Below are 216365 nucleotides of genomic sequence, written 5' to 3' on the forward strand. Positions count from 1 at the left end.
CCAGGTGACACAGCTAGTACATAGTAGAAGGGCACCCTCTCCTCCCTCCAGGATCCTCTGGCCCTGATCGTGCATTGTCTCTTCTTCCCCAGGGAACTCATAGCCTCAGCCCTGGGGGAGGAGGTGCTTTTGGAGCTTTCCTGAGCTGGTGCTTTTCTGTTGACTGGAAGCACACCTGGACTTGGTACTGGGGAGGCCCAGCCCAGTGACAGAACAGGTACACTCACAATGCTGGCCCCTGGCCTGTGTGGGCAGCTGACAGGACACAGAATCAGTCCTGCTCCTGCTCTGGGGCTCTAGGTTTTTGGAAGGCAGGACCCCGTTTTCTCAGCCTCCTCAGAGCTCCTCATACAGTGCCCTGGAGAATTTAAGCCCTCTGTTCCCTCAGTGCTTTGTAGAGGTCTGGACATGCGGTCAGGAAATGTAGGCTCTGCTCTGCCCTGCCCCTGTATCTAACTTGCGTGATGTGATGCAGCAGGCACTTAGGCCTCCTCTGAAGTGGGATGATAGCCTCGGGGGCACCATTTTGCTTTTTAAGTGCCTGTCCCTCCTGGGCTCTGGCCTAGCAAGGCCTGGGGAACGCACGTAATAGGAGAGGTTCGGGGTGGGGGCGGGGTGTGCTCGGCACTCAGGGACTGAAGGGCCAAATGGCCGGGCCGATGGGGAGTGTCATTTCTCGCAGCGGGCAGCAGGGAGCGCGCGCAGACCGTGTGATGGGGGCACCGCCTCCGCTGGCCGTCCCCTGCAACCGCACCTGCGGGGTCTCAGCAGCCCCGGCAAGGGCGCGCGAGGAGGCTGTGCGAGGAGGGAGAGGCCCCTCACCCGCGAGGCTAGGAGTTAGGGTCAGCTTGTTGTACACACCTCTCAGAAGCTCCGGGAAATGAAGCCCGATTCGGGAGGTGGCGCGCGGCGCCATGCTCAGAGGGCAGTAGAGGGGGAAGGAAGAACGTTAGTTAGGTCGGGTGCCTAAGATCACTGCTCTCTGGCTGGTGGAGTCAACGCTTCCTAACTTCGGGGTAGAAACAAGCATGCCCCCCTCCTCCCAGGGGGAAGAGGATAGTCAATTGCAGGAGATTCCCAAATGTTAAAACGAAAAAGGCTACAATTTTCGTCTGGTTCCCTTCCAGACCCTGGGGCGGGGAGGTGGGGGGTGGGGTGGGGGACGGAGGGGAGTTACTAGGAAATCCACCCTCCTCCTACGCAGTCACACCTAGGAGGTGGCTGTGTGTCGGTGGGACCCATCTTCCTGCTCCTAGACCACAACCCTTGCCAGCCTCAAATGTGCTTCCAGCCGAGACCCTTCTGTCCTGACAAGATGGGTCCATAGACTTATTTTTCTTTTCTGATTCCAAACATAATATATACATTTTGCATAAAAATTAAACAATACCAAAATTACCATTAAGAAAATGAAAGCCCCTCCGTAATCCCCTAACAAAATTACCACCTTTTTTCAGGTTTACTTCTATTCCATACATATACTAACATTTATTATAATGATTTTTACAAAAATCATTGAATCAAAGTATTTTAAACTGTTTTTAATCTTGCTTTATTTGTCACTTAATATATATTGGACACGTCACTGTGTCAGTGCATATACCTCCACCAAATTTTTAACAAATGGTTGCACAGCATGCAAATAATTGAGCCAGCCCACCACTGATGGGCTTTAAGATGGTTTTCCCTTTCCCCTCATGACAAGCATCCTTATAGGCGGTGTGCTCCCTGCAAGTACTTTTTAGGAGCGATTCTTTTTTTTTTTTGACTGTGTTGGGTCTTCGTTGCTGCGTGAGGGCTTTCTCTAGTTGCAGTGGGCGGGGGCTGCTCTTCTTTGCTCAGGCTTTTCATTGCGGTGGCTTCTTTTGCTGCGGAGCACGGGTTCTAGGCGTGTGGCCTTCAGTAGTTGCGGCATGAGGGCTCAGTAGTTGTGGCACATGGGCTTAGTTGCCCCGCGGCATGTGGGATCTTCCTGGACCAGGGATCAAACCCGTGTCCCCTGCATTGGCAGGCGGATTCTTAACCACTGCGCCACCAGGGAAGTCCCTAGGAGAGATTCTTAAATGTGCAATTCCTGGGATGAGAGAGAGGCTCATTTGAAATGGCTGATGTTGCTGCATTGCCCTCCACAGGCTGTACTGTCTATCTGGTCAGTATATCCACCCATGGTGAGGGCAGGTTCCTTGTGGGTTTAGCCACAACCTCTCTTGAGGTGAGGGCTTAACCTCCCAAATCTTGGAGCTTGCCTGAACTGGTCATTTCTGGAGGTTTCAGCAGCTCACTAAGGACCTCATGAGAGGGTGAAAAGGAAGCTTGTTTGTTCAGTTCAGGGGTGTCAATAGCAAGAGAAAGGACTTCATAACCTTTCTGAGAACAGGGGTGATTACAAAGTGGCCTTACCTCCCAAGGGATCATGGTGGGGTGCAGGGTGGAGCAGAGGAGCCAGTCAGAGGAGTGAGGAACTGGGTGGGGTTCCCTGGAAGAGAAACTCTGTCACTCCTAAGGGACAAGGGCCCTCCTGGGCACAAGTGCCTCAGGGACCAGCCCACTAACCTTGTAAGCTCCAGCTGTCTGGAGGCAGGGGGAGGGGGTGTGTGTGGGCAGATCCTGTCCCTGGCCAAAACCACTCAGTTCCAAGAGAACATATAGCCTGACTTTGAAGAAGAGAGAAGGCCAAGACCCACCACAGAGGGATCTTTTTTTTGCGGTACGCGGGCCTCTCACTGTTGTGGCCTCTCCCGTTGCGGAGCACAGGCTCCGGACGCGCAGGCTCAGCGGCCATGGCTCACGGGCCCAGCCGCTCCGCGGCATGTGGGATCTTCTCGGACCGGGGCACGAACCCGTATCCCCTGCATCGGCAGGCAGACTCTCAACCACTGCGCCACCAGGGAAGCCCAACAGAGGGATCTTATGATGGAATCAGATGCTAAATTGGTTGAAAGAGCCTCTGAGCTGGAGCAGCCCTGGAGGGCTTCCTGGAGGAAGAGGTTGGACACTAGATGTGCCTTGGTAGGTGGTGAGGATTTGGACCCTCCCAGAAACCTGAGCAAAGGCATGTTTGTAGGAATGGTCAGTCTGCTCAGGGAACAAGAAGCAGCACTGATTGAGGGTGAGTTGTGGAAGGGCAGGAGGAGCTCTAGCTGGGGATGTGGCAGAAGCCAGTGTAGGGGTGAACCCTACAGCTCCCAGGAGAGGAATTTGTTCTGGGGTCCTTCTGACCTCTGAGTCCCTGGAAACTCTGGCTTAAGAGTCTGGACATGTCCTCCAGGGCTCCTGGAGGCCTATCAAAGGCTCACTTCCCAGGGCAGAGAACTCAGACCTAGGGCGGCGGTTAGCGCCGGGCAGCGCGGTCTCCTGAACACCAGGAGGCGCCATCCACTGCCGCGCGGGTCCGGGGCTGCTCCGCTCAGGGACCGCTGGATTTTCCGCAGTGCTTCTAAGCTCCCTGGTGTTCACTCGGGCGAGGGGCCCACCACTCCCACACCTTCACCTTTGCCTCCTTTTCCTTCCCCATCCCCAACCGGGGGCTCTTTCCCCTCGCCTCACCAAGCAGAAGGGGAAGTAGGGGCTTGAGGACGAGGGTTTGAGCCAGGCCTGGGGGGCGAGTCATGGAGGGTCGAAGGGACTGAAGGAGACAGCGCCTGGGTTTCCTCCATTCGCCCTCCCTCTTCCCTTCCGCCGCCCTTTCCTCGTCCTCCCGACTCCACCCAAGTCCTGCTCTCTCTCCCGTGCCCTCCTTCTTTTCCTCATTCTCCCACCATGATCTTTGGTACCAAGCCAATTTTTACGGGAGTTGGTCCTCCACGTGTAAGCTCATTAAGGAAAAGATGCAAAATTCATAAATATTTGAAGGAAGAAAAAAAATCCATTGCTTCCCCCGCCAGGTGCCAGTCGGCCCTGCTAGCTCAGCGCCCCGCCCCCGCCCGCTCGCAAGCCCAGGCGGAGAGTCCCCTGAGGCGGGCGCGGAGGCCCTGGGCGGGGTAGGGGCCGCGGCCTTCCCAACCCGCGTCCTCGCGTCGCCGAGTCACGGCCCTGCCAGCGTCGCCGCGGGCGGAATAGAGGACGGAGGATTGAGGCGGCCGCCGCGTGTTTGTCCAGTGCCCGCCCCCGCCGCCGCCGGCCCTAATCTCCGATACACTTGCGAGTTGGCTTCCTGCCCCGGGGCCCCCACTCCCCGAGCAAACAGGGCGGGCGCGGCGCTGCATCCGAAATGTGGCATTTGAGCAGCGCAGCGGACGAAATCCGGAGCGCGGCCGCTCGGCTGTAATTGCCCTTCCCCGCCCTAATCCTCCGGCCCGGCCCCGCCCGCCGGCTGCGGCCCATTGATTGTTAGCGCAGGAGCCGGGGTCTCGGCCCAGCTCCGGGAGGGGCGCCCCACCCCCTACCCGGGGCCTAGGAGGCAGTCCGGACCCACCTACCCGTCCCCCATGTCCTATCCCTGGCGCCTCTCTCTAGCCGAGGTCAGTCCGGACTTGGAGGCGGAGAATGTCCTTGGAAAGGGCATCGAGGTTGCCAGGGGTAAATGGGGGTGGGGCGAAGAGGGGAATACCCGCAAACTTGCCCCGGCCTGCCAGGCTGAGGGAGGTGAGATCCTAGATCGCGCCGGCCTTTGTTAGGTGAGGCAGGGGGTGCAGAGGACCCACAGGGGCCTCGCTGGGCTTGACCCCCTGAGAGCCCACTATGGAGCTGGGGGTTGAGAGGTCCCTGTGTGCCCCAAACCACCCCGTAGACCCCAGTGCTTCTGCAGTGGCGGGGACCCACTTCCTGGGGTCTGCCAGAGTGGCCTGAATCTCACTGCAACCGCATTCAGTCATTCTTCACTGAATATGGGGTGCAGAGTGCCAAGTGCTCCAAGCTGGGAAATAGACATGGTCTCTTCTACAAGTTAATGAGAGACGTCAGTTGCCAGGGGAAGAGAGAAATAGCGTGATATGGGAGCCTTTGGGGGCAAACCCACTGAGGCCAAGTGATGGCATTACAGGGAAAAGACTCTGTTCCTCGCTGGGGTGAGTTTTCTTTCTTCCCAGCCTCCCATCCAGGCCCCACAGTGCACCCCTTCCCCTCCCAGCACAGCCACCGCAGGCCCGGGAAATTGAACCTTGGCCTTCTGAGCGACCTCCCTGGGCCTAGGCCCACAGTTCAAAGTTGGCTTCTCTGTGCGGTCGGTGGCAAGCCTCGGCGCTGTGGTGGTGGTAGTGGGGGGGTTTGGTGGGCAGGGAGCAGGGGCCTTCTCTGACACCCTGAGGCCTAGGGAAGGAAAGCTAGGGCTGGGGCCAGAGGCTGGGCCAGGGTAAGCGGAGGTCTACGGAAATGGAGCACAAAAACAGAGTTATAGGAGAGAAATCAGGCTGCGAGGACTTGATAGCTAGAGGCTCATGCCTAGATGCCTCCCCTTAATGCCCTTGAATGGGGCTGGGATGAGGGTGAGGCAAGTGAGGCACCACTGAGGGCACAAATTTAAGGAGGCACTCCCTTTCAAGGTCGTACACTTCTGAGTGGGAGTGTCTCCTTGCTTCACCCTAGTCCCAGACCTGCCCTCATTGCCCTAAGTGAGCACTCCCCCGTACAAAGGTGGCCCCAGTCATTGCCCATTACCTGCTGATTTGCCTCATAGCCTGACACCACCTTGATATCATCCTTACTATTCACTTGGTTCATACTGACAGCCTCTCAGCTGGAACAGAAGCAGCAGGAGGCAGGGACCTCATTCCTCAAAGCACTAGGTGGGCAGTAGGTGCTGAATAAATAAATAGTTGATGGATGAATAAATGACTGTATCTCCTACCCTCCTTGCCCCCAAGTCTGAATTCTTCCCTCTGGACATGGCCGGCTGCAGTGGCCACCCCGGGGTTTCTTGTTTTACCTCGAGCCCCATTTGATCCTCAGGCCCTCTGCCTGAGAGTGAATTTGCACAATTGGTGTGTGTTTGTTCTTCCATCCTCTGATACTAAGCCCTGCTTCTCTCTCCAGCCTGACCCTGACTCTCTGAGGACAGGGACCAAGCCTGGCCTGGAATTCCTTATCTGCCCTGCAGCACCCAGGCTGGGGTGGCCCTCAACATATGCTGTATGATGAACACCCAGGGCCCTAACACCCATCTGAAGACTTTGTACAAGTCCTCCTAATGCCTTATTTCTTGTGGTGGAGAGGGTGATCCAGGTCACATGTTTCTGCAGTGACAGAACTGAGCTAAAGCCAGAGTCCTGCATCCCAGAAGCAGTGGAATTTCCTCCTCCTGTTTTGTAATTTCATCAGGCAAATTATGAAGGTACAATGCTCTCCGCCTCATGCATTTAGGTGCGGCCTGGTGGGGGCTTCTCAGCTTTCTCATATCATACCAGGTGCATGGCCACCAACTGTAATAAATGTGACAGAGCACGTGTGAGCAGGTGGGCTTGTATATAGTATCTGTTGGGTGTGTGTGTGTGTGTGTGGTGTCTGCTGCGTATGAATGTGTGTGTGCCTGGGAAAGTGTGAGGGTGTATATGGATTCCGTCAGCAGAGGGTGTATACAGCTTCTGTTGGATATGAGCATAGGTTGGTGGGGAGGGTGTTGGCTGGGTGTGTGTGTCTGTTGAGTGTGGGTGTGTGTGTAGTATCTCTTGGGTTGTGTCTATGTGTTTGTAGTGTTTGCGAAGGATGAGGGTAAGTGGTGTCTGTGGGGTGTGTCTGCGGAGTGTGTGCTGTGCTGGCTGGGATGTATGTATGTGATGTCTGCTCTGTGTGCATGATGGCTAGAGTGCCTATAGGCTGTTACATGATGCTGCCTTCCAGAAGCCTCTGTGCAAAATGCCTGATGATATCCCCTGACCAATGACCCTGTGCCTGGACAGAGGCTGCTGCCTCTAGGCCTAGGCTGGCTAAGGAGCCATGCACGGAGTGTCTGGGGAGTCCAGTGTCTCAGGAGGTCAGGAAGCTGAGAGACAGCAGTAACTACTGTGAGCAGGGGCATGGAGACCCAGGCAGGGACAGGAGCTGGCTGCAATAAGTGGGCAGAGGTCAGTCTCGAATCCCGTTGAGTATAGGTGGCAAGGCCCCACACACCACACAGATCCAGGATGGGGGAGGGGAGTGGACACATCAATCCGGGTCTCGATCCAGTCAACACATTCAGGCTTAGGACAATTCAGAAGAGCCCGGGGAGAAGGCTGAGCTCAGATGGTTAGGGAAGGTGGGACAGAGAAGTGAGTCAGCTCTGAGCGCTAAGGAAGCAGGGGCTGGATCTCAGCCCCACTGCTGACCTGACCAGTGCCCTTGTACAATGTACAGTCTGCCCAAGTGCACACAGTGACCCTGGACCTTGGCCTGGGAACCTGCAACTTTTGCTTACTCTGGGGTAGAGAAGAAGAGGACGGCTTTCTTAGGCTTTGAAGGTGGTGGAAGGCCTGGCTGGCTGAGGAGGGGATGGCTTTGGGGCAGGATAGCTGGAGGCCTGTTGGCTGGGCACACTGACTCCTGGGTCCTGGGCTGACCTTCACAGGGAAGGCAAGGCAGAAGGCACCAGCAATCCAGAACCTCTCCGCTCCACAGAGGGCCAGAATGGCCACTCATTGCCCACGGAAGAGCTAAGACAGGGAATGGATGACAAAAAAGTAGAAGGAGGGCTGACCAAAAAGGGCATTCAGAAAGGAGTTTGATAGAGGAGAGGAGAGAAGCCTCCCAAACAGTAATAAGAGTCACCAAGATGACCCACTCACTGGATTTGCAACCCCAACTGCTAACTTCTGTCCTCAGTTTTGTCATCTGGTTTTGGGGGTTGAACTAAAACAATTTTAAGGTTCATTTCCCTGTGACTCTAACCACAGAGAACTGGCCTGGCCTCGGCCTGACCCAGTGACGGCTCACACTAGCTCCTGCCCTCAGTCACGGGGAAGCTGGGAGAGTGTGTGCGGCTCAGTGGAGTGGAAACCCAGCCCAGGGCCCAGATCTCGCTGTCTGGAACACCGTGCTCACAAGTGAACAAAGACTTGAAAGGACAGTTACAAACTTTTAGCTCCAAGGAGGGCTGTGTCTTTCTAACTCAATTCTAGAATTAAATTTGGAGCTCACATCTTTAAGACTTCCAGGGCTGAGATTCTGGGAAAGTCCAGCCAAACTCCAGAGCTAATGTGAGTAACCTGCGACCATGTCTTTGGTCACTGAGGTCTTTAGGACAGAGAAGGGCAAGAGGCAGAGAACACCAGACCTTTGGAGGCCGGGAGAACTTGGTGGGAGAACGTGGTGGAGGAGGGAGCCGGCTGCCTCAGCGCTGAAGAGGGAGGGGGGAGTGGTGAGTGAGACTTTCCATCCCTTCAGTGAAACAAAAAAAATCATTTCTCCTATTTCCTTGGCTGAGATTAATGATAAACTGTCTATCCCCTAAAAGAAAATGATAAAGACTCTAATTTTACTTGGAGGCTCAGAAATGCCATTTCTACGCAAAACAGGGAGCCCATAATCAGACTTGAGCGGGGCAGAGCTTTGATAGAAAATGTTTTCCTCTGTCCCTCTATTTCTTCCCCTCCTTTCCCTGTGAACCAAGATGCCCGACAGCTAAGAACAATGCTCAATAAAGTGAAATAATATTTTAGTCAAAATAGGCCGAGACTGCTCCCAGCCAACTGTAAATTAGCATTTTGAGGGCAAATATGCAGACAATTTGAGATAATGAAGCCTGATTATTCAATCCAATGAATGTTAACTAGGGAGCAGAGGCTCCTCCGCCTTATCTCACTCTCTTCGATTTACTTTTTAATCGTTTCACATTGGAACTCTTTATTTGTTTCTGTTTTATGTGCCCCCTCCCTCCCTCTGTCTCTGTCTCTGTCTCTGTCTCTGTCTCTCTCTCTCTCTCTCTCTCACACTCTCACACACACACACACACACACACACACACACACACACACACTCAGTCTCCCTCCCTTCTCTCCCCACTCCACTCCTGCCCAGGCTGCAGGAGAGGACCATCGGAGATGGTCAGTCTGTCCATCCAGTCCACCTGGCCTTCACGTTGGCTCAGCAAGCCCCATGGAGCACCCACCACGTGCATGGCTCTTTGTGGAGTTGGCAGGGTGCGGGGGACCAGTGTGCACTAAACAGTTGATACAGCCGCTACTTCTTAGAGCAAGGCTGGGCACAGGATATGGGAGAGTCACACGCACTTATAGAGGGATATACGGGGGGCTTGTGAGGTGCAGGAACCCAAAACAACAGGAGGAATTCCTTTTAAGGCCTTCAGTCACCCTCCCCCACCCCAATCCCAAGGAATCATGGAAACCTTTCTTAGATTATTCTTCATTCCAGGCAGGACGAACTTCATAATCTGTGGGCCCAGTGCAAAGCAAAAATGCAGAGACCCTTGTTAAAAACTTATTGAGAATTTCAAGGTGGTGATGGCCGAGCACTCACTAAACCAAGCACGGGGACCTTCTTCTGAGCACGGGGCCTGGGCAACTGCACAGGTCATACATGTAGCTGGCCCTGGCTCCAGGAGCTCCTGGTGGAGGTAATCCAAGAAGGCTTTCTGGGGGAGGAATGAGGCCATTCTTAAGCAAGGAGTGCTGTTCCTGAGACCCTGGGGAGGGTCCCGGCTGACCAGGGCTAGCCCTGGGTGGGTGGAGGGGACAAGGCAGGAACCCCCAGCTTCTGAACAGCTGTCAGCATGGCTGTATTTCCCCTTGGCAGTGCCTGTTCTCCAGCCCAGAAATGATGCTTACTTGGTGGTGGAACTAACAGCTCCCACCTGGGCAAGGCTGCCCCCATGCTCTGTTGCTCACCTGAGCCTCGGCTTCCTCCTTCGACCTTGACCCCGCTCTTTCCCTCACCAGTGCCTTCCTCCAGTTCCTGCCCCTTTCCCCATGGGCTCCTGCCACGCAGTGCCAGGCCCTGCAGCTCCCCTTCCCTCTGTGCTCAGCGAGTGTCCCTCATGGTGTGTGCAGCAGGCAGTCTCCTCCCGAGGAGCCCATGGTCCGCCCCTTCTCCACCCTTCCCCTAAGCATGCCCACTCCCTGCCAGACCTCCTGCTCGCTGCTGCCCGCGTTCAGCACGCTCAGACACCTCAGCGCCTCTGCTCATGTGGCTTCCTCACCCGGAGGGTCTTCCTTCAGCCCCCTCCCACCTCCCATCTACTCTGTTTTCGTCCCCTTCTTCATACCCAGCCAAAGAGCTTTGGTGTCAACCAGCCCTGGTTCTATGCCCTATTTTGCCCTTTACCTGTGTGTACCTGCCCCACTTGGGCAGGCTGTTTAACCTCTCTGAGCCTCAGTTTCCCTGTGAGTAAATGGGGATGTACTAAGCCCTGTCTTATGAGGTAGGTGGGAGGATGGAATGAGCTGTGCAGGGGGCTGGGCCTTGTGAATGTGTGAATATGTTAGCTTACCACTCTGGGAGGCCATAAGGTGAGCTGCCCTCTCAGAACATCTGTACCACTTGGAGTCCCCATCACACTATGTGGTTTGCAGTCTTGCACTGTTTCCTCCATCTGAGTTTTCCACAAGTGGGGTGGTGGACACTGAGAATGGGCTCCCCCAACCTCCCATGTCTCCTCCCTCCTTTTGGCTGGAGAGGCTGGAAAACTAAAACCTGCGTTTCCCAGTCTCCTTTGCAGCTAGGGCTCTAGAAATGAATAGGATTCCACCAATCAATTACATTCGTGACATCTGGAAGGTGGATGTGAGGCCGAGGCTGTTTTCTGTCTCTGGTTGTTTCTGGGTTTTTGTTTGTTTTCTACAGCAGCTTCTCTAGCTTCTGGATGTCAAGAGGCAAAGACAGTGGTGACAACATCAGTAGTGACTTGATTCTGGTTTCTTGATCTCTGTATTTTAGCTACAGTGGGTTTGAGCCCATTCAAAAGATGAGACCAATAGAGTTTGTAGTGCCACTGGGGTCAGTTTAGAATTCTTCTGGAAATCATGCCTGGGTGTTCAGTCTCAAATTTACTATTCTGGCCCTTCCAACAATTTGGAAAACACCTAATTCTCCGTACTAAATCTCTCCTTGGTTAAAATGTCCAAAGGGTTTTTCTACACAGAACCTTGACAGGCACAGGCGCAAACCAGGACTTCTCTTTATCCTGCATACTCACAGCGCAGGAGCTACAAGGTCTCCGCCTCTCAGAGAAAGTCTCACCCTTCACACCTGCAGACCCAGCACCACATGGGCTTCACGTGCTGGTCATTGCTCGTTTGTACTTCCATTCACCTCCTGCCCTTCCCCTGCTCTGCCCCATGTGCAGGGAGCTGACCCTGCAAATTATGTTTCCGAAGCTGCTCTGTCCATTGGTTTCCTGCTGGGTTCAACCAACGTGAGGCACTGGTGGGAGACTGGAGGGTGGGAGGAGGGAAAAGCCCAGAGTATTTCTCATCCTCTCTCTGCTTCCAGTGGCATCTATTCTGTGTAGCCAGCTTCTGCCAGGCACCACCCTCCCCCAAATGACTCCAGCTCCCAGCTGTTGGCCCCTCGGAGCTGTAGCTCTCACCTGGAAGCCCCAGCCTCTGGCTCTGGTCAATACCACCTCCTCCCCTGATGGTCCAGCTCCGGGGTCCTAGTAGCTTCCTGCAACAGTTAATCTTTCAATTGCCTCGCCTTCCCCAGTTTTCATCACTTCCAACACTCCTGTAACTGGGTTCTTGAATTAAATCCCCTCTGGAGTGAGCAATCTGGTGTGAGTGGCTTTTCCTGACTGTAACATTATTCCCCATACATGCCAGTAGTGGGGCTGAGGGCCCCGAGCCACATCTTCCCTCCTCAGGGACACAGCCTGTCTCTGGGGCCTGCTTGGCCAGCTTGTCCTGGTCCAGGCTGCAGATGCATCTGGGCAGGGTCCTGCAGGCTCCCCTTCCCTAGCTGGAGTGGGGGCTGGAGGAGGAGCCAGGGTGAATGGCAGCTTTCGCCAACACCTCACTCTTCTCTTCTTGACATGTTTACTCACAGGCTGTCTGGAAAGTGAGAATCCTCTCTAATGGATGTTTCCCCCAATTAAATAATTAACTCAGAGTGTTGCTGGGCACCCTCAGCAAAGCATCTTCCAGTCCTGGAGGCTCCCCCATGCCAGGCCGTGGCTGCTGCCAGCCAGCGTCTGGCCATAGCAGAGACCGGGGAGGCTGGTGGGTGGAGCCAGAGGTTGGAGAGGGGAGGGAGCCCCAGATGTTTCAGGGCCAGGGTAAGGGAGAGGAGTGCACTGGAGAGAGAAGGGAAGAGGAGTGTCTGGAAAAGGGAGGCCAAGGCTCATAGGAGGGGACGGCAGACAATAGGGTAAGGAACCTACAGGCAAGAGGCTAAGTTTGCTGTGGTTCATTCATACCGTGGAATATCACTCAACCCTTAAAAGACATGAGCTAAATTTATAGGTACAGACAGCAAAAGATCTCTATGATATCATAAGTGAAAAAAATGCAGAGTTTAAGTACACACAGTTTAATTTAAGTAAAACAATGTGCACATGGGCACATATATACCTGCCCGTCTATGAAAGAGGGGCAGTGAAGTGCAGCACGCTGTTCTGGGGTGACCTCTGTGCCTGGGAGTGGAGTGAGAAGAAGGCAAGGTTCTTGTTTTACTCGGCACTCCTGAAATGCTTGACTCTTACAACCAGAATGTATTCTTACATAACTTCTGTAATTAAAACAAAAAGAATATAGTGAAGAATACTGTTAGGAAGAAAACCACATAGCTATATTTAAAAAAAAATGGCACAGAGGAGGATGTAGGTGTTAGATAAATTGAAGAAAATAGATACTTAATCCCAGGAAGTCTAGACTCTCGAATCAGTAGATTTGAGATTGAAAAAAATCATTTTGGCCTCATGTCATAGTGAGAAATAGGTTTTTAGCAGATCCCAGTACACACATGTATATATATCTGAAATTCCACAAAATGATATTTGCATTTAGTACATGTCATACACCATAGTATTTTCTATTCTTTTAAAAATTTCCCTTTAAAACTACTGGTTGTGATCCTCTAAATAGATTTCAAGCATTAATGGGTTCCAAACTGCAGTTTGGAAAACACTGTCTAAACTGATGGGGCTCCTGGGCTCTCTTAAGAGAGTCTTGGCTGTCAAGAGTCCCGCCAGGTCTGGAGAGGAAGCAAGGAGATTTTTCTGTTTCAAGTCCCCGAGGGAACTGGGAGAGATGTTCTTTGCTGGAGTGACCACAGGGTGGCAGCGCTGGCTGCATTCACTACCAACCCAAGCGTCAGCCCAGAGGTTTATCTTTAAAACAGAATTGAACCATCGCCTATGCTCACCCCTACCTCCCAAGGGGCCCCTGAATCGAAAGGCATTACAGGCAGGCCCCCATATAGAAAGCAAAGCAAAAACTCAAAACACTCCACGGTAAGCAGCCCAGACTCCCCCTCCCCCCGTTGGTGTAGCGAAGTCTTAAGAATGGAACCAAATCCCACCCAAGTTCAGAAGTGGCCTTGGGCAAGTTCCCTAACCTCTCTGTATCTCAGTTTCTTCATCTGTAAAATGGGCATAGGTAATAATACCTCCTTCCCTCAAAGAGTTTCAAAGATCAAATGAGTTAATACATATAGAGCCCTAAGAACAGTGCCTGCAGTCAGTAATTGTAAGCTATTATCACACTTCTTTCACTCCGATTGCTCCCACTCTGGAGATGTGACTGGCGGGCGGGCAGCCCTTTAGTGGTCAAGTAACTGCAGACATGAATGAAATCCAGGAGAGTCTATTTCCAGCCTTTCCCTCCGGCTGGGCAATGGGCTGGAGCAGTTGGTGGGGGTGAGGGGTGGTGGAGCGTGGCAGGCACCGATGAGGTTGATAAGCCACGAGTCCCGCTCCCTTGTGACCCAGCCTGGGGGGCCTGGCCGCCGACCCCTGACTCCTCCCATCCCCCCCACCCCAGGCAGGCCTATCTTGGCCAGCACTGCCCACCCCCTCCCCTAGCCAGTGGGGCGGGAGACAGACACGCCCTGCAGACCTGGAACGAGTGTGCCAACCTAAGGTCGTTTGGGAAGGTGGGAGCAGCCCGCCACTTCCCTCCTGCGGACTCTGCTCCTTCTCTCTACCACGTGCAGCACTCTTGTACAAGCTCACCTCTCCCCAGGGCTTTCGTCCTCAGGTCAGCCTCCTTCCTCTCTTCTCTGATCCTGCTAAAAAGCATGCTTAATGCACCTGGCTCCCCAAAGCCCTTTCCCTGACCTGGGTTAAGCCAGGCCCATCTCAGCCATCACTGGCCACGAGGCCAGCACCTTCAATTTTTTCATCTTTAGAAACCTGAAAAAAGCATTCAAAAGGGCTGTGTTTGTTTGTTTTAGCTGTCTTAATGGAGACAAACAACACAAGGGTGGAACAAAGAAGCACCAGAGAACTAGCCCCAGCATTTAAATTTGAATAAATTGAAATTTTTCTCTTTCTGGCATATAGTTTTATGGGTTTTGACAAACGCAGAGAGTCCTGTGACCGCCACCAAAATCAAGATATGGAACAGTCTATCACCTCCCCAAATTTCGTCCTCCCTCTTACTTTACTCAGCTTCTCCTCCACCCACCCGCTTGCAGCAACTCATTTGTTCTCCTTCCCCATAGTTTAGCTTTTCCAAAAATGTCATATAAATGGAATGCTAGAGTATGTAGCCTTTTAAGCCTGACTGCTTCACTCAGCATAGCCCATTTGAGATTCAGTCATGTTATTGCATGTATGAATAGTTTGTGCCTTTTTATTGCTGAGTAGTATTCCATTCTATAAGTGTGTCACAGTTTGCTTACCCATTACAGGTGACAGACATGTGAGTAGTTTCTAGTTTGGGGCCATAATAAATAAAGCTGCTATATGTACGTTGGTGTACGGGTTTTTGTAAGAACATAAGTTTTCATTTCTCTTGAGTAAATACCTAGGAGTAGGGTTGCTAAGTCACAGGCAGGTTATTTCAAAGTAAAGAGAATAAATCTCCTTCCCAGTCCTCTAGCTCCCCAGGAAGCCTCCATTACATTTTTCTTTGTATTTGGCCAAAGATGTGTGTGCGTGTGTGTGAGAGAGAGAGACACACACACAGAGAAAACATATAATCTTTTTTTAAAGAATAGAAGTGATCAGATAATACACATATTTTGCTTTTGTTGCCTTTTCACCTAGTGGATCTTGAAGATTATACCCTCCTAATTCATATAGCTCTGTCTCATTCTTTTCTATGAGTACTGGATGTACCATACTTTACTTAACTACTCCGTATTGATGATTTCTGATTTTTTTTAAAAATTACAATGTTGTAACAAACATCCTGTACAGGTTTTCCTTGCTGTCTGAAAGTAAAGTGTTCTTATGAAACCTTTTATAAGCTGAAATGGTGTAAAGTGAAGAAGCGTATACCTTAGGACACATCTTGCTAACAGATGCACAAAATAAATGGAGATAAAGCAAGATGCTCACGGACACAGTTCAGAGCTATGGCTGCTGATGCTGAGATGCTGAGAGTAGTTCCCTGGGGAGGAGCTTGGTGGTGCCCCTCTTGCTGCTGAGGGTGCGAGCTGCCTCCAGGACAGATCACTGCAAAACAAACGCGGAAGGCTATTTTCGCTTTTCACCGTAAAAGGGAAACTCCTCTTCAAATTTCTTTTGGTTAGCAAAAACAGTTGCCAATGCCCGTCTTTTTTAAAATTGTAAGATCGAAGCGGCATGGGGTGAGCTTTTGAAAAGTGCGGGACACCCGTATATGCTTCTTGCGCTGTGGTTTGAGCACGACTACAGGGTAACTCAAAGGTGGAGTTCTTTTTTTTTTTGCGGTACGCGGGCCTCTCACTGTTGTGGCTTCTCTCGTTGCGGAGCACAGGCTCCGGACGCGCAGGCTTAGGACGCGCAGGCTCAGCCGCTCCACGGTATGTGGGATCCTCCCGGACCGGGGCACGAACCCTTGTCCCCTGCATCGGCAGGCGGACTCTCAACCACTGCACCACCAGGGAAGCCCAAAGGTGGAGTTCTTAAAAGAATAGTGTACATCCCAACTGCCAGTTGCCGCCTGCCTCCACTCCTGCCTGGCCCATAGCAGTTTGGCCAGTGCCCCCAGCACACCAGTGAAATGGCTGTCACCAAGGCTACCACTGGCCCTTCACACTCATCCTCCTCGATTTCTCAGAGGCCGTCAGTGTTGCTGACACCACCCTTCTGTTTGAAACATTCCTTTCGGGGTTTCTGGTCTCTCTTGGGTTCCTTACTTGTCTGATGATCTCTTCCACATTTCCACTTCCTCCCCACAGCCCTTGCAGACATTCAGCATGATACACTCGGCTCTCTCCTGCGCCCCTTGCATCCCACCCCCATCTTCAGCTGCACTTGCTATCAGGCAGCTCCTGCTTTAAAGTCCACAGTTCCGAGCTCTGTTCCCAGCTCTAGTCAACTTCCTGCCCACATTGTGAGCCCAACATCCCAAACCTGACTCAGCATCTTGCTGCCCTCCACAGCTGTTCCTCACTTGCCAGCCCTGGCTTTGTTTATGCAGCTGCCATGCTTCTAGGAAACTGGAGGGCTTTGTGTCCCCTCACTCTCTCCTCCTACTAATTAGTCACCCAAAGTTGCCCCTCGCATGATTCTTCCCCTTCTAATTCCATGACCAATCACTCTGAGGCTGGGCTTCCCTTCACAGTAAGGGCTGACTCTTGCTGAGCATTTGCTGTGTCCCAGACATGGTGCAAGAATTACCAAGTGGGGCTTCCCCGGTGGCGCAGTGGTTGAGAGTCCGCCTGCCGATGCAGGGGACACGGGTTCGTGCCCCGGTCCGGGAAGATCCCACATGCCGTGGAGGGGCCCATGAGCCATGGCCGCTGAGCCTGCGCGTCCGGAGCCTGTGCTCGGCAACGGGAGAGGCCACAACAGTGAGAGGCCCGCGTACCACACACACACACAAAAGAATTACCAAGTGAATGTAAACCTCACACAGCCTTCAAGAAAGATTCTATTAGCTTTTAAAGCTCAGATCCAGTAGCACATCTAGGAAATGGTGAACCCAGGATTTGGTCCCGAGCAGTCCAGAGCCTGTGCATGCGACTACATCATCGCACCACCTTACTCATTGAGATTGTCTTATAACAGATTGTCTGGCCTCCAGACCTTACCATATCCAACTGATAGTAGGCTCACAGATTGATATCCCTAAAGCCTTGCTCTAACTAGGCCATAACTTGGATCAAAACCCTTCACTGCCTCCAAATAAAACCTTGATGCCAGGCTTGCCATACAAGGTCCTCCATGCCCTGGGCGCAGCCTGCCCATCCAGCCTCCCACATGCGCCTGAACCTCCAGTTGTCTGGGTGTGTCCTCCTCAGTCCCACGTTTCCATCTCGGCTCACGCGTTCCTTTGCTGGGAGTGCCATTGCCCCTCATTTCAGCCAGGTCAAATCCATGCCATCCTTTTTGGCTCAGCTAAATGTTACCTCCTCCACAAAGCCTCCCACATCACAAAGTAAATAGTGGCCATAAAAAGAGAATACCTTCAACTCAGACTTCTCTCCTCCTTACCAGCCTCTGTACTCCCACTCTAACCAGTGCTACCTGCTCAGAGGTCTCTTTTAATGACTATGCTGGACTGAAACCAGTTTGATGGAAAAAATTAAAAAGGATATTCCAGAGTCATTTAAAATTCATTTGTTTATTTTTGGATAACAAATAGATTTATATTGTTAAAAATTCTGCAGATAGAAAGGGTATGAAGTAAAATTCTCCCTCTCATCTCCCTGCCACCCAGTTCTTACACTCACAGGAAACAAATATTATTAGTATCTTGTGCATTTTTTTTCAGAGATAGTTGGTTGTGGTAGTTTAAAAATGTCTAAAAATTCTTTGATACTCCTCCTTTGAGTGTGGGATGGACTAATTGACTCACTTGTGGTAGTGGGTAGACTTCCAACACTAGGGTGTAAAAGGTATTGTGGCCTTCTCCTTGTTTTGCTCTAGTGGATCTAGCTGCCATGTCATAAGGACATTCAAGCAAGCCCTCTGGAGTGGCCTGCATGACAAGGAACTGAGGCCTCCTGCCAACAGCCATGTGAGGGAGGTGTGTTGGAAGCAGAACTTCCAGCCTCAGACAAGCCTTCAGATGACTGCAGCCCTGGCCCATGACTTGACTGCAACTTGACTCATGAGATACCCTGAGCCAAAACAACCCAGCTAAGTACCCAAATTTCTGGCCTACAGAGATTATGAGATAATACAGTTGATGGTTATTATTCATGGCAGTTATGTTCTATAAAGTCACCAAGAACACTGAATTTTCATATACTAAACCATTGCTCCTAGGGGAAATATAGTTAGGTTCCTGCAAACTTCTGGTCACATTTTCATCAACTGATCAATACATAACCTGTTTTATTTGTGTTTCTGTTTAAGGATACCTTAATTTAACATATATTGTTGATTCATTATCACTGAATTTATGGCCAACAGCACTGCAGCTCATGTCTGAACAAAGCTTCTCTCACACATGTGCTTTTTCTCTGTAAAGCACATCACAGTCTTCTTATGCCTAAGGGGGCCATTTCAAACAGTGAAATCACCAAAAAAAAAAAATACAAAAAACATGGCACTAAATAGACCAAGAAAAGGACACTTGTTTACAGTATGAAAGCTGAATCAGAGCACCTTATTCAACCTCAGCTGGGAATATGCCCACAGGGCAACTCAAATTTTTGCTGCTCTGTATACACACACACACACACACACACACACACACATGACCATGAAAGCACTTTGAGTATTGATTTGGGGATTATAAATTAATTTTCATGAGTATGTGAGTTCACAAATACAGAATACACAAATAAGGAGGACTAACTATAAACATCTTTTGTTTTAGTCCACTAAGAATAGGGATAACATACTCTGCAGCAGGAGATCAATAATATGCATACCCTAATATGTGCACTATGATCCCAGTTTTTGCCGAATAATGATAAACGCGTAGAAGAGGATCTGGAATTAAAAATGCCAGTATAAGTATCACTCACTTTGGGTGAGTGATTATGGGTGTTCTTTAAGTGCCTTCGCTTCATGGAATTTTCTGATTTTTCCTGAAAGAAGTATGTATTTCTTAGTTATAAGAACACATAACAGAGGCTTCCCTGGTGGTCCAGTGGTTAAGACTCTGCGCTCCCCATGGAGGGGGCCCAGGTTCGATCCCTGGTCAGGGAACTAGATCCTGCATGCCACAACTAAAGATCCCGCATGCCGCAATGAAGATCCCACGTGCTGCAACTAAGACCCGGCACAGCCAAATAAATAAATAAATATTAAAAAAAAGAAAACAGGGCTTCCCTGGTGGCGCAGTGGTTGAGAGTCCGCCTGCCGATGCAGGGCACGCGGGTTCGTGCCCCGGCCCGGAAAGATCCCACATGCCGCGGAGCGGCTGGGCCCGTGGGCCATGGCCGCTGAGCCTGCGCGTCCGGAGCCTGTGCTCCGCGACGGGAGAGGCCACAACAGTGAGAGGCCCGCGTACCGCAAAAAAAAAAAAAAGAAAACATAAGAAAAGAAAACATTTAAAATTATATTGTTAGATGTTGTGTTTGTTCCAATTAGTTACCAAGTTTTAAACGAATATTTTGCTATAAATCCCATATTATTAGACATTTATTTGACCTAAACAATCCCTTTTTGGATATTTAAGTGATCCCATCCCATCGCAAACCAGATTACTTTTGGCCAGATTGTTTGGGGCCATATGTTATGTTACCTATTCTATCACCAATTCTTGTCCTTTATCTTCAACTTTCTCTCCCTGATTTCCCAGACCCCACTCAGGTTTCTCTCATTAAGACAAACAGCACTCTTCTTTCCCCAAGAATTCCTACATTCGCTGCTTCCCCTTCCTCACTACCAAATTCTCCGTCCACTGCAGTGCACCTGCTGCCTGTATCCACTCAGCAAAACCATTCCCTCCTCCATAGTCTCCTTATGGCTAAGTTCTAGCCACTTCTCTGTACCTTTATTACCCTAGGACTTCCCACTGTTGCCCCCTTTCTCTTTCTTGAACTACTCTGCCTGGGTTTCCATGTCCACACACCTTCTCCCTACCTGTCTGCCCACTCCTCTTTCTCAGGCTCTTCAGAGTAAATGATCTTGGGGCGTCTCTCTCCTTGGTCCTTTTCTCTCCTCACTCTACACCCCCCTCTCCGGGGAGCCCACTCACCATGGCTGCAGTTACACCTGTATGTTGAGGGCTCCCATCAGGTCCTGTGAGCTCCCTGCTGTCACGTCACACCTGAGCTCCAGCCTGTCTGTCAGCTGTCTGCTGGGCAGCTGACGTGGAGGTCTCACATGCACCACGCACTCAGTTTGTCCCATTATCTTCCTCCTCTAGCTTTCTAGTCTGTCCTTTCCACTTCCCGGTTCCAGATTCTCACACTAGGTACTTGGGAGTTCCCTCCGTCCCCTGCCCCCCTTCTTCAGACTCCACACAGTGTCCAGCACTCAGGCACATTCAATTAATGCTCATTTAATGATTTTAATCAACCACCAAGTCCAGCTGATTCCACTGTCTGAATGACACTAAGACCTGTTGGCCTCCCTCCACCATCTTCTACTGCCTGTTATTTGTTTGTTCCTTCATTAGACTGTGGGACCCATCTCGGAGGTGGCAGAGCTGTGAACCCAGGACACTTTAATAAGATGCTACAGGAGAATGAAATCCAGCCTGCTCTCAGGGCACCAAACTGTGGGACCTGGCACAGGGCTTCCGCTTATGCCTCCCTGGCCGCCACCCTCCATCCAAGGGGAAGGGGAGCCTTTAAATCTGCATGTCCTCAGAGTTGCATCAAAAGGGGCAGCTCTTTCTCAACACTCAAAGGCGAGATCCATCCACGCCCAGAGTCTGGTCCAGCAGGCTGCATATCCAACTAAGCCCAAGGAAAGCAGGGGACTCCTGCTTCGGGGAGGTCCCACTCTGCGGTTAGCCAGGAGAGGTGGGAGGAGGGGAGGGGAAGGGGCAGAGGGGCGGTGTGCCTCGTGGAGCAGTGGGTGCAGTGAGGATGGCCTGTAGCTGGAAGAGGGGGGAATGAGCGACTTCCTCACTGCTCGCAGACCTCCCTGGGGGCGGCCTTGCTGGTTGGGGCAAAGCAACCAAATTCAGTGAAGAGATCCAAGTCCCAGAGGACTCAGGGAGCTCAGCGGCTCGAAGGAGTTGTAGTTCTTCAAACTACCAGCAGAGGGCGCGCTCAGTTCACCTCTGCTCCTTGCGGGAGGAGTGTGCCAGGCAAGATGTAATGGGAAGGTTCTGATAAGCTATTGAAGGTGGGAAGCAAGTGCGAGAGAGAGGTGAGCTGACTTCCACGTTTCTCGCATGTATAACATCCGAAAGTCAGGAATACAGGAGAGGAGCAGTGTGGTGGTAGTCAGGGAAAGTGAGTGGGGTTCTCATACCTATGGAGTATGAGGTCCTGAGGGACACCCTGTGGGAGATGTGTACTAGGCAATTGATATACAATTCTGGAGCGGGGAGAGATTTGGGGTAAACATGCAGATTTGGGGTCATCATTGTGTATGCAATGGTGCAAGATCTGAAGTGGCTGAGATTGCCCAGAGAGCATGAGAAAGAGACAGCCCAAAGGCAGAGGCCTGGGGAGCCTCAGTATTTAAGGGGCTGGGAAGAGAGGGAGTGGATATATCAGAGAGGTTGGAGAATAACCAAGGGATAATGTGGTAGATGCAAAGGATGAGACATTTTAAAAGTAGATGAGTGTCCCAACTGCTAGTCCTCTAAAGAAGAAGCTGCCAGCCTGGTCCCAGGATCTTTTATGATGTATGGCCCAGAGAGTGAGAAAAGAGAGACAAAACCAAGAGGCTGGAGGGAAGGTGGGACCCTTAGCTTGAGAAGCTAAGTACCTAATAAAAAGAGTACGTTTAAAAAATTAGAGAAAGAAAATCCATGCAGGGTGGCGGGGCGGTGTCACTGCATTGGTGCTTAAGAAGAGCTTTGGGTTTGGGAATGTTAAGGTCTCCAGAGTAGCTCCAGGGTAAAAGAAAATTGGAGGAAGGAAAGAAAAAGGGGCTCTTGGAAAGTATGTTCTTCTAGTAGAATACAAATAGAAATTTCTTCTTGATTTCTATTCGGAGGCCAGATAACACATCTTTGAGTGAAACACATCTTTGAATCACATAGGATCTCAGCTTTATTAGAATTCATTAGACTTTAGCAAGCTAGAAATAGAAAAAAATATTCCTTTACACAACAAAGGGAAACTACCAGAAATCAATAGCATACTTAATGGTGAATTGTTAAAAGCATTCCCATAAAACGTAAGACCAAGACAAAAATGTCCATTATCATTGCTATTACTCAACATTGTACTGAAGGTCCTACTTTGACAAGAAGATACAAAGAAAGTCTACTTTTTGGAGAGGAAGAATCAAAATATTATTATTTGCAGATGTTGCTATTATGTACCTAGAAAAGAGAGTTAACTGAAAGACTATTATAATGAACAAGAGAATTAAGTGGCCAATACAATATCAACGTACAGAAATCAACAGTTCTCCTACAGACCAACAATAAGTGATTAAAAAAAATGAGTCAAAAGATACCATTTCCGGCTTCCCTGGTGGCGCAGTGGTTGAGAGTCCGCCTGCCGATGCAGGGGACACGGGTTCGTGACCCGGTCCGGGAAGATCCCACAAGCCGCGTAGCGGCTGGTCCCGTGAGCCATGGCCACTGAGCTTGTGCGTCCGGAGCCTGTGCTCCGCAACGGGAGAGGCCACAACAGTGAGAGGCCCGTGTACCGCAAAAAAAAAAAAAAAAAAAAAAAAAAAAAAACAGATAACCATTTCCAATAGGAACTAAAAACTGAAACACTGTATCATGTGACTTCCCTGGTGGTCCAGTGGACTCCACGCTTCCGATGCAAGGGGCAAGGGTTCGATCCCTGGTCGGGGAACTAAGATCCTTCATGCTGTGCAGTGTGGCCAAAAAACCCCCCCCAAAACTATAAAACACTGTGCATATACACCTTGAAATGGTTAAAATTGGTAATGTTATGTTATTTATATTTACACAATAAAAAATAAAAAACACTATACCTAGGATTTAAATTAATTAAAAAAAGAGCAACACCTATATGAAGAAAATTCTAAAGCATTAGTTAAAAGAAGAAAAGCTAAACAAATGGAGAGGTACACCACATTCCTAGATACTACTGTTGTTTAGTATTTTAATTATGTTTTTAAGCCACACAAATTAGACATTATTAGAATTATTTTATACAGGCAACATTTGTTTAGCTACATGTTTACCAGTTTCTTTGCTCACCATTCCTTCTTAAATCTCTGATGTTCCTTCTTCCTGAAAAAACATTCTTTAGTACAGGTTTATTCCTGCAAAGCTCAGTTTTTGTTTATCTGTATATGTCCCTAATTCACCTCATTCTTCAAAGATAGTTTTGCTGAATATATAATTCTAGCATGACAGCTATTTTCTCTTAGTCCTTTGTATATATTATTCTGCTATCTTCTGTTTCCCACTCGTTGTTGAGCAATCTTTGTCAGCTTAATTGTTGTTTCTTTGTAGGTGATAAGACTTTTATTCCTGATTGCCTTAAGAAAACATTTTTTTTTTTATCCATACCACGAAGTTTGTGGGATCTTAATTCCCTGACCAGGGATTGAACCCAGGCCCCAGCAGTGAAAGCGCCAAGTCCTAACCACTGGACGAGTAGGGAATTCCCAAAAAAAACTTTGTATTATGGAAAATTTCAAATATACCCCAAAGCAGAGAGAAGAATTTAATGAACTTCCACATTCCCAATACCCGGCTTCCGGAAGCATGTTTTGTTTTTGCTGGAGCACTTAAAGCAAATTCCAGATTATATATGGGTTGGCCAAAAAATTCGTTCGGATTTTTCCATAAGGTGCTATGGAAACATCTTATATGGATATATGGGTCAGACTGTGTCTTTTAAAAAATTATTTATTGGGCTTCCCTGGTGGCGCAGTGGTTGAGAGTCCGCCTGCCAATGCAGGAGACACGGGTTCGTGTCCCGGTTTGGGAAGATCCCACATGCCGCGGAGCGGCTGGGCCCGTGAGCCATGGCCGCTGAGCCTGCGCGTCCGGAGCCTGTGCTCCACAGCGGGAGAGGCCACAACAGTGAGAGGCCTGCGTACCGCAAAAAAAAAAAAAAAAAAAAAATTATTTATTTATTTGGCTGTGTCAGGTCTTAGTTGCTGCATGTGAGATCTTTGTTGCAGCATGCAGGATCTTCAGTTGAGGCATGCAAACTGTTAGTTGTGGCATGTGGGATCTAGTTCCCTGACCAGGGATCGAACCCTGGGCCCCCTGCATTGGGAGCATGGAGTCTTAGCCACTGGACCACCAGGGAAGTCCCCAGATTGTGTCTTTGATAGATAAGGACTTTTTGCTTTATTTTAATGTTAATCTCTTAATGTCATCTAATTCCTCATGCATGTTCAAATTCCTCCGTTCCAAAAAGGTCTTTTACAGTTGGTTTGTTTGACTCAGCATTCAAAGTCCGCTGTGCATTTGGTTTATATGGCTTTCAAGTCTGTTTTCATCTATCATAGTCCCACTCCACCTCCTTTTTTATGTCATTTATTTGTTGATAAAAACAGGGTATTTGTCCTATAGAATTTCCCACAAACAGGATTTGCTGATTACCTCTTCACGGTGTCATCTCGCTTGTTCCTCTAGCCCTGTATTTCCCATAAATTGGTAGTTATATCTAGAACCTTAATTAGATTTGGGTTAAATTATTTTGGAAAACCTGCATAGGTGGCACTATGTAGCTCCTGGTGCATCATGGCAGGAGGCACACTGTGTGTGATTGTTTCACTCTTTTTTAAGAATTGGCTTTTTATTATTTTTTATTTTACTTATTTATTTTTGGCTATGTTGGGTCTTTGCTGCTGCGTGAGGGCTTGCTCTAGTTGCGGCGAGTGGGGACTACTCTTCATTGCGGTGCGTGTGCTTCTCATTACAGTGGCTTCTTCTTTTTTGTGTGCGGTATGCGGGCCTCTCAGTGTTGTGGCCTCTCCCGTTGCAGAGCACAGGCTCCGGACGCGCAGGCTCAGCGGCCATGGCTCACGGGCCCAGCCGCTACGCGGCATGTGGGATCTTCCCGGACCGGGGCATGAACCCGTGTCCCCTGCATCGGCAGGCGGACTCTCAACCACTGCGCCACCAGGGAAGCCCACAGTGGCTTCTCTTGTTGCTGAGCACGGGCTCTAGGAGCGCGGGCTTCAGTAGTTGTGGCACGAGGGTTCAGTAGTTGTGGCTCATGGGTTCTAGAGTGCAGGCTCTGCAGTTGTGGCACATGGGCTTAGTTGCTCCGTGGCGTGTGGGATCTTCCCGGACCAGGGCTCGAACCCGTGTCCCCTGCATTAGCAGGCAGACTCTCAACCACTGCGCCACCAGGGAAGGCCCTGATTGTTTCACTTTGATGTTAAATTCATCCGTTACTGAATTAGGGAGTGCAAAATGGCAATTTCCTTCTAATCTGTCATTCCTTCTCCATTTATTAGCTGGAATTAATCTAACAGAAACTTTTCTTCATTAACTACTTGATTGAAATGCAGTTGATGTACCCTCAAGGTGACTGATGAGGGGTGTGTATATGTGGGATTATGAAATTATGGAAGTTTCTGTATTCCATGTGCTTCAATATACAGTCATTATTATTTATTATTTTTGATGCTGAAATTATTCGATCTTTAGCCAATGTCCCTTCAAACTGCCTCCCATGATCTTTTAAACATTCCTCAGGTAGTTGTTGACAACTTCTTTACTTTATGGTTCAGTAGATCTCCTAGGTTCAACTTGAACGTTTCCTGCCCTAGAGCTGGAATCATTCTTTTCTCCAGGGAGCCCTAGTTCCTTTTTGTGAGAGATGGTATTTAGAGAGCAAAGTTTGGTCACTAAAGGTGCTTATTGCTACTGGATTCTCATTTCTTCAGAAGACAGAGCTGGAAAATACATGTTATTTTTTTAAAAAAGTAAGCCCTGAGTTCATATTGATATTTCCAATTCAATTTTAAGATTATAAGATTTTTAACTAAACTTAAACAAATTTTAATCTCTGGCTGCTTTTACAACTCTTTCTTTGTCTTTAGTATTCTCCACTTTCCTTCCAAGCATCTAGGGGTGGATTTCTTTTTATTTATCATGCTTGATATTATGCTGTGCATCCATCCTGTATCTGTGTATTCATATACTTCATCAGTTCTGGAATACTCTTCCTCTATCTCTTCATATATTGCTTCTCCTATAGTCTCTCTATAATGCCCTTCTGGGATTTCAGTTAGACAACTGAATATATACTCTATATTATTTTTACATAATATTCTTTTTCATATTCTTTTCCATTATGGTTTATCACAGGATATTGAATATAGTTCTCTGTGTGGTATTATTTATTGATGGAAAAACTGAAGGAAGATTAAATTCCACCACTGGGGAATGTTTAACTAAATTATTATATGTACATAAAATGAATATTATGAAGTCATTTACATGGTATTGATAAAGTTTTAAAAATAGTGTACAAAATTATCTTAAATAATTTTTTTTTAAAGGGCTTCAAATGCTTGGCTTATTTATTTATTTATTTTTGGCTGTGTTGGGTCTTCATTTCTGTGCGAGGGCTTTCTCTAGTTGTGGCAAGCGGGGGCCACTCTTCATCATGGTGCGCGGACCTCTCACTATCGCAGCCTCTCTTGTTGCGGCCCACAGGCTCCAGATGCGCAGGCTCAGTAATTGTGGCTCATGGGCCCAGTTGCTCTGTGGCATGTGGGGTCTTCCCAGACCAGGGCTCGAACGCGTGTCCCCTGCATTAGCAGACAGATTCTCAACCACTGCGCCACCAGGGAAGCCCTATGTTAAATAATTTTAAGCAAAAAAATCAATATATCAGTTATATACACACTTATCTCAATTATATATAAATTATGCACAGAAATAAAAGTGTGATCCACTTTTGGAAAAATAGACAAGAAAGATAAGAAAAATAGACAAGATTGTGGTCCTTGCAACACAATAGAGCAGTGAAAAATAAATGCAATATAGCTACACAAATCAACACGAACAAATCTCATGACCATGAAAAAGCAAACTACAGAAAAATACACGCAGTATGATTTTATAGAAAAGTCAAGACTAAATGAAACAACATATTGCTTAGAAGTGGGTACCAGTTTGGACCATGTGGAATTGCTTAACTATAAGGAAAAGTGAAGTGAAAATTCAAAACACCTTAATGTCGTTGGGAATGAAAGGTCTGGGATCTGGGAAGGGCAGCAGGGATTTCAAAAGTTCTGGTTTATTAACTGGGTGGTGGATCCACTGATGTTTGCTTTGTTTTTATTCCTTGTACTTTAAACATATGTAATAAATATTCTTTTATAATTATTCAGTATTTAATAAGACCATATATTGAAAAGAATAAAAGGAAATATACCATAGTGATATTCATGACTGCATCTGGGCATTTTGATTATGTGTGATTTTTTTCCCCCTCTTCTATATTTTTATATGTCATTAAAATTTTATACAGCAAGAATGTATTACTTTTATGGTCAGAAAAAATCTCCTAGTTAAGTTGGAAAGTTGGCAGGAAAAAGAAGAATGTTTTTAGAAATGAGCCTCATGGACTTCCCTGCCAGTCCAGTGGTTAAGATTCCGTGCTTCCAATGCAGGGGACAGGGGTTCAATCCCTGGTCAGGGAACTAAGATATCACATGCCATGAGGCACAACCAAAAATAAATAAATAAATAAAAATTTAAAAGTTAAAAAAAAAAAAGAAATGAGTCTTCTATTGGAAAGTTAAAAAAAAAACCCGAAAATTTAGGTGTGATGTTTTACTGTCCCTCATGCATAAGAAGAAAACAACATGTATTTTTTTTTTTTGCATGATGGCAATAATATGTACCTCACAAGATTATTGCAATGTTCTCAAAGTGATGACACTTAGAGAATGTTACACAGTATTCTACAAGTATTAATTACTGTGAAAAATGAATTAGAAAGACTAAGCATAAAATTGTTCATATAGAATTTTTTATTTTTTTTTGCGGTACGCGGGCCTCTTACTGCTGTGGCCTCTCCCATTGTGGAGCACAGGCTCCGGACGCGCAGGCTCAGTGGCCATGGCTCACGGGCCCAGCTGCTCTGCGGCATGTGGGATCTTCCCGGACCAGGGCATGAACCCATGTCCCCTGCATCGGCAGGCAGATTCTCAACCACTGCGCCACCAGGGAAGCCCTGTTCATATAGAATTTATAAAGCATTCTCTAACAGTAAAACTTGGGAGATTTTACAAATGTTAACAAGATAAGTATAATATCTTTCTCTAGAGATTTAAAAGTAATTTATTATGGACAATTTCAAACATGCCTGAAAAATGGGGGAGAACAGTTTAATGAATTGCTATATATCTATTACCCAGATTCAACAATTATCAAAATTTTGTCAAACTTGCTTCATCTTTTCCCCTTGTGTGTGTGTTGATGAAGTATTTGGAAACAAAATTTAGACTTAATGCATCTCTAAAATATGTGAACTTTTTCTTTCATAGACATAATGCCATTATCACATTTAACAAAATTAACAATAATTCCTTGGTATTCTCTAATATCAGGTCATATTCAAATTTCCCCAATTTTCTCAGAAATGTTTTTTCATAGTTGGTCTGTTTGCATTAGGATCCACATACTACATTTAGTAATTGTGTCTTATAAATTTTTCTTAGTCTAGGGCCATCTCTCCTTTTTTTCTTTGTTGTTTGTTTTTCTCGTGACAGTGACATGTTGAAAAAATTGGATCAGTTGTCCTGTGGAATGTCCCAATTTTTGTTTTTATCTCTGACCTTCCTCGTGGTGTGGTATCGTTTAATTTTTTTTTTTTTTCTGTCCTGTGTTGCTGTAAACTGGAAATCAGCTCTGAAGCCTTGATCAGCTTTGGGTTCTTGTTTTGTTGAGACCACTTTGTACAGTGGGCTGTGTACTATATATTGCATCACATCAACATGCTCATATTGTCCATTTGTTCCATGTTCACTGTTTTCTCACTTTAACAATTCCATTTTTCTTTTCTAGAAGCACTAATTTTTTCTATTCTATTTTGTCCTTTTTAAAAAATTGTATCTATGTATTTATTTTTTTGGCTGCACTGGGTCCTCGTTGCTGCGAGCAGACTTTCTCTAGTTGCAGCAAGCGGGGGCTACTCTTCGTTGCGGTGTGCGGGCTTCTCATTGCGTTGGCTTCTCTTTTTGCGGAGCATGGGCTCTAGGCAGAGCGGGCTCAGTCGTTGTGGGCTCGGTAGTTGTGGCACGTGGGGCCCAGAGCTCGCGGGCTCCAGTAGTTGTGACGCATGGGCTCAGTAGCTGCAGCTCATGGGGTCTAGAGCTTGGCCTCAGTAGTTGTGTTGCACGGGCTTAGCTGCCCCTTGGCATGTGGGATCTTCCCAGACCAGGGATCAAACCCGTGTACCCTGCATTGGCAGACGGATTTTTAACCACTGGACCACCAGGGAAGTCCTATTTTGTCCTTTTAAATAGTCTCTTTTCTCTTGCTCATTTGTGATTCCATCTCTTATTTCCTTAAACACTTCATACATAGGAGTTTCCATTATGTAGCTGATAATTCCACTCTAATTGAGAATCTACATCTGTTGTTTGTTGTTTCTGCTGACTGCCACTCTTCGTGGTTTGCGTGGTACTCTTTGACTGTTTAGGTGAATAGGGATGCTTTCCTCCAGAAAGGGGCTGGTTTTGCTTCCAGGAGAAACTGTGGGCACCAGGGCATGGAAACACCTTGGTTCCCTTATAGAGTCCTGGCCTTGATGTTGAGCCCCAGGCTCAGGTGCCCACCTGCTTCAGTCCTGCAGATTGATCGAGGGCTGCTGTTGGCATTTGGCTCAGGCAGCCCTGACTTGAATTCCTATCATTTACCTTTCTGGTTTCAGCTTAAGGTTTTTGTTTCTTTGTATTTTGTTTGGTTTTGTTTTTCTTTTCTTTTTTGAGATTTTTCTTGTTTTTAGTGAGCTCAGAAAAATTTCACATTTTATGTAACCTCTAGTTGTTTTGTAGTGGGAGGGCCCTTCATAAGTATCTAGTAAGCCACACTCTTGCAAGGAAGTGGGAGCTGACAGCACAGTTTGTAGAATTAAAATGTGGAAACAACCTGAATTGCATCAGTAGGGTGACAATTTAATGAATTATGGAACATTGCTACAATGGAACACTATGGAATAGTTTAAATCAAGAAGAGATGGGGACTTGGCAGTCCAGTGGTTAAGACTTCAGCTTCCAATGCAAGGGGTATGGATTCGATCCCTGGTCGGGGAGCTAAGATCCCACATGCCTCATGGCCAAAACACCAAAGCATAAAGCAGAAGCAATATTGTAACAAATTCAATAAAGACTTTAAAAATGGTCCACATCAAAAAAAATCTTAAAAAAAATAGAAGAGACGGATCTACCAGCAATTCCACTCCTGGGAATATGTCTGAAGAAAACAAAATTTGAAAAGATATATGCACCCCAGTGTTCATAGCAGCATTATTTACAATAGCCAAGACATGGAAACAACCTAGGTGTCTATCAACTGATGAATGGGTAATGAGATGTGAGATAATATATATATGGAATATTACTCAGCCATAAAAAAAGAATTAAATTTTGCCATTTGCAACAAAATGGATGGACATAAGTCAGAAAGAGAAAGACAAATATTCTTATGTTATCATTTATATATGGAATCTAAAAAATAAAACAGACGAGTGAATATAACAAAACAGAAACAGACTCACAGGTATAGAGAACAAACTAGTGGTTACCAGTGGGGAGAGGGGAGGGGAGAGGGGCAAGATAGGGGTATGGGATTAAGAGGTACAAATTACTATGTACAAAATAAGCTACAAAGATATGTCATATAGCACAGGGAATATAGCCAATATTTTACAATAACTTTAAACGGAGTATAATCTATAAAAATTTTGAGTCACTATGTTGTACACCTGAAACTTACATAATATTGTAAATCAACTATACCTCAATAAAAAAAGAGATGGATTTATGCATAATGACTGGAAAATCTCTTATGCATGTTGTTAATGAAAAAGCAATGTGGCATTATCCAATTTATATACTAGAAAAAGTCCAAGTCAATCTATATGGAGGTAAATAACTTAAAAAAGCCCTTGCAGAAGCCACAGCAGTCTGTTAATAAAAATTACCTCTGGGGTAAGAAGAGGCAGGGGTGGAGGCTAAGGCTGAATTTTACCCTTTATATCAGTATGGTTTTGATTTCTTTTTTCTTTTGGAATAATAGAATGTACTTACATAGTATTTGTGTAAATTCCCTTTTAAAAAGGAAGTTTTCTGCTGTGTCAATTGCCTCAGAGAGGCCAAGGAAGGACTGCAAAGTATCTACTGAATTTGGCAACTTGGAGGCTACTGGTAACTTCAGGACGAGCTGTGGGTGAGGTGGACTCCAGACGGCAGGGGTGGCGGGTGGGTGGGGCGGGGAGGCAGGAAGCGCATCTGTGAAAGAGTGAGACAGGCAAGGAAGCCACCGTATAGGAGCAGAGTAAGTAAAGGTTCTAATAGGTTCTAATAGGATGGAGCCTGAGAGGAAAGACAGCAGGCCGAACAGGAGTGAGGGGCAAGGTGTGGTCCTAAACAGGCAAACAAGGAACCAGAAACTGGAAGTCTGAAGGATTAGAAACAGGCTGGGAAGGGTAGATGGCTCAGGATGATTTGTTGTGGAAGCTGTGAATATTATTCAAGGATGTTACTGGCTCGTTTCTCTGAGTGTATGTGCTTATGTGTGATGGTCAGGGACTGATGGTGTTGGTGCCTGATCAAAGGACCCTTTCAGAGCAGGATTGGGTTTTTGGTTTTTTTTTTTTTGGCTGTGCTGCGTGGCATGCAGACTCTTGGTTCTCAGACCAGTGATGGAACCCATGCCCCCTGCAGTGGAAGCACAGAGTCCTAACCATTGGACTTCCAGGGAATTCCTTCCTAGCAGGATTGTTGAAGTTGGGTGGTAGACCTTGTTTGGGGCAGGTGCAGTGGAAGTTTGAGGGGTCAGGTTGAGAGTGATGCTCCTTGGAGCATCCAATAGGAGGGAATGAGGAAGGAAAGCACCTAATACTATACCTGGCACAGAGTAGATACTCAGTGAATACTGGTTGTCAAGGGATAGAAGCCTCAATAAGATTGAAGAGCAAGCATTGAGAGACTAAGGGTACAAGAGTTGGAGGGGTAGCAGGTTGGTGTCAGAAAGTGGGATATTGAGAGGCTAGGGTTTCAACAGTGGTTTGGTGTTGGCCATGACAATATTTTAGCTATGGCTTGATGGAATGGGGTGGAAGATAAGGTCTTTTGAAGAAATCACAGGATAGTGAGGGTTTTTGAATGCTGGGAGATCTTAAAATTTGGAGTGCCCTCCTTTGCCTACCAGGGTCTCAGATGTCCAGGCTGTGGTCTCCGATCTCCCTACTCACTGGTCTTTGATTGTACATTCTCTGCCTGTGCCTTCACTCAGCCTCTTCAGTTAACTTCCTGGCTGAGTGGGAACCTGCCTGAGCCCCTGGGTACCCCAAGCAATGACAACAGCCCAGTTGTGCTCTTCCATATGCCTCAGGATCTGCTGTCACCTGACTCATGGATCTTCAGCCTGTGCAGGAGCTTGTCCTCAAGTCCTGAGCATGCTGTGAGGATGTGAACACATCTATTTGCCCACTCAGAGAGAAAAGGAACATCACAGTTAGAAAGATTATGTATTTTACAATTGTTCAGACGCTATTGATTTCCAAAACTTTTTTATAAGCACCATTTTTTCTACCCCTCACATTATCCCAGGAAGTTAAACTAATATAGGAAATGTGAGCAGAGGGAGTCTGGTGGTGGGGACAGGGCATGGCACATGACCATGGAGACATAACAGGCCAGGTTCTGAGCCTTAGATTTGCTGAACCAGACACTTGAATTTTGTGAGGTCCCCAAAGTGAGCATTCTCACCAGGACTGATTCACACTGGCCAAATTGATAAGGGATTAATGTACAAACCAGATTTAGAATTTTACTTACAGTAAGGAGTATATTTTTCAAAATATACTCCTGTATCTATACAAAATGCCTCCTCTATTTATATTCCTTCCCCAGAGGATTGCATCCAGACTCATGGCTTGAAAAACCACCTATGCCCTGATGACTCAAATATGTATCTCTAGCCCCAGTCTCTCCCCTTACTTGTCTATCCAACTGTCTAGTTTACCTCTCCTTCGAATTGACTAATAGACATCTCATGGCTGCCCCAGTTCCTGCCAAGATGGGAATTCACTTGAGCAGCTGGCTCCCTCCCTGAGCTGAACACAGGAGGAATTATAGAGAGAAATATGAAATCCTGGAAATAGCAACAAAGAAGAAACCACTGGGGAGCTAAACAGCTACTTAGAATTGGACTGTGTGTTTGTGGTTGTGTGTGTGTGTGTGTGGGTGGAGGGTAGTTACAGTCCAAGGCAAGGGTAGCTGTAACCATAAGGATAAAAGAAAAGTGATTGACTTTTTAAAATTCATTTTTTGCTTTTTTTCCATTATAGTTTATTACAAGATATTGAATCTAGTTCCCTGTGCTATACAGTAAATCCTTGTTTTTAATTTTATTTATGGTAATGTGCGGTTTAATCCCATACTCCCAATTTATCCCTCTCCCCCTTCCCCTTTGGTAACCATAAGTTTGTTTTCTTTCTTTTTAATCTTTTCCTTATTAATTTTTATTGGCGTATAGTTGCTTTACAATGTTGTGTTAGTTTCTGCTGTACAGCAAAGTGAATCAGCTATACGTATACATATATCTCCTCTTTTTTGGATTTCCTTCCCATCTGGGTCACCACAGAGCACTGGGTAGAGCTCCCTGTGCTACACAGTAGGATCTCATTAGTTATCTATTTTACACACAGTGCTGTATCTATGTCAATCCCAATCTCCCAATTCATCCCACCCCCCATAAGTTTGTTTTCTATGTTTGTGAGTCTGTTTCTGTTTTGTAAATAAGTCCATTTGTACTATTTTTTAGATTCCACATATAAGTGATATGATATTTGTCTTTGTCTGACTTACTTCATTTAATATGATAATCTCTAGGTCCATCCATGTTGCTGCAAATGGCATTATTTCACTCTTTTCCATTGTGTGTGTGTGTATATCTATATCTATATCTATATCTATCTATCTATCTATCTATCTATCACATCTTCTTTACCCATTCATCTGTTGATGGACACTAAGTTTGCTTCCATGTCTCGGCCATTGTAAATAGTGCCGTTATGAACATTGGGGCGCATGTATCTTTTCAAATTAGAGCTTTTGTCTTTTCTGGATATATGCCTAGGAGTGGGATTGCTGGATCATATGGTAACTCTATTCTTAGTTTTTAAAGGAACCTCCATACTGTTTTTCACAGTGGCTGCACCAATTTACATTTCCACCAACAGTGTAGGAGGGCTCCCTTTTCTCCACACCCCCTCCAGCATTTATTATTTGTAGACTTTTTGATGATGCCATTCTGACTGGTGTGAGGTAATACCTCATTGTAGTTTTATGTGCATTTCTCTAATAATTAGTGATGTTGAGCATATGAGTTTTGGCCATCTGTATTTCTTCTTTGGAGAAATGTCTGTTTAGGTCTTCTGCCCATTTTTTGATTGGGTTGTTTGGTTTTTTGTTACTGAGTTGTATGAGCTATTTGTATATTTTGGAAATAAAGCCCTTGTTGGTCACATCATTTGCAAATATTTTCTCCTGGTCCGTAGGTTGTCTTTTCATTTTGTTTATGGTTTCCTTTGCTGTGAAAAAGCTTATAAGTTTGATTAGGTCCCATTTGTTTATTTTTGCCTTTATTTCTATTGCCCTGGGAGACTGACCTAAGAAAACATTGCTATGATTTATGTCAGAGAATGTTTTGCCTATGTTCTCTTCTAGGAGTTTTATGGTGTCATGTCTTATATTTAAGTTTTTAAGCCATTCTGAGTTTATTTTTGTATATGGTGTGAGGGAGTGTCCTAACTTCATTGATTTACATGTGGCTGTCCAGCTTTTCCAACACCACTTGCTGAAGAGACTGTCTTTTCTCCATTGTATATTCTTGCCTCCTTTGTCGAAGATTAGTTGACCATGGGTGTGGAAAAGTGATTGACTTTTTGCTCTTGCCTCTCCCACACCTTTGCATTGGACGGTCATTGCTTGTCCTTCGCTGCAGAACTGCAGATGCAGTGGCTCAGACCGCTGGTCAGGGTGTCTCTGGGGATGAATTCAGGGCAGCATAAAGCCCTGCCAGTGTCAAGAGTTGATAAACTGGGGGAACAACTGTTTTTGAGTAATCCCTCACTCCTCCACCCTTTGTCCTCCAAACCCCCAGGCTGGCCTTTCCAATCAGTAGAGGCAGCTTCCTTTCAACACAGGGTGGAAAGTGAAAGCAAGAACCCAAGGAGTTTTGGGGCCAAATGCCAACAAGCAGGAGTGATGACCTGTGACTGCGTGATGCCTGGGGTACTCCACTCGAGATCTGAGTCCCTGTCCTCTCCTTGAACTTAACAGGCTAGCAGACACTGAGTGGCCTTCTGTCCTTCCCCCAAAGTCAGTGTAGGACAGAGCAGCCAATACCCCCAGGGAATATGGGCTAACAAGCCAAAATGTTGAGATACTCAAAGAGTAAAATTAAACCAAAAGAAAAATAAAATCACAACATGTAAGATCAGAAACAGCAGGACAGAAGCAGAAATATTCATTAGTACAGATGGGCCAAGAATTTCAAATCAGTTCTATAAATACACAGAAGAGATATTAGCAGTGTAAAACAAAACCAAGAAGAAATTTGAAAGAATCAAAGGAAAAAGATAATAATTGAAATAAAGAAAACAATAATTGAGATATATAACAGATAAAAATAGATTAATTAGTCAGAATATCATATTGAGATGTGAGTCCAAGAAGGACTCATTAAAGAATGAGGAGATAAAAAATAAAAGTTAAGAAATAAGGAGGAAAGAAGTAGAACGCCCACATCCACATAACAAGAATTCAGAAGGAGAAAATGAAACTGAAAAGAAGAATATATTTGAAGAACAATAGATCTACATTCTTCAGATTTAAAAAGGATGAATGACCTCAGATTGAAAGGGCCATAGAGTGGAAAATAAAAGAGAGAAGGGAAAGCCCACATGAGATAATGGATGTCAAAATTTAAAAATGCCAAAGAGAAAATTCTAACAGTGTTAAATTGATATTAGACCTCTCAGTCACAGCATTGGGCACAGAAGACAATGGAGTAATATTTGTTAAGTACTAAAAGAAAATAACTTTGAACCTATAATTTTACATCCAGCCAGCTTGTCTTTCAAATGTGAAAAGACTTAAAAAAGAAGTCTCAGGAAAGGGAACCCTCCTGCACTGTTGGTGGGAATGTAAATTGGTGTAGCCACTATGGAAAACAGTATGGAGGGTACTTAAAAAACCAAAAATAAAGCTACCATATGATCCAGGAATCCCACTCCTGTGCATATATCTAGGAAAAAAGAAAACTCTAATTTGAAAAGACACATGCTCCCTAATGTTCATAGCAGCACTGTTTACAACAGCCAAGACATGGAAACAAACCCAGTACCCATCAACAGACAATTGGCTTAAAAAGATGTGGTATACAACATACAATGGCATATTACTAAGCCATAAGAAAGAATGAAGTATTGCCATTTGCAGCAACATGGATGGACATAGAGAATATTATACTTAGTGAAGTAAGTCAGACAGAGAAAGATAAATATATTATACCACTTATATGTGGAATCTAAAAAAATAATACAAATGAATCTATATATAAAACAGAAACAGACCCACAGACATAGAAAACAAACTTATGGTTACCAAAGGGGAGAAGGAGGGTAGGACAAATTAGGAGTACGGAATTAACAGATACAAACTACTATACATAAAATAGGTAAGCAACAAGGATTTACTGTATAGCACAGGGAATTATATTCAATAACTTGTAATAACCTATAATGGAATATAACCTGAAAAAACCCCCTGAATCACTATGCAGTATGCCTGAAACTAACACAATATTATAAATCAACTATACTTCAAAAAGAAATTCTCAGGCAACAAGGCTTCAAAATGCTTGCTGTACTAAGAGCCACATTAAAAAATGTCTCTAGGGGGGACTTCCCTGGTGGCGCAGTGGCTGAGAATCCGCCTGACAATGCAGGAGACACGGGTTCGATCCCTGGTCTGGGAAGACCCACATGCTGCAGAGCAACTAAGACCCATGTGCTACAACTGCTGAGCCTGCACTCTGGAGCCTGCAAACCACAACTACTGAAGCCTGTGTGCCTGGAGCCCGTGCTCCGCAACAGGAGAAGCCACTGCAATAAGCCCACGCACCACAACAAAGAGTAGCCCCCACTCACCACAACTAGAGAAAGCCCACACACAACAACGAAGACCCAATGCAGCCAAAACTAACTAAATAAATAAGCATCTGCCTGCCAGTACAGGGCACACGGGTTTGATCCCTGGGCCAGGAAGATCCCACATGCGTGGGGCAACTAAGCCTGTGTGTCACAACTACTGAGCCCACATGCCGCAACTACTGAAGCCCATGGGCTCTGGGGCCCTCGTGCAGCAACTACTGAGCCCGCACGCTGCAAATACTGAAGCCCGCACACCTAGAGCCTGCGCTTTGCAACAAGATAAGCCACTGCAATGAGAAGCCTGCACATTGCAGCGAAGAGTAACCCCTGCTAGCCGCAACTACAGAAAAGCCCGCACACAGCAACAAAGACTCAGCACAGCCAAAAAAATAAAAGCTCAGTTCCAGAATATTTCACTGGTGAATTCTATTAGATAATTAAAGATGATATAATATTATCTTTCACAAATTCTTTCATAAAGCCGAGGAGAAAGGAACACTCCCCAACTCATTCTATGAAAACAGACCAATATCCCTTATGAACATACTTGCAAAAATCCTTAACACAACATTATCAAGTAAAATCCAGCAACATATAAATAGTTAGTGCAAGGTTGGTTTAACATCTGAAAATCAATAAGGTAAATCACCATATTAATAAAATAAATGATAAAAACCATAATGTCATTTTAGTAGATGTGGAAAAAACATTTGACAAAATCCACCATCCATTAATGATAAAAGCTCTTAAGCTAGGAATAAAAGGGGACTTTCTCAACGTGATAAAATGTATCTAACTAAAATCTACAGTCAATATATATATACTTAATTTATTTTAATTTTTTGGCTGTGCTGGGTCTTCGCTGCTGCGCACGGGTTTTCTCTAGTTGTGGCGAGTGGGGGCTGCTCTTCATCATGGTGCGCGGGCTTCTCATTGTGGTGGCTCTTCATGTTGTGGAGCACGGGCTCTAGGCGCGTGGGCTTCAGTACTTGTAGTACACAGGCTCAGTAGTTGTGGCTTGTGCGCTCTAGAGCACAGGCTCAGTAGTTGTGGCGATGGGCTTAGCTGCTCCACAGCATGTGGGATCTTCCCGGACCAGGGCTCGAACCCATATCCCCCGCATTGGCAGGCGGATTCTTAACCACTGAGCCACCAAGGAAGTCCCTACAGTCAATATTAAATGTCGTGGTAAAAGACTGAATGTTTCCCTATAAATTCAGGAACAAGGCAAGGATATCTGCTGTTGCCATTTTTTTTTCTTTCTTTTTTTTTTTGAGGCTGCACCGGGTGGCATGTGGGATCTTAGTTCCCCAACCAGAGATTGAACCCATGCCCCCTGCAGTGGAAGCACAGAGTCCCAACCACTGGACCTCTAGGGAATTCCCTGTTGCCACTTTTAATCAACATTGTGCTGGAGGTTTTAGTTAGTGTGATAAGGCCAAAAAGTAAAAAATAAAAATGAAGCAATTCACATTGGAAAAGAAGTAAAACTGTCTTTATTCAAAAATGACATGATCCTGCCTATAGAAAATGCTAAGAAATTCACAAAAAAACTATTATTGTTAAGATGATTATACTGCCCCAATTCATCTACAGATTCAAGGCAATCCCTATCAAAATCCCAGCTGTGTTTTTTGCAGAAATTGACAAGCTAATTCTAAAATTAATATGGAAATGCAAAAGATCTAGAATAGCCAAAACAATCTTGAAAGAAAAAAGTTTGGAGGACTCACAATTTCTGATTTCAAAACTTACTACAGAATTACAGTAATCAACACAACATGGTACTGGCATTAAGATGGACATATAGACCAATGAAATAGAATTGAGAGTCCAGAAATGAGCCCTCACACATAAGGTCAATTTAGTTTTGGCAAAGTTTCCAAGGCAATTCAATGGGAAAAAGATATTCTATACAAGTGTTGGCAAGGATGTGGAGAAACTGGATTCCACATACATTCGTGACGGGAGTGTAAAGTGGTACAGCCACTTTGGAAAACAGTTTGGCAGTTCCTTAAAAAATTAAAAATAAGCTTACAAATGAAAACATATGTCCACACAAAGCGTTGTACATGAATATTCGTAGCAGCAATACTCACAAGAGCCAAAACTAGGAAATAATCCAAATGTCCATTAACAGCTTAATGGATAAACATAATGTGATTTATTCACGCAATGGAACACTACTCAGTGATAAAAAGGAGTAACTACTGATTACTGACACACACTATGACAGAGATGAACCTCAAAAACATTATACTAAGTGAAAGCTAGACACAAATGACTGTATATGATATGATCCCATTAACACGAAGTATACAGAAAAGGTAAATCTATACAGATAGAAGTAGATTAGTGGATGCCTGGGCCGGATTTAGGGGTGGGGACTGACTGCAAAAAATATGGATTGTTGTAATAGTTGCATAACTCTGTAAATCTACTAAACATAATTGAATTATGTATGTACTTATATAATTACAATGGGTGAATTTTAGAGCCTATACATTGAACCTCAGTAAAGCTGTTAAAAAAAAGTATCATAGGTTTAGGGCCCAGAGTATTGGGATAATTTAGGGACATTTTATTATTGTACCTGGGGGAAAATCTGAGATAGGTTCAAATCTGAGGGCTATATTCAACTATATACCTGTGATAAGCTGAATAATGGCCCCAAAGATATTCAGATACTAATCCCTGATACTTGTGAATATAATTTTATACATATAGCAAAAGGGACTCTGAAGATGTGACTAAGTTAAGGATCTTGAAATGGGAAGATTATTCTGGATTATCCATGTATGTGGGCCCTACATGTAATCACAAGTACCCTTATAAGAAGGAAGCAGGGGTTGATTTGACTACAGAAGTAAGAGATGTGAAGATGGAAACGAGGCTGGAGGAAGGGGTCAGGAGCTAAGGAATGCAGGCATTGCCAAAAGCTCTGAAATGCAAGGAAGTAGATTCTCCCCTAGAGCCTCCAGAAGGAACACAGTCCTGCTGATGCCTTGATTTTAGACCAGTAAAACTGATTGCAGATATCTGGACCCTAGAACAGCAAGGGAACACATCTGTGCTGTTTTAAGTCACAAAGTTTGTGGTAATTTATTGTAATGGCCTCAGGCAACTAATAAAATATCCAACCTCAAATGTATTTGATTTATATTTTATAAATTTTGAAATTGCTGCAAACACTAAAAACTTTAAAATTTCATATTATAATCTGAATTTTTTTTTAATTGGAAAATTAGGCAGCACAATTCCCCATCAATATGGCAGAACTTACTCAAAACTTACCCGTTTCCTGCATCCCATCCCCACCCAAGAACACCATCAGTGTACCTCCCAATGTCTGGATTCATCTGTCTGAATTATAGCTTGTGCACAGCCTCACAAAACAGCCCCACAAATGTGCTTTGGCACTGCCAGTGGGGGCCCCTCAGGGTCTCCATATTGAAGAGGAGATTCGCCCTGGAGTACTTCTGGCTGCCTTCCTGGCTCTCCTCCAAATTTCCTGTGGGTAACTGTTTTGACTAGTACATACCCACACCCTTGCCCAAAACTCTGGAGACTGCCTGGTCTGAATCATATTTGTTGAAAATAAACATTTTCCTAATCCACAAATAGTTTTGCATTGCCCTTAGTAGAAAATCCCAAATCCTTAAAGTGGCCCACAGGCTTCTGCCTTTCCCTCCTGCCATCCCACTCCATACTCAGGCCACACCAGCCTTTTCTTAATGTCATAAATGTTCCCAGCAATTCCATACCTTGGGCCTTTGCACAAGCCCTTTCCTTTTTATGCAAACTGTTCTGGGATTCCTTTCTGCTTCTCACCTTTCTTGGGTCTCACCTAAGGCAATTTCCTCAGGGAAACCTTCCCTGACCAACCAAAATGAAGTCTAGCTATATTCCCTATACTATAGACTCCTACATATAAGCCCCCATAATACAACCTCCCATATCCTATGCCATCCCTTCCCAGTGCTTACTGAAGTTTTCAGTTTTGTATTTTTGTGGTTAAGTATTTAATAACTGTTCCCTCGCGAGAGTTCCTCCCTCTGTGAAGACAGCTTCTTGAGAGGCTGTGTCTGTCCCTCATTTGTTGAATCAATACACGAATGAAACGGAACCATTTACAAAGACACTTTTCCCCTCCATCCTCGGCAATATAAAATATGCAGAGAGTCTTACTGTTTTAAACTTTTTTATTTTAAAATAGGATGTTGGATATATCTTTATAATTTGCCTAACTAAAAGGCCTAGGGCTTAAGTGTTTTTCTAAAAATAAATGAGAAGTTAGTCACCAAAGCTGAAGTCTAGCAGTATAAAGAAACTCTGGCACTTGGAGACCACAGCTCATCCTGGATGGGACTGAAGGTCTGAGTAACCCTCAGACTCTCAGCACAGGGCCAGTGAGACTACGGCTCCCCTTTCCTCAGCAGCCTGCAGCGCTCATGGCCTTTTCTCTGATATGCTGTGACTTCATCTCTATTAATGGATATTTAGGCTCCATCCCAAGTGGTTTGCTGTTTTAAAGCAGAAATGAACATCCTTTTACAATGTTCTTTGTACATTTATGTGAGGATTTCCACAGTGTAAATTCCTTGAAATGGACTTGCCAGATTATAGGGATAACTTGTTTTAAATTATTGATAGATATTGCTGAATTGGTCTCTGAAAAAGCTTTGCCAGTTTATACTCACCCCAAGGGTATCCTTTTGCCCCCCACACTGGGTATCACTTTGTATTCATTTACAATTTTAAGCTACCAGTGAGATTAAACTTTTTTGCATATGTTAAACTGCCCTTTGTATTTCCCTTGTGAACTGTTTATTCAAATTCTTTGAGCAGTTGAGATGCAACCCCAAATATAAAAGTAAACTCCTATATTTTATTCTATTACTTGAGTGGGGTTTTTAATGTGTAGATCTTTAATCTATCTGACATTTTTTTTATGAGCTGGAATTCTACCTTTGTATTTAATATTTATGACTTTTTTTTACAAGTGGGAAGTAAAGTTGTCCTTTTCTTACATATTTGAGATATCATCTTTATCATAGATTAAATCCTATGCACATGTAAGGCTATTTCCAGACTTTCTATTCTGTTCCTTGTGTGGCCTTGCATTCATGGCCATATCCACCTCCTCTGCAATGGCATATGTGACAAACCCGAAGCCTCTGGAGCGCTTGGTGCTTGGATCCCTCATCACCACACAATCTGTGAGCGCTTCCCATTGCTCAGAATGGCTCCTCGAATGTCATCGGTTGTTTCAAAGCTCAAACCTCCGATGAAGAGCTTCCGCAGCTGTTCGGGCTCTTTGGGAGACCCTGACTTAGACATGACGGCAGTGGAGGGGGGAGACATCAACGATGCTCACTTGGCGGCATCCATGGGCAAAAAGCCGTCAAGTTATTTTAAAACCCACTGACTTTCAATTCTTTTACTTTCAAACTCCTTGACCATTTTTATTTTAGGCATATCTTTTATTGATAGCATATATTTTCATTAAGTTTTTAAAAACTGTATCTGAAAGTATTTTCTTTCAGTTGGCAAGTCTCTCCCATTCAATTATTGTTATGCAGATAGATTTAGTTGTGTCATCTTTTATAGATTCAGATTGCTTTTTAATACCCCCTCGTTTTCCCTCATTTGCTTTCTGATCTGTGTTTTCTTTGTTGTTTCTCCCCAACCCCAACAATTTGAAAAATGTATAATTTTTAGAAATTAATCTTTATCTTTTTACTTATAAATAAATATCCTTAAGCCTGTGTAACTCCAAAGTCACTCCCCTTAGAAACCTAGATACCAACAGAACAAGACAAAAATTAGAGATACTGATGATCTAAACAATACAATTAATAAATTTGATCTATTAGGTATAATAGAACCCTACACCCAACAGAGAACTCACACTCTTTTTGAGCACCAGAAGAACATTTAAACTGGCCATGAAAGAAGCTGTAATAAATTTCATAGAATCAATATCATACAGACCATGTCATCTGCCCCTAATGCACTAAAATTAGAATAACAAAAGTCGTGCTTAAAAACATATGCCTCTTGCATTTTGCTGGTTCTGCTGTCCCCTCTGATCTCTTCTGCCTGCCCCTCCCTCGTGGATTGCTAGGTGGCTGTGGGAAACTTGAAATTCTTCTCACTCTACACAGCAATTCAGGTTCTCTAGCCTCTCCTTGAAAACTCAAACCAATGTAGCATTGCCCCTGTGGACAGCAATGAGAGCCTGTGGTAAGGAGATTCTGCACAGCTAGGGAGGCCAGGCAAGGCTGGACTGCATGAGAGATGCTGAAAAGATATCAACAGAGGAGTAGGAGTTACCTTGGCAAAGAGGAGGAAAGAGTGTGCCAGGGAGAGGAAATAGCAGGTGCAAAGCCCCTGTGGCAGGAAGGAGCAAGGTAAAATACAAGAGATGGAAAGGAGGCCGGCTTGACTAGGCTACTATGAGTCAGGGAGAGGCTGTACAGGTAGGTTGGCACAAGGTCATTTGGGCCTCACTGGCCAGGCTGAGGCTGGCTGCCCTTATTCTAAGAGCAATGAGAAACCATTATGATTGTTTTTGTTTTTAACTTGTTATTGTTAAATATAACACAAATTCAGAAAATCATATAAAGCAAGTGTATCATTTAATGAATTACTGTCAAGTAATTACTGTCACAGGTGGGAGGAAACTAAGGAGACATGATGACCAAATGCAATGTGGGATCCTGGATTGGATCTTGGAAAAGAAAAAATGATGTTAATGGAAAAATTGGTGAAATCTGAATAAAGTCTGTAGTCTAGTTAATGATATTGTACCAAATGTTGGTTTCTTAGTTTGGATGAATGTACCTGTAAAATGTTAACATTAATGGAAGCTGGGTTAAGGATAAATGGGAACTCTCTGTACTATTTTTGGAGCTTTTCTGTAAACCTAAAATTATCCTCAAAGTTAAAAAAAAATTAAGTTGACAAATACCAAAAACATCCTCAAATCCAGAAAATAATGTAATTTTAAAAAGCTAACCACCTCACATACTTTTGTAATACTTTTCTCCTGCTGTTTTTTGGTTTCCTTTGACCATGTCTTCACATAACAATGATTTTGTAATATTTTCTAAAGATAGAATAAAAGTCTTTTCTCCTTCAGACTGTGCTACAAAGCTACAGTAATCAAAAGAGTATGGTACTGGCACGAAAGCAGAGATGTAGATCAATGGAACAAAATAGAGAGCCCAGAAATAAATTCATGCACTTACAGTCAGTTAATCTACAACAAAGGAGGCAAGAATATACAATGGAGAAAAGAGAGTCTCTTCTATAAATTGTGCTGGGAAAACGGGACACCTACATGTAAAAGAATGAAATTAGAACATTTTCTCACACCATATATAAAAATAAACTCAAAAGGGATTGAAGATCTAAATGTAAGGTCAGAAACCATAAAACTCCTAGAAGAAAACATGGACAGAACACTCTTTGACATAAATTGTAGCAATATTTTCTTTTTGGCTCTGTCTCCTAAGATAAAAGAAATAAAAGCAAAAAATAAATGGGACCTAATTAAACTTAAAATCTTTTGCACAGCAAAGGAAACCATCCACAAAACAAAAAGACAACTTACTGAATGGGAGAAAATATTTACAAATGATATGACTGATAAGGGGTTAATATCCAAAATACACAGGCAGATCATACAACTCAACATCAAAAACAAACAAACAAACAACCCAATTAAAAAATAAGCAGAAGACCTGAACAGACATTTTTCCAACGAAGAAATACAGATGGCCAATAGCCACATGAAAAAATGCACAACATTGTTAATCATCAGGAAAATGCAAATCAAAACCACAATGAGATATCACCTCACACCTCTCAGAACGGCTATCATCAAAAAGACCACAAGTAACAAATGTTGGTAAGGATGTGGAGCAAAGAGAACCCTCGTGCACTAAATGTACAAGTGAAAAGGTAAGTTGGTGCAGCCACTGTGGAAAATGGTACGGAAGTTCCTCAAAAAACTAAAAACAGAACTACCATATGATTCAGCAATTCCACTCTTTGGTATATATGTGAAGAAAATGAAAACATTAATTTGAAAAGACATATGAACTCCCAGTGTTCATACAGCATGTTTACAATGGCCAAGATATGGAAGCAACCTAAGTGTCCAACAATATACATACAGTGGGTGCTTGCTTCGGCAGCACATATACTAAAATTGGAACGATACAGAGATCAGCATGGCCCCTGCACAAGGATGACATGCAAATTCGTGAAGCGTTCCATATTTTTTAGACATTTCTCCAAAGAAGATATACAGATTGCCAACAAACACATGAAAGAATGCTCAACATCATTAATCATTAGAGAAATGCAAATCAAAACTACAATGAGATATCATCTCACACCAGTCAGAATGGCCATCATCAAAAAATCTACAAACAGGGCTTCCCTGGTGGCGCAGTGGTTGAGAGTCCGCCTGCCGATGCAGGGGACACGGGTTTGTGCCCCGGTCCGGGAAGATCCCACATGCCGCGGAGCGGCTGGGCCCGTGAGCCATGGCCGCTGAGCCTGCGCGTCCAGAGCCTGTGCTCCGCAACGGGAGAGGCCACAACAGTGAGAGGCCCGCATACCGTGCAAAAAAAAAAAAAAAAAATCTACAAACAATAAATGCTGGAGAGGGTGTGGAGAAAAGGGAACCCTCTTGCACTGTTGGTGGGAATGTAAATTGATACAGCCACTATGGAGAACAGTATGGAGGTTCCTTAAAAAACTAAAAATAGAACTACCATACGACCCAGCAATCCCACTACTGGGCATATACCCTGAGAAAACCATAATTAAAAAAGAGTCATGTACCACAATGCTCATTGTAGCTCTACTTACAATAGCCAGGACATGGAAGCAACCTAAGTGTCCATCAACAGATGAATGGATAAAGAAGATGTGGCACATGTATACAATGGAATATTACTCAGCCATAAAAAGGAACGAAACTGAGTTATTTGTAGTGAGGTGGATGGACCTAGAGACCGTCATACAGAGTGAAGTAAGTCAGAAAGAGAAAAACAAATACCGTATGCTAATACATATATATGGAATCTAAAAAAAAAAAAAAAGGTCAGAAGAACCTAGGGGCAAGACGGGAATAATGATGCAGACCTACTAGAGAATGGACTTGAGGATACGGGGAAGGGAAAGGGTAAGCTGGGACAAAGTGAGAGAGTGACATGGACATATATACACTACCAAACGTAAAATAGATAGCTAGTGGGAAGCAGCCGCATAGCACAGGGAGATCAGCTCGGTGCTTTGTGACCACCTAGAGAGGTGGGATAGGGAGGGTGGGAGGGAGGGAGATGCAAAAGGGAAGAGATATGGGGACATATGTATATGTATAACTGATTCACTTTGTTATAAAGCAGAAACTGACACACCATTGTAAAGCAATTATACTCCAATAAAGATGTTAAATATATATATATATATATATATATATATATATATATACACAATGGAATACTACTCAGTTCTAAAAAAGAATGAAATTTTGCCATTTGCAACAACATGGATAGACTTGGAGGATCTTATGCTTAGTGAAATAAGTCAGGCAGAGAGAGACAAATACTGTATGTTATCACTTATATGTGGAATCTAAAACATACAGCAAACGAGTGAATATAACAAAAAAGAAACAGACTCACAGATATAGAGATCAAACTAGTGGTTATGAGAGGAGAGGGAAGGGGTAGGTGCAAGATAGGAGTAGGGGATTAAGAGGTACAAACTACTATGTATAAAATAAATAAGCTAAGAGGATAGATTGTACAGCACAAGGAATATAGCCAATATTTTATAATAACTATAAAAGGAGTATAAACTTTAAAAATTGTGAATCACTATGTTGTACACCTGAAACTTATATAATCTTATAAATCAACTATATCTCAATAAAAATAAATAAACGAATTAATTTTTAAAAGATCTTTTCTTCAAAATAACAGGTAAAACTAAAACCTAGTGTTTAAGGATATCACTTGGGGGATGTGTTAGGGACGTACACGGCTCAGGTCCCCTCAAGGAAGGACATGTCTCATAAAATTTCCTCCCATCTCTGATGGTTATCATGACCTCGACACTTTTGAAGGGTCCTACTCAGGTATTCTGAAGGATGCCCCTCAATTTGGATTTGTCTGTTGTCTTTCTCTTGTTTAGAAAGCAGCTATGAGTTTTTAGAAAGGCACAGAGGTGAAATGCCCTTATAGCGTTGGGAACATGCTAATCAATATGATTTATCACCAGGGATGTTGATCTAGATCACTTGATTAAGGTGGTGTTTGCCAGGTTTTGTCACTGTAAAATTTCCATTTTTCATACTCTATTCTTTGAAGGTGAGTCTCTGAGTCCAGTCACACACAAGGAGAGGGGAATTAAGTTCCACTTCTTGGAGGGGGCAGTATCTATTAGAATTCTTCTGTAAGGAAGAATTTTCTCTTCTCCTCATTTACTTATTTATTCATTCAATCATTTATTGATATAACTTTAGACTCATGGATATTTATTTTATTTTATGGGTTATAATCCAATACTATTGTGATATATTGTATTACTCAAATTGTTCCAGCTCTGGCCACTGTGAGTTCTTTCATGTTGGCGTCTGTGCTCTTTTGACACTACCCTTCTACTTCCCCTGCTTTTCTTCCTGAGGATTTCCTTGTTTTCTGGCTTTACAAAATCATACAAGCTCATCTTGTATTTTCCCTGCCCTAGTCCTAGAATCAGCCATTTCTCCAAAGAAATCTCCAGGGAAAGTCTGAGGATTGAAAAGAGAAAAGGGCTGAGAAATACACCAATGTTAAGAAATGGGGGAGGAAGAGAAGCCCCTGAAGGAGACCTAGAAGTAGTGAGTGGAGGAAGAGGCAGGAGTAAACGCGTAGAAGAGCCCAGGGACCTCCCTGGTGGTCCAGTGGTTAAGACTCCCTCCGTGCTCCCAATGCAGGGGGCCTGGGTTCGATCTCTGGTCAGGGAACTAGATCCCACATGCTGCAACTAAGAGCCCGCATGCCACAACTAAAAGATCCCGCATGCTGCAACTAAAGATCCCGCATGCTGCAACTAAGACCCGGCACAGCCAAATAAATAAAAATAAATTAAAAAAAAAAAAAAAAAAAAGAGCAGGCCCAGAGGCAGAGAGTGGGGTTGAGGGAGTTTGGAGAAGGGAGTGATTAATGCCAAAGAGAGGTCAAGTAAGATAAAGCCTGAAGGAGGGGACTGGAATTTTGCAATCACAGATGGGGTAGGAGCTTGAGAGCCTGGCTGCCGTGGTTTGGGGTGTGAATGAGGAAGAAGGGGATAAAGACGAGGAGGGTAAATCATCTTCAGGAAACCTGAAGGAAAGGAGGACATGGTACAGACTGATAGAGAGGGGGAGTTGTTGTTTTCTCTGTTTTTATTGGGAGAGATGAACATATTTATATGATGAGATGAAGGAACCAGTGGAGAAGAAACAAAGAAATGAAGGAGGAGATGAAAGCTTAGGCTGCCCCAAGGCACAGAGAGGAAAATGGAGCACACAGGAAAACCTCTTTCTCTGAGATAGGAAAAATGCAGGTGGTCATAGGTTTGTAGGTTTGAGGTAGGAATCTGGGAATGAATATTCATGCACACTTTTTTTTTTTTCCGTACGCGGGCCTCTCACTGTTGTGGCCTCTCCCGTTGCCGAGCACAGGCTCCGGACGCGCAGGCTCAGCGTCCATGGCTCACGGGCGCAGCCGCCCCGCGGCGTGTGGGATCTTCCCGGACCGGGGCACGAACTCGTGTCCCCTGCATCGGCAGGCGGACTCTCAACCACTGTGCCACCAGGGAAGCCCTTTGCACACTTTTTATGTAAGACACATTTTTCATTTCTCTTGGGCATATTTCTAGGAGTGAAATTGCTGGGTCATATGGTAGCTCCTATGTTTAACAATTTGAGTAACTGCCTAAATGTTTTCCAAAGCAGCTGTACCATTTTATATTCCCACCAGCAATGTATGAGGGTTCCAGGGTCTCCACATCCTGACGACACTTGTTATTATCTGTCTAGAGGGAGTGAAGTGGTACTTCATTGTGGTTTTGATTTGTATCTCCTTAATGAATAATGTTTTTGATACCTTTTCATGTATGTATTGGCTATTTGTATATCTTCTTTAGGGAAGTATCTATTCAAATCATTTGCCCATTTTTTAATTGGGTTGTCTTTATTGTTGAATTATGAGTTCTTTAAATATTCTGGATACTAGCCTCTTATCACATATATGATTTAAAAATATTTTCTCTCATCCCATAGGTTGTCTTTTTACTTTCTTGATGGTGTCTTTTGAAGGACAGGAGTTTTTAATTTTCATGAAGTCTAGTTTATCTATTTTTTCTTTGGTTGTTTGTGCTTTTGGTGGTGTATCTAAGAAGTCTTTGCCTAACCCAAGGTCATGAATATTTACTTCTACATTTTCTTCAAAAAGCTTTATATTTTAGTGTTTATATTTAGGCCTATGATCTATTTTGAGTTAACTTTTGTGTATGGTGTAGCAAAGGGGTTCAACTTAATTCTTTTGCATGCAAATATCCAGCTGTCCTAACACCATTTGTTGAAAAGACCATTCTTTCCCTATGGAATGGTTTTGGCACCTTTATTGAAAATCAGTCAGCCGTGAATACAAGGGTTTATTTCTGGAATCGCAATTGTATTCCACTGATCTATGTCTATCCTTATGCCAGTTACCTCATTGTCTTGATTTGTAGTAAGTTTTGAAATCGGGAAGTGTGAATCCTCCAACTTTGCTTTTCCTTTCCAAGACTTGTTTGGCTATTCTGGGTCCCTTGCATTTCCATATGATTTCCTGGATCAGCTTGTCAATTTCTGCAAAAACAGCAGCTGGGATATTGATGGGGAATGTGTTGAATCTGCAGGCCAATTTGGGGTGTATTGGCATCGTAACAGTATTAAGTCTTCCAATTCATGACCGTGAGATATCTTTCCATTTAATTAAGTCTTTGTTAATTTCTTTCAATGATGTTTTGTAGTTTTCTTTTGTTATACTTCTTTTGTTATATTCTATTCATTTCTAAGTACTTTATTCTTTTTTATACTTTTATAAATGGAATTGTTTTAATTTTTCATTGCTAGTGTTTAGAAATACAATTGATTTTAATACATTGATCTTGTATCCTGTACCTTTCCTGTACCCATTTATTAGTTCTAATAATTTCTTAGTGGATTCCTTAGGATTTTCTATTTACAAGGTCATGTAATCTGCAAAGAGATAGTTTTACTCTTCCTTTCCAATCTGGATAGTTTTATTTTGTTTTCTTGCCTAAGTGCACTAGCTAGAACCTCCAGCACAATGTTAAATAGAAGTCGAGAGTATGGCTGTTGTTTGTAAAGATGTCAATTTTTCTCAAAACAGTTTCTCTCACAATTCCAAAAAGCATTAGAGCTCATGTGGATGAATACACAGGTGAGAGTAGCTATAAAAATCTCTGAAGAAAAAGAAATAAGCAAAGATTTTCTCTTCTGCTGTATAAAGCATTTAAAAGGCAACAATAATTAAAACAGAATAGCACTGACAAAAAGATATAAATCTCAGTGGACTAGAGTACAAAGTTCAGACTCTCTCTATAGTATGTATATAAAAACTTACATGAGAAAATCAGTGGCAAAGGGATAGGGTTTTTCAATAAGTATTGGGAAACTTGGATAGCTGCTGGGGAGAGAAGGTTAGATTTTCACCTCAAATCATTCACCAAAATAGTTTCTAGAAGAATTTAAAGAGAATGAAAGAACAAAGAAAAAGCCAAACAATTTAAAAACTAGAAAAACTATGAATGGATATTTATTGGACCTATGAGTGTGGAAGAACCTAAGCTTGAAACAATGGAAGAAATTCAACGACTTGACTACTTAACTTATGTCAAAACATATTTGCAATAAATATAAAAGACAAAGTGTTATTATTAACATAGAAAGGGTTAATATAAGTGAATAAGTTAAGGTTTCAAAGAAAATGGACATAGAAAATAGACAATTCAGAAAATAGACAACTCACTAAAAGAGGAAATATAAATGACTAATAACTGAAAAAATGTTCAATCTCATTAGCAATCGAAGAAATGCAAATCAAACAATAAGGAGGTACAACCTTTTGCTTTGAGCAAAGATTTCTAAGATGATATTACTCATCACTGCTTACAGTATGTTGAGATAGCTCTCATGCTAACATTATGAAGTGATTTCCCATTATTAGGCCCATTTTATAACCTGGAAACTGAGACTCTGGGGTTCAGTAATTTGCCCAATCTCATACCGCTAGTAAGTCATGGCACGAGGATTTGAACCCGGGCTGTGTGACTCTATTACAGTGAAGGGCCTAGAAAACAGATGTGGGAGGGAGGGCGAAGGACAGGAGGAAACGTAGCTTGAAGAGTCAGGCAAATATATTTGAAGTGCCTGTCTGGAAGGGTTATGATATTGCAGAGGGAAGCAATGAGTGGAAATTACACAAAGGACCACTCTTTCAAAGCAAGAACTGTCCCTAACGGACTAGAGAGGCCCAGGGAGGCGGTGAACACATCCAGCCCTGGGGAGGAAGAGGAAGTAGGAGGGTCCTCTCTGTAACCCTCACATCAAACTGCAGTGGGTGGGGATGGGTGGTCTCCTCTTCCAGAGGAGAAAACACCTCTAGGTAACCAAGACCTCAGTGTCTTCAGAGTTTCTGCTCTTTTCTCAACTGCATACAGCTAGCAGAGCCCACCCTTTCTCCTAGGGCCAAGTGACCTGCAGGGGAGCCCTTCCTGGCCTCACTGCCCTCTTGCAGCTGCAATCTCAGGCCAGCAGGAAGCCTGACCTTGCCAAACTATGAGGGCCAGGGCAGGAGGAAGGAGAGCGGGAGTAGCCCATCTGAGTTCTCTTTTGCCTGTTCCTGGAGCCTTGCTACTCCATGGGGGAGGCAGAGGGAGGCGGGAGGGAAGAGGCAGTCTGGTCATGTTGAAGAGCTAAGAAACAGATGAAACAGAACCATTCAAGGACAGTGACAAATATGTTAGCTGTGGTTTGGTAAAGATATCTTCATTTGCAAAGCCCCTGGGGAATCCATTCTCAGGGGCTTCATCCTGACTCTATAATCTTGGGTAAGTCTGTTAACCTTCTTTGTACCTCAATTTCTTCATCTGTAAAATGGGTATGACAACATTTCCCGCTTTATTGACTTCAGATGATGTAGTGCTTAGGTGACCAACAAGCTAGTGTGAGGGCAGAGTACCAGAGGCAGTAGAGTCACTCAGACCTGAGTTCAAGTCCACTATCTGCAATTTTCCAGTTAGAAACTTGGGGAAAATCACCCAAACTTTAGCTGCTTTAGCTTCCTCATCCGTGAAGCTGAGAGTAGCAACAGCACCTGCCTTAAATGGTTGTCTTCAGGGGTAAATGAGATAGTACACATAAAGTAGATGCTAGGACCAGGATTCCACAGCCCACAGGTTTAACCATTACAGTACAGTTGCCTCAACCATAATGCATATAAAACAACAACATATAGTGTAAAGACTGGAAAGCAATACAACAAATTGTTAACAGTGTTTATTTCTGAACAGTGATATTCTAATCTATTTTTATTTCCTTCTTTATATTTTTCTATATTTTCCAAATAACTTATAATCAGAAAAAAAACTATATATGATGTTCAGATGCTTTGAGATCATTTGTGATGGTTTCCACTGTGTTAAAATCTTTGACAATATTTTCTCATGTCATCTTCTCAGCAACTGTTTTAAGTAGGAATCATCATCCCCATTTTCTAGATCAGGAAAGAAGGCTGAGAGGTTAGAGAGCTGACTTAATCTTCAGGTCTTATTGCTGCTAAGTGGCAGAGAGCCAAGATCCATAGGCAGATCTGGCTGTCTCCAAAGCTAGGTGCTGTCTACAGGGATGCTGGGCTATGGGGCTCAGTGTGGAGAACTCCTCCACCCCATTTTGATCACAGTTAAGGTGGAAGGTTGTTAGGATTGAGCCTTGGTGCATATGCTCCCATGAGTCTCGGGTGCCCGGTGTACAACCATATTCCTGGTAGGGGACATGGCCCGGAAAGTGGGATTTTGGCATCCTCCTTTCACAGCATAAAAAAGTCAAGAGGTACTGTGGAGAGTCTCCCCAAGAAGAAATAAAGGTTTCCACTGTCAAGGTATCCAATAGAGGAACTAAAAAAAAAAAAAAAAGCATAACTACATAGGATTGAGGGAGGGAAGTGGGTGTGAGCTAAATCATTATCTATCATAGGAGGAAGACAATAGATAATGGCCAGTCCTGAAAACTCTAGATATAGTTATGTAAGCATTTTATGTAGAAATATGGAGGTAACTACCAGGCTTGAAAACACAAATGGCTTTAAGTGGTTATCCCTGGAAAGAGGGGTGGAAAGGGAATTTTTTGCTCTTCATCATAAGCGTTTCTGTCCCATTTGATTTTTTTTACTTTATTTTGTTTTTAGCTGTGTGTTACATGTCTTTTTAAAAATACTATTTTTAATACAGGCTCTGAAAGTTAAAAAGAAAAGTACAGACTTTGGGGTCATCTGTGTGGATTCACATCCCACCTCTGCCAGTTACGGATCTTGGGCAGGTTAACCTCCCTAAGCTGCAACTTTACCTTCCTGAAAATAAGGATAAAAACCATACTTACCCCACAGGGTTGTTTTGGGGATAAAATGAGGTAACGCATGTAAAGCACACGGACCAGCATTGGCCGAAATTCAGCATCTGTAATTATTAACCATTGTTATCATTATTAATAATAAACCAAGCGTGCAAGTAATACCCAGGGCTTTGCACATAGTAGGCACTTAATGGGTGTAAGTAATTGTTTAAAACCTCCACCAGAGCCTATAATTTCCCCCAACTCTTGACGCATAAGCCCCAGCGGTCCGAGGGAACACTTAAATACTGATGTGGTTACTCATTTGTTCATCACTCTGTTCTCCGCCGCAGTGTCCGCAGAGGGCGAGCCCTGCTCCCTGGACTCCCGCGCCAGGTTCTGGCTGCACACGTGATTCCTCCCGCGCGCGGAGGAGGGAGACAGCGGCAGCTCACCCGCTTTCAGGTCGCTGATGCGGGGCCATCACGTGGCGTAGCGTGAATCACTTCTGGTTTCTCGCAGGCATCTTCCCGGGCAGGGGCGGGCTGGAGGAGGGGGAGTGCCGCTCGAGACTGGGGAGCGGCCCTGGTCCGCATCGCTCCCACTTGCCGGCGCCAAGGGGATGGCCATGCCGGGAGGGACGGGGCGGGGCAGTTTTACGGCGACAGCTTTCCGGAGCAGGGACGTCTTGAAGGACGACTTGGGATTGGCCGGGAGACGCGGAGCGGGCATTTCATACCCGGCCGAGGGTGCCGCGCTGCCTGCAGGCGAGGCGGGGTTTCCTGGGGACCAACGCGGGAGCCCCCCCTCCCCCCGCGGAGGCCTTGCGCCCCGCCCACGGTCCTCGCGGCGCTCAGCGACCCTCCAGCTCCAGGCTGGTCTGCAGCAGACGGGGCGAGGGCGTGCGGGCCACCATCCCCAAGCTCTGCCGCACCTCGGCGCGGGTACCGGTTAGGTCGCGAGTCGCGGGACGCCGGCCGCTAGGCGGGGCGGGAGGCGGGGCGCTGACGTCGCGGCGCGGCCGGCAGCCGGGAGGCGGGGAGGCAGCGGCCGGCTCGGCCCAGCCCAGCCCGCAGCTGCGGCGGGCGAGCCTGTGGGCGGCGGCGACGCTCCGAGCCGGATCCTGACCGCCCTCCGCCGCTGCCCAGTTTCTCACTTGGTCCGGGTGTCCACGCCTGGTTCGGCCAGCCCTCACCCGTCGCCGCTTCCCCCGCCATGGCCCTGGTACGGGGCGCCGAGACGGCGGCTGGGCCCTCCCGCTGGCTACCCACGCACGTCCAGGTGACTGTGCTGCGGGCCCGCGGGCTGCGGGGCAAGAGCTCGGGCGCGGGCAGCACCAGCGACGCGTATACGGTGATCCAGGTGGGCCGTGAGAAGTACAGCACGTCGGTGGTAGAGAAGACGCTGGGATGCCCCGAGTGGCGCGAAGAGTGCTCCTTCGAGCTGCCGCCCGGCGCCCTGGACGGCCTGCTACGGGCGCAGGAGACCGACGCGGGCCCGGCGCCCTGGGCGGCGGGCTCCGCCGCCGCCTGCCAGCTAGTGCTTACCACCATGCACCGCTCGCTCATCGGCGTCGACAAGTTCCTGGGCCAGGCCGTGGTGGCGCTGGACGAGGTCTTCGGCGCAGGCCGCGCCCAGCACACACAGTGAGTGAGGGGCGCGCGGGAGCGGAAACGGTTAAGGGCCTCTTGGGGCGTGGCTGGGGAGACGCAGGACCCCGAACCTCGGCCTGGGCGGTGCGACCTTTTGCCTAGCGCTCAAGGGCATAAACCGACAAGTTGGTTCTTCGCATAACGGGATCTTCTTCCGATCCCCAGATGTGCGCTGGGCTGTGCTTGGCCGCTGGTGTGTCCTTGGAAGGCCGGGGGGAGGTGAGAATGGTGGCCTACTGTTAGGAGTAGATTGTCAAGTAAAGTTAGGAGTGGGATCCAGAGTCTCTTGGACTGTGGGAACCTCAAGAAGGAAAATCTTGTGGCCATTCCCAGGGCCTCCGGGCGTGTTTCACTTTCCTCGAAGGGGAGGGGAACTGCCTTCGGGCGCCTGTTCCACACCAGGCCCGCAGGGGAATGGGGAGGCCCTGCCTCGCCCTGTGGGGGAAAGAAGGTGCAGTGTTGTCCTCAAGGAGGGCAGAGGATGAACGGAGACGCCCCACCAAATCTAGAGGCTGCAGAGGGCATCTGCTTCTTGCCTGGTACTGGGATGCCCTCTGTTGCTTAGAGACGCCCCCGATTCTTCCCTTCTGTGTCTCTGGTCTGAGAACAGGAGACCCTTTCAGTAAAGGAAGGAAACGCTTTAATCAGGCTTCAAGCATCTTGACTGAGGTGGAGGCAGCACGTGCTTAATGGACAGCAGGAGACAATCTCCCAGTCAGTTAAACCTAGAAGGGCCAGAGGGTTTACCAGTGGGTTTTAAAAAATCATTTATTTTGGCAGCGTTTAACTTTCCCTGTGTTAAGATCAAGGCTTCAGGCTTGGAGCCTCATTTCCTGTTTTGGGCTTGGGCAGGATCCGGAAGCCTGTCCGCAGGGCTGACAACCTGCCCTGGGTCACTCAAGTGTTTAACTGGGGTGACGCCACCCCTAGGCCCATGGGCCCTGGATGGGGAGGGTAAGGGGTTGGTGACAGTTGCTGGAAAGGTTTACCCAAGTGGAATGGCATCCAACTGAGTAAATCTAGGAAGGCTTGCTGGAGAAGGATGAGCCTGGTACAAACCCAAATGAAAGCAGGATTTGGATAGAAAAGGATCTGACCTTGAACATTTCAAAAATGTGGGTAGAGAAGGCCTGCATGGCTCTTTGCAGCCTGGGGTGGGAAACGGGTTAGCATAGGGCAGGTTTGGGCAGGGCTGTGACTTAGCTCCATCTCCCCCTCCCCTGGCCTTCTCTCCTTCCCTCATGACTTGCTGTTTGGTTGCTGGGTGTGGATCATGTGGTATAGTTTGGCCCTTGTTTTGTTTTTTTCTCCCCTTTTCTGTCCTTTCCCTCTTGCCTGGCTCAGGGAGCCCAAAGGGGTGGGGGTGAGGCAGAAAGCTCTCCTCTGGCTCTCGTAGCCCTTTCTTCTTCTGAAGAGGCTCCTGTCCCCAAATTCATTCCACCCCTTCCTTTCCCAGTCCTTCAGTCTCCACCTCTCAGCTAATCTGACCCCACTGGTAGATAACACATCTCGGGCTGGGGGTGGGGGGCACTAGAGGGGAGACTAAGGGGCAGACAGAAAAAGTCTCAGCTTGTGGGGAGTGGCTTCTGTGAGGTCAGTGACTTGCACGGGGTGGGGGAGGGGCTTTGATTTTTTTTTTCAGTTCCTGCTCTTGCTTTCTTCTTGGCCTCTGGCTCTTCCTTAACTGAGCTGTCTATGTCTGTCGGCCCATGTGCGCCTGTTTGCAGCCAAGGACAGTCCCCTTGATCTGAATGGGAGCCTTATTTACTTTATAGAAGTCATCTTTTCCACCAGGATCTTTCCACACCCACCTGGCTGCCTTTCCTCTGATGCATTGACCTGGGTTATTTATAGAACCTGGAGGGGGCAGGAGGAGGGGGACTTGTAGTGGGCAGCAGAAAAGTCTGTGAAATCAGCCTGATCTTTTAGTTTACTGGACCAAACAGCGTGCCCACTGACAGAGGGTGAGGGCTGCTGACGCCACTCCGGTTTGCACCTTCCACCTCTGGCTCTCATGGCCACCCTCGGTGGCCTTTCCTGGAGCATCTTGGCGTGAGCTGCTAAGATTGTGAGTCTGCACATTTTCCATTGGGGAGAGGACTGGGGTGTGCCCTCCTCAGCTTTGGATAATGGTGGCAGAGAACTCCAGGAGAGCACATGATAGCCCTGTGTTGCCCAGACAGAACTCCATTGGGGAAAGGCAGTCTCACGGTTAAGACCAGGGGCCTGTGGAGTTGCAGATTCCCTTCCAAACCTGCCACCTTGTGGCCGGTCAAGTAAACTCTTGGTGCCTCAGTTTTCTCATCTGTAAAATGGGGCTAATTTATACCTTGACAGGATTGATGTAATGGATGAAATGCGTATGTAATTAGAGCATCTAGTGCAGTTCCTGGATATGCCTGGTGGTCAGTGAACAGCAGTGATGGTGGAGTGAGGTTTTAGTAGCCTGGTAGCTGTGATCTGGGAGATGTCCCCTGTCTCAGAGGAGCCTCTCATGTGATAGGAGGAGGTAATACAGAACTTAGCGTAGTCCTGGAAAGCCCCAGGACTGTGGTGGCAGGGTACTCACAGAAGTATGAGAGCTCCTCATGAAATGAGCTGGCCCTTCACAGCCCTCCACTGCTCTCTTTGCTGCCAGAGGCTTGAGAACTGGGGCTAGTCTTGTGAGGCCTCTGCAGTTCTGAAGCCACACTCAGATCAGCTTGCCAGCTCCGCAGCTGTCCTCCATGGCAGGGCAGCATAGTGTTTAAGAACGTGGAGACTGAGGTTTCACTCCCAGTTCTATCACTTACTAGCAGGCAAGTTACTTAACCCGTTTCCTCGTTTCTGAAAAGGTAACCCATGATAACAATCATAGAGTTGTACAAATTAAATAAGACAGGATCTCTAAAAAACTTTAGTATCATTTTAGACACATAGCAGGCTTTCAAGATATTAGTGTTGGGTTACTCTCAGGGCCCTCGTTAATGTGAGGGTGGTGATGATGGGGGCTGGGGTTCTAGGTGCCTCAACAGCCCCCAAAGCTCCTTTGTTAGTGGGGTGCTCTTTGAGGTGAGGGATTTCACTGGAGGCTTCCAACTGATTGAAGAGAAAATTGTCAAAACAACATGTAATGTAATACACAAGGAAACTAGTTATAACCGTCTCCCTCAGTAAAGCCCTAGTGGATCATCATGGGTCTCAGAATCCCAAGAGCTGCTTCTTTATTGATTTGGCCATGCTGTGCTGCTTGCAGGATCTTAGTTCGCCAACCAGGGATCAAACCCGGGCCCCTGCAGTGAAAGCACCGAGTCCTAACCACTGAACCACCTGGGAATTCCCTCTTTAGCTTCTTTAGATGCGTCCTTTCTGATTTTTACTTCACCACCATCCATAGTACTCCCCAGTGCGTGCTCGTGTGGAGTGAAGTGGTCCCTTCTGTAAGTAGCCCCCTTCCTGGGCCTGTTGGATGGATGGCTAGAGTCTGGCCCCTTGGGAAGGCCAAGTCTGTGGGCTCGGTTTGGGTTAAAACGTGACCATGGGCAGGCTGCAAATGTGGCCCCCTAAGAGGCTCTGTCAGCCCTGGTCAGACCTGTCTCATTGATTTTATAAGGGCCTATGGGAGGCCTGTGGCTGAGGATGACTTAGGTTGGAGACCAGAGCTTTCTGCCTGGCTGATGGTGGTGGCCTGAGACCTCCTCGAGGAGGGCGGGCTTGGGGGCAATGGGAGAGGCAGCTGAGGCAAATGCAGCCTGCTGGCCTAAGGTACATCTAAGGTGGGCATGGTCTTTGAGGGCCTCCATCTGTCCCTTAGCCTCCAGATGGCCTGTGTATTGCTGTTGTAGGTAGATGGTGCGTGACCCACAGCCTTATCATGTTTGCAGCCGTGACTGCTCCCCAGGAAGCAGCTGAGGCCGCGAGGGTCCTTGGCTTTGGCTCCTGCTCCAACCCCCGACCTGGCTGCTGGGCAAGTCTGCTTTGGCCGCGGGAAGGGTGTGGCTGTACTTAAAAGCAGCAGTTAGGGCAGAGGCTGCATCTCCCTGAGTTATGGGGCAGTTTTTATCTGGGGTTGCTTGAGCAGCAGTGTCTGGGGAGTGGGGAGTGACTCTGCCGTCAGACTGAGCGGCTTCCCCTTCCCTCTGCATCTGGCCCCATTCTCCCCTCCCTGCAGGCAGCCAGGGACAGGCGCAACTCAGCAGAGCTCCATCCTAGCGACCTTGAGGGCTGTCCCTTTCTTCTGATGGGGGCTGTCTAAACTCTTTTTATTGCTGCCAACCTGGTGCTGTGACGCGCTCTCCAGCGATGCTAAACGGCTGGTCTGGCCTCGTCCAGATGTTTCCCCTGCCTTTCCCACCCTGTGCTGGGACAGATAATTAACACAATGACAGGAGCTCTGTATGCTCTCTGGGAATCAGTACCCTATTTTTTCCTGTGCAGGGCCGACCTCTGCAAAATAGTGTGGTCATGAAGAAGCTTTGCCCTTCCCCACAGCCAAGTAATAAAAATAAGTCCGCGATGTGGGTCCTTTACGCACCTGGCAGTCCTGTTAAGGAAGATTCTGATGGCTTTGCCCTTACTGAGTTGGCCTGTGGGGGTGGTCCTGGGCCCAGGTCTCTCCGCAGTGAGCAGAATAAGCAAGTTCAGCTCCCAGGAAGCAGCGCTACAGAGTTGCCGGGAGGGGCTTTGTCACGGGCCACCTTGACCTTCAGCTGACCCTGGGGGTGGCGAGGAGACGCACAGCCCTTAATCATGGAATTCTGATGTCAGAACTGGAAGAGTGCTTAGAAGTGTGGAAATTGAGGCTGGGGAGGGAGAGTGACAGGCTCTCAGCTACTCTGCAGTTAGGGAGGGTGGGGCTCTGTGTGGTTTCTCTTAGGCCCTGACAGCCTGAAGAGCTGTCAGATTTGGGATAAGGAAGAGACGGCATTTGGGAAGCTGAGTGCATCCCAAGGTTTCTGTGGAAGTGCCTGAGAGGTTTTAGGGAGAGAGGGACATTTCAGCTGGGAGGGGGAGGGAGCCTTGGGGCTTCCTTGAGACCCGGAAGGATGTCTAATCCACAGGCCTTTCTGCCTGGGCAGAGGACGAGGGAGGCCACTGGTTGGGTGGGAAGTTCAAAGGAGGGGAGGACATGGACACAGCAGCCCGCATGCCCAGAGGGTGCAGTCTTATTAGGAGGACAGACCCCCACATTTGGAGGAAGGGCCATAGCCAGCTGCCGTATTTTGGGGCCTAGCCAGGGAGCACTGGAGATGTTCAGAGCAGACGGAAGCCCTGCGCTCAGCTCTGGTCAGGGAAGGCCTCCCTGAGGAGGAGATGTACACCGGACCTGTCAGGCTGGCCATCAGAGATCCTGGTCTGCCACCCCACCTTCTCTGAGTTCCCATATGGACGGCGTGTAGCACTCCATTTTGGAGGATTGTCATAGCCTTCTTTGTCTAGCATATCATTTATTAAGCCGTTTTTAGGTGCTGGCACTGTCCTAAGGATTTGACTTACATCAGCTTATAGCAACCCCTTGAGGTGTAGGTACTGTTACTGTGTTTAACGAGTGAAGAAACTGAGGCACATAGAGGTGAAGTGACTTTTTGTTTTAAAGATTGTTTTCTTTTGATGTGGACCATTTTTAAAGTCTTTATTGAATTTGTTACAGTATTGCTTCTGTGTTATGTTTTGGTTTCTTGGCCGCAGGGCATGTGGGATCTTAGCTCCTCGACCAGGGATCGAACCCGCACCCCCTTCGTTGGAAGGCAGAGTCTTATCCACTGGACCACCAGGGAAGCCCTAAAGTGGCTTTTCTAAAGGCACACAGTACATGGCAGTCAGGATTTGTACCGAGACAGCCGGGCTCCTGATTCTGTGCTCTTCGCCACCATGCTGTAACACCCATCTTGGTCCTCTCCCATGTCTCCCAGGGTTCAGCTTTGCATGGAAGTTGGTGCTCAGCAGCTGCCCTCCTTAGGGTTCCTCTCTCCTCCCCAAAGCCCATCTCTTTGGTTAGGCTTGGGGGCTCTGGAAGCATGACCTGCTTCTCCTGTGTGAGGCCTTGGCTGGTAGGGGTAAGTGCATTTAGTCTGCAGCTCCGTGTCTGGTTATATCTTTCTCAGGGGATGGGGGTGTTGCCTGGTGCATTGGGAAAGAGGGTATCACTGCCACTAGACTGTCTCACAGGAGCCGGGGGAGGCCTGGAAAGCTCTGCCTTGGCCCCGGGCACCGCCCCCCCCACCCCCCGGGAGGTTTGCTCCCATCGGCTTGTGCAGTAGAGCTGGGCTTGGGATCATCAACAGATATAAGACTTCCTGACCTTTCCCAAGAAATCACATGCTTGTTTTACTGTGACAGAACGCTCTGAGCCATCCATTCCTCCTCCTACAGTCATGCAGTCGTTTGCTTTTTTTTTTTCCCCCTTTCTTTTGTTCAACATCTAGGAAGCAATTACTGGGCAACCACTGTGCCTAGGTCAGGGCTTTGGAGGAAACATGAGAAAGAAAATATAAAGCCCTTTCCCTAGAAGGGCAAAAATATGTTTGAGACAAGACTTAACACAGGAAGGATAATTAACCAACAAAGCAGCATATACAAAATATGAGAGAAGGAAAGGGTCAGAAGAAGGACCAACTCACCAGGGTTGGAGTGATCAGGGTGGGCTGCCTATAGGAGGCTGGACCTTGAATGACAGGTGGGGCGTGGTGGTGGCTGGGTGAGTTTCTGGGAGGGAGACCCAGAAGGGAGGGAAGGAAGGGAAGGTGGGTGTGGTGGGGCTGAGCCAAGAGAGGGAGTGGAGGGGAGCCAAGCTTAGTTTCCTATGTGCCTCTCAGCAAAACAACCTGGCTTTCTTTACTACTTATTTCTTTTTGAGTAGTTTACCTGGTTCAAAATTCTAAAGATACATAGGGTTCACAGTGAAAAATCTCCCTTGTCCCGACCTTGAGTCACCCAGCTCCTCTCTTCAGAAGCAGTCAACATTACCAGTTCTTATATGCTTTTAAAAGCCAATGCATTATAGATTTCTTCTCCCTCTCCCATTGTGTTTGCACAAGTGCAGCCTTCTTCACACACTCAGGTCTGTACCTATGATAAGTCTGGCTTCCCCACACAGGGGTATTATTGCTTGTCTCTACCTGTTTCAAGTCTGAACTGAGACCCTGGCAGGAAGACAGCCACTACTTAGTTTTGTCCTCCGTGACTCAAGACCCTGTTTGGGGTGAATATGGGGTTAGGAGCAAACTGGGGAGGGGAGTTTGGTTAAGTAGAATTTCTTCCTTATTCCCTTGTCTCCCCTGGGAGAGGTCATCCTGCTGATTTTCTCCTTTCTCTTGGGCGGGGTCATCACTCTTTGGTCCTGGGCCACCTCGCTCCCAAGGGGCTGATGACAGCCTATAAAAGGCCCTGACAGACAATAAACCCAAATCTTTACGTGTGGGTTGGCCTACTTTTCAGAGTGCTTTCCCAGCACCTCACTTCCTTCTTCCCTGAGGGCAGGGAGGGTGACCCCCATTTTTACTGAGGTCAAGACTGGGGTCTCAGGAGTGGAATGACTGATCCAAGGTCACATGATTCATTAGTGGCAGCCAGATTTCTAACCTCCCGAGCCCAGTGCTTTTTCCCTACATCATGCTTTCAACTATACATACTTCTATTGCTGTGTGGTTAGACTTGGCTCCAAGCAGGCGTGGGTCCCTGGCCTCTGTCCGAGGCAAGCTGACAAAGAGATAAACCTTTGGAGCCTACAGCAGCAGGAGGGATGAGGACTGGCTGAGATGTTTGTGCCCAGGAGGGAGGGAGGCTGGTCCTGGCTGGGCTCTGAGGTTGAGCTGAGCAAGCCATGCCCATGGAGCCAGGGGTAGCTAATGAAATGATGGTTCTGGGCTCCAAGGACTGTCGGTGCCGGCACAGAGCCAGAGTAGGTGATAAGAGGCCTGATAAGAGGCACTGTCCTCTCCTGCAGTTGTGCCTGGCTTGCAGTTTTACCGTCGATACCAAATCAAAGGCAGGATGAGGTTGTGAGTGTTGGGAGCCATCAAGGATTGGCCCGCGGCCCACGCGTCTCCTCTCTGATCGTGTGTGAGGAGGACTGCCTGAGTGGGGGATTTGGAGAGGAGGGAAGGCATCTAGATGGAGGAGCCTCTGGGGAAAAGGCTTTTCCAGCCGTCTCTTCAAACTCCATGTAATACAGTTTTAGTTGACATTTCTCCCTGCCCCTAACTGGCTTATTTTATCACCCTTCTTTGACAGAGGTGAAGTGGGTGGTTGAAAGCCACTTTGTAAGTCAGATCCAGGACTAGAACCTGGGTCTCCTGTCTTCCAACCCTTGCGTTTTTCCACTATTCCTTTAAAATAATTTTTTTTCCACTTATTTTTGGTACTGAAGCTAAGCTCTGCCAATGCCATCTCATTTATCCAGCAGGTGTTAGAAGGTATTCCATATATCAGGCCCTTTCCCTGGGTTGGGGGGCATAAAAGGTGAGTAACATTTTGTGCAGTCAGTAAGCAGTGAGAGCACAGGTGGAGTGGCTCTGCCTGAGTGCCACTGCAGGGGACGAAGGGGGCACTTGGAGAAGGGCACTCCGGCCCCTCCTACCTTCCCCATTGCTCCTGTCCTAGTTTAGGCAGGTTTTTTTTTTTTTTTTTTTAAATCTCCTCTAGACTGTTAGCATAGCTGCTACAGCATTTTTGTAAGCCAGAATGCCAATTTATTAATTTATGATGAGAAATAACTGCTGAGGCACAAGGAGTTGCCTGGGTCAGCCTGGCCGTGGGACCTGTCCTGGGTTGGCTGGCTCTGTGCTGGTTTCTGCTGCCTTGCCCCTCTGCTGCCCCTTTCCCTGCTGTCCTTTGCTCTTCCTACAGCACAGCAGCCATAGGTTTTATCCTTGTTTCCTACCCTGTAGTGCTCTTCCAGGCCCAGAATAAGGCTATAGCTCTTTAGCATGATGTTTGGGGCAGTCTTCTCTGCTCCAAAGCACCTTTTTACCCATCTTCACCTCTCCAGCCCTGGGCATCTGTGTATTCTTTTCCTCCCACCTGGAATGTCTCTTCACCTGCCTCCTTGCCTCCTGACCCATTGTTCAAGGCCCAGTATAAATGTTACATCTGTCAATGAAAATCATCAATAAGCAACCTATAATAAGGATAGAAAAGAGTTTTCTTTGAGCCAAACTGAGGACTAGCCTGGATGCCCACTTCCCAGATTACTCTGAGAAACTGCTCCAGAGAAGCATGGTTTCCAGCACAGTTTTATATCTTCTCAGAACAAAGAACATTAAATAAGTCAGGGATACTGTACATTTCAAGAAATCACACACACATGCACAGAGATCAGCATCATGTACACAGCAAGTCAGCATGACCTTGCACCTGGGAAAGGAGTCTTATCAAAGGAGTACCAGCATTGGTGTCCCAGGAAGATAAGCATTTAATCTTTACTTTTAAAGAATGGACATTCTTTACTTTTGGTCACTGTGTCCTTTTCTCTAATAATTAAAGCAGATGTACAATGTAGGTTTGATAGGCCACAAACAGGCTATTTTAGTTAGCATAAGATTCAAGTTAACGCACAGATAAGCCAGAATGACCTCCCTATATCTCAATATGTGAAAATTTCTTTTATCATGTCCTTCACTACTCCTCCCAAAATTGTCTTCTCTTTAACCTTCCTGTGCATTTTATTTGTGCATTTTTGTGGTGTTAATCACCTTCTTCCTTTATTTATGTAGCTATCTTATTTCCCACCAAGATGTAAGCTTCTCGAGGACACTCCCTTTCTTATTCTGGCAAATACTTGGGAAACGTTTTGAGCCTGGCTGAGGCCTTCTCTGGTTGGTTGGGATTTCAGTGGCGAGTTCCCTGTGCCTCTGAGACTTTGTGAGTGTCAGGATGAGCTGTCAGGATCTCACACGCCACGCCCTGTGCTGAGGCTACTGAGATGAGTAGATAGTTAGCACAAGGCTCAGGGATTCAACCAGGAGCAGGGCTCAGTCATAGGACAGGGAGAAAAAAGCCTGTGTCCTGGCCCAAGGCTACCCGCTGACCTCCACAGGGATCTAATAGAAAGACCCTGTTAGTCTCAAGTGGGACCAGAAGGGGAGTATAGATGAGTCAATAGGTGTTTCTAACCATCTCCAACAGATGCGGGTGCTTATTATTATTATTTTTTAAATAAATTTATTTATTTTATTTTTGGCTGCGTTGGGTGTTCGTTGCTGTGCGCGGGCTTTCTCTAGTTGCGGCGAGCTGGGGCTACTCTTTGTTGCGGTACGCGGACTTCTCATCGCAGTGGCTTCTCTTGTTGTGGAGCACGGGCTCTAGGCACGCAGGCTTCAGTAGTTGTGGCACATGGGCTCAGTAGTTGTGGCTCACGGGCTCTAGAGCGCAGGCTCAGTAGTTGTGGAGCACGGGCTTAGTTGCTCCGTGGCATGTGGGATCTTCCCGGACCAGGGCTCAAACCCGTGTCCCCTGCATTGGCAGGCGGATTCTTAACCACTGTGCCACCAGGGAAGCCCCACGGGTGCTTTTTAAAAAACATAATCATGATGCTTGTATCACACACACAAAATCAACAGTTCCTTAATAACCATCCAATCAATATCCAGTCCATATTTAAATTCCCTTAATATCAGAACTGTCTCTTCATAGGTGGTTTGTTGAATCAGGATCCAAACAGGGCTCCCTTCCGTACTGTGCCTGGCTGTTAAGTCTCCCAGGGTAACAGTTCCCTCTTGTTTCATACCCTTACCTGATGGAGGAGCTGAATCACTTGTCCTTGAGAACATCCCACATTGTAGCTGATGGGTTTCTGCCAAAGCAGAAATTGCGGGGCCTTGGGAGCCTGGGGAAACGGGGACAGGGTGAACAGTCTCTGAAGGCTTCAGGCCTTTTGAGAGCAAATGATTTCATCAATACAGTGTTGCTTGAAGTGGCTGATGGCTGGCTGGCCTGGATTTTAGGAAATTGGGTTAGATTGTTATGTCCATCAGAATGTTATGGACAGATATCTTGGTGTCTTCTCCTAGAGTTTTCCCCAGCATCTACTTTCTGAGTTGCAGTCTCTTCCCCTCTGGAACCCTGCAGCCCCTGTTTGTACTGACTCCCTAGAGAAGCTGGATGGGGAGAGTGAGGCCAGGAGAGGAGAAATGGATCAGTATGTCTTTCCTTCACGTTGGTTCTTCACTTTTCATTCTAGAAGATTCTCCAGCTAGTACACTGGGCAGCACAACTGTCTTCCTAGGGCCTCTTGGCTTCCTTTGTCTTGGGGTGGGGTTCAATTCCTACAACTGTCAGATTTGCAAGCCCCTCATCCCCAGCATGGTGGGAGCTGTTCCCTAGCCTGAGGTAAGACCTGTCTCTGAAGAGGCCAGGGCAGCCACTGCCAGAAGAGAGAAGCTGCAGACCTGGTGGGCTGTAGCCAGAGCAGGTAAGGCTCAGGTGAGCACCAGCCCAGTTACGTTGGAGATTGTGGTATTGGGGACATGAGGAAAACAAGCTACAGGAGCAGCCTGCTCCCTGACTAGCAGGTGCACCCAGCTGTTTTTGTTTCTCCGGAGTCACCTTCATTGGCATGCAGGGTGTTTGAGGGTCAGACCGAGCACTGTGGCGTGACGCCCGGGAGCCGCAGGGCCTTTGGCCAGTTCCTCGCCCCTTACCGGCCCCTGCAAGGCCCTCTCATACCCAGTGGGACATGAGGTGCAGTATCTGTCATCTGATTTGGATCTCAGCCTGGGAGCCGTGCGTTGGGGCCAGAAGGGGAAGACATGCACTCAGGTGAGTGTTTTGCAGTGAGCCTTACAGAGGCAGCGCATCCCAAGCAGTGAGAGTGGCACCGCCCAGCTCCTTCTCTGGGAACTACATTCAGCACCTCACATCAAGCCCTCGCCTTAGCTTTGAACTGTATCTGTAAGCATCTGTGCTTTATCTTTATTTATTTTGTGCATCCGTTAGCAAGATGTGTCCTAAGGTAACTGCTTCTTCACTTTATGCCGTTTCAGCTTATGAAAGGTTTCATAGGAATGCTCCACTTTTGGATAGCAGGGGAAACCTGTAACTTTAAAGTTCAAAGTAGTGATGAGTATAAACAATATTTTGCGACATCTGCAGCAACTGTAATGTGGCATGAAAATACCGGTTTCTCTTGGTGACATATTCATAGGTACTGCTGCTATACCACTACTGTTGCAAAAATTCATAATTGAAAGAAATACTAAATTTCAGTTAGAGATTAGGGGAAATAAAGATGTAATTTTTCTCCCGTCTAACACAGACCCCCTGTTTTAGAGAAATCCTTTGGTTGGGCAGGGACATGGGGTTTCTGGGCCCGGTGTGTGGTGTATTGCACTTGCAGAGGGAGGCATTCTAGTGCAGTGGTCAAGGCCGGAGGCCCTGGAGACAGGGAGCCTGGGTTCAAATCCTGGTTCCCTGTGTACTAAAAAGAAGCATCTGACTTAACCCTATGCACTTCTCTCTGCCCTAGTGTTTGCATCTGCTAAAATATATAAGAACTAACACTTGTGTGGCGCTTCCTGTGTGCCAGGCCCTGTTCTGAGTGCTTCACCTGTAATCTATGCAATTGTCAGAGTGGTCTTGTGAGGGGATTGGACACCCATTACCCCCATTTTATAGGCAGGTGTGGAAATGCATAGAGACTGGGTGACCCACTCCAGGTCGCACAGCTGGCGTGTGGTGGGCTGGGGCTTACGCCAGGCAGCCCTGGCTCCAGAGTCCATGCTGGAGCCACTCTGAGGTCTGCTTCCCACCCTGCCTCCTGGGGCTGTTAAGAGGATGACTGGGATCTGATTTGGTGTGTTGAGTGCTTAGTATAGCGCCTGCACAGAGTAGGTGCTAAAAGAGAGGTATGGTTGTTAATGGTGATGAGATTAGGGCCATAGTGATGGGCTAGAGTGGGGTCAACACCCGACCTCCATTCAGGAAGTGGGCACTTCCCGAATCTGGTTGGTGTATTCTATCAGGGAAGTTACTGAGATTCTTTGCTCAGGAATGGGGGATGAGGGCTTCAGGGTTAAAGAAGGTGCCCTTTTGGAACTGTCTGTCCCCATGAAGCCTGGCACGTGGCTCCTTCCTCAGGAGGCTCTTTTTGGGGACAGGGGGCACCCTCTTTGCTCTGGGAGCTTCTGGTCTCATGGTTAAGACCTGTGGGTTTGTGATGATAGAAACATTACACAGTTGTTCAGTTGTGAACAGGGACAAACAAGTTCCTAAGTTAATTCATAGATTAATTTGTTAGTTCATTGAAAATATATTTGAGTGACCACTCTTTTAAGTCTGGTGACACACAGATGAGCAGAATAAAGTTCCTGCCTGTAGAGCAGCGGAAGACAGCCATTAAACAGCCGTGTATACATACATCATTTTACTGTGTGGGATACACACACACACACACACACACACACACACACACACCCTGTGTCAGGTAGTATTAATTATGTTAAAGAAATAAACTGGGTAAGGGGCAGCTGTAGTTGGGGTACTCAGGGAAGACTAAGGAGATTCAGATGAACTGAGACCTGATGTGAGTGAGTAAGTGAGTGAACTGTGGCCTGAAGATCTGGGCCTGTGTCTCAGGCAGAGGGAAAAGCAAGAGCAGTGGCCTGGAGATGGGAACACTGAAGGCCAGTGTGGGATGAGAAATGCAGAGAATCAGAAGACCCGGCACCCAAAGGATGAGCCCTTTCCGCCATGCTGAGGAGTGGCGTGTGATGTGCTCCAGTTTCACCTGCCTGCTGGGTGAAGCATGGATGGCAGGGAGGCAGGTGAGCAGGGAACTGTAATGTTCAGCAGGGAGATGTTGGTGGACTGTACTGTAGGGTGACAGTGGTGAGAGGGGTTGAATTCTGGGTATAATTGGTTGGTAGAGCTAAGTTTAGATGTGGGGTGTGAGGGGGAAAAAGAGACAAGGATGGTTCCTGGGTTAGGAGTGTGAAATAAATGATGTGTGGAGGCTTAGGAAGGGGCACCATTATTTGGGTCTTAAGCTGAACTTTGCACTGATAATGTTACCGAACCGAACTCAGGTCTGCTTGCCTGACGTGTAGCAAAGCCAATCTACTGACACTGAGTTGTGGTGAAGGAAAGTACAGTGTTTATTTTCAGGGCACCAAGCAAGGAGAATAGCCAGCTCATGCTCAAAAGACCTGAACTCCCTGATGGCTTTCAGGCAAGGATTTTTAAAGACTGTGCTAGGGGAGAGGGTCATAGGATGCCTGATTAGCTCATGGACCTTCTTCTGGTTAGTTGGTGGTGAGGTAACAGGATGATGTTTTGGGAATCTCAGTCATCAACCTTCTGGTTCCAACCAGTCTGGGGTCTACATGCTTGTGGTCAGCAAGTCGTCACCATCCTCTACCAGATTGGGGAGGGGTCTTAGTTTCTGCAGAACATCTCACAGATAGGCATCAGATTGTCATCTACATCCCTTCTGGAGGAACTCCTGAAGTCTTGCAGCTCTGTCGTTCTAATCATTAACTACTTGAGTCTGCTCTTTGGAACTCAGCGAAGGCCTAGGAGACTAAAGCCTTTTTTTCTTCTACAAACAAGAAACAGGGGACACAGAGGGGCTTTTGTGTCCCAGAAGGCCCCGCAGAGTCCTGCTTGGTTTCAGTTTCTCTTTTTCTTTGATACTCCTCAATCCTGAGGGGAGCAGGGGCAGGACAAGGAAGGGAATAAAGTTTTGAATAGAGAGATTAATCATAAACTCAGCAGGTTAACTCAGTTTTAAGGGGACCCATTTCAATAAGAACTGGAGACAGGTCAGGTGTGTGCCTGGGCCTGTGGCTCTCAAGGGCCCAGCACCCCCAGAGTGACAGGAGCCACCCTGGCACTTACATGTGTGTGTTTGACATCTGCCTTAGGTCTGCTTCTCAGAGTGTTGAGATTTTTCAGTTATACTATGTGGCAGCTGTTAGCTAGCCCGGCTCTGTTTACTGAGAAATGGGTGGAGTGCTGGGTATGGTGGGCCTGGGAGCCCCACTAGCAGGAATAACTAGGGCCATAATCTTGGTTAACAGGTGAGGCAACTACCTCCTCCCTTTATCCCCCCTTTGTCTTCTGCCCCTGCAGAGGGTGGGGGTGGGGCTGGTCCCGCAGGGTAGCAGGCTGAGGGCTCCTAAGTCCACACTGGGCCTGCTGAACTTTGTCAGGCAGAGGGAGCCTGGGGGAGGTACGGCGGCTGAGCAAGGGCCCTTTTAGAGCTTTTCTGTGGTTCTGCATCTGCTGGGGGAGGCTTGACTGCTCTCAGACATGGTTTTAGTGGCCTGGGGACAGGACAAAACCCCGAGGTTCCCTTAGTGACCTTTCAGGGCTCCATCCTCCTGGGATTGTGCCAACCCTTTGAAGGGGGTTCCGGCCTTCATACGCCACCTCCTTGCCTCTTTGGGCCTCTGTGGTGTACCTTTTCCAGCCTCTGTCCTCTCAGGGTGTCTGGAGGCCCAACGTTTGCATTCAGCTTGATGACAAATGCTGTCCGTCGAAGGTTAAGAACGTGGGCTGGGAGTCAGGCAATCTTCATGTTCTAGTTCCGACTGTATCACTTACTAGCTGTTTGACCTTGGGCAAGTCACAAACCTTCTCTGTAACTTAGTTTCCTCATCCACATAGTGGGGATAATGGATCTCGTCTCCTGGACTGTGTGGATAGTAAAAGAGGTACAGAGTTTGGCACACAGTGAGCATGCAGTAAGTCTAGCTCTGCTGATTCTATAGCACCAGTCATTTGTCCTGCCTCTCAGGTGTGGTCCACAGGCCAGCAGCCCTGGCATCCCCTGGAAGCTGGGTAGAAATGGAGCCTCTCAGGCCCATCTGCACACTGCATCAGAATCTGCATTTTTACCAGACTCAGCGATCCTTTTGTACTTTGCAGTTTGAGAAGCGCTGTTGTATGTCACTCCTGAAGAGCAGCGTCTGTAGCGGCACATACCTCTTACATGCAAGGAATTTTCCCTTACTGCTCCTTTCCTGATGGAGCATGTCTTGGCTGCAGTCATACCTGGGACAAGTCCCAGATAATGATCATCTTTGTCAAAACCTGTTTCCTGAGCACACGCTTCCTGGGCTTTGGGGAGTTCAGGTGCTCAGACAGTGCAGGGGTTGAGGTGGGTGCCATGTAGGTGGAACAGTTCAGTACCTGCAGTGAAGGATGTGCAGGTTGTTGTTTTACATTCTGTACGGGCTGAAGAATCTAGGCTTTGAGAGCTGAGTGCGTGTCAGGGAAATTGTACTGGGGCAGAATCACTGTCCTTCTTCCTGTCCTGGTGAGTGCTGTTTCAAAAGCAGCTTTGTGGAATAGAGGCCTTGTTCATTTTAGCACTCTTTATTCATAGAAAGTACTTATTGATGCCTGATCCTCCCCCATGTATGTGTTCCTTTGATAATTTGTCCCGGGTTGGGGGGAGGGGGAGAGAGATGAGGGTTTCTAGGGTCAGTTCTCTCGGAAGAAGTGGGTTCAGTGGACTTTGGAAGGCAAGCCTTGGCTGGGCAGGGGAGAGACGCAGGTTTCTTCTGTGTAACAATTGAGTGTCCTTGATGATATACCCAGGTGGAGGGAAAGTTGGCCTCTGATCCATGAAGTGATGTAGAGCAGGCAGGGGACCGTCCTACTGTGGTTCTCACACTGGGTCTGATGAATTCAGTCACCTGAGGAGGTACTCCCTTCCACCTTGAAATGTAGATTTCTAGGCCTGGCCTTTCTAATTCAGTAGGTTTTAGGTTGTATCTTAGTATGAATAGATAAAAAAGAAATCCCGCACTGATAGCCACCATCTAGATATGTGCTGGGGCCGTGGTCAAATCCTAATTGGTTTTGGCCAGGTCTCAGCCACGGATGGGAGTGACAGGCCTTGGTCCACAAGCTGTTGGTTATGTGGCCTTGCCGTCACCATCTCAGCCTGTCACACTTCTGGGAGAAGCCCTGCTCCAAGTAGCTGGCAGGGTCCAATGAGTCCTGCCCCTGACTGATAGGGAGACAGATGGCAACAGTGACTGAGGGTCCAGAGGCAGGTCCCAGCCATTCTCAGCCTCACTCTGCTCTGGATGGGGGAATCTCAGAAAATGGTGAGGAAAGTCTTCTTTTCCCTCCTGGCCTCCCTGAAAAGCAAGTCCAGAGAAGAACCCCAAAATCCCTGGGGAAGAGCAGGGGAAGCAGAAGTGACCTTATGGGGAGGGGGTTGGGAAGGGCGGGGGACAAGGATCCTTTGGGCCGAGGACCTGAGCCTCAGCTGGGCTAGTAATGTAATGCATCCTCTTTCATCGAGGGGTCGGAGGGAGAGGCGAGGAGCCTATTCTGTCTCAGCCAACTGAGAGGATAAGATAGGAACGGGAATTTTCTTTTGTCTCTTTTTCCTATTACGACAGTAATATATGGCTCTTATAAAAAATTCAAACAGGACAAAAATAGGCAATGCAGGAAGTGATAGTTCCCTGCAACCTCACCCCGCAGAGATAACCAGTGTTACTGCTGTGGTGTGTGGAGTGTGACCAGCTGGGGCTCAGGACCCGTGACCCTTATGTCCAATTGAAGGATGTCTGTGCTTGCGGATTCCCGTCGCTCAGGGCTTGGTGGGTCTGCAGCTGGAGTCCATATACTTCTCTTTGCCCCACCTCCCAGAATCTTTCTGTGCTAAATGAGGCCTGGTCCAGGTTTGGCCAAGGTGACTTGGCCTTGAAAGAGTTAAGGGGTCAGGCCCAAAGTGGATGTTGGGTTGGGAAAGTAGGGGTGTGAGGATGTTGATGCTAGCTGGTTTGTCTTTCTATTAAATGTCTCCTCGTGCCCCCAGACACATCCTCACACGCATCCCGTCAGTCTGTCTCTCAGCTCTCTTCTCCGCTCCCTGCCCCTCCTCCCCCATCTTTCCTCCCTGTACCTGCTCATCACGAGAGCGGCACGTAAACACCCACACACCCTCTGAGCATAGCCCTCCGCCGTCCCTGCTTGTGCCACCGTCTGTCCTGACCCAGCCTTAGTGGGAGTGGTCTCTCAGGTTTGGGAGGGAAAACCAACAGCCCAGGCTCCCTTCACTTAGGCCATCCAGTGGTCCCCAAGCAGAGGCTGGATGCATAGCCCGCAATGGACACCTAAGAGGTTAGTCATGGTGGACTCTTCCAAAGGGATGCAATTGGAAGTGTCTCTGGGAAGACCTTTTCTTTTCTTTTTTTTTTTTTTAAAGTCACAGCATTTAAACCTACCACCACCACCAAGCCCTTGCAGTGACTTATTTCTGGACATTTGGATGTGCAGGGACTTTCATACAAAAGATCTCCCACTTAATGTCCGTGAGAAGCTCAAGGAGCTGGTGTTGTGGGGTGAGCGGATCTTAGGTGGGAGATGACCACCACAGCATGGACTGAGGCGTGTGGGGTGTGGTACAGTGTGTAGTGTTTGTGTGTGGTGTGGTGTGTGTATCCTCTGAGGGACTTGGAGCCCTTCGGTGACCAATTTGACCGCCTCCACCAGGCTTTATTCCACGTTCATGCCTGGTTGGCTGAGTCCAGAATTCTATGCTGGAAGCTTTTCCTTCAGAATTTTGAAGGCATGACTCCAGATGGTGCCCAGTGTTACTGATGAGGACCTGATGCTATTCTAATTCCTGAACGTACGAACCTGTCTCCCCTCTTTGGAAACCTTCAGGGTCTCCTGAATGTACAAACCTGGTGCTCTGAAACCTTGCAGTGATACCTGCTGGCTGGGTCTTTCCTCGTTCACTGTGCTGCCTGCTTGTGGGCCCTTCTGTGCTGGTGCTCATGTCCTTCAGGAGAACTTTCTTGTATTGTTTCTTTCATGATCTCTTGCTCATTGTGTTCTCTGTGTGCTCACTGTGTCTTCTTTTTTTAATTAATAGAGTTTAGTTTTAGTTTTAGGTTTACAGAAAAACAAGTGGAAAGTACAGAGAGCTCCCGTATATATTCCCTCACACCCCCTCCTGCTCTAGTTTCCTCTATTATTAACCTCTTACATTAGTGTGGTACATTTGTTATGAATGATGAGCCAATAGCAATACATTATTATTAATTAGAGTCTCCTTCCTGGCTGCTTGTTCTTGGATAAGTTACTTCACCGCAGAGCTTTGACCTCCTGATCTGTAAAATCCCAGGTTTGTTGTGAGGTGTAAATGGAAGGGAGATGAGCACCCCCGCATTCCTTTGTCACACACGGTAGATGCTTACAGACGAGTGAGTGCTCTTTCCCTTCCCTGGGTCTCTTGCTTAAGGCCCGTTTATGCCTTCTTGTCTGTTCCTCCAGCTTGCAGAGGTGTTCCTGGCAGGGCTTGGGGTGAGTAAATGAGCGGGTGAGGTATGTGTGTGTGTGTGTGTGTGTGTACATGCACTAGTGTTCCTGGCCCTGGGCCTCTGGGTGAGCTGTTCTTTCCTGGACTCACTGGTGGCTCAGAGCAGAGCTTAGGCTGGGACTAGCCAAAGGAGATGATGTAAATGGGAAAATGTGGGTAGGTGTGTCTGTACCTGGGGCCTGGAGTTGAAAGGGTTCCTCTCAGACCCGGCCTTGCTGCTCTGGGCCTCAGAGTTTCAGATGTAGGGGGCTGGGACAGGGGAGGTCTCTGAGCTCCAGGGAAGGTGCCGGGGCAGGAGGGTCACTTGGCTGCCCTGCCTGGTAGTGCCGAAGAGCTTCCCCTACGTGGGATGTGGTTTCGTTCATCACGGAAAAGTTGTGCGTAGTTTCTTAGCTGTTCCTGTGGCCTGGAAGGCGGCAGGGCTTATGTGTCAGAGCGGGAGGCTGTCATGGCTCCCGAAGCAGAGAGTTTACCTGAGAGGTACCTGTGACCAGAGCCCCGGCACCCCCTTCTCACAGGTGGTACAAGCTGCACTCGAAGGCAGGCAAGAAGGAGAAGGAGCGTGGAGAGATCCAGGTCAGCATCCAGTTCACGCGCAACAACCTCAGCGCCAGCATGTTTGACCTGTCCGTGAAGGACAAGCCTCGGTCTCCCTTCAGTAGGATCAAGGACAAGATGAAGGGCAAGAAGAAGTTTGATCTGGAATCCGCCTCTGCCATCCTCCCAAGCAGCGCCCTGGAGGACCCCGAGCTGGGCAGCCTGAGCAAGATGGGCAAAGCCAAAGGCTTCTTCCTCCGCAACAAGCTGCGGAAGTCTTCCCTGACCCAGTCCAACACCTCGCTAGGTTCGGACAGCACCCTGTCCTCAGCCAGTGGGAGCCTGGCCTACCAGGGCCCCGGGGCCGAGCTCCTCACCCGCTCGCCCAGCCGCAGCAGCTGGCTGTCCTCCGAAGGGGGTGAGTGGGGCGGGGGGGGGGGGGGGGAGAGGAGGGGAGGGGAGGGGAGGAGAGGGGAGGGGGGGCAGTGTGGGCTCTCCCCTCAGGCGTAGGGAAGGCCGGGCCGGGCAGCGGGCTTCTAACTCGGCGTGTGCTTCCTTTCCAGGCAGGGACTCTGCACAGTCCCCCAAGTCGCTCACCCATAAAAGGACCTACAGCGATGAGGCCAGCCAGGTGCGAGCCGCTCCTCCCCGGGCCCTTCTTGACCTTCAGGGCCACCTTGACGGGGCCTCCCGCTCCTCTCTCTGCGTCAACGGGAGCCACATTTACACTGAGGAGCCCCAGGGGCCCCTGCGGCACCGCAGCTCCATCTCTGGCCCCCTGCACGCTGTCTCCTCCCGGCCCTCTGAGGAGGGGCCGCGCTCTGCGGATGACTCCTGGGGCAGAGGCAGCCGCCGCACCGGCAGCTCAGAGGCGGTGCCTGGACAGGAGGAGCTGAGCCCGCAGGTGCTGGCCGTCGGGGCCCGCTGCTCTGGAGAGGAGGAGGGGGCCTGGCCCTCAGAGGGGAGGCCGGTGCAGGTCGCCACACCTATGGTGGCCTCCTCTGAGGCTGTGGCCGAGAAGGAGGGAGCCCGGAAGGAGGAGCGGAAGCCCCGGATGGGCCTTTTCCACCATCACCACCAGGGGCTGAGTCGGAGCGAGATGGGGCGCCGAGGCTCTCTGGGGGAGAAGGGGGTTCCCACTCTGGGGGCCTCCCCACACCACTCATCCAGTGGGGAGGAAAAGGCCAAAAGTAGCTGGTTTGGCTTGAGAGAAGCCAAGGAACCAACTCAGAAACCCAGGTACGTCCTTGGCAAGACCAGCTTTGATCCCTGGGATGGATGCTGGGGTATTTGCACCGAACCCCGGGGCAGGGAGGATGGGGCAGGATGGAACCCTTGGGCAGGCTGCTGGGGCTCTGGCTTTGCATGGTTGAGCGGGGAACCCTGTCTCCCTAAGCCGCGGCTTGTTGTCTGCACGTGGACGCAGGTGAGTTGAAGGGCACAGCGCTCTGGGGGTCCTGTGGGCCTCACTTCCTGAGTTGGCACACCCATCCCCTGCGGGAGGGGGAGGAATAGGACAAAAGCAGGAAAGGCCGTTTGTATGAATTCTTTGCTTCCCAACCTCTACCTCTTGCCCCCCGGCCTCAAGGTCACCAAGCTTTGGCAGGTAGAGAGGTGGGGACCAAGGACTCACCTCAGACTTCCCCCACCCTTTCCGAAGCTAGATGGCTTCCCACCAGCCATCCCAGCTGTCTCTGTGCTCTCTTCTCTCTGAGAGATGGGAGTTGAGTAATTGATGTGTCCACCCCCTCCCCTGTACACTCACCCCCGGTTGCTCCCCGGCCTTGGCCGGAGGCTGTGGGCAGCTCCCCTGAAATCTGTGACCTACCCTGTGTCCTTAGAGACTCCTGGGGCTCTGGCCCTCTCTGGTGTCTCTTGGTCTTGGGGTATGGCAAGTGCTGATGGCGGCTGCTCTGTTTTGAATATGCTGAGTCCCACCTGGGAGAGGAATGCAGGAGTCCTTCAGCCTAGGCCTGGGACAGAGTCCCTAGCCCTCACCCTGGCCCTCTGATCTCCTCCTAAGTTGGAGCCAGCGGAGGCTGCTTCACTATCCAGCAGGGCCCAGGGAGGGGCTCCGGGCTTTGCCCAGGAGCAGGTGTCCCCCCCTGCCAAGGGCCCAGGGCCATCCCTGGACAGGAGCATCTGTGACAACCCCAGCCCATGTGGCAAGGGCGGCCGTTACTGTTCTCTCAGCAAGCCTGCCTGTCCCCATCAGTGGGTATGTGGGCCGGAGGCGGGGTGGGAAGAGTGGGCGCAGTGGTAAAGGGCCAGGAGATAGGGCAGAGGGAGGGGCCCTAAACCTCTTCCCCAGCAGAGGGGAGAAGACTCCTGAAGTCCTGGTTCTTTTCTTTCCCTATGAAATTCTGAGTTTGCTCAGAGGACCAGGGAGAGAAGTGCAGGGCCTTTCAGGTTTGAGCCCTGGCCGCCTGGCAGCTCTCCGTGCAGCCTCATCGATGGGTGTGTGGGGTGGATCAGTCTCTGGGTGATGTCTCCCCTGCTTAGGAGCAGCTTCGGTTCCCTACTGCCCAGCCCTCCTCACCGGAGCCCAGGGGAACTGCTGGCTACCTGCAGCCTAGAGGAAGAAGGGGATGCCCAGGCTGAGCTGGTGGCCCTGTGACAACTCAGAGATTGTAGGTGGTGTGGTGGAGGGAGGGGCACAGACCGTGGGCTCAGTGCTGTTGTCCATGGGCCTCTTCCAGGGTGGGATGGATGTGGGGGACATTTCTCTGTGAGGTGGTTTCTAGGCGAGTGCCAGGCTTTGGGCTCAGAGCTCTGCAGGCCATGACTGAGTGATGTTGTGGTTGCCATTGCTGGTGCTTGCAGCCTCTGTTTTCCTTCTGTTTCTCCATGTCTCCTGATGGCCTTTCAGAGGCAAGAGAAATTGGGTGATGGACGAACATAAGGGAGCTGAGGGGTTTGCCCTTCTCGTGCTTGAATTCCGAGCTCGTCCTCTGCAGGTTGGAGGGCAGATGGGGCCTCCTGCCCTCCCTGGGACCCATTTGCTTACAGTGGCTGAAGGGGCAGGCTCTGTGGCCTTGCCTCCAGGCAGGGTGGGAGGGACTATTCTTGGGGTGCAGTGACCTGGCCTGCAGAGGTGTGAGACCTGGACATTGAGCCCTGTCAGCATCACGCTGGCCCTGTGTGCCTCGGAGGGAAGGGCTGGCCTGGAAGAAACCACCCTTGGTGCTTGCCCAGAGGTCTTGGGGCCTTTGAGGAGAGAATAAGAGGTGAGCTGACTTGCGGCAGGAAGCCATAAGTTGGACACCTAGAACTGGAGTGACCGAATGTAGCTGCGAGACATCCAAGGGAGATCCCGTCCACAGGTCCAGAGGTTTGGGTGCCTCTGCCCTGGGGCTACCATTGCAGATTGCTGGGTGTTCCTCACTAGGCAGGGCAGCGGCGCCCTCTAGTGTTCCCACATTGCACTGAGGCCCCGTGCAGAGGCCAGAAGCAGTATGTGCTGTGCGCAGTATCCAGAGAAAAAACTGTTGCTGTTGGAGAAGGCAGCAGCTGGGAGAGGCCAGGAAGATGGTCCTCCTGTTCCTCCTGACCTGTCCCTCATCTGCCAGGTCCCATGACTGTTGCACTAGCCCCCACCAGCATGTGGGCGGGGGGCTGGGGAATGGCTGGTTGAGGTTTGGGCCACAGATCTCATCCCTGCTCACCAGCCCTGCTGTGAGCCATTCACCCTGAGCTGCAGCACAGGTCACTTTAGTGTGTGTTTAGGACCGTCAAGACCGTGTGTGTTGAAACCACCAGTGCCAAAACGAATTGTCTTTGTGTCCGTCCCTTTCTGACCCTTTTAGGGTACGTATTAAGCTTTCTGAGAGCAGGTCATCTCAAGCTCCTGTGTTCCCTCCCCTCACACTAACCACAGAACTTTGTGCACAGTAGGAGATCAAGTGTTAGATACAGACATTTTTTTAAATTGGGGGTAAGCATGGCCCAACACAGAGGCAAGTGTATCGTGGTGGCCTTCAGCAGTCTCTGCATCTGCCCCAGCCCCTCACCAGGTGGTGAGCAGTGAGGTCCTGATGAGCCTGGAGTGTGCGCTGGCTGCCGAGAGAGCTCGGGGTCTCAGCGGCGTTCGCAGTGGTGTAAACGTGTAACTGTGTTGTATGCCAGTGACTTAGAGTTAGTGTGGCCATAAATCCTGTTTGTGCCTGTTTTCCTGGCATAGTTAGTAGTGCCCCTTTACTCTATTAAAAACATTCTGGTTTGGAAGATAAATTATATGGTCTGCCTACTTAGAGCATGCAAGGCCCCACTGTGTCACCTCACTGTGCCCAGATGAAGGGAGAGGATGTGTCCAGTCATGTTTCCTGGACATCGGGGCACATCTCAGGCAGACACCAGGAGATGGAGCCTTAGGAGGGCTGGCTGAAGGCATTTTGGCTGGGGTGGGTATGCCTGAAAGGCTGGCTTTAGCCTTCTCAGGGAGTGCCTGTGGGAGAGTCTTTGCAGATCCACATGCCACCTCTGGGACCAATGCATGGAAATAACAAGGACACATAGCTCATCTCAGTCTAAGGAAGAGCTGTTCACCAGTGAAACCTGGCCCCTCGCTACAGAGGTGTCCTGGTGTAGTGAGTTACCTAGCAATGGCTGTGTTTAAGAAGAAGGGGGGCTGTTGGAGGGAACAGGTGATTGCTGTATTAAGTGGCAGGTTCATCCAATTGCTCTAAGGTTCTTAAGCCACAGTAAGGCCCTGAAGTTTTATTCTGTCAGGTCAAAGGGGCAGAGACATTTGGACTTCTGATTTCTTTCCCCAACTTTTGGTCCTAAAAGAGAAGATAAGTCAGCATATGTTGTAGCCCCTGCTGCTTGGTGGGGGGACAGCAATGTGCTGGGCTAGCATGGTGGGTTCTGTCCTCTGAGCATACCCTGCAAAGATAACCACACATGGGAATGTGTCTCTGATCTGTGCCAGGTGGAATGGTAGGCAGGGGAATTTTTTTTTTTCTTTTGGCTGTGCCGCACAGCTTGTGGGACGGTAGTCCCCTGACCAGGGATTGAACCTGGGCCCTCAGCAGTGAGAGTGTGGAGCCCTAACCACTGTACTGCCAGGGAATTTCCGGGAGGGGACTTTTTAAAGTAAGAACTTTCAGAGTGTGCGCCTGGTGTTGAGCAAGGGTGAGGGAGGCATGGGGACAGGGGGACGTGTTACTGGGTAGGAGGGATGGACAAGAGGCTCTCAGAGGTTGTGCTGGCTCTGGGGAGGCTGCCAGGCCTGGCCCCTGGGGCACACCTTCCTCCAGGGAAAGCCCTTTGCTGGTTCCATACCAACGGGTTTGTGTGCACCTGTGGGTAGCCAGTGCGGGGAGGGTTGCCAGCCGAGCCTGGGGCTCCCAGCCCTTTCCCTGCCCTCTCCTGCCCTGCGGTTCTGACAGTCAGCCAGATTGCTGCAAGACTGTAAGAGTGAGTGGGGCCAGGCTGGGGCTGAGGGGTGTAGAGCTAAGCTTGGTGCTATTTAATGCTGATGGGGCTGCTTCCACCAGACCCCTCTGTCCACTTGTCATACAGGGCACTGGGGAGAGATAGCTCAGAGTCCCCCAGCCCTGTTCCTGGGGGCTGAGTCCTGCCGGCAGGGTTGGGCTATGTCGGGAGTGGGTGCTCCGATGGTGGGGGTGGGCTGAGGGCAGGGTCTTGACCCACATGGTGGTGGTACGTTGCTCTCCTTGGTCCCCAAGGTAGATATATCTCGATGAAGGGAGAAAAGGGGCCTTTGGAGGTGTTGGGACTCTGGGCTCAGGATCCTCCCTCTTTCGGTGTCTTTACCGTGCCTTGACCGCAGAGGCAGAGCTGTTCTGGGAAGCCCTGGTGGGGTGGGAGAGGATGGGACTTTCTATGCCCGCCCTGGCCGGGAGTTATTGTCGGGCAGAAACAGGATTAGGAGAGTCTCTGGAAGCTAGATTCTTAAGAGAAACCCAGGGGTGGGGACCTGGCTGTGTCTTGCCTGTGAGGCTGGGCTCATAGACTCCAGCCTGTCTGGGTAGCCCACCTGTGCTGCTGGTTGAACTGGACTCCTTCCCATTGCCTGCCCCCGGTGTCTGCGGATGAGCTGGCCCTGCCTCTGCCCAGCTCTGTGTGGGACCTGCTCCGTCTGGCCCCTGGGTTCCCGGAAAAATCCTGGCTCCAGACTTCTGGGCCTCTTTCCATAGGTGCCCCTCCTACCCCAACCATCGTTCCTCGTGGGCTGATTGGTGAGGCCTGGCTTCTGGGACCTCAGGGCTCGCCCCGAGCATTTCCCCGTGGGAAGAAGCAGCTTGAGTGGAGAAGGTGGATGTGTAGGAGTTCTTCAGGATGTTTCCACCTGGGCTGGCAGGGGTCAAGGAATGGGGGTCTTGGGGCTTAGAGGGGGGCTGAAGGTGGGGGTCAAATAGCAGGCAAATCCAGGCCACTGACAGGCCCCTGAAGTCTGGGCTCAGCTGCAAGGAGCCTCAAACCATTGTCAGACTGCTGAAAGCAGGGGTGTTGGGTCCCCCTTTCCCCCTGCACTGTCTTTCTGGACTTCTGTCTGTGTCCGGGGGTTGTCCCGGGGAAGCCAAGAGCTCTTAATTTTAGAGTCTATTCCTTCCCATTCCCCTCACGTCAGCTGCATGCTGTAGATAAGGTACAAGTGCAGGACATGCCCCCTCCAAGAAGACCCTGGAGGGGACACCTGAAGGCCAGCACGTATCTTGGGGAGTGTGAGTGTATTATCAAGGAGTGGATTTCCCAGGGGGGCCAGGGATCTGTGTGGGGGACCCTGGGAGGCCCCTGGTGACATCCAGAGTTGCTGCTGCTGCCTCTGCTGCCACATCCCAGCCTCTGTCTCCCCAGCAGCGTTGCTTCCAAGGCTGGCCCGTGGGTGCCCTTGGTGAGGGAGGCTGCCTGCCATGTGCCAGGCCAGGTGGATGCCTGACAGCAGACATCCTCAGCAGTGTCTTGTCCTCCTTGGCCGGTTATGGTACCCTTCCCAGAAGCGAAAAGGCCACGTCCTCTCCAGCTGACACCTTGTCCTGCCTGTTAACAGCCCCATCATTACCTCTCATTTGTGCAAGGGTTCAGGAGAACCCAGGCTGTTTCAGGAGTCAGAATGTCGGGCACCGGCTGGGTTCTGTTAGTGCTGGCTTCATCCAGCCAAATACCTGGGCCTTGCTTTTCTCTGGTCTCTTTATCCTGTCCAAGCCAGCTGGTATTTTCTTTCCTCTGTCTCAGTCCATAAAGGGATGTCAGGTGCTTTCTGGTTGGTTCTTCAGGTGTCAGTCTGGCCTCGAGTAGTCGTCAGCATGGGGTAGTAGTTGGGATCACTCCTGTTAAGTGGGATTCTTGCTCCTCGGGGTTGGTGTGAGGACCGGATGAGCTCTGCCTAGAATCTTCATCCTTGGGTGATGCCTCGTCATGTACACATCGGGGTCTTCCCTCCGTCCCCTGGCCCACGTGCCCGAGCCCAGCTCGGGGAGCACGGTGGCACCTCTTCCCCAGGCAGGTGGCGGGCAGGGGTGTGGTGTTCAGCAGGGGCGTTTCCAGTCTTGGCATTAACCAGGAGGCTCACGGTTTTGTCTCCCTCCACAGCCTGGACGTGTCTCCTCAGGTAGAATCTGACCCAGCTGCTCTTCCTCACCACGTCCCCTGCTCCCCCTGTGCTCCGGCCCCCCCACTCCTGCTCCCACCTCTGCTCCTATGCTAAGCACTAACCTTTTTGCAGCCACCTCCCCCGCTGTTGCCGCTGCTGCCGCTGCCACCGCCATCCCTGAAGCCACCCATGGGGATTCTTGGGTCTTACCAACCCGTTCCTCTCCTCCCTGCAGAGCAACCCTTTCTTCGAGGAGCTCGTAGCCGACATAGCACTAAACTCTCCTTCACCTGCTCCCTCTCTCCCCAGTGCCTCGAGGGCCAGCCCCACTCCCCTGGCCTCCCCTGGGAAAGCCCCGCCTGAGTGGGACGACACCTTCAACATCTTTGCTGCCAGCAGGCTGCGTCCAGAGGCCAGGAGTGAGATCCTGGCCCCAGCAGGAGTGGGGCTGGAGGTGACTGGGCAGCAAGACCCAGGCCCTGGGGCCGTGACAGTGAAAGCAGCTGAGCCCCAGGGGGACCCTGGGGGAGGAGAAGGAGGTGGGAGCAGCGTGTGGCTGGAGCCCAGAGTTCCTCTGGACTTGGGACTGGACCTTCGGAGCAGGAGTGTGGTTGACCCGGGGCCCCTCGGGGCGGAAGGGGCCTGCCTGCCCTCCGCGTCAGCCCAGCTGTACCCGAGAGCCTCAGACTCTGAAGCAGACAGGGAGTTGCCCGCCCCAGGAGGGGAAGCAGGGCAGAGTCTGGCAGATAGTGCGACGTCTCTGTTTAGCTCCCCAGAAGTGATCAGTCTGTGGGAGAGGCTGCCTGGCCCAGACAGTGCCCCTGAGGGCCAGGACGAGGAGGCGTCCCGAGATGGCAGCCAGCTTTTCCATGAGCTCGACACAGTTGACGATTCCTGGCCGTGGGATGTGGTCACCGTTTCTCCTGCAGCTGAGGCTTCCTCACCAGTCCTGCGGGGAGAGTCCGATGAGCCGCCCACTCCCCAGATGCAGCCAGAGTCGCCAGAACCTGTGAGCCCCAAGAGGAGTGAGGGGCTTCCCCCACTGGAGCCGGAGTCAGAGCCCGAACCTGAGTGGGTGTCGAACGAGGGGCTGCAGCCCAACACAGCACCGCCCAAGCCACCGCGTCTCCTCATACCCTCAGATTCCCAGGAGAAGGAGGCAGCGGTGGAGGAAGAGAAGGAGAAAGCGGCAGGGGGGCTGGGTAGCAGGGGGTCAGAGATGGGAGGAGAAGATGTCTTCCCAAGTGCGTTGATCGCTGGTCCCCAGGCGGCCGAGGAGGAGGAGGAGGGCGGCGAGAAGCCGGAGTCAGAGTCTGACAGCCACTCTGGAGCCATGCTGGGTGGGCCAGGCCTGGAAGATCTAGCAGAGGATGCCAGCCCTCCTGTGTCTGGGCCCTGCCTACCTCGGCCCACCAGCTGTCCTCAGGGTCCTGCCCCTACACCCTCAAAGACCTTGGCTCTTCAGAGTCAGCAGATCTGGGTGGCTCCAGAGAGAGGAGAAGGCCCTGAGGCTCCTGAGGCCCAGAGCCAGGAACCAGTAGGAGAGGCACATGGGTTCCTGTCAGGCAGCTCTCAGCTTGCTGACTTGTGGGTCTCGGAAGAGGATGCCTTGAACCCCTTCTTGCCTCACGGGAGCCAAGATCCCCCCAGCCTCCTGTCCACATCCCTTCCAGGGTCCAGGGACCCTTCCGTCCACTGTGGTCCCGAAGAGCTGCCCACCCCCGCAGAACCTGCCTGTCGGCGGCCCCCTCTCCCACCCTGGGCCAGCCGCCACCACGGGGGGCCCAGCCCTCCGTGCTCGCCCCTGCCTGGAGCCTGGCCCCTGACCTCTTCCTCCCCGCCCCCCAGGGAGCCAGCCTCCCCCACTGGGAGCTCCCCCCCTCCACTTGGGGAGGACCACGCTGCAGTCACCCCAGCCTCCCCGCTTGCGCTTCTGCCCTTGGAGACACGACCAGCTGAGGAGCCACATCCCAGTGCCAGGTGAGCAGGCGCCCAGAAACCAGTCTCTAGGAGGAAGGGGGGCGCAGAGCAGCTTCAGCTCCTCCAGGGGCCGGTGAGGGGTTCCTTCACCCCAAGGCAGGACGGCGGAAGCTTTGGAGACGTGCGCCTTCCGTGGTACTGTCTCTGAAGCTGCTTCCTCTTGGGACCTTGGACCAGCAGGTGTCCCCATAAGCCGGGGGTTTGGGGGATGATGATGATGAGGTTTAGGGGGTGAGGAATGAGGTGGGGAGAAGTGATATGGGCCAGCAGGGAAAGGGGGATGTGAGCTCGGGTTCTCAGCACAGGAGGGGCTAGGGCAGTGCAGCTTGTCAAATGGCGGCCCTTGGGGGAGCAGACTGTGGAAGGCAGAGAGCCAGAGGGGAGGGACTGGTCCTGAGGTCAGAGAGGAGAGCCAAGATACCTTTAGAGGACAAAAGAAAAGCTAAGATGCTCCCCACATACATGACCCTCAGAAAAATGTTTTTTTCCTGACCCCAGCAGGTGCCTCATCGGTTTGCATTTGTGCCTTTCAGGGGGTGGTCCTGACGTGCTTAGGACTGTGCTGAGTGGACAGAGGATGCCTGTGTGACTGTGGTCACTGTGGCATTGGTCTCTTTTGGAAGAATTATGAGGCCGTGACCTCACCGGGTGGCTGGTGAGGGGTGACCAGAGCTGAGGCCCGGAGAGACAGGTCACTGTGGGGAATGGCGTACGACTTAGACGGGGCAGCAAAGCCCAGAGGGAGTCTAGCACTTCAGGAGACCTGAGTGAAGAAGTGGGGCGTGGGGAGGAGCAGAGGGGCACAGGCTCCAGCACTGGCCGGCCTCTGGGAGGCCCCCAGCCCACGAACTCATACCTTTGGTCATCCGGATTCACTGAGTGTCGACTGTGTGACAGGCACTGAACAGAGATGAAAGACACGGTTCCCACCGTATTCCCAAGGAGTTCCCAATCCAGAGGGGAAGATAAAAGTGAACCGGGGAAGGGAAACCCCAGGGGGCCAGTGCTGATAGGCGAAAAGTGGGTGGGAAGGAGCCTGGGCTGCTTCCGACTGCTGTTCCAGTGGGAGGTGGTGATGCTGATCCCAGAGGTGAGAGAGAGGAGGTGGTTAGGGCTTCCTTGCTCTGATGACAGCATCCTCAGCTGGCCCTGCCACACTCCAGCACCACTTCTAATTATATTCACCACTTTCTGGAAGTTTTATTCTCCTCAGAGTTGGCGTCACATCTGTACTTGGCATGTTCCTTCCATCATGACGTTGATGGGCCAAGTAGAGCTGTCCCCATTTATCAGATGAGGAAATGGAGTCTATGAGAGCTGCAGGGTCCAGGGTCCCTCAGATGTAGTGGGGGGGCAGTCAGACTGAGAGCCCAAGACTCCTGGCCCCCCATTCAGGGGGTTTTTATGCCGCACTGGTATTCCTGCCCTCCCTCAGCACAGCCCAAAGGTGGCATGAGAGCTGCCTTTACATCCTCACCCTTAACATAAACTCCTAGATGGGCAGGAGGGGCTGGGATGTGTTCTTTTCCCTACCGTCTGCTCCCGCCTGGCTCTCTGCCTCTCCTCCCGGGTTGTGACCCTGAACCCACAGCCCTGTCCTGAGTATCAGAGCTGGCTTCTCTGGGTCTGGGTGGGCCTCCCTTCAGTGGTGTTCGGGGGCCTTGGGATAAGCTGTTTTGCTTCCTTCTCCTGAATGGTCCACTTCCTCTGTGAAGTAAGTATAAATTTAGGAGGTCCTCTAGAGGCAGGTTAAGTTGAATTGGAAGCTGATGCTTACAGTTTGGGTACCCGTGACAGGTACAAGGTGCTGGGGGATCCCAGAGGAGAGTCACCTTAGCGTGGGGGAATCAGGAAGGTTTCCTGGAGGAAGTGCACTTGCACAGCTTTGAAACATGAGTAGGCGTTAGCAGGCCAGCAGGCAGAGGGGCAGTGTTCCAGACAGCAGCAGCTTTGACAAGAACCTAAAGATGAGAGCGAGCACATCTTCCTCTGGCTGGAGTGAATGAGGGAGTAGGGGGTCAGGAAGAAAGGGCAGGGGCCCGGTTGTGTTAGAGATTGTGTTTTCTTACCTTGATAGGGAGCCACTGGGGAGGTGAGACCCTTGTCCCACACAGAACGGAGGAGTGGTTGGAGGTGGGCAAGATTGCCCCGGAGGAGCTGATTTAGCAGTTGGGTGTGGCTGGAAAAAGGTTTACTCAACGCTGGCTTGGAGAGGGGGGGATAGTGTGAGAGAAGGTGAGAAGGCAGCAGGGCTTGACGTTTGTCAAGGCTGAGGTGGGAGTGGGGGGGCGTTCCGAGGGGTTCCTAGGTTTCTGACTAGAGCCGTACGAGGCTAATGGTGCCTGGCGCTCACCATGAGGGAGCGTAGGAAAGGGCAGGCAGGCCGGGGGGGAGTGTGGGTTCCTCTGGAGCCAGCCTGCAACTGTCTGCCTAGGTCTAGAGCTCAGGGGTGAGGTCTGGGCTGAAGATGGAGATCAGAGGTGGAGGGGAGAGGACCCAGGGGCAGACCCTCAGTTGAGCCTGGGAAGGATGTCAGGTGTCAGGAAACCAGACGGAGGTCTTGGGGAAAACCAGGGAGGAGAGCAGTCCAAAGGAAAGAGTGAGTGAGCAGTCCAAGGGTCAGTTCTGCAGAGAGGTCAGTGAGGTGAGAACTGAGGGGTTGGTGGCCTCAGCAGGAACACTTGTGACGGGCCAGTGGGGGCCACTGTCCTAAAGGGTTGAGGAGTCAACGAAAGGTGGGAACTTGTAGAGACAGAATGTGGTCCACATGCTCTGGAGAGGCTGGGTGAGAAGGAAGAAGAGGTGGGGATGACTGAGGGTGAGGGCTAGGCGAAGACAAGGCCAAGGGAGGGTTTCTCAGGCCTCTGTAAATGCTGATGGCAAGCAGCTGGTAGAGGTGGGCGAGTGACCAAGCACCCCAGTCTGCTCAGGTCTTCCTTGGCTTTAGCAGCACTGGAAGTCCCACATCCTAGGCATCCCCGGTCCTGGGAAAATTAGGAAACTGGGAGGATTGATCATCCCCCTAGAGAAACGTTACAGTAGAGAAGAGGAGGGAGGGGGGCTGGCTGGAGGGGGTGGCTCTGGCAAAGACTGGGATTAGGTACAGAGAAGTCTGCAGGACGGCCTCTGCTGTCCCTGTGAAGGGGGTGCAGCGGGGAGGGGCAGGTGGTGGAGTGAGGAGAGCAGTGAGGGCAGGGGCGTTGGGGGGCAGTCACCACCAGGTGGTGAGACCTGCTGGCCCCACAGAGAAGGTGGCCCCTCTTTTCCTTGTGCCACCCATCCCTCCCCATAACGCATCTCCTTTCTGTCTTTGCAGTCCCCACCCTGTGAAGCCCCTCAGTGCTGCCCCAGTGGAGGGCAGCCCTGACAGGAAGCAGTCCCGCTCTAGTCTGAGTACAGCCCTGAGCAGCGGGCTGGAGAAGCTCAAGACCGTCACATCTGGCAGCATTCAGCCTGTGGCTCCAGCCCCCCAGGTTGGCCAGACTGTGGACGCCAAGAGGCTGAAGGTGAGGCCCAGCAGGGTGCCTGAGGCGTCAGAGCAGACGTTTGGTGCTGTGAAGAGACGTCAGGTGTCTCGAGGTCAGGGGCCGGGTGCTGGGCAGGGTGGAGCAAGGAGCAGGCCTGGCCCCCCTCACCAGAGCCTTGAAGCCAGTTAGGCTGTCCCTGGCATTGGGACAGAGGCAGCTCCTAGGGCCTGTGTGGGGAAACTGGGGTGCAGGTGGGCCTGAGGCTGTCCTGCTCACTCTTACTCCCTCTGGCATCAGGACTCTGGTGTGCTGGACCAGTCGGCCAAATACTACCACCTGACCCACGACGAGCTCATCGGTCTGCTCCTGCAGCGGGAGCGGGAGCTGAGCCAGCGCGACGAGCACGTGCAGGAGCTAGAGAGCTACATCGACCGGCTGCTGGTGCGGATCATGGAGACCTCGCCCACACTGCTGCAGATTCCCCCTGCTCCCCCCAAGTAGCCCTCTTCACCCCCATCCCCAGAGGCTTGGCGCAGACCCACTACCCAGTAGGGCTCGCACCCTCCCTCCCTCTCTCCCGCTGAACTCTCACCTGGGTCTGGGTGGAGCCTGTCCTCTGTTGTCACCCCTTGTTCCCGCTCTCTCCTGCCTCAACTGGGGCTGCTGGCAGGGGAGCCCTTTGGACTCCCATTGGCGCCATCAAGTTCTGTGTACAACTTGTGTCTTTGGGAGCCCTGAGTCTTTCCCATCTGCCTATTTTCATACCCCTTAGCTTTGGGGGCTCCAGGGAATTGGAGCAAAGAATTTCGCCCTCAAGAGGGAGCAGGGGTGAGCTGCAATGCGATGTGGTGGTATCTGGGACATACTTTATTACCCGCATTTCTTCCACGGCTAAACCCTTGTCTTCTCCACCTCCCTCCAGCCTCTGGAGGTCTCCTGGTAGTACTGGGGCTGTGGCAGGGACCAAGCGCCCAGTTCTCTGTGAGTTATGGGCAACCAGGGCACCTACTCTTCAGCCTCACGTCCAATTTCCCTGGGAGCAGGGAGCCTGTATGGTCTAGTCTGCCGTGTCCCAAGTCTGACTGCTTTCAGCTGTTTGCCGAGCGAGTGCTGCGTAGATGGCGGGAGATGATGGGGGCCGCTCCCCACCCTCGTCTGCTGACTTTTGCACTGAGTGTCATGTGTGAATGCATGGAGAGCTGGGACAGGAGTGGGGAGAGCCCCTTCTCACCCACCTCCAGGCTTTGGGCTGCTTATGTTTGGGGATCAAGCCTCCAGCTCTGTTCTCATTGCCTGTCCAGATGCCAAAACTGTGCTGCTGCAGGGTTTGAACTTTTGGAAACCAATTAAAATGTGCCTTTTGTGGGTAGGGTCAAAAGCCTCCGGATGTAGACCTCTCCCCCTAGTTGGCGTCCCCCTCCCCTCCTGTTGAGCACATGGGGTTGGATCTTTTGGGGCCCTGGGAATGGGACAGGAGGGTGGGGGCAGCCCTGCTGCATGCTCTGCCCCTCCCCTAGAGTTAATTTCAGCTAAGGTTCTGGCCAGGCTGCTGCTGCTCCCTCAGCATCCCTGCCATCCTCTCCTCCTCCCTCAGCACAAATTGAGGAGGGTCCTAGGATAAAAACTACATTCTGGGAGTGGGAGGTCCCCCTCTGCCTACACTTAGGAAAAGCCTTCCTTGCCCTCCCATTCACCCACTAGCTGCTGACCAGACCGAAAGGGTCTGCTCCATGTCCTTGCCTGGCTTGGCTGCAGTGCACTTTGAAACAAAGTGTCTGTCCTTTGGCCCGGCCCCTGGTTTGCTTGCAGAAAACATGACAGACTTGCCCATGGTATCTGCAGGGAATCTTTGGTGGCTGGGGGTACTCTGCCTTAGCATTGTGCGGTGAGGAGGTGCTGAAGGGGGATGCTTTTGGCCCACCGAGAAGGTGAGAGCTCCTCTGTGACTACCTCTTCTTCATGAGACGGCCTGTGGGGTCACTCGGACAGCCGTGGAAAGGGATGTGCTCTCCGGGTCATGTCTTCCTTCTGCCAGGATGAAGCCGAGGAGTCCCACACATGGGGGAAAGCCCCTGTCATGTTATCTACCTTAAGAATCACTCGTCAGAGCTGAGGAGTGTTCACAGGTGCTCAAGACTTTGATCATGTTTTGGGAGGGTCATTGGGGGTTGGATGGGTGTCTCTTCAGGAGGAAGGGGATCACTCCTCCACTAGGTGTTCCTCTGGGCTCTATTCAGTCTCAGTCCTGATCCTGGTCTTCCACTCGCCCTTGATTATGGGCCTCCAAAATGCCCAGGGCAGGGATGTCTTCAGAAGAGTTTTGAGCTGAAGCCCGGGGTTCTTGTGGCTGTTTTTGCTCCTAGCCATAACTTGGAGGAGAGCTGCAGGTGGGGTGGGCAGGGAGCAGGCACAGTTCTGCTTTGCTGTTTGTCTTCCTAGTTGTAACGCCTGTTTATAAAGAGCTTGTTCTTTATGTTTTGAGCACTTTATGAAGAATAAAAAATTAACATACTGCAGGTGGCTCTGTTGTGTTACTGTTTTGATAAGTGTATGAAGGAGGCTTCCGTGGGGGAGAAAGCAGCCTTAAATCAAGATGATGCGGTTCTCGGATGATAACCGCCCCTGCCCTAACCTCAGGGGCAGCAGCACAGTGTTGCTGAGTGGGCCGGGCTCTGTCTTTTCTCATTCCCGGGAAACCCACATTTACCGAGTGATGTGGGGCATACAGAGGGATTTTAAAAGACGTGATTCCTACTCTCAAGCCACTTAGTCTAGTAGGGAAAGATAAGATACAAATCCAAGATACAAATGGTTTCTTCACGGCCAGCTAGACTTTCTCCAGCTAGGAAAAGTCCATTTCTCGTGGTTCGACATGGAAGAGGAACTGACTGCTACAGATCATGCAGTGTCCAGAAGGCATGAGCCAACCCAGCACTTCACCATAAGCCTAAGGAGATTCACAGTGCGGGCGTGGGGGGAGGGGTGGGGTGGTGGTTAGGTTCCCAAGGTCAAAAACCAAACATTTCTATTGTCCTCTTGGGCAAAACAGGCAGCTGTCCCTCAGTCATTCCCGTGGCCCTTCCCCCCAGTCTGGCTCACTGACCAGATATTTCAGCTAGGAATCTGCTACTCTAATCTGCATGGGTGTTTATTATCCCTGCTAGTGCCTTGCTCTACAATCTGCAGTACTTCCCCTCTTACCTAAAGTCCTTGTAGCTGGTGCTTGTTAAGCACTTCTGAAACCCCCTCCCCCTCCCCCCATCCCAGTTCTCTTCCAGCCCAGGAACTGGGCCCCGGGAGAGATCTCCGGTTGGCCAGAGGAAGTGAAGGCTGCCAAGGCTCTTAAGTCCTTGCTGTTTAACTCATACAGCAACAAATACTTGAGTTTCTGCTGTGAGCCCTCTCAGCTAGCACTAAGGACTTAGCAATGAATCCAAAAGTCACAACTCCTGCTCTGTGGACCTCACAGTAGGAAAGGCAGATAGTCAAAACCACAAATAATTATAAATTGCAAGGGCTTGCGAAAGGAAAGTGCTGGCTGCTATAGGAATATGTAGTGGATTTTGCGGAAGCAGGGCGAGGATTGGCAAATGCAATATTTAGGCTGAGACCAGAAAGAGTCAGCATCAGGCTAAGATTAAAAAGTTAAGGTCTTTTGGGCCAATGGCGCGGCAAGCGCCCAGCATGCGCCAGGAACTGAGTTGGAGAGCAAGGGACGAGGGGCAGGGTGGCGACGGAAGGACCTGCATGAAGATTCTGCAGTGCAATTCTTTGTACAAAGTTTTCCAGGATTACCCTATTGTCTGGAGTCCTTGCCCGTCTGGTCCAAGGGTCGGACCCACTTCAGTAGGGCTCTTCTGGGCTGCATGCAGCTCCAGGAGCGACGCCCACCGCAGCAACTCAAACTTCTAGGGGCAGGTAACCAGCGAGGGGTCGCTCGATGGCCCCCTATCGAGACCTTAAGAGTCGTACACGCACACTCCTCCCGGACTGCCGACGCCTGCAAAATTAGCGGCGGGAACCGAGACCCGGTCTGAGTCGGTGCAACTCTCCGCAGTCTAGGGTTGTCAAGCTCCGTGACAAGAAAAACTACATTCCCCACAACCCCTCGCGCCTCCGGCTTGCTGCGGTTGCTTACGGCCAATCGGGAGAGGCAGCTGTGGCGGGGGCCGAGGAGGGACATTTTAAAAGGGCCGGAGATTGCGGGCGTCAGTGGCCATGGCGGATACAGCGACTACAGCATCGGCGGCGGCGGCGGCGGCGGCGGCTAGTGCCGCTAACGCCTCGACCGATGCACCGCCTTTCCAGCTGGGCAAACCCCGCTTCCAGCAGGTGAGGACCGGGCTGTGGCTTGAGGGTCGGTGGGTAGCATAGGGAGGGCGAGCAAACTCCTCTCCAAAATCCTCTTTAGCCCTAGGGTCTCCGACCCGCGGCCACCAGGGAGCCTGCAGCTACTGCCTGGGGGAACCTCGGCCACAGCCGCCTTTTTCCCATTGGTCAGCGGTGTGGGCGAGGGCTCCCACCTTGGCTCCCTATTGGCCATCGGCGCCGTCACTCCCCATCCGCCCGTGCTCTCCAGTCCTTCCCGCCCGAGGCTCTCTGTGATTGGCCACTGCCCGCCGCGGCCCGGGATCCGAGCTCCCGGGTCCGAGCCGCTTCTGCAGGGTCTCTTGGGCAGGGCAGCCGTCCGCTTCAGGCGGAAAGTTCGAGTCCGGCCCTGGGTGAGAAGTTGGTGTGGCCCAGATGCCTTCTAACTTATTCCCCAGGTGGTGACCGACAGACATTCTTTCCGAGCTGCCCGCGGAGCCTCTGGGCAGCATCCGTGCCCCGCAGCCCCGCTCCCAGCCCTCCCCCCCAAGCAGGGTCCGCGGTGGGGATGGGTGAGGGCCGCGAGCCGAGGGGTACCCGCCGCCCGGCGACCCCTCTCCCCTCCGGCGGGGGATTCACTGACGTAGCGAGTCGGCCGGCTGGTGCCCTGCCGGAGATGGAGCGAGGACGTTCGGGGAGAGCCGGGGTGCGGAGGAAACGCTGTGTCATCCCAGGGGACCGCCGGCCGCTCGGAGGGTCCGCGTCCCCGGGAGCCTGCCCCAACCCCCTACCCCGCTGCGACCTCCACGGAGCGCTCTTCTCTGTCCGACCCGATATGACTCTTCGGGGCACTGTGACAGTCGTCCTTTTCCTTCGGAACCCCAGACAGGGCGTCTCTAACTCGCCCTCGGCCCAGGAGACGGGGATAGGGTCCGCAGCCGGGACGTGCGGCCCGGGCTGGAGGCTGGGAAGGGCCGTTCCCACGCCGCATTCCCGGGTCCCCGCTGCCTCCAGCGATGAGGAAATGGACTTGGTTAGGAAAAGGGGCAAAGAGATTCGGCTGAAGTGAACCAGGCTTGCCGGGGGTGGGGGGCAGTGGAGGCGGACGGAAAGAAGTTTGCAGGAAGAAAGGAAATTGTACAAAGGTCGGTGCAGTGGTTGATTGGTTGGTTGTTTTCATGATGGTGGGAGAGGGACTCGTTCCAGCAAAGTGGTGCACTGAGCTTTGCTGATATTAAGGAGTTGCGCTTATGAGCCTTTTGAGAAAATGTCCCCACTGTTTTTAAACAGGACTTTAATTCCTTTAAAAAATAAACCATCTCAGCATGTAGGTATCTGAGGCGAGACTGGTGTCATCCTGTCAGTGCAGGGTGCCACCTGGAACTGCCTGTCAGGGGTTCCTCTGCCTGGACTTGAGTGACACTTCATTAGCTGACCCCCTTCTCCGCCCTCCACACACATTCTGTTGTACTAGTCCTTCAAGACTCAGGCCGGCCTCCTCCCCTAAACACTTCCTCCCTTCTTCCCCTTACCCCCTGGTGGGCCCAGGTCTCAGACTCCCTCCTGCCTGCCTCTTTGGCCACCCCAAGTGGGATCCTCAAAGGTCAGCCTTTACAACAGTCTGCCCTGTGGTTCTCTGTGTGATTACTTGGTCTCCTCGACACTTGTGAACACCTTTTGAGAGGAGGGGCTGATCTTGCCCTTCCCTTGTCTCCATCCTACCCTGAGGTGGGGCTTGGCACATAGTAATGTGCTGAATAAAGATCTGTGGGTTCATTTTTTCCCAGTACCTGTCCTGGGACATTCACTCACACAACAGATATTTGAGAACCTCCTAGTGGCTTTAATGACTGAGCCCTTTGCTGTGATCACTGCTGGAGCCATAAATGCACCTTTGAGGCTACTGTTCAGGCAGCCATTGCTGGTACCTCTTTTTGGCACCACTCCTGAGGGCAGCTAGTGTTTGTTGTATTTGCTTTTGAAGCACCTCTCCCCAAGCATAGTGACCTGCATAAAGCACAGTGAGTGTGATATTCATTCATGTTAAGGAACTTCCCTTTCCTCCAGATCTGCTCCTCCACACGATTCCCTGGTTGTGCAAGCAGCCCAACCTGCCACCCAGATGACTCTCAAGACTGGGAGTCACCTGTATACTTGCCTTCCTCTCCTTCACCCTCTAAATGCAACCAGAGGCCCAGGATTCTCATCTCAGATAGCTCTCAAATCCACTTATCTCCACTGCTGGAATCCTAGACTGAGCCCCCATCATCTATCTCCTGAGCCACTGCAGAAGCCTCCTGACAGGGCTCCCTACTTGCTCTCTGGCCCCCTTCCAATCCCTTCCTCTTCCGCATGGCAGAGTCCCAACAATGCAGGTCTGATCAGGTGACGCCCCACCCTCTCGCCCAACACATATGTTCTTAAACACCTTCCAGTGGCTTCCCCTGCTTCTGAGATAAAGACCTCTGTTTGGAAGGCCCCAAAGGCCTGCATAGCCCACCCCTGCCGGCCTCTTCTTGCTCCAGTGGAAACTCCACGCATCCCCTTGAATGCTGCTTCCCACCACACTGGCTACTTTCAGCCCCTTGAACTCTGAGTGGTTCATAATCCAGGGCTCAGTCCCAGAGCCCAATCCAGGGACACCACTCTCAACCCCCAACCAGTATCACTGCTTTCTGCAAGACTAGGCAGGATCTTTCCTTACTCCCTGGAGTCCCCCCAGAACCCTTCTTCCTTTCATTCCTCAAGGATCTCCCTGTGAAGGGGGCAGGGGGAGGAGGGCCACTGAGCAGTGTCAGAGGGTGGAGAAAGACAGCTTGCCTCGATGGGCTTTGGTCTGTTACCGTCTTTCTCCCCATAAGATGATAATGCTAGCCAAGCATCGTTCTAACCTTTTTGTGCATTGACCTATTTAATTTTCATAACGACCGTGTGAGACAGGTACAGTTATCCCATGTATTATAGGTGAGAAGACCGGCACACAAACAGATTCAGTTACTTCCTAGGCAGTCTGGCTCCAGAGTCTACGTTTGTCTGTTTATTGTCAACTTTTTTATTATGCAGGCTTTCAAACACGCAAAAGTGGAGGCAATTGACAATGAACTCCTGTGCACCCGTCACTCAGTTTCAACAGTTGCCAGTGTGAGGCCCACCTCATTTCACCTATATGCCCCCACCCCAACCAATGAATTATTTTAAAGCAAAGCCCATTATTTCATTGTACGTGCTGTAGATATCTCTCAAAAGTAAAGACTTTTTTGGTTAGCTTTTCTAAATAAACTTTAAAATTTTTGAAATAATTTTGTGTGTACAGAAGTCAAGTAGCAGAATTCCTGTATAACCTTCACCCAAATTTCCCCTAATGTCATCATCTCAGATTACCACGGTACATTTGTTAGAACTAAGAAACCAACATTGGAACATTACTATTAACTACACTCCAGACTTTGTTGGATTTCACTATCTTTTACACTAACGTTATCTTTCTGTTCCAGGATCCCACATTCCATTTGGTCGTCATGTTTCCTCAGTCTCCCCTCGGATCTATGACCGTTTCTCAGACTTACCTTGTGTTTGGTGACCCTGACAGTTCTGAGAAGTACTGGTCAGATATTTTATAGAAGGTCCCTCAATTTGGGTTTGTCTAGTGTCTTTCTCATGGTTAGATGGTTATGGGTTTTAGGGGGAGAATGTCACAGAGGTGAAGTGCCTTCTTTTTCACATGGTATCAGAGGGTTTTTTGATTAGTTTTAACATAACCATCATACCACTAACACACCTAAAATAATTATTTCTTAATATCATCAAACCAGTCATTATTTGTCTTAGTCTGTTTGGGGTGCTGTAACAAAATACCATAGATTGGGTAGCATATAAACAACAGAAATTTGTTTCTCACAGTTCTCGAAGCTGGAAGTCCAAGATCAAGGCACTGGCAGATTCACTGTCTGATGAGAGTCAGCTTTCTTGTTCGTAGATAACATCTTCTAGCTGTAACCTCCCATGGCAGAAGGGAGGAGGGATCTTTCTGGGGTCTCTTTTATAAGGGCACTAATCCTAATCATTAGGGTAACCTCATCACTTCCCAAAGACCCCAATTCCTAAAACAGTCACCTTGGAGGTTAGGATTTCAACATATGACTTTGGGGGTGGGGTGGGGACAAGCGTTCAGTCCATTGCACTATTCACATTTCCCTGATTGTCACATCATTTTAAAAATAATTGATTTGTTTCATTCAGGATCCCACAAGGCCCACACATCATATTTGACTGATAGGTTCCTTTCATCTCTTCTGATCTATTGGTTCTTCCCTCTTTCTTTCTTTCTATTTGTTGAAGAAACTGCGTTGTTTGTCCTGTACAATTTCCCTATTCTGAATGTGACTGAAGGTATCTCTGTGGTATAAGTTAAGATGTTCCTCTGCCCCCTGTTGTTCCTGTAAACTTCAAGTCCATACTTTTGTTTTTTTTGTTTTTTTTTTTTTTGCGGTACGTGGGCCTCTCACCGTTGTGGCCTCTCCCGTTACGGAGCACAGGCTCCGGACGTGCAGGCTCAGCGGCCACCGCTCACGGGCCCAGCCGCTCCGCGGCATGTGGGATCCTCCTGGACCAGGGCACGAACCCACGTCCCCTGCATCGGCAGGCGGACTCTCCCACTGCGCCACCAGGGAAGCCCTCAAGTCCATACTTTTAACCACTGCCCCATATTGCCAGGTGAAGGGAAGATGGCAGGAGTGCCTGGGGGAGCTCTGTGAACTGACTGCTCCCTTTCCTCCTCCTTTTCTGCTCATTTCCTTTCCTGAACCCACTCTTTTCTTCCTACAGGCCTGACACCGTTTTTGGCAATTTGGGGCCCCAGGACAGGAAACAAACACACATGATTCTTCCCATTTGTGATTCAGTCTATCCAGAAATAAGTTTGCTTTATTTTTTTATTTAAACTTCCTTGTTTCTTCTGAAATCTCATTATCTGCTATGACGACTGGGGATATGGGTGTGCTGTGTGTGTCCTGGGTCCAAAATCCACCAAGGCCTACGGTAGCAGAGCCGGTGGGTTGCATAGGGCTCTCTCTGGGGTCCAGGGAGCTTGTGGGCAGGAAAATGCACTCTTCACTTCAAGATGGAGAGGTTTGTGTGGGCTGAGAGTCAGGAGGCAATGGGGAAGCTTCTCATATAGTTTGCCTGAAATAAGTTCTAAAGTGAAAATGCCTTGCAGGTAGTTATACATTTACGTTCTATAGGCTAGAGAGCGACTGTTTCCCAGGGTTGGTCCTGGGGCTTGTTTGTGCTGTGGACACGGTCAACACCTTCCAGCCCAGTGGCTCTCAACCCCTGCTGCACAGGAATCACCTGGGCAGGTTTCTAAACAGACACCGATGCCTGGAGCCCACCCCAGGCCAATAGCATTCGAATCCTTGGGTGTACAGCCTGGATTTTAGAAAACCCAGGTGATTCAGTGTGTAGCCTGGTTGAGGACTACTGAGCTGGTCCAGCCTTTCTGCCTTTGGGCTGCAGGTTCAGTGATTTAGAGGTCTGGGTGCAGGCGGGCTGTCAGTTTCTTCTCAGGCCTTTGCCCACAGCTGCTTCTTCCGAGGCAGCTCTCTGGCTGTGCTTTCCTGGGCCAGGCCCCAGAGTTAGGAAGGCAGCAGGCCTTGAGCCCCTGCTGAGAATTAGCTGACTCACCTTTCTTGTGAAGGGAAACGGAAGGAATTACTTGGCTGACTCATTTTTCCAGTGAAGCAAAAGGGAAGGAAAGACATCCACTGATTATCTGATGGGGTAAAAGTGGGGTCTGAATTTTGGAGGGCAAAAAAAGTCATACATATTAAACTATTGAGAAAGTAATAAAAACTAATTAGGCTGAGAAGGTAGAAACCTTCCCTGCTGTGTCCTGCATCAGGCAGGGAGGACAGACACATAAAGGGAGCTATAAAGAAGAGTGCTTCTGACTAGGGCCTGCTCAGCCCTGAGGTATCCCAGCCACCTCCTTCTTTGGGGAGCCACTCTTTCATACTCACTGAGAAATCACATTCTCCAAGGTCATAGATTGCCAGAAACTTTGCTGTTTAAAATGTATCAGTAGTGTCGACTTAGAAAAAAACAGACACAACGTTGATTCTTTTGTTCTAGTTCTGTGAAAAATGCCACTGGTAGTTTGATAGGGATTGCATTGAATCTGTAGATTGCTTTGGGTAGTAGAGTCATTTTCACAGTGTTGATTCTTCCAATCCAAGAACTTGGTATATCTCTCCATATATTTGTATCATATTTAATTTCTTTCATCAGTGTCTTATAATTTTCTGCATACAGGTCTTTTGTCTCCTTAGGTAGGTTTATTCCTAGATATTTTATTCTTTTTGTTGCAATGGTAAATGGGAGTGTTTTCTTAATTTCACTTTCAGATTTTTCATCATTAGTGTATAGGAATGCCCGAGATTTCTGTGCATTAATTTTGTATCCTGCTACTTTACCAAATTCATTGATTAGCTCTAGTAGTTTTCTGGTGGCATCTTTAGGATTCTCTATGTAGAGTATCATGTCATCTGCAAACAGTGACAGCTTTACTTCTTCTTTTCCGACTTGGATTCCTTTTATTTCCTTTTCTTCTCTGATTGCTGTGGCTAAAACTTCCAAAACTATGAGACACAGACCTACTAGAGAATGGACTTGAGGATATGGGGAGGGGGAAGGGTAAGCTGTGACAAAGTGAGAGAGTGGCATAGACATATATACACTACCAAACGTAAAATAAATAGCTAGTGGGAAGCAGCAGCATAGCACAGGGAGATCAGCTCGGTGCTTTGTGACCACCTAGAGGGGTGGGATAGGGAAGGTGGGAGGGAGGGAGACGCAAGAGGGAAAAGATATGGGAACATATGTTTATGTATAACTGATTCACTTTGTTATAAAGCAGAAACTAACACACCATTGTAAAGCAATTATACTCCAATAAAGATGTAAAAGACAAAAACAAAAACAAACAAAAAACCCCCACAAAAACACAGAACGTAAGAACTGTGAGTTGATTTATTTAGTGTCTTACTGAGGACTATAGTCTGGAAGACACCCTCTCACAGAGCTCTGAGAAACTGCTCTGAAGAGGTAAAGGGGGAGGTCAACATGTATATGATCTTGGCAAAGGGTACTTGTAATCAAGCACACATCTCAGGAGAAGGTTGCTGCCACGCATGAGGAACAGATATTTTAGTTAATGGTTTTAGTGCTTTTCTAAGTATGGGAAGATGCAAGAATCCATGTTCATAAAAGATTTGTCCTGAAAATGTTTAACTCTGAAGGCCTGTTCTGCCAATTTTCCCAGAGCACAGAGAGCCTCCTTCCTGATCTCCGCCCTGAACTCTGCCCTGAACTCCTTTCAGGGTGTCTTGAAGGTTAGAGACTGCAGTGGCTAATGGTTCAATCCTTGTAGAACCAGGTAACAGTGGGAATGACACATCCCCCTTTTGACTGGTGGGCCTGTGGCAGTTTGACTCAGAGAATCAACGCAAGTGCAGAGCTTCAAATAAGGAGCTTTAACTTTATAGTTTTCAAAAAAAAAAACAACCCTATGTCTACTTCTCAGTCCAGACCTATGTGGACCCCCTTCCCCACAGCCCTGCTTTGCTTCCAGCCTGTTAATGTACTGCTTCATTTAAATTTTACTCTACCTTTCCCCAGAATTCTGCACTAACTCAGTTTTTTCCCTTTGTTTGACAAAATGCCTTATAGTTCCTCTACTTTGTGGCCTCCCTCCCTTACTGCAGTGAGTCAGTAAGCCTGACTTTTTCCCAGGGTAGTGGGGGAGGTTAGTCTGATTGGGTTAGGACGTGTATGCCTAGCATTTCCAACTCAGAACCCCTTTCTTGAATCTTAGGCCTATATGTTTAAGTGTTTGTTGAGAGGTTACATCTGGAAGGCCCTTTAAGTATCACAAGTTTACGTGGCCAATCCAGAACTGTTATCTTCCTCTCCACTAAATCAGTATGCTTCTTGCTTTCCTTATCCTGGTTAATAAGCATTAGTGTCTGACTAGAGATCTAGGCATTACCATGACTGTGTTATTCCTCATTCCCCTAGTCAGTTAACCTTGCTCTACTCCCAGGACCTAGCACAGTCTTAGGCACACAGTAGGTCTTCAATAGCTATTTGGTGAATGACTGAAAAAACCACAGGAGCCTGGTGCAGTTTCTGACCCGAGCCTGGTGCAGTTTCTGACCCGAGCCTGCATGCCTTTGAGCTCTTGCTGATACCCTTCTCTGCTAGGTAAACGCATCCATCCACTCATCCCAGCTCCTCTGGGAAGCTTCCTGACTCACTAGGGAGGAATAAACTGTGTCTCCTGTGCCCATAATGATGCCTCATTTAGGCAGGGATCACAGTGTTGGTTTTTTTTTGTTTGTTTGTTTTTTTAGAAGATGTTGGGGGTAGGAGTTTATTAATTAATTTATTTATTTTTGCTGTGTTGCCTCTTCGTTTCTGTGCGAGGGCTTTCTCTAGTTGTGGCAAGCGGGGGCCATTCTTCATCGCGGTGCGCGGGCCTCACTGTTGCGGCCTCTCTTGTTGCGGAGCACAGGCTCCAGACGCGCAGGCTCAGTAGTTGTGGCTCATGGGCCTAGTTGCTCTGCGGCATGTGGGATCCTCCCAAACCAGGGCTCGAACCCGTGTCCCCTGCATTGGCAGGCAGATTCTCAACCACTGCGCCACCAGGGAAGCCCTAGGGATCACAGTGTTTTATAGTTATCTGTTTACTTGTTTGTCTCTCTTGATGGTCTCGGCTCCTTGCGGGCTTGTTCGTCGTGGTGTTCCCTCAGCTAGTCCAGTATGGGTTTGTAGGTATCAATGGAGCCGAATGTCTTACTTAGGACTCTCTCCCAGTGGCAGTGGTGGAGAGTAATACGAGAGGGCTAGCAGGGCCGGGACAGGATGAAGGCAGTGACAGACCACAGGGCAAGTCAGAGGCTGGATGTTTGCACTGGATCATCTTCAAGAAGCTGCTTCCCTCAGGCCGTTCTTCTTCAGGCCCTCACCTCTGCCCCTGCTGATCCTCTTCCCTCCTTGGGCTGCTAACTGCCGGGCATTGGCTGTTCACCCGCCCACTCATTCATTCCTGTGGCCAGTGTGTTTGTGGAGCCTCTTCTAGGTGTGTAACACAAGACCAGGAGCCAAGGAAGATAATACAGAAGAATATCCAATAGCCCACATCCTTCAGGAGCTTATAATTGAGTAATAGACCAGTTTGTATTTTAATTTAAATATATATTTAAAAAATAGAATATTACTTATTTATATTATACATAATACTGATTTTTTTTTCATTTTAAAAGTAATATAAAAGATATGGAAATAAAAATCCATAAATAAAAATCTGTTAACATTTTAATATATTTTCATCTAGCTTTTTAAATAACATGATTTTGAAATCCTAATTTTGAAACAGTTTGTCTTACAGAAGAGTTGCAAGAAGAATACAGAGAAATTCCATATACCCTTTGCTTAGATCCACTAGTTTTTAACATTTTGTCACATTTCCTTTATTATTCTTTGTCTATAGATGATCATAAAGTCCAGAAACATAGCAAATATACATGTTACCAAGAACATCTTCAATCTGTAAACAGAATAATAATGCCTACATTTCCAGATTTTATTACCACCCTGTATATTTACACGTTATTTATTTATTTTAATATTTATTTATTTATTTATTTTGGCTGCACTGAGTCTTAGTTGCAGCACGTGGGATCTTTAGTTGCGGCATGTGGACTTCTTAATTGTGACATGCATGTGGGAACTAGTTCCCCGACCAGGGATTGAACTTGGGCCCCCTGCATTGGGAGCGCGGAGTCTTATCCACTGGACCACCAGGGAAGTTCCTATACATGTTATTTTTTCTCAACCATTTGAGAGTAGATTATATTCATTTATCCCTTAATACTTCAGTGTATCCTTAAGAACAAGGACATTCTCTTACATCTCTTAGTTTGTTTGGGCTGTTATAATAAAAGTACCATAGACTGGGTGTCTTATAAACAACAGAAATTAATTTCTCCCAGTTCTGAAGTCTGGGAAGTCCACGACTAAGGCACTGGCAGATTCAGTATCTGGTGAGGGCCTGATTCCTGGTCATAGACAGCTCACTGTGCTCTTACATGGTGGAAGGGGCAAGGGATTTCTCTGGAGTCAATATAACAGCATTAATGCCATTCATGAGGGCTCCCAAAGCCCTCATCTCCAAATACCATCACCTAGAGACTTAGGATTTAACATATGAGTTTTTTTTTTTTTAAGGGAACTTTATTTTTATTTATTTATTTATTTATTTTTGGCTGCATTGGGTCTTCGTTGCTGCGCAGGCTTTTGTCTAGTTGCAGCTAGCGGGCGCTACTCTTCATTGCGGTGCGTGAGCTTTTCATTGCTGTGGCTTCTCTTGTTGAGGAACACGGGCTCTAGGCATGTGGGCTTCAGTAGTTGTGGCACAAGAGCTCAGTAGTTGTGGCTTACGGGCTCTAGAGTGCAGGCTCAGTAGTTGTGGTGCACAGGCTTAGTTGCTCCAAGGCATGTGGGATCTTCCCGGACCAGGGCTCGAACCCATGTCCCCTGCCTTGGCAGGTGGATTTTTAACCACTGTGCCACCAGGGAAGCCCTAACATATGAATTTTGAGGGGACACTAATATTCAGTCTATAGCAATAACCACAGTACAGTTATTCAGGAAATTTAATTTGAGTACACTACTTTTATTAATCTATAATCCTATTCCAATTTTGTCAGTTTTCTCAGCAATGTCCTTGAGCGCATTTCCCCCTCTAGTCCAGGATTCAGTCGAAAATCATGCGTTGCATTCAGTTGTCTTGTCTCTTTAGTTTCCTTTAATGTGGGGGCAGTTCTTCAGTCTTTCTTTGTCTTTACGACATTGACATATTTGGTGAACAAGGCCAGTTATTTTATGGAATGCTCCTCAGTTTGGGTTTGTCTGATGTTTTCACATGATTAGACTCAGTCCCTTCAGAATACTATGTGAGCACTAGTGGGAACTTCTCAGAGGCACACGACGTCCATTTGCCTCTTGCTGGTCCTTTGAACATGCCCCATCATTTTGGGATGTGGCACTTCATTACTTTCTAGCACAACAATATGTGCCAGTCTCATCGTGTACCTTCCCTGCCCCAGCCCTGGAATCAGCCACTTCTCTAAGGAACCCTGGTTTATTCTAGTGGATGTCATCCCATCTCTTTGCTATCCATTTAATATCTATCTAGCTCTATTTATCTCCTGTCTATTAGGTTGGAATCATGCATTTTACATGCATTTCACAAATCATAAGCATTTTTGCATGTCATAAACATTGTCTGAAAACATGATTTTAAATGGCTGTGTAGTGTTCGATCATGTAAATGGATCGTCATTTTAACAATCTGCCTCTATAAATAATGCAGCAGTGAGTGTCCTCAGCATATACCCCTGACCACACCTCTGAACGTCTCTGATTGAGCATCATGTATAAATTGGGAAATGGTTTAGGCCATTTGAGTTATAAGAGGTTAGAGAAGCAACTGTTTTAGTTAGGAATGCTGTGGAAGCTTGATGCGTCTGTGAAAGGCTGGGGGTGGAAAGGCTGCTCCATGCAGGGGGTGCCATGGTGAGCAGAGAGATGGAGGTGGCATGGGGCCTGGTGTGTGCAGGGGACCTTTTGGTGACGCGGGTCCTTCTGTGGTCTTTATTGGGAAGCGGAAGGAGCAGAAATCGGCTGCAGGGTCTGGTGCCCTAGTGAGAAGGGAAAAGAGTGTGGAGGCTTCTTCCTCCACTGAGCGGAGGATGAGCTTGGAGAGCTGTGGGGCTCCAGGGAGGATTTGGGACACAGCCTGAGTGTAGTGAGGCATGAACCCCCGGCGTTTGCAGCTTTCCCCTTTGTCCCCTAGCTCTGTGCCCTCTCTCCTCCCCTTGAGCTTGGCTTTGCCAAGCTGGCCCTGTCCTGAGGGCAGAAGGCCCAGCAGCAGCGTTGCTTGGTTTCTTTTCATTGTGCTCTAATGCCTGTGGCCTGTTTAGCACAAAGCCCTCCTTTTCCAAGGGCCCTGCTCTGGGGCAAGGATAGGGGAGCTGGCCCCTTGTCCTGGGCCTCACAGCAGCAATGGGGCTATGGGGGAAGGAAGGCCTGAGGGCTGCGAGCTGGGCACCACCGTGTTTGAGTTCCACCTGGGGGCAGTGCCTGTGCTGGACTTTGGGGAGGGACCCTACCTCACTCGAGGGTCCTAAGTAAAGCAGAGAGGCTGTGCTGGGCAGGAGAGACTGGGAGAGGGCTGGGCACCAGACCTCCCCTCCAGTCTGCGTGCTCAGTGGTGCCCGGGAGCTGCTGAAAGGCTTGGCGTAGATCTCAGGGCATTGGGAGCAGAATGGGAGGCACGTGGAAGAGACATTGGGACGGTCACTGAGTGTCTTAATGGTCTTTCTGAGTTGACTTTAGAAAGCCCTCAGACCTGGGAAAGCTGCCCTCAGGTCACTGAGAAGTAAGGCCTCATTGGTGTTCCTCACCCGCTTGGGGAGTCCTGGGGACTGTGGGACACTGGCAGTAAGGATGAGCTGTGGGTAGTGTTCCCCATTGTCTGGAGGACGGAGTACAGAAACTCATCCAGTCTCCTCTCCCACCCCTTCTCCAGACATCCTTCTACGGTCGCTTCAGGCACTTCTTGGACATCATCGACCCTCGCACACTCTTTGTCACTGAGGTGAGTCATGGCTGTCACTCTCGATGGAGACCCGTTGGCCTTTATACCTTGTGACTTTGGAAGGTCCATAGGTCATCTGTGTGTTTGCCTTATACACATTATCTCATTTCATCTGAATCTCACCACATCCCTTCAAGGTAGATATATGTCATTATTATTATTTCAAACTTCCATAAAATTATTACCAAGTACATGGATTGTATTACAAGAGTTCATGCAGTTCAGATGCATTTAAGTAGAACAAAAAAGGATCCTTCATACCCTCTCCCTACACAGTTCCCTCCTCGGATAGGTAAGGCTGAGTATAAGGTATAGTTTACCTTTTTTTTTTTTTTTAAAATTTACGAATATTTCATTGCTGTAAAGTTAAAGCCATAAAAATAATCAAATGGCCTACTATCATACCGTTAGAAGAAAAAAAAAAAGGTGTTCATGAGAGTTCCATATTAGAATACAAGTTTTCCTTAGGCACCTGTTTATGTATGCTATTCTGCTCTTTACAATAAATAATTAAATTTAAAAGACTTAATTCCTCACTTTTAAGACCTTATTAGTTTACAAATTACATATTGACCTATGCTAAATTTTATACCGACCCATGCTAATGAATTCAGTACAGAAAACAAAAAACACTGCACTCAAGCAAACTACATATATATATATATATATATATATATATAACTTATATGAGAATTGCTACTCCAGCTTTCTTTTGGTTTCCATTTGCATGAAATACCTTTTTCCATCCCCTTACTTTCAGTCTGTATGTGTCTCTAGGTCTGAAGTGGGTCTCTTGTAGACAGCAAATATATGGGTCTTGTTTTTGTATCCATTCAGCCAATCTGTGTCTTTTGGTGGGAGCATTTAGTCCATTTACATTTAAGGTAATTATCGATATGTGTGTTCCCATTCCCATTTTCTTAATTGTTTGGGGTTTGTTATTGTAGGTCTTTTCCTTCTTTTGTGTTTCTTGCCTAGAGAAGTTCCTTTAGCAGTTGTTGTAGAGCTGGTTTGGTGGTGCTGAACTCTCTCAGCTTTTGCTTGTCTGTAAAGGTTTTAATTTCTCCATCAAATCTGAATGAGATCCTTGCTGGGTAGAGTAATCTTGGTTGCAGGTTTTTCTCCTTCAACACTTTCAATATGTCCTGCCACTCCCTTCTGGCTTGCAGAGTTTCTGCTGAAAGATCAGCTGTTAACCTTATGGGGATTCCCTTGTGTGTTATTTGTTGTTTTTCCCTTGCTGCTTTTAATATGTTTTCTTTGTATTTAATTTTTGACAGTTTGATTAATATGTGTCTTGGCGTATTTCTCCTTGGATTTATCCTGTATGGGACTCTCTGTGCTTCCTGGACTTGATTAACTATTTCCTTTCCCATATTAGGGAAGTTTTCAACTATAATCTCTTCAAATATTTTCTCAGTCCCTTTCTTTTTCTCTTCTTCTTCTGGAACCCCTATAATTCGAATGTTGGTGCGTTTAATGTTGTCCCAGAGGTCTCTGAGACTGTCCTCAGTTCTTTTCATTCTTTTTTCTTTATTCTGCTCTGCAGTAGTTATTTCCACTATTTTATCTTCCAGGTCACTTATCCGTTCTTCTGCCTCAGTTATTCTGCTATTGATCCCATCTAGAGTACTTTTAATTTCATTTATTGTGTTGTTCATCGTTGCCTGTTTCATCTTTAGTTCTTCTAGGTCCTTGTTAACTGATTCTTGCATTTTGTCCATTCTATTGTCCATTCTATCTCCAAGATTTCGGATCAACCTTACTATCATTATTCTGAATTCTTTTTCAGGTAGACTGCCTATTTCCTCTTCATTTGTTAGGTCTGGTGGGTTTTTATCTTGCTCCTTCATCTGCTGTGTGTTTTTCTGTCTTTTCATTTTGCTTATCTTACTGTGTTTGTGGTCTCCTTTTTTGCAGGCTGAAGGTTCGTAGTTCCTGTTGTTTTTTGTGTCTGTCCCCAGTGGCTAAGGTTGGTTCAGTGGGTTGTGTCGGCTTCCTGGTGGAGGGTACTAGTGCCTGTGTTCTGGTGGATGAGGCTGGATCTTGTCTTTCTGGTGGGCAGGTCCACGTCTGGTGGTGTGTTTTGGGGTGTCTGTAGACTTATTATGATTTTGGGCAGCCTCTCTGCTAATGGGTGGGGTTGTGTTCCTGTCTTGCTAGTTGTTTGGCATAGGGTGTCCAGCACTGTAGCTTGCTGGTCGTTGAGTGAAGCTGGGTGCTGGCGTTGAGATGGAGATCTCTCGGAGATTTTTGCTGTTTGATATTATGTGCAGCTGGGAGGCCTCTTGTGGACCAGTGTCCTGAAGTTGGCTCTCCCACCTCAGAGGCACAGCACTGACTCCTGGCTGCAGCACCAAGAGCCTTTCATCCACAGGGCTCCTTAATTTGGGATGATTCGTTGACTATTCAGGTATTCCACAGATTCAGGGTATATCAAGTTGATTGTGGAGCTTTAATCCGCTGCTTCTGAGGCTGCTGGGAGAGATTTCCCTTTCTCTTCTAGTTTACCTTTTATGTGTGAACCATCCTATGAGTTTTGACGAACATATTGCGTCGTGTCCACACCATGATGAAGATGTAGAACGTTTCTGTCACCCTAGCACATTCCTCATGCCTGTTTATAATCCATCTCCCACACCCCATGCTGAGCCCCTGGCAACCATTCATCTGTTTTCTGTCCCTGCTGTTTTGCTGTTTCTAGAATGTCATATGAGTGAAGTCCTACAGTATGTAGTCTTGTGTGTCTGGCTTCTTTCCCTTAGCATGTTGCTTTTGGGATTCATCTATGTTGTTGCATGTATCAGTACTTCATCCCTCCTGACCACTGAGCAGCATTCCATTGAGAGGATGTTCCAGAATTTGTTTATCCATCCACTTGCTGATGAACACCTGGGCTGTTCCCATTTTCTGATTATTATCAATAAAATTGCTCTGAGCATTCTTTGTGTGGACGTATGCTTTCATTTCTCTTGTGTGAATAACTAGGACTCGGATTGCTGGCTCATACGGTAAGTGTGGTAAGTAAATGTTTAACTTCGTAGGAAACTCCCAAACTGTCATTTAAAGATTGCTGTACATTTTACATTCTCATCTACAATGTTCTAGTTGCTCCACCAGTCCTTGATATTATCAAATTTAAATGTATTGTCAGATTTATTTGAGCCATCCCAAGAAGTGTGTCTTTATATCCTTTGTATTGTATTTACAGATGTGTACAGGAATGATACACATGTAAAGCAGCAGATATTTATTAAGCATTTTCTGTGAGCAAGGCAGTGTCATAAGCACTTTACATGTAGAAGCTCGTCAGATTAACTCAAAGCAACCCTATGAGGTAGATTCTATTCTAAGTTCCATTTTACAGATGAGGAAACAGACAGACAGAAGTTAAGTCTCATGCACATGGTGCTGGCCAGTGATGGAGCCAGGGTATGAACGCAGGTATGCTTGTCTCCAGAGCCCTTTGCATTCCTGTTCAGGTAACTCAAGTTTAGGGAACCCTCCCAAGATTACTCAGCTCCCACTCTGGGTCCCCACATACCCTGAGGCAAGTCATTGAGCCTCTGAGTTATAGCCCCCTGAGTAGACAGCACTTCTCTGCTCATCTTCTCTGTGCTGGGCATTGGCTTGCTTCAACTCTTGGAGGGAAAAGAAGCACACGGCCTGCTAGATACCTGGACTGAGAACCATTCCCATTGTTCCTGGGAGAGCAGCCCAGTAATAGGCAATGTGGGAATTACCCTGATACGTGATTTCCTCCTGTATCTCAGGAAGGATGAAGGACTCAAGTATTTAACTGGCTGACCTTACCTCTGGATGTACTGCCTCTTAAGGGCAAGGCTGTTGTACTTCTGGGCCCTGTCTAGATTCTCCTAAGGAGTAATCAAAGTGATTCCATAAAAATTTGGAAGAGCACCCAACTAGAGAAACTACTTACCTAGCCTAGGTTATGTGTCTTTCTTGAAAGCTCCCAAACGGTGCACAGCTAGATAGAGTTGCAACACAAATCCCGACATAAATGCCAGCTGCTTGACGGAGGAGGCAGTAAAGGCCAGTGCTTATTAAGGGTGGACTTCGAGGCACGTTGAGAGATGGTGGAGGGAGCCTTGGGAGGTCCGGAGGTTCTTCAGGGCTCCCCTGATTAACAGAAGCAGGCAGGGACTTTGGGGGTGGATGGGCAGCTGCAGAGCAGCACGCCGCCTGCGCTGTTCACAGGCACCTCTCCAGTCCACCCTCCTCTCATTCCCAGACCATTTCATTTTACTGCTCGCTTCCTGTACCACATTTTTGTCTTCAACTCTTGCATTTTGAAAGGTCCCAGCATTCTTGTATATCACTAAACCATCTTTTCCCTATTTCCCCATCGGTAAATTTAAAAATCTCATACATTTTTTTTTACTATTAATTGAAATGTCAAGGAAACTTAACTATTTACTGACTAGGAAATAACCAGTGCAACAGAAATTTTAGAATAGTTTTCAAATTTCACATGTTTCTTCCCTTTATCAAAGATTCTGATAGGCTTCCTGGAAAGAACTAGACCTCTCCCTCCTGCATCCCAGCTGGGAACTGTTTCCAATACTACTTGCTGGCCTTTTGGAAATTTTCTGCCCACAGAAGATCTTCTAGGCCCTAAAAAATCTGGAAGGGCCATGAGTGGGCCCTTCATGCCCTCCCTGGTTCTAGTCAAGGCAGGTTGCTTAGCAAAGCCATTTGCATGGAAACAATGAGAAATTAGAGACACCAAGAGGAAAGAATCTCTTACCTGAGCCCCTCCCCCCAAAACTATGGTGCTACCAGGAGGGCCAGTTCCCCCTTCTGCTGGACTCAGTCCACAGACCATGGCTTATGCCTTCAAAGCACTTTCTCTCCCAGGGCCCTTGGCTGGTGTCCTGGGAGGGAGCGTGGGGTGGTGGCTGCCCAGGGGGAGGAGATCTGGACAGGCCTGTTCATCTGTGAGGATGAGAGGAGAGTGGAGAACATGAGGAGGTGGCTCTGGAAGCCAGAGTGTCCCGAGGTGGAAAGATCCTGGGCAGCTTGAGCCTTCTGGTGACCCGGTTCTGAGGGGCATTAGCTGAGTCAATGGATAGACTCATCTTGAGAGAGTTTTGCAGCTACTTGTTTGCAATTTATAACAGACCAAGCTTTAAAAAGACTCTAACCCTTGTATGTGTAATGAGGTGGAGCAAATTTTATTCACCATAATTTCTCTTAGAAAGAAGGCTGTCATTGTTCTAAGAATGTCTTGAGCAAGGCTTCAGAAAGGGAGGAGGTTGCCTGCTTGACAGAGGAGGAAGAATTGTGCTTTTTGATCCTCCCAAAGAGAGGAGAGAGAAGGAACAAGAGGGAAAAACAGTGGGAAGGAGAGCGAGTAACCACGATGAACTGGAAGGCTAGTGTCTGGGGGCCCTTTTGAGATAGGTCATACATGCTTGTGAAAGTTGCTGTCACCTCCGCCATCATTCCTGGGATATTGTCATAAAATCTGCCTGGTTCCTGAAGTCCAGCAAGAGTGAATTCTTTGGAGGGATCTTGAGGGGCTGTGAGTCTACTGCCAGGGTGCCGTGTGTGCAGGATTGGGCCTGAGGAAGGAAACCACCGGGACCTGGCAGAAGCCCTAGCTTTGTCCTTCCACATAGGTCATGGAATTAGATTTAGATCCCTAAGGGCAAGGCTATACCAGCTGACCTCTAAGTTACTTTAAATTATGAACTGAAGATGAAAGGGGTTTGCTATTCTGAATTCAATAATTATTTAAGGGGATGAATGGTTGGCAGATGATCATTCTGAAGGACATAGAAAACCAACTGAAACAGTGTTAATAACACCAACTCATTATTAGTACTGGTGTAGTAATCTGAAACTATTTTGGGTGTATTGTAGGACAGAATAAATCGTTATACTGATGTTGGGAACCAGGGTTCTCACCATGGGAGTAGGGAGATACAAATATGGAGTAGGGGAAAAGACAAAAACTATGTGATGTTGTATTTGAATTGGAGGTATCAATATGAACTTATGATTTACACACACACACACACTTACATTTATATTTCTCAATTTCCTGGCTCTGTTCACTGAAAGGTCCATGATACCCCAGTAACAATGAACACACTTAGCACTCAGATCTTGGTTTCTAAATACCATTACTTACAAAAAGGACCCAGGGCTTCTTGGAGAGATGGCCAAATCCACACCCAAGGCAAAGAGACTTGCTGCAGAACGTAAGAAATTGTTCATAGACTGATGGAGACACAGGAACAGGAAGTGGCTGCATCCCACTAGCCACATTTGGGACAATTCGAACATTAAGAAAAAGAAAAACAATGGATTATAATACATTGAATAATAAGAAGAAGAATCCATGAGTCCATAGTAAAACTAAAACTGTGAAAGAGGGAAGCTCATATTCACAGAAGAATGTCAGCTAATAAATGTAGAAGGAAATAAACATTGTGGAATCCTCAACAAAATAACTGATTTTGACAAGGATCATTAATGGATGCTATTTTCATAGAGTAAAAGTTGTTGGGAAACAGGATATTCTTATGCTTTCAGGTAAGTATCACTTCCAAATATTATTTAGCAATTACTAAGGGGAAAAGGTACCTTTACAGTGGAGAGCTTGGAGGACGCCCCTTTAACCAGGTTACGAGGCAGCATCACTAACCATGAAAACAGCTGGTATTGTGGGCCTCTTGATGTGATGTGGGTAGTAATCTCTAAATATTAAAGTCTAAAGAAGAAAATAAAAACTGCTCAGTATCTCACCTGCAAGAAATAATCACAATTAACATTCTGGTATATGTATATGTACAAAATTAGGATGGTTTGTATAATGTGTATATAGATATAGATATATATGTATCTATATCTCACTCTATCTCTGTACAGACAGTCCCCAACTTAAGATGGACTTTATGATGGTATGAAAGCGATACACATTCAGTAGAAATCATACTTCGAATTGTGAATTTTGATCATATCCTGGGCTAGTGGGTACAATACTCTCTCATGTTGTTGGGCCATGGAAGCCACAGGTCCCAGTCAGCCACGTGATCACGAGGCGAAACCTCCGATACACTTAGAACCATTCTGTACCCACACAACCATTCTGTTTTTCACTTTTATTACAGCATTCAATGAATTACATGAGATGTTCAACATTTCATTATACAGTAGCCTCTGTGTTAGATGATTTTTCCCAACTGTAGGCTAATGTAAGTGTTCTGAGCATGTGTAAGGTAGGCCAGGCTAAGCTATGATGTTCGGTGGGCTAGATGTATTAAATGCTTTTTCAACTTCAGATATGATATTTCCAGGAATTCCCTGGTGATCCAGTGGTTAGGACTCCGTGCCTCCACTGCAGGGGGCACAGGTTCGAGATGATATTTTCACTTATAGTGGATTTCTCGGGATGAACCCCATCATGAGTCAAGGAAGATTTGCGTGTGTATTATGTATATATATGTATACATACATAAATATATATATATTTAAAATTGTATGTGACATATGTGTACATGATATATATTGGTTTTTTCCATGTAGCATATCATGAGCATTTTTCCGTGTCATCAAATGTTTCAAAATGTGTTTAATAACTGTATAGTAATCCATCATGTGGCTATTCTCTAACTTAATCATTTTCTCAATTGACCATTTGGGTAGTTTCAAGTCTTTTGCCATTATAAATAATATTGCAATAAATATCCTTTGTATGTAAATCTCCCCATATTTCTCTTTACTTCCTTTGGATAAATTCCTGAAAGTAGAATTTCTGAATGAAAGGCATTTTAAGGCTTTTGATATATATTACCAAATTGCCCTGTAAATTGTACCAACCTGTACCAAGATTATATCAGTTTATGCTCTCAGTAGCAGTAAGTAAGGATGTCCACTTAAATGCATTCTAGACAGCATCAGATAGTCTAATTTTAAAATTTTTAATGGAATTTTTAATTTAAAAATTTCCAAATGTCAGTACCCTTATACACTTCAGGTTTTTGCCCATCTGTATCCGTTTTTGGCATACTTATTACATTGAACACAGACTTTTTATTTGCTTTTATCATCAATTTCCAGGCCTTTATAATTTTGGGAAATCATGTCTTATAGTATAAATAACCATCCCTGTTAGACTTTTAGGTCTAACAGGTAGGTTGTTTCCTACCATTTTTGCTTTCCTGCAAAAAATAGTCTCCGGCAAATCATTTTTCATTTCTGCTAAATTTATTTTTTAGAAAAAAATTCCCAAGAGTAGGGTATCCAGGCTGGAGACCATGATTGTTTTTATAGTTCTTGGGGTAGCTGGACAGATTTATTTTCTAAAGGTCTGTACCACCTGTTACGCTGCCAGAATTATATGGGTTTACCTCACATCGGTGTCCTGAAGGTGATCAGAGGTCTGCCACAGGGAAACAGAGCTCTCCCCATGTGTCCCTGGTTTCCCCTTCCCTTGGGCCTCCCAGAGGGTAGCTCATGGTTGGCGTGAGCCAAGAACCAATCTCAGCACAGATAACCCCGTGGGTCCCCGGACCTCTGGGAGGGAAGATGAGAGAAGGGCTTGAGACTCTGCCTGCACAGAAATTATTGGCTTTGGCCCCCAAATCCCACTGCTTGGGAGCCACAAAGAAATGGTTTAAGCTGTGGTTGCAGACAAGGTAAGCATGCGCGGCCCTGCCCTTGTCAGGTGCAAGACTGGCCCAGGTGAGAGCAATCAAATACTCAGCGATCAGGGCAGGACGACGGGAGGTAATCTGCAGGCCCCGCCCCCCGCCCCCGCTGTCAAATTCATTCTCCCCTGACCATTGACACTCCCCTTCCTTCCTTCCTCCCTCCCTCCCCACCCTTTTTTTTTTAAAGTTCTGCAAGCTTTGAGACTCCCAAACTTTTGACTGCCTGAAATGCCCATGTTTCAATTGCACCACTTTCGCTAAACATGCTCTGCAATTTCTCTGTGTGCAATTTCTCCTTCCCTTTCTTATCTGGGGTGCCTGGCCCCAGTAGGCATCAGCTTTTCAGGATGCAGGCGTTGCTGTGGTTTCTCTGGGAGACCACCCCTCTCAGTTACCGACTGTCATGAGGACAGGAGGCTCTTCTGTGTTCATATCTCATAGAAATGGCCCAGAGCTGGGATTGAGGGGACTTGGTGTTCCTAGGTGCCACCCATACCCACTCTGTGACCCTGGGTGCCAAAATGCCCTTCCCGCTCGGGCCCCAAATGTCTCAGAGAAAGGAATGCCTACGTGGTTCTGTAATATTCACACACAGGGGTATTCTCATTCACATCCTGTGTGAACTCGGCATGCATGGCCTCTTGGAATCCCAGGATTCTGTAAAACCAGCGTCATCATTGAGGGACTCTGGCCTGCTGCTTTGGAACCTGGATCCCTAACCCTGACCATACCCTTCACTTCTCCCCGCCAGCAGTCTCAGTCATTCATTTTTGTTAAATGCTCATTATGTGTGGCCCTGTGTTGGTGATGGGCTGGGGTAGGTGTGTCCTGCAGTTCTGCAAAGATACCTAAAACCAGTCCCTTGCTCCCTGCACCTTGCAGTCTCTGACAGATAACATGGGCACATGCTGGTAAGTGGTCGGGGACCTCAGAGAGGTACAAACCAAATGCTCTCTGGCTGTTCAGAGGACGGAGAGAACATTTCTGGAAGATTCCTGGAGAAGATGGCCCTGAGCCTTGAAGGATGGTTGGGGATGGGGATGGGTGGTGGTGGGAACAGTGTGGGCAAGATCAGGAGGTGGGAACCTGCAGGTACCACCTGGGGAGTGGGTGGGTCCTTTATCAGAAGTGGGGGTGAAATGTTTCTGGGTGTTCCTCACATCCTGACCAGGTGCTGTCACTCCCATCCTATATTTTAACATATTAAATATTATAATAAATATTTAAATCATTTTGACATCCTCCCTAGACAAGCATGGATTATACTCAGTCTGCATTTAGCTTGGGCATGGGCTACAGGGTACCCCCTTCCCTCAAAAAAAGATTAGCTTTGCTTCTGATGACTTTCCTCATCTTTCTTTTTTGTGCCTTTCCTTCCTGTGTCCCACCATCCCCATTCCTGTCCGGTAGGGTCTCCTGCCTCTCTGCCACCACCCTAACACTCCATGCCTGCCCTTTTGCTTCCTTCTTCCCCTCAGGGCCTTGGGGTGGGATTTCTGTTCGAATTCTCTGCCCTGAAACAGACCTCCCAGGTGCCTGTTTCCTGAGGGAGTTTCCGGAGACCATGCCCCATCAAATACACGTGCTGTGACACCTTCTGGCAGTCTGGTGATGGAGTCTGGGAAGCAACATTGGGCCGTCCCTCCCCCAGCCCAGGGCTCCAGAGAAGGGCCTGCAGCCTTGTCTCCAAGCCAGCTGGGCCCCTCACCGTCTTTGCATTGAGGGCCTAGCTGCCTGTTTGTTCCTGGTTGAAAAGACCTCCTACAAAGTTCACCCTGCCATTGACCCCCAGCTTTCCCCATCCCTCTCGAACATCACAATGCACTGGGGTGGGAGGAGGGTTTAAAGCAAACCTATCCCTCAAGTCTCCCTGAAAACCATCCCCTTCTCTGCTGTGAGGAGTCCAGCTCCCAGAACAGCCAGCCCTCGGGGACCTCTCAAGACAAGTGGCCTGGGGCCTTGCCTGTCCCACAGAGGTGCTAGGAGCCCCGACCCCTCAGCCTCTGACCTGGGGGGCCAAGCTGAGGCTTAGCAAGGCCCAGAGGCAGAAAAGCACATTATAGCTTTCCCCAGTCCTGCATTCGCAGACTTGTCCTGAGAAACTGTGGATTTGGTTCTTTCTGAGTGCATGCCAAGATCAGGGCTCTTTGGAACTTACTCCTGAGACAAGAGGCCTCCCTTTGATGACCATGTCAAATGAGATGGAATCTGGCCAGGTTCTTAGAGGAACTCAGGAGAATCCCTGGAGTGGGAAAATAATGAGAAAGCGGGGCCATTCACCATTCAGGGTGGAAAGTAGAGCATTCATTGTCGGGGCAGAGGCTGAGGCTGGGAGGAAGCAGGCTTGGGGTGGGGAGCTGGCCGCATCACTAGGAAGTTTTGGGGGGTTGCAGGGACAGCAAGGGTCTGACTAAACTCTGGGCTCCAATACTAAACCGCTCACTTTCTGTGTGACCTTAAGCAAGTTAAAACCAACAATCAACATGAAAAACAAATGTATTAAGTCTAGAAGGAAAATCATCACTTTGCAAGTGGTATGTTTACAGGTGATTAAAAATTTTTTGTGTGCTTTCAGTTTTTCTGCCATTTTCTCTAAACAGCATGGATTACTAGTATAACTGGCAAAACAAAAACAAAAAACACAAAGCTATCTGTACTTTGGAGACAAACAGATTCTGGGAAAGGACTCTGGAATTCAGGGATTGAGATGCATATATTTGAAAGGGGAGAGGCAGTGCTTTCTAGCAGTCAGGCTACACCCAAGTGAGACATTTTCCTGGCCCCCTGACAGCCCGGCTGGCTTGTCTGGGCTGGCAGTTAGTCCTGCTGTTTCAGTACAGGAGGTGGCTGTTCATTTCCCATCCTATGTGACCACTGTCAGCCTGCTCAGCAAATGCCGCACGGGGTGCCCTCCCTGGGGTTGCATGCTGCTTTTAGACCAGGGGCTTCTGTTGAGGTCTCTCTGTACTCCCGTCCTTAGCCAGGTTTGTCCCTTGGTCAAAGGGGAACATGGTGACTTCCCTGGGTTTCTTCCCCCACGATGAGCATCCCTGTTGCCTGTGTTCCTCATCTGACCTTGACATAGGCTGCCTTCTCTCACTGTTGTCACTGTTTATTGTTGATTTTTTGAGGTATAACATACATACAGGAAAATGCACAAATCTTAAGTGTATGGCCTAATGGATTTTGACATATGTTTATACCATGTAACCACCAGTCAGATCAAGACATTGAACATTTCCATTATTCCAGAGGGTTCCCTCATGCCCTTTCCAAGTCAGTACCACCACCCCCCCGCCCTGCCCCAAGGTAACACTGTAATGACCTCTACCACCATAGGTGCATTTTGCCTGTTTTTGAATTTTATATATACTTTGTTTATTTAGGCTGCTCTGGGTCTTAGTTGCGGCACGTGGGATCTTCATAGTGGCATGTTTAGTTGCGGCATGCAGGATCTTTCGTTGCGTTGTGGCATGCGTGTGGGATCTAGTTCACCAACCAGGGATCGAACCCTGGCCCCCCTGCACTGGGAGCGTGGAGTCTTACCCACTGGACCACCAGGGAAGTCCCATGAATTTTATATATACTTTTCTGTGTTTGCCTTCTTTTGCTTATCATTATGCGTATCAGCCTTCTATCATTATGTAGCAAATCACCCCAAAATTTAGTGGCTTGAAACAACAAAAAGCAATTCTTTTGCTCACTGATCTTCATTTGGGCAGGGCTTAGAGGGGATGGTTTTTCTCTGCTCCATGCAGCTTCGGCTAGGGCAGCTTGACTGGGGAAGGTCCATTTCAAGATGGCTCACTTTCATGGCAGGCAAGTTGGTGCTGACCATTAGCTGGTGGCTTAACTGGAGCCCCAGGCCCTCAGTTCTTATCCACATGGGTCTCTCAGTAGCCTGCTTGGGCTTCCTTACACTATGATGGCTGAGTTCCAAGAGAGTGAGCATCCCAAGAGAACAAGGTGGAAGTGCAAGGCATTTTAGCCTTGCATACCTAGCCTCAGAGGTCACATAGCCTCACCTTGGCTATACTCTATTGTTGAGGCAGTCATAAAGGCCTGCTCAGGATCCAGGGGAGGGGACATAGACTGTACCTCTGGATGGGGCATGTGGGAAAGTTCTAGAAGAACATGGGGGATGAGAGATATTGGGGTGCCAATCTGGGGAAGATTCATCCACATTATAACATATATTTATAGTTTGCTTTTTTAAATGAGGTATAATATTTCATTGTGTGCATATACCACAGTTTACTTATCTAATCTATTACTGACATTTGAATTGTTTGCAGTTTGGGGCTGTTTGAAGAGTGTCACTATGAATATTCTTATACAAGTCTTTCGGTGGATAAGGGCTACCTTCTCTCACTGTTGCTGTCTCTTTAGCTTTTAAGGTTTTAAAAATCATAACAATTCTATCCTTTTATTTTTTTCTTTCCCCATCAGTTACTGTGGCCATATGTATTTTAGTATGTAAATCTCTGCTAGTGTTTTTTAAATGTTGGGAAGAAATTATATAAGTATTTAATAAATATGTTCTCTTTATAAAAACATTCAATATTACAATTAAGATTAAAGTTCCTCCCGACACCGCCTGCCAAGTTTGAGCCCTTTCCTCCTACCCCGAGGTAACCCCTGTCACCAGTTTGGTGGGTCTCCTTCTAGAGCATTTTTTTTTTTTTTTTGGCGGTACGCGGGCCTCTCACTGTTGTGGCCTCTCCCGTTGCGGAGCACAGGCTCCGGACGCGCAGGCTCAGCGGCCATGGCTCACGGGCCCAGCCGCTCTGTGGCATGTGGGATCTTCCCGGACCGGGGCACGAACCTGTGTCCCCTGCATCGGCAGGTGGACTCTCAACCACTGCGCCACCAGGGAAGCCCCTAGAGCATTTTTGATGCATCTTCTCACATAAATACTCTCATAGGAAATATTATTTTCTATGTGTGTGTGTTTTGTTTGTTTGGTACAACGAACGGCATCATACAACTCTGCAACTTGCTTTCTCACTTAAAAAAATATCTTGGAGATATGGCCATGTAGATCTACTTTACTTTTAAACTGCTGAATAATGTTCCATAGTAGTATTATGCCACTGCCATTTAGCCATTTCCCTATGAAAGGACATTTAGGTTGTAGCCTTCTTTAATGTTTTGCGTGAGTCCCATGAACTGGAGGGCAGGCCTTGTACACTGTAAATATAGTCAGTGCTTGATCAGTACTGATGCAATCCTTCAAGGAGAGGGTTGCCGGAGCCCTGGATGTGTGTCCCTCAATGTCCCTTTTCTTTGCCTGCAGAGACGTCTCAGAGAGGCTGTGCAGCTGCTGGAAGACTACAAGCATGGGACCCTGCGTCCGGGGGTTACTAATGAGCAGGTAACTCTGCTAGAGGTGGGGAGGGAAAGGAAGGTGGCAAATTCACCACCCCCTCCCTGCAGCCAGAACCACTTCTCTTCCCTTCAGAAACCACTTCTACTGCTGCTACATCCCTTGTGGACTTCTGGCTTTTTGGAAGGGATATTCAAGTCTCTCCTGTAACCTGGGTCTTGTAGGGAGGCTGATAAGGCTAGAGAGGCCTAAGGCAGTAGTTTGCTGGAGCTAACGTGTGCATCTTTTCCCAATTCCACATTCAGTGACATCATAGTGATGGCTTGAAATCATCCACAATAGGAGAATTTACACCATGGAAATTGGCAAATACTATAAATCAGGACTTTTTTCTCAAAGAATCAAGTATTAAACATTTACCAGCATACCACTACCCAAAAGTTCAGATTGAGGATGGGAAATATGGGGGAGGATGGTGGGGATGAGGCTAAAACTCTGTAATTTCATTTTTAAAAAAAATTTATTTATTTTATTTATTTATTTTTGGCTGCGTTGCATCTTCCTTGCTGCACACGGGCTTTATCTAGTTGTGGCGAGCGGGGCCTACTCTTCGCTGCGGTGCACTGGCCTCTCATTGCGGTGGTTTCTCTTGTTGCAGAGCATGGACTCCAGGCACGCGGGCTCAGTAGTTGTGGTGCACAGGCTTAGCTGCTCCACGGCACGTGGGATCTTCCCGGACCAGGGCTTGAACCCATGTCCCCTGCATCGGCAGGTGGACTCCCAACCACTGAGCCACCAGGGAAGCCCAATTTCATTTTTTTATATCCTGTAGGAACTTGAATTAGAACTAGTTGAAATGTTGATGGTTTTGTTTAGTTTGGGGAAAGGGTAGGGAGATGTAGTTTAGAGCGCAGCTCTAGAGCTCTAGTGACTGTAGAGACAGATGGTTGATGTGCTGAAGTTTTTCTTTTCGTTCATAAGCTTTATTTTAAAATCTATTAAAAATTAATTTCACAGTTTTTTTCAAAGTAATCAATGTGCATAGTTCAAAAAGTCAACTAGTACTAAAACACTTGTAAGGAAAAATAGTATGTTGCCCCATCCCTCCTCAATTCCCATTTCTATTCCCCAGAAGCAAATACTGTTAGCTGTTTCTTCAGTTAGAAACCTATATTTCAAACTAATATGCTTATCTATACCGCTATTTCTCAAGTAGTTCTTTTGTATTATCTATTACGGTAGTTGAGGATTCAGCTCTCTTATTATTCACTCCCATAAACACATTTCTCTCCCCTACCCTCATCACCCTCCCCAAATAGTTATCATAGTTTTGGGGTTTATGGATATTCAATATTCACATTATTACAATTATATGAATAATATTACAACTTTGTTGTACATGATTATGTTTCCTCTCCTTTTTGACTTTATGTTTTACCTGGATTTAATAATTGCCTCATTTTTTCTCATTAACATAGTTTTCCTTGTACCATCTCAAATTCTTACTGCACCCTGTAGCAGCCTTTTGATATTTTCAGTGCCTCCTTTCAATCTGAAGACTCCTGTCCTTCGGTTCCATTATTTTTCTCTGAAACTTTCGTTTCTGGAGACCATGTCCCTCCAGGCCTTCCTCTTGGTATACACCTTCATTTTGGTGGAACACCTCTTCTGGTGGCTTCCTGAAAAAAAGGCAAATGGGAAGAAAATTTTGAATCCTTTTAGATCTGAAAAAAAGGTAATTTGTAATTGTAATTCTGCACTCAGCTTTAACTGACAGTTTGGCTGAGGAGAAAATTCCAATGTTTAGGTTGATAACCATTTTCCTTCAGAATTTTGAAGACATTGCTCTTCTGGCTTCAGGTCTAGCTGTTGAAAAAGCCAATACTTTTGTATTCCTGATTCTTTGCAAGTGACCTGTTTTCTCTCTTTGGGAATGCTTAGGATCTTCTCTTTATCTATACAGTTTATTTCTAAAATTCCACAATACCATCTCTTTTAAAATTCATTATTTTGGGTTCCTGGTGACCTCTTTCAATCTGAAGACTCCCATCTCTCAGTTCTGGCAACTTTTCTTATACTGTTTCTTTGATAATTTCTTCTCCTTCTGGAATTCCTATTAGTCAAATATTCAACATCTTAGATTAACACTCAGATTCTCTTTTCCTTTTTTTCTCTCCTATTCCTTCACTTTGTCCCTCTGCTTGGCTTTACAGGAAATTTCCTTGAGTTTATATTCAACATGTCTATTGAATTTCTAACTTCAGATAGTATAATTTTAATTTCTGAGAGCTATTTGATTGTTTCTTTTCTTGGTTCTTTTTAACAGGATCCTCTTCCTGTTTTGTAAATACAGTATCTTCTCATTGGTCTGCATTCTGGAAGCCAAGTAGGGGAAGGAGGCTGGAGTCCCAATATTCACTTTGCAGATTTTCGTTAATTTCCCTGCTTTTAGCCTCACCTGCTCCCGCTCTCCACTGGGCTAGTGTTCCCAAGTCTGGAGTCACTTGGATTCAGTTTCTCCAGAAGGTTGATAAACTTCCATTGTCTGGGGGATACAGGTGAGGGCGGTAAGAGTCACCTAGCTGTGTGGGGAAGGCCGAGGGGTTCTACTGCTTCGAATACAGATTTTCAACCTAATCCCTGTGTTTAGCCCTGTGATTAACTCTTTGTTCCTGGGGTGCTTGGTCCCTCCAAGTCCTGAACTTTACTGGTGCCCTGGGGGTGGTGGCCTGGCTTCTCTTTATTTTAAGATTTTTTTTTTTTTGATGTGGACCATTTTTAAAGTCTTTATTGAATTTGTTACAATATTGCTTCTGTTTTTATGTTTTGTTATTTTGGCCACGAGGCATGTGGGATCTTAGCTCCCCGACCAGGGATCAAACCCGCCACCCCCTGCATTGGAACGTAAAGTCTTAACCACTGGACCACCAGGGAAGTCCCATGGCCCAGCTTCTTAAGTGTGCCTTCTGCGGGCATTGAGGGGAGGCTTCCTCCTCTCTGCTGGACCAGTTACTAAAACTCTACTCATCCTCCAACCAAAACATGTTGCTGTCCCTCCTCTGCTGTTGTCTTCTCTTCTGTTCCGTTGGTGACTCTGTGAGACACCACCCCTGCCTTCTAGCACCTTTAGGTGCAAAGCCCAAGCTGAGGCCCTGTGCTGCCACATGACACACTAGTACCTGGTGGGGTGTTCCATAGGGTGGGTAGCTAAGCCGTCAGCCCTCCCCAGTCCAGTTTGTTTCACTGTGTATTTATGGAGCACCTACAGGCCAGTGTTGGTGCTAGGGCCTGGGGAGAGAGGAGGGGAAAAGCTAGAGGAGGGTCCTGCCTCGTGGACTCCCCAGAATCTAGGCAATGACAGTGAAAACACATGATGCTGTGGGAGAGCAGAGGGAGGAGTAACCTGCCCAGACTAGGGGAGTCTGGAAGAGATTTCTAGCCTGAGACTTGAGGGATGAGTAGGGTCTGGTGAGGAGGAGATGGTGGATAGGAGGAGTCCAGGCGAGGAAGCACATCATGGACACAGAGAGGATGGGGCCTCCAGAGGAAGGGACAGGCGAACGTGCTGGACTGCAGCCCACAACGTGGAGGGAGGGCAGAGGTGCCAACAGAGGCAGCCCCTTGGCCGATGTCCTTGTGCGGGGCCCTGGAAGTGACGTGAGCTGCTGCAGTGCTGGTAAGGCAGGGTCCATCTTCAGGTGTCTGTGTTGCCTGCTGAGTTGGGGGCAGCCGTCAGCAGGGAGGGCAGGCTGGGATCTCCCCATTCCTGAGCGTGGTGCTGCCCTCTGGCCGTGGGCACTGAGGAGCCTGGGTGGTGTGACCTGACACGCCCCTCTCTAGGCCAGAGTAGTCCTCAGACTGTGGCAGTTCCTCGTGGACCTGTCAGGGGTGGTCCAGCCTCCGGGTCCTTCCTGATCCTGTGTCTGCTGCCAGCCCAAGCTCCCCTCTAGCCTGTCTTCACCCCTTGGGACTCCTTCCTGCTTTTAGAGTTTGGGGAATGAGGCCATGTTTCCCCTCTTTGCTCCCTTCAGTAGCTTAAAGCTGCCTGTCTTGTTTTCTGGGCCTCCTTTGTTTTCTATCCTGAAAGCCCCCATGTGCCTCCAGGGAGCTGGGAGGAGGGGAGAGGGTGGGGGGGCCCTGGCACTAGCTGTACTTCCCGGTTCTGGCTCACGTCGGTAATGCCTGCAGTGTCCATCTGGAGGCTGGGTAGCACAGTGCTCTAGGTGTGAGCCTGCTGTTCAGTCCCCCAATAAACAGATTGCCCATCCCCCGCCCTCCTGGCTCCCCAGAGCATTGGGATTGGGCTCTGCTGCAGATCTCACAGTGCTTCCCTCCCTGGGCTTCATCTGCAGAGCCACAACCCCTCTGGCTTCCAGAGCCACAGGAAGAAAGGATGGGTGGTGACATACCAGCTCAGGATCTGGGGAAGCCTCAGTGGTCGGGAATTCATGAAGTCTCCATTCCTGGTTCAGGCTGGCCCTGCTCAAGGGTCATGCCTGTGCTGTCTGAAGAGCACAGATCAGATCATTCTGTGCCAGGTAGATGGGGATGGTTCTTGACTTCATTGTGGAGAGTGGCCTTTTGTGTTCTGGGCTCTGTGCCTGCCCTGATGTCCTTTTGCAGGTGTGTGAGTCAGAAGCCCGTGGCTGTGTCTTGATGCCTGTGGGCCTGTCCTGATGTCATGGGCACCACTGGGTTATCCTATGCACTATTTTGCTATCTAACCTGCCCTCCAGTTACAACATCCCACCAGGGGGTTCGTGCAAGCAGATTGATAGTTTATTCCCCCCTGATGGCCTTGGTTAGCAGGTGACTGATATCTCCTCCAGAGACTGTTAACTTGTTGAAAAGTTGCTATACCGATGAAAAATTAGTCCTGAGGATAAAATAAAAATAAGTATAATTTACTCTTTGGGCTTGACAGGTAGAAATTTGATGGGCTAGGAACCCTAATAAGGACTGCAGCTATCAGTTAAACAACAAAGCCATAGATGGGAGCAAAAACGTAAGCCCGGGCAGCTAAGTTTCTGGATGTTTGCTGTGCTGTGTGCATTTTATATGCCAGGACCTTGCTGGAATGGTTTGACGTGGATGGAGATGGGTGGGGTTCAATATGGAACGCTCCCCTATGGTAATGAGGCACCACTCACTGTGAGCTCACCAAGGGCCAGGAGCCGTGTTAATATTTGCACTTTACAAGTACTAACTCAATTAATCTTCACAGAAACGCTGTTTGGTAGATGCCTATATTAACCCCATTTTAAAGGTAAGAAAAGGGAGGCTCAGAGAGATTATATTACTTACCTCAGGTCACATAACTAGTATGTGGTGGGACAGGAACGCTAGGCCTGGAAGATCCAACGCCCATCTCTCACCCACTATCTGAAGGTGGATTTGGAAGGGAAGGTGATACTCTGGAGTGGAATGTGTATGCTAACACGGGGCAGAGTGAGTCGGGGGGGTAGGGGTGCTGTCAGAGGAGCTTGGTGTGTGTGCATGTCTTGCAGCCCTAGTCACACTGTGCGGTTAACCCTGCCAGGCCAGGTCATGGGCATCTGCGGGGCACCCGGTACGTGAAAGGCGCTGCGGCAGGTGGGCGCGGGGCAGGTTCCTGCCCTCACGCAGCTAGCTCCCGCGCAGGTGCACAGGTAAGCAGGCGCCTGGAGGTAGGCTGGTGGCGAGGCAGTTTGGAGTTACGCTACGGTAGAGGGAGTTCAGTGGTGAGAGACTCCTGAGAACGTAGGTGCTGAGGAAGGGCTTCGTGCAGGGGAACGCAAGCGGTTGGATGTAGAATGTAGGGAGAGACCCAAGGCCTGGGACGGACGTCCCCGTAAGTCACAAACAAAGGCCGAGAAGTAGAGTGAAGAGAGAGAGAGCGTGATGAGAGAAAGAGAGAGAGGGAGAGAAGTTGAGAGAGGAAGCTGGGAAGTTTCGGGCCAGGTTGTGAAAGTTTTTGAAACCCAGAGAGATGCTGGCTGTGTTGTACTGCAGCAAGGGAGGTGCAGGACAGTGGAACTGTGATCGGATCATTCTGTGCCAGGTAGATGGGGAGGGGTAATTGCCGATAAGGAAACCAGCTTGGGAGCGACTGGGGTGGTCAGGAGTGAGGGGGGCAGCTCTCTGGGAGCCACCGTAGGCTTCTGAGTGGCTGTTCTGGCCCCTCATTACACATTCCCCAGAGGCTGGGAACCCGCCCACCTGACTCCGAGCCTACGCAGCACCCAGCATAGCATATTGGTTGCTCAGAGGCCCCATGTAGGATGGATTCTGCCTGCAGCCTGCCAAGAAAGGGCAGCAGAGATGTAAGAGATACTGCCAGTCTCCTCCCCTGGCAGAGCAGAAATGGGGTCAGCTGTGTTTGGGCTTTGCTGAAAATAGAAGAGAAGATACTGGAGAGTTAAAAATACTTGCACCCTGAATCTTCTCTGGGTATCTGCAGGATTGTCAGAAGCTTGGCTGACATCCCCCTCTTACCCTGACCCCTAGCCAGAGACTTCTGGGGTCCTGACCAGCACCCAGCCCCTCTGGGGCAGCTACAGGTTGGCCCTTATCGTTAGCACAAAATAGGCAAGTGATTAGTATCAGCTGAAGCATATGTATGATGTGCTAGGAGTTGTACTGGGTGCTGTAGACTCATCTCTTGGCTGGGTCATTGTGGTGGCCTCCTGGGTGGTCTCCCCATTCTGCCTGGGCCCCCTCTGCTCATTCCCAATATAGTACTCAGAGTGATCTGTGAGAATATACATGACACGGTTCTCTGCTTCAGGGTTTCTCGGCCTCAGCACGATTGGCATTTGGGGCTGGATGGTTCTTTGTCGTGGGGGCTGTCCTGTGCACTGTAGGACATTTAGCAACACCCCTGGCTTCTACCCACTGGGTACCAGTTAATGACAACCAGACATTACCAGATGGCCCCTGGTGAAAAACTGCCCTCCTGTTAAGAACCACAGCTCTAGTAAAAACTCAGAGTAAAAGCCACAGTCCTTAGCACAAGCTGCAACACCCCAATTCCTCTCTGATTTTGTCTCCTACTACTCTTTCCCTTATTCAGTCCACTTCAGTCACACTGGCCTCCTTGATGTCCCTCAAACATGCTGGGGAGGCCCATTCTGCCTCAGGGCCTTTGCACTGGCTGTTCTGCTGGACAGAATAATCTCCAACCAGATATCTGCATGGCCTCACTCCCTCCTTCAGGTATTTCCTCCAAAGTCACCTCAATGAAAACTACACTGACCACCTTACTATACATCATCCTACTTGAGAATTTCTCCGGGGAAAGAAAAGTCAAGGGAAGCAAAAGAAGGAGCCACTAGGGTCAGAGGCAGGACAAGAGATGGAATTTTTGGGGTCCATGGCCAGTGGGGGGGATCCAGGGACTAGAGGTGCTTCTGGGGGTGGGGGAATGCAACCTCAGTGTCTCACCCTTCCCTCTACCACCCCAGCTCCAGCCCTGGTCTTTTCACCCCTCTCCCCTATGACAGGAGCTGTGGCCCTGGTCATGTCACTGTGTTCCTGTGTCCCCTGAGTATTCCCCATCCTTCACCCCTCCTTTTGCGAGGACCCTACTGCAATACATTTTTTTAAAAATCCATCCTTGCTGCTAGTACACACTCCCTATCCTTACCCTGTCCTACTTTCCCATGTTTCTTGAAGCCCTCATCCTTCTAACATATGAGAAAATTTACTTTTTATTATTTTTATTGTTTGTCCGCACAAGCATGTGAGCTCTACAGAAACAGAGATTTTTGGTCTCTGTTTTCACTGATATATTCTTAGTGCCTAGAGCAGTGCCCAGCAAATAACAGGTGCTCAATAAATATTTGTTGGATAAATGAATTTTCTTTAATCGTCACAAGAACCTTGAAAGTAAGTATTCATATTCCTATATCACAAATGAGGAAATGGAGGCTCAAAAAGATTAAGTAAATTGCCCCAAATCACAAGTAGGAGATCTGGAATTCCAATTCCCAGAAAATGGTTTGACTGCAGGGTCTGGCCTCTTAAGAGACAGAAGCTGTGTGTACACGAAATTCGCGACTGCTAATGTGTGTTCTGTAGCAGAATGAGCAGGGATGTTCCTTCTCCTTTCATCTGTAGAACTGGGGAGTACCTTTGCCCCACATAGATATGCATTTGTATCTATTACCTGGGAGTAACCATGGCAACAAAATTAATGGTGAGGAATAATGGGATTGGCCCAAATGATAAATTAAGAAGATTTCTTGTTGTTTTATGGAGGCATCCTCTGCCTTACAGAAGGATCCCCTTCAGGCTCTGTTTAATTACCTTCTGGAGGTTGTTTTAAATAGGCTCTGTCTTTGCTGCTTCAGAGGTTTGGAGAAGCAGCTTGGAAGGAACCAGACTGGGGAGGGGAAGGAGCCAGACTGGGGACAGGGCCTGGGCAGTGACTCCTCCATCTGGGGTCTGGGCACTAGAGGTCTCTGCCCTGAGAAGGCAGGGCTTCTCCTCCTGAAGCTTGTTTGGGGCCCACTCTCTACCCCTCCCTTGGCTTCTACACTGGGTTTCTCATAGGTTCAGATGGCAGCTCAGCTGAGACTTAGGCCATTTCTGAAATCAGCAAACTTCTGCATTGTTCCAGCAACCTTTCACCCAACTGTTTCCCCACACCCTCTGTGTCCTCATTCTCCAAGTTGAGAAATCAAGAAAGGTCCAAAGTCTCACATCCACACTGGTTTGTTGCTGCAGCCAGTAAGTTCTAAGGGATCAGGGTTGCACTCTTTAACGTTCAGCCAGAGGCACAGAGAGAGATGGCTGAGCCCAGAGGAGATCAGGTCACACTGAGGAATTGTACTTTAAAGCGGAGCTGCTTTGGTGGGCTGACAGAAGACACGGGGGCCTCCCTGTCCTAGATTCTCAATGTGGATGGACTGTCCATTGCATCTCCTTTGGCCTCTCATCAAATGCTTTACATTCCAGGACTATCCTTGCCTGTAACCTGTTTGCAGGGCTGGCTCATTAAACTGCAAACTAGCAACCAGCTCTTGGCTTGTGGGTGGTGTCTGCTGCCATTTCTGCATCCAGCATCTGACCCATGGGTCCAGCAGGTCCCAGGGAAAAGCCCAGACCCGAAGAGTCAGACCCGAAGCCTTGTCCTGGGATCTCTGTAAGCTGGGCCTGGCATCATCAGACGAGAAGGGACCCTGGAGGGACTAGCTTCCACCTCCTGTATGATTAATTCAAAAAAACAATGTAAGTCTAAGGAGTGAGGTGACTGGCACAGGAAGACCATGTGAGTTAGTGGCTAAGCCAGGCCCCAAATCTGCGACCCTGACTATTGTTGCTGCAGCCTGGAGGTGGGATGAACCCAAATGAGATCAGGTCGTGACTAGGAAGTTTAGTTTAAAATGGAGCTGTCCCTCCCACCTCACCCCAAAACCTCCTGAGATGGGAGCATTGCCAGATGCCATGAGAAGAGCCTCAACACTACTTAGCGCTCATTCCTTCCTCCCTCCACTGGAAAGGCTTCTCTGACATCATGGGAAACAGTTTCCCAAAACCCCCAAGGGGTTACCTTAGTTAGGGCTATACTAACTGCTGTAATGAAATGATCTCAAAACACACCAGCTCAAATAAGACAGACGTTTATCTCTCTCCCATGCAATAGTTTGAGTTCCAGGTGGGCAGGTGGCTCTGCTCCACAGGATCATTCAGGAGCCCAGGCTCCTTCCATCATGTTTCTCCACCATCTCCTTGGGTCCTCCTCTCTGCACAGCCCAGGCTGCACTGCAGCCACATCCTTGCTCTGGCTCACAGGCAGGTGACAGCAAGTATAGGCTGGGAGGTGCTAGCCAGGCAAAGGCACATCTCACTTCCCCTCGGATGCCACTGGAGGACTCAGTCACATGGATAAGCCTAACTGCAAAGGAGGCTGGGAAATGTAGTGCAGCAGGTCAGCCACCTGCCCGCTACCTTTCTATTACTGTGGATGAAGGGGCATAGGTTTTGTCGGAAGGTTAACAGTCTATGCCATAGAGGTCAATAAGGGGCTTGGAAGTTGTGCCTGCTATTTCTATTTTTCTAGTGGTTACTCTTAAATTTTTAACAATCATTTTTGAGTAGGTAACACGTGAACAATCTACGGAATTCTAAAGCTATCAAAAAAGTATAGAATAAAAAATAAGTTTCCGCAAGAGGGAAGAGATATGGGAACATATGTATATGTATAACTGATTCACTTTGTTATAAAGCAGAAACTAACACACCATTGTAAAGCAATTATACCCCAATAAAGATGTTAAAAAAAAAAAAAGTTTCCCTTTCCCTGTCTCCCAGTTTCCCACTTCTCCCTAGGGTAACCATCAGTTTCTTCTGTATCCTGCCAGAGATATCTGCATACATTTATCCTTTTCCTTTAAGTGCTAATGATATAACAGTGATAACTCCAGGGACATTCAGTGGGGCATGGTTGTAATAGCAAGAAATGGGACAGTGACAAAAGGACAAATATTGTATGATTCTACTTATATGAAATATCTAGAGTGGTCAAATTCACAGAGACGTAAAGTAGAATGGTAGTTGCCAGGAGCTGAGGGAAGGAGTACTGGGGTGTTAGTACTTACTGGGTACAGCGTTTCAGTTGGGGAAGATGAAAAAATTCTGGAGATGGTTGGTGGTGTACAACAATGTGAATGTACTTAATGCTACCGAACTGCCACTTAAAAATGGTTAAATGGTAAATTTTATGTTATTTATATTTTACCACAATAAGGAAAAGAAGAGAAGTAGCTTAAAAGTCCACCAATAGGGTGCAGTTTACAATACATTCATTCAACATTTCTGTTAGGAAGAATAAGGCTGCTCTCCATGCTCTGATGTGGAAAGATCTCCACATATATATACTAGATGCCTAAAGGGACAGAACAGTGTGCACTGGTATGCTAGCATTTAGAGACGGCGCATGGGGATTCAAGAGTGGGGGTTATGGAACCAGACTGATCAGGTTCAAATCCCAGTGCTGCCGTGGGATTGTGGGCAAATCACTAAATATCTCAGTGCCTCGGTTTCCACATCTATAAAATGGGAGATATACTGGTCCCTGCCTCATAGGGTTGTTGAGGAGATTAATAAGTTAATATGTACAAAGCCCTGAGAAAGGTATCTGACACGTAGCACTTATTCACTAAATGTGACTGAATGAGTCTGCGTCCCAGGTCACGAGCTGTAGTTCTGGCTCCACCTCCGAGACCCTGGGCGTGGTTCTGAGCTTTACTTTTCTCATCCGTCCTATGGAAACAGATTTCTGAGTGTGGGACTCAAATAGTTAATGGGACCATTGCCACTTATCTGTGACACTAGCCTGCCTGGGCCGTGTGTGGAGGTGTCATCGCGGTTGGAGAACACGCCTGTGAGCTCTGGGCTTCTGGCCTTGCCTGCTCCCACCCCTGCTGAACTTCTGCCTTTGCTGCTGAGCCGGTGCTGCCTGAGTCTCCATCACTGCTCTCTGGGTGGGGGCGGAGAAGGCAGCCCTTGAACCTGAGGGACACAGATGCAGCTGTGGATTACAAGGGCTGCTTGGCTGGACTTGGGCAGGAGGGGAGGAACAGGTGCTGGGGAGGAGCGTCTGCTGCCCGGCTGCAAAGGGAGGTTCTGGGACCTCAGATGATGTCAGCCAAACTTCTTCCTCTTCTCGTGCCTCAGGCCTGGCTGTCACCCTGGCCAGACCAGACATCGGTGTGCTCCAGAGGGCCCCTGGAGAACAGGGAGGACACAGGTCTGGAGGCAAGGAGGCTTGGGTGCCCATCTCCATCCTGCCACCAGGCCCCTGGAACCATGGCTGAGTCACTTAGTCTCTCTGAGATGAGTTGCTTTGTCTGAAAGTAGTCTACCCACCTCACAGGCATGTTGTAAGAATAAGACAATAGAGATGAAGTTATTTTGAAAAATAATTAAGTCCTTTTAAAAAATACTGCTCGGGCTTCCCTGGTGGCGCAGTGGTTCAGAGTCCGCCTGCCGATGCAGGGTACACGGGTTCATGCCCCGGTCCGGGAACATCCCACATGCCGCAGAGCGGCTGGGCCCGTGAGCCATGGCCGCTGAGCCTGCGCGTCCGGAGCCTGTGCTCTGCAACGGGAGAGGCCACAGCAGTGAGAGGCCCGCATACCGCAAAAAAAAAAAAAAAAAAAAAATACTGCTAATTTGACTGACTTCCCCTCTATGTTAGGCATTTATGGAGCATGATCTAGGGGCCAAGTATTTCAGCTATGCGTGTTTCAGTGAACCTCTGTATCAGTCAGTATAAGCCAAGTGCTTGTAACAAACAACCCCTGGATTTCAGGGACTTATACAGTAAGGTCTGTTTCTCACTCATGTCAGAGTCCAGTGCAGCTCAGGAACTTGGCACATGCCGTTGTCCAGGAGCCAGGCTCCTTTTACCTCATGGCTTTACTGTCTTCTAGGGCCTCATTGTCCTCCTCTGGATCCTCTGTGGGAGGCTTTGGGGCCAAGCCTGGAAGTGGTGAACTCCACTTCCACCCACAGTCCATTAGCTAGAACCCGGCCATGTGAGGCCATCTGACTGTGGGGGAGGGTGGAATGCATAGACTTAGCTGTGTGCCCAAAGTGAAATGCCAGCTGCCAGGAGCACCAAGCATAGTCCCCGCCCTGCCCTTACAGCACCCCATTGTACTAATGGAGAAACTGAGGCATGGAGGCAGAGTAATTTGCCCTGGGCCACACATCCAGTAAGTGATTGGAATGCAGGCTGCCTGGTCCTAACACCTGCTCTTTACACTGTTCTTTAATGTCTTAGATCAGTGTTTTCAGCCCAGGCTGTTCATCAGAATCATGGGGATTTTTTTTCTTTATTTATAAGAATTGTATGAAGAGATCTTGAGTTTTTTAAAAAAATAAATAGCTTTAGATTTGCTCTGTGCATGGCTCTAGGAGATGGTGGGGGCTGGCACTCAAAGGCAGGCCCCTGCTCTGAGGGGCTGGGCTATGACTGTACAAGGTGAGGGGACCCGGACCCAGGAGATTCTGATTTGGGGTGGAGAGCGTGGGGTGTTAGGAGTCTGTGCCCAGGGCCTGGGGTCACACCTGGGATGATGCTGGGACGTGGTGGGATGCACTGCAGAAGGCACTTTCTGAGCAAAGAAAGATCAACCTTTTATCATTTTTTTTACCTCTCTGCTGTTATGCTCTCACATACCGTCTTTGGCTAACAGTGATTCTACATTTGGTTTTTCTTTCTTTAGTCCCCTCTGTTCCTCAAATATAATTAAGAAAAAAATCTACTGCCTCTAATCTTTCTGGGTCTGGAATAGCAGACAATCAAATATGTTTGAAATGTATCTAAAATCAGAGTGATTAGGCTGTGAATTAGGCTTAAGGGACTGCTGTTAGTAAAATGCATAAACTTTAATACAGATGGTCCTTGACTTATGATGGCTCAACTTACAATTTATAGACTTTATGACGGTCTGAAAACGATATGCATTCAGTAGAAACTGTACTTTGAATTGTGAATTTTGATCTTTTCCTGGCTGGTGTTACGTGGTCTGATACTCTCGTGATGCTGGGGAGGCAGCGAGCCGCATTTACCAGTCAGCCACGAGATCGAGAGGGAAACCACCCATACACTTAGAACCATTGTGCACCCACACGACCAGTCTGTTTTTCACTTTCAGTACAGTATTCAATGAATTACATGAGATATTCAGTACTATATTATAAAGTAGCCTCTGTGTTAGATGACTTTGCCCAACTGTAGGCTAATGTAAGTGTTCTGTGCACATGTAAGGTGGGCCAGGCTAAGCTGTGACGTTTGGTACTTTCGGAATGTTAAATAATTTCAACTTACAATGGGTTTATTGGCACATAACCCCACTGTAAGTTGAAGAAGATCTGTATATCAATTTTATAACTCTATTATTGCTACCCAGTAGCATTCTGCAGCTTACTTTATATCGCAGATGACAACATTGCCGTATAAATGAAACATAACTATTCCGTTATAAAACTTTAAACATCAGTGCTGACCACGTCTCCCCTCTTACCTCATACCCTTCTTGCTCTGTTAAAAATGCACTGGCCTTTGGTTTACCCACAATGTAAAATTTTACTTGCTATATTTTCTTGATTCTAAAAAGGCTATTTTATCACATTTTATCATCTCTTAAATGGGATGAATCTTTTAACTGATGGACGTCTTGGCGTTATGCCACCGTTTTCTTTTTTTTTGGCGGTACGCAGGCCTCTCACTGTTGTGGCCTCTCCCCTTGCGGAGCACAGGCTCCGGACGCGCAGGCTCAGTGGCCATGGCTCACGGGCCCAGCCACTCCGCGGCATGTGGGATCTTCCGGGACCGGGGCACGAACCCGTGTCCCCTGCATCGGCAGGCGGACTCCCAACCACTGCACCACTAGGGAAGCCCTTTTTTTTTTTTTTAATTAATTAATTTATGGCTTCATTGGGTTTTCATTGCTGCATGTGGGCTTTTCTCTAGTTGCGGCGAGTGGGGGCTACTCTTTTGTTGCGGTGCGGGGGCTTCTCATGGCGGTGGCTTCTCTTGTTGGGGAGCACGGGCTCTAGGCACACGGGCTTCAGTAGTTATGGCACGCGGGCTCAGTAGTTGTTGCTCGTGGGCTCTAGAGCGCGGGCTCAGTAGTTGTGGCACACGGGCTTAGTTGCTCCACAGCACCTGGGATCTTCTGGGACCAGGGCTCAAACCCGTGTCTCCTGCATTGGCAGTCAGATTCTTAACCTCTGCGCCACCAGGGAAGCCCCATAGTTTTCTTTCTTAGTGGCACATAATAGTATGTCTTAGGATCAACGATGTCTTAGAGTCAATGAAATGCAGTATTTTTATCATTTGAAGGAATTGACAAATTGTTCTCCAGCCCAACCCCATGCTGTGCTGGAAGAGACAACCTCCTCATTCATTTGAAAGCACACAACCTTCTTATAACAATAACAAAAATAGGAATAATAATATCTACAAGATTTAGCACTTGTAAAGTACCTACTATGTGTTCAGCACTGCTCCAGGCACTTTTCATACGCCTCTTCAACAATGTTAGAGCACAGCTATTAACCCCATTTTACAGATGAGGAAATTGAGGCTCAGAGGTAGAAGTGGCAAATCCAGGGATCCAGGCAGTCTGTGTAGCTCTGAAAAATTATGCTGTGCTGCCTCTAGTGATTCTGGGAGACAGCTGAAGTATCTTCATTTAAATCAGGGCTTCTTACCTGGCCACACCTTAAAATGAACTAGGGAGCGTTAGGAAAATGCTGGAAGAATTCTTCAAGTAATTTTACGGCACAGCCAGAATTGAGAACCCTCGGTTTAAATAATCTGTTTGAGGGGCTTCCCTGGTGGCGCAGTGGTTGAGAGTCCGCCTGCCGATGCAGGGGACACGGATTCGTGCCCTGGTCCGGGAGGATCCCACATGCAGCGGAGCGGCTGGGCCAGTGAGCCATGGCCGCTGAGCCTGTGCGTCCGGAGCCTGTGCTCCGCAATGGGAGAGGCCACAACAGTGAGAGGCCTGCGTACCACAAAAAAAAAAAAAAAAAAAAATCTGTTTGAGATCCCCCAGCTGGATCTCTTGGTTAGAAAATGTGGCTTTGAGACCTTAAACTGATACGTGCTTTTAATCTTTGTTTTTTCTTTTCTTTTCCTTTCTCTCTCTCTTTCCCTTCCTTCCTTCCAGCTCTGGAGTGCACAGAAAATCAAGCAGGTAATTCAATTTTGGATTCTTTTCCTTCCTTTCTGCTGTTCTCAGAGACCCTGCCCTGCCCTGCCCTGGCCCGACCCCCCTTCTTTCTTCCCCAGCACCAGGGTCTGAATTTCTGAAGACTAGAGCTCAGGTCAGCCTGCCTTTCCCTGGGCCCCCTGACCTCCTTCCCCATGGGCTCCTTCCACAAAACCCTTATTGTGGGCCTGTTGCGTGCGTGGCATGGGGGACAGAGGGCCTGCAAGGTAGACATGGTCGGCTCTGTGCTGCATTCAGCTTTGAGCACTAGTTAGGAGGAGAAGCTCTGTTTATGGCCCATGTTTGGTTTTCTCTTGCCCCGAGTGGTGGGAAGGATTGACTGGCCACAAGGCAAGGTGGGATACAGCCATTGGCCACCTAAGTCTTCCTGGGGGAGCTGTCCTCCCCCTCCCCCCTCCCATGTCCCATCTCCCTCCCCAGCTGTCACCCTGTGCTCTGTTCCCGGCTCTTGCCAGGCTATTCTACACCCGGACACCAATGAGAAGATCTTCATGCCCTTTAGAATGTCAGGTAAGCCCTTGGGAACCTCTGGTTCTGCCTAGCCTGGGCCAGTTACAATGGTCACAGCTCCAGGAGTGTCCAGATGCGCTTGGCCTGAGGGACGTACAGAGCCTGTTACACACACAACCACACTCGCACCTGCATGGTCACTTTGGCTCAACTGTATGGGACTGGCCAGCCTATGGAGCTTTTAAAATGTGCCTGTCTGCCTTTTCTGCCTGAGCAGTTGGGGTAGAATCGAGGCCTCCACAGGTGAATATGGTGCCCCCAATGCCAGGTTACACCCCATTCACTCAGCAGCAGCCCCAGGGTGACGCCTTCTAGGGCAAGCCCTGCCTTCCATGAGCCACTCCTCTCTTACCTGTGCACACTGAGTGCCTTCCTTCCAAGCCCTGCTCCCTACTCAGCCTTTTCATGCAGTTAACCCCCAGACTAACTCCCTTGTCTCTGATCCTACTTTTAGCCTGCCCTTCTGAATGTATGCACTACGTTTGTACCACTACACACACAGGGAGGCGGATTCCTGTTCTGTGGAGACCAGTGGGTAGAGAGCGTAATGGAAGAATGGGTATAAGATCCCTGCCCTCAGGAAGTCCCTGCCCTGTGGTCACTAGAGGGACAGCTCTGTTACGTAGAGCTTAATGGCCTAGAAAGCACTTGCCCATACACTGGCTGGGGCCGGCGTGGTTGTCCTGCCTACGGTTCTGAGAGGCTAAGGGCTTTGTCCAGAGTCACACAGCGGAGGTCAGACTCACACCAGCGTGCTGATGCCTCCTCCATGCCGTTTCTCAGTGCTACGGAGTGTACCCCCCACCCCTGAGTCACAGGGCGGGTGGGAGGGCTGGTGGCTGCTGCCTTGGGAAGCCCTCAGGCGGCTGGAGGAAGGGTCCCTACCAGTGGGTGTTCTCAGTCCGGGAGGTTAGTCAGCCCCCGCCCCCCTCAGAGAGCCTGAACTCATGGGGCTGAGAGAACAGACAAGCACATGTCATTGTGCAAACGGGCAGTTAGTGCCCGGTGACCCTTGCTTTGCCGTAAGGAACTCCAAGGCGGTGAAGGCTCTTGTAGCTGCGGCTGTAGGTCCTCCCCAGTGCCTGCGTGGGGCCATAGCAGGCTCTCCCCCCGAGACTGGCTTATTCTGCGATTCTCTGATCAGTCTTTGGGACTCTCCCTGGAGGGGTGCAGGTAGGAGAGTGGCGGCTCATGTGTACAAATATGCACACGCAGGACACCAACCTTTGCTCTAGACGTAACCCGTGCAATTGTGGTTCCCTGCTGCTGGGCCACCAGCTGACTGGCTGCTGTAAGTTAGTGGCTGGGACAGGAGGATGCCCACCTACAGCAGTGAGGCTGGGGAGGGGGCCTTGCCACAGTCTGGGGGCCCTGAGCCGTGGGGAGACGGCCAGGGCCCAGCTGCACTTCATGCCGGCCCTTTCCTGCTCTGCTGAGATGTCCAGCCAGGGCCCTAGAGATTCAAAGAGCTCTGGCACTTGGAGGCACACATCTCAGGTGGGTAGGGAATGCCCTTTCCAGAAATGGTCATGAAGCTGGGAAAGTAAGGGTGTGTTTTAGAAAGACAGGCTGAGGGAAGGAGGAGGACGTCCCAGGGCCTCCAGAGACATTGTGGTGAGGTTGGGCGGGGCTTCGTGGCTCCCGGAGGAAATCGTGGGAGGACCACCAAGTGCAGGGTGGCGGCGCCCCGGCCACGGGCGCCTCCTTCAGGAATGGGCCCCTGGCTTTGGGGGCGAGTGAGGACTGAGGGGAACAGAGACAAGGAGATTGGGGGACACAGGGGAGCCCTCTGTCTTGGGGAGGGCTGGGCTGGGAAAAGGTCTGGGGCTAGAGGTGCCACCCGCTTAACTGACCTGAGCCCCCTCCCTGGGGTCACTGCCAAGGCCAAGGCCAGAAGTCTCTCTGGCCTCCCAGTTGAAAGGCAGGTGGGGCAGAGTCAGATGGGATTATAAAACCCAACTCTTCTCTCTGTCCTCTCACAGGTTACATTCCTTTTGGGACGCCAATTGTAAGTATTACCTTCAAAGGGTTTTCTTTTCTACAAAAATTTTTTAATGTATAACTTTACATCGCTGTTCATAAATATTTGAGTTGTTGATTTAGGATAAATTCCTGGAGGGGACTCACTGGAGAAAATATCATATATTTCTTTTTAATTCTCTTGATGTGTATTGTCAGACCTCTTTCCATAGAACGTGTGCCAATGTACACCCAACAGGGCCTCAAAGTGCCTGCATCCCTGTATATTTCCCATTTCAAGTATTGTCGTTAATTAGGACATGCTGGTTTGATTACAGGGAAGTTTTCCCAGAAAGCTTGGGAAGTCGGAAAGTAAGGGTGCCTTCTGAAAACTGGAAAATTCAGCATTATTTTTGTTCTGTTTTGAAATCAAGATTAAGCTTACTGTTAATCTTTTTATATTGGAGTAAAACAAATGTACAGAAAGGGTGCATTTGTCATAAATGTAAAGCTTGATACGTTTTCACAAAGTGAGCTCATCTAAGTAAATATCACTTAGATAAAGATATAGTGCATTACCAGTGTCTCAGATACCTCTTATGTACCCCTCTGAGTCACTAACCTCACAGGGAACCACTTTTCTGACTCCTTCCTTCATTATATTCTCATTTTGCCTGTTATTGAACTTTATATAGATGGAATCACTTATATAAATGTACTTTTTGGGGACTTGGCTTCTTTCACCCAACTGTTTATGAGACTTACTGTTAAATGTAGTATTAGCTTGTTCTTTTTCATGGCTGTATAATATTCCGCTGCTATAACTATATAGAAATTACTTTATTCATCCTACTGTTGGTAGACATTTGGGTTGTTGCCAGTTTGGAGTTTACAACAACATGCTTTGAACATGATTGTACAAGTCTTTTAGAGGATATATATAGAGATACACACACACGCACACACACACACACACACACCCCTACACACATCCTCATTTCTCTTGCATTTTACCGAGGCGGCTAAAGAGATAACAAGTAAATGTGGGATGTGATCCTAGAATTGGGATTGGGATCAGGGCAGGTGTATGTGGAAAATGATATTGCAGTTTCTTATAAACATACACTACAATGTGAGCCAGCAATCCTACATTTAGGTATTTACTTCAAGAGAAGTGAATACATATGTCCACACAAGATCTATATATAAATGTTTATAGTAACTTTTTTTCATCTTAGCTGAAAGCAGGAAACAGACAAGAATGACCAACAGATGTTAAAACCACTAAGTGAAAAACTGATTGGGAACAGGATATTTACCTAGTCTGAAAGTTTCCTATATATTTCATAAATATCATTCATTCTATGTTTATTAATTGGCAGCCTCCTGTAAATAAGGGTCTTCCCTTCTGCCTCCCATTTTCTTGTTTTTTAAAACTATCAGTATGGTCTTGTATATTTTTTGTATTCAGTGGATAGTAATTTACTTTTTCCATTATTCATTTTTATATAAAAATTGTGCCAAATTTGACCAATAGAAACCCTTTAAAGCAATTTCAGTGTCCATTTGACCTGTCTTTTTTATGCTATGAGTATGTACGTCAATACTTTCTGGCACAATGTATGGATATTCCAAACTCATCTTGTAGTTTCTCTACCCCATTTCTCCAAAGAGCCCTGGTTCCTTTCAGAGGGGAATGGTATTTAGGAACCAAAATCTGGATAGTTAGGTGTGCTCATTGTTACTGGTGTGTCATTGTTTCTAGGCCCTCTTAGCAGACAGAGCTAGGACATACAACTTTTTAAAAATCATGACTACATACTAATACCTCTAATTCCAATCCAACATCTCAGAGTTCTTCCCCTCCTTCCAGTCCATATCTACATCTTCCTTCTCCATGAATGAGAATACAACAACAATGTATTTATTCAGTTACTAAATCTTATATATACAAATAAAAGAATTTCAGAATTGCTACATTAATGCCACTCAAACATGTATTAATCCCCACCCCCCACCAAATGTATTAAGTAAAGCTTGAGATTTCTTTGAAGTTCTTTTTGTCTGTTGAATAGATCCTACTGAGAGTATATAGTCAGAGAATTGTGTTCAAAAGTTATTTGAATTAAAAAAAAAGTTATTTGAATTAATTATTTTCTTCTGTGTGTATATGTTATTTATATGATATACAGTTAGGTTTATTCATTTCTGTTGCCACTGAATTTCAGATGTTTCCCCATTCTTATTGATTTATTTTGGGAACTATATAAAATGTCAACATAGTTCAAAAGTCAAAAGCTATGTAAAAAAGGCATAATAAAAGCCCCATTTCCCTCTCTATCCCTTCTACCTCCTTCCCACTCAACCTCTCTAAGTAAATAATTTTATCCTTCCTATTTCTTTTTGTAAAAATAAGCAAATACAAATACATTTCCCTTTCTTTGTTCTATAAAAGGCACCATATTATATAACCCTTTTGCGCAATGTTTTTTTTTTGCTTAATGACATATCCTGGAAACACAGTGTATCAGTTTATAGCGATCTTCCTTATTCTTTTTTTTTTTAAATAGCTGCATAGTAGTATACACATGGAAGTACCATAATTTATTCAACTATTTTCCTACATATGGACATTTAGACTATTTCCATTATTTTGCCAATATGAGTAATGCAAGAATAGATAGTCTTGTGCATGTGTTTTGATATTGTTGGAGATATATCTTGAGGGTAACTTCCTAGCTTCTATGTAAGGACTAATTAAATAGACATTTCTGGCAATACTGGGCAAGAAAAAAGAGAGAAGATACAAATAAAAAATACTAGGACTAAAAAGTATAATAATTACAGATATAATAGAAGTTTAAAGGATCAAAATGCATTGAACAATCTGGGGCAGGAAATTTGAAGACTTAGGAAAATATGGATACATTTCTGAGAAAGTACAGGTTACCAAAAACTGCCTAGCAAGAGGAAATATAGAATTTGAAAAGACCTGTAAATAGAAAGAAATTAGATCAGTTGCTTAAAATATATGCACCAAAGAAGTAACAAACAAATCAAAAATTACCACTAGGCTCCCATGATCTTTCAGGTGACTACACTCAAAGGAATAGCCAAACTCAATCTTTACGAAACACTTTAAAGAGAATAAAAAAAAGGAAATATTCCCCAATTCATTTATGAGGCACTTTGAGACCAATACCAAAGAAGTTAGTATGAGAAAGAAAAATTATAGGCCAATATCAGTTAAAAAATTACACATAGTCTAAATGAAATAATAGCAAGTTGAATCCAGCACTGTATTAAAATATATCAAAAAAGATTTACCAAGGGGCTTCCCTGGTGGTGTAGTGGTTGAGAGTCCACCTGCCAATGCAGGGGACGTGGGTTCATGCCCTGGTCCGGGAAGATCCCACATGCCACGGAGCGGCTGGGCCCGTGAGCCATGGCCGCCGAGCCTGCGCGTCCGGAGCCTGTGCTCCGCAACAGGAGAGGCCACAACAGTGAGAGGCCTGCATACTGCAAAAAAAAAAAAAAAAAAAAAAAAGATTTACCAAGAATGGTAATAGAGATGTATTAATATAGTTCATCACATTAACAAATTGAAGGAGAAACATGATGATCTCAGTAGATACAGAAAAATCATTTGATAAAACATAACTCCATTTGTAATCTTTTTTAAAAGAGAAGGTTAGTTAGGTCTAAAAGGGAGCTTCATTAACTTAATACAGTATCTGTCAGAAAAAAAAAACCAAACAAACCAACCCCATAGCAAGAACCATTCTTAAAGATGAATCAGATAAAGGTAAAATCTTAATGTCTGGGACAGGGTAAGAATGCCTGATAGTAATGCTTCTATCCAGCATTTTCCTAGGAGACTAACAAGTACAATAAGACATGAAAAAATAAGTGACCAGTATTAGGATTGGAAAGGAAGAAACAAAATTTTTCATGAGAATAGGCAAACTATTGGAACTACTATTTTATAAGATTTCTGGATGTAAGACAAGTATACAAAATAATTGCTGTATGCCTATAAACCTATAACAAACATCTAGAACATGATATTTTTTTAAAAAAAGAAAGTATTTATAATAGCACTTAGAATGATAAGTTACCAAAAATAAATTCAAGAAAGGATGTGCAAGATCTTTATTGAAAAACTTATAAAACTTTATTGAAGGACATTGGAGATCTAAATAAATGGAGAAATATATCACCTTGGGTGGGAATATTCATTATCATGAAGATACCCATTTTCTTCAAATTATATTTAATTATATTCAATAAAATTCCAATCAAAATCTCAGCAGGATTTTTCATGGAACTTGACAAGTTGATACTAAAAATTATATGAACAAGCTAAGGGCCAAGAACAGCCAAGACAATTTTCAAGAATGAGGTGGTGGGACTTCCCTGGTGGCACAGTGATTAAGAATCCGCCTGCCAATGCAGGAGAAGTGGGTTCGATCCCTGCTCCGGGAAGATCCCACATGCCACGGAGCAACTAAGCCCATGTGCCACAACTACTGAGCCTGCGCTCTGAAGCCCACGTGCCACAACTACTGAGCCCACGCCCCACCGCTACTGAAGCCCACGCGCCTCCAGCCTGTGCTCCGCAACAAGAGAAGCCACCACAATGAGAAGCCCGTGCACTGCAATGGAAACCCAACGCAGCCAAAAAAAAAAAAAAAAAGAATGAGGTGGTAAGAGGAGAGTCACCCTACTAAGTAGCATAAGACAGTTTGGTTTTGGTTTGGAGATAAGCAAATAGATCATTGCAACAGAATAGAAAGTCTGGAAACATGCCTATACCCATATGGAAACTTGATATTTGACAAATCAGTGGAGAAGAAGGATGGACCATCTAACAAATGGTGCTACCTATGTGAAAAAGAAATAAAATTAGATTTCACCTCATACACAAAACACATTAAATATGAAAAGAAAATATTTGCAGCACTGTTTATATGAAAAAAAAAAGGAAAAAAAAAGAAAGGAAACCACTGAAATGTCCATCAAGAGAATGGATAAATATTCATGATTTAGTCATGCAATGGAATACTTAACACAGGAAAGAAAAGAAAGGACAGGGCTACATTTATCAATATTGATAAATCTCAAAAACAATGATGAATGAAAAAACAGTAGCAGAGTAATAATACTGTCTGATGTCATTTATATAATGTTTTAATATGCAAAGCAATATTTTTTATATATATATATATATTTATGGGTGTATTTTTCAAGGGTCCATAAAAACGTTCATGGGAACAGTTAGCAACAGATTCATGATACTACTTACCTCTGGAGAGAGAGAGAAGGCAATGGAATCTAGCAGAGCAGGAGGTGCTTCATTTGTATCTGTTATGTTTCATCTTTTAAAAAGATAAAATTTTCACAAAAATTTGACAAAATGATAAGATTTGGCAGTATGTGGATATTCATTGTAGTATCCTCTAGACTTCTCTGTATGCTTGCAATGTTTCATTTTATACATATATTTTAAATATATATCAACATGTATAGGGAATATCATTCTCATCACTATCCTTTTGTAGTTTCCCTGAAACTTCTACATTGTTCTGACATATTCTGAGAAAGTATTATGTTTTCCCCACTGTAATTGTGTGCATTTAATTTCCTTGCACTTCTTATAGTTTTTGCTGTATATATTTCAGTGCAGTGGGGTTTGGTGTGTTCATGACATTTTTATCTTCTTGATGTTATAATCTCCACCTTCCCACCTCTCTCACTTTCTTTCACACACACACACACACACGAAATATCCCTGTTTCATTGAATATTGTTGTCTTGAACTCTACTTCATCTCATATTAATATTTCTATTCCCATTTTATTTGCCTTGTAAATTATTGCCTACACATTTATATCAGAGTGATATTTAATTTCTGTGTATATGTCATTCGTAGACAAAATTGAGCTGCATTCTACTTTTTTTTACCCAGTTTGAGAAACTCTGGAACCCATTCATATTATTCTGCCACTGGTTATTGTGAGCACTTATCCCAGCCATCAAGTAGCTTGTTTGTTGGTTTGCTTATCAAGTTTGTTATTGTTTCCATTTATTTTCCTGATTTGTACTAGAGTGGTAATTTTCATCGGTCCTTTTGATTTCTTAAGTGGTTTGGAAGGGGAGCATCCTAATCCTCTCTAATTACCATTCTCCTATAATTTTTTTTTTTTTTTTTTTTTTTTTTTTGCGGTACGCGGGCCTCTCACTGTTGTGGCCTCTCCCGTTGTGGAGCACAGGCTCCGGACGCGCAGGCTCAGCGGCCATGGCTCACGGGCCTAGCCGCTCCGTGGCATGTGGGATCTTCCCGGACCGGGGCACGAACCCCGTGTCCCCTGCATCGGCAGGCGGACTCTCAACCACTGCGCCACCAGGGAAGCCCCTCCTATAATATTTTATGGAGAGATTTAGCTGTATCTACCTTATTAATATCAATAATTGAATAGTAAATAGGACCTCCCCAACCCTACCCATAAAGGAAGAGACTTTTAGCATACCGTTTTACCCTACTCTCTACTCTACCATTTCACCCGTACACACCTGTCAAGATTTTGGAAATAATCTGGAATCTCACCAGTTTTTTGAATCCTTGCTTACCACCTGTATTAAACTTCACAGTTTTTTAGGCTTTTCGTGTGTGTGTATGTGTGTGTGTGTGTGTGTGTGTGTGTGTGTGTGTGTTCTCTATGTTTTGCTAGAGTACTTCTTTGAGTAATGTTGAGTGTGTGGGCAATACTTTCTGAGTCCTTCCATATCTGAAATGACGTTTTTTCCCTCTTATACATGAACAATAGTTGGCCTGATTCTCATTTTCTTTATTGGTAAACCTCCCCCACTCCCTTCGGGAGCTTTTGGTATTTTTTCTCTTTATCTTTGGAGTGCAGAAATATCCTTAGGATTAAAAAAAACCTTCTCCATGTATTTTATAAAATTATACAAGTAATACATGAATATGTTCTTTGGAATTCAAAAATATCACCAAGAATATTTTTAAAGTTATACAAGTAATACATGAATATGTTCTCTCAGCTCAGAATTCAAACAATGCAAAAAAAAAAAAAAAGTAAAGTTCCTCTGACGACCCTCAACTCCAAATCTATTCCCAGAAGTAACCTCTGTGAGAAGTCTGGTGTGAACTTTCAGGCTTTTTTCTAGGCATTTGCAAAGATATGAATCATCACTAAAAATTTGTTTTTAGATAGATATGTTTTATAAGTAAAAATACACTTATTTATCTACAAATAGCTTAATTACACTTAGCAGTTTGCCTACATAAGGATCCCCTCCCTCCCTCCCTCCCTCCCTCCCTCCCTTCCTCCCTTCCTCCCTTCCTCCCTTCCTCCCTTCCTCCCTTCCTCCCTTCCTCCCTTCCTCCCTCCCTCCCTCCCTCCTCCCTCCTCCCCCCCTCCCTTCCTCCCCTCCTTTCTTCGTTTTTCCTGCTGAGTAGCATTCTCTCCCATAGTGATGGATTTAGATTGTTTCTGATTATTTGCTATTAGAAATAACAGTGCTGTGAAAAAGCCTTATAAAGTTCTTTTTGCACAAGTATGATGATTTCTTGAGGGCCCATTCCAGAAACTGAGTTTGCTGTGTAAAAGGCAATGCACATTTCCCTGAACACCAAAAAGATCTCACTTCTTTTCATATATTTATTGGCTATTTACATTTCCTCTTCCGTGAATTAGCTGTTAACATCCTTTGTCCATTCTTCCATTTGCTGTATTTTCCTAATTGATTTGTAAGCACTCCTTATATATTTTGGATATTAATCCTTTGAATTATATATATTACAAATCTCTCTCCCAGCTGTTCTTCCTTTACTCTCTGGTGTCTTTGTTGTAGAAAAGTTTTAAATATTGATTTTTAAAATATAATGATCTTTCCTTGGACTGAGTTTTGAGTCTTGTCCCCACTTCTCACCTCCATCTCCTTTATTAAAATAACGAAAAAAAATAAAATAAAATAAAATAAAATAACGAGATTTGTGAGAGTTGTGTCTGGGAATCAGCTCTTAGATGTATCTATCAATTCTTCTGTTTTCATTTTCTAATTTATTCATTTTTGCTCTTGTTTTATAATATCCACTTTTCCTCTTTGATTTGTTTGTGACTTGTTTTTTAATCTTTTGCCTTGAATTTATTCTTATCTATTCTCATTCTTTCCTTCTAATGAAGCTGTTTAGGGCTCTGAATTTGCTTTTGAGGATATCAAATACTTGGTTTTCATATATAGTGATCTATGTTTTTATTTTCTAAATAAGTTTGAAATTATAGCTTTGAATCCTCTTTAGTCTGTTAGATAGAAGAATGTATTTTAAATTCCAGATGACTGGGTTTTAAAAGGATATATTCTTTTGTTATTATTTTCTAGTTTATCTCATTTTCAGAGAGAGTGACCACTACAATTTTGCCATTTGAGATTTATTATGGTTTTCTTTGTAGCATAGTACATGATTATATCAGTTAGGAGTAGGACCACTTGTATATAACAAAAAGTTCAAAATAACAGTAACTTAAAGAAAATAATTTATTTCTCTCTCATACCAAAGAATTTTGGAGGTAGGCAGATCCCCACAGTCATCAGGAATCCAGGCTTCCATTTTTCTACACCATTCTCAGTGCTGCCTTCTAGTGTCAGTCACCTCATAGCCCAGAATGGCTGCTGAAGTTCCAGTCATCACAGCCACATCCCAGGGAGGAGACAGAAGGGAGAAGTAAAAAGATGTACCTCCTAGCTGAGTCATTTCCCTTCAAGTAGTCTTCTTCAAAGTGTCACAGAACAGTTCTGTTTATATTCCATGTAGAACTTAGCTGGATATATAGTCAATCCCTAATTATAGGGATTCTGTTAGTGAGAAAGAAGTGAAGAATAGCTATAGGTAGGCAAACAAGAATCTGCCATAGTAATTTTAATAAATATTCCATCAATGCTTAAAAATAAAAAGATATATCTTTCGGCAGTATCATCTCTCCCAAGCCAGAGAAGTTGAGTTTGGGGCTTATTCCTCATAAGAGGCCAACTGGACCCTTTCAAAATTAATGGCTGCCATCAACTGTGATAAACTAGCTAACCCAAGGGATGCCAGCACTGTGTATAGTTCACAGGTGTTATTGAGGACACCCCATATTTTTCCACTCTCTCCTCTTCGTAAGACCAATCAATCACTTCAGGGTCACTATGGCCTTCTAGGCATCATGGGAACTTGGGTGCTGATCCACTCCCATGTTGTTCAGGGCTTTACTGCTGAAGTAGACGCTGTGAATGTCCTGTCAGGACCAGTCCTCTTCCAGCCTGGAGCAAACATCCCTCTGGATAAATGTGTAGGTTGTGAGAATAGGAATCCCTGGAATCTGAGATCCTGTATGAACACTTGACCGAGGCAAAGGGGCAGCATGACCTGGGATGGCCTCAGTGGCAGCCGGAGCCAAAATGACAGGCTTACCTGGCCTCACTGCCTAGCCCCGATTAGTTGTCTTCCGGGATTCGGAACAGCTGGGCCAGAGGCCAGGTCCCAAGAGGGGCCACTGGTCGTGGAGAACCTGTAGCCTTCCATCCAGGCACTTTGACGTGGATAAGTAATGTGAGGACTCGTTGGTTCCACTCCCTGCCGGGGCTACTGCCTCGCCCAGTAAGGAGGGAGCACTGTGGCTGTCCCGGCACTTCCACCCGAGGCCTGGCTCCCACCAGCCACATCAGCTCCCCTAAGACCCTGCTGTCACCTGGTAGCACTGAACATCTCAGCAAACGCCTGGTCTGAAGGCGAGTGAAGGTTCCAGTCCATGCCTTAGGGAAGCCCCTGCCGTGATAGAATGGGTAAGAAATATACACATGCAGAAACCACTAAAATGCTTACCAAAATAGAAATGGGGTGCCAGCGAATGTGCTAGAACTGGGTCCCTGAGTGATAAAGGGAAGGAGTGAGCAAGGCTGGCAGGGGCCTCGACTAAGATGCTTCTGGAAGCAACATCTAAACTGCCTCCTGCCCAGGTGAGCATCCCTGACTTGAACCCCCACGCTGTTGTCACCTTGCCTGAGAGTAACCCCGCCCCTACCCTGCTCACTCCCAGAGCTCAGGAGAAGCGAGCTGGTTTTTTCCCAGAAGCTGGTGCCAGTTTAGTCAGCAGATTTCACAGATCTACTGGCACCCATGTAGTGTCTTATTTTAAGCTTAACATTTGAAGATGGAAACTTTTCCCCCTTTGATGTGTGGCAAAGAGATCCCAATTTATACATAAGCATGGCGGCTAAGCCAGTGCACCACCAAGGCTGTTCCCAAGGCTGGTGCAGTTCATGGCTCCCCTTTCTCAGGTACCTTCCCAGAAGAACCTCACCAACCGTGGTCACTTCTTATAATTGGCATCTCAATTCCCATGTTTCCACTGAGAGGTGTGCAGCCCTGTCCTTTCCAGGCATGTGTGGCTGGGGAGAGGCAGGGCCAGGGTCCCGGCCCCCATCCCGTCCTCTCTGCATTTCCCCAGCTGCCAGCCTTTACCCTTGGCTCCCATAATGTCTCAGGGCAGGGAGCTGGGTTTCTCTTGTGGGCCTGAGGTTCTCCCAGGTGACATCGTGCCTCCCCTCTCAGCCCTGAGCTCCCTGATGCTGCTATCTTCCTCTCCCCTCCCCCTGTCATTCTGGAAGTCTCAGAACTTAAGGCCAGAACCCTGCTATCCAGCTGGGAGACTGAGGAGGGCAGACCAGGAGCATCCTGTCAGTGAGTCCAGAGGCCTTGGGTTACGTCCAAACCAGATTTCTGTCTTGGGACGTTTGGAGCTTGGACTCTACTCGGAACCCTCTCATTTTAACACTGCAGATGACTGTGTGGACTTAGAAACCCCATTTCTCCAAAAGTGCTGGTGTAAGCAAGTCATCTCTGTGGGGAGGAAGGGTGGACCATGGAGGGTTCGCTTATGTGAGGGTTTGGCTGAGTCCCAGCCTTTCTGACACCTTCCAACCCTCCTCGTCCCAGACTTGGATACCAGTCATTTTGGCTTGGTTTATACCATCCAAGAGTTGTTGCTCATTAAGCTGGAATTGACCAGTCAGGGACAAACATTCATTTGACAAAAGATATTTTCTTTAACTGGTTGGGATCCTTTAAATAGCAGCACCCCTAACGCACCGAAGTGTTACTTTTCAGATCATTAGCTGTATAAATCAGAAGGTGGAGACAAAGTAGAAGGAAAAAACAGGCAAATTGTTGAGTACTGGGGCCCACGGAAGGTCTTTTGAAAAGTAAGAGGAACGTTTAGAATTGAGTGAGTCAGTGTGGAGGAAAAGGGTATGATGCCAAAGGACTGTTGCTTTGCCAGGGAGGACTCCCAGGTATTTGAGAAGTGAATGTCATATGGTCTCACCCCTCTGAAGCTTCTGGAAGCTCTCAAGGAAGATAGAATTTAAACAGATATTTACTACTGAGATGAATACTGCAAAGAAGGCAGGCAGGGTGCTGAGAGAGCATATAATCTAACATCATGTGAGGGCCAGGGAAGGCTTCCTGGAGGAAGTGACAACTAAGCTGAAACCTGGAGGATGAGGAGGGATTAGCCAAATGGAGATGGGGTGGAGGATGGGAGGACCAGTTATTTCTGCCGTTATCTTGCCAAGCAAGGCGATTCTGTGCCCTGTGGTCTTCCCCTGACTTAAGTTTCACCACCCAGTTGTTTTGGCACACACCCTGTTTCCCCTCTGGATTTTTTTAAATACTTTTAAAAAGTTTTCTTGGGCTTCCCTGGTGGCGCGGTGGTTGCGAGTCCGCCTGCCGATGCAGGGGACACGGGTTCGTGCCCCGGTCCGGGAGGATCCCACATGCCGCGGAGCGGCTGGGCCCGTGAGCCATGGCCGCTGAGCCTGCACGTCCGGAGCCTGTGCTCCGCAACGGGAGAGGCCGCGGCAGTGAGAGGCCCGCGTACCGCAAAAAAAAAAAAAAAAAAAAAAATTTTCTTTTCCTTATCGCTTAAGTCACTTTCTTATGGGGTAGGGGGTTGCTCAGTTCTGAGTCCCAATATCACAGTGCACAGAATTGTGACCAGCGGCCTTGCTTCCTTGTCCTTGTCTTCAACTGTTCGTGTCCCACTTCTGGCCAAGCAGATTGAGATATTTGGTGGTGCCTCTCTCTCACACTGAGACCTCATCTCTCTGCAGAGGTTAGAACACTCTGACTGCGGAGGCCTGAAGTGAAGATGTGATTTTTCTCGTGAGCCAGTTGCCATATGGGTGCAATTGGCCCCATTCTTGATTCTGTCCTGAGACGAGGCTCAAACACAAACTTCCCTTCTTCCTGGACTAGCCGGGGAGGCTGCAGAGGTGGGCCAATGGTCACCAGGTGGAGTGGGTAGATAAGCTAGGCTGCTCAGGAACCAGTATCACTAGGGAAGATATAATTCAAGGTGCATTAGTAATGGTAAAGAATGTTTCTCAGGGAGGATAGCATATTCACTCTTCATATGTAGTAATCCCTGTATCAATCACCTCTTGCTACTATAGTGCTGTGTAACAAACATCCACAAAATTTCAGTGGCAGCCATAAGCGTTCATTCTTGGGGATCTGCAATTACCCAGGGTTTGGCTGATCTAGACTGGGCTTGACCGAGGCAGTTTTGCTTCTCACTGCAGGTCTGGGGTCAACTGGGAGTCAGCTCACCCAGGCTGGACTCTGCTCCTCACATCTTATCCTCAGATTAGGGCACTAGTCAGGGCATGTCTCCTCTTGGCAATGTTAGGAGCACAGAGGGCCAGCAGAAACATATGAGGCCTCTGAGGCCTGGTCTTAGAACTGGCACACTGCCACTTCCTCCCACATGCCATTGGCCAAAGCAAGTTATATGGCCAAGCAACACCAAGAGCATGGAAACAAATTCCTCCCCTGGCATAGATATGGATGCAGAGAGGAGTGAAGAATTGGGACCAAAACTCAATCTGCCCCCCTCTCCAAAGGCCAATAGCCTCATGCAATCAGACTTTAACAAAAGGACTAAGGAAGAAATGGGTGATGGTGGTCATTGTCACAATCCATCATGGATCTTTTCCCTAGCCGAGAATGAATTAATGTTCTTAATGATGAATTAGCAATGTTCTTCCAGCGTGTGGTGTGGGCCCAGCTTTGTGCTGAGTGCTTTGGGGGACATCAGAGAGAAAAGCCCTAATTCTACCATCAGGAACTTACTATCCTTTATGGGATAAGCCTTGTGTTCAAAGACAAGATTGGGGCTAAATGATGCTCAATTGTGAATGTAGACTGTGGAGTTCAGAGAAATGAGAGACCAGCAAAGGCTAGAAAAGAATGAGGTAGAAGGAAAGGGACGATACTAACATTTAACACCTAGTGAGCACGTGCTGCATGCCAGACACTGTGCCGAATTCTTTCCACGCCTTACTTCCTCTCTTGATCATCCAGAGAGGTACCAGGATTGTCCCCATTTAACAGATGAAGAAACAGAGGCACAAAGAACTCAAGTAACTTGTGTGTGGTCACACAGCCGGTAAATACTAGAACCAGGATTTGAGTCCAGCTCCTCCCACCACCAGAGCCTGAGCGTTGATCATCAGGGCCCATGGCCGGCCACCCAAGGGGAAGGGGAATCAAAGGCAGACAGATGTGCGGAGAGGACAGCTGCCCGGGGTGGGAGCTGTGGAGGGGACCCCAGTCGTGTTATGAACTATAAATGGGAGCAAAGATAGGATGTGCGATTTGGCCGAGGTCCTGCAGCAAGATAGGGTGCAGGCTGGGCTGGGAATTCTGGCTGTTGGCTCTCCTTCTACGTTCCCTGGTCCCAGCCGCTTTCTGGGCTCTCTCCACCCGCCACGCGGCCACGCCTGAAGTGTCTCCTCGGAAGAGGTGCAATCCACTGGCATTGAAGCCGGCGGACTGGCTCCCTCTCTCTATTCATCTCTTTCCTCCTTTCCCCTGCCATGTTCTGGAAAGGGCAGCATGAGGGAATGTGGGCAGGTTGCACCAGAGATATACATCTGAGAACTGAAGGAACATTTATTTTTAATTTAGACTTAAAAAGAAAAAAGGAAATTATAAAATATCTGCTCTTGCTCCTGGGATTGTGCAGATGGTGCTGCGTGTTGCCTAATAGGGAATGGGGCTGGCACCTGCGCGCTCGTGGCCCCACCAGCCTGACTGTAGGACCTGGAAGGCAGGATCCCTGTTCCTCTTGCCTCAGCCTCAGATGGCTCCTGGGACCCCGTTTGGCCAATGTGGCACGGTGGTCCGCTGCCTTCTCACCTCACCCTCCCCGGACTCCCGTCTGCTGATTTTCTGAACATCCTCCTTCAATGAAGCCAGCCTCTCAGCTGTTCCTACTCGCATGAACACACACATGCACACCTCAGCTCCATCCTGTCACCCCCTTTGGCAGATAGCCAGACCTCTCCCTTCCTGAACTCCTGCTTGGATGTTAGAATTTATCAGTTTGACACACATCCAGATACCTGTTTGAACCATCTTGTTATTTTCATGCCCAGGAGTTATAAAGGACATTCTCATATATTTTCCGGTTTGGTCCTTGTGTTTATTGTGGTTAGATGCTATATATTCCTCTCTTCTGGTAATCTCCACTGGGAGCGGTATGGGACTCAGTGCATAGAAGATGCTCGAAAAGGGGCAGAGAATGTGACTCTTCTTTTGTATTCAGGCAGGTGATCTGGAGAAGGAGCCCCTAAAATCAGAGAGTTGGGGCCCCCAAGCCAGGAATCAGGAGACCTGACTCTTTCTCTAGCTTGCTTTAAAGCCTTGGGCAGATCACTGAATTTCTCTAAGTCTCTGTTGCCCCATTTGCAAAATATAGAAAGTAATCTATTTTGTCTGAGCTCCAGAGTTATTTTTTATTTTTTTTAGGGCATTATCATTTCTTTTTTTTTTTTTTAACATCTTTATTGGAGTATAATTGCTTTACAGTGGTGTGTTAGTTTCTGCTTTATAACAAAGTGAATCAGCCCTGGAGTTATAATAAGGATCATGGCAAATGACATAAGGAGAAGTGCTTAGCAAAATCAATCAATTCATCTCTTTAAGAAAGCATGCAGAGTCAGAGGTGCCCAGCATGGACATCAGGCCCGTGTTTGGGCAGAAGTTAGGGACAGAAGGCTGGTCAGGTTGGCCAGCATGGTGAAAAACTCACTGGTTACACTTTGTGTGTGTGTGTATTGCATAGCCTGGGTATTAGTTTGGTTTAGTTTAGGGCTACGGTTTGTTCTGAAAAAAACTTGATATCACATAAAAAAATGCATGCCACAAGAAAAAACAAGTAAGATGACCTGGCCTGGGCATCTTGACAGTCAGTGCAAAGAGGGACACAGTTGAATGCCCAGTGTTTGCAAGACAGATGCAAACCAGATGTTCAGAAGTATAAATTTCTGATCCTGAGATCAGAAAAATTTCCTCCACGTGGATTCATAATGGGGTCCAACGTAATGAGCAGTGAGTGTCCTGGACAACAGCTGAAGGGTAAATACGAGTCCCATGGGCCACATCTTATGACGGTCCTGGTGAGCCAAGCACAGTTCAGGGGGTGCAAAGCGGATTGAGGGGGAGAATACAATGTAGTTCATAACACACCAGTTTTATGTAAACCAACGGATTAGGGGGAATGATGTGCTGAGTTCCCAACAGTGGAAAACAGCTTTTATATCCTCAGGCTTTGTGAGGCAGTCAGACATGCACATGTTTATACATACATCCACATGCATACGAATGCACAACACAAATTCACACACACACACACACTCGCGGGCTCATGCTGTCTGTTCCCAGCTTTAGGCCTCTCTAGGCTCAGCTTCCTCTCTATGGTCTGGCTCCTGACTGGGGCGCTAGGATGAGGCCCTGGGTCCCCTGGGGTTACTTCTTGGCAGGACTGGTGGGAAAATTCCCTTTAAAGACAATGGGACCATCTGTATTGACTTCACACCTACTACCTGGAACCTGAGAATAGAATTTAAACTGAGACAGGACCTCCAAGGTCAACCTGTTCACTTTATAGGGGAGAAAGCTAGAACCCCAAAGGGGCATGTCTTCTGCTGGAGATCACACAGGGATGGAGCCTAGGCTAAGACCCAAGGTCTCCTGACTCTCACTCCAGCACTCTAAGCTGTCATTGCAAAGAAAAATCAAGTCGGGATCTTATTTTGGGGAGAAAAATATCATAAGGTAATTCTTCATTGGCCTATGGAATTAATTTACATTATGTAATTTTATTCAAACTGATATGGGCCAATAAATATAACTGTGTGTGCGTGTTTGCTGTTTTAAAACATTTTAATGTTTAAAACATGATTTACTAATGCTGCTAAGGATGTCTAGAATTTGATTTACTGCATAGAATTGAATGTTTACACATTCCTTACAGAAATTCTTGCCAAAGAGCCATTTTATCTACAAGAATAATAAATAAGTCAATATGTGGATGGCTGTGCACATTTTTTCCATATACAGCAGCACTTGGTAGATGTTATTTTGCACACAAGCACTCAAAAGGTAAATTTGAGAGACACACATGGATCCCCGAAGTCTAAGATTTGGTCAGTGTCAAGATCAGGCAATTAATCTTGAGTTAAACCAAAAAAAACAAAGTCACTGAGTCTAGGTCTTAGGTGATATTTGGGCTTTGGGACTAATGGATCCACACTTATGTAACCAGACTTGGTCGTATGTGTGTATTTGTTCATTCATTCGCACATTCAACAAATACTTATTAGATATCTATGTTTCGTTCAATAGCTTAAACATAGTGTAGGTGTTGCTTCATGGGGGCCCAGAGATAATATATAAATTTCCCTACTTGTCTTTGTAAAGCACTTAAGGCCTTTGAAATGATTCTTATTGAATCCTCACAAAAATCCTATTGGAGGGCTTCCCTGGTGGCGCAGTGGTTGAGAGTCCGCCTGCCAATGCAGGGGACACGGGTTCGTGCCCTGGTCCGGGAAGATCCATGTGCCGCGGAGCGGCTGGGCCTGTGAGCCATGGCCGCTGAGCCTGCGCATCCGGAGCCTGTGCTCCGCAACGGAAGAGGCCACAACAGTGAGAGGCCCACGAACCGCCCCCCCACCAAAAAAAATCCTATTGGATGGCTAGGGTGTGAAGGAGCCAGGTTAGCTGGGTGGAAGTAAAGGCGTTCCTTTGGTTTGCTGGTTTGTTTTTATTGTTCCCCTGCCCACCAATTACAAAAATATGCATGTCCACTGTTAAAAAGAACACAGAAATATTCAAGAAGAATGTGAGAAAGTACCATGTAACCTGACCTCCAGGGACGTCTACCTGCTGTGCTACAGATTTTTTCATGCCTGGAGATATGTATATGTATGTGTATTTGTGTATGTGGGTATATCTCGTGAGATTTTTTTTTCTTTATAAAACTGGGATTATGTTGTCATATAATTCTGCAACCAAGTTTTTTCATCGTACATCATCTCACTGTGGGCAGTAGTTTGAATATACTTATCATACACATCAGTTTGTACAGATCTAGCTCACTTTTGTTCGTGGCTGTGTCATTTTTCTTTGCAAAAGCATAGGGCGTTTCTTTTGCCTTCTTCAGCCTTTTCTCTCTCTCATAGGTGGTTGGTCTTCTCTTGCCCAATCAGACATTGGCGTCCACTGTTTTCTGGCAGGTAACAGTTTCCCTGCAAGCAGAGGGCTCCTGAAGGGGGCACCCAACAAGTGCTGGTTGGAACACCCTGTCCCAGTGTCTCCTCTCCATCCAGACCCCTCGGGGAAAGTCACCCCACTTCCTACTCCTCCCTAACCCAGAAGCCACTGGGAGAAACCCCAGGACTTCGGGCCCGCAGCCCAAGTCTTGGGCCATTATAGGTGCTCTGACTTTTGCGCAGAGGTGATGAGGGCTGGCGGGTGCCCTCACCTGGTTGCTTGTCCCATGGCCAGTGACCTTGAGCCCTACAGCCTCATTTTGACATCAGCCTTCCCCAAATCTGTGGGGAAGGTAATCCACCCCCAACTCCAAGGTAGTGAGGTGGGTGAGAAAGCACCACGGACCCTGGTCTCTGCCCTTGGAGACAGTCTGGGGCGTGGCTCTCTGAAAACAGTAGAAGCTCAGTATGTATCTGTGTAGAGAGAGAGGGGCAGGAAGAAAAACCTGTCTGTCTTCAGGAGAAAATGTCAGAGTCTTCCTGAAAAAAGAAAAGCTCCTAATAATGTCTGTGTCTGGGCTCTGCAGGTGGTGTAGGGCACTGGGCTCTGTGGGTGGTGTAGGGCACTGAGGCTCAGACCTGTCGGGCATTCCAGGGGCTTAAGTGTCCACCTTCTGTCCAGTCGTTAGTATAAAAAGGGTGATGTGGCAAAGGCAGTGGGGCCCATTTGGGGCAGTGAACACCAGAATTTTGGGAGAGGTGGCCATCTCTGGACTGAGATGGATAGCTGGCCTGGGTGGGACCAGTGTCTTGGTTTGCCAGGAACTGAGGGGTTTCCCAGGACTGGGGCCTTTCAGTGCTAAAACTGCGCCGTCCTGGCGAACCAGGATGGTTGCTCATGCTAACTCAGGGGATGGATGGAACTACCGTGAACTAGACACCCGTGTCTTTCTGGAGGGGTGTGGCCTCCCAGGTCCAGGCCTGCTTCCAGGGAGGTGACCACACCTTTCCTGACTTCTCCTCTCCCCGCATTGCCTTTCAGTGGCTGAACCAGAGCCACAATGCTTGTGTCAACTATGCAAACCGGAACGCTACGAAGGTGAGCATCGCAGACCACCACCCGGTGTCAGGCTTCAGGCTGGGGTGACCCTCTCCCTCCCTACAGTGTGGCATGCCACCATCAGGGCTTCTCCTCTCGGTTTTACTGCCAGGCCTTCAGGAGGGGCCCTGCTGGGGAGGGGCTGCTCACGTGAAGTGACGAAGGCCCGGAACGTGGGAGTGTGGCGCGCGCGGCCAAAGGGATGAGCTCCGCTGGCTTCAGAATTCCCCTTGGGCAGCGCTTATACCCAGATCTTGGATCAGGACAGCATCAGCCATGTGGGGACTGACTTCCTCTAAACTTCCTCCAAGCTTGCCTGGAAGCTGCCTCAGTGCCCTAGGATTGTCAGCTGCAAAGCTAAAGGGCTGCTCTTGAGGGTGAGGGGTCTGAGAGGACTGGCATGTCCTCCCCAAAGTCCCCTGCACTCCTGGGATGAGCTCACAGTGGAGGTCCAGCCACCCTTCTCTTGTCTAGGAAGGGGCTGGGCGCCTGCCTCGCTGGCAAGGCTGCCTTTCCCCTTGGTCCATTCTCCCACATTTCCGTCCAAAGGCAGCAGAGGAGAGGAATCTAGTTCCCCTTGGGGGGCTGTCAGTTTGGGGAGGAGAGGGTCTGGACATTTATAACTTTGGTGGGGAGTGATAGGGGAGTTATGAGCTGTCCTGGATGGTAGGAACTTCAGGGCCTGATACTCTGAGGACCTTCCCCCTCCTCCCATCTAAACCTTCGACCCACGCCTTGCTCATATGCTTCGCACACAGACATCTCTGCTTAGATGGCTCCCATTCACCTTAAACCAAATATCTCCAGAATTGCTGTTGTAGTTCCTCAGCTTTTCCTTAATGTTTTGTGTTGCAACTTGGGATCCATTTTCCCGTAGAAGTATTTAGCAACTGTCTTCTACTGGTCTGGAAGCCCTGCATGGCTGACCAGGACCGTGAGAGCCAGCCAGGCTGTGGCCACCTTGACACTGCCATGTCCCCCGAGAAAATGCTCTGGGTGCCCAACAGCCCGCTTGCAACATTTAGCCTTCCTAAACTGGGTCCGCTTGCCCCAGCCGTAAACGGCCCACTTTGGCCCTTGCTATATTTTACCCGCAGCCAGCAGTGTCTGCCAAGGGCCTTCCTAGAGCAGGGCAGAAGGCCCTTTGGCGTCTCCCCAGACATAGCTGCCCTGTGTTTCCATGTGCGGAGCTGCGCTGAGGGAGGACTGGATCCCTTTGGCTTCCAGAGGCCTTCCTCCTTGCCTGCCCCTCCAGGCTCGGGGGCAGGATTGCCTCTTGCCGGTTGGGGCCATTTGCAAGGGTGGAGGGTAGGAGCTTGGGACACCCAGGGGACCTGAAATTCTGTCTCTGTCTTCCAGCCTTCACCTGCATCCAAGTTCATCCAGGGCTACCTGGGAGCTGTCATCAGTGCCGTCTCCATCGCTGTGAGTAACCCCACACTCCCCGCCCCCTGGGCGTCCTCTCCATCTTGCTGCTCTGTGACTGCCCCACCCAGCATCCAGGCCAGACCTTATCTGAGGGTCAGGGCTGGGCAAGGGGCATGGGAGACAGGGTTTCTGGGTGGGGGCCATCAGGGCCGTCTTCCTAGGCGGAGAAAAGTAGACCCTGGTGACGCTTTCATAGAGGGGGAGCACAGGGCAGTGCTCCAGGTTTGGGAGAGCAGGCGGGGAGGTGAGGCAGTGCCTGTGGGCCACACGAAGGGCTGCACACTCCAGCCGGGGGCAGGATGTCTGCCCTAGAGGGGCCCGTGTTTACCCGACACCCTCCTCAGGGGAGCTGGTCTTCATGAAGCCGATGCAGGAGTGGAGGGTCTTTTGATCCATCCCCAAAGTTGGCTCAAATGTCAGCTCCCCTTTGCCCTTTGCCTGAGTTCCCTGGGTCCCCTCTTGGTGGCCTCAGTCATGTGGTCACAGGTCTAAGCCTTCCTGGAGTCCTGTGAATTCCTCAAGACAGGGGCAGTAGGCTCATTTTGAATCCCACAGGGTTTTGAGAATATAGCAGCTACTAAGTAGGGGAGGTTTATAGACTGACTGTGTGAGGGTGTAAGGATGTATCCCAGGTGACACAGCAAGGGGCCTGGGCCAGAGCCAGAAGAGAAGCCCAAGCTCCCGAGACCTTGGCATGTTCATCCCACCCTGTACCTCCATCTGGTCCTCTCTCCATCCTGGCTGGGTGGTCTCCTATAGCCCACTCCAGAGGTCAAAAGTCGCCTCACAACTTCATTACACGATAAATACATGTAATTGGTAAGAAAAGTAATTAAGAAATACAAATTAAAAAAACATTCACATATAATAAAAAATTCACATCTAATAATCTTTTTGTAAAACCCACTTTCTCATCTTTCCCATGTCATCAAATAAATGTTGTAGTTGTTCACGCCTGTGTACTAACCCATTGTACCTACTGTGTACCATCATTTATTTCACTGCTCTCCTAAGACAGGGATTTGGGGCTGTTCTGAGATGGCCTCGTTTACTCTGCTCCCATGTGGACCAGGTTCACCTCCAAACAGCTGTTAGGTGGCGGGGGGGTCCCCACTTCATGCCCAAGATCACTCTCCTTCCCTGAATCCTTATGTCTTACCCCAAGCATGAAGCCAGAATTACCAAATCTATTTAGATCGTTCATCAAGAGACTGCTGGGCTTCCCTGGTGGCGCAGTGGTTGGGAGTCCGCCTGCCGATGCAGGGGACATGGGTTCATGCCCCGGTCCGGGAAGATCCCACATGCTGCGGAGCGGCTGGGCCTGTGAGCCATAGTCGCTGAGCCTGCGCGTCCGGAGCCTGTGCTCCGCAACGGGAGAGGCCACAACAGTGAGAGGCCCGCGTACCGCAGGAAAAAAAAAAGAGAGAGACTGCTAACCCCACCCTGGTGGTCCTGCAACCCAGCATGAGACTTCATTTGAGGGTCATACAAACTGGGGATCTCTGATTCTGGGGGGTTGCTGGCCAGCGTCAGGGGCTCTTGTGAGAGAGGAGAAAGGCTCTGTCGCCTCCTTCCTGCTCCTTATGGCAAGAGGAGCCCATCACTTTGCCTAGTTTAGCAGCTTGAAAATCCCATGTTCCTTCTTTGAGATTTAAGGGACCGTGTAGAGGAGCTGGGAGGGGGAAGGCCCACGGGGAGAATCCCGAGCGGCCTTGGCTCCAACGAGCTTGAGTGGAGGGGATGACCGTCCTGCTGGGACATCCTCCTCCTGCAGGCCTGGGGCTGCGGGGACACGGCTTCCTCCCAGGGCTCCGGGCTCTCCGCTTCCGCGGTCCTCAGTCATTCCATCCCAACTGCTTCATAAGGCCAGAACCAGCCCAGATTGTGGGTTGGGGGTTCTGATGCCCAAGCTGCAGAGTTACTGGGGGCTGGGGGCCCTCCAGGGCTCTCAGAGCCACGGTCTTACCCGCAGGGACGGGGACTCACGCTGGGCTGTCATGGCCCCCAGAGGGTGTGCCTTGCTGGGGACACCCTCCTTCCCCTTCCCCACCTAGCTGCGGAGCCCTTCCAGGAGGTGTTTCCCCAGCCATGCCAGCCCCAAGTCGTAGAAGCTTCTGTCCTTCTCATGCACTCGCTCAGTTACGCCCCATGTCCTGTCCACTCATTGTTCTACTGGATTTCAAGTTAACCAGGGACAAGCCCTGTGTCTTCTCCCCCACGGAGGAGGGTGGGGAGCATTGCTCCATAAATACTTGTTAATTAGGTTGCTGATCGATTGCTGGCCTCAGGAGGCCCCTCTGTGCTCCATCCGCCAGGGGCTGCGTCCCTCTGCCTGACGTCTGCGCACAGTAAGGGTCTAACTCCGGCAGATGGAGTGGAGTTTCTGACTTGGAAAATTTGCAGCTTGCTTGCTTTTCTTTTGTGTGGGTAAATCACAAAACCTCCAAAGAAAGAGGCTTTATTTTATTTTCCTTTCCCTTGTTCTCTGGAAGCCCAGGCCCTGCGGCCTCATTAACTGATCTCTGCTTCAGTTAGTGACAAATCCTCCCCCCAGGGTGAGCCTGTTAGGAGGAGATGACCTGCAAACAAGTGTCACGGCCCCAGTGGTTGGCCCAGTTCTGGTATTAATTAAAATGAGTCCCTACAAGCAGGTGGCGTGGATGGGGGCTGACAGGCCAAGGGCAGATCCCAGGGATTGAGGACCCGCTGGAGTAGAGGCCAGGCCCTGGGAGTCCAGCCTCCTCTCCGGACCCAGGAGAGCCCTTTCCCCTCTCAGAAGAGCCCCTGACCTTGGGCAGCAGCCCCAAGAGTCAGGGGTCCCCAGTGTGCATCCCTAAGTGCAGGCTCATGCTGGTGGCAGGACCACCGGCAGGGGGTTAGCAGCCTTTTGGTGAACCCTCTAAATAGATCTGGCAATGTCTGGTTTCTTGCTCGGGAATAAAAAAGAAATTTCGTCTTAAGTTATTTTTGAAATCTAGCAGTTTGCTGTCTTTTAACAAAGGAAGTTCTGTCAGCGCTTGCTGTGCTTTAGTTCGGGCTTTTGTGTTGAGCACTTCTGTGGTCAACCCCGCTGAGCCCTGACTACCAGAGGGAGACCCATTCTCTCCCTTCAGGGGTGCACCTGTGCCGGGCCCTTTGCAGGTGCTGGGGGGGGGTCGCACAGACTGGTGTGTCCTTCAAGATGCTGAGAGGGGAAGCTGAGGAAACTCTGTGGTGTCACCAGAATTATGATGCGGTGACTTGGGTGAGGGGGGACTCAGGGGAGCGCCCCCTAATTCACACAGGGCTGACTCTTAGAGGACAGACTGGGGAGAAGTGAAGGCAGGGTCCGGTGCTCCAGAAAGAGGGCACAGCACACAAAGAGGCACGCAGGAGAAGGAGAGCATGACAGGTTCCGGAAGCTGTCAGAAAGTGAGTGTGGCTGCCACGCCAGGAGTGATGGCGACCGGGTGATGCGGAATCGGGAGGGGGCGGGGTAGTGGGGGCTGGTCATAAGTCATCACGGGTGCCTTGTCAGGTGTTAGGAGAGTCATGCCAGGAACCCCTGCCTGGGCTCAGGGACCCTGGGGTGTTGCAGGGGGTACAGGCAAAGAGGGCTGGGGGGAAAGTCGTGGGGGAGCGGCTGGCCCAGCAGATGGACCACCCTTGTGGACACGGGGTCCTGGATGAGAGTGGACTTGGGGCTGGAGAGGAAGGCTCAGGGCTAAAGTCCCACATGAACCGTCAGGAGCTGGATGGTGGAGCCAGAGTATGAGAGTCGCCTCCTCAGGTGCTTCACCTTCAGCCAGGTCCACGCTGGCCGAAGACTTGCCCTGTTGGAGAAATGCTGACCTCTATTCCTAAAGGGCTTGCACCCTGGAGGGTCCTTTCTGTATAGGATGCAGTGACTGTGTGTTACCCTAGACATCAGGGCACAAGGAGGTATCCCAGGGGATCCCTGGGCTGAAACCCTCCCCCTCCCAGCTCCCATTGCCTAATGGAGCTCCATGTCCCTGTGATAGTCAGGCTGGCAAGTAATCAGAATGGCTAACACTTGTGGAGTGCCTACAATGTTCCAGGCACCGTTTAGATGTCCATCTCCTAAGGCATACCCTGAGCTACACCCTCAAGCACAGAGTGAGCCAGGTGCAGTCTTGCAGAAAGCCCAGGAACCAAGTACGAAGGTGGGTGGAAGTGCAACCCCTCGTTACTCTTAAAGGGCCCCTCAAAAATGTTCTCCCAGTCCCCACTGTTCTCAGGGTACCTGGGAGGGACTTGTTTACCGGAGTGCATGGTAACAGTTCCTCCAGCTGGAAGCCAAGAACTCTGCTTGGCTTTTCCCACCTTCTCACGCCACAGGGGAGCAGGAAGAAAAATGTGTCCTTTGTCAGCAGAATAGTGTCTGATTAAGCCAGCTCTGTCACTGACTTCACCTCTGTGCCTCAGCGTCCTCATTGGTGTCCTCACCTGGTGTCTTCTGTGGTCCATGGTGTAGCTCATGGTGCCTCCGTGGTCCAGGGTGTAGCTCAGGGTGCCTCCCTGATCCAGGGTGTAGCTCAGGCCCAGCTATTCTTCTCTGAGCCTGATGGAGGTAGGAGGTCAACAGCCTGAGAATCCAGACCAGACTGTAGTCTCACTGCTTTCACTCTGTGGGGCTTCCAGGTTGGAGGGCCCATGGTATGGACCCTGTATCAGAATCTGAACTGTTCCAAAAGCCTGCAGATGGTGATGCTGGCAGTGGCAAGTCTGATGCAAATATCGGCTTCACATCTATAATGGGGAGGACAAGTTGTTGTCCTTCCTAGATGGAAGGGGTCTGATGTAATTGGCTTTCTAGCAGGTAGCCAGCAGGTTCCTATGGGGAATGGTTCAGGGGTCAGTGTTGGTCACTATTGCTAGCAGAGAGGCCACACAGCTGCAGCTGGAGCTGAGTGGTGTGTGAACCTGTGCATAACTCTGTCCTGGCTACCTTGGCCCTTTGCTCTTGAACCAGTTGCCAAGTGAGTCTGGTTGGGGTTTCAGGATGGTTGACCTCCATAGAGGGTCAGGGTCCACTGGTTGTTACCAAGAGTTTATTCTACAACACACGCCCTCTGGTGGGCATTTTTGGTACCTCCCAGATTCCTTGACCTGCCCCAGCCCTTGCTCCACCAGGGCCCACAAAAATCCCTGACCACATAGTTATATTATCCACCACCCAAGAGTAGATCCTAAATTCTGACCTCATGCCATCCCTCCTTTCAGACATGCCCATTCCATTGCTCTCCAGGGCCCCTTGGACCCCCTTATGGCAGGTGCCAGTAGAGTCTGCAAAGCCAGCTGCAGACAGCCTGGTATTTCATGCTTCTGAAGCCTGCTGAGTCCCCCTCCCTTCTTACCTGGCTGCGTCCTACTCTCCCTTAGGACTTAGTTGGGCATCCCCTTTCTCAGAAGCCTTCACAGCCCTGGGGGCTGCCCCCTCAAGGCCCCTCCTCCTGGCAGAGTGGGTGAGCCGTACGCTCAGGTGACCTTAGACCTGTGCACGCAGCATCTAGCCCCAGAGAGCTGTGCCTGCTGAGGTGGACGGCAGCGGCTGCATAAGGCATCTCCTGCATGGCTCTTCTTTTTCTGCCTCAGAAATCCATCAATCACTTGATTTATCTAGAAACATTTATTAGGCACCTACTCATTTCACCAGGCACCAGAAATTCCGTGAGGAATAAGAGAGTGTACACGGTCCTTGGGCCCAGCCCTTAGAGCCTATTGGGAGAGATGGATATTTAGTAAAGAGTCCACAGGCAAAAATACTTCTGTGCAATTCTGTTTCTCATAATATACATGTGTTACTTTGATTCCCAACATTTTAAGGAGTAAATGAATATACTTAGGGACTGTAATGGGTACATGGAAAGAAGAGATCCAGGTTCTGTGAGAGGCTGCAAAAGGAGAGCCCCGAGTGAAGAGGAGGCCTCTTTGAGGGCTTGATGTTCAAGCTGAAAAGTGAGGAAGTCAAGGGACAGCAGGGCTTGAGAGAGAAGTAGGGAGGGAAGGAGAGAGGGAACTGGCTTGTTGGAGAGGCAGGGCTGCGGCAAGGTGGCTGGAGCCTCGCAAGCACGGCCTGGAGGTCATGCAGGGCCCTGCGGGTCTTAAGTGCAGTGAAGCCACTGAAAGACGAATGCACGTTGGTGTCCAGTTTTGGAAGTCCACTCTGGCTGCTATAGATTATACAGGGGATTAGAGGGGTCAGGGGTGCGAGTAGGGGTCCCAGTTAGGAGGTGGGTGGCTGTCCAGGGAGAAGCGATGGGTGCTTAAGCCAAGTGGTAGGAGCAGAGAGAGAGAGAGAAGACACTGAGTAGCTCGAACAGGGAGCTCTGCCCTGTGGACTGGATGTGGGGTGGCAGAGACTCCTGTCCAGGTAGACTTCTAGGTTTCTGGCTTGAGGAGCTGAGCTGGGAGTGGGAGAGGCAGACCGGGTGTGGCTGAGGAGGAGAAAGATAACCTTCATTTGTGGTGTGTGCAGGTGGAGTGCCTGAAGTCCATCGAGACAGAGGCATCCCGCAGGGGACCAGATATGTGGGCTGGAGTGGAGGACACAGCCTGCGTGATGCAGGCATTGCCCCAATCCCATCTGAGGTCTCCTCTCAGGCCTTGCAGAAGCTAGGCTGGTGTCGGCCTGGAAGGACCTTCATACTCAAGGAGACAGTTATCAGCCATGTAGCACATGACACTGAAGGTCTTGTGACATGGAGCTCCCACCCCACCCCAGTTCTTGGTACTGGTCAGCACTTATCTCCACCAAAGCGGATGGCCAGGGAGCCAGTCCTCCCTCCTCTTCCTCTGACCTTCTCAGCTGCCCATGGCAAATTTACCCGCCTGGGAGCCAGAGCTTGGAAAGAGGTAGCCAGAGAAAGTCCACTGCTTCCTCCGGCCAAATCTGATGTCCCATGGATCCTGGGCTCTGGCTTCTCCCAGGACCCCCGTCTGCTGGCCACATGGGGAATTCTTATGAAAAATCTGCACCCCGTTTGTGTTCCTCTCCACCAAAATACAGCCCCTGTTTGGTTAATTTCTATTTTGTGGCTTATCTGGAAGCTGTTAAAACAGACCCCGGGGGACCCTCTGCAGTGATTGTTCCATATCTCATTATCTTTCCTGAACCCGATTGTTAGCTCAGATTTTTCTGATCGCTAGCTGCTGTTCGTGATGAGTTGTGTGCCATTAATGCCAGCTGGTTCCCTTAAACAGGACCCACCATGCCAGGGAAAGTGAGCTGGCATTCAGAGCTACCAGCCACTTGGCTTTTTAATTTTAATGGGCTCCACCAAATGTTCCAGGCCAAAGGGTCCCCAAGGAACCAGAACAGACAGGCTCCCAACCCAGTCAGCAGCCCACCCTGGTTCCTTCCCAGGCTGTGGCCATCCCAGCTGTTGGGACACTAAGGTCTGGATTGGGGGCCTCCCCTGTATTCATGCCTTCTTGCCACGAGGCGCATCCTTGATGAGTGGACGGCGTGACCTTAATGGCTCCTAGCGAGCTTGCAGCCACACATGTGCCTGGGCCTTCTCCCTACTTTGCTGGTCCCAGCCCCTTCCCACATGCTCAGGCATGTGGGCTGTGCACTAAGAAAAGTGTGTGTGCCTCACTAAATCTCACCTGTCCATGTTGGGAAGACCCTGGTGGCTTCAGGGAAGGGGAGGCCAGAAGAGACCTGGGACCCAAGAATTGTTTTTCTCTTCTTTCCTCCTCCCTAGCCTGGGCTCCCACCTAGAGTGGGGGAGACAGGCTGGGTCATCACTCTGGGCTGTGCCAATCCTAGCTGGTGGGAAGAACAGCCAGCCAAGGAGGGGAAGGCTTGAGGGCAGTGGGCATGTCTGAGTGTTTGCTACAACCAATGATCACTATTCCTTCCTGCCCTCCCACCACCCTCCAGCCTGGCCTGCCCTCAAGAGGCTGCCAGGGAAGGGTTCCAGCTCCCTGCTGGCTTCTCAGAGGACTCCTGCTTCCCATTCCTCCAGCACTTCCTGCATCCTTCCAAACAAATGTGGAGGGTTTTGAACCCAGACCTTCTATATTCTAGCTGCCGAGGGCAGAGGTGGCTCAAGACCCCTATCTTCTCTGCCTGGAGCTGCCTTCCAGGCCTCTGGGCCCCAGCCCCAGGCTGGTCTTTTCAGGGAGGCTTTTGCTTTGCAAACAGCCAGTTTTAAATGGCTTGTAGTAATTTTAAAAAATGGCCTGTCAGACATTCCTCATTGAGATGGAAGACAGTTGGAAAGTAAATAGCACAGTGGCTAAGAGCAAGGCTTTGGAATTAGCAGACCCTGGGTTTGAATCCTAGTTTCACCTGCCTTGTAATAGTGTCTGTCCTTGGGCAAATTACTTAACCTATCTGAACCTGTCTGAACTTCTCTGAATCTGTTAAAAGGGGCAACACGCCCTATCTAGAAGCCTGCTAGTGGGGATTTCATTAAGATGTTTCACACGGTGTGCCCCGCACTTGGCCTGGTATCTCCACATGCCCCTTTCCTTTTCCTCACAGCTAACGCCCGCCTGTGTGTCCTCTGGCCTCGCTCCACAATGGCACCTTGTAGGAACATATTCCCTGGTATTTTGGGGGGTTGGGGGAACCATTTCTGAGTCACAGAGGTAGTCACTTACTGCTGAGAGTGGGGAGACCTGGCCTTGGTGAGTTCCATCTGAGCAGCAGGGGCAGCCTGGAAGCAGGGCCACAGGGCCCAGGGTGGGCGGGCAGCACCCCCCAGCCTGCCCCCACCCCCTCCACTGAAGTGTGTCCAAGCTGCCGCACGTCTCTGTGCCTCCCTGCCTCCACTTGAGCAGGCAGAGAGGATACGAATTTGACTCTGACCACCAGCTTGAGGCTTCAAATGGAGGCCAGGCACCTGAGGGCCCAGGCCGGCTTTGCCTGGCAGCACTCTGGCTCTGCGGGGTCCTGGACTGCCCGGGGAATGGCGGGTTGGCACTTCTTATCTTCCCAGGCCTCACAGTTATGGCCTGGGCTGGGCCATTCGTGCCATGCCTGCCCTGATTTGACTGCTGTGGGCACCCTGCAGCCCTGGAGGCTTTCCCAAGGTTCTTCATCTTCCCCAACAACCCAGAAGGTTGAGGCCAGAGCCAGGGTGGCCTGCTGAACCACCAGGTGTGCCAGGCCGACAGGCTGTCCCCAGCCCCATCAGGTCCACAGTCCCACAGGGGAGGGCTGGCCCTGGCCTCAGTTTGGGGGAGCAAAGGCCTCTATACACCCATCTTCTGGTCTGGCCACAGACATCCTCTTTTGTCTCCCCGTGCCTGTGCGCATGCGGTTTCCCCACCGAAACGTCCTTCACCCCAGCCGAACTCCACCTTCCTCTCCTCCAAGAAGCCCCTCTTCCAGACTTTGCTGATCTCTCCATCCATTCACTTCTTTGTTGTTTGTTGCATTTATTCCTTAGCCACTGCTTTACTGAGCGTGGACTCTGTGCCATCCCCTGCCCTAACGGCCAGGCATACAAAGATGAAGAAGGCCCAGTCCCTCCCTCTCAGTCCAGCGGGGGCATTAGACCCACAAACAGGGTACTGAGTGCTGGGAAGAAGGGGCTGGTGATGTGCAAGGGAGGGACTTTCTGCCTGGGAGAGGTGACGTCATTCTTACATAGATTCATTAATTGAGGCCTCTTACATACCAAGCTCGTGCTAAGCACTGTACATACATTCTTATAACAGCCCTGGGGTGCTGTAGACGTTACTGTCCCTTTTACAGATAAGGAAACTGAGGCAGAGAAAGGTTAAGTGACTCCCAGTGTTAAAGGCACTGGGAGGTGGCGCTCAGAGCTGGGCCTTAAAGAACAGGCGTAGAGTGAGCAAGGGAAGGAAGGGGTTCGGGGCATAGAGACCAGCAAGGGCAAAGACCCTGAGGCGGGAAATGCACATAACGTTTCAGCTGACTGGACTCATGGAGAGGGAATGTGGGTGCTGGGGGAGTGGGGAAGGGAGGTTACGGAGGCCACAACTGCTGCAGGGAGGAGACTCACCTACTTGCACAGGCCGTGGGGAGGAGCTGTCATGGCGGACAGGATTGGACCTGTGTTCTAGGAAGACGAGGGTTGGCATGGGGGATGGACTGGAGTGGGAGTGCCCAAGGCAAAGGCGAGGGGGGCCCAGGTGTCCTGCGCTGGGTGAGGGGAGCTGCAGTCTGAGTGAAGATGGACAGAGAGCCCAGGATGTCCGATGCACTCCCGTCCTGCTCTGGGCGGCTCTGCTTACCTCTCCAGTCACCTGCGAGTCCCCCTGTGCTGAGTCCTCCCTGTCTGGCCAGGCCCATGCCTGGGACACCAGGAATGTGGTACTTAAGAAGCTGGGTGGGAATGAGGGGCATTCTACACTTCACTTATTTGCAGATTATAGATTCTTCTAACAGCAACCTCCCCACCATCCCTTTTCCTCTCCCCAGAGAGGCTATAGGTGTGCACGTGTGTGCGTGTGCATGTGTGTGTGTGTGTAGCTGATGCTTTTCCTCTCCCTCTTTCTCATGGGCCGGTTAAGTGGGACGACTGGGCAGTGATGCTTTAAGGAGCCACACTGGGGCTCGGCAGCATGAGGTCATGCTGAGGATGTAGGGTCTGGAGTGCAGTTCCAAGGCAAGATGGTGCCCCTCGCTCTCTGCTCTTCCCCCAGCCTGCCCCTTCCTCCCATGGGCCGCTGCAGCACCACACACTCTTTCTGTTTTCTCTTTCTAAGGTGGGCCTTAATGTTCTGGTTCAGAAAGCCAACAAGTTCACCCCGGCCACCCGCCTTCTCGTCCAGAGATTTGTGCCGTTCCCCGCCGTAGGTAAGCCTTGCACAGTGAGGAGTGTCTGTGCGTGTGTGCACAGGCATGCATGTACCACCTGTGGGCGTGTGGGGCGGCCGGGCTCTGGGGGAGCTGGACGGCCCCTCCACACCTCTCCTGACACTGGGTGGGGGGTGTCTCCTGGCTGGGGCGACTGGAACAAAATGTGTGTAGGTAGAATAAAGGGTGACTGGGGTGCCACTGACCAACTCTGTGCCTGAGATTCTGTTTTTAGCACAGAGATTCTTAACCGGGGATCCCTAGACCCCCAAGGGGTCAGTAGATGGAATGCAGTAGATCTCGTGGACTTGGTTGGGGAAAATATTTATACTAACCTCTAACTGAAATTTAACATTTCCTTCCATTATGAATGTAGGCAGCAAATCACAGTAATAAGCAGGACTTGTGTCTGTCACCAGTAGAAATCACAGATATTTTCATGTCACATTACAGTTGTTACAAAGATCTTAAAATATCATTTATGCTCAACACTAATTCAAAATTATATTTAATAGATCCACCAGTAGATCTTGTCTTTTAATTAGTTTAAAATCACATCTATTACTGTATCACAATTGAAAAAATATTTTGATAACTTATTTCAATATAATCCCTTTGTAATCCTACATATTTTGTTTTATGCACTTAGAGACATTATTTGGGGAGGGTCGCATAAGGCCTCACCAGCCTGCCACAGGGGTTCCTGACACACAGGAAGGTTTAAGCCTCCCGCTAGTCTGGTGCTCCAAGCCCTTGTGTGGTGGGCCCTTTACGTTTCAGGGGTCTCCAATCATATTCAGGTAACTGTGTGTGCACGTGTGTGTGTGTGTGTGTGTGTGTGTGTGTGTGTGTGTGTGTGTGTGTGTGTGTGTTTGTAGGGGCTTTCGCCTGCTTTCAGCAGTCTTTGCTGGTCTTGGAGCCCTGAGCTTACAATAAGTGTCCCAGGCCTGGGCCCTGAGATCCTACAAAGCCCAGCCTGGCTCTTAAGAAGCCTACACCTTATTTGGAGAAAGGGCACAACAGTGAAAATAATTTTTTTTTTTTTTTTTTTTTTTTTGTGGTACGAGGGCCTCTCACTGTTGTGGCCTCTCCTGTTGCGGAGCACAGGCTCTGGACGCGCAGGCTCAGCGGCCAGGGCTCACGGGCCCAGCCGCTCAGCGGCATGTGGGATCTTCCCAGACTGGGGCATGAACCCATGTCCCCTGCGTCGGCAGGCGGACTCTCAACCACTGCGCCACCAGGGAAGCCATGAAAATTTTTTTAAAAACTAAAAAGAAATACACAACACTGACACTGAAAGAAACACAAGGCTGACCACCATTAGTCATCAAAAGAGAAGGAGAAGCAAGTGCTTGAACCATGACACTGAGTTCCCCATCTCATGCCAGAAGACAAAGCTGGAGCAGGCCCAGGAGGGGCATGAGGTCCCATTACCTCCCTGGTACCAAGGCTCAGCCTGAAGAGCCAGGCATGAGACCCAAGCTCATGGTCCCAACCCTGTTCTTCATCTCCAGGGCTCAGCTTCCCCATCTGTAAAATGGGGGCACCAGTACCTACCTTCCTACAGCCTTGAGCTGAGGATCAAATGAGACCACAGACCAGTTCCATTCCTAGGAAAGTGCTTTGAAGCACCTGAAAAGCCCCTGTGAGTAGGTGGGAGATCATTATTGAGCAGCCCCACCTCCTCGTGGGCCCAGAGGCTAATGAACTCCCAGGACCAACCACCTGGCTGATCCTCAGTCAACCCAGATAATTGCTATAGCAACTCCACACTTCTAATGAACTCAGCTATTTCTGGTGTGGGCCATTAATGGAATAACTCTTTAGATCTGACTTTGTTAAGGGGCCTAATTGAGTGAACACAGCTGCCGATCTTGCGTTCCTAGCCATCCTGAGCTGGAGGGTCAGATGCAGCCTGAGGAGGGGGCAGCTCTCAGCTGCACTGGACTGGATTTTGGTCTCAGCTGAGATGTAATCTGTCCTTGAACCAAATTCAGATAAGGACTCCACCAGGGTACCATTCCAGCCTTGCTTGGCCAGACGTCTTGCTGTGTGACCTTGAAAGTGGTCTTAACCTCTCTGGGGGCTCTCTCAGGAGGAGGGCCCCTGCTTTCAGGTTTGACCCATTCTGCCCCCCCCCCGCCCCCGCCACCTGAGACTTTCTGACCTGTCCCTCTTTGGGCTCCAGTCGATTCCTCTCCTGTTTTCTTGTAAGGGAGGAGCTACAGCCCCTCACGCTGGTCCAGCCATTATGGAGGGTCTTGCAATCCTGCATATCCCTAGACAGTTGCTCAGGGTATACATGGTGTGGTTTGCAGCCCTGACTGTCCTTGCTCGCCAGGATCCTGAGAGCAGTAGGCCCTTTCTGGCTGCTTCCTCAGGCCCACTGCCCAAGTCCTGGCTGTGTGCCTGCCTGCCTTCCACCCACTGCCCCTGTCTCTCCTCCTCCACATGCGGGCTTCCATCTCTCTGGCCCCCAGTGTCCATCCCAGGCCCACCTGCAAATGGGCACTTGCCAACCCCCTGGCTGGACACCGACACAGTGGTGTACAGGGGGAACAGGCATGCACCTCACCCCCCAGGGGCTTAAAAGCCCCCTGGTCCTCTCAGGCCACTGACTAGTCCCTGCACTTGGCCTCTCTGCACCTTATCCCCCAGGGCCTCCAGCCGACAGAGCACCTGTTGGCCCAACAGCACACTGGCAGGGCCTAGGTCCCTCCAGGTGTCCACCTCTGCTTCCCATGGCAGGCGAGACCAGACTGCACCAGGCCACCATTAAGGCCACTGAGAAGCCTGCTCAGGACTTGCCTTACCTTGTAGAGGGTCCTTTGGCCCTCTGGCCCCCTGGCCTGATGGAGAGACAGGACTCACGGAGCCCTGAGTGCACACGGGGAGCAGGTTGATGCAAGTGCAAGTGATCAGATGAAGCCCTGGTAGTTGGGGGTGGGGGTGGGGGGGGTGGAGCAGAAGGGGGTCTTCAGTTCAGGGGAGAGCAGGTCCTGGAAGGGCCCGTGTGCCCTGTGCTCAGCGGCCACACCCCTCCGCCCTCTCCCCTGGGCGGGCTGGCGCTCAGGATCTGGGGAACAAGGAGGCTTCTGGGGTCAGCTACTTCTTCCCGCTGCTCTGTCCTGTCCTGCTCTAGCTTGAAGTCCAGGAGGTGCCCCACTGCTGCCCAAGAGAGAGGCTCGAGACTGCTGGGCACAGGATGCCTGATTCCTGCACCTGATTCGGCCACTCCGCCCGCTCTCTGGCCTCAGACCAGACCCTGTTTCAGCCCTTTCCAACGGGGGCCTCTGTGAGAGTGGCTGCGGGCCTCCCGCGGGTTTGCAGAGCCCGGTGCGTCAGCGGCCCACGGCTCTCCGTGTCTCCTCCGGCAGGCCTCTCTTCCCCCTCAGTTCTCCTCATTCTCTCTCTGGGAGGACCCTCTGGCAGAGTGAGCCATCCCCGTTTTACAGAAGAACAGACAAATTCAGGCTTGCTGAAAGTTACCCTTAGCTGGCCAAAGCCCAGGCCTCCCAGGCTCAGGCCAGGGCTGCTTCAAGTTCACCTGGATACCTCCTTCACCCCTGCAGGGAGAAACTAGCTGAGGGATGTGGCCCAGGGGCAGCTGGGGCTCGGCACCCACCAGGAGCACTCCACCAGTCGGCCCCTGGCTTTTCAGCTGGGGCTGTGTGCACGTGTGTGCGACTGATGTGTGTGCATGCGTGTGTGCTGAGTACCTGGGAAGCCCCAAGGATGCTCACTGCAGCCAATTCTCTCCCTCAAGGTGGTTTCAGAGCCTTGCTGTGCCCTGGTCTAGAACAGCAATCATGTGGGAAATCTCAGTTTCTATTTATACGTGGAGATGTTAGGAAAGACGGTGAGCCCAGGAGCATGTGTGCTGGCATTGGAATTGATTGGGGACTGGTAATTAATCTGTTTAGACCTTAATTAATTCTTCAGTTCTTTCTTATTTGTGGACTGTCACGCTTAATTGTGTTCAGGAGTTCGAGCTCCGAGCAGGCCCTCCATTAATTGATGTGTGGTTGCTGTGAGGTGGAAGTTAATGGTTTGGGGAGCTGGGCAAACAGTGTAATTAAAGGTCAATCGAGGAGGCATTGGAAAAATACCCCTGCCCCCAGGTCCAGCCACCAGTCTCCATGAGCGGAGTCCATTCCAGGGGAGGCAAGCTCCACAAACAGCCTTCTCGGGAGGCCTTGAGGTGGGAGCTGGAGGAGTGGCAGGCAGGATGGAGCGGCAGGTCCCAGGTGCCATGATGGGGCACCAGGGAGAGGCACAGACTTATCTTGTGAGGCATGGGCAGGGCGGGGGCTATGAGCTGGAGCTGAGGGCACGGCTGGGTACCCAGGCCTGTCTGTGCATGTGGCGGTGAGGGCCGGACAGGAAGCTCTGAAGGTTGCCCCCAGGCTGCCTGGCTGGATCCACGTGCAGCAGAGGGCGAGCCATGTGTGTGCTAATAAAGAGCCCCATCTGGGCCTGAGCTCCCGGCGGGGGAGGCCTGAGCTTCAGCACCGCTGGCCAACTCCTTGCACAGGGAATAACCTTCCTTCATGGACCGGAAATGGCAGCCTCATCATCCCTTTGTGGGAAGTGACTTCACCCTGCGCTGTTGGCAGCAGTCCCTTACATTAAATGTCACAGCTCACTTCATCGCCATGAAGGAGTCTCTGTGTCCAGAAGTGAGTCTGCTCCTTGGGGTGTCTGGGCAGTCTTTGGGAGAGGTCTTCTGCTCGTTCACACCAGTGTGCCCCATCTCCACGCTTTCCTTCATGCCCAGGCCATGGGTCTTCCTGGCATTGATTCCCCCTTCCCTTTACCACTCTGCCCCTGGTGCTCAATCCACCCTGCTTTCTTCACCTGGGAGGTGGCCCCAGCAGTGTGCCTGAGCCTCAAGGGTCAGTCCCCAGGCCTCACCTCCTCCACCCTTCATCCCTGTGGTTGGAAGACAGCAGAGTGCACCTGTGTCCGCTGTGTCCTGGGCCTCGTGATTTATGCGCCTTCTGTCCAGGTCAGTGGTACTTAATGTGGCGTCCACAGCGCTTAGGCCATCCTGGAGGCCCTCAAGCCGCTTCCTGGACCTGGCCTGGCTCTTGCTCATAGCCCATCACACTATGGTCGTAGGGTCAACGTTGTGACCTCCCTCCTGCCCTCTCGCTGGGCCCCAGACCTTTGCACAAGGCCCCGCTTGACTGGAGTGCCCGCTCTTCCCCACTACCTCAGTTCCACACTCTGCCTTCTTTTGGCTGCCAGGCCTTCATTTCTCACTTCAGACATCACCTCCTCCAGGAAGCCCTCCCTGGTAGCCCCAACCAGGGTTAGACCACAGCACCCTGTGTGCCTATGTCTATCCTGGAACTACCCATTTTGTCTCCAAGTCTCCCTCCCTCATCAGATTCTGAACTCCCCAAGACAGGGACTAGACCTCATTCATCACCAACCCCCAACCCCCCTCTGTGCTTGCCACCCAATGTTCAGTGTGGGTTTGTTCAGTGAACAAATGAATGCTTTAGTAGAAATGGTTTGAAATTGGGCGTCCCGTAGTAAAACCCTACCCTGATGGCACTGGTGACCACATTCTGTGGCTGCTTGGACATTTATTCTGGTATTTTTTTTTAATTGTTCTTTGAATGTTCTGTTTTCTTATACAAGTTTTCACTATCACTGTCATTCACTCAGTCAGCAGGCCTAGGGTGGATGACCAGGTCATCCTGGGCACATTCTTCGGCCTTTCTGGGTTGGATCTGGAAGGGTAGGCTGGACTGGGTGCCAGAATCAGGGGCAGCCCGAGAACTGGCCTGGGGCCCCGGTGTGTGTCAGGCTCCAGGTGGACAGGGCCAGTGGGACCAAGTCAACCAGAGGGAAGTCTCCAGGGGTGTGTCCTAGGGCTCTGCCTTCAGTCTCGTCCCCTTCAGTTATTTTACAGCTGCCTTGGTCAGAGGAGGCCTACGGGTCAGACTCAAGGAACAGGGGTAGCAACCTGGCAGTGATTATGAATTCACAGGCAAGTGTACCAGGATCCAAAAAGATCTCACAAGGTTTGATGTAAGGCTTGCTGTTCAAAAAACACGGCTGCAAAAGTATAGAGGTGCTGAGACCTGATTTGACCAGAGTACTTAGGATAACGATCCAGAGATTGTGTGGGCTGTATGCTCGGAATAGGTCTGCCGTGTGGTGTGTGGCTCTGAGGCGCCCTCTGACCTCAGCTGCATTATTAGAGATAGAGTGGCCAGAACAAAGGAGTCTGTTTAGTTCTGGATCCCACACATCCAGACTAGCACTGATACGTGGAGCCAAACAAGAGTAGCAGGATCTTCTGAAAGACTGACCATCTGTGAATGGAATGAGCTGCCTGACCCCTGGGTTAGGGAAGTGTCTGAGTAGTAGCCTGGTCCAAAAGTCTGAGAGGGGCACTTATGTGTGAGCAACTCACCTGTTCTGGGCAGCTTGCCCAGGACCTGGCATACACGTAGTAGGTCCTCAGAGAATGCTTACTGAATGAATGGCCTTCCAATTCAGATATCTTATACTTCCTGAAATACAGAAGGCAGAGAAGTCCAGAGTCGGAGGAGGTGGAGAAGCACGAGGCAGGGGAGGAGGGCTGATAAATGTGGAAGGAGCAGGCCTGGTTGGGGTGGGCCAGGCCTGCTGGGGAAGGAGGAGGGGAAAGGGCATGTTGGGGCCTTGAATACCCACTGAGAGTTGGAGCTTCAGCTTATGATTAATGGGGGACCATTGAAGAATCTCCAGCTAGGGAGTAGCTGTGATAAAAGGGTGCTTTGCAGAAGATGAATGTGTTAGCAGGAATCTTTTATTCGGAGATCCCTCACTTCAGAGTCAGCCTATACCTACATCTACAGGCTGATTTTTTTCAATCCAGAAATTCCCAGTCCTGAGTTTGTGACACTTCAGTATAGGTTGTGAAACTCCCCCCAAATTCTCAAGCTATTTGAAAGAAAGTCTGTGCCCTATAGCACTGCCTCTCAGGCAGAATGGTGGAGAACATCATGAAATCACGGAAATATTAAGGTGTACATCCCCATCTGATAACCATCACGTCCCTAAAGGCAGAGGGGCTATATAGTCTGGTGCGATTCGAGTGTGTGTGTGTTTGTGTGTGTGTGTGTGTCTGTAAGGTGATGATGTACATACATGTCAGCTTGTAAATACATAGACCGTGTCTGGCAGGGACATGAGAATCTGGCTAGAGTGGTTGCCTCAGGGAAGGGGAGTGAAACTAAATTGGAAGGAGACTTTTTTTTTAAATAAATTTATTTATTTAATTTATTTATTTTTGGCTGCATTGGGTCTTCGTTGCTGCGCGTGGGCTTTCTCTAGTTGCAGTGAGCGGGGCTACTCTTTGTTGCAGTGCGTGGACTTCTCATTGCCGTGGCTTCTTTTGTTGCAAAGCACGGGCTCCAGGCGCGTAGGCTTCGGTAGTTGTGGCTTGCGGGCTCTAGAGCGCAGGCTCAGTAGTTGTGGTGCATGGGCTTAGTTGCTCTGCGGCATGTGGGATCTTCCTGGACCAAGGCTCGAACCAGTTTCCCCTGCATTGGCAGGCGGATTCTTAACCCCTGCGCCACCAGGGAAGCCCAATCCTAACCTTACTTTTTATTATTTACCCTTTTATGTGATTTGGATTGTTTATCGATGTACTTGTTACCTACAGAATAAAAGAGAGGGAGGAAGTGGAGTCTGGAGAACTTTGTTCAATGTCAACCTGGAGGCAAGGTGGGAGCTCAGGTCTCCTGGGGTCCACTAGAGTGTTTTTGTTTTTGTTTTAATAAAAATCATTCTATTTTTTTTTCTGATAATACATGATTGTGATATAAGTTAAACAATTGCCCTCCTCTCCCCAGAGATTAGTTTGGCATGTAACCCTCCAAATTCAAATAAACATCTAAAAGTGTAGAAATCTCTGCCTAGTTATTGTATCTATCTATAATATAAATATGCCTCTATAAATATATATCTAATACAAATGAGATCATACTGTGTATACTGTTTGTAAATCACTTTTTAAGCTCACAGTAAATTCTGGATGTCTTTCCATGACAGTCATAAAATCCCAACTTATCCTTTTGACAGCCACAGTAACTCATTCTGTGGCTGTTTTCTAAAGATTATGAAATATTATTTCAAACACATGGAATATTATAGAAAATAGAGAATACATTATTAGATGTACCCAAAGCCTTCTTTGCCCTCTGCCTTTTTGATTCTGGTTTCCTCCTTCTCTCTTGAGGAAGGCTGTTGACTTGCATCTTCCCCATTTGTCTTTTTATATTGTATATTATGTGTATATACCATAAACCAGAAGTTGTATTGTTTGTGTGTTAAGTTTACATTAACTGTGTTGTGTTGTACATATCCTTTTAAAACTTGTTCGTCATTGTAGTTTTGAGATTTATGTGTGTTAATACATATGCATTCATCTCAGCTGCTGTAGGCTGCGTGAGTCTTCCACAGACTAACTGGGGACATCTAGGTTGTTTCCAGTTTCTCACTATTATACGTAGTACTGCACCAGACAGCCTTATACACATGTCCATGTGCACATGAGTAGGAGCTTCTCCAGGCCAGAGGTTTTCAAACAACCACCTGGGGAGCTTTAAAAAGAAATGCAGACATCTGGGTCCTACCTCAGATTTGGTTCCAGTTGTGCAGCCAGTGTTGAGAATCAACAGTCTAGGGTCTGTACCTAGAAGTGGAATGACCATGTCAGTTGGAATGCCCATCTCTACCTTTACCAAATGAGGATACTGGCTTTTACTCTGCTTGCAAGGTTTGGATTTTTGTTTCCCTACATCCTCTTCAACATTTGGTACTATCAATCTTTAAAAAATGTTTGTCTATCTGAAATGGTTCTTTTCTCCTTTTAATTGGCATTTTCCAATTCCCAGTATGGTTGAGAATCTTTTCTTAACTTTATTGGGCATTTGGGTTTCCAAATAGAAGAGACAGAGAGAGAATAGATTCCTTTTCATACCGTCCACAAAAACAAATTCCAGATAGATTGAAGACCTAAATGTGTAAAGTAAAATGTTAAAGCTTCTAGAAGGAAATATAGATGAGCACTGGAGTAGAAACATAGTTTCTTTTTTTAAATTAATTATTTATTTATTTTGGCTGCGCCGAGTCTTAACTGTGGCATGTGGAATTTTCATTGCGGCAGGCAGGATCTTTAGTTGCAGCATGTGGACTTCTTAGTGCGGCAGGTGGACTCTTACTTGTGGCATGCATTCGGGATCTAGTTCCCCAACCAGGGATCGAATCCAGGCCTCCTGCACTGGCAGTACAGAGTCTTACCCACTGGACCACCAGGGAAGTCCCGGGATAGATGACAAAAAAAGTATATACCAGAGAGGAAAGGATTGCTTATTTGATAATATATGTATATTAAACTGTATGACAGAAGACACCACCAACCGTGAGAAAACAAGCCACACGCTATTTGTAAACCATTAAACCAATAAGGATTAGTCTCCAAAACATATAAAGAACTCCTGCAGATTGATTTTTTTTCTTAGATTCAAATATCAGTCTTTGACTATTAATAAGTTCATGTTCATTGATTTTTAGAATATTTTAAAATATTTCTTTTATGAATTTTTACTTGAATATTTTTTGGTGATTTTGATCACTGTATCTTTTTCTTTAATTTTTGTTCTATATTGGAGTATAGTTGATTGACAATGTTTTGTTAGTTTCAGATGTACAGCATAGTGATTCAGTTATACATATACATATATCTATTCTATTTCAAGTTCTTTTCCCATTTAGGTTATTACAGAATATTGAACAGAGTTCCCTGTGTATACAGTAGGTCCTTGTTGGTTATCTATTTTATTTTTTAACATCTTTATTGGAGTATAATTGCTTTACAATGGTGTTGGTTATCTCTTTTAAATATAGCAGTGTATACATGTCAACTCCAAACTCCCAATCTATCCCTTCCCCCATCCTTCCCCCCGGTAACCATAAGTTCGTTCTCTAAGTCTGTTGATCACTATATCTTTTTCTTAATAATTGTTAAAACTCTTTATGCATTTTATGATTGTTTTTGGCTGAAAGTAACAGAAACCCTCAACTCAAACTGGCTTAAATAATAAAGCCTCTCTTATTACTTTACAGAGGTCAAGCCTCCAGTGAGGCATCCAGGGCCATTCCTTCCATCTCTATGCTCTGCTAGGGGCTTCATCTTCAGGCTTGCTCCCTTCATGGTTGTAAGATGGCAGCCTCAATTCCAAACATCAGATCAAAACCCACCACTGCCCAGAGGAGAGGAGGCTCTGCCTGCCACCTCTGCTTAAGTGGGAGGAGACTTTTCCCAGAAGTCCTGCAGACATCCCTCACTGGCTAGGATCAGTTACATGTCCCTTCCTAAATCAATCACTGGCAAGGGAGGGGTTATTATAATTAGTTTAGACTAATCTTTTGGGGGTAGAATAGCTGTTGGGAGTCAGTCTCCATGACCCTCCATAGATTAATATTTGTAGCCCTTTGTCATATATAATAAATATATTTTTAAAGCTTCCCATTTCTTATAATATTGTTCATAAATAGGTATCAAATGCCATGTCTCTCAATTCTAAGATACCTCAGTTATGAGGCATTAATGTAATAACCTTTCAGAAGAGGAGAGGACTATATTTCACATTCATTTGAAGGAATAAACAAATGTTCACTACACATTCACTCCAAGTCACTTTTTTCAATACCACAGATTCTGAATCTCAGCCTTTTTCACATTTTACAATTCTCTTTCGGACTTGATCGTTAAACACAGCATCATGGCCATCACTGCTTTTCGTAATCTCTGCCTGTAATCTTGACTGTTTTAGCCCCTTTTAAATTGACAGTATAATTTCAAAACATATGAAAGATTATTGGTATTATTTTCATTTCCTACTTCGTTATACTTGTGGTTTCATTTTATTCTTTACTTGAAGGAAAAAAATATTCTTGAAGTTAATCAGCTTCTTCAGGAAGTTTCTGAAACAGATGCCTAAGTGTAGGACCCATGAATAGGTCACACCAACCCCTCCTGGCTTTAAAACTTTTATGATCTACTTCAAGAAGATTGGCATTTTCTTTTCAACTTTTAGACAAGTAAAGCATGGTTACATTCTCATTGTAAAAATGCAAACAGTATAGAAAAATTTAGGGTAAAAAAGTGGAAGTTCTTCAATAACCCCTAATTCCCAAATTTGGTTCTCTTCCCCAAGAAGATTACTCGGTGAGGTGTGACCCTTCTAGAACATTACCCAAGGATTTATGCACACACGTGTGTGCACCGGTTGTGGGGTTTTATGTTCAGTAAATCATCCTGTACATACTCAATAACTTTGTTCACATAAGTTTGTTTTGGCGATCTTCCCACGTGAGTTCCCTAATGGTGGACATTTAGGTTGTTTCTAATTATTTGCTGTTACAAACAGTGCTATAATTAACATCCTTGTAAATGTCTCTTTGTGCATATGGGCAAGCATTTCTTTAGGGTAGCTATCTATGGTTTGGCAATTTCTGCTGCCTTTAATTGCATTGCCTGGTATCTGGCAGACGATCTTCTGCATGTACAATAACTTTTCGTGTCCATGCTCCATTATAGTGTAAGTTTTAAAAAGATGTTTTAGGCAACAATTAGGAATCTAAGTTTAAGTTCAAATTCTGTGTGGATTGCTGTGGGCAGCTGAGGTGACAGTTGCATGAACAGATACCTCTACACGTGGCTAAGTTCACCCATGCACAGAGAGTTGTGATGAAGAGCAGGTAAGGTCCCCCTGCAACATGCATTGTAAGGCACATGGTGATTTTTATAATGTTAAAATATGCGTAAATGCCTCTTAGAGCAGATGAGTTATGGTATTTGGTTTTCCCAGATGAATAGCCCATTGCTCCACCCCGTACTTAAATGGCCCTTTCCCTGCAAGTCGATACAACTGCATTAACACAAATTCATTTCCGCTACAGCTGGGGGTGTTTCTGGACTATTAACTCCATTGATCTATGCCTCTGTTCCGGTGCTAGTTCAAGGGGTAAGCTCCTCTGTAGTCATATTTTTGAGAACTTACTTGCACACTTGTCTTTCTATCTACTGCTCTTTCTTCCCCCCACACTGTACTTTTCACACAGGTGCTTCATTAGCTCTTCACAATCTGCATGATTTTGCATCATGATGTGTCTGATGTGAGAACATCTGCAGCAGGCAAGAGCATATTTTCCTCAGGCCTTGACACTGAGTTTGCCATCAGCATGAAGCAATCTCTGTCTCTCTCTCTTTCTCTCCCTCTCTCTCTCTCTCTCATCCACTGACATCTCCTAGCATCACTGCTCCAACATCAGTTATGCTTGAGTCTTGAACTCAATCTGAGTTGAAAATGTGCCAGCTTTCTTATCATTATCACTAACAGACTGCTTAATTAACCTGCAGATATTGTCAATAATGGATCTTGCTGGTGCGCTAGAAAGGAGACCCATAGCCCATGTTTGGTCTCTCTCTCTCTTTTCATTTACTTAGTCTCTCAGTGTCTATCTGGAGTTGGACTGTCCAGGAGTGAGATGAGAAGGACCTGGGAGGGTTTGAAAGCAATACAGCAGAACTGAAAGTTCTGGAAGAGATCATGGAAATGAAATCACTAAAACAGGCTGGCATTCTCATTGCTCAATGGCAGGGATGGCTAGCAACCGGTGCGTACAGCAAGTGCTTAATAAATGGATAACCACTGTACACAGTCAACAGAAGAGATTACAGGGCATGTGTTGTCTGTGTAAGCAGTAAGAACTGTGGGTGTTCCAAGGGAGGAGCCTGGGGTTGTCATCTTCTGAGGTGGCTTTCAGCGTTTTCTCTTTCTTTCCAGCCAGGGAGCTCAGATGAGAGGGGACATTGTCATCCCCAAAAGCATCCAGGAGGGGAGGGAGGCTGGGTTTTCACTTCCTTTCATGCTTTGTCTTTCATCTCAAGTGGTTTTGTGTTTTGTTTTGTTTTGTTTTTTTTGCGGTACACAGGCCTCTCACTGTTGTGGCCTCTCCCATCGCAGAGCACAGGCTCCGGACGCGCAGGCTCAGCGGCCATGGCTCACAGGCCCAGCCGCTCTGCGGCATGTGGGATCTTCCCAGACCGGGGCACGAACCCGTGTCCCCTGCATCAGCAGGCGGACTCTCAACCACTGCGCCACCAGGGAAGCCCCCTGTTTTGTGTTTGAACCAAAGGCCTTCTGAGGCCACATCACACATTCGGAAATTTCAGAGAGCAGGAGAGATGCCACCATGAGCCTGGGGCAGCTCCATCACCTTGAAAACCATGCTCTCTCCTGTCTTTGTCTCCATCACATACACACACACACACACACACACACACAGTCAGGCTAGATATGTCTCAGCCGCCCCTGGCTTCCCTCTACCTGGAGATCCTGTAAGCTCAGACAGCACCCAGAGATCCCGTGGAGACACTAAATGCAGCCCCTCCTTTTACACTTGGGAAGCTGGGCAGGGGGTGGGGTTTGCAGAGTCAGCTGTTGGCTCCTGGCTTTAAGCAGTTGCTCCTCCCCTGGACTACATTCCTGTGGCCTTGCCTTTCCTGGAGTGGTGGTGGTGGTGGTGGAAAGGATTCTCAGAGGGCAGAGATTGATGCCTTTCAGGGCAGAAAACCCGAATATTCTCTCCAAAGAGAGACTAATATTGGGTCTCCTGGGTACTGAGGGCCTGGCCGTCCCAGGGGTGCGATGGGTGTAGTACATTCCTGCCACCACTAGAGGGCGAGTCACTAACACCCAGGCCAGGTGCCCCTTCCCAAGGCCACTCTGGGGGCCCTGGGGCTGTCAAGAGCTCACCTCTGAGGGCGGGGAGGGGGAGATGCAGAGTCAGGACTGGAACCTAAGCCCAGCTGGCCTGAAAACCAGACTCCCATTCTCTCTTCCTTTACCTCAGATTCACCTTCCTAACTCTGTCAGTCTGGACGTGTGTTAAGACGAGGGTTTTTCAACGTCAGCACTACTGACACGTTGGGCTGGAAAATTCTTTGTTCTGAGGGCTGTCCTGTGCATTGTAGGATGTTTAGTCATCTTTGGTCTCTAGAGATCACACTAGATGCCAGTAGCAGCCCCCCGTCCCCCAGGTTGTGATCATCAAAAACGTCTCCAAATATTGCCAAATGTCTCATGAAGATGGCCCCAGTTGAGAGCCCCTGTGTAAGACAGGAGAGCACGCCTGCTGTGGAGACAGGAGGAACTGGTGCCGAAAAGGTCTGCGCATGGTTCCCACTGCTCCTGTGTGTCGTGTGGAAACACGAGCTACTCAGAGATGGCATATGTGCTGTAAATACATTTCGAAACTGTATTTGGTCTCCTGCTTTTCTTCTCCAAAGACTGCAGAGTATCTCAGTCTTCCTCTCTGTTTATTCCACCTCCCCACTTGACTGAAACAGGAGATTGAGGCTCAGAGACCCCCAGGGCCTCAAGCCACCCCTCACCTGCAGAATCCTGTCCCCCAGCTGCAGGCGCCCTGGACCGCTCTGCTCCCCAGTGTTGGCTTGGGTACCAGGAGCATCTGTGGTCCTCCTCCACCTGCCCACTAGGCCCTGCCGCCCTCCAGCTCCCCAAACCCTGGTGTCCCCCCCCCCACTGGAGGGAGTGGGGAAGCAGCAGGTGTTGATGCTAATCAGCGTTCACAGCCCAGAACTGCAGTCGCTCCCAGGCTCACACACTCCCCAAAATTAAACACTCATTATACAAAATTAATTGACATTAATTAGCAAAAATTAAAACTTTAAACACAGCAAGGCGCTTTTGGGGGAGGAGTGGAGCAGGCGGGCTCCAAATTTGTCACCCCCCGAACTCCCCACCCTCCCACCACCCCCAAGTCCCCCCACTTCCATCCTGGAACAGGGCCGGAGGAGTTCAGGCGAGGTCAGCACCCACACCCGGCCCTGAGCCCAGGGCCAGCCACGTGGATCCCAGGGGGGAGGAGCTGAAAGAGGCTCCCTGTGCCAGTCACCAGCTGATGGGTGGCCGCCCAAACTCTGACACACGGTGCTGAACTAAGGAGCCAGGAGCCCTCCCCTCAGCCCAGGTCCCCGTGATCTCAGCTGACGTGGGGAGGCATGGCCAAAGGAGGAAACCCAAGCACGTGGAGCAGGAACGTAGAAGGTGTGCCTTTAGCCGTGCCTGACCCCCACCACACCCCGCCCCAAACCCTTCCATCTCCTGGGTACCCGAAGGATGAGGCACTGTAGCCTTTCAGCTCTGTCCCGCTTTGTTGTGTGACCTCAGATAAGTCACTCCCCATCTCTGAGCCTCAATTTTCCATCCATATGATGAGGGGGCGGTGCCAGGTTAGCACTGAGGTGCCTGCCTGCTCTGGCACCTGTTGTCGGGGAAGCAAATCTCTGGGAACTTGATTCATTCTGAGGAGCGAGGGGCTAAACGTGGGGGGCTGGAATTCAAGAGGATGCCCGGAAAGGCAGCCCAAGGGACTGAGGTGCTGATGGTGGAGCATCAGGCACCAGTGTGGGCGATGCGTCTTCAAGCCCGAGAGCCCTCCCAGGTGGGCATCCACTTCGCCTGCCCGTGGGGCCTGCGCCTGAGGACAGGAAAGCAGTGTTCTTGATCCCTGGCCGCTCTCTAAGACCTGAATAGTTTCCCTTTCCTTCCTGACACTGGTTATTTTCCACCTTTGCTCTCCAGGTTCCCAAGGGCCCCCAAATCCTTCACCAGGCTGATAGGCAGCAGAACCACACCTTCGCCCACTGTTTGAACAGACGTGGCATTTATTCAAAACCTTTGTTGCTTGGTGCGGGTGGAGCCCAGTGATCTCCTGCGCAGGGTAGAATGCCATCCGCCCCCCTCACGCCGGCTCCCTGCCACCCTCTCTCTCCAGCCAGCGCCAACATCTGCAACGTGGTCCTGATGCGGTACGGGGAGCTGGAGGAGGGGATTGACGTCCTGGATGGTGATGGCAACCTCGTGGGCTCCTCCAAGATCGCAGCCAGACATGTGGGTCGTCTGGGGACTCGGGGGCTGGTAGGGAGGCTGTGGTCGGTTTTCCCTAGACACTTTCATTCCCCAGGGGCTTGTGTCCTCAGCGCCCTTGCCTTGCCCTCTTGAGCTCTCCTCGTCACCCCACTCCCACCCCCACCCCCCATTGGTTTGAGCCCCAGGCCTCAAGGTCTGGCCCCAGCCACACCTGCCCACCAGACACCCTTGCTTCTCTCCAGTCGCCTCATCACTACTGGGAAACATCCCCATCTCTTGTCCCAGCCCCTCTGGATGTGCTTTCTCTGACCTCTTACTTGGTAAGGGCAGAGGAGGCCCCCCCAGAGCTTTCTTTCCCTTCCCCGGGACCTAGGGCCTAGGGCCTTCATATCCTCCCAACGCATAGAAGCTGATGGTTTGTGGTTGTGTGCTAGTAAGCACTTCTGCAGGTGATAGTCACTAGGGAGTGAGTGCAGTTGAGGCGGAGGGATTTTGGGCTTGCAGGAAGCCACGGGTGTGGTTTGGAGAAGAATGTTTTGTAACAAGAAGGCCCTCTTTCACTTCTGGTTTCACCAGCCTCACCCATCTAGCAATTGTAATTAAAAAAAAAAAATTCCTGTCCACTTGTATATCTTCCTGTGCTTTCCAGCCTTCATCCTAATGGCAGTTAGTGGCCTGTCCTGCTCTGGCCTCCAAGTGCTGGGTCCCCTCTGCTCCAGCCCTGTCCCTTATGAGCTCCCACATGGCCCCCCACCGCACCCTGTCACTGAGGCCTTCTCCATAAGCCTCTGAGGTAGGAAGACACTTCTCTTGTCCTGGTCCTTCCCTCCCCACTGACTGATCTCAGGGAAAGTAAGTGTCTGTCCAAGGCTTCTGAGGGGCAAGGGGCTCAGGGGTGCCAGTGCCAACACCGCATCCTCTGCTTCCTGCACAGGCTCTGGGCCCCCTGTCATCCCCACACCTGTTCAGAAGACTGGAGGGACCTCTCCCAGGCCTTCCTGAGGCTGGTCACGAAGAACCCAAGTTCCTGGGAGAAATGTTTAGCCCTGAGCCCATCATCAGAGGGATTTGGCCTCAATTTCCTACATCACCCTAACCTATCCAGCGCTATCCTCTTCCCTACTTGCTGTGAGGGAGGCCAACTGTGATAACTCCTCCTTGTGGTCCAAACAGCAGGGAACGCCAAGCTCTTCTGCAGCCCTGGGCTTCCCTTCTCCTGCCTATATCAGCCCCTTGCCATTTGGGACTCCAGGGACCCATGGGTTACAAGCATTCCTTGAGCCTTCTCTGAGGGCTGGGAGCCCGTGGGGTTAGAGGAACTCATCACAATGACCATCAGGGTGCAGAACTGCCACTGAGCTGTGCCTTGACCAGCGCCCCCCCCCCCCCAGGAATCCTGAGGGAGCCCCCAGAGCAAGGCCCCAGGCAGACCCCATATGGGGACAGCAGACACTCAGCAGAAGCTTTTCCCACGTACAAAGCTGACCTCTTGTCATTAAGAAAGACTCTTATCCAGAGCCAGGAAGTGGCAAGATCCTCCAAATCTTTGTCTTTAAGGGAAAAGAAAGTAAATCCCAGAATCCCTCTTCTTGGGCACCAGGAGCCCCAACGCGGCTCAGCAGGCCACAGCTGTTTGTTCTGGCCCTTCCAGTGCCTGCTTTGTTTTTAGAACGTCTCAGGTCCTCCATATGTTTCCTCCCAGCCGCTGTACCCCGCCACCCGGTTCACCTCCCTGGGCGCAGGCCCCTTGTTGGGGCCGCTTCTGGGTTGCCTCCACCCCCCCACATGTGGCAGGTGATGCGGATCTGCTATGGGAAGAGGGGGTGGCTTTTTTGTGTTGTTTGGAATATGGCTTCGTGAGGGATTCCATGAATGATTCCGTTCAGCCAGATGTGCTTAGCAGTGGTACGTACACCTAGGGGCTCCAGGGCTGCTGCCCCGAGGCTGTCCCACCCCCGCCCCGCTCACCACGGCCTCTGCTTGCCCCTCAGGCCCTGCTGGAGACGGCGCTGACGCGGGTGGTCCTCCCCATGCCCATCCTGGTGCTACCCCCGATCGTCATGTCCATGCTGGAGAAGTGAGTTGGGGCCCAGGGCAGAGGCCATCGTGGCGGCGGAGTGGGTGGGGGAAGGGGGACCTGCTGGCCCAGGGCAAGGTTCCTGGTTTGTTCAAACTCTCCCTGGCAGGGCTGCTGGAATCATCCTGTGAGAATTAATGGACTTTGGCTGCTCAGGACCCTGTGCTAAGTTCTAGGAGGGATGTCCCGATGGACATGGCTGGCCCTGCCCTGGAGCTGGCCGTTCTAGGTTGTGTGTGTGTGTGTGTGTGTGTGTGTGTGTGTGTGTGTGTGCACGCATGCGGTCTATTAGTGCACAGCACAGGACCAGTGGTGAAGAGGGTCTGAGGACTATGGTGGGAAGACTAAACTTGGGCCCAGCGCATCCCTTTCCGGCACTGAGCCTCAGTTTCTTCATTTAGACAATAATTGTACTAACCTCCCTGCCGCCCTCAGAGGGATGTTCTGAGAACACATTTGTCCTGACCATAAAGAAATAAGGAGATACAATAATAAGAACAATGATGGAGTGATTCTATTAATTAATGAGTGTGAAATTGAATCACAAAGGCGGGAATGCTGCTGGAAGGAGAGGCTGAGGAGAGGAGGGAGGAAGCAGGGCTGGTTTGGGCAGGCCCTGAGGGTTGGGGAATATCTAGGAGGACAGCAAGGGGAAGGGAAGGGTTCCAGGTGTGGGGAGCCAGATGAGCAAAGGCTTGGAGGTCTGGTGCAGATAAAAGTGAAGAGGTGATCGCTTCCTCCTTCCCGGGGGCCCAGCCTGGGAGGGGCACCTCAAGGCAGTGGATGGGCTCAGGGCCACTCCCTCTGGGGCTCTGGATCAGGGGCTTCTCCCCAATTTGGGGACCTTCGTAGTCCCAGAAAACAAATTACAATAACGGCTAACACTTAACAGCTAAGCACTGGCTGCATCCCAGTCCTCTCCCAGCCGGGTCCCCCCCAAATGCCATCTCCTCAACGAGGCCCTCCCTGACCACCCCATCGAGATTACAGCCACCAGGACTTCTTCCCCCACTACACTGCCTTATTTTTACTCACAGCACTTATCGATAGCTGAGATTCTTTATTTAGTTATATGCTATCTGTCTGCTTCATTAGAAGGTCATCTCCATGGAGGCAGGTCAATTCTTTTGTTTACTGCCCTGCACAGTGTCTAGCAGAGTTCCTAGCACACAGTGATGCTCAGTGTCTGTTGGATGAATGAATGATCTCATTTAACCTTCACAACAGTGCAAAGAGGTGAGCATGATGTCCCCATTTTACAGACAAGGAAAGGAAGGCAAAGAGAGGTTGTATCATCTGCTTACAGTCACACACTAGGAAGTGGCAGAGCCAGGCAGGGCCCAGGAATACGGCTGCAAAGCTGGGCTCTTCCTACCACACTGGCTGCCTCTTGGATTTTTGGATCACAGCACATAATCAGCCTGTCTTTGGAATCCACCCCGCATGGAGACAGGAGAGGGGCAGATTTGGGGAACTGGCCTCAGAAAGCCTGTGTTTTGATAAGGGCAGGACCCACACAAAGGTCAGCTGCAGGTGGGACCCGGCAGTGTGGGAACAGGGTCAGGGTGACCTTGAGGGGAGGGCTGGTCCAGAGGAAAGAGGCTGCAGCTGGCACTGAGAGTAACATAGGATTTTGGTGGAAGGGAGGGCTTTCTGGGCAAGGTGTGACCCTGTTGCGTGGACCTTGAAGAGCCCAACCCAACAGAAGCAAAGCACGCTCTCTCATTGCGCCTGCTGACAAGGGGCCCTGTGTCCAGCTGAGGGGATGATTTCTTCGTCCCCTGGAAGAGTGGGGGAGGTGCATAGTGGGCGTGGCTACCTGAGCAAGGGATGGTGTGTTGAACACTGAGACTTAAGAATATTAATCTCCTCTGAAAGTTGCAAAAATAAATCATGGGAAGCGATTCCTTCGGTGCCCCTGATCCTCGTATACGCCGCTCTCTGGTGAACTGAGGCTGTTCCCAAATACCAGCGACTGCAAGTGCATACAAGGACACCACTGGGCAAATGAGGAAGGGAGGGCTTCTGTCTTCAAGGCTACTGAATCTTGAACCTGGACTTTGCTGGGGAAAAATGTGGTCTGTGATGCCTTCTGGGTACCATCTGAGCTGGGTTTACAGAAAGTGGAGTGACGGTTAGTGTCCCATTGGTTGGGGGCTTAAACTTAGCTTTGGGAGGCTTGGGAGGTGGGGTGGGATTGTTCTAGTTCTGACTGTCCCAGCCTGGAATCAACCTGGACTGCGGGTGCCCTGCATCTGGCTCAGCTCAGGGTCAAAGGAAGCCCCTCGGGTAGGTAGAAGAGGGTTAGCCATTGGTCTCCTGGAAGACTTGTATTTAGTTGGTCCTTCCCTGAAGCTTGTGGGAGGGTCTCTGAGGAGGAGAAAGAGTCCAGTCTGGGTTCCCCCAGGAATATCAAGACGAACAAGACTCAGTTTGCACCCTCAAAGCCATAATTAACCTCATATACATGGGGCGGGAGGGGGGTGGGAGCTGCCAGACTGTGAGGTGGGGGGCAGGGCAGGTCCGGCACCAACTGAGACTCCTGGCAGGAGTCCCGGGGGGCTGGTCAGTTTCCCACCTGGAGAATGATGTCACTGCCCCCCTCACCACCTTGTCCACTAGAGCTTGGCACTTTGCACCATCCAGCGGGCCCCTGGCTCTTGGCTGGGGCCCCCCTGCCGGGCACCCCACGGCCTTTCCATGCAGGGTGCTAATGGAAGGGCCTCTGCTGGGGAGGCTGATGGGGGAGGCAGCCCTACCCTCGACCCTCGGGAGCCCCCGGTTGGGTGAGGGAGTCAGGACAGCCAGGGAAAAAAGACAAAAGAACACTTACAAAGCAGCCTGCTTGCAAATTAATGGAGCGCAAAAGTAAAACTGCTCCAAGTGCTGAGGGAATGCACGGCAATGGGGAGACAAGCTGTTGTGTGGCAGCGAGGCTGGCTTGGCCCCGGCCTCAGTTTCTCCTCTCTGGGAGGACCCTGGCTTTCCTGCTGGGATAGCAGAGGTGGGCGGCGTCTTCAGGTGTCCCTGTCTCTGAGATGAAAGGAAAAGGGTCTCCTGTCAGAAGCCGAGAATCCTCCACTCTGCCGAGCAGGGCCTCTCTCTGAGGGGCGTACGCCCCACCCCTCACTCTCCACCGGACCTTCCCTCAGGCCCAGGGCTCCACTCCAGCTCCACTGTCCTGGGGAGGAAGCTGGTTTTGGACTCAGGGCCCGGAGAGTAGCCCCGCCCCCCAACTCGGAGGCAGCTGTGGGGGGGTCTCTCCCCCAGCTCTGCATCCCTGGCCCTGGCCCGGGCCTGGACTTTTCTGCCCTCCCAGGCTGGGTCTCATCTTGGTCAGGGTTCAGGCCACACCCTCCACGGTAGCTCCTGAGGCCGCTCCCCAGCCTCCCTCATTCCCGGGGATCCGGGTCTTTCCTCTCTCCCAGGCATTCGCACATCTCTCCATCTGCATATTTTAACTCCCCCAGCTGCCTTTCCAATTCCTCCCTGCCATTTCCCTCTCCTCCTCCCCTCCCCCTGTCCTGCTGTGTTCACTCTCCCGCCTGGGCTGGGACTTCAGAGGCTCCTGTTGGCTGCTGTCTGAACCTTCCTCCTTCCTGAGTGGGGAGGACAGGCCTGGGACTTTCTGGATCCCTTTCACAGTGGGGACTTCAGCCAGCCACCCGGAGAGAGGAACCAAGGTCGCAGCCCCACGTAGAAGGGGTCTGTCCAGTGTCCCCACCGAATGAGTCAATGTCCTGCCCCTCACCTGCCAGGGAGGGAACCTCCCTCCCGTGATCCTCCCTCGGGGCGGTGCCTCCAGGGACCACACACCCTCCTGTCCCCTCCCCTCTGCTCTGGCCACCCTCAGGGACTGAGGTCCCAGTCGCTGCCACGGGAGCAAGAGTGCCCACCTTCTGGTCCTGCTGGAGAAGTTAATCTGAGTTGAAAACATCTCAGGACGCATCTCAGCCTTATCCCAGCCCTCCATGACTCCCTTGGAAGCCCAGGAGGCCTCAGGCTGAGTCCGTGGGGAAGAGGGGGGTAAGGCTCACCTGGAGGAGAGGGAGAAGATGGGGGCACTGGACCAAGGCAGAGGGGATGCCAGAAGGGCTTGAGTTTGATTTGGGCACCTTTGTCCCCCTGTTCTTAATCCTGTGGAAATTCTCCTCCCCAATAGCTCAGTTCAGGCTTAATTCAACAACTGGACAGATCTTGGAGTCTGGGCCAGTGGGAAGGGCTGGAGGACAACCCAGCCACCAGGATCCTCCCTCCTTCCTGCTGGTAACAAGGGCGGTAACAGCAGCAATACTAACACACCTCACTGAGCACTTACTGTGTCCAGGTCTTTTACTTGCACAGAATTTACGAGTAATTGGATTGTTATTGGTACCTAAGTAGGAACATCCTGGGCCAGAGTTTCCCAAAAGTGTGGTCTGGGGATCACCTGTTTTAGACTCATGGAAGGTTCCCAGGTGTAGTACCAACTGAATCAGGATCTCATGGGGGAGTCTGCATTTTTAACCACTGCCTAGATACTAAAGTTTGAGGACTGCTGTTCCCAGTTTTGCTGTCGCCTTAGAGCCAGCTGCTTTTGGGATTCATGTGCCAGGAGGTGAAGGTGGTGCGGGGTTTGCCTGCCCCGACACTGAGGCGCTGCCCCCAGAAGAGCCTCTCCCCTGCCTGTGGCCACAGCAGCGCTGCTCCAGGAGGGGAGGGGCAAGAGCCCTGGTTATAGCTTCTTCACACCAGGAGCCAGTCTCAGTCCGGTGGAGGCTGACGCTGACCCAGGGCAGCATGTGTACCCACCCAACATCCCTTGGCAAATAATCCATCTTGCTGACACATGCCACCTCAGGCCTCCCCAAGTAGAATGCCTGGTGGATTATACAGAGCGAAGTGTTCTGAGGGACAACGCAGTGAAGGTGGACTCGCCAGCTGCTCTGCCCTCCACTCTGTCTGGAGAGGCCGTTTTGTCATGGGGCTGGGGGACCCAGGGCCCTGGAGGGAGGCTTTCGTACCCCTCTCCTGCCCAAGAACCCCAGCTCTTTTGTTCACCGTGGGGAGGGGTGCCAACTGTGAACTGGTGATGCAGCAGGCAAAGGGTCCTTAAGGCAAGAGCCAGAGCAGCTCAGTGACAGCACTTTTAGGGAGTCAGAGGAACCCACACAGCAGCCCTGCTTGCCTCCCGCAGACTTGGTCTTGGCCTTGGGCAAGTCACTGTGGCTCTTGGATCGAAGGTGACAAGGTGGTCAGCAGGGTGTGTTCTGTTCCCATACCCAGAAGAGGTCATCCTCTCCCGGCTGTGCGCGCGTGCGTACGCGTGCTTGTGCGTGCATGTGCGTGAATGCGTGTGTGGTTTTTTCACTATTGCAATATGTGCTGCCTTCAAGGCCCATCTTCCTCCGCTCTGTCCCCACGTGGGCCCCCCACCCCCTGCACAGGAGCAGGGGCCGACAGCCTCCTCTATCGTCTACCCCACACGTGGCCTTCTTTGCGCAGGGCTGGATGCACAGTGGGGTGGGTGCCCCACAGGTGCTCATTTATGATTTATGGTTGAGAATTTAACCAGCAATGTCCTTCAGGACATGGCCAGGGGAGAGGGCTGCCACCGGCGGACGGTCCCAAAGATAGAATTCCTCCACAGCTACTTAGCTATGGGCTGGGCCTGGCCCTCAGACCCAGCGGGACCCGGCATGGTGGTTAATGGCCAGCTCACCCTGTCTCCGGGTCTCATGGGCGCCCCCCTTCTCTCTCCCCAACAGGACAGCTCTCCTGCAGGCGCGCCCCCGGCTGCTCCTCCCCGTGCAAAGCCTCGTGTGCCTGGCAGCCTTTGGCCTGGCCCTGCCGCTGGCCATCAGCCTCTTTCCCCAGATGTCAGAGGTCAGTGGAGGGAGGGGCTCAAGGGCAGGACAGGGAGGGTTGCCGTTCGGTCACTTTTGAACCAATACCTACTCGGTGCTGACACCTTAGCACTGTGCTAGCTAGGTACTAGGGTTAGACGGTGAATGAGACGGGCCCAGGCTCTGACCTCTCAGGGTCAAGGGTCAAGCAGTGAACACAGCGATGAAACGGAATAGCAAGTGAAGGGTGAGCAGTGTTAAGATGGGAGGAGTTTGACCATGGGAGGAGACAGTAGGGGCCCAAACAGAGCTTAGAGAGAAGTGGCATTTCATGGGGGCCTGAAGGATGGGCTAGAGCTGGCCAGGTGTGTAAGAGGTGAGGGGACACATAGGCTGAGGTCACCTGGTATGAAGGGAGGCGGCACACAGCTGAGGAAAGCCTGCCTCTTGGGCAGAGAGTGGGGAAGATGAGGTGGGCCAGGTACGGGGCCCTGACGTCAGCGGGTGCCGGGAACTTGGAAGCCAGCGCAGTGGGTAGACGTTACCAGAAGAGCTGGGCAGAGCAAGACCACAGATTCCTGATTTTGAACGGTCCCCATGGCTGTATGGTGAGGCTGCGTTGGAGCTCTGGAGAAAGAGCCTTCAGGAGGCGGTGGCGTGAGTCCAGCGAGAGATGATGGCGGCTTGGACCAGGCTGCTGGGAGCAGGCATGGAGGGAAGTGGGTCCTTTAAGAGAGAGTTAGGAGGCAGCTTCATCAGGATCTGATGAAGAACTGCGTGTGGTGGGAGGACAGGGAACCGGCAGGATGTGCGCCCGGCTTTCTGGTTTTGAACAACCCGGCAAGACGGAGATGAGGAGGGGCCGGCGTGCAGGAGGACAGCATGTAGAGCTGGATGCACGCGTGGGGTTTGAAGAACTTGTGAACAGAGGTGCCCCGTGGAAGCTGGCTTTGGGGTCTAGAAGCCAGGAGAGAGGCCTGGGCTGGAGGGACAGAAGTAGGAGCCCCCAGCATAAAACAGTGATGGAAGCCAGAATGGTGGGTGGGATCAACCCAGGAGCGTGTGGAGAAAATAGGCCCTGGGGAGGGGAGCTGCCCAAGGACAAGTGGCCAGGGAGGTAAGGACAGAGCCAAGTGAGACTGGAGTTGGGGGGCATCCACAGGGTCAGACCCTCCCGAGAGGTCAAGCTCCGTGGGGTTGAAGAGCGCCCATTGGGGTCTCAGTTCGTGAAGGCAAACCCCATCCCGAGGGGTGGAGCCCAGCTGGGGGGTAAGGAAATGGGTTGGCAGGCTGACCGCTTGGTCTAGAGGCTTGGTACCGGGGGAACAAAAAGAAGCAGACCCAGAGCTGGAATGAGATGTGGGATCAAGAGAGGCTTTTATTTATTTTCACTCTTTTAAAATGGGAGAGACTGGAGCTTGTGTAAATGCAAAGGGAAGGCACCAGGAGAGAAGAAGGACACTGGAGGAGGAGGACAGAGAGCAAAGTCCGTGAAGTGGGGGAGTCAGAACGCAGACAAGGGGTTCAAAGGATTCGCCTGGGTGGGGGAGACCCCTCCCCACTTTAGCAGGGGGAGGCAAATGTTGGTTGGGGGGCGGAGTTCGGGGGTGGGGAGGTTAAGGAAGTTGATCTGATAGCTCCTGTGTTCTCATGACTGAGCAGAGAGGAAGGAGGTGGGTGGGAAGGGGGAGGTCAAAGGTCAGAGGACCATGGAGAAGGCTGGAGACCTTCAGAGGGGAGAACGGGAGAGACAGGGGACTAAGGAAGTCAGAGAGCCTGGTGGGCAGTGCCGGGGGTCAGAGGAGGGGACGGCTGGGGGTGGACACAGGTCTGTGGGGATGGCCAGGGCCTGTCTACCCAGAGGTACGGGGCCTGCTCCAGTTTCGTCTGGTTGGGTGAGGCATTCGGGAGGCTGGTAGGAGTTCAGGAGGAGCAAAGGACCCCAGAATCTTAGCTGGGTGGGGGTGAAGAAGCATGAGCAAGCCGAGTGGGAAAAGCAAGGTTTGGTGCAGAGGCAGACCCAAGGAGGGCAAAGAATGATCATGGTATTTGGAGTTACAGAACTCATGGGAAGATGGGGGCTGTGGCCGCAGATGGACGCTTCTGAATCCGTGACCGCAGGACTGACCCTGCGGGGCGGGAGGGATGCCGGTTCCTCCAGGGGAGTTGGGGAAGGTGGAAATAAGGGTCCTGGGGTGTTACACTGGGACTGTGAGGACTGGAGACCCAGGGTCTTAGAGTAGGAGGTAGTGACCCAGCCTCCAGGGCCCGAAGAGGGTGAGGACAGGAGTCACTTGCCTCCACTGAGCCCCAGAGTTTCAGGAGGAAATTATAATGGGATGGGGCTCCTATGTCGGGGGCCAGGCCAGCGCACACAGGATGGGAAGCTCAGCAGTAACCTTACACCCACAGGGCCCAGCCTTGCCGTGGAGCAGGGATACGCCTCCCCATCCTTCCCCTCAACCCGAAAGCTGTAACAGCTATATCCTGATGCTTGGGGACTCCAAATAGAGCTGGGGGCTCCAGGTTGCCTGGGAGCTCAGAAGACGAGAGGGCGGGCACTTCTCGGCGGTCCTGGCATCCCTGTCTGGAAGGCCTGGGCCCGCCGCTCCCCAGATCCACTGACGGCATCTCTTTGTAACAGCTGGGCTGAGTCCGCAGTTCTGGGCAAGAGTCAGAGTGCCCCAGGTGCTTGCAGGTACCACTGTGTTCAGAAGCTTCAAGTAGCCGGCTCCCATAGCTCTACCTGTCTGCACAGGAGAGGGAGCCAGGGCAGAGAAACCCCATGAGCCTGTCCCACTGGAAGGATTTTCAAGGTCATCCAGTCTACCACCCTCCTGGCTCTGCTGGGGCAAATGGAGACCCAGAGCAGCCAAGGACCCGGCCCAAAGTCACAGAAGCCACGTGCAAATATAGAAGGACACCCCAGAGGCTCACTCCCAGTCCAGAGCTCCCAGGAGATGTTGCATCTGCTTGTCCTGTAGGATGTTCTCTTCTCACTCTTTTCCCTTCACCTACCCTGAGACAGTGTAGAGAGGAGGAAGCTGGGGCCTCCCTGTGGTGGGGAAGAGTCTAGGAGTGCTACGGGTCTAAGGGCGGGTGTTCCTTTGGGGCAAATAATGGAGAAATGGCCACAGTCCCACCACTCGGGCCTCCAGCTCCGGCTGCAGAGAGGTGTTCTAAGTGAGCAGCCCGGGCCTAAGTGAGTCAACGTCCAGGCTTCTCCCTTCCCCCATGTCTGCCACAAATAGGCATGGAAGTTAGTTCTTCTGGGTGTCTAACCAAAATCCTTCTCGTTGCAACCCAAGCCTCCTTGTCTAGTTGGAAAGAATATAGTCATTTTGTAATAAGTCTGTTCTCTGGGAAAGGAGGGTAGGGACGTGATCTTCAGAGCCCCCTCCTCACCTGCATCAACCCCAACAGGATGCGGGCGGGCCTGTGCATAATGGGGTGTTTGGCTGAGAGGACCTCGTTCCCCCATTCTTCCTCCCACTTAATTCTCTCTAACGACGCGCTGCTTCTGCCATGTGGGGATCATGTCTCACATCCCAGAAGCCAATGTGATTTGCCACAATAAGTCTGGACCTGCTTGGGCTGACCCAACCTTGCCAAGAGCCACCAAGGTTGTCAACAGGAGTAATCACTGGAACGCTAATTAATTAATTAGGTGACCTGGAGATGGAATTTAGGAACTGGTTCCCAGAATGGCTGGCCTGCAGTGACTGGTGTGGGGTTTCCAACCCACTAACCCCAGAGGTTGAAGAAAGAACTTCAATCCCCTCTTCAATCCCTGGGAGAGAGTTTTGGGGGTGTTTTTTAAGATTTTTTTTTTTTTTTTGATGTGGACCATTTTTTCAAGTCTTTATTGAATTTGTTACAATATTGCTTCTGTTTTATGTTTTGGTTTTTTTGGCCGTGATGCGTGTAGGATCTTGGCTCCCCGACCAGGGATCGAACCCGCACCCCCTGCAATGGAAGGCGAAGTCTTAATCACTGGCCCGCCAGGGAAGTCCCCCTGGGAGAGAGTTTTGTCCGTGCTTTTCAAATTAGTATTTCTGCCTATTAAAATGGTGCTAATTTTAAAACTAAAATTGCAAATAATAATAATACCTACCATTTGCCAAACATCTACTAGGCCAGGTCGTATGCCGGGAACTCTGCATGCCTTGTATTAAATCTTCCTAATGCCCCTCAAGTCCAAGGCATTACTGTTTATCAAAGGGTGTTGCCTAGACAGTTAGATGTGTGTGTCTCAGGCTCTGGGGCGAGATTTTGGCTGGGGAACAGGGAACCTTTGATGCATGGTAGGGACTGAAGTCCTGGAAGGGTTGAGGTCTCTGTAGAAGGAAGAAAAGCTGTTAAAAGAGGGCAGGAGCAGGCAGGGAAGAACCCTGATGAGCAGTTTCATGGACGCTGAGGACAAGGGCATTTCGAGGAGGAGGGGGCTCCCTGCAAGTGAGCTGCTGCCAGGGCACTAGGAGTTGACAACAATCGGGGGTTGTGGCTGGGCGAGGCAGTCTAGGAGGCAAAACGGCAGTCAGGTTTCTCCCTTTGTTCAGAGAAATGAACTCAGGGATGGGAAGCCATTGGAGAACAGCAAAGATAATTTCACTCATTGGTGTTCTGTGAGATGGGGGGGTGGGGGCCTGGAGAAAAGGCAGTGATGGGGAAGCAATCACACAGCCCAGGGTAGAAAGGCATGGCCTCCAAGAGGTCCTGGGGTCCAGTAAGTACAAGGGCCTGGTTGACTGTGGTGGTAAAATGTGGACCCAGAACATGACAGTCCTGTGAGGTTCGTACCAGTATTATTCCACGTTTACAAATGAGAAAACTGAGGCACATCAAGGTTAAGGACCTTGCCCAAGGTCCAAAGTTGGTAATGATGGAATAAGCTCTGTACCCACAAAAGGATTCCATAACCCTCCTCAGCCCACCCCCATCTCGCTATAAAATGAGAAGGCCCAAGTCTGAGCCCCAGATGGCTCCTTGCTCATTTATCGGTAGGAACATTCCAGTGCCCTCACCCAGCCCTCGTCCTTCATGGGGAATCCATGTTCAGGTTCACAGGGACCTTCTGAAGCAGGTGTTTGTGCCTTTGTTCTCTAACCCAGAGCTGAGGCAGGAGGCGGGGGTAGGGGGTCTATGGGCCAGCAGTTTGGGTAGGGAGCCTCCTTAGGAACTTGGGTGTGAGGACAGGGGAGCAAGGTCTGGCCTCCCTTCTGAGCCCCGGTCCTGTTGCCGGGAGTGTGGGGTCTGCCCCGGTGGACACTGTGACCTTCAGATTAAGGCTGTAGGGCATTGGCCAAGGCCAGCTCAGCCCAGCATGGACAGGCCCATCTGCACCCAGATACTGGGGGGATTTCCCCTTTTGCTTGTAACTTGGAGGGCCATGTCATAGCCCCCTGCTCTCAGGGAGCCTCTGTTCTGGGGGTGCAGACAGAAGCCAAATAACCGAGGAATGTCAGGTGATGGTGCAGCTATGATGGAAAGGAGAGGGCTGTGTTGGAGCTTGCCCAGGGCTGTGCTGGGTCAGGCGGGCTGCAGAGGCCTCCCTGTGGCATGTGGGGCCTGATTTGTGGTGACCTTTCTGGCCCTGCCCTCTCTGGAGATTGGGGCTCTGGGCCCCAGGCCAACGTGGTCATCTCTGTCCTCCCTCAGACATATACATGCATGCGCGCACGCGCGCGCGCGCACACACACACACGCACACACACACACACACACACGTATGCTGGTGTCTCAGCTTCCTCGAGGGAGATGTCCAAGGTCCAGTCTCTGGACCCATGGGCTTGGCTGCCACAAGAGGCTGGACCTGGGGATGGTGAATGTCCTTCCAATTCTGACAGCCGGTGTTCCCCACCTGGGAGCGCTTCCAATCCCATTTAATGAACCTCGTTAAGGTTCAAGAAGCAGTACCTTGGCCAAGTACCCTGCCCATGGCCCTGCCTGTTTCTCTCTCTTTGTGCCTCTCTCCTTCGATTCCTCTGGGCTCTCCCCCACCCCATTCCCCTCTCTTTCCCTCGCGATTCCCCCCGGGAGCTCTGGGAGGGGGGGAAGCTGGGGAACTGGGCTGCACATACAAGCCGGTGCCATTGTTCGACAATCTGTTTTTGTCTTCATCTTGTTGGCAGGCGGCAGGAGAGGAGCAAAAGGTTAATGAGACACTGTGCAGCGGGATTACCGACGGCGGGCGGCGGGCGGGCGAGCCAGCCATGGTGACAGGGAACTAATTAGGAGCAGTTTAACAGGAGGAAAAAGTGAAATCTCCTCTTCACCAACTGTCAATAATTAGCTGATTTGGTGAGGTTGAAATGTGCCCACAGGAAAAGTTGGGGCTTTTCTGTGGATGAGTGAGGCTGTGGGTACGGAGGCCCCAGGCGGCTCCGCCCTGTCCCTAGGTGGGGCTCAGGCCGGGGGCCGCCACACATGCCCCAGGTCTGCCCTCCTCCCATCTGGCTGGCACCCCCCGGCCTCAACTCTCTGTATGACTTGGTCTTCGCCCTAAGGACCTCAGTTTCCCCTGCCATAAGATAAGGTGTTGTATGTAAGCCTTTCTCCTGGTTCCGCCCATGAGGATTCTGGAAGTGAAACCATGAGACCGGCCCCTGGTACTAGAGCAGGGAGAGCCGGTGGCGGGCTGTGTGGCCTTAAGTCAGCTGCAGACCCTCGGGTGCCTCTCCGGCAGCGTGGCTGTGCCGCCCTCTCGGGCCAGGTGTGGCTTAGGGATGGTGCTGAATGCTGAATGGGCAGAACCTTCCTCGGAACATGCCTTCCAGCCCCTGGACCCTCATTCAGCTCCTCTGTCCTCCCAGCAGCAACAGGGGCTGAGGTTGGGGCACAGGCAAGGTGGGGCCGGGCTGCTGCCATAGGGCTGGGGGCTCCTCGAGTGTGTGTGTGTGTATCTCCCCCCGGCACCAGTTTTGCGGGGTCCACGTGAAGCCAGGGAGTCAGGTTCACTGGCAGCGAGGGTGGTTGCCCTGCAGTTGTCTATTGTCGGCTGTTGGTTTGCTGGCCCCTGCCCTTTGGCCTTCCCTGACACCTCAGCAGAGGACCCCCTCCCCACCCTCCCTCTGCCTCTCCAGCTTCTGCCAGACACCTTGACTGGAAGAAAAGGTAGCATCTGAGCCCCCCAGGGCTTGCTGCTCAGAGCCTCCCCTGTCAGCCCTGCTGAACCCCCAACCCCCTCCCTCTCAGCCCAGCCCCTCCTCACCTCAGCCCCGGAGGGTCCAAAGAACCAGAAACCTAGGCCCTCCTTATGTCCTCACACTAGTCACCCTGGCCCCAGAGGTTGGCTCTTAGAGGTCACACGCACGCTGTAGATGAGGTACCTGAAGGTCCAGCTCAGCCATGCCCCGGCTCACCCCGCTACCTCTTCCAGCTCCCCCTTCCAGCTTCCATAGTTATGAAACAAAGAGGCACATCATCCCTGTATGGGGAAAGAATGTGGGTACCCCCAGTGGGTACCAGAACCTCCACCATCTCTCTCCCCATCACCAGCCCTGAAGAAAATAGTAGTTTTGATGAACCAGCTTGGCCGGGAGCTGTGACTTAGCAGAAGCAAATGTCTCCCCCAGCTTGCCTCCGTTTCTCCGAGAAAGCATTTGAACTCCCAACCAAGAACAGGGAAGAGTTGGGAATGAGCTCAGGTCCACATTCAAGCTGTTCTAGAAGAGGTCCCTCCTCCAGGAAGTCCTCCGTGATGAGCCCCCCTAGGATCTGTCTCTCCCCACACATGTAGACTCTGGTCGCATGCGTTTCCTGCATCCCATCTCCCTCCCCAGCACAACAGTCCTTTCTCCATCCCTTGACTCATAGGGTGTCTCTAAGGCTGAGAACTGGCACTATTTATTAACACCTAATACAGAGCGTGGCTCACCTTGACTTCATTGCTTCCTGCTTCTCCCGCTCTTCCAAGGCTGATATGAGGCCAGAAGCAATGTCTAGGGGGTAGTGTGTCCCTCTTGAGTCCACAGAGATTCACCATCTCCCAGAGCACGTGCCTCCTCCCCTCCAATCTCAAATCCTTCTCTTACTTTGCTTGGAGATGCTTGTTTGGGGCTTTTCTCCTTTACTGCTTTAATCAGTCCCTATTGAACTCTGAAGCGGGCTATTTTTGCCATCAGAAATCTGCCGCCTCCCTGCCCGCTGCTTTCTTGGAGTTTGCCCACAGGACCCCCCAGGAGGGACGGATGGGAATGGCAAAGCCACTTGGAGCCCAGGAACGCCAACGCCACCTGTCACGTTGCCTGTTCCACACACCCCCACCCCAAACCTGCGCGTGCATGCAGGCCCACACACGAGCACGTGCACGAACATGCGCACACATGCCCCGGTGACAGGCCTCAGCAGGGCCACCTCTCAGCCCATCCCTCCCCAGTCCTTTCTAGGACCTTCTAAAACACCTAGCTGGATAGAGGACAGGGAGGGAGGAGGCTTGGCTGTGCAAAGCTTCTGCTGAGAGGATTAAACGCATCAGTACGTGTGAAGCATTTAGAACGTGCCTGGCCCACAGCAAGCGCTCGGCCCTGTGCGCCATGAGGAGACACAGGCGAGCAAGACCCGGCCTGGTGGTGGGATAGCCACGGGGTCCTGCCTTCCTTTAGCAGGTTTTCTAAGCCTCCAAAGGGCCTTCTCATCCATTTCTTGGTAATATCCACATCCCAGCCCCAGGAGTAGAAAAGTCTTTCCACCTCACATGTGGGGAAACTGAGATCTTGAGAAGGTGGAGGACAGAGAACGATTCTGAGTTTGGTCCACCAGAGGGCACCCAGGAACAGTGCAAAGCTCCAAAATGGGGGGAGGGGGTGGTCTGAGCGTTCCGTGGGTGCCATCGCACGGGGGGATAGGAGGTATAAGATGAGGATCCCTGAACTTGGGGAGTGCCGTTCGGTTTGATTCCACTTTTACCGAGGGCCCACTATGCACATGGCACAGGGTGACTTGAGCTACCCTGAGCGGCTCACGCTGGGGTGGGGTGGCGGGGGGGGCCCTGTATTCACAGCTGGCCTGCCTCTGGGGGTGTAATCGGCCGGGGGCACCGGAGGAAGCAGCAATGGATTTGGTCTGAGAAGATCAGGGGAAGCTTCCTGGAGGATTAGGCCTCAAAGCCTACTCATGCAACGTACTGGGCGTGAGAGCAGCCAGTGGGTGAGGAAGCTGGAGAAGGTCGCGGAAGACCTTGAGTGTCCAGCCAAGGAGTCTGACGTTCACTGGGAAGGCAGTGGGAGCCCAGAGCCAGCACCCGAGGCCTGACCCACCGATCTAGGCTCAGGCCTCAGCTGCTCCTGTCCTCCAAGGACACTCAGGACAACACTCAGGCCTGGACGTGTGTATCTGAGCAGGACCCGAGGCCTGCCTAGCCCTGGTGACAGAGGGTGGTATGTGGCCGCCCAGTAGGCAAGTTGGTTCCGGACCTGGCAGAGGCCTCAGGCACACAGGGTCAGCCAGGTGCCGGCCTGGGCTTTGGACCTGTGTCAATGTCGCCACCACCTGCGGACCCTCAGAGGCCCAGACCCCTGGCCAGGAGCAGGAGGCCGCTTTGAGCCATGTCACAGGGTCACGCTGAACACCCCACCCCCCAGCCCAATGCCTTTGAAAAGGAGGCAGAAAAGCCACCAGAAGAAAGGCAAGTAGGAGGAACTTCTTTGTAGTAGGTAAAAGCCCCTGAAAGTGGGGCACAGGCCGGGGATCCAGTTTCCTGTTTATGTCTCGGCACCTTAGCTCCAGGTTCAAATATGTAAACTATCTGCTGGCTGCTGGCTGCAGGTGTGTGTGTGCTCTGGGGCTGCAGAGGCAGAGGTGATCCCAGATGCATTCCTGACTCTGGCCCCCCACCCAGGATGAGCCAGGAGACAGAGGCAAATAGCTCAGGGTTAACCCTTCCAGCGCCACAGAGGAAGCCCTTCAGGCTGCTCTAGGGGGCTCTGGGGCCAGCTGGGCCTGGGGGTGCTCCGGAGAGGCTCGTGCTTTGTGTTTGCTGCCTCTGACCTTAGATGCAACCGGAAATCTGGGGCTATCTGCTACAAGGGGCAGCAGGCTCTGAGCTGGGTCTGGAGGCTGGGGTTGGGGGCTCTGATAGGGTTAGGGTTAGGGTTAGGGTCTGAGAGGGGAGGGCATCCGGGTGAAGCTGTCTGGGAGCCAGGGTGCAGGTTCTGCCTGGGAGTCAGGGAGTGCTAGCAGGGCAATACTGCTCATCTCATGGCAAAGCGAGCTGTTTCCAACAGGCCCACGTCTTCTGGGCACCCCCATTTCTGGGGCTGGAGGGTACCATCAACCAGTGCTGATTGATCACTTCAGCCAGGGCTCTGGCTCCCCATACCAGACCCCGCCTTCCCTCGAGGTCCCCTGCTGACTGACCGTCGGGCGCCTGGGGAGGAGTTCACCAGATGAATGGAGGGACCCACAGGTTCCTGCCGGCCCCCCACTGGCTGCCTGGACTGGGTCACCCCTTCTCCCTGTGGCCACTCCTTGCACAGCCTTCCTTCTCCTTGTCACCTTCTCCCCAGAGGAGGCCCCTCAGAGCTTAGCTGTGGTCAAGCCCCTGCCCTTGGCCTACTACCCTGGGGCCCTAGTCTTTTCTGGGCTGATGATAATGACCCCTCCTTGCCGCATCCACTCCTCTCACTGGGCCTTGGGACCTCCCTCTGTCCACAGCCCACCTCTGAGCCGCTGTGGCCACCACACCATTTGTTCTGCTGCTGACACAGAACACGGAGCCGGCTTCTGCTTCTTCCCTTACCTCAAATAGCAGGGGGACCCCAAGGGAACACACACCCTGTCCCTAACTCTGGGACCCTGAAGCTGGTTAGTTGCCCTCACTCAGTACTTGAATCTCATTCATGTACCAGCACAGCCCTGGATGTGATTTCTGTGGAGGGGACTCAGGCCCCCCACACCTCAGAGGGGTGATCTCCATGGGGTAGGCAGCATGGGGGTCCCTGCCCCAGCTTCCTCCGCTGAGCCCAGTGGTGAGGACCCTCAGTGGTCCCGACATCCGTGAGCCCTCGAGACGGTGAGCCATTGGCTCAACCCCCAGCTATGGGCAGAGAACTGGAGAGGTCTTAAGGAATGACCGGTTGAATTGGCCCAGGATGGAAGTGAGAGGCGGAGTGAGGGTTAGGAAGTCTGGACTCTAGGGGGTCACCAACTCCCACCAAAATCCCTCTGCCAAGACCAAAGACCAAAGGCTCTCAGCCCCCACTGGGGCCGCAGGAAACTCTGTCTGCCTGGGGTTGCCATGCTGCCTGTTGTCTGTGGTGCCCTCCGTCACTGCCACCGCCCCTTGGGCCGGTCCCCCAAGGCCGCCATCATGGGCTTGTTCCCTATACCCGCCCCTCAAATGTGCCTGTTCCCCAGGCCTGGCGCCCTCCCCTGCCATCTGCTCTTCTGGGCAACTCCTCCACTCCAGGGCTCTGGCTGTGCTCACGTATCCAGGGCTCACTCTTCTGCCCAGGCCCCTGCCCAGAGCTCCTCCCCCAAGACCTGTCTGCCTCACTGGCTTCTCAAGCTGGGGGACCCAGGCCTACCACCCTCCCACCCTGACCCACCCCCCCATATTCCCCTGCCTCTGAGAATGGCGTCACCAGCCACCCAGGCTCCTGAGCTAGAATTAGGAATCATCCAACGCACAGTCATCCTCGACACCTCCCTCTCACCCCCACATGGAATTGGTCATCAACTCCTGTGGATTTCGTCTTAGAAAGGATCCCCAGCACACCCTCCTGGCAGCCCCCACGGGCAGCATCAGAGGGCAGGACTTGCCACCTCTCTCTGATTCCCTCAGCTGCCCCCTCACTCACCTCTCCAGCCCATCCTCCATGCTCACCACCACCAGCAAGACAGGGATCTTGGACCACCCCTGCTCAGGATCCTTCCGTGACTCCCCATTGCCCTCGAGTAAAATGCTGACACCTTCACGTGGCCTACGGGGACCTGCCTGCCCCAGCCCCACCTCCATTTCCTGCCACATTCCCAGCCTGCCCAGCATTGCCCACACCAAACATGCCATGCTGGCCAGCTTATGCTTTTCTCTTCCCCAGCAGGCTTTTCCTGCCCTCTCTTATCAAAACCTTCTGTTTCTTTCTGGCCTCCCTCCTCTGAGAAGTCTTCCTTCCTTGTTCTTTCATCAATGCATGGTAACCCCCACCCCCTCCCAGTTTCCATGGCACTTGGTTTGTCTCTCTGGGATCCATCTGCTTGCCTTTCTGACTCCTTCCCTAGACTTGAAGCTTCTCAAGGGCACGGGCTGCTCTGGTCCATCTCTGTGTGCCCAGCCCTGGTGTATGGAGTTGGCAGCTATAAACATCTGCTGACTTGAGGGCCGATGGAATTGAAATGAGAGGAAAAGGCTTAGATGCCAGCTCTGTCCCTAAACGCCTGCTCCTGAGTGGAGGGCCTCGTCCACTGCCCTCCCCCGCAGCCTTCCCATTGCCTGCGTCTCCCCACCCTGCTTCCCTCCTACCTGCTGCCCTCAGCACAGTTGGGAGCCTGGGTCTGCAACAGCCCCACTGGGAGGGGGACGCCTTGGTCTCCACCAGGGCCAGTGCTCTCCAGGGAACGGGCCGAGTAGGCCGTGGCCCTGGCCCGTGGTCCTCCACTGTGGTGGTGAGCAGCCTCTCCGATTTTAATGCGGGCCTCAGTGCTTCAGTGAAAGCCGGCATGGGAAGTTGCTAATAATGGCACTAAAATAAAATATGCTACATCTGTTATGGGTAGCAGAACAAAATTAGCTGCTCACACCTCTGACATCCAAGATGTCTTAACTTAAAATACTCCTTGGCTTACTTTACATCATTTACTGATTATATTTAAAAGAAATACAATTTTGCAATTACTGTTCTTTCCAGCGTGATATCTATGCATCATTTTCCTTTTATGTTTATATATTTCTCCTTCATTAGTGCAGTCTGAAGGGTGATTAGGATTCTTCAAACATTTTACAGAGGTTAAACGTTGATTAAGATTTAATTATTACTGTAAATAGCTTGGAATGACATATGGTGCAAAAGCCTGACATATGTGCATTTGAATAAATGAAGTGCTATTTCCCAGGATGCCTCAGTAGCTGTTTAACAGCTTTCCCGAAGGGTTATGTTACACCTCATGGTAAGATTGCTGGGATGTTATATTTTGTTGGTTTTTGCAGCTGAAAGCTAAGAACAGTTTTCCAGTTTTTTAAAAACATTGAATATTTTAAATACCTAAATTGTTTTGCACAAATTTTTGCTAATTTGTCTAACTAGGTTAAACATTTTCAAAAGCATTTAGATTTTTAAGCGTGGGCGCTGTGCATTGTGTCAGTGGCAGCATGGGGACGAGGAGAGCTGGTGGGGTGGAGGGGACTCGGAGGCCGGCAGGGGTGTGGAGGGAGGAGGTGGTTTGAGGAGAGGGGGTGGGGAAGAGGCCTGGTCCCTGAGCCTCGCTCTTGTCTCTTTGGCCCTCTCAAGTGGCCTGGGTATTGGGGTGCCAGGGACTACAGGAAGAGGGTCCCCCTTCTCCAGGAACTTCACCGGGCCCACCGGCTGTAGCCCACACTGAATCCCCTCTTGTCTGGTCTCGGACATGACCGAGTTCTCTAAAAACCCGTCCAGTCTATGGCACCTCCGGCCTACTACCCAGAGTTGCCACGTCTTGATGTATAGCAGGTACCTGGGACCAAGCTCAGCGAGCTGAGTTTCAAAGGCCCGGTGCTCCCTTGACTCGGTCCAGGGCAGGTGTCAGGCTGGGGCCCCCCACAGAGGGAGCGCCTCCCTCCCGGCTCCCTCAGGTTTGAGGGCTCAGGTGTCCCCACCAGATCAGTCCCTGGAGCTGCAGATCAACATCTGGGCGGCTGTGGAGCCTCCAGGGGGACCCCAACCTCCCAGTACCCTCTGCCTCTCTTCTTTCCGCTCACTGATTCAACACTTATGAACACCTACTGTCTCCCGGCACTGGGCCTTGAGGATGCAGGATGAACAAGATCACACCCTCGCTGCCTCATAGAGCTCGTGATCTAACGTGGAGAAGCGGGAGATGAGTGATCGGGCAGCCTTGAACCACATGCTACGACGGCTATACAAAGTGCAGGGGAGGGTGGGGCTGGAGAGGTGGCCGTACCCAGCCTGGATGAGGGAAGACGTCTAAAGCTGAGGGAACTGGGGTTGGGGAGGAGAGGAAGTGGCAGAGGGCAGCTCAGGCGAAGACTCGGGGTGGGAATAACCCAGTGTACCTGAGGCACGGTGATAAGCGGGTGTGCCGTGTCTCCAGTCCAAGGGACTGGGTGGTGAGGGGGAGGATGGGGCTGGATCTTGAGGGATCCAGGGATCCCACTGGGTCCCTGAGGGCAGTGGGGCCAATGAGCCATTTCATAACAAAGAGAGGCATGGCCAGACTTGCAGCTGAGAAGGCTCCCGATGGCTGTGATGGGGGAGGGACTGGAGTGGGTGACACCTGAGGGGAGGGAAGGAGAGTGGAGGTCAGGAGGCCCCAGGGTCTCTGGCCAGAGCACCATTGGGTGGCGGTGTGGTTAGCAGGGGGCGGAGCGGGGGGGGGGAGGAGATGAGGAATTCTGTTCTGCTCTGGATGGGTTGAGTTTAAGTACCTGTGGGGCTATGTGCAGGGAAGAGGAACCCTGAGACCCTGAGAAGTGTCCAGTGGGTGTCACACAAAGGGAGCTGGCAGTAACCTTGGAGAGGAAGATTGTTGTGGAGCGTGGTAGGAGCAGAGGCCAGATTTGCTGTGGGTTGGAGAGTCAGTGGGAGGTGAGGAGATGGTGCTGGCCAGTGTGGAAGACGCCTTGAAAAAATGTGGCCATTGGAGGGGAGAGAGACCCGGTGGTAGCTGGAGCATAACAGAGGGTTAAGGGGAGGTTTTATGGGATGGGAGGTTCTCTGCTGATGAGCAGGAGGCAGTGGGCTGAAAAGGTGGGAAGGAGGGAGGGCAGTCCAGCGGTGGTCTCCAGAGTGGGGTCTTGGGAGGGAGGGATAGCCGCAGCGGGGCAGCTGGAGGGCAGGTCCAGAGCAGAGTGTGGACACAGGTAGGTCGTGGGTTTGACGAGAAGCTGAGGGGTGTCTTCTGATACCTTCTGTTTTCACTCCGAATTAGGAAGATGAGTGCGGAGCTGAGGGTGGGGATGGCTGAGGACAGCAGAGGAGGTTTAAGGTGGCCTCTGCGGAGAATGGGAGAGGGAGTTGACCGGCCATGTGGCCCAGGGCTGGGGACTGTCTGGCTGCTGTGAGGGTCCAGCCAAAGTCAGGGGCAGTGAATGTTGAGTGGTCTCTGCTAGGTGGTCAGGTTTAAGTGGAGAGAAGGGAGATGCATAATTGGGTTCCTCCAAAGCAGGGCTTCTGCCAGTCAGGCCAGAAGGGCCTTGCAGCTCGGAGAGGCTGAAGTGGTTGGCCCTTTGCGTCCAGGTTGGAGGGGGAGGTTGTGAAGACTGAGCCGTAGGGAGTCTGGGGCTGGGGTCTTGGTGGTCCGAAAATGGATAGGGAGAGTGAGTGGGGTGCTGGAAGGACAGGGGATGGTGGGGTCCAAGAGGGTGGGGTTTGGATTTAAGGAGTCTGGATGGAGCAGCCCTGGGGCTGACCAGGCCCAGGGTGTGTCCTGGGAGTGGTCTATGCAGCACTGGGGACAAGGTCCTTGGAGATGAGGGAGACAGAGAGCTCAGAGGGTAGGACGTTCCCCAACATGGATGTGCTGGCAGAGTAAGAGGCATGACCTGGGCTGGAAGGGGTATCGTGAGCCCCTGGGCCGAAGAGCAGTAAAGAAGGAAGATGTATCATTAGGCAGCACACGTGGGCCCTGGCTGGGGTGCCGGGGGCAGAGGGGAGAAGTGTGGGCACCAGGTGGTCCAAACTGCTACTCCCAGCTCCCCACTCACCCCTTCCCTCCCATCCCCCTCACCTTTCCTCTCTCTGTTCTCACTCTCTTCTCAGATCGAAACGACCCAGTTAGAGCCTGAGATTGCCCGGGCCACGAGCAGCCGGACAGTGGTGTACAACAAGGGGCTGTGAGCGGTGGCCGGCCGGCCTGGGGGACGGAGCGTTGTCCAGGCCGGGAGTTGGGGGCAGAGAAGGAGTCCCGTGGGCTGCACCTGCAGGGAGAGGCCAGCTGACCCCCCAGTCCTGGGCTACCTGCGGGAGCCCTCCCCGCACAGTGGTAGGGAGACTAATCTATTCACACTTTAACATAAGGGACAGGAATTCTGACACATTTACTACGAAAAATAATCAAGTGCATTTCTGGGCCTTATGTGGGGTTGTCAGAACTCTACTTAGCACAATTATGTGTGAAGCTGAAAAATTGTAGAGTGCCCACGGGGTAGGATTAGGATCCTTTTATACTTTGGTTTCTTTTTTCTTTTTCTTTTTTATCAGAATCAAGCCTTGGTTGGAGCTGCCCGGATGCAACAGGTGGTGGGCGGAGTGGGCCTGGTGGCCTTGGTGGCCTGGCTGGTAGATTTAAGATATTACTGTGGCCAGGCCCGATAGCTCCCTGGGCTGTGCTGGGCTGTGCTGGGCTGGACTAGGGAGGGGAGGGGAGCCAGTCTACACTTCACAGGATGAACCAGCTGTGACTGAGGTCCTCAGGAGGTGGCCCAGGAAGTCAAGGGGCACTGGAGGCCTCTAGAAGATTCCTTGGGCAGCTGGCTCTGAGTGTGACCAGCCTTCATGCCACACCTACAGAACCAGTTCCTCTGCATGAAGCCCAGTGACACACTGAGGCTGGTGTCACCCTCCACGGAGCCCTGATCCATTTGAGACCTGGAGATGACCCCAGCTCCAGGCAGGAAGTCCTAAGAAAGAATTATGCTTGGCGGGAACCGTGGCCTGCCCTCTGCCCTCTGCGGGAAGATCTTCCTTCCAGGCACAGGCTGGAAGCTGGGCGTTGGGACTGAGGGTAGGGCTGGAGCCAGGCCGACTGCTGTCCTTTCCAGCCACCGGGCCACCTGCCCCAGCCCACCATTTCCTGAGCAGGAGGGTCTCGTGCCTGAGAGTGCAAAGCCCAGATCTCTAGGCATCTACCTGAGAGCATCAACCCAGGAACAGCAGGCCCCAGCTCTGGCACTGATGGGCTGTGTGACCTTGGACGTGTCCACCACCTTCACTGAGTCTCCACTCCCTGTCCGGAACCAGAGGACTGGATTGAGGGGTTCCCCACCTGCTCTTCCAGCTAGACTTTGTCTTTGCCTGTCCTGCTCAGATGCTGGGCATCCCAGGCATGTCCCCAGCGTGGACACTGGACTGGGAATGGGGCAGGCTCCCTTGGAAATGGCCAGCTGTTGGCCTCAGAACCTGGACCTCGCCCTTCTGTATGTGAACACACATTCCTGGAGCACTTGACCTTTGCCAAACACTTTACAGGTCTGAGGGAAGAGGCAGCGTGCATGCCTGGGCCTGAGTGTAGGCCCACATGCTCGTGCCGCTGCCTCTCACCCTGCATGGGCCTCCGAGGCCCGTTGCCACTGGCTCTCATTTGCAGGCCAGGAGAGGGGAGAGTGCTACAGGAGCTTTGCAGAGGAAGCAGGGCCTGAGGTGGGGGTGAACAAGGTAAGCCCCCTGACCCCCATCTGAAAGGCCCAAACAAAGCGGAAGCCTGGGCCTCCATGCATCCCTCACCTGACCCCAACTTGAATGGAGCCCTTGATATGCAGCCAAAGGGCCTCAGCTTCCCTGGCGACTTCATCTGGGGAGAGACCTGGCTGGAGATGAACACATGCACTTGCAGGAAAAGGCTATTGCAGGATGGCAAGGGCGTGGCCATGGGTGGCTCTTGCCATCTTTAGGGCAGGGTAGTTGTGAGGTGCATTGATACCATGCACTCCTCAGAAGCCCCTGCTGCCCTCACCACCCAGGCAGGCCGTGGTGCCCCCCAGCTAGCTCTGCAGGATGCTTCCCCAAGGGCTCCCCACTCTCCTAAGGAGCAGCCCACCCACTGCCCATCAGGAAAAGGAGACGGCAGAGACAGGCACAGAGGACACAAGAGCAGAGGGGGTACCACAGTGTTGGAGGGGCAGGTCGTTTTTAGCTAATCCTGCCATAATGTGAATGTGCCAGTGACTGGGGGCTGGGCATGTCTGGGTCCTCTTTTGAAAAGCTCACTTCAAACTCACCTTGCCCCACCTCTCATAGGGTCTTGCACTTTATACCTTGGGACCAAAACTGCTCACCCCAGCTCTACTCCCACCCCGTCCAGGGGCCTGGCAGAGATGGGGTCTTTCCAACTCTGCCTCTGTGCTGGTTGCCCCTGCCCAGCCCCACCCCTGCCCAAGCCTTGGGAGCCCTGTGGCCTCGACATCTCATAACCTACTTACTTTGTCTCCTAGATGCTTTCTGGTCATGCTCCCAATGCAATTTCACATGAGCTAAGGGGGTTTCTCCTGGGGAGTGGGAGGGGTGGGTGGCAAAGAATCCTTGTAGCTCAGGGTAATTGTGACAGAGGTTCAGGCGGCCATGCTGCTAAGTCCTGGCCTGGCTGCAAAAAATACCATGAGGGGAAGCTTTTGGCCAACATCCATCCTCTACTCTGCTGAGGACAGAGGAAGGGAGGCCTCGTGGGCAGATTGGTTCATAACTAGGGGTGGTGGGAAGGCTGAGCCAGGATCCACTGAGGTCTGGGCCTGGCCCAGCTGTGCCAGAAGACAGGGCACACCTGCAGCTGGCTCTCTCTCTAGCCCTGTGTACCCTCCTCTGGTCACTTCAAACATTCCCTCAGGCTTGGGGATGCCCTTCTCCTATTCCAGAGAGTGATCTTAGAGCACAGGAACTAAAAGCCCAAGATGTCAAGATAACCAACAGACCCCTTTTCCAGTTCCAGACTGTGAGCCAGCTGGTCTCCTGTCCTGGGCCTCTAGCCTGGGAGCAGGGTGACGTCCTGAGAGGACAGGGGCAGTGGACAGAAGCAAGGTGGTTTTCTAGCCCTGGGCCAGTGTGAGTGAGACACCAGCACACACGCCTTGGCCACTCCCAGGGGACTTTGCAGTGTCTTTTTAACCTTCTCAGAAAATTTCTCAATCTCTGTGATTTATGTAATACTAATGAGCTGTGGGCAATAAATGATGGATTTAAAGCATCAGGGCTTGGCTTTGTGAATTGTGGGTGGGAGAGGTAGGGGTTGGGAAACAGTGGGAACAAGCCAAGTGCTGACTGAGGATTTTGTGAGAAGGGCCCTGAGGAAGGTGCAGACCCAGGCTCCAGGAGGGGTCAAGCCTGCTAGGAGGCCCAAAGGGAAAGAGACAAAAGGACGGTGGGGCATGTGAGGGCAGGAAGCGGGACAGAGCAGGTGAGCTGGAACTCAGCAGAAAGACCCTTTACAGAGTGGTGGCTGAGGGAAGGGCTCACTAAGGGCCCCACTGCAAGGAACTGAGTAGAAGAGGGATTTTGGTAGATTCTTGGCTACTGATATCCAGGGGACTGGGGGGAGGCATGGGAGGGGCATTCTGGACTGCCTGGGGGCCCGGAGGGACTTCACAGGGAGAAGAGGTTTGAGCCCGGTGGAAAGGTACCTGATATTGGCAGTGGTGCGTGGCACCATCCCTGGGAACTCTGCCCCTTCCTGACTCCTCCACAGTCCCTCAGGGCCAGGCCTCAGCCACCTCCTGACAGCTTTGCCTCCTCCAACTCCAGGCAGCTCCCAGAGTTCCTGAGGGAGTGAGACCTGGCTTCTTCTCTGGGACCTCCAAGCATCTTCCAAGCCTGCAGGGAGAAGCTGATGGCCTCCTCTGCCAGGAGGATAATGTAGCGGAGGTGGGGTTCATGGCTGGGGTAGGGCAGACCCGGGTTCCAGCCCCAGTTTGGCCCCAGCCCGACTGTGACTTCTAGCCAGTCGCCTCCTTTATTCACCCATTCATTCAGTCAGATGTTTATGGAACATCTCCAGCAGAGCCTTGGTGTCCTTAGCTATAAAACGTAAAGAACAGCATCACTCTCTGGACTGGTGTAAGGATGGAAGAGACCAGGTAAGGAACGAACCCAGACGCTTCTCCCACACCTCCCAGGTGTCGGGGGGCTGCTGCCTCCCTTTACCTGGGCGCTGGACCTCCCTAGGAGGGTGGGAGGAGGGAAAGGGATGGGGGAGGGGTCTGTTCTCAAAGTGATACTTTTAGGTCAGGGGGCTTCTGGTCTCAGGGGAATTTCTTTGCTAAGAGCCTCACTGGCCACAGCCCCCATCCGGATGGAAATCCTTGACTCTCAGAAAAGACACAAATCCCTCCTGGGAGCTGTTTGTTGTTTTTAGCTAGTTTGGGGGCTCAGCTTCTGCCTAGCCCGGAGATCATTAACACTCCAGGAATGTGGCTTCCCCTGGCCCCATCCCCATCCACTGGCCCCTAGGGCCTCCCTCCTCCCACCCAGGCCATGGTTAGAAGGAGAGTCAGAATGCTAGCGGATGAGGGCAGTGATGAGTGACCCTTTCCCAAGGCCCTGGGGAGCCGGCTTCCCCTGTCCTCCAGAACTGCTGCTGCCCCTGCTATCTCACCCATTCCACTGCCATTGGTTAGGCCCCCAAACAGGAAAGTCTCAGCCATTCCCTGAAAGGCCTAACCCCCACATGCTTCCCTGCAGTACCAGGTGTCTCTCTCAGGCAGTGGCCCAGAAGTGTTTGTTCTCCATGTCCCATTCCGAGGTAGGTGCCGGCAGCTTGTCCAGGTCGGAGCTTGGCCCCTTTCCGACAAGGACACTTCCTCAGCCAGAGCAAGAATCTGGAGACCTACCTCACCCTAGTCCCGTGGGCCTTTCAGAAGGGTAGAGAGAAGGAAGGAGAGAACAAAATGGGGAAAGAGAAGGTGTACAAATGGGCAGACATACAGAGATACCAGATGTCCCCGTTAAAGACCCCATGCAAATCCAGCGGGTAAATGAGGGAAGGGGGCTGCCATCAGTCCCCAGCCACCTGAGCTGGTTCTCCTTCTCTTCACATGTGAGCATGGCAGAGGGAGGGACAGTACAGCAGGGCCCTCGCTCTCCAGAAGTGAGCTGCAGGAAGACACTGGAGACATAAGTGAGCCAGGGGCTGCAGCGCCAAGGAGGCTGGGAGCCACTGGAGGCTTTAAGTGGAGAAGTAGATTCATCTGTCAACGGAGTGGAGTGTGGTGGGAAAAGGCAAGACTGCTGGGGAGACCGGGGAAGAGGCCATTGTGGCAGTCAAGGTGAGGGAAGATGGGGCCTGGACCAGGTGGTGGGATGGGGATGGAGAGAAGTGAAGAGATTCAGAACTGCTTAGCTCTTGCTGATCGATTGTGGAAAGGATGGCAGAGAAAAGTCAAAGGAGGCCCCAGGTTCTTGGATTGGGCAGCTGAGGACATAGATGGTGGTGCCATTTCTCAGAGCTTAGGAACAGAGAAGGAAGAACAGATCTGCAGAGAAGATGGTACATTCTGTTCTGCAAGTTATTAGAGGTTCCTATGAGATAACCAAGTCAAGATGTCAGGAGACAATTGAGTGTGCTTTTCTGGAGTTCAGGAGGCAGGGTGGGACTGGATGTGTAGATTGGCATGTTACCCATTTATTGAGAGTACCTGGAGCTAAAGGAACAGAGGCAACTACCTCTGTGACTCAGGGGGAGTACGTGGCGGGGAGAAGAGGATGACTGGTTTGGAACCTCAAGGAGTCCCCATCTGTGAGGCCTGCTAAGACGCTCAGCTACAAGAAAGGTGCTGTGGGCTGAATTATGTCCCCCCGGTATGTTGAAGTCCCAACCCCCAGTATCTCGGAATGTGACTCTATTTGGAGGTACGATCTTTAAAGAGGTAATTAAGTTAAAATGAGATCAATTAGGATGGGCCCTAACCCTACCAATATGACTGGTGTCCTTATAAGAAGGGGAAATTTGGACATAGACAGGCATAGAGGGAGAACACCATGTGAACATGAAGACAGCCACCTGCAAGCCAAGGAGAGAAACCTCAGAAGAAAACAACCCTGCTGGCACTTTGATCTCGGACTTCTAGCTTCTAGAACTGTGAGAAAATAAATTTCTGTTGTTTAAGCCATCCAGTCTGCGGTGCTTGTCATGGCAGCCCTAGCAGATTAATACAAGAGGTAAGAGGAAGATAAGTAGAGTGTGGTATCCCAGAGGACAAGAGATGAGAATGCTTCAAGTGGGAGAGGTTGTCCACATATTTAATAGGTGCTGAGAGTTGAAGGAAGATGAAGACCAGGCTGTGTCTCTTGGAAGGACCTGAAGAGAATGGTCTCAGTGGAGCGTGGTCGAGGCAAAAGCCAGATCTCCCTGGGCTGGGAAGTTAGCAGGACTCCCACTGACTGCCAATGCAGAGAATTCTTTAAAGAGATTTGGTTGTGAGTTGGGCAGAGAGACATGACGATGGCTACAGCATCACATGGGGCTAAGGGAGGGCTTTAGAAGGGTGGCTGTAAACTCAAAACTCTAAAGGGTGAGAGTGGAAGAGACTGTAAAGGCAGGAAAGAGGAAGAACCACCCAGAAGTGAGGTCCCCAGGTGGGGCAGGGAGGATCTTGGCTGATAACAGGAGGCAAGTGGAGAGAATGAGTTGGATGCAGGCAGCGTGGGTCTGAGGGTGGGAAGCAGGGGGTGGGGGAGGCTAGCTTCCCTGACCCCTCCAGATCCACTCTGCTACCTTCTCCCCCACTCTCCGTCCCAGGAGGCTGACTCATAGCACTCGCTGTCTGGCTCCCGCCATCGGGACTCAACGGCAGGAAACTGGAGAATTGGAGGAGGGTGAGACTGGGGGCTTTATTCCCCTTAGAATCCCCTGCAGGCTGTGGGCCTCTTGCTGTAGACACAACTCCTGTTTGGGGTCCTCTCCGTCCAGCTGTCCTCTCAGTTCTGTTTGGCACCTGCTCCTGCCCTTGGCCCCTTCAGGGCTAAGGGCCACATGGATTCCCAATGGTTGCTACTCTTGGGGTCCTGTAGCGTCTCGTGTTGGTTTCCCAAAATTTGTTGATTGCCCTTCATTCAACTCTCCTCAAAGCGCTTCCATTTGAAGAGACCATCTCTTTCTACTGGGCCCCTGACTGATATGAAGGTGTTCCCTTCTAGTGCTTCTAGATGGAAGTAAGTTCCTCTGCTGAGGGTAAGGGGGAAAATGAGGTTTGGGAGAGAACCTTGGGGAGAGGTTTGAGACATTCCTGTGGAGAATGGGAGTGGACTTATTAATAAGGGTGAGGCCTCAGCTGAGGGGTGCCATGCAGCCCGCTTGCCTGATGTCCTCACAGACTCAGCTGCAAGGGCAGATGGGGAAAGAGGTTCAAGCAAGTCTGTGATTTCAGGCAGGTGCTACTAAGGAACAGCGGGACAAGGGGACGTCATAGAGAAAATAGAGGGGCCCATGAGGTCAAAGCATGGTTGTAGAGGAAAGCTGTGTGAGTGAGAGGAAAGAACGTGTGGTCTGAGAGGAAAGGACATCTGAACGTGCGATAGGAAAGAAGGCACAATCCTGGGCTCTGATACACCCTGAGAGTGGGTGGTGATGAGAAAGGAAGGGGGTGAGAGGTTGGGGTGCCGGGTGGGTTATCCATGTAGACCCTCAGGTCTTGGGGAGACAGGAGAACCAGGGGCCGGTAGGCACAGTCTTTGACAAATGAGGGGGCTGACCGGGACCTGCAACCACACACCCACACACGCCCACACGGTCACACTCACATACGCACGCCCACAGCCCTCCCAGACGCTCCCAGACACCCTCACATGCACTCACCCTCACACACGCCCCAGACAGCAGATGGGGCGCTTGGGTAATTGGTTAAACCTGTTCCCGATGTCTGGCTCCGCACTGGCAGTGCCTGTCTGACAAGAAAGCTGGCTGGGCCTGCACCGCTCAGCCTGCTGGCCCCCCTGCCCCTCCCCCTGGGCGGCTGCCCCAGAGCAG

The 216365-nt window shown here is 49.5% G+C and overlaps 2 protein-coding genes, 1 long non-coding RNA gene and 1 other non-coding gene across 14 annotated transcripts; 3 read left to right on the plus strand and 1 right to left on the minus strand.

Moving 5' to 3' along the window:
• Positions 1-45583: 45583 nt before the first annotated feature.
• Positions 45584-45687, plus strand: LOC117195610 (U6 spliceosomal RNA). The gene has a single exon (XR_004475368.1). It is a non-coding gene; the product is annotated as a U6 spliceosomal RNA (small nuclear RNA).
• Positions 45688-51363: 5676 nt separating this feature from the next.
• LOC117195597 (uncharacterized) lies at positions 51364-55002 on the minus strand. The gene is made up of 3 exons (XR_004475340.2): positions 54514-55002; positions 54107-54183; positions 51364-53225 (listed from the first exon to the last, which is right to left on the minus strand). It is a non-coding gene; the product is annotated as an uncharacterized LOC117195597 (long non-coding RNA).
• Positions 55003-91030, plus strand: RAB11FIP5 (RAB11 family interacting protein 5). Its single transcript, XM_033400492.2, is given in 8 exon segments — positions 55003-55704; positions 75493-75929; positions 76075-76750; positions 83069-83142; positions 83145-83252; positions 83255-85049; positions 88366-88555; positions 88814-91030. Coding segments are annotated over 8 exon segments (3915 nt in total). The 5' UTR covers positions 55003-55273; the 3' UTR covers positions 89018-91030.
• A 1578-nt stretch (positions 91031-92608) lies between these two features.
• Positions 92609-211592, plus strand: SFXN5 (sideroflexin 5). Of its 11 annotated transcripts, XR_004475338.2 has the most exons (15): positions 92680-92848; positions 105474-105542; positions 119520-119597; positions 135218-135244; positions 135736-135790; positions 137773-137798; positions 155339-155392; positions 156411-156467; positions 157827-157892; positions 168585-168675; positions 184549-184664; positions 186635-186720; positions 192468-192585; positions 208457-208679; positions 208898-211592. XR_004475338.2 is itself a non-coding variant. In XM_004277072.3 (14 exons), the coding sequence occupies exons 1-14, from the start codon at positions 92735-92737 to the stop codon at positions 208532-208534; spliced, it is 1035 nt and encodes a 344-aa protein (XP_004277120.1). In that variant the 5' UTR covers positions 92609-92734; the 3' UTR covers positions 208535-211592. The 11 variants fall into 11 exon arrangements, 10 of the variants coding, with proteins under 10 accessions (XP_004277120.1, XP_049552111.1, XP_033256375.1 ...); XM_004277072.3 differs by having other exon boundaries at positions 92609-92848; positions 208457-211592; XM_033400484.2 differs by lacking the exon at positions 208457-208679.
• Positions 211593-216365: the final 4773 nt, after the last annotated feature.

This window comes from Orcinus orca, chromosome 13, assembly GCF_937001465.1.
Source record: "Orcinus orca chromosome 13, mOrcOrc1.1, whole genome shotgun sequence".
In the NCBI taxonomy this organism is placed as follows: domain Eukaryota; kingdom Metazoa; phylum Chordata; class Mammalia; order Artiodactyla; family Delphinidae; genus Orcinus; species Orcinus orca.

Bases quoted from the DNA above. Each gene is read 5' to 3' on its own strand.
- SFXN5 (XM_049696153.1), top strand. From the start codon at position 92,735: ATGGCGGATACAGCGACTACAGCATCGGCGGCGGCGGCGGCGGCGGCG. The intron at 135,791-137,772 runs GTAAGCCCTTGG...GTCCTCTCACAG, and splicing joins CATGCCCTTTAGAATGTCAG to GTTACATTCCTTTTGGGACG. The intron at 184,665-186,634 runs GTGGGTCGTCTG...CTTGCCCCTCAG, and splicing joins CCAAGATCGCAGCCAGACAT to GCCCTGCTGGAGACGGCGCT.